The sequence below is a fragment of the Pituophis catenifer genome, unplaced genomic scaffold (assembly GCF_029215685.1).
Source record: "Pituophis catenifer annectens isolate HBS135680 unplaced genomic scaffold, rPitCat1.0.hap2 SCAF_7, whole genome shotgun sequence".
NCBI lineage: Eukaryota > Metazoa > Chordata > Lepidosauria > Squamata > Colubridae > Pituophis > Pituophis catenifer.
Window position 1 is genome coordinate 56977865 of NW_027256887.1, and position 218209 is coordinate 57196073.

General features: G+C 36.6%; 5 protein-coding genes and 1 long non-coding RNA gene across 6 annotated transcripts; 2 read left to right on the top strand and 4 right to left on the bottom strand.

Moving 5' to 3' along the window:
• Positions 1–11534: 11534 nt before the first annotated feature.
• On the bottom strand, positions 11535–40739 carry LOC139319232 (sodium-coupled monocarboxylate transporter 1-like). The gene is made up of 15 exons (XM_070946995.1): positions 40365–40739; positions 38617–38682; positions 37924–37975; positions 36302–36369; positions 35053–35207; positions 33472–33612; positions 31906–32035; positions 29741–29829; positions 24017–24126; positions 22219–22286; positions 21261–21347; positions 19584–19768; positions 16993–17096; positions 13219–13304; positions 11535–11567 (listed from the first exon to the last, which is right to left on the bottom strand). The coding sequence occupies exons 1-15, from the start codon at positions 40737–40739 to the stop codon at positions 11535–11537; spliced, it is 1749 nt and encodes a 582-aa protein (XP_070803096.1).
• Positions 40740–46852: 6113 nt separating this feature from the next.
• LOC139319082 (sodium-coupled monocarboxylate transporter 1-like) lies at positions 46853–66932 on the bottom strand. Its single transcript, XM_070946741.1, has 15 exons — positions 66582–66932; positions 65780–65845; positions 64726–64777; positions 63441–63508; positions 62852–63006; positions 60493–60633; positions 59342–59471; positions 58847–58935; positions 57893–58002; positions 57493–57560; positions 56137–56223; positions 55494–55693; positions 54501–54604; positions 50117–50202; positions 46853–46966 (listed from the first exon to the last, which is right to left on the bottom strand). Exons 1-15 carry the CDS (start codon positions 66930–66932, stop codon positions 46853–46855), a joined length of 1821 nt encoding a protein of 606 aa, XP_070802842.1.
• Positions 66933–79288: 12356 nt separating this feature from the next.
• UTP20 (UTP20 small subunit processome component) lies at positions 79289–163986 on the top strand. The gene is made up of 62 exons (XM_070947936.1): positions 79289–79333; positions 79979–80059; positions 81209–81275; positions 82514–82646; positions 83519–83707; positions 85268–85349; positions 89520–89657; positions 91658–91813; positions 95587–95733; positions 97315–97449; positions 98552–98629; positions 102950–103128; positions 104498–104644; positions 105259–105347; positions 106565–106670; positions 108636–108786; positions 109626–109688; positions 112287–112427; positions 113343–113419; positions 115040–115119; positions 115581–115824; positions 118164–118379; positions 122617–122707; positions 124427–124512; positions 125005–125130; positions 126362–126528; positions 128482–128690; positions 129983–130126; positions 131311–131390; positions 133274–133500; positions 135192–135336; positions 135716–135803; positions 137377–137520; positions 138477–138527; positions 138613–138765; positions 140669–140824; positions 141541–141681; positions 141889–142026; positions 142400–142539; positions 143269–143348; positions 143584–143855; positions 144208–144347; positions 144572–144728; positions 145164–145265; positions 145851–146018; positions 148235–148401; positions 148984–149125; positions 150236–150352; positions 151592–151762; positions 152610–152738; positions 153330–153440; positions 153968–154047; positions 154966–155035; positions 155988–156170; positions 157214–157345; positions 158384–158516; positions 158885–159078; positions 159527–159598; positions 160321–160575; positions 161413–161539; positions 163063–163208; positions 163357–163986. Exons 1-62 carry the CDS (start codon positions 79289–79291, stop codon positions 163510–163512), a joined length of 8334 nt encoding a protein of 2777 aa, XP_070804037.1. The 3' UTR covers positions 163513–163986.
• A 1425-nt stretch (positions 163987–165411) lies between these two features.
• ARL1 (ARF like GTPase 1) lies at positions 165412–173916 on the bottom strand. Its single transcript, XM_070947937.1, has 6 exons — positions 173733–173916; positions 171854–171991; positions 169660–169741; positions 169095–169206; positions 166113–166291; positions 165412–165703 (listed from the first exon to the last, which is right to left on the bottom strand). The coding sequence occupies exons 1-6, from the start codon at positions 173734–173736 to the stop codon at positions 165673–165675; spliced, it is 546 nt and encodes a 181-aa protein (XP_070804038.1). The 5' UTR covers positions 173737–173916; the 3' UTR covers positions 165412–165672.
• A 280-nt stretch (positions 173917–174196) lies between these two features.
• LOC139319358 (uncharacterized) lies at positions 174197–187881 on the top strand. The gene is made up of 3 exons (XR_011600619.1): positions 174197–174283; positions 174810–174900; positions 187729–187881. It is a non-coding gene; the product is annotated as an uncharacterized lncRNA (long non-coding RNA).
• Positions 175722–211812, bottom strand: NUP205 (nucleoporin 205). The gene is made up of 37 exons (XM_070947179.1): positions 211727–211812; positions 211366–211541; positions 210052–210168; positions 208330–208467; positions 206495–206645; positions 204272–204477; positions 203817–203999; positions 203306–203356; positions 201698–201907; positions 199934–200033; positions 199151–199288; positions 198721–198910; positions 195594–195714; positions 194799–194880; positions 194159–194323; positions 193615–193739; positions 193073–193187; positions 192518–192667; positions 191923–191997; positions 190629–190786; positions 189808–189888; positions 188691–188882; positions 188184–188454; positions 187719–187817; positions 187003–187151; positions 186491–186682; positions 184677–184798; positions 183629–183767; positions 183300–183426; positions 182338–182414; positions 181623–181751; positions 180881–181007; positions 180208–180374; positions 179585–179708; positions 178738–178866; positions 177162–177220; positions 175722–176035 (listed from the first exon to the last, which is right to left on the bottom strand). Exons 2-37 carry the CDS (start codon positions 211507–211509, stop codon positions 175883–175885), a joined length of 4956 nt encoding a protein of 1651 aa, XP_070803280.1. The 5' UTR covers positions 211510–211541; positions 211727–211812; the 3' UTR covers positions 175722–175882.
• Positions 211813–218209: the final 6397 nt, after the last annotated feature.

Sequence of the window (218209 nt, forward strand, 5' to 3'; positions counted from 1 at the left end):
AATCACATGTGCATGCCCAGGCCACACTTCTGCTGGAAATGCAGGCACACAGGTAGCCGTTTAAAATCTTTTAAAGAGTAGTTGTGCTTTTTCCAGAGGAAGTGGATTCTTTAATATTTCAAGGATGGATTTTCATTAACATTACTTCATGTGGCTCCAGGATACTGTATAGATATTAGCATCTCTCTTCTCTTTCTTTGACATATATGTCATCTTTCTGCCAATATGTTTTGGGTCTGGAAATATGACCAACTCTCCCTGTTTGCTGTGTATGCGTGGACCTCCTCTTCCAAAGATAGAGAGGAAGAAGGGAATGGCATGCATACTCAGTAGTATCTGATACCTACCTCCTTGATACTTATTTGCAATCTGATTATGTCTCCTAGGCTGCCAAAAAAAAAAAAAAAAACCTAGAAGAAAAAAATTAGAGAAATATATATTTCATTAACCATCTAGTTTTAAATTAAATTGAAACTTATTTTTTAGCATTCTAGTAATCATTACAATCATAGTACAAGTTTAAGGATTCAGGATTAGTTACATTTAACTAATACATTTAATATAGAAAAGGCATATGCACCCTAATCATTTAACTGGAAGATGGAAAGAAAAACTATTAACACATAAAAGTTTTAATGAGAGCTCAGCTGATTTTTGTTTATGCTGTGTAGGGCTGGGGAGGATTTTTTTTTTTAATTGTTTAACAAACAAAGAGATTCTGTGAATGGAAGCTCCCGGAAAAAGAAAGAGCAACTGTTTTTTTTCCATATAGATGTTGCTCAAGCCTGAGGACAAGTTTTATTCAAGATTCACTTCATTTAAATTAGGGATACCATGCAGTATTCTGGCAATCTAAAATAATGTTTGGATATTGTGTTGTTCATATCTGCAAGTAGCAGACCTATATTCTTTTCCTTTTTGTATTTCCTTAAGAACCCTGTCTTCAGGACACTTCAGGAAAGTGGAAATGATGCAATGTCAATTCATGGGCAATTTTAAAACAGCAAATGGGGCAAAACATTTCAAGTAGTTTATTATTTGGAATAATGAGGCAGCCTGCATATGATTGCTTTTGAATCTAGAAAAAAAAGTCTAACATACAAACAAACCTAATGTATACACCCTGGATCATTTTTCAGCCTGATTGCTCTTTTCTGTGTTGTTTCATCTGACATTTTTGAGTTTGTAAATAGAAATATATATAACATTATCACTGATTAAAAGCATACCGTGTTTCCCAGTAAATAAGACCCTGTCTTATATTTTTTTGAACCCTGAAATAAGCACTTGGCTTTATTGCCATGCACTCAAAAACCGGATTGGATTTATTATCAGGGGATGTCTTATTTTGGGGGAAACGGTATCATAGTAGTATTTTTTACTGTTATGTACATTAGACATACTGTTTGCATTGCGATTTTTAAAGAAAATGCTATATATCATTGATGAATATGTACTGTATATATTGTTTATTTGTAAATACCAAAAAATAACATAAAAATCAATTTTGCACACTTATAGAATACCATTAATCATAAAGCTATATTTAGCATTCCTACAGTTATATAATAAATTTTAAAACATGTTATGAATTAAATTTTTGCTTTTGTGTTTATTTTTCAAAGAATAAAAAGCATATTTTATGAAAGTCTGTTACGATTTTGTCTTTTAAAACATATTACTCATTTAAATCCACATTATATTAAGAAATCAGTTGCTCCCAAAATTAGAATAATTATCAGGTACCCATTCTCTGACACCTTAAAAAAATTCCCTAAGTGAGCACAAAATTGCAGTGTTTTCCTGTAATCTGGTGGTCATTCCAGCATGTCTTTCCACTGTGAATCTTCCAGGCTTCTAGTGTAGTTTCTCTTTTGGTGATTTTTTAAAAAACTTAATTGCAATAGTTATTGACAGATTTATGGTACTTTATTTTTCTCCTATTAATTTCCTTGTTTATGTACTATTTATAAGAATGGTATATGTTGTTTACTATTCCTTTTCTAAATTGTATTTTATTAATTATATGATCCTACGATTTTGCTATGCAGGATGACTGAAAAGATATCCAGTCTTCAGTCTTTTAGTCTTTATCTAGCTGAAAATGTTTCTAGTGGGATTCATCCCTTTCTCCCAATGGACTGCGGAATGGTCAGGAAGTAGGTTGATACAGTGCAATCTGCCCAGAGACCTGAGTCATAATTTTGCTGGCCACGCCCTCACTCATGTCCGTTGGGCCCAGTTTTTGATTCATCTGACAGAGACATGTTTGCATCGTTGCTCCTGCTTCAATCCACTTCTGGACATTCTGGACAGTCTTACGTATCAGGTTTTTCCCCGTTTCATTGCCCCTGATTGGAGTCTTGTGCTGGCAGGTTCAGCTTTGCTGACAGTGCCACCGAACATTTAGAGCAGCCCGGACCGCCGCCACGGCCAACTGGCTGCTTCGCCGCCAGTCATCCTCTTATGCAGGGAGGCTTTGATGGTTCTCCTGCAGATTGCGGCCATGGCAGTTCCTAGATGCCGACTGAACTGACTTCGGCCTCAGCGTTCATTCCATCAGCAGGCACAGCCATTGGAAACGAGACGTCTTCGCACCGCCCGATTTCCTCTTGGCAGCTTTCACACCTTTTTTCCGCCATTGTGGATCAGTCGTTTGACTCCGGGCTCGCTGCACCACTCATTTAGGCAGCGGCCATTGCAAAGTGTTCTTATCTGCCCGATCTCCTTGTGGCTGTCAGCTGCGGAGTGGATTCTGGCTTATTGGAGCAAAGCGCTTTTGCTCCCCCCCCATTCCCTCTGTTTGGATCATGCGTACCACAGCAGCACTCAAAAGTGGGCAGTCAAAAATGGGCAAGTGGGCAGAAACCAATGTATGTTCCCTCAAGACAGAACACATCGTCGGCACGACAAACACTCAGGCAGACTTCCTGAACAGTACTACGGTGGACAACGCCGAGTGGCGTCTCCACCCTGACATCTTTCGGGACATCTGAATCCAATTTGGTCGACCGCTAGTGGACCTCTTTGCCTCACGTCTGAATACATATCTCCCTCGCTACATCATGAGGTTTCCAACTGAGGGGGCGGAAGTGACCAATGCCCTCTGCTGCACTTGGCCTCCCAGCCTCCTTTACGCCTTCCTGCCCCTCCCCCGGTACCGGGAGTGATTTGCAAGATCATCGCGGAAGGCGCAGAAGTCATTCTGGTGGCCCCTTACTGGCCCTGGAGGCCGTGGTTCGCAGACTTAGTCCGTCTGTGTTGAGGCCTTGGAGGATTCCTCCAGAGAGGATCTCTCTCAGCTAGGGGGTCCTGCTCCATCCGGAGCCTCAGTGGCTCCAGGTGACTGCCTGGCACTTGAAGGGATCTTCTTGACTTAGGAAAACCTTTCGGACAAGGTCATTAGGACCATTCAGGTGGACAGGAAGCAGTCCACTATCCGGATTTACAATTCAACATGAAAGGTGTTAGGGTGTGTGTAAAAAGTATTTGTTGCTTGTGCAACGAGCAGAGCAGAAACACACAGGGAAGGAGATAAACGTCCAGCTCGTGTGAGAAAAATACTTTATAGATAACAAGCAGTCTCGATGTAAGTAAAACAGTCCAAGGTCATAAACAGTAATATCAGTCCAGTAAGTATCTTCCCTTACCAAAGCAAACAGACTTTAGTAACTCTTGGTATACAGTACCATATAACAGACACAATAAGCAACAGGATACAATCCAGAAGAAGCAGGAAGAACCAGGAAGAAGGAACGCTTCTCTGTGCTGCTTATTTATGCACTGTAGCCTAATTACAGGGTTCAGCAAACCCTGATTACGTGGCTCAGTTGTTTCTTAAAGAAACAGATATATTGCCTGACCAACAAGTTAGGAGTAAGCTGCAAGCTGAACCTAACATTCTCCCCATTGGGCAGGACAATATACACAATAGATACAGAAACAAAAATACACATCCAAATCATACATTGTACAGTGGTATCAGTTACATTTCAGATTCTTAATCCAAATCTTTCACAACAATTGGTGTGTTTAATGGCACCTTGCGCTTTAGTAAAGTTATCGGCAATATTATCCTCTGATGCGCAATATTCCAATGTAATCATGTTATCCTTAACACATTGCCGAACATTCAGATAGCGTATATCAGTGTATTTAGTCCTTGTCTTTACAGCAAGATTTGTTGCCATTTTAATGGCTGCCTGGTTATCCTCATAAACCGTAATAGGATACTCCATTTTGAATCCAATATCTTCCATCAACTGTTTATAATAAATCAGTTCAGTATATGTAAGTGATAGACAAGAAAACTCCGCTTCCATGGTAGACAAACTGATGTGTTTCTGGCGAATTGATTTCCATCCAATCAGGCAGTTATCCAACATGATTGCTATTCCAGACGTAGATTTTCTGGCAAAACTGGCATCAGCATATGCCTTTAACATCATATTGGCATTTGGTTCTAAATACATAGCAAAATGCAATGTTCTTTTAAGATACCTAAGAACACGTTTAGCAGCCTGACAATGCCTATCAGTAGGCTCTGAACTATATTGTGCTAGTTGATTAACACTAAAAGCTATATCAGGCCGTGTCCAGTTGCTCAAATACGACAAACTGCCTATTAATGATTGATACAGTTCTTTACTGAACTGTGGACTCTGCAAACTATCCTGTTGGAATTCCTGTGCCATAGGAGTCTTGGCAGATTTACATAATTCCATCCCATATTTTTTCAACAATTTGCAGATCTTATTAGACTGTGAAATTTTAAATCCTCTAGATGTTTTCAGGATATCCAGCCCTAGATAATGCCGTATATGTCCTAGATTTCTAAGTTTAAATTTTGTTTGCAACTGACCGATAATCTCTCTGGCCTCAGCGTCAGTTCTGGTAATTATGGCAATGTCGTCTGTAAAGAGTAACAAGAATGAAACACATCCATCCTGTTCTTTTTTAAACAGACATTTATCTGCTACGCCCTCATAGAACCCAATGTTATGTAATTCCTGCACTATACATTGGTTCCACTCGTAACCTGATTGCCTTAAACCATATAGGCTTTTTTGTAGCCTCCAACACTCAGTTCTATCCTGTGTATCATAACCAGGAGGTTTCTTCATATATATTGTATGCCTTAACGGAGCGTTCAAGTAAGCTGTCTCGACATCTATATGAGTAATAGAGCATTTATTTCTAGCTGCCCAAACAAGCATCGTCCTCAAAGTGCTCGCTCGTAAACTTGGAGCAAAAACCTCATCATAGTCTCTGTCTGTCTGTGAGAACCCTTGTGCAACAAGCCGAGCTTTATGGGTTACTACCCCATCTACACTTTTCTTTACCTTATAGACCCACCTACAGCCTATAAGTTTCTCATTTGGTGGTATTCTTACAACTTCATAGACACCAAGCCTCTTCAATGAATCAATTTCTCTATCCATTGCCTCTTGCCAGGCTTTTTGCTCCTTTTCTGGATATAATTTTATATCATGATAACTGGATGGTTCGATATCTACTTGGCAAACCACTGTGGCTTTATAGCGATCTGGTGGATGCCGGTCCCTGGAAGATCGTCTAGGCATAACAGGACTAACATCAGGTATATTGGGTTCATCCTCCCCTAACCCTGATTCCTGTTCCTGTTCTTCCACCTTAATAGATGGTTTATCATCCATCTCAGATGAACTATCATCAGGAATATGGTCCATCTTAACATCCCCATCTGTAAAACCATAGTCTGCTTTTTCTAACCTGTCCCAGCCTTCATGTTCTAGGAATTTAGCACTTGTGCTACACAAAACTTTCGTTGTTCCTTTTTCCCAGAACCTATAGGACCTATGGTTAGCCTCATAGCCAACAAAAATCATTTTCTTTGCTCTCTGTTGGTCCTTCCTTCTCTGACTAACCGGTATATGCACCCAGGCTGGTGCACCAAAAGTATGAATATAACTTAAATCCGGCTTCCTCCCGTGCCATAAAGTAAAAGGAATTTTTCCTGTAGAGGAGTGCACCACATTATTTAAAATATGATTGGCACATAGTATTGCTTCTCCCCACAATTTATCAGGTAAACAAGCATCAGCCAGCATAGTCCTAGTCATAGCTTGTAGGGTCTGGCCTCTTCGTTCAATAAATGCATTATGTTCCGGCCGAAAAGGAGCAGAACGTTTATGCTGTATCCCAGCATCCTTCAAAAACTTAGCCAACTGATGGTTAGTAAACTCAGTTCCATTGTCAGTAACAATGCATTTCACCTTAAACCTCTGCTTCCTTTCAACAAAACGAAGCCAATTTGTGATACATTGGAACGTATCACTTTTGGACTTCATAAGGTAGCAAAAACCATATCTGGTAAAGTGATCAACTATACTCAAAATATAGCATGCTCCCCCTAAACTGGGTTTCTTTGGCCCTATTAAGTCTAAAAAGACTACCTCCAAAGGTTTAGTTGTTTTAAACCCATTGCAGCGGTTTGCAGGTGTAACTTTACTTTTATGCTGGTTACAAGTATTACAGTTCAGGTATTTGCTGCAAGCCCTTAACTTAATGCCTTTAGACTGCTTAACAGTCAAATTCAACAACCTGAAATTCAGATGACCAAGCCTTCTATGTAGTAAATGTACGCATTCATCATGAGGCTTTACATTTCCAAATTTAGCTTTTGACTGAACTAACAGTAATGACTTATCCCTAATGACAAATAAGTCGTTTTCTAATTCTGCAGTAACTACAGTGCCTTCACATTCCAGCAAACATTTGTTGTTTTTAAAAGTTACTGTAAACCCAGAATGTAGTAATGACTTTACAGATAAAAGGTTATATTTCAAACTAGGGATATAAAGCATGGGTAAAGGGTGCTTACTGATAGAACATTGAACAAGTCCCTCCCCAGCTACAGTCACATTCCAGCCATTAGCTAATTTGACCTTTTTAGTACTTTTCTTCATATTTAGAAACAGTTTTCTGTTTTTTGTTATTGATTGAGAGGCACCGCTATCAATCACCCACCAATCATCTTTTATATTATTAGATGAACTGGTTGCTAAATTACACCCTTTCCTGGGTTTAGCAGAGTTTCTAGCAGACACTTTCTTATTACAATATTTTGCAATGTGCCCCTTAGCCCCACAAGCATAACAGCGTTTAACAATATTGACATTCTCATATACAGCTTCCACTTTTGGTTGCTGTTGCATCCTTAACTGGTCTCGTTCTTGCCTACGTTTGGCCTCATCCAGTAACCTACCAGTTATACTGGCCAATGTTAGTTCATCTCTAGACAATACTTCTAATGATGAAACAAAAGAGTCATAACTGTCATCCAATGATGAAAGAATAATATAAACTTGCTGCAGTTCAGTAAACACAAGGTCTTTCTCATGTAGCTCCTGGAAAAGCCCTGTCATGGAGTCCAGGTGAGCCATCATGTCTCCTCCTTTCTGAAGATGTAAGCGAAATAATTTCCGTGTCAAGTAGATATGGACACCCACAGAGTCACGAACGTAGAACTTCTTTAGCTTTGACCAACACCTCGCAGCAGACTCTTCGCCCCGGAAATGGACAAGTTGCTGGTCTCCCAGTGTCAGGCCAATGATGCATAAAGCACGCTCGTTGTCCCTGTGAAACTTTGCTATCTTTTTGGCATCTTCTTCGTCATCAGCATTCAGTGCAGTTATGTCCGGTGGATTATTAACCATGTCCCACAGTCCTTCTTTTCGCAAAAGTAGACAGCATTTTGTGGACCAGGTAACATAGTTTGTACCATCCAACCGGGTTATGGTAGAATAACTTGTACCTTGCTCAAAAACCATCATCTTGACTACTACACCCACTGCCTGCACTTCTCACTTCCACAAAAACAAATTAAAGAGCCCTGGAACGTTCTGGGCCCATAACCAATGTTAGGGTGTGTGTAAAAAGTATTTGTTGCTTGTGCAACGAGCAGAGCAGAAACACACAGGGAAGGAGATAAACGTCCAGCTCGTGTGAGAAAAATACTTTATAGATAACAAGCAGTCTCGATGTAAGTAAAACAGTCCAAGGTCATAAACAGTAATATCAGTCCAGTAAGTATCTTCCCTTACCAAAGCAAACAGACTTTAGTAACTCTTGGTATACAGTACCATATAACAGACACAATAAGCAACAGGATACAATCAGGTATCAATCCGGAAGAAGCAGGAAGAACCAGGAAGAAGGAACGCTTCTCTGTGCTGCTTATTTATGCACTGTAGCCTAATTACAGGGTTCAGCAAACCCTGATTACGTGGCTCAGTTGTTTCTTAAAGAAACAGATATATTGCCTGACCAACAAGTTAGGAGTAAGCTGCAAGCTGAACCTAACAAAAGGTATTTACTACGTGGTGCACACAGCACCAATTTAACCCTGTCTCAGCTTCCGTTTCACAGGTGCTTGATTTCCTGCAGGAGGGCCTCAACAAAGGGCTAGCACACAACACCATCAGAAGGCAAGTAGCGGGCCCCTTTCACCGTCTTGTCAACTGCAGACAGGGAGCCGCTGGTACACCATCCAATCATCCTCAGATTCCTGCGGGGTGCAAGTAACATCCGTCCTCTGGTTGTTCACCGTTATCCTACCTGGGACTTCCCCAGAGTTCTGAAGGCACTCACTGGACCACCTTTTGAGCCCCTAAGACGGCGAGCCTCTGATTCCTCACCCTTAAGGTGGCATTCCTGGTGGCCATCACATTGGCATAGCATATTTCCGAACTGGTAGCCCTTTCTGTGAGGGCCGACCTTTGTATATTCCATTCGAACAAATCATCTTGCAACTTGACCCCTCGTTCATTCCCAAGGTGAATTCCTGGTTCCATAGAGCACAGGAGGTCATATTGCCTAACTTCTGTCCTCGGCCTTCCCATGCCTTGGAAAAAGCTTGGCATACCTTGGATGTTCGACGGGCCCTCAAGACCTATATCAAATGAACTGCGCCCACCAGGAAGTCTGAGGCTCTCTTTGTCTCCTTCCAGCCGACATCACTGGGCATCAAGGTGTCCTCTCCCGCTATTGGTCGCTGGATCAGGGCGTGTATCGCCCGGGCATACGAAATTCAGTTATTGCCAGTTCCCAAGTGCATTACTGTGCATTCGACACAAGAGGCAGTACCACCGCTGCTTGGGCCACACAAGCATCCCTAGAGATTTGCAGGGCGGCCACCTGGATTCCTTCGCCTTTTATAAGGCATTATAAATTGGATGTACATGCTTCAGCGGAAGCGTCCTTTGGAAGGAGAGTCCTTCAGCAGGTTCATTTGGCCCCAGGGTCTCCAGTCCCCATGGCATCCCGCCCTTAGGACAGCCAGACTTTGGTATGTCCCACTTCTGGACCATTCCGCAGTCCATTGGGAGAAAGGGCGTTGGTCCTACTGTGAACGCCTCTTCTCCAATGCTGCGGAATGGTCCAGCCCTACCCAGCTCCGTGGGCCTGGAGCTGGTCATTACTAACTTTTGGCTGAGTTTTTCTTCTAGGCTTGTCTTTGCCGAAAACTGGGCCCAATGGACACGAGTGGTGGTGTGGCCAGCAAAATTATGATTCAGTCTCAGGGCAGATTGCACTGTATCAACCCACTTCTGGACCATTCCGCAGCATTGGAGAAGGGGCGTTCATGGTAGGACCAACGCCTTTTCTATTCTCAAGCAGTAAAAAGAGCTTGAAGAAGCTTTCTCCCAGGTGATTAGTTCATCTCAAAGTAAAATGGTTAATGTGAGTTACTACTTTGAAGTGCTCCGGTCCAGTGACATTTCCCTGCCCTTTGGACTGCTCACCCCAGCGCTGATGTGATTAACAGGAAGGAAATTGTGTTTACATTCATTGGAAAAGAAGAAATAACAAGTGAGTAAGGTGCGTAATATGGAATTCACATGAAAAGAAAATGATAAGGCTGGTTATTTGCCTAGTATACACTTGCAAGGCAAAACCCATCAGCTATTAGCTTATGAAGGTCAAGGCAGGGATCTTATTAATTTCAGGCAGCAATGGCAGCTTGTAGGAAACAACTAATTAAGGTCACAGAGTACAGCTCGTTAACTAGCCATTAGCACTTATTAGGGAAGTGTTGCCCTGCAAAGAAAAGTTCCTCGGGAAGTGGGGTGGAGGTGGGGAGGAAATGGCTCAGGCACAAGGATACAAGTTCTCTGAAACAAACTCCACAAACCTAGTAGAGAAGAATGAATGGGATCTCTGATGCTTACCCACTGAAGACACTAATCCAAAGTAACCAGTCCTCCAAAAGGGCCATTTGCCCTCTAACTGCATCTTCATTACTTTTGTTTTACACTGGTCTAGTTGTTTGTAATACAATAGTGGAATGTTACAAAGTTCCTCTTATTTGTTATTATTAATACTCCAAAATATTGAGGGCTTTCTCAAAAAGTGGAAAGGGTTCCTAAGTATTAATTTGTTAGAAATGAAAAACAAATGAAAATGTTACTCGGTTTTCATTATTTTTGATATTTCAAGAAAATGTGCATTGGAAATTGCAGATATTGCAAAATCTGAATTAAATGGACCAGGGAGAGGATATTTTCAAACTTTTTTCCAGGTTGAGGAACCTGTTAGTAAAATATATGAACAAATCCCAAAACCTTTAATCAAGAGGAAGAACTTCAGTTGATGTCCCATCTTTTCTGCTGTATCTTGGGAAAATTGTTATGGACACTCCTGATGAATTTTGTTCTTAATTTCTCACAAAATAGGCGCAAGTTCTTGTGGAATTCAGTGTTCCATGGAAAACAGTTTAAAAACCATAATCTAGACATAAACCAAGTATATTTACACTGGCTTTTTGCTTATTCTTAATAAGGACAGTTGAAAGACATGCATCAATTTTCATCTGAGAAGGCACTAATCTAAAAAAATATTTTGTGCATATGGGCAGAATGGTAAAGATTTTAATTTCAACCTACTAGTCTTCCAAACCCATTTGCAACTTCCTTTAATAGCTTTTCATTAAAAATAAAACCTCCATCATATAGTTCTGCTACATAATAGTCAGTGGGATGTGTTTTATGCATTGTAAATTACAACGCTTATTTGGAAAAGAGATGAAAAACAGAAAAACCACACAAAATACCCACATACACTAGGACAAATTCTTTTTGTGAGTTATACTGTGAATATTTTGTTACTTAACAATATTTACTGTAAAAATTATGTTCAAAATTTAGAATTCATCAAAGCATTAACTATTTTACATAAAAGCATAAATAAAACAAATTTAATGTTCTTCAAAAAATAATGGAATGTTATATATTAAACTTTTAACTTTTATAATAAATGTTTTTGCATTTCTATAGAATTTAGTTTATCAAAACATGCTTATGCTTTGATATTCGGGTAATAACATAACCAAAATAATTTCAATAATTATTGAAAAATAAAAAAGTTTTTCCACTTCAAATATCACTGAATAAAAACCAGAGATTGCTATATGCTCTACATTACTGTATTCCATGGGTTTCGTTTACAGAAGTTTTTTTATAGAAATGCTCTTCTTTTCTGTTTTGTCCTCTGAATCAGCCTTGTTCAGGAGCAACCTGTTTTGCTGACTGCAAATGTAATACAAATTAAAAACAACATAATCTTTAAAAAGAGACTAAAATTAAAAACAACATAATCTTTATAAAGAGCTGCTGATTCAGGTCTACAGAGGAATTATTGAGTCTGTCATCTGCACCTCTATAACTGTCTGGTTTGGCACTGCAACCAAACAAGACAGACACAGACTTTAACGGGTAGTTAGAACTGCAGAAAAAACAATTGCCACCAATCTGCCTTCCATTGAGGACCTGTACACTGCATGAGTCAAAAAGAGGGCTGTGAAAATATCTACAGACCTCTCACATCCTGGATATAAATTGTTTCAACTTCTACCCTCAAAACGATGCTATAGGGCACTGCACACCAGAACAACTAGACCCAAGGACAGTTTTTCCCCAAATGCCATTACTCTGCTAAACAACTAATTCCCACAACACTGTCAAATTATTTACTAAGACTGTATTACTATTCTTCTTCTCATCCTTCCTATTACCTATCTCTCCCTACTTATGGCTATATCCATGTTGCTTGTATCTTTACAACTGATATTGTTTTTATTGTTTCCTAGTATGATTTGATTGCTTATTAGTATCCTATGACTATCACTAAGTGTTGTATCTTATGATTCTTGACAAATGTATTTTATTTTTTCTTTATGTACACTGAGAGCATATACACCAAAGACAAATTCCTTGTGTGTCCAATCACACTTGGCCAATAAAGAATTCTATTCTATTCTATTCAAAGGAACCTTTGTTCCTTTACCAAGGCACCTTTGTTCCTTTACCAAGGCCACATTCTTTATCAATTTGATTTATGTGGCCGCCCATTTTACAAACTGAGGTTCTGATCAATACTAATACAATACTAAAACCGCAAAATTGACAAGGAAAAAAATAGCAGGAAACAGATGTAAAGTAACTGAGACCAACTTCATTGTACAACTTCCATCATTACAATGAAGCCCAATGCTCAAATGAAAAGCCAATTCTTCAAGGACTTATAGAACTCCAATAAGGTTCTAGCCTTTAAAATATCAAAGGATGGAATATGTAGCATTTCAGATTTGATTCCAAATGTATCAAGGTATATAAACTCAGAAATGTAGTACTTTTCTGGAACTTTTTAAAGCAGGTACTATGCTTTTCTTGAGCAGAGGCTGAACTCTGTAAGCACCCTGTGATACAAGGGGGAAAAAATGTGACATCTACTGCTGTCTGTTGCTGTTAATTGCTATGTTTTCATTCCTTTGTTCTTCAAATCATCTTACTGAAATCAAATCTGCACAGCTCTATTAATATATACTCTTAAATTCCACTGAAACAAGTAAGGTTGAAGAATACCTAAACTCCACTTGCTCTAATTCATTGTGATCTAATTGTAAAAAGATTATTTAAATTGCCTTGTGATCTGATCATGAAGTTCAGTAGAGTGGTATAGTTTAGATAAACATCTTGAATCTGACACCTATATATTTAGTAAATGTTACCCAGTCACTGATAATTAATACTTGGAAAAAAGTTACTGAACTGCCCTATAAATTCAAATTTCTCCTAGACATCTAATATGAATCTTTGAAATTTAAAGCTACAAATATTCTATTAGCATATTATCTAACTGGAAATGAGTAAGTCAATAGCACTCTTAAACTATACTTACAAATTTGTCTTTCCAGTATTGAATATTCACCATAAAATCCTTTTTTGTAAACAGAAGTCTGTGGTCTACTTCTTTATTTAAACCTCCTAAAAGAAAGTTTAATAATATAAACCAAAATTCTGCACTTTAAGCACTGATACGATGAGCTTTGTATCATTTAAACTTTCCAAACATAAGATGCTGAAACAAAAATGAAAGTTGGAAATGTTTTTGGAAGTAATGCCATACAAAATAAAGAGACACTTTACCCCTGGGATCTGTTTCCAGTTGCCAAACATACTATCTTGGCATTAGCAGATAATAGTCTATCACACATCTGCTAATGCCAAAAGTGGACTTTTGAAGAAATGAATGTGGAAAAAAGGAAAGAAGTTTCATTGGGCTTTTAATTGTTTAAATTTTTTAAAAAATTAGTTTAAACTTTTTATTTTAACATTGTTAGCCATCTTAAGTACATGTTTCTACTTAAAGTTGATTTATAAATCAAGTAAGTCAGCAATTACTAATTTGCATCTTAGCCAAGAAAATTGATAAATAGCCTTTTATACTACATAAGAATTGTAACACACGACTTCCGGTTGGCGCCGTCGTCGTTGCTAGACGGTTTCCTCAAGACCGCCAGCCCCGTCGTCCGTAAAGAGCCGCCTCTACAGCTGAGAGGCGGCTCGAAAAACTCCAAGTTCCACAGGAACCATGATGAGAGCCGGCGAGATCAGGTAGAGCCCCCTGCGAAGTCCCCAGATTGCCTTTTTTGCTTCTGGGGAGGAAGCAGGATGAGGCTCCCTATTCAGCTCGCCGAGGCTCCGGACCCCAGGGACAACTCTGCATTTTGCAGAGCTAGACGACGCAACCAACTTTATCAGCGAAAGTAAAGAGAACTATCAAAATAAACAGGGTGGACTCTGGACCTGAAACTTAAAACTGCAAGTATTTGTACTAGCCCTGTGATTGAATCTAAAGAATGGAGAAAGAGTGAAAGTTTGTTAAAATGGCGTCCGGCTTCAGCGCTAGGAAAAGCTGAAAGCGAAAGTGGATTTGCATGATTGTTTCAATACACTACAAAGTATTTAAAGTAACAGCGCTGGCTAGAAGAAAACGGAAAAGTCCTTTTTAAAGAGATTTTGATCTATTCTTTTTCCCTTAATTGATTAAAATTGGGGAAATCTTTGAGAGGATTTTGTGGTGGTGAAAAGGGAGGGAAGACTTCCTTTTTTAGAAAAAGCTAGACTACGTGGCAGAATGGCTTCAAAGCAAATAACAACAGACACTAAAGCTGTAGGGGGGGGCTCCCCCACTCATAAGTTACAAGTCCAGCCTTCCAGCTTGCAGACACAGAGCCAGATAAAGGAGACTGGTTCTGAAGATTTGAAGGAATTTATTGTTGTGGCTCTGATGAAACAAGATGAAATTATGGATCAGAAGTTTAAAAAATCTCAACAGGAAATTAAGGAGGTGGTTCAAGAAAAGTATGATAAGGTGAAGCAAGATATACTGATAGTTTTGACTGATTTCTCAGAAGTAGTTGTCCAGATTGACAAAAAAGTGGAAGAACTTAGTTCAGAAGTAGAATCCAAAATGAAGGAAGTTGATTATAAAATTTATAATAATGTGGACAATAAAACGCAAAGGATCGAAAATGAAGTGACAATGATGCAATTTAGATTTATGGAGCTTGCTGTAAGATTGAGAGGCATAAAGGAAAATAACAGAGAGGATTTGAGAAGGGTTTGTGCTGATGCCTTGGCTGTGATGCTAAAGGTTAGCCCTGAAGAGATTTTGTATAAAATTGACAAGGTTTACAGAGTGAATTCGTGGGTGGCAAGGGAAAGGCAATTACCTAGAGATGTGGTGATCTACTTTATAGATAGAAGAATAAGAAATGACATCTTGCAAAAGTCTTTTGTTTCTACCTTACAAGTGGATGGAAGGCAGATTGGGATTTATAAAGAGCTTCCGCCTAAGATGTTAAGAGACAGAAAGGATTTTGGATTTTTGGTGACTGAATTAAAGAAGCAACAAATTTCATTTAGATGGGATGCTCCAGTTGTCATAATATTGAGGTATCAAGGAGAGAGATATCGACTAAATACTTTTGAAAAAGCGGAAGAATTTTACCTCAATGTTTTTAAAAATTGGTCCAACATCCCCACGTATATCTTCAGTGTTAGGAATACAGAAGGGTGATACAGAAAAGCAATTTGAACAAGAGATTGAACTGCAGCGAAAGCAGATGGAGATGGAGGCAATGGAAACACAAGGAGCCACAGGGGGCTATAAAGCTAAAGATCAGCGTATAACTCTTTCAGCCTACAAACAAATTCTAGAAAAACAACAACAGCAGAGGTAAGCCATCATACAAGGAGTCAAGGGAAAAACACATAAACTCGAAACCATGGGAGGAGCCAAGCTGAATATATCAAGGGGGTAAAATACTCCCTTAAGAGGAAGCAGGTTCTACAAAATCAGAAAATTTTAGACTAATATCTTTCTTGAATATGGATTATAAAATTTTTGCAAAAGTATTAGCAAACAGATTAATGCCAGTTATCTAAGAGGTGACTCATTATGATTAAGCAGGACTTATAGAAGGCAGATATATGAAAGATAATGTGAGGCAAATTACAGATTTATTGGACTATTTTGAGAGGAATAAACAGATCCCTGCAGTGCTGGTGTTTTTGGATGTGGAGAAGGCCTGTGATCGAGTGAATTGAAACTTTCTATTATAAACTTTGAGAAAGATGGATTATGAGTGCGTTGAAGGGAATAGCTATAAGGCAAGAAGAATACAGAACAAGGGCATTTGCAGACGATCTGGTTGTTACCCTAACACGATTCATGGAATTAACAATTCAGATGAAAGATATTATAGAAGAAAACACAAAGACGACCATTGTGGTTGGTTTTTGGTTATATCATACGGAATATAAATATAAAGTCACTTGGGGGGGGTTTATATATAGAAGTGTTCTTCAATGATGGGGGCAGATGGTAATTAAAGACATTAAATATACTGTTGGAAGAAGGGATTAATCTGAGGTGATTGTTTGGATGTTACATATTATCATATAAAGCGAAGACTTTTTGGATAAAAATTTGGTGGGTTATGTATAATGTTTTGAGGAAAAAAATCCAATTTTTTTCCTCAATTGTTTTTATTGGGTATAGTTAAGGATTTTTTACTGGGTGAAATAAAATTGATATTGTATATGGTGATAGCAGCTAGGTTATTGATTGGTTAATATTGGGAAAGGGATGTTATGTTCACTATCGAAGAATGGGCTCTGAAGGTGGCCAGTTCTTTGGTGAAGATTTCAGCATATTTAAAAGACCGGACCCAAGAGATCTATGTATGGGAGTGGAGAAATGGATGGATCATGCAGAATAAATATTAAACCAGGATGTACCAGATAACTTTTAGCTGAACATTGTGTAGAAATGTATAGTATATATGGGGTAGAATAGTTGTATGTTAGGAAGAAATGTATAGTACACAGGGGGTAGAGTAGATGGGCGGTAAAGTATTATATAATGTGATTTGGATTTGGATTTCACCCTGGGGAAGTCATGGGGGTAGGGGAGGGTAAGGGAGGGAAAGGGAGGGAAAGGGGGGGAAAATCAGTATTTGTAAAACTTTTTCAATAAAAAAAAAAGAATTGTAACACACAAGTAATGTATAAAATAATTGATATAATACAAATATCACTAAAGATTGCAAGATAATTTTTAATAAACTGGATGTGAATTTCCATAAATATAAATTAGATAGAATACCTGTTAATAAACTTATAATTGTTCCCACAATAAATGTAATCAAAGCACCTAATGTGCTGAAATATAGATATGACACTGAATACCAGTTCTCTTGAAAATACGATCTGAAAGAAAAAAAAGTTTAGTATTTCCTGTTCTGTTGATTAGAGATCACTTAAAACAGACTACAAATTTAAACTGCTTTAGGTTTAATAAATATATTAATGTGGCTTCCCTACTCAGAACTGAACATTTTCGATAGAACTCATTTTAACGAAGAAAAATCACTCCTATTCTGTTTACATTGTGCTATATGACCAATGCAGCAGGTCATACCTGAAGGCAAAAGATATCCTACAGAACCCAGAGAGTTGGATGAATTCCCAATGAAGACTTGAAGAATCATTGGTTTAAAAAGAACCAACCCTCACCTGGTTGAGAGATAAGCTAATTATCTTCTTGATGGTGAGTTGCCCATAAGGTGGGCACCTATATAAAAGTTATAAATAAATAAAAGCATTAGGACATATTAATAAGAGAGCTCTTTGCCAAAAAAAAAATCATCTCTGTTTGATCCAAAGATTCAGATTGCAATCTTGGGTGAATATTAACAGTTGCAATCATGTAACAAGCTGGTATAATTCTAGATTTGCTAGCAGGCTGATATGAACATACTGTTTATGAATCCATATACCTACATAGGGAGATATACGTTTAATAAATTCTCTGCAGAGTGGCAGGCTCATGAAATATTGGTTTATCAAATAACTCTAGGTAATAAAGTCATTTCCCATTTTGTCCAGCCCAAAGATTATCGACAAGAAGATTCTGGTCCTCTCCGGAAATCTCGCAAATGCAGGAAGCTGCATGTTGGAAAGACACATAGTGGCCTCCACATTCAATATTATGAAATATAAGTGAATTTCTGAGAAACACTAATCTGAAATCATCAGAAATGGAGAAGTGCTGAAAAATCCAACTATAAATTATTTAGGTCAATATGCAGTCAATGCTGAAAATGTCATAAACCTGACTCCTCTCGTGATATTTTGATATTCTGTTTTTAAATTTTTGGATTGCTCTTTCAGCTGTGCTCTTTACCTTGGTGTTTGGACTCCAATAAATTTATCTTCAGTTTGTTTCTTTAAGTTTCCAATTTCTGATTTCACCTTCTCCTTTTGATAGAATTTCTGGTGTTGAGTCTAGACTGGCTATATTATATTATATTGTTATATATTATATTGTTAATCCTAATCCCTGATACATAACTTTCAATCTCAAGCACGATATGAGAAGACTCACTGCTAATTTATAGCAGAGCAAATGGTGGCAAATATTTAGATCAAGAGCCTTTCTGTATTCTTCCATATTAAGGAGATAGGTAAGCAAAAGTTTTCCAAGGGCCAAAGAAAGTAGTAACAGGGCTCAAGTAGATACAAAGAGATATTTGGTGACGATATTGTTCCTATGGCAGATTAGGCATAGAAATCAAAATTTCCAGAATGGGAACATTTCAAAAGAGATTAACAGGATAAACACTATTATATGTTATGTATATCCTCCCAGTTCAGCAATTAAGTACATGACTGGTATAAATGAAAATGACCTCTGATACAGAAATTACACTGCCATGTATTAAGAGGTTTCCTCTGCTTACCCTTACTGAGAGTCAGTCAGGATAGCAACTAATATAAATACACAGCCAGTACTTACACAAATGAGGAATTTTATTCCGGACATTAAGAAGCAAAGAAATCAACTCTTAGCCTGTTTAATTTTCCTCCCTCTCAAGTCTCCTATTGTGCTTTATTTTGGCTTATTCTTCCCCTCATCTCAATTACGGATACTGGAACATCTGGGAGTTTTCCTCTGGATGTCTTGCTGTCTAAGAAAACTTTTAACTCACAATGTACAATTTTCCAGCATCTGACTCTCCATAGTCAGAATAAAATCAGTCCTCTATGTCTTCCCACATTTTCACAAACAATGCCAGGATTTTCCTCCTGGTTTCCTCCCCACCTGAGGGGCAGAATCTCTATGTTTGGCAGGCTCCACTCCACTCCACATTAACTAGATAACATCCTTTTCAGTAGCCTGAGCTGCAATATCTGAAATACCACCCCTCATTTCTCTGCTCTTCCTGGCTCTTTTGATATCTACACTCAGACATATACATATGGCACTATAGATGTCTTCTAGCATTTTCCCCTTTTCTGCCTACATACTGTACTCTTGGTCATGTGCTAAATCACCTGCTTTTCTTTAAAAAAGAAAACATGATCTTGGCACACATCCAATGACTTTCTTCCAGGGAGGCACTTCAACCTCTCACCACTGGCTCAAGCATGCTGTAACACTCAGAACTCCAATCACAGAAACTCACTTGGGACTTGGGACCAGTGTTTAGGTCATTTTGGGAAAAATAAAGAGGAGAGAGTGATATGTATGCTGTTTCGTACTCCAGAATAAAAGCCAGAATATAAATCCAAGAAATGAACACATGTTCTTAAAAAATACACATATGTATGCAGTATATACAGTACCAAACAATTATTATGTATATGTGTGAAACATCCAAAGATACTTCATCTCGATTTATTTCTTGGGCCTACCTTGAAGGAGCTAGTGAAGGACTAGTAACAATCATTGATACAAATGCACTGTCATTGGATCTTTGACAGCCTGCAATTGAAAGAGGTAATGGTACTGTCCTGTGAGGTCCAGGTGGGTATTTCTGAGCACCAATTCCAATCCACATTATTACACAAAATCCACAAATAAAACCTGAGAATGCACCCTGAGAAACAGAAAATTATATACAACTCAAGTGTATGTAACATTAAGAGAAGTGATACCTCTAATTTTATAACTGGAAGCTAATATTACCTACATCTATTGATATACAAGAAAGAAACCTGTAAAGGCACAAGATCTATGCATATGCCTAGGAATACATGGTCCTTTGTACTAGAAACCTGCTTTTAACTGCAGCGTAAATAGGCTTGATCTAATAAATAAATGTGTTTATTTAACCAGTATTGCTATTATATTGGTTTTTATCCAATCTATTTATTCCTGGAGAATTCTTCGCCAGCATGTGGGACTTCATTTTGCTATAGTCAAGTATCCTTATGGCAATGGTAATGTGATATTAATATTGAATAAAAACATTGATAGTTAAAAAATAGCATGTTTAAATTTGTCACTCTACAGGCAAAATTGATTTTTTTCCAGGAAGCTTCATTACAAGATCTTCTAAGCCATGGAAATATGAAAGAAGTAATACATGTTGTTTGAAATGTTATATATACATATCCCATATTTGGGTTGGTCTACTACTTCAAAGAAATTGTGCCAGCAGGCTTCTAATTATTCACTCTTGACAATCTAGACTCTGGTCCTGAAAAAAGGGAAAAAAACTTCAACCTGATTTTCACCAACTATGCCTTGCTTCTAGAAATGTTTACATCTAGCAAAAAAAAAAAGTATTTTAAATTAAACAGAATATTATTACAGTCTTTGAGTTTCTTGGGTTGTTTGGGGCATAGAGTAATGTTCTGTAATCTGTACATTTAAGTATATGATCCCATACTTTATTTTTTTGCCTCCCTTGTATACACTGGGCTTCTACTGTATGATGTTTTAAGGTAAAAATATTTTGCTGGTTCTGATCTGCTTCAAAAAAGAAACAAAAAAAAAGTTGCATGCAGGAAGAAGATGGTAGTGGGAGTAGATTATCCTGACTTTTTCAGTCCTGGTTTCAATTTTTTTTGGAAAATGTAGATATACAGATACTTCTTGATTTATACCAGTTGCTTAAGTTTGGAGGTATGCTGTGATCATAAAAAGTTACTTACAACCTGTTCTCAAAGTTACAACTGTTGCACCATCCCCATGGTCATGTATTGCATTTTGGAGACTTGGTAATTGGTTCACAGTTATGACCAGCTGCACCATCCCACAATCATGTTTGAAACTTTTTTTGCTGTTTTCCAGCAAAAACGCCAATTCAGTAAGTTGAATTCAGGCTTTTGACTATGTAATTCACTTAATATCCACATGATTCAATTAACCACTGCAATGACTCACTTAATGACCATTGTCCAGGCCCATTGTAACTTATGACTGCAATGACTTATAACCAAAATTCCAGACTCAATTGTAGTCATAAGTTGAGGACTATCTGTCCCCCATAAAGCTATTAGAAGTAAAGACATAAGTAATAATTTTTAGAGAATTATTTGACATACTATTATTTAATGACAATAGGATATGTTATTAACACTTACTTTAGAATTTGCAAAAGGAAATAGGATGCCCAAAGAATATATTCCTAACAAAGGTCCTCCAATTAATTCAAAAACACTGAATGCAGCCTGAAAGAAACAAAAGAAAATTATAAACTTTTTGTAAACACAGAAAATAAGCATTGATTTCTTCTACATATAATGGGAATCCTGAAGGAAGCTATACCCAATAAAGTGAAGCCATTGGGATGGTTCCAGACTAAAATGGCTAAGAAAGGTCTACTGAAATCAGGAGAACAAATCATGGGGGAACTTTTCAAAATTGTACAGGAATATCAAAAAGCATGTTGATAAGAAACATAGACTTTTAATTTTTTTTTATGAGTTTTCTTCATCAAAGGCTCTCTATTAATATAGGTAGTCTTCGACTTACAGTACAACAGTTCATTTAGTAACCATTCAAAGTTACAACGGCCCTGAAAAAAAGTGACTTATGACCGTTTTTCACACTTACAACCATTGCAGTATTCCCATTGGATGCTTGGAAACTGACTCACATTTATGACAGTTGCAATATCCTGGAGTCACGTGATTACCTTTTGTGATCTTCTCACAAGCAAAGTCAACGGGGAAACCAGATGCACTTAACAACTGTGTTACTAATTTCACCACTGCAGTGATTCACTTAACAAATGTGGCAAGAAAAGTCGTAAAATGAGGCAAAAACTCACTCAACAAATTTTTCACTTAGTAGCATAAATTTTGGGTGTGGTTGCAAGTTGAGGACAACATGTATATCATTCATTGGTAGAAATTATGAAACATAAATTACTAATTCATGGAAGAACCTAAGAAATAAAATCATACAAAAATCTGCACTGGGAAAATGGAACCCCTGGCTAACGCCTGCACTACAAACTATTACTAACATTATTTTTTTGAAAATACATATTAAATATAAACTTATTTTAGATTAATGTAAGAAGCCATTGAGTCTTACCTGTAATAAAGCACCCATAACAGATATTAATGCAGCCATGGATAGACATGCTATACCAAATAATAGACCTATATGGATAAAGTTATATGAAGTTTATATGATTTATAAAAACTATTTTACACTATTAAGCAGAGAATTTACTATTAAGAGTTGCTTCCAGAATAATTAATAAAAATGTTCTCTTGGCAAAGGGGAAAAAAATCAAACTATCAGTTGTTAGACATTGATTTAGTCCTATAAAGATCTATCCAGTAGTCCATCTGAAACATGTTGATTTTTTAAAAGCTCTTACAGTTAAGAGGTTACAAGATAGATATTATTTGGAGATGCAGGTGCAGAAATGGCCCAAGATTTAAAATCTGTCTCCGATAGTTTCTACGTTTAACTAACTTCTTTAAAAATTAACCATGAAGGGATGGCCATAGCTGGTCCCTGGCATTACATTAAACAAGTCTTTGCTCATCATTGTCCCCATACTTATTCGTGTCTACCATTTTAAAAATAAAGCCTTAATAATCAACCTCATGCCAATGATTGCTGGAATCAGAAAGACTGCCTATCATAATATAATGAGGGGGGGGGGAAATCCCCTGGTCTCAATTCTGTAAGGAATCCACAAACTTTAATTCCAAAAGACAATCTGCTAATTCAAACCTCTTTTAGTCCATGCATTGTCATAAACAAGTCACCAAAGATACCATTATTAGTATATATTGTTTTGTGTTATTATCTACAATGTTATATTGCATTGCATTGCATTGCATTGCATTGCATTGCATTGCATTGCATTGCATTGCATTGCATTGCATTACATTACATTACATTACAATAATATTATATAAAAGGAACCAATATTAACAGACACACAATATTATGCCTCTAAAATTTTGCAATAATTACCGCCACATAATAAAAAAACAAAAACAAATAAAAGAGTAGCCTGGCAGGAGACACCCGTTTCCATTCCCTGAAATTGTCATTTGGAGGCAAATATATGACTGCTTGAGTATATTTAGGATTTCTAGGCCTGAGGGGGGAACAATATGACTCGCAGAGGGTTTACACTTACACAGGTAGTCCTCAACGTACAGCCACAATTCAGCCTAAACTCTTGGTCTTTAAGCAAAGTGATGGTTGAGTGAAATGACATGTGACTGCTTTGCTCAACAATTGCAATCCCAGCTCTCTCAGTTGTGGTAGTAAGTAATCATGCAGGGTGCCTCCCCGACCCTGGAAGCCCTGGCACCTACTGGAATGTGAAAACCTGCCACAGGCCAGGAGGCTTCAGCCAGATACTGAGCCCACCAGCAAGTGGAAACCTGCCATAGACCAGGAGGCCCAGGCGATGGCCCTTCATGCTTGGGAGCCGTTTCCCTGCCCCACACTACAATTGGGTCTACTTACTTTTGCCTTTTTCTGCAGCTGCTGACAGGCACACCGAGGGATGCAAAACACAGTTAGAAAGCCAGCAAAGGCTATCTTTGCAAGCCAGAAAGAGCTTATTTAGCAGTAATTGTGTCTTGCCTTGACTGAGCAATGTAGACTGTGTTTTGTTATGGTAATTTAGCATACTAACATACTTAAAAATAAATAAATCAGTGGTGCACAATTTGGAAATTCAGGGTCATCTGTAGCCTTCAAATGCTTTGCATAGAGTCTTCAGAGCTACCTATACTTTTTTAATGACAAATCATCAACATATTAAAAAGGGAAGAAATCATCATAGAAACTATTCTTAGTAAGATTCTACAGCATTTACATATAAATTTTCAAAGCAGAAAACCAAAGGTAAACTTACTTATTCCCATGGCAATATATGATAACTTTTCTTCAGACAGTGTAAAATAAGGCTTAATAAAATCTTCTAAAGTTACAGTTGCTAATGCATTGATGCTGGTAGACACTGAACTAAAAAATATAGAATTAAGCATTGTTAATGTTTAACCTGCAATGATTATTATTTCACAAATATTAAAAAATGCAATAATGAGAAGAAAAATAAAGTTAATCTGAGAAGCAGCAAAATACAGACCTATTATTTATTTCATTTATATCCTACTACAATCCAAACCAACTCTCAGCTTTTGTTATCTGCACTGGATTGTTGATAATCAAGTGATCAACAATCCAGTGCAGATAACATAATCATGTTAGCAAATAAGTGTAGTAAGTGACACTACCCTGGAAAGTATATGACTGAATTAAAGTCTCAAGATTAGAACTGCTTTTTAAGGAATGCCTTTCTATTATTTCACCATGACTTTCAACTCTTTAAAATAAATTGTTTAAATATGGAAAAATAATATTTGTGATTTTATAATGATTTTGCTTTTTGGTTAGCAAAACCAAACACAACCTGCAAAATTATATTCCTGTGTCTATGTTGTGGTGACAGAGCTGATGGGTTGATGGTAATTTTATTGTTGTTATGTTTTCTTGATCTGATTACGTATACATACAAAGAAATATTTTATTGCTATTTCTATGGCTTTTCCTTTATTATATTCCTTTTGGAGGGCTAATTAATTTCTTCTGAGTGGAGAAAGAGGCTTCCATTTCAATGTATGTCTCACTTATTTAGAATATATGTTTTATTTAAAAGTTCTGACTAGTTTAAAATCAGACAATTTGATAGAACATATAGTAAGAAAACCTATAGACAGCTTACTTACCAAGTTGGCATTCCATTCAGAACTAATTCAATATATATATGGAATGATTAACATAGAACAGTAGCTTATCTTGCCTTTCAGTCTGAGCAAAATTTAAGAAATCCTTTCCCAAGATTGTATTCCTAATACAATTCAGTTGGGTTTATCCATGAAAATGGATAAACCCAATGGATGGACCTGGCAATGTTGGTAAATTATCGTCCGGTCTCCAACCTTCATTTTGTGGCGAAGGTTGTTGAGAGTGTGGTTGCGCAACAGTTCCCCCAGCACCTGGATGAAACGACGTATCTGGATCCGTTCCAGTCGGGCTTCAGGCCCGGGTACAGCACGGAAACGGCATTGGTCGCGTTGGTTGATGATCTCTGGAGGGCTCGGGACAGGGGGTGCTCCTCTGTCCTGGTCCTGTTAAATCTCTCAGCGGCTTTTGATACCATTGACCATGGTATCATGCTGCACCGGTTGGAAGAGTTGGGGTGGGAGGCACTGTGTTGCGGTGATTCTCCTCCTTTCTCTCTGACCGGTCGCAGTCTGTGTTGACAGGGGGACAGAGGTCGACCCCGAGGCCCCTCATATGTGGGGTGCCGCAAGGGTCGGTCCTGTCCCCTCTCCTGTTCAACATTTATGTGAAGCCGCTGGGCGAGATCATCCGTGGTTTCGGGGTGGAGTACCATCAGTATGCTGACGACACCCAGCTGTACATCTCCACCCCGGATCACCCCAACGATGCCCTTGAAGTGATGTCCCGGTACCTGGAGGCCGTACGGATCTGGATGGGGAGGAACAGGCTCAGGCTCAGGCTCAACCCATCCAAGACCGAGTGGCTGTGGTTTCCGACGTCCCAATATAGTCAGTTGACGCCATCACTGACTATTGGGGGCGAATCATTGGCCCCCACGGAGAGGGCTTGCAACTTGGGCGTCCTCCTGGATTCACGGCTGTCTTTAGAAGAGCACTTGACGGCCGTGACCGGGAGGATTTTTCATCAGGTTCGCCTGATTCGCCAGTTGCGTCCCTTTCTGGATCGGGACTCGTTACGCACGGTCACTCATGCCCTCGTCACCTCCCGCCTGGACTATTGCAATGCTCTCTACATGGGGCTCCCCTTGAGGAGCACCCGGAGACTCCAACTGGCCCAGAGTGTGGCCGTGCGGGTGGTAATGGGAGCGACATGGTGCTCCCATGTAACACCTCTCCTGCGCGAGCTGCACTGGCTCCCGGTGGTCTTCCGGGTGCGCTTCAAGGTTTTGGTTACCACCTTTAAAGCGCTCCATGGCTTAGGACCTGGTTATCTACGGGACCGCCTACTACCACCAATAGCCTCCCACCGGCCAGTACGCTCTCATAGAGAGGGACTCCTCCGGGTGCCGTCAGCCAAACAGTGTCGACTGGCGGCTCCTAGGGGGAGAGCCTTCTCTGTGGGGGCACCTACCATCTGGAATGAGCTCCCCCCGGAGATATGGAGGATCCTGGATCTGCGCACCTTCCGCCGCGCTGTGAAGACCTTTTTATTCCATCAGGCGGGCCTGGCCTAATCTCTTCCCTTTTTTAAATATGTAAATTTTAATCTGTTTTTAAATTATCGGGGTGTTTTAATCTGTCTGGGCCAAAATGATTTAATTTGATTTTATCTGGTTTTTTAAATTTTTTGTATCTATGTATTTTATTGTTTGGCTGTTCACCGCCCTGAGTCCTTCGGGAGTAGGGCGGTATACAAATCAAATAAACTAAACTAAACTAAAAAATGCGTAAAGAACTTGAACATTATTAAAAGTCAACCAAATATGAATATCTCTTCTAGGATGTCAGTAAGTGTTTCAGCAGTTAATGATTGCACGCAATGATGTGCATCTAGCAATGAAACAACTTTCATAATGAAAACAGTATTTTTTCCACATTATTGCACCCCACAAAAGGCACTGCTCAATGGAAAACTACTCATGTAATATTACATGTACCCCAATATTTATTTAAACATTTACATAACAGTTGCACATTATAATATTTGGCCTTTGAATGACAGAAGTGGCCTCCAACTTAGAGGACTTAAAACAAAAATAAAATCTGATACAACTTTATTTATAGTTCCAATATATCATTATTTTCTACTGTTTAAATTGATCACTCCTGAATTTCATTTTTATTAAATATGTTAGCAAGTAAATGTTTCAGTAATAATATCATTGAATATTAAATTTCTTTACATTTTTAGAACATAAGACAACCCTGTGACACAAATGAAGGAAAACAAAACTAAAAAAGTCAAGATGGCTTAATGCTACTTTAAAATATATACTGCTCAAAAAAATAAAGGGAACACAAGCAGAAGACATCCGAGATCTGAATGAATGAAATAGCCTTATTAAATACTTCGTTCTTTACATACAGTAGTTTATACACTGCTCAAACAACTAAAGGAAACACAAAACTACTGTATGTAACGAACAAAGTATTTAATAAGGCTATTTCATTCATTCAGATCTCGGATGTCTTCTGCTTGTGTTCCCTTTATTTTTTTGAGCAGTGTATATTAAAATGCTTTGTCTATGCATAGAAAGATCAGATTTGTGCAAGGAACAGTATTCCTTGTGACACAGTCACAAATTTTGGACTTTGAAGAAGCAGGATAGGAAGAGTATTAATGTTTTTGAACTTTGATGTTGGAAAAGACTTCTGAGAATACTGTGGATAGTCTGGCCAGCACAAAGCCCTGTCACCAAAGCTGCTTCATTACAAACTAAAATTAATTTACTGGTACCTGTTAAGACTTTATACACAGTTAAACTAAATTGGTTTAAAATCTTTGCATACTTCTAAATAGAGGACAAGCACCCAGGAGATTAATATAAGAGTCTCATTCAAACCTTTATCAAATACTCAGTCCAAATAGTCTAGAAAGTAGTAGCACATGGTTTCAGCAAATACTTTGTGTATGGATTTTTGCCACAAGTAAGAATCAGAAACTATAAAGGTCTGGCAATAGAAAAAAAAATGAATGAGTTGTTAGCTGAAACAGTTTTATGCAATTGTATCAAACTGAACATACATACAAAGGAGGGAAAGAAGGATCCCAGAATGTTAGCAGCCAGGATAGATTAAAATAAGCAATGCTCAAAGTAGTGCAATAGGAATCAAGGCAGGAGATGTTAGCCCTAGAAATCTGGAGCTTATTTTGCTGAGGGTGAAATTAGAAGTTGAAATTGAAATTGGAAGTGGGTGAAACTGGAAGTCCCCATGCCAGATTGGCCTCTATCTTTCTCTGCTTCAGCAGATTGTTATTCCTGTCTCTTATCTCCTTTCTACACTGGCATGATTGCAAGCATAGGGCTATCCCCGAATTGTAATACAGAAAAAGGTCCTAATGGAATGGTTTATCTAATCACATTGCTTTAGCAATAAATTAAAATGCTTTTTAGTTGATATTGTAGCTGAAGGGTCCCCAACCCACGGTCTATGGACCAGTACTGGTCCATAGCAAGCCAGTAACTGGGCCGCACAAACAAGCAAAGCCCCATCCACAGGATGCATGCAGCACGTGAAATCATGCTCCCTTGGGTCTACGGAAAAATCTCTCTCCACAGAACTAGTCTCTGGTGTCCAAAAGGTTGAGGACCTCTGCTATAGCTGATTCGTCATGTTCCACTTACCTTTGCAACCAGTTCGCAACAGGAGCATGCATGTGCACAGAAGCTTCTGTGCATGCGCAGAGCGTCCGTGATGACATCCAGGTGGGTGGGCGGAGCTTCCCACCGCTGTTACTACCAGTTCGCAAGATCCAGACCGAACCAGTAGCAACCCACCACTGATGCCCAGTGGTAAAGGAATTTCCAAGCAATCCTCTCACTACTGCTATTCATTTTGCTTCTGGAATTTCTGACACTCCAATTTCCCACAGAGAAATTGAACATGTGCCAGTAACTTGGGGCCTTTACCTAATATCCATTATTTCTTGCTAGGAACTGATTTAGTTGTTAGTTTTTTGGATGGAGACCTCATATATAAATTATACAATGGCATTTTATAAATACTGGTTAATACTTAAAACTATTACCATTATTACTGAAACATTAAAACCATAGAAAGACTGTCGAAAAATCCAGCAGTAACAAAAAAAAGGTATGAATTTTAATAATAACCAAGCTATCTCACTTATACATTACACTGCACTTTTGAAAGTGCCTTCATGGACATTCCATATATTGAGGATCATAATTGGGTGACAGCAATGCTGGAAGTAGAAGCTGATAAAATGAACTCTATTAAAGTTTACTATTCTAAAGACAATGTTTTGCCAGACCTGCTTTTACATTGTACTCCTAAAGAATTATAGATCATATAAAGTCAGATTTTGGTTGATTAAATAAGCTGATACAATCTAGATTCATTTAAAGACTCATATTTCATTACTGTCTCAGTATGCCCTGAACAGAGCAGCAGTAAAAGGCATTCATCCTGTTACTCAATCATTATTGGAAAAAGAGATATGAATTTAAATTTCTAATCCCTGGTGAGGAAACCTGATTCTAATCCCCCTTCCTAGAGATTAATTCAAGACTTTAGAGCTGTAAATAAAGTTGGTCATCCCTGATTTCTTAATAAATAGAATGTACAGTACCTTCTTTTTTATAACATTTTCAGCATTTAATGCTGATGTCTGTGATGATACTGTTAATGGTGAGATTGCGGGATTTATTCTTACTTTTAAAAGATACTACATTTTTAATAAATTTTGTCTTATAATAGAGATTGTCTTTGATTTAAAACCATTCATTTAACAACTAAAGTTACACTAATTTATCACAGTAAAAACTAATTTAGCAGTAAGGATTTATAAGGTGATACTTAAAGCTTACCTTAATGAAGCACTGTAAATTCCAGCCACAAAAAGTCCTGGTACACCTGGATAATCTTCCAGAATATCCAGGACAAAATATGGCATGAGCTAAAAAAATTACAATTAATAAATATTAAACATGTATTTTTATTTTGCTCTTTACACTCTATAGTTGAAAATCAAAATTGAAATATATTTAATTTCAGTCATGTAATCTGAGAACTCAACAATTATGATTTACACAAACTTGTATTATTCTCTAGTTGTTAATCTACATATATTATGCTCCTTTTTAGATAGGTTGACCTCGACAAAAATTGGGAAAGCAGTATTTAATATCAGCAGTATTCTGATATTAAAAAATGGAGTGTAATTTATATTTTAAAGGAAAATTTATCCACTAATCAAAAAAGGAAAATTTATCCACTAATCAAAAAAGGAAAATTTATCCACTAATCAAAAAAGGAAAATTTATCCACAAATCCTTTTTTATAGATTTTATGACATGTTTATACTTTGTTGCATTAGATAATTATCATTTATAGTCATTGATTTAAATCTAGAACTAGATAAGATGGAAATAGATTTGAACATAGATTTAAAAATGACTGACTACAAGAATGATCAGGAAAAAACATGAAATACTAGATATACAAATGATCCAAATGCTCTCTTAATAATTAAAAGGGACATGCAAATAACAAACTTGGAGAATGATTGGGATAATTTTCTTATATTAGACTTATAAAGGAGACCTGTTAAAAATTTTGAAAAACTTGATAAAAAGGAACAAGAAAAAAAGAAAAGAAATAAAGGTGTACTGTAGGACAATATTTGAAGGGATTAAAAACTAAAATTGTTAAAAAATAAAGGGAAGAAATATAAAGTTGGTTTATTTGATAAAGATTAAAATAGATGTTATTATTTCTGTTAATCCTTAATAAACTGTGCTTATCGTGACTGAATGTCATTTAAAGATTTGTCTATAAATAAGAGATGTGATATGGGATGAAGATATTGTTTTTTAAGATAAAGTGATAAGTTTTTAAAATTGTTTATATTTGTTGTGACAAAGGGGAAAATTACATCTATATATTTTATTCTCTTTGTTTTTTTAAAACAATGGGTCTGTTCCTACCAGCATAAGATCAGGAAAATTTGTCTAAAACCAAAAATTGGACCCATAAACATTTTAAATTGTTTGCCTTAAAAAATAATAGTTAGTCAATGAACTAACTAGGATAGATAGTACATATTCCCTTGCACAGCTGCTGAAAGAAAATACATCAAGGTATTTTGTGCAAGCGAAATTCTGAATAATCTTCCAAAGTAGCTGAGAAAAAAAATCTATAAATTCATTAAGGTACAAATGATAGTGAGAAGATCCTTGATATCCAGTATATATATTTATATTAGGTACATATCAGATATAACTAATCTGAAACATCCTAGTCACCATTATTCCCTGCTATTCAAAAAGCAAAATGCATGTATAAAAGAATAGTTTCAAATTTCAGACCAAAGGTAAGTCAATGTTAATTTGAAACCTAGTTCCAAGAAGTAAGATATATAGGTATTCATATAATATAACTTTAATTTATTTTAGCTACCAAACAGAGAGAAGCCATCATTCATGTTAACAGTAGTTGTTATATTGCATCAGATACATTTGAAAACACTTCACAAATGAAGCAAATATACATGTCCCAGGATAATGTTATAAAATCCAATCTGGGTCAGTCACCAGGACCAGAGGTATTTCTCAGAGGAAGAGTAAACCTCTGGTCCCAATGACTGACCTAGATTGGATCTATCTATCTATCTATCTATCTATCTATCTATCTATCTATCTATCTATCTATCTTTCTTTCTTTCTTTCTTTCTTTCTTTCTTTCTTTCTTTCTTTCTTCTTTCTTTCTTTCTTTCTTTTTCCTTCCTTCCTTCCTTCCCCTTTCCCTTTCCCTTTTCACAAAATACATATATTTTAAGTTTCTCCCCACTCCAGAATACATCATTCTCTTCCTTCATGGATTTACATCTATTTCTAATAAAATAGTACATTTTTGGTATAAACATTTTAATTTTTCCAAAATAATATGACCATAAATTATTTACATGGGAGATGCAAAGAAAAGATACAACAAATCCAAATGACAATTATTTCACTTGTACCAAATACTAAACCTGATCTGGGGCTGATACAATTCCGGATGTCAATGGATCACAATCTTTATATATTGAATACATTGATAATCCATCCAGTGATGCAAAAATCAGAGCTATCCAGAGGCCCACAAGATTCAGATATAGAGCACTATAATAAAATTGAATAAATGTTTGGAAGATTAGAAAATTTTCTTTCTAAAATTACACTATCATAGAAGTATGCCACATTTATATGCTATAATACTTTTACATTGAGCAAAATATGAAGTATTAATGCTTTCCTTTTATAGTTTTAAATTATTATGTACTTCTTTGGCCAGCTTACTATACCAGCAGGGTATCTGATGATTGGCAGGATGTACATGTTGACAGTTGTTCTTCCCATAGAACTGGCTCTTCAAAACCTGTCTGATCCTTTGGTGATACTTGGATGTTACTGTTTTCTTTGCTTCATCCTCATGGTTCTCATGTGACTGTGGGTTTTTGTAACTGAGCTATATGTCTGTTAGGTTAGCAGCCCTCAAACTTTTGGGCTCCAGGGATCAGTTCCATGGACGGCGATTTTTCTGCGGACAATGGGGACGGGTGGTTTTGTGTGCTGCCTGGATCCTATGCATGCGCAGATGGAGTTTTACTCATCCATGTACAGACAGTAATTGATGGTAGTTGCACTCTTGAATATATATCCATATCCAGCCCTTGTGGTTATCTAGCTGTGCGGTTCAAGCCTATGCAGAACAGCCTCTTTTAGAATACTATCCGATACTACTTTTCAGTGAGCCTTGGCAATCAGTCTTGAAGATTGATTGCAGCTAGTTTATCCATGATCTTATGTTTCCTATCAGCTGTTGTGCTCTGTAATGGAGAGGGTGGTAGTGACATCCCAGCTTCAGGGATTGGCTGCACATCCAGTTGTTTTTCCAGGTCTTCTTGAGTATGGGATGTAATGTGTAATGGATCTATCTCAAGTGTGAGAACAGCTTCCTCTTCACTATATTAAAGCATTAGGTAACTAGCTGTTTCTCAGATGGTATGTGGATACAGGTCTTCTGTCCATCCATAGTTCCCACATATGTTTCATACAGCCATGGTGGCACAGTGGTTAAAGTGCAGCACTTCAGGCTACTTCTGCTGACTGTCGGCTGCCTGAAATTTGGCAGTTCAAATCTTACCAGACTCAAAGTTGACTCAGCCTTCCATCCTTCTAAGGTGGATAAAATGAGGACCCAAAATTGTTGAGAGCAATATGCTCTGTAAACCGCTTAGAGAGGGCTGTAAAACACTGTAAAGTAGTATATAAGTCTAAGTGCTATTGCTATATATCCTCTCTCATTAAATCTACTATTGTAGCAGCAGTCCATCAATTCTAGGTTCTAGGTAGGAAGATGAAGCGTTTGGGGTTTTTTGTCCAAGGACACCTAGTGGTAAGGGATTTGAACCCTGGTATCCCACATCAAAGGCAGTGTTCTAACCACTAAGCTATCCAAACACCACACACACACACACACACACACACACACACACACACCTATTACTACAAGGATGTTTGGATTGGAACAATGCATTTACAATATGTAGACTTACCATTTGGCATCCCATTGTGATCTGCAAGCAAAGTATCGTTGAACTTGACTTTGATTTGTTACATATATGCCAGCCCAAGTAAAAGTGCCACCAATCACAACAGTCCACACAGTGTGCCTTTTCAAAGGATTCGGGTTAAAGCTTCATAGAAAATTTAAGAAAATAATTTAAATATTGTCACTGAAAGAACTTGAGAATTTAGTCAAAAAAAAAGGACTATTGAACAATAAAAATTCATTTTTTTCCCAGTATAAATATAGAAACTATAAATAATTTAAAAAGTCAGTCTTACAAGTGACACTTCTCATGCTATCAAACCAATACAATCATCTATCACAAGCTCCTATTTTGCCTATAACGTATTACAATAGTACAAAATTCTCTGTTCCCCAAAGATAGGTGTGGAACTCCAAATAGTTGCCATTTTTTCTCTCTCGCAGTTGCAAGTTGGAGAAAATATTACTTGGCTCAAACGGGAAAGGTGAAGGACTATGCATTGGCAAAAATATATCTTATGGCTTTCTGGAAAAGGCTGTAGAGAAGACTAATTTCTGAACTTAGCACGCAAGACACAGTACAGATCTGAAAACTATTCGGGGAGAAAGTTTTCTCTGAGGGACTACCTATAAATCCTTGAAATAGTGACTGTGGCATTTCACAGGATATACTTGTTATGTCAACATACTGTGAGAATCACCTGAGTCAGTCACATCTCATCATTAAAGGGCAGTGGCAAGGATTTAGAATTTTTGTACAATTAATTACAGCTTTGGCATTACTGCTAACATTTTCTAGACATTTTACTTTCTAAATTTCAAAACAAAAGAATCCTGTTGCTATGGTTCATACAGTCCAACAAAAATTCCTACCTCCTGGTCAATCTTTATAAACTTACTAGGATAATAAAAATACTTAACCTTGATAACTAAGCCTCCTTTTCAAAACACTCGATGTATTTTTTATTGCTCATATACAGATAGTCTAAATAAGATAGAAACTCTTCTTCCTGAGTTGTTATTCAAGAATATCTTCTATTTCTTTTAATACAAACAGTTATCACTAAGAAAGACCACTCTCTAATTTAATCTGGCATTCATATATAGAAGATTTAGGTGAAGAGACAAGCCCTTACCACAGGGCAACTCTGGATGGCTTACAGTATAATCATAAAAAACATATACAGTATAGATATCCTAAAAACATAAATAAATTAATACGAGCAAATGCTATGATCCAATTACAGATGGAAAGGGCAGGGTGGGGGTAAAGTAGAATCTGTTGTTAATCTATCAATCATACTATTATTATTATTATTATTATTATTATTATTATTATTATTATTATTATTATTATTTCATTAAACATGAAACTCAGCCAACTGAACATTTAAAAATGTATCACAAATATCATTATTATTATTATATTATTATTATTTAGTTTGTTAATTTGCTATTTTAAAATGAGTAAGATTCATATCATTTGTCCACTAGTTCAAATACAAATTCATAAACTTTAAAAAACTTTTAATATTTTTAATAAAAAGTTGCATTTTTATTAGTTTCCATGCAAAAGAATACTTACTCCCAAATGTTTAATCTTCCTCCCTGGTAAGCATCATGTAGAATAGGGCCAAATCCTCCTTTAATGATCACAGCCCTTGCAAATACTACTCCCAGACCAATTATCATCAGTATATATTGGAAAACATCTGCCCAGACTACTGCCTTTAGGCCACCCTAGTTGGAAACAAGAGATATAACCTATAGTAAAATATATGTTCTACTTATATAAACATGCATATGAAATCTGATCTTTGCACAAGCTACCCACTAAATATAAAAGTATTGGCATACTGTAGATCATGTATACATCAATTTGCCTTTAGAAAAGAAAATTTTAAAAAGTTGAACTTTCATTTACCCTGTTTCCCCCAAAATAAGACTTTTGCTTATTTTATGGGCTTTTGAGCGCATGGCAATAAGGCCAAGCGCTTATTTCAGGGTTCAAAAAAATATAAGACAGGGTCTTATTTTGGGGGAAACACGGAACATGCTAGTATTCAGATTTGTTTCAACTGAATAAATTAATATTCATATTCTAAATAATACCAGCTTCTTTTTCTGAAAACAATTACAAGCTCCTGTATTCATGATATTCTTTTGGAGGCCTTTTTTCTCTAATTATGTTATATTACAATATTAATACAGAAAAATATTTGTATATAGATTGATTTTTATATAATACAGAAATGTTTACATGATGAAAAGTTCAGGCCCTTAAAAGCAGTGTTTGTTCTCCTATGTTGTGCCATGCATTTATGAAGTGGTTTATAAACGCATGGCACAACATAGGAGAACAAACATATCAGCACTAGATTCAGCAGTCCATCTGCATTTAAAAGACACAGGCCACTCTTTTGAAGACAACAAATTCCATATTTTGGACAGAGAGGATCGCTGGTTTGAAAGAGGGGCTAAAGAGGCCATCTATGTCAAAATTGAACAGCCCTGTCTCAACAGAGGAGGAGGGATACGACATCATATACAGTACCTTATTAAAAATAGGTCTATTAACGATCTGCTAAAAGAATACAAATGACCAGCTGTCTGCAAGGAGTATAAATGCTTCCATTTCCCACCATCCAATCAGAGCTGAAGAAGCTTCTTGGATGAGAAGTGAAATGTCTTCAAAAAAAAACCAGAAAGTCCAGTTGCCTCTTGAAAAAAGCACCTTTGGGACAATCATGACCTGGATGACTGAGAATCTCCATAGACTTGGATTGCTTTACTAATAATTTAGAAAATGTGAATTAGAGAGATTTTTAACATACTACTGAGCAGCAGAAGGTGCAGATTAATCCTGTTGCTATTACTGATCCCCACAACCGAAATCCTGCAACTGAAAACAAAAGACAGTTTTGAAATATTTCTAGGATAGTATAGAAGAAATATATTTAAATTAATTAAAGGAAAGATAAACCAGACACACATAAGAAAAACCATAAATTATAGTGTATGTAGTGCATACATAGATTGAAAACCTCTTAGTTAATAGAAGACCATAGGTAGGCAGTTAGTGTCTCAGCTGAGTACACATCTCTCTCTCAAGCATAGACTTTGCTGTATGAATGAAAGGCAAATTTATCTTCGGTCCACCTTCCCATAAGACTTTTATTCGTTATTTTGAGAGACTGTCACTAAGCAATGCGTTTGTAAAGTGTGATGGCACACGACCGTATTTGCTTAACAAAAGCAATCCCTGCAGTGCTTATTGTCATCATTAAACAAGGATCCCAAGTTATTAAGTGAGGACCTCACATGAATGTGACTTCCAACTTCCTGCAAACTTCCCATAAACAAAGACAATGGGGAAACCAGTAGAAAGTTGCAAGTTCTGAGTGACTCACAAGCAGGGAACTTATTAGAGTGAGAAGAGACAAAGGGATGCTGAAGAGACAGTGCTGTGGCGAGGAGCAAGTGCTTGCAGAGTGGGAGAGGGTGCCGCTGTAAGGTGTGAGTGTGTGCAGGCTGGGGAGAAGATGATGCTTCCCCAATGCAACTGTGAACAGGTAATGGAGGGGATGCTGCTGAGAGGCACAAATACATGTGGACTGGGGAAAAGCTGTTGCAGAACCATACAAGTGCATGCATGCTATGAACAGGTGCTACTATAAGACATGAGTGTAGCTGGGAGGGGGAAGAGGATGTTTCTGCCTGAGTGCATACTACAAAATATGAGATTCCTGGGATCTCATACTCCTTTGTAGAAATCTTCAAGAGAAAAAGTGTGGGAGTGTCTTGCTATCAGCTTCTCCATTGGATTTGCTTGTGGGAAGCCAACAAATGGTGATTACTTGATGGCCAGAGTTTTGAGATCTGGTTGAAATTACTACTCATTCAGCACTTTTGTATCTTCAAATGGTCACTGAATATTGTGGACTACATGTAATGTAAAACTTGAAATGCAGAAATCCATAAATAGATTTTAATATAAAATTATGTAATATAACAGTATTACAGGACGGGGGAAATTGATCACAAAACACAATTTTTTTCACATAACTGATGGACATTTCACATAAAGTTAATTTTATGAATTTATGGATTGCTGTGAAGTTTTATTGTTTTATTAAATGAAGTAGGCAGCCATAAAAGTTCTCTAAGTAATAAAGAAAATCTGAATAATTAATTTACATAAAATTCAATAAAACAATGAACTAATTGGAAACTTTTCTCTCAACAAGTTTTTTTATAATAAATCAAAAGTAGGTCTGTGGATGTGAATTAGACACATTCTGACTTTTCCTGCAGTAATTATTTTTTGCTACTATGTTTTGTTTACATAGTCATCTTTTTTTTTGTTCCAAGCTCAATAAAGTTGTATCTCTAGGTTATGCAGCTTTTTTTGTGTTAGAACATTATATCCTAGTGTGGATATAAATGTTCACAGTACCTTTATTCAAAGCCAGTGATGGAGAATATATAACAATGCTGGTGTATAATATCTGGAGAAATAACAGAAAGAAAGAAGCATGAGCATATAAGTATCCTCATAAATATTTTTTATCTTAGTTTATACTGAATATAATATGAACCAATAATTATTATGTAAATTTACTGTAATAAAAATTAGTTTTGACCAGTACAATATTAATTCAAGATGAGAAGAAAAACCAGACTGTAAGACCCCATTACAGCTTTGTATTTTTCATTAAACAACTGTTATTTTTACACCTGATTTTTATAGTAAATTCTCTGTACCCAAAGAGTTACAATAGGGTGATCTTTACTTCAGATCAAGTAAAAGAAGAAACCAGCTTATATGATGACTTAAGAACAAGTTCTTATTATTAAGAACCAATAGTAATAGAATAATTATTACCATAGTTTCAATATACCTTTAGTGCCCCATTTCCATACTTTTTATATATGAGAGATTATATATGGAACCTGCCTTTTCTTATAAATGTGACCCTTTATAAATTCTCATTAAAAGCCAATTTAGTTTTAAACTAGGAGCATACCATTTATAATACCAAATCTATATATTATCTGTAAATAAATAACACTGCATTTAAAAACTACTGTTTATAATATTTTAAATAAGATTTAAAGATAATCAATAACATTTTGTGCTTCTACTTGCCGTTAGTATTATAAACATCATTGTTCCAAGAATACGCATATACTTGTTATACCGAAGCTCCAAGTACTGCAAGAGAGGTAAGTTATTAAAACAAAATAAATGTGTACAGAAAAATGCAGTGTACAAAAGGAAAAGAGCAAAGAAGTTCTAATGCCCAAATTTTAACACGAAAGCCAACATAAGAAATACCACAAATTTATCAGTGAATAATCAGAGGAAAAAATGGAATTTGCTTGTGAAGTATCAAACATTTTCTGAATAGTTGCAGATTACAATGGAGGTATCTTGAGGAAGGGTGATATTTACCTTGGTTTTGGTACTTATAAAAAATATATTGGAATAATGATTATAAGCAGAAAATGACTACAGTGTACCATGAATCCAGAAAAACGACAAAAACAATTTTAAGATCACCAACAAAAAATATACTTTCCAAATTGTGGCACATAATTATCATCCCATTTTATTCTGCTATGATCAGATCCCACTTTGAGTAGCATGTCCTTCTGGACATCATACTTGATAAAAGTGGAGAATATGCTAAGATCTGTTCTCTTTAATTTCAGAATGCAAGACATAAAAACAAATTTAAATTACAGGAAGATTCCAATTGAAAGAGTGAAAAAGTTTATGCAGTGCTCCTTTCACTGGATATGGTTCAAGTGGAGGCCAGCTAGCCCTCTTCCTGAAATACTTTATTTGGGATTATTGTCCTTAGTAGGATATTTATTTAGGGGTCTAAATAGATTCTTCCACTCCTATATTCCAAAGGCTGGTATGGGTTAGAATCAAGTATTAGTTTCTTTAGAATGGGGAGCTATGTGAAAAGATTGCATTTTATTCCCATAAACCGAGATGACTAAAAAACTAAACAAGGACACAATTGGGAGAAGGAAATCAATAATATATCCATACTGTTCCCATTTTAGAAGACATCTTTTTTTTAGGGAATCTTGATAAATTATGCTTTTGGAACAAAAATTAAAGCACTTATTTTAAGAGAAGCCAGAAAATTAAATTATTCTAAGGTATTATTTTTGCAATATAATAAATTCCACTGAGTTCCAAGAAACCTGGTTTCATTTTAAATTAATTTCAGCTTTAGATAACTGGAAACAAGTTTTTTTTTTTAGCATTGTTGTTAATTTATTAGATTAACTAGTGAATTAACTAATTAGTTAATTTAGTTAACCATATATTGTGCCAATGGTTGGTTAATGGATTTTTAATAGAATTGAAAAAAGCACGGAGAGGTTTAAATTATCAATGAAAAGTATATATTGTATGTATATACTTTACAAATGGCAATTGCTAATAGCAATTGACATAGGACTTGCTCCAACGATCAACAGGTGGACCTCTCAAAGAAATAGGAATTTAGATAGAGGAGTTCCGAAACATTTTGCATTTCACTATTTGTAAATTTAAAATAAACCACTGGTTGAAATCCAAGAAAGATTAAAACCTTTCCGGTTGGGTCTCCGTGCAATTTCAATATGAAAATTAGATAGATAAACCCATTTATCTTGCAAACTCAGCTTGAGAAAAAACAGAAATCTGTATTTATTAAGTTTATATGCCGCCCATCCCATCTCATTATCCAAGCGAAATCTTAATCTGCAAGTCCAGCTCCAGCAAAACACTGGAAAGGTTTTAATATTAAACTAGAAAGTATATAGTTATGACGTAATAACGTGCGCGGTAAATTTTAGCTTGCCACGGCGTAGGAGTAGGGCTACTATGCCGACCTCGTAAACGCTTGTGAGTCTCAGGCGATAAAAGACCGGTAGGAACACCTCTGCGCTGATCACCACCACGATGGCGTACGAGAAAGCAAAGAGGAGAAAAACACTTCCGAAGCGGTAGACTTCGGCCGGAGTTCCCAGCACTGTCGAGGCCGACATGAAGCTGGTCGCGAGGGAAAATGCCACAGGCAAAAAACTTAGGTTGTGACCCGCCATCAGAAAGTCCTTGTGATTTTTTAGGACTCCCTCGAAGGCGTAGAATACGCCGACTATAGCCGACAAAAGCAACATTGTTGAAAAGATGACATAGTCCAGGGTGGTGAAACGTTGATTGACTACGTCAGGGCCAAGATCGGGCTGAGAGCGGATCGCCGGCATGATAATCCGGCCCACTCGAGGGCTAGCAATATCCTGGGCTAAATAGAAGGAAGAGGTGGCACAGAATCTTCCCTTGAGAAGCAGCGGCCACAAGTAAAGCACCTCCCGGGTGGCCTAAGGTCGGTGGCTCGCCAACCTGAAGGGCTGCTTTCCTTCCTCAGCCTAACGCAACGCAAGCCCTCCTAGCCGCGCGCCGGGGAAGACACGTGCTGCCAACCGTCCAGGCTAGGCCTCCGCGCCCCGTTGCTTAGAAGCGCTCGCAGAGCTTGGAGAACGGCGCGCGGGGCTGTTTTTCCACTTCGGTGGGTGCGCTTTTCCTCCCGTTGGTTGTAAGCATGCCCTCCTAGATCGGGTTTTTCTGGTGCCCAGCTGTTCTCTTTTTCAGATTTGCTCTTTATTCCCAACTGAGCTGAACAGATTTTTCTACCTAATACTTTCCCATGGTGTGTTTGAGATTTGTGTTATTTTTTTTCTTTATACCTTTTTTCCTTTGCCCAAACTTTGCAAAATAGCCAATTTTTGGAGGGAGTTGTGAACCAGGCAAATTTTCTGATACTTAAAGTGTGATCTGGAAATACCTTTCAGCTGCAAAGAATATCTGTCTCTCAAATGCTTCTTCCACTGCCAAAAAAGGGGGATGCTAAAGATTGTTCCAATTATCACACAATTGCTTTCATCCCTCACTTCAGCAAGATTCTGCTTAAAATGATTCAACAATGTCTAGCACCAATCATCAAAAGAATTACCAGATGTCCAAGCCAGCTTCCAAAGGGGGGGTTGTCGTGGCACCTGTGACCATATTGCGAATCTGTGCTGGATAATGGAAAAAACTTGTGAATAACAAAGATCATTTACATGTGCTTCATCAACTATAAGAAACTTCATTTGTGTTGATCATGTGAAGCTATGGAGAGTTCTCTAAGTCCTGAAGGTACCAATGCATCTTGTCAAGTTGGTGCAATCACTGTACACAAATAAGGAGGTCACTGTGCAAACACTATATTGAGACACCGGTTTGGTTTAAGATAAAGGTGTGCAGCAAGGTTACATTCTCTCCCCTTTCTTATTCAACTTGTATCCCAAAATGATAATGAGTTAAGTTAGATCTTGAGAATCAAAAAACAGAGTAAAGATTGGTGGAAGAAACATTAACAGTGTTGGATATGCTGATGATACAACTCTCAGAAACAGAAAGACATGGAACATCTGATCAAGAAAGAAAGTGAGAATTTTGATCTGTTTCTGAACTTCAAAAAGACCAAGCTCATGATCACTGCAAGGAATGGAAACAAAATAGAAATTGACGGTGAACAGATAGAATGCATAGAAAAATTCACTTTCCTAGTATTGCAGATAGCTCAAAGTGGTGAATCCAGCCCAGAAATAAAATATCTGATTGCACTGGATCGCATAGCAGAAATGAACATGAATCAAATATGAAAAAGCAAGGATATCAACCTGGCAACTAAATGTAGGTTAATCAATACTTTGTGTTCCCCATAGCTACCCTATGGTTGTAAAAGCTGGACTAAGCAGGATAGGAAAAAAAAATGACTCATTTGAGCTTTGGTGCTAGAGAAGGCTCCTGCATATTCCTTGGGCAGCACAGGGACTATCGTGAAAGTACTGAAACATATAACTCCAGACATGTCATTAGAAGATAAAAATCATGAAACTGCATTTTGCTTATTTTGGCCATGTCCTATGGGGGAATTCACTGGGGAAAGCAATTAGGCTTGGAAAAACTATTGGCAAAAGAAAACCAGGCGTTCAAAGAACATGGTGGCTAGACATCATTAAAGCCCACGCCAGCCAAAGCATAGAAAAACTCAATTAATGCCAGATCAGAAGATGTGGAAGAAGCTAGCCTATAGAATTGCCACGAATCAGACAAGACTGAATGGATAACATCATCAACAACAACATTTAAGATAGAAGTACCATGACATCTGCATACAACAAAGTTGCAATATGTGTTTTTGTTTGTTAGTTTTGGAGGTTGATAGTCTAATTGATTTTTTTTTTGCCATACGTGGACTTACGTACAGATTAAACAGTAAGGAGGCTAAAATACATCCCTGCCTCATTCCTCTGTCGTTGGAATCTCATTAGTATGCTGCCTGTGCATACTACATCAAACTTAGATTCTAGAATTCTTATAAGCAATAATAACCGTCTGTCAATGGCAGTATTCATATCAGGCCCAAGTCCAGAGATGACACTGTGAAGTCCAGTTGAGCCCAATCCTTTACACCTGCTTACGCATAATGGACAAAATCTATTTGCTTACACCTAATGGACAAAATCTTGCCAAACTAAAGCTATAACTTTCTAACCTACTAGGCATATCCTGAGAGATTCTAGGCTATATTGAATCCTTTCCTCCCTCCAACATCCAATCTAGGACTGCATAGTCTCTTAATTTGGGTCTCTTTTTGGGAGACTTCTGTGCTGCCAAAACTCTCCCCTACTACTCCTGCAGATGCACTTTCTATTACAATTCATAAACTTAATCCATAGCCGTGCTCTGGAAACTAGATCAAATATGGACCTAAAATCAATACATGCAGCATATAATATTGAACCTGCTTTATATGTGCATTGTTTCAGTCAGGTGTTGAAGTATAAGGACATGTCCATAGATAGAATGCCTGCTCCTAAAGCCTGTTTGCTCATCTGACAATATGTGCTATAGGTTGATTTAGTCAACTAATTTATTGTCTTAAGTGTCTGCTATAGAGCCTGCTTATTATAGTTGAAAGGCCAATAAGGCTAATTAGACAGATCTTGGGTGCCCTTTATAGAAATGTGCACTACATTAAGGCTAACCTTTAGTCTTTTGGGATTTACACAGTGCAATCAATATAGATAAATAGGGAAACAAAAACTGGGGCCCATTATTCCAAATTATTGTGTAATGTTTCAGGAATAATAAAGTCATTGCCTGGAGATTTACCAGACTTTAGCTGATTTATAAGTATTTTTATTTCAGCACTTAAAACTGGAGCCTAATAAGGGAGCAGGTTAGCATTTACATTTGACTCAAATTTAGGAGATTCTTATTGTGAAGACGATGCTATAAAGTTGTCCTCCCATGCAGATTCAGGTAAGAACAGGTGGGAAAATGAAAGTGACGTATCAATTGGATAAAAAGCTATTAGGCACAAGAATATAATGGGATTTCTGGCTTGAAATGCTGTTATCAATTGCTGAGTGTTCAGCTGGGTTCTCTATATAATTTGATTTTCTACTCAGTTTATTTTTGGTCTGAAACCATTCCATGTTAAACCAGGGCTCAGAAAGATAAACCTTGCTCTCATTTTTTTTTTTCTTTTCCTTGCTGTCTAGATGGAGAACATTGGCTGGCTAAAATAACTAATTCAGTTGGGTGAGTGCAGAAGAGAATTCCCAGACTTCTTTTTAACTATAAAATTACAGTGCTGTTCCAGACAGAAGCAGCTGAAAAGTTTGTTCATTGAATTGCTGAGTCCATTTGACAGTCCATTTCCAAAACTGGAGTAGATTGTGTATCTAGAAAACAGTTGTTGAAAAGTTTTATAATAGTGATACCAGAAGATGATCTCTGTCAGGCCAATTAAGTAGAAAATGGTTTTATACAAGTTATTGAATTTGATAAGATTAAAGTCTAATCAATTAAGGAAAGTCTTGAAACACAGTGGGACAATTTGTCTGAGAAATCATTGCTGATAGATCCATTCAAAAGATATAAATGTAGTTGGCTAACTATAATAAACACAATCTTGCAATCCACTTTTGAATATTTAGATTACTGGGTTGATACATAGGAAATTATAATTAGTTTGTAGGTATTGATGGAACTGAATAAAAAGTGTCTCATCGCTAACCCAAACCAATGTTTTTAGGTTATCCGAAACTATTACATAAACAGAGGGATTATTAAGCATAAAGGTACTTTTGTATGTTTCAAGTTTGGCCCATAAGCTGTTTAATTGGAACCTGTTTTGAGCCAGGTAGAAGGTAGAATTTGACCATTAGTAATACATTATGAAGTTTTAACTGCACAGATGTTGTATAGCAAGCACCCCACTGGGTCTAACTATAATGCTTGAACATAGGTCAGTTGAAATCTGTATGCTTAGGTGTGGTGGAATCCCTAGGTAGAATGGAGGAGGAGTAAAAAGGCTGGTTAATTTACAGTCGCTTCATGGGAGGAAGAGGCCAGACTCCTGAAACCTTTATCTCCTGTTCTCAAGAAAATGCAGTTAGTCTAGCGAGATTCTTGTAATTAGGAGAACAACATTAAATTACTTTGACCAGAGTTATTCTGATTGCTTTTGCCTGACATTAAGCTACCACATAATCTGTCTCATCCTGCTCCGGGAACTGCTGCAAACATCTATACCTACTTATTAAAAAAGATGTTATTTAGCCAGGTTTCTTGAAGCTGAAGTATTCAAATTCAGCAACATATTTCATGAAAGTCTAAAAGGGAAATATGTGATTTTTAAACTTTATATTCTAAAATTCAGGATAGTAGATTATAAATCCCTTTAATAGATTAAATTGGGCTCTTCAATATATATATTTATATTAAGACACTTGGCTATATCTGGATATTTTTTAAGATGTTTTGGAGAAACCATCACAAATTGCTTGCTCAAAAATAAAAAGCCATACTGTTGAGATTAATAGTCAAGAACAGGTTTTTTTCCCAATTTAGTTTTATTTTCTAAGAAAAGACTTATTTCATAGAAAGGATATCCTGCTCCCAAAATAACTTTAAATACATTATTCTGAAATTAATTAATTGATTTTCCATAGACAGGTCATATCCAAGTAATTTTTCTTCCAAATATATGCATATAGTGTTACGAGATAAACCCCCACCCCCACCCATCATTCCTTAAAAAATATTCTTATTCTTCTGGTTAGCTCACAAACCTTTAGTCTTTATTACATACACAGATAATCAGTCTTCCAGAGATTCACAGCCATGTACCTCATTATTCCATCATACAAATACTATGAATTCCCAAACTGGCATTGGCATTTTAAAGTCCCTTTCCCAATTTTAGCCCAAAAGCTCCAATCTTTGACTTGTACCACATTTTTTTTTCTTCAGTGTTCTGAGTCCATGGAGTTGTAAGATCTTTTCTTTGGCAAAGAAAAGGAGGATGGTAGCTTTGCTGCTTTCCAGTTTTTTTAAAAAAAAAAGTTTTAAAAGTTTTTAAGATTTTAAATAAAAAGGCACAGCTAACTTGAGAAGCATCAAGAAGTTTGGGATTGCAATAAAAACATTTCTCTTTTAATATAAAAGGACTTATTTCTGAGTAAACTTGTAGGATTACATTCTGATCTCTATTGAATAATTCACACTGGACCATCTCTCACAAATTTGCATTAGGATGCAAAATCAATTGAAAGAATTGCAGGGCTATGTTTTTAGTTTTAATCTGATAACATAAACGCTCTTACTGCACTGTGATAGATGCTGTAAGAAAAACATTTGAAATAGGGAAATTTATATGTAACCATCACTATACCTGCCTTTCTGCGATTTTAGTACACTGACCATAAAGGATCCAGGAGAATAAAGTTCCACATGAGATCTACACATGGGCAATTATCCATGTTAACATGCAAAAATCAGAGCATGAAGAAATGTGTAACCACCTGGGTGATGCTAAAGACAAATAAATGAAGCTTTTGGAAAATAAGCATGGCAATGCAATTGTCATGTCAGAAGTAAAGTCTCATTGAGTTATTTGATCTTAATCCCAAATACACAGATTATAGCCAACAGCCAATGAAATAATAAAAAAATATTCATAACATAGTTTTCATTTTGCACACAATTGTGTGACAGGTATTAATTTCCAAAATGAGCTTCACATATCTTCTGAAATCAGAATGTTAGATATATTATTGTTTCCATATTTTTGCAGTTACCTTTTGCATAATGTATTCTTTAACATTGTCCCAGCCAATATGGGATGAAGTTAAAATATAGATGGGCAAAAATTCGGGTTAGGATGAAATTTCTAATGTATTCTCATGACCAAAACTTTTAGTTGTATTCCATGTTAATACATTTGAAATAGCTGCCAACTTTAGCAAAGTATCCAACATTTTCACAAATAACTATCATTTCCGCTTTTACTGTCTGTCGTCATTTCAATATGATTGAAGGCTGGATTGTCAGTTCCTTCATTGCATGGTGTGCAATTCAAAACTTTTTTATCTTCCTGGAAAACAAAATATATGTTTAGAATAAATGTAATAAAGAACAATAAATGTAATAATAAATGTAACAGCTCAGTAAATAGATGTGATTTTGCTTAGTGACAAAATAATAGTAATATTATACCAGGCAAATTATCCTGGGGAAGAGGTTCCTGGTGGAGAAGAAAAACTCCTATAGCTATCTGGGTATCAAACCATGCAGGGATTTAAGGATTAATAGCATGATACTGAATTGTACTCAAGAAGGGACCAATTATTTATTTATTAGATTTTTACCCTACCTTTATTTTTTTTATATAAATAATTCAAAGCAATGAACATACCTAATCCTCCTGCCTTCTTCTATTTTCTCCACAACAACAACCTTATGAGGTGGGTTGGATAGTCCAGTTAGCTTTCATGCCTAAAATAGGACTAGAAATCACCATCTCATGAATTCTAGGCCAGCACCTTAACCACTAGACCAAACTGGCGCTCCTTATATTACAAAATTACTTAGTTCCTCAATGATACTTAAAAATGACCAGTGTGCCACACCTTATGAATAAACAGTTTGGTTAAGGTACCAGGCTAGAAAGTGGAAGACCATGAGCTCTCATCCTGCCTTCGCCATGAAAGACAGTTGGGTGACCTTGAGCTAATCAGTCTCTCTCAGCCCAACTTACATCACAGGGTTGTTGCTGTGGGGATAAGAGCAGGAGAAAGATATGTTGGATATGTTCACTTCCCTTGAATTACTTGTAAAAAAAAGTAATAAAAGCAGGATACAAGTAAATAAAAAATAAAATGAGGTGCTCATGAGAGTTTATATTTAATCATAAACAAAACAGAATTTAAAAATAATTTAGAGATTTGGGGAATTGTGCTTTTTATTTCTTAATAATCCCCTGAGTGATCAGATAGTTTTGAGAAGGTTCCAGCATTCTTCTTAAATGCCCAAGTCACAGTGGTGGTCCAGGAATATTTACCTGCTTGGGTCAATACATTAGCTGCATTGGCTAGTGAAAAACAACATTTGATCATGTCATTCAGTGACAATTGCAGCATTAGATTATTGCAATGTGTATTTATTCTATCAGGTGGTCAGTGAAAACAGTCTGTTCTTTCTATTTAACATATCTGTTTATCTGCTGCCAAGTGTAAATAAGACAAATGGAGCATCCTCATAGGCTTTCAATTTCTGTACTGAAACCAAAAACCTAGATACAGATACCAACAAAAAGTCTAAATCCTAAATATCTCAAAGATAGGCCCTACTTCTTGGTTATTACCAAGTTGGTGGGGAGGTGGAGGTAGGGTGGTGTGGGTTTCTGTGCTATGGATTTTTAATTTTTTAAGCAGCCCAGAATTACTCTATGTGAGTTGGGGCAGCCATATAAATTTGTTCAATAAATAAATAAATTTCAAATAAATTTTGAAACAGGGTCCTAATTGAGATATGATAAACTGAAAGCTAGTATCTTACCAAGAAAAATACAAAATTCCAATGCCCACCCCCACCCCTTTCTTTGGAACACCATCCTTTTGGAAGTTTAGAAGGGACAAGATTTCCAAAAGTCTTTCCTTGAATAAAGTTATGTATAAACAATTCCCTCACTAATGTTAGCTTTCAGATAGGAATGCTAAATTTTTCACATACTTAATAAAAGATAACCAATAAAGAAATGGTAATTAATAATATAATTGCAAATTATTTCAGCTTTTCAGAATCAATTTTATTGTAAATAAATTTTTATAAGTTATAAGTTAATCAAGAGTTTCATTTTTAAGATATAGTGCCTAAAAAGAGTTGTTTCTGACTTTGGGTTGGTTTAGACAATGTTATAAAAAAGATTTCTGTTTGTAAAAGAAAGCACTGTGCAAAAATGTCTATAGCCTAACTCATGGAGCCAGGCTTTGATCATCTAACATTTTGACAAACTGTGGATCTCTTGAGTGGAATAATTTCTGGGACGGCTTTTTAGTGCTCATATATAGCAGAGAATGTAATAAAAATTTCCACTTGCCAGATTTGTCCATCCAGGTAAGAGTATTAATATCTGGAAAATGGTGGGTATGATGTGAAAAATCAAAGCCCTACCATTTTTGTACTTGCATGCAATGTCAGTACATGTACAAAAGAGGTAGAGTTTAGATCATTATATTATACCTTCCATTTTGCAGATTTTGACCTTCCTCCTTGGAAATCATTATAGTAGCAGAATCTGATAAAGGACTCTTCTGTTATATCCTTAGTGCCTTCAGCACTATAACAAAAGCTAGTTAAGAATTAGGTACTTTTAAGATTGAGAACTTCTTCAATACTGATTTTCTTTTTCTATGTAATAATATTTCATAGCCGGAAAAGTATAATAATGATCAAATTTACTTTCCCACAGGTTATCAACATATAAAATTTACTATTTATATGCTAGATTCGGTACAAATTTAAACAAATTTATTAATCTACTGCTTCTTGGAACTATAAAGTTATATAGAAAGGCAAAAGTGGGGTGACTATTTAAAGCTGCAGAATTTATCTAATATTTAAAATACTGTTTCATAATATCTGAATTATATGTAGCATATGAAATGTCTTCATAAAGACATTAAATCTTTTCTGTGGTGAGATTAAAGTACATAGTTGGCTGTTCAAAGAAAATTGTGACCAATATCATTTATAATATGTATATCCCTATTAAACATATTTCATGACTCAATGTCATTCTGACAGTAGCCAATTATTTATTCAGATAACAATCAAGAGTAATATTGATGGAGTAAATATTGAGGGCAAAAAGAACTGATAACAGCAAAACCATATCATAGAAATAAATCATAATAATGTAGACCTCTGCAATGGATTGTACTTGGACCTATCTTTGAAGATAATATGAAAACTTAATTTAATCAAATATAATGATTATCTGACTAATTAGGGGACAAATCTATCCAATTATGTGACGAGTGTGTCAATAGGTGTACTGTTTCTGTGCTCAATTCAAAACACTGGTTTGTTCAAAGCACTTCAAGCACTAAATGGATTGAAGTTGGAGTATCTAATAGATCCCTCTTCTTATATACTGTAGTGTGGACCCCTCTGTCATTTTTGGACTTTTTGTTTCTTTGCAATCCTTATCTGTCTGGAGTCAAATAAAATAATGTATACATACTTGTTTCAATTTACCACGTGAGAAATTACAAAAAAGATCCTCTTTTTTGAGTAAGAATATTTTGTCCACATTCTGCTTAAGTCCTCCTGAAAAACATTTATGTGGTTAGTTAAAATATATTCACACACAGTTTAGAATTTGTATAATTAAATCATTATTTATGTAAAACAGTAACACTAGTATTAACATGAGGTGGCATGAGATGGTGTGTAATCACTTTCTAATTTTTCTAACTTGTTTTTACTTCTGTTTTTAACTTGGTTTTTGCGTATGTCTTTTTTATATGGTTGTATGGCTTTATTTGTAAACTGCCCAGAATCACTTCAGAGAGATGATCAGTATGTAAATTTGATAAATTTATTTTTTTATTTATTTTATTTTATTTTTGAATTTGTATACCGCCCTTCTCCCTGAGGACTCAGGGCGGTGAACAGCCAGATAAAAACATCAAATACAAATATTAAAACACATTTAAAAATATATATAGATTTGGCCCCATTAATTAAAACGATAAGCAAAACAGAACAATTAAAAAAACCCTTAAAAAGAAATTAAGCCAGCCCGGCTTGTTGAAAAAAGAAAGTTTTAAGGGCACGGCGGAAGGCACTGAGGTCATGGATTCTCCTTATCTCAGGGGGCAACTGATTCCAGAGGGTAGGTGCCCCCACAGAGAAGGCCCTCCCCCTGGGGGTCACCAGCCTGCATTGTTTGGCTGATGGCACCCCGAGGAGGCCCTCTCTGTGGGAGCGCACGGGTCGGTGGGAGGTCGTCGGTGGCAGTAGGCGGTCTCGAAGATAGCTAGGCCCTATGCCATGGAGCGCTTTAAAGGTGATAACCAACACCTTGAAGCGCACCCGGAAGACCACCGGGAGCCAGTGCAGTTCACGCAGGAGCGGTGTTACATGGGAGCGCCACGCTGCTCCCGTCACTACCCGCGCTGCTGCGTTCTGGACCAGTTGGAGCCTCCAGGTGCTCTTCAAGGGGAGCCCCATGTAGAGAGCATTGCAGTAATCAAGGCGAGAGGTTACGAGGGCATGAGTGACTGTGCACAAGGAATCCCGATCAAGAAAGGGCCGCAACTGGCGGATCAGGCGAACCTGATAAAAGGTCCCCCTGGTTACAGCCGTCAGATGTTCCTCCAAGGACAGCTGCGTATCCAGGAGGACTCCCAGATTGCGAGCCCTCTCTGTGGGGGCCAAAGACTCACCCCCAATAGTCAGTGATGGAGTCAACTGACCATATCGGGATGCCGGGAACCACAGCCACTCAGTCTTGGAAGGGTTGAGCTTGAGCCTGTTCCTCCCCATCCAGGTCCGTACAGCCTCCAGGCACTGGGACATCACTTCAAGGGCATCGTTGGGGTGGCCTGGGGTGGAGATGTACAGCTGAGTATCATCAGCGTACTGATGGTATCTCACCCCAAAGCCACAGATGATCTCGCCCAGCGGCTTCACATAAATGTTGAACAGGAGGGGCGAGAGGACCGACCCCTGAGGCACTCCACATATAAGAGGCCTCGAGGTCGACCTCTGCCCCCCTGCCAACACAAACTGCGACCGGTGAAAGGAGGAGAACCACCGTAACACGGTGCCCCCCATCCCCAACTCTTCCAACCGGTGCAGCATGATACCATGGTCGATGGTATCAAAAGCCGCTGAGAGGTCTAACAGGACCAGAACAGAGGAGCAACCCCTGTCCCGAGCCCTCCAGAGATCATCAACCAACGCGACCAATGCCGTTTCCGTGCTGTGCCTAGGCCTGAAACCAGACTGGAACGGATCCAGATAGGATATTTCCTCCAGGAATTGCGGGAACTGTCGCGCGACCACACTCTCAACAACCTTCGCCAGAAAGCGAAGGTTGGAGACAGGACGGTAGTTGGCCAATATTGCCGGATCCAGGGACGGCTTCTTGAGGAGAGGCCTCACCACCGCCTCTTTCAAGGCCGTGGGGAAGTAACCCTCACTCAACGAAGCGTTGATAACACCCTGGAGCCAGCCTCGTGTAACCTCCCGGGAGGCCAGTACCAACCAGGAGGGACACGGGTCCAGTAAACATGTGGCCGCACTAAGTCTCCCCAAAATCCTGTCCACATCATCGGGAGTCACAGCATCAAACTCCTCCCAGATAACATTCTCAAGACTATTCCTCGTCACCCTGCACTGATCTACCCAGTCAGAGTCCAAGTCCCCCCGGATCTGAGCGATTTTGTCATGCAGGTATTGTCCGAAATCCTCCGCCCTGCCTTCCAAATGAATAAATAAACAATGTTTCTTGAATTGTACAGTTTATTTATTCATTATTACAAATCTATATCCTACCTATTTACTTCAGTTAAACATATCCAAGTTGAGTTAAATCATTGAATCTATAAAGACATCAAGGTAATAATAAGAAACTTCATATAAAATAGTGCAAGCGTAAGATAAAAGGTCATGCTTTTTGACATAGAAGAACCATGTGAACTGGGATGTTTAGAGGTTTATTTATTTATTTAGATGTTTTTAAAATCCTACCTTTATTATTTTTATAAATAATTTAAAGTGATGAACATACCTAATACTTCTTCCTCCTCCTATTTTCCCCACAACAATAACCCTGTGAGGTACGATGAGCAGAGGAAGAAAAATAGAAAGAGACAGACAGAGAGAGATTGACCAAAGTCTATCAAACACTTCCTAAATCAGTCTTCTCCAACCTATGTTACACCACAGCCAGACTGGAAATTCTGGGAATAGTCTATAACACACGGAAGGTGACAGGTTGGAAAAGACTCCTCCACATAATCTAAAAAAGAAGGAATTTACAGGACAGCAATCATTCTTTAGATGTTCTAGCTCTAAATTGTTTAAAGATGTACAAATAACAAATTCAAATTGTGTAGGAAATGAGCACAATTTACATCACAGTACATTTGTATGCAGTCATCAATCATCTGAATCAGATGTTATTCAAGCAACCTCCATGTTGGAGAGAGACTGACTGAGCCAGAAAGAAGAGTCAAGCAGGGAATCCCTAGTGCAGTCCTCCCCCCCACCCTGGGGCATGTCCCACTACTGGGCCTTAAGCCGTTTGTAACAATGGTGGGTTGCTACTGGTTCGCCCCGGATCGGGTGAACCGGTAGTGGCGGTGGGAGGCTCTGCCTACCTGCCTGGACGCTTCTGCGCATGCACACCCACATGTGAATCCACAAGTGAATCGGTAGCGACTGGTTTTGAACCCCGCCCCTGGTTTGGAACTGGGTCATGGAGGTGTTGAGCGACTGCGGGCATGCATCCCGACTTGCACAGGCAGCAGGCGAGCACATGCGCTCACACAGAACTATCCCCCCTCCCCCCCGCTGGTGAGCAAAACTGGAAAAGTGGGGAAGTCTGCCCTAGTAGACACATGAGGACACAACTTCCCTTGAATCAGGGGTGAAATCTAAAATTTGTTACTACTGGTTCTGTGGGCATGGCTTGGTGGTGGGGTATGTGACTGGGTGGGCGTTGCCAACTTTTTTTTTTTTTTACTTTTAAAAGCATTTTTTTCTACAACCTTAAGAGGTTGCAGAAAAAAATGCTTTTAGAAGCCTCTGACGATCAGGCAAGTCAGCTGGGATCGCCAGAGGCTTTTCAAGGCATTTTTTTTCCTACAACCTCTTTGGCTGAGGAGGTTGCAGAAAAAATGCTTTGAAAAGCCTCTGACGATCCCAGCTGAGCCGCGCGATCATCAGAGGCTTTTTTTTTTACTTTTAAAAGCATTTTTTTTCAGCCGAAGAGGTTGTAGAAAAAATGCTTTTAAAAATAAAAAAAACAGCATCTGATGATCGCACGGTTCAGCTGGGCATGGGGGGGGGCGCAGGGATTTTTGCTACCGGTTTTCTGAACCACCCACCGCCATCGCTACCGGATCAGGTGATCCGGTCCGAACCGGGAGCATTTCACCCCTGCCTTGAATGCTACTGAACTTTATCTACTCTCACCCAGGTACAAACCATCAGTCAGAAGATTCCTGTGTATAGGCTTTAGTAATAAAAGAAATTGTTGTGCAATAAGAAATCCAATTGTTCTAAATCAATGTATATTATTTTAATGAATAAGATACTTTATTTGCCTAGGCTCTGAAATATGGACAGACTTTTATTATAGAAGAAGGAAAAAATGTAAATTAAAAGATTAATATTATAAATAAACCAAAAATTAAAACTCAATTCCCAATAGATATTTAATTTTAGATTCTAAAAATCCAGGTATTGATGCAATTTCAAAGCAGAAACCTAATCCTTACATCTTGATATTATAAAGTTAGATATGATTTTATGTAGAGCAGGGTTTGCATTATGGTCTTCTAGAAATAAATCTATACTGGAATAAAAGCAAAAATAGAGGAATCATTAATTACCTGTCAAAAGGCTAATGACTATTCCCACACCAACTGTAACCAGAGTTCCAAGTGGGCTTAAATACAGATAGGATAAGGAATACAAAGAATCTGCCAGGACGGGTCTAGAGGGGCAAAAATAGAATTTTTTGATGTACTTCCACAATTCATATGAAATCTCACAATGACAATGTTATATTAAATGTAAATATTTAAAACAGTTTAGCAAAGCAGTAATGCAGTCATAATGAGAAGCTCTTGCTGTCTTCATTCATACAAAGAAAACAGTCTTGTGCCCGCAACAGTATTGTGTATGCACAAAGCAGGCAGAGGTTTCATTGCAACAGCATAAAGTTCTTTTTGTCATTCTGCTTGACTTTGGCCACTCTTGTGCACACTCTTGATTACAGTCACAGATTACTCAAAAGTGAGTCTAGACTTTCAAGCTAAGGGAAAACCAAAGCAAAGTAGGTGCTTTTCTTCTCTGTATCTGAATATGATACATAGATTAAAAGCAGTCACAATAAAAACATAATCCCAGATTTGTTCTAATTATATCTACCGTAACTAAAGATTTGACTTCAGGTCTTTAGAACATGATGTTTCTCTGCAAGAGACACACTATGGTGGCCAGGTTTACCTAACATATTAAACATGTTAGTTTATTTGATTTTGACTGTGTGTAATATATTCAGTCATGGAAATGTGGCAATCATAGTTAATGGCAAATATATAACATAACATAAGCAATTGTGGCTTAGTGAATCATGGTTAAACAAATAATGGCTTCACACAATCAATAGGAATGGAAATGAACAATTATCACATTCTCTGCATGTGATGTGCAAAGTGTTACGGTATCCTGTAAACATGAACAGAGAAATGAATATTTGAGTGGGTCTCAAATCCTACTATGCAAAAAATAACAACATTAGTTAGAAATAAAAGACTTACTGTGCCTGGCATAATTAAATGTTACATATTAAGTGGATGGTTAATAAATTTGGCATATACCTCTCACTATTTTCAGTGGTGAAAGCTGGCAGCTCTGTGGAAGCCATTGCATAAACATCTGTGCTTAGGCTGCTGATGTTACAGCCTGTAACTGAAAGATTTAATGGCAGGGTCCTTAATGATGGCGGTTTATAAATCTGAGATCCAATTCCAACCCAAAGAGTAAGAAAAAATCCACAGATGAGACCTATAAATGCACCCTATAAAACAAGAAATAGAATCTGATCACATTTAAAAGAAAAGTACAGGTGAAAGGAAGAAATCCCACTGTAATTTCTGAACATTGTACTTTTAGTAATGTAACAGATGTTACATTAGTTATTTAGGATTGTGTATACTACTTTCCTAACTTAAAGCAGCCACAGAACTTTTTAATATAATTTAGAACTCCAGAAAGAGAAGTATCTCCAAGTCATCCTGTTGATATTATTTCTGAGATAAACATTATGCCTCTACAGTACACCAAAACTAAAAGAAAGCTAAAGTTTACCGAAATCCTTGCAATTCACCATGGTTTGAATCAATACATTTAATAGCTTCAAATACATTTGACTAATTTGTTTTTTGCAAGGAGACTGAGGAACGTCTTGAATAAGAAGATGGGGCAATAATTAAATAAATAGTAAACAGAAGATTGTCTTACCATAGCGTTGACAAATGGAAAAAGGATTCCCAAGGAAAAGAGTCCTAGGAGAGGCCCACCAATCATGCCAAAAATGGTCAACGCTGCCTAAGGAAAACATTAAATTATACATTTGAAAGATTAAAATCTACAAACAGTGCTAAATAGCTTCATTTTCATTTCATGTTAAAATGAAAAGACAATATTTATTTACAATACACTTATCCATTTCTGCTGGGAAAAAAATCAGAACCACAATAGTGGTTATTTGTTAGAATATTTCCTAATCGATGTCTTGCAGATATGTTGGGACTCAAGAATGTTCAGCCAGCATAGCTATTAACAAATACGCTGTAGGTAGGCATTTAGGAAACTGTGATCCTCTCCAGCACATGTGTAGGACACCAGATAGGCAATAGTATATTAACTTACAAATAGGAAACACTATATATTAAGATACTGCACAATTAGTAATAGGAAAGGGTGATGAGAAGGTATAGTTAATCCTTTCTCTCAGTGGTGGGTTTCAAAAATGTTTACTACTGGTTCTGTGGGTGTGGCTTGGTGGGCATGGCATGGCTTGGTGGGCGTGGCTTGGTGGGGAAGGATACTGCAAAATCTCCATTCCCTCCCCAATCCAGGGGAAGGTTACTGCAAAATTCCCATTTCCTCCCGATCAGCTGGGACTTAGGAGGCAGAGAATAGATGGGGACGGAGCCAGCCAGAATGTTCACTACCGGTTCTCCGAACTACTCAAAATTTCCACTACTGGTTCTCCAGAACTGGTCAGAACCTGCTGAAACCCACCTCTGCTTTCCTTGCAAATCATTTCCCCACTTCAAATTGCCCATGATGAATTGGTTGGGTTCTGATTTTTCAAACTAGAGGTAAATATAATTGAAAGGAACATGCCTTGGAAAGCAGAAATGACCTATGAGGAAACTATTCCCTTCCTTTATATTTTCTCTGCATCATTTGCTTCACCTTAAAACAGCTTTTAAAACAATAATGCATATAAACACAGACAGACACAAATAGAGGAAAAGGAAAGAAGAAAGAAAAACAAATAATTTTATGCTGACTTTTAGTTGATTTTTACTGACTTTTATTTGTAAATGTCTTATTGACACATCACATGTTTGTGCTGCACTCTTACACGGCACTTATCCTGTGCTCATGCTGAATCAATTCACTACAGGATGAAGGCCTCTTCAATTAAGATTATTGACTGCATTGACTTACACTATTGAGGTTCATTCAATGCTAATACTACAATTAAAGTAAGTCCAAAGTATAAAAAAGAAGAATCCATTGAAAGGAATAAGGGTTGCTTTGTTTTCCAGAGAGATTTCTTGACAAAGAAATTATTAAAGATACCTGTAATAATCCTCCTAGAACTGATGCCAAAGCAGCCATAGCAATGCACACAGCACCATAAAATAAACCTATGTGGATAATGCACACAAAGAGGTCAAATAACAGTTTGTCAACAACAACAACAACAACAGCAATAACAACAGCAATAACAACAATAATAACAATGTCAAATTTGGCTGACTGTGCAACCAATCATAATAATATGCTTTTTTCACCGTACAGACTTGTTCTTTAAGCATATAGCCATTTAGCTTATATAAATCACTACAAAATAATAGCTAATATATATTAAAAATAGTAATTGTAAGTTTTAATATTTAATAAACCACTTTAAAAACCAATTAAACACTATCCTCCTTAAGATAACTTAAATTTAAAATAAATATTAATATATACTTACTCATTCCCATAGAAATCCAAGACAATTTAATTTCAGTTAACGTGAAATAAGGTTTAATGAGGTCCTCTACAGTCACAGCAGCTAAAGCATTGATGCTAGAGGAGACTGTACTAAGGTGGGTAAAATAGAAATCATGTAATTTCATATCAATTTAAAGGTGTATTTCATTTGCAATCAAATAGTTACTATAGTGCTTATTATTTATGCTGTTAAAGTTAAGCAGCTCCTACAATAATTGAAGGACATTAGTTTTTCAAATAGTTTTATCTATTATTTAGAAAAAAAGCCCGTAATTTAAACACTCTCCATTCTGTTCAAAGACATTCCTAATGAAACCTTAAAGAAACCAGTCTCTATAATAAAAAAATTATTGACCTATTATAACATACTGTATGTTATAATAAACCATGATTAGAATATACCACAATGGATTATGCTAAAAAAAAAGCACATTTTGGTTTAGCATAATGTACCAATCCAGTGACTTTCATTTCTCTGCAAAATTTTCCTAAGTTTGCTTTTCTTTTTATTTACTAATATTATTGTTACTAAAAGTTGTTAGTTAAAACATTTTAAGACAAAGAGCAATAGTATTCCCATAAAATACAGTTACACGTTCAATCTAACATACTAATAAAGTATGTGCTCTCAGCTCACATTTAGATGAATTAATATCTGAATCACTTAAAATAATTGTATAAACAGTGAAGCTGTGCTACATAATCCTATATGCAGAACTGGGATGAGTGGCTGTATAGATGGTTTTAAGGGGGAAATATATACATCTGTTTACTTGGAAATCCCATTCAAATACAACCATACATCTTTGTTAAGAAATAAGACTCCTTGAGTTCAATGGGTATGCCACTGCATTTGTTATAATGTTGCTATTGTCATTTGATTCCATTGAAACCTCCCCAACTTCTCTGTCTACTGAATTTTGAATCGACTTACCTTAAAGTTCCACTATAAGCACAAGCAACAAAAAGGCCTGTCATTCCTGGAAACTCTTGTAGAATTTCCAATACCAGATAAGGCATGAGCTGAAAAATGCAAATATCACGTATATTTTATACTTTTATTTTTATGTGTGGTTTTTCTCTTACATTCTTCTGCCTCACTTACAATAAAAAATAAATACTTTTACGTGCTAAAAGTATGTGTAAAATAATCTTTCAAACTGCTTTTTTTTAAATGTAAGGTAAATTTGTGGTTCAAAATTGGCATAAAAATACAACATTAATTTAATTCTTCAATTATGCATGGCATCCTTTGGGAGACATTATCCAAAAATGTAATGTTATTAATTCTTTAACTGTTTCCTTCAAAAAGGGTTTCTTATAATTGTTCCTAGTAACTGCCTGTAATTAAATCATATCCCAAAAGCAAACTGAAAATGATAGCCCTGATGTTTATTTAGCATTAATTAAGAATGTTTTAATACTAAACCTGGTCTGGTGCTTCCACACATTTTGCTGTCCATGGGTCACAGTCCTTAAAAATAGAGTACATTACTAATCCACATAACACTGCACATGAAAGAATTATCCAGAGTCCCACAAGGTTTAAATAAAGAGATCTATGAGGAAACAAACAAGAGGTTTTTTTTTTTACTTTGTATAGAAATATCATATTTTTTTTAGTATTATATAAGTACGCATTGCATTGTATTGTACCTGCATTCATTTCTTCTTTCGCAGGAAAAGAAAAAGTCTCTGTTAGATAGGAACGTACTGGTTTATTTGGCTTAAAAAGTTGTGCAAATATTCCAGCAAATGTAAACAGTTACATACATGTAAAAATCACTATCTGACTTGCCAGGATTTCAGGAGGTTTTCCCCACATGAATTAAAACAACTCTTCCTGGTGTTTAATTATTTTTATAAGGATTTAAAACATTGTAATATTCTTATTATTGTAAACGTACCCCAAGTGTAAGATGTTAGAAAAATATGGAGACAAATAAATGAATAATCGAATAGAATTGAATTTTTTATTGGCCAAGTGTGATTGGACACACAAGAATGTGCATCATATTGGACAGTATGACATATTATTTTGGACTGCCTTCAGGTCATTTTGAAAATTTAAAATACAGTTGCCAAGAAGTAAGGAATATAATCTGTTAGAACTAATTTCCAAACACCATGCAAATGCTGCTCTTTTTTAATTGTTATCACACTGTCAGCAGATCCCTTGAACAGCAAAATTAGTTCTTTGCTTAAAACACAGATTGGATATTTAATCTCCAATGTCTATGTCAACAGTTAATTATGCCCTTCATAAGGACATTCTTTACACATACATAAATGGATAATAAATCAGACAGAGTTTACAAAATCAAAGTTCCATACCTGTTTGAGATTTTAATAATATTGGTAATAAATAATTTGATAATTGATCATTATAGTTATGGTTTATGCCCTTCAAGGGAATGTCATAGGTAATGCTAAATTCATTGTTACTAAAGTTTTGCATTTAAAAAAGGCTATAATGCATACTACATTATAAGTATTCAAGTTGTATCATTATTGGACACTGATGTTGAGAATGCAATTTAAATTAAAATCCTTAAGCAAACAAACAGAACGTTAACTTACAATTTTGCTTGAAATTTGCTTTTGCAGGAAAGATATCGCTGAACTTGAGACTGATTTACTGCATATATACCAAGCCAGGTAAAAGTTCCACCTATAACAATTGTCCAGAATGTATGCCTTTGCAAAGGATTAGGATTGAAGCTATATTGAATAAAAATGCATTTTATAGTATTAGCTAACTGATCATATGTCTATTAAACACTGCTTTATGTTTTCTTTCAATGAATATTTCTCAAGCTTAATTTGAAAACATATTAAGAAATGTTAAATATTAAGTAGAGGTATTGAGAGCATGGAACAATTTTAAAAACTTATCATATAGAGGTAGTTCTCCCGATACAAAAGGTCAATTAACGAATGTTCAAAATTATTACACATACTTCAAACCACTCTGTTTTAAAGTTATGATGGCTCCAGTGCCCCCGTGGTCATTCACCCTTATGACCGACCCTGGGAACGCTGCAGCACCTCACCACCTGTCTCCCTTCCCTCCCTCCTGCCATGATATGACTCTGCAGCTCTTGAGCCTGCTCCCAATGCCTCCTGGAAGCAGCTGTCATTTTCAGAGCTCTGACAATTCCTTGCAGAAAATGACACTGCCTTTGGAGCTTTCTGCCCTGGTCAGCTGGCCATTGTGAGACTGCAAACTTCTCCTGGCACTTGCTAGTCTTTGGGTAACCAGACCCTGCATGCTAAGGTAGCAGCTTCAGGCCAAGCTTCCCAAAACCTTTCCCTTACTTTAACCCCCTCTTTCCTCCAGAAAGGGGGTTCCTCTCCTCTTCTTTATTTTTTCAATAAATAAAGTACACACACAAAAAAAAAAGCTAGGAGGGACAGAATTGTTAATCTTTCTCCACTCCTCCCAGTGATAAAACTAAACTTGTCTGCCTTCCAATTTCTATCCCTTTTTGAAAAGCTTACCTTGATTCCAGGCTGAAGAGTAGAGGAAAGGAAGCAAGCAAGCAAGCAAAGAAACTCTTTCTGCAGCTTTTTGCCTTGAGCAAAAATAGTCAGCTCAGAAAGTATAGCCATCTATGAGACAGAAGCGAGATCCTTACAAAGCTTTTAGCTGTTTGTCTGATTGCTTGTAGGACCCAGCTAGACTCTAAGAGTTTCTTTGCTTGCTTGCTTCCTTTCCTCTGTTCCTCTAGTCTGATTTCCTAAGGCTAGAAAAAGCCAGGTGAAATTTGCAGTCTCCTAATGGCCAGCTGATAGGGCAGAAAGCTCTAAAAGGTTAGGGAACTGGTCCTTTTTTGCTCCAGAAAGGCAGGGGCATTTTGTCAAGAGAAGGGACAGTGGCAGAACCAGGAAAGGCAGGCATGTCCAGCGTTTTTCTTCTCCATTGTTTGTCGCTAGCAGGACAGTCAATTGTGCAGTGAGGCAAGGGTGGGAGCCTCCCAAGGGGCTGAGATATCTCAGGGGGTAAGAGAGGCCTTGGGAGTCCCAAGGCAGATGGCTTGTGCCTGCACTAGGCCTCCCAGGATCTGCCCCACCCCTGAGGCACCCCTTGCTCCACTTAATGACCCATACATTTGATTAATGAATACCTTGGGTAGAGCAGGGATGGTTGGTCGTTGCTTGAGGCAGATCATTTAATATTTATTCCAACCTCCGACCCTAATGGACAAGCTTCATTACGAGTAATAACTTGAGCCTCCATGTACATCATTATTAATTTTGTCACTGAAGATGCAAAGATTTCTTATGAATAAATTCTAACATTGTATTAAAAATGTTTAAGCTCACACAAAATTGGACATCCAATCTGTTTTTTTCCATCTTTTGTGACCTACAGTATTGTAGTCTTCTTTATTATCTGTACTATTTTGGATTCTTCCAACAAACAAAAGCATGTGTGAGATACATCCTACAATAGGTAGGTAAGCTTTTTACTTTATGAAAGTCTTTTTAAATCTGTACTTGTTCCCTCTCTCTCTCTCTCTCTCTCTCTCTCTCTCTCTCTCTCTCTCTCTCTCTCTCTCTCTCTCTCTCTCTCTCTCTCTCTCTCTCTTCTCTCTCTCTCCCTCTCATTTATTTGACTTATATCCTGCCTTCCCATCAAAGCAATTTACTTGGAGATCTCTTTTTATTTCATCTCCCCCATTATAACTTTATGAAAAAGTTTGAGCAGAGAAAAAGTGAGTAATTCAATGTTACACAGTGATTTTTCATTAATGAGATCTTCCTGATCCTAATCCAATAATTTAAGCATTCTGATCAGTAGATATAGAATCAGCCTTATTCTATATCTATTACTGGAAAATATCATTTGTTTGATATAAATGGTTCAAATTAACTACATAACAAATAATATATATTTGAAAGTTTCTTCTCCAGCTCAAATAAATTAAATACTTACTCCCAGAATGTTAATCTTCTTCCATCATACGCATCATTTATTATATTTCCAAACCCCTCTTGTACTATCATACCACGTATAATCACAGATAAAAATCCAGCAATCATGATTGAAGCTTGAAAAACATCTGTCCAAATCACTGCTTTTAGTCCACCCTGGATGGATAAGAAAAGACATAGATTAAAATACAAGGCAACTAACTAATATTAAAAGAAATATAATAGTCATTGGAGTCTAAGACATTCAGTGTATGTCATACAAATATCTTCACTTAATGCAGGTAAAAAGTAGTCCTTGACTTACAACTGTTCATTTAGTGACTGTTCAAAGTTACAAAGGCACCAACAATCATCTTATTAACTTAACAACTGCAGTGATTCACTTAACAATTGTGGCAAAAAAGATAATAAAATGGAGCAAAATTCACTTAACAAATGTCTCACTTAGCAACAGAAATGTTGGGCTCAATTGTGATTGTAAGTTGAGGACTATCTGTACTTAAAATAATAGAATATACAGTAATGAATTTGTTCAATTAAGTGTTTAAGCTTTGCAGTTTTAGCAATTTTCAAAATAATTGCAGACTTACCAATGTGCAGTAGAAAGTACAGACTATTCCTGTTCCAACAACTGCACCCCATAAATCAATTCCTGTAACTAGAGAAGAAAAAGTACAAAATATTTTTTAAAAATAAAAATAGCAGAAAATGATTAATTCAAAAATGATTAATTCAAAGCATATTCAACATAATTTTAAAAATTAACTGATTTGGGATTCCAATATGTTCTTGAATAGAAAACTCTCCTGGAATAATGCAGATAATCTAAATCTGCAAACAAAAGTAAAACTCAACTAAAGAGTGAGTCTAATCATTTTCTTGTTGCAAGATTGATATGTATATACCAGGGGTGGGTTTCACGTACCTTTACTACCGGTTCGCAACGGGATCGCGTGCGCGCACTCGCTTCTGCACATACGTAGATCGCTTGTGATGATGTCAGGGTCAGTGGGCGGAGCCTCCCGCCAGTTTTACTACCGGTTCTATAGAACCGGTCCGAACCGGGGGCAACCCACCACTGGTATAATATACATGTTTATTATATATGTATTATTGAAGGCTATTATAAAAGTAATGTAGAATATAAATATTTAGTTTTTTGTGAAAAAAATAAGAATGAAAATCATAACAGAAATATGCATTGTATTGCAAATATAACACACAAGATTAATTGTGAATTGATCACATTTTTTAAAGAATTAATTGTACAGGTAGTTCTCAACTTACAACCATTCATTTAGTGGACTGTTCGAAGTTACAATGGCATTGAAAAAAATGATTTATGACCATTTTTTATATGACTGTTGTAGCATTCCCATAATCATGTCATCAAAATTCAGATGCTTGGAAACTTGTTCATATTTATGATGTTACAGTGTCCCAGGGTCATGTGATCATCTTTAGCAACCTTCTGACAAGCAAAGTCAATGGGGAAGCCAGATTCATTTTATAACTGTGTTACTAATTTAACTACTGCAGCAACTCACTTAACAACTGTGGCAAGAAAAGTTGTAAAACTCACTTGACAGCTGTCTTGCTGAACAACAGAAATGTTGGGATCAATTGTGGTCATAAGTCGAGGATTACCTCTAATACTTTTATAATGCATGTGAATCTTTGTTTAATATTTAGAATTGATTAACCCTAAGCTATTTACAGCTGAGTAGCATAATTTAGTTATATCACTTTTCAACATTATTATACCTACTGTTCTGATATTGCAACTTGAGTTATATAAACGTGTTCAGAATTAACAGATAGTCAAAAAAATCTCAAAATTGTTCTGCATTAATTTTATTTTATTTTTTTAGTTACCTTGATATAAAGCTAAGGCTGGAGCATAAATGACAATTCCAGTGTAAAGTACCTGAAAAATAAACAAACAATGCAGATTGCTCATCTTGGCCTTCCAAGAACTCTTTGGAAACAGTACAGTACTGAATTGCATGGTGAATTAAATCCAAACAATATAAGACAGACAGACATGTTGATAAAAGTGACAGGTTTCAATAATATTTATACAAAATACCAATAAAATAAGAATAGTTTTCATTTTTAGAATCAATAAATAAGAAGCTATCATAATCATGATAAAATGCAGAACATTATTGTCTGGAACAGGCAAAGTAACAGTAACAGTAATTACTTGTAAGCAATTCAGAGTCACTTGTAAAGTGAGATGGGTGACCTATAAATTTGATCAATTAAATAAAGAAACAAGTTAATTCTCCGGTGTGCCAGAGAATTTTTAGGATAATGAAAAATTTAATGGAGTAGAAGATGACTGAAGACACCCTTAAATTATTTTAGATTTGAATCCAAGGTATATTCCAATGAAAGGACTAAATGGCAAATATACCACTTTATAGGAAATAAAGAAGTTTGTAAATATCAGTAAAACATTTTCCTGTTCAAAATGTTTAGTTCAAAACTGTTTAGTATATTTATTTAAACATCTATTACAACTTAAATAAGCAATCAAACACTCTTTGTCATTGGGGAATGGAGGTTTTCCTTACTTCGTACTTCAGTTTAGTCCATATAAAACAATATAGTTCATAACTACATATCTGTTTTTAAAAACCAACTTTATTTTACACTATTATTTACACTACATTAAACTTCTTAGTTATGTAATCTACTGCAGAGCTATTAAATATTAAAATTTAGCTATAGCAATAACAATAGCACTTAGACTTATATATGGCCCCATAGTGCTTTACTAATGCTCTCTGGGCAGTTTATAATATGAGCATATTGCCCCCAACAATCTGGGTCCTCATTTTGCCAACCTTGGAAAGATGGCAGGCTGAGTCAATTCACTTTAGAAATCTCATAATTAAGAAAAGTATAAAATTAATTTTCCTACCGTTAGTATAATGAAGAGTCCTGTTCCACACAGACGCAGCTGTTTATTAAACCGCATTTCTAGGTACTGTAACAAACAAATATTTTGTAACATTTGTGTAACTTTGAAGAAAGAATTAACATTTTCCTGAAGAATTATTATTTTAGAGTTGTCTAACTCTTTAATCTTGTTTTGTTCTGCCCACCTTTATCATTCTATACTGTTTATATAAATCTACATTCCTCATCAAGCTTTATTCTATACATAATTGTTTTGTTGCATCTACTACAAGGTTTCACAATTATTATTATCCAGTAAGACTTGTGTGTTGAGTCACAGATAATTCCATTTCATAAAATGAAACAATCACTTCAGTCTAGGGGGCTATATGACAAGGAAGCAGACTCATTTGCCAGAAGCTGTTCTGTGCTCTCTAAACCAATGCTAGCAATGTTTAAAGTGTGCAACTTTTAAGATGTGTGGATGCATGCTGGTTGAGGAATTCTAGGAGTTGACATCCACCTATCAAGTTGTTGAAACTACTTTTCATGCCTGCTGGGATCACATGGTAATGGGAGATTCATCAGCAGAGTCCAAGTCTATAGGACAAGCTGCAGAGCGTTTTCAACTCTTTCCAACTGACACCTCCTAGTTGAAAATGAGTGATGGAATGGGGAAAACAATACGACAGTAATTGTTTATGTACAATTACTAGGATGTGGATAAAACAATAGTCCGCAGCCAAGGAGAAACGAGCGAGTGCCTCTCCAGAAAGCAAGTATGAGCGGAGGTAAGGCTAGCCGATCGCTCCTTCCCTCCCTACCTCGTAGGTGCTGGTGATTTTCAGGCGGTAGAAGACGGGCAAGAAGATCTCCGCGCTTATAACCGCCATCAACGCGTAGGCGATGGCGAAGAGGCTAAACATGCTCCCGAAGCGGTAGATTTCGGCGGGGGTGCCTAGTACCGTCACGGCCGACATGAAGCTGGCCGTTAAGGAGAGCGCCACGGGAAGAGCTGACATGCTGCGGCCCCCCATCAAAAAGGCTTCGCGGCTCCTCTGGCCACCGCCCGCGAAGGCGTAATATACACCGATGGCCGCGGAGATAAACAGCATGATCCCGAAGACCACATAGTCCCAAACGGAGAACCCTCCGATTTTTCTGCAGGTGACCATGGCTGAGCTCCGTGCGCCTCAGTGGCGCTCTGGACCGCCGGCTTCGCTTCCTCGCTCAGAGCGCGCTTTGACTTGTCACAAAGCCCGGCAAAACTCGGCGCGCTCTGCGGAGGAGACGGCCGCTTCACCGGCAACCTTCGCTTCGCACAACTTCAGAAACTGCTGCTGTTCTCCTTCGGGACGAAGCTGCTCCTTTCTGGACGGGTTCCACTGGCTGGCGCTCGTCCCTCGTCCCTTGCTCGGCGGGCGCCCAACAATAAGTAATGCCGATGTTGATGCCTGACGCCTTTCCCGCCTGCTGTCTTTGACGCGATTGGAAACCAAACCTACTGAGCGAGCTCCTCTCTCTAGTGCTTTGAGGAGGAGGCACTTAATGGATAGGCTCCTTTTTATCCCTGGGTTCAGTACCGGAGTAGTGTCATCGTTCCGAGCATCGAAAGGGGAGGGAAAGAGAGAACAGCCCTAACCGGTCCAGACCAGGAAGACTTTCTCAACTGTGGAATACAAGTGGTGACCTGAGGGCGTGGAGTGCCATAGTCATCCCTGCTCCCGCCCAGCTACTATCTCTTATTATTCAAGTGTTGGATTCTTTCATCCGGACAACACGTTGTAATGTAATATCCTGAGAACCAGGACCCAGTCTTGCCGGTGGATTAAGCATAGTGCCAAGAATCCATAGCTTCCATTAATTTATTCATTTAAACTGTCTGACCGATACCATCTTTGGTCTCAAAAGGTGTTCGTTTGTGTGTTTGCTATTTAATCTCTGCTGATAAATTGATTCCACCATTTCCTCCTCTTATACCAATGCAGGAATGAATCACCTTTCCCCGGTTTCTCTAGAACCAGGTAGAATATTTGTGAATTATTCTTTATATTACACTCACCCAAGCTAATATTTGCAAGGCAAGGTTGATACATTTTCAATATGATTTGGTTGGCAATATAGGAGCCTGGTGGCGCAGCAGACTAAAGCACTGTTATTAACATCAAGCTGTCTGCAATTACTGTAAGTTCAAATCTCACCAGGCTCAAGGTTGACTCAGCCTTCCAACCTTTCTAAGGTAGGTAAAATGAGGACCCAGATTGTGGGGACAATAAGCTGACTTTGTATAAATATACAAAAAGTATGAAGGCTATTGCTTAACACATTGTAAGCTGCCCTGAGTCTCCGGAGAAGGGTGGCATATAAATCAAATTTTATATATATATATATATGTGAATGAACTGATGAGGCTATAAATTATGTTAAACAGCCCCATACATTATATAAATTCAGCCATTATGGTTTAGTTAATAAACAATTCTGAACAATGTTTAGAATGACGTATGAACTTAAGATTGATATAGAGTTGCCGGCAATTGCATGTAGGAGTTGTTTGGTAAGCATAGGCTGCAGACCTTCAACGCACACACCTCCCAAATTCCAACTGTGTGGAAGAGCATGTCCTATGTGCTGATTGGTTGAGCCAACTTCCTGTTTTGTGCTTTGCTATTTGAGTGCCCCCTAGCCAGAGCATTACATTTGCAGAAATATAAATGGAACATCTATGCAACCATCCCAGAATGACAAATACATACATTCCCTGATGTGCAGTGCTGGAGGATTCTGCTCGATCCTTCACTAAAATGAATTACCTCCAACTTTATGATGTCTGATAGATGTAAACATGGTCTACTAATAAGTAAAATTAATCTGTATTAAAGCCTACACTGTTTTGCTTAGATCTATGGGGCTGAGTATTTATAAACCTTTAGACAACGATCTCTTGTGAAAGTTAGTTCTCACATGAGTGAAAGAAAACCATATTAGAACAGGCCGTTACTAGAACAAGAACAAATAAAAACTGTATCTCCTGAACACAAAATAATTACTTCTGGCTCTTTACATATTGTGGTCAGAAAAAAGGAGGCATAGAAATTTGAACGCTGATTGTATAAGTAAATCTTCTGTACAAAGCTGTGTTAGTCATCGAGAGTTTGTTGTTGTAGCTTCTTAGCTTTACTGCCATAAAAATTGAATTATCACAAGTTTCTGGATTCTTGATTGCCCACTTAATTGCTTCCCGAGAATCCTTTTAGGAAAAACCTGATGTCACACTGTTTTTGTTGTCATACACTATGTATATTATTCTTATAAATACCCAGTAAAAATTACAGTCTTTTGTGTTATATATTCCTTTGTTTTTAATGAATTGGTTTTTAAAATGTATTCAGTAATACTGGTATATGTAGAAAATTAGAAAGTCCTTATGAATATCACCAAAATTATAATTAGTGTTCAGTTCAGCAAAGAGCTGAAATGTCACATCCAGTTCTGTTCAAAAGCTGCTTAAACCTTAATGGCAAGAGATCAGTTACACATATTTGTACTTTATCCTTTTGGCTTTCAAACTGTTCCCTTGTTTGCTTAAGGTTTCTAATTTTACAAAAACAGATTTATGATTTAACCAGATTGCTAACTATAGGTTAATTTAAGTGAAAGAACTGAGAAAGGTGACTGAGAGAGGTGACAAAGAAGGTAATTATAGAGATCAGTTCTCTTAATTCCTTTTGTTGTTAATCTGAGGTTGATGATTGTCCTCATTTGCCAACTCTTGATGTCAAATTAGTTCTTCTTTCTCCTTAAATTATTGCTTTTCTGTGATTACATTAAGACAGTTATAGTCGCTCCCAGTATTGTCTCTATTTAACTTTTCCCCATAACTAAGTTACTTTATAAAAGCAGAAATTAGAATCAAAGGTGTTTAAAATAAAAGAAAATCAATTGTTTTTTGAACTGTCTGATTCCTTATGATTTCTGATTTCCTTGAATTGTTGTTTTACAAAGTTTTTTTTTAAATATAAGAAGTCTGTTTACACAAATTACATTTGAAGAGTTAGCCTTAACTAAGATCTGATTTAGTAGTATTATACTTGCAAAATTTGTTGATGCTCTTTTTTCCGTTGGTCTTCTCCCTGCATGTAATTTGACACTATAAAATGGTGAAGTTTGTACATTGGAATGCAATAAAACATAAGGGTGATAGAAGCTGAAATAAGTTTATTGAACAAAGCAAATGAATAATTTTAATGGCAAAATATAATATTCATGGACAAGGCAACTAATATGAAATGTTAACGTTTAATAGAAAATAGAACAGAACACAACAGAATAGAATATTGGCCAAATGTAATTGGTCATACAAGGAATTTGTCTCTAGTGCATAAGCTCAATATAGGAAATGACCAGACTGAGCCTGAGGGAGAGGTCAAATGTGTCCTCAGTCATGAGTCCCTGCACACCATAGGATATCTAAGTCCAACCCACTTTTAATTCCTTTGACCCTTATGTAGCGCCATTTTGTTTTGACTTTTAGTAGCTGAGAATCTTGTAGAAAGCTTAAACTTGCAATAAATCTTTATACTCATTAAAACTGCCTGAATCTACCAATTTCCACAGTGCTTGACCCTCTTAGTGTACAGGTAATCCCCGGGTTATGAGCATTCCCTTAGCGATCTGTCCCCCTGGAAGCTCCATTTTGGCCTGCAATGGGCCAGGTGAGGCCTGCGGAGGCCCGAATAGAACTGCAGAGGGCACACGTCCAAAGTCAAATTCACCCATGTAAAGAAAAAACTTTGAACTTTTGGAAACAACTGTGGGAAAACCCAGTGGAACATGATAAAACTGCTTCCTGGATCAAAGATATTCAAAAACAAGCAACACGAAACAAAATAGAGAATATTGTAATAACAACTGATATGGTTGCAAAACAAGTAAAGAAGGTCAAGAACTGGAGTGCACCTGGCCTGGACGAACTGCATGGATACTGGCTAAAACACCTGACCAGCCTCCATCACCGCATGGCCACTCAGTTTGATGAAATGCTTCAAAATGCAACAAGCAAAGAATGGTTAACAGATGGTTGAACATACTTGATAATGAAAGATCCAGAAAAGAGTAGAGAACCAAGTAACTACCACCCAATCACTTGTCTGCCAACAACGTTCAAACATTTTACAAGAACACTGGGAAATTCAGTATTCAATCATTTGATGGAAAACAGTTTGTATCTGGTAGAACAAAAAGGAAACAATAAAAAATCAAGAGGAACAAAATATCAGCTGCTTATTGACAAAATGGAACTAAAAAATGCAAAACGAAGAATAACCAATTTAAATATGGCATGGATAGATTACAAGAAGCATTTGACTCATCACCCCACAGCTGGATTAACGCCTGTCTGGAAAACTTTGGAATCAGCAAAAATATTTGTACATATTTTAAAGCAAATATGCAAAAATGGAAAACAGCTCTAACAGCAAATTGGTGAACATTGGTGAAGTCAACATCAGACGAGGAATCTTCCAAGGGGATTCACTTTCGCCACTATTGTTCAACATTGCATTAATTCCACCAACAATAATCCTACAAACACAAAACTGGGATACCAAATCTCAAGGCAACATGGCAAGATAAACCCTCTACTATACACGGATGACTTAAAACTATATGCGAAAAGCCCCACTGAACTTAAATCAATACTTAACACAATCTGTTCAGTAGCAACATCAGAATGAACTTTGGACTTGAAAAATGTGCTATGCTATACATGCAATGAGGAAAAATGGAAAAAAATAGAAGGAATAGAACTGGGAAATGGAAGCATTGTGAAAGCATTAGCAAAGGATGTTTACAAATACCTAGGCATATTGGAAGCAGATAACATCTTGAATGGAAAAGTCAAATGCAAAAGGAATACAACAGGAGGGTCTGCAAAAATATTAAAATCAAAACTGAATGCTGGAAACATAATTAAAGCCATTAATACATGGGCAGTTACAGTGATACGCTACCCAGCTGGAATCATCAACTGGACTGTGGCTGAACTGGAAAACCTGGACTGGAAAATGTGTAAACTTTTGAATATGTATCATGCTTTACAGCCACGAAGTGACATCGACAGGTTGTACTTGCCAAGAAGAATAGGAGGCAAAGGGCTACTGCAAATCCATCAAACTGTAGAAGAAGAAAAATGAAGTTTGAATGAACCAAAGTACAGAAAAATTGCTGCAGCCTGTGAAAACAGAAAACATTATATAAACAACAGAAACAAAGACAGAATATAAGGAAAAACAGCTGGATGACAGATTAAATGGATGGAAAACCAAAGCTTTGCATGGACAGCACCTGAAAAACATTAAAGGAAAATGCAATAACAACTTGACATAAGCATGGCTTAAGATGGGAACCATCAAGAAAGAAACAGAAGGTTTAATTAATACTGGCTGCTCAAGATAAGCACTACAAACTAATGCCATGAAAGCAAAGATACAAAAATCCACTGACAATCCAAACTGCCGACATTGCCAGGACAAAGTTGAAACTGTTTTACATTTAATATGTGAGTATAGCAAAATCGTACAAACTGATTACAAAGCTAGACATAACCAAGTTGCTAAATTAATTCACTAGTCATTATGTAAAAAATACGACTTACCTGTATCCGAAAAGTCATGGAAACATAAAGTGGAAAAAGTTGTTGAAAATGAGAAGGTGAAGATCTTGTGGGACTTTCGAATACAGACGGATCGTCATTTGGAACACAACATGCCAGATATCACAGTTGTCGAAAACCAAGGCATACAATTTATTGATATTGCTGTACCAGGAGATGCCAGAGTCTAAGAAAAAAAACTGGAAAAAAATCACAAAATATCGTGACCTGGCCATCGACTATGCAATTATGTATGAAACATGTAACTGTGATATCCATTGTCATCAGGGCACTTGGTACCATGTCCAAGAATTTTGCAAAATACATCAAGAAATTGCAGCTTCCTGCAATAACACCAGTGGAACTGTAAAAAAATGTGCTACTCGGAACATTGTACATTTTAAGAGTTTCATCTTTAATGAATAAAAGAATAATAATATAGCCACACCATATGGGTAAATATCATTAGCCATAAGGCAGTTCTGTGGTAATTAGGTGTTCAGCAGAGTGCTGGCACAAGGGGAAAAACTGTCTTTGTGTCAAGTTGTTTTGACATGCTCTGTAGAGGTGTTCTAAGGGGCAAAAGTTGAAACAGTTTGTGTCCAGGATGTGAGGGGTCTGTAGATATTTTCTCAGCCCTCTTTCTGACCCATGCAGTATACAAGTCCTCAATGGAAGGCAGGCTAATTACAATTATTTTTCCTGCAGTCCTAACTATCTGTTGAAGTCTGTACCTGTCCTGTTTGGTTGCTGTACCAAACCAGACAGTCATAGAAGTACAAATGACAGACTCAATAATTCCTTTGTAAAATTGTATCAACAGCTACTGGGACAGTCTGAACTTTCTGAGTTGATGCAGGAAGAACATTCTTTGTTGTGCCTTTTTAACGATGGTTCTAATATTACTGTAAGTGTCCATTTCAAATCCTGGGAGATTATAGGACCCAGAAACCTGAAGCTTTCTACTGTTGATACTGTATTGTCTAATATTGTAAGAGGTGGTAGAATAGGAAGGCTCCTCCTAAAATCCATTTTCATCTCTACAGTTTAAGTGTGTTCAGCTCCAGATTGTTCCAACTGTACTACAGGGCCAGTTGTTCAACCTCCCATCTATATGCAGACTCATAACCATCTTGAATGAGACCGATGATATCTACAAACTTCAATATTTTAACTGAGGGATCCTTTGAGATGTAGTCATTGATATATAGAGAAAAGAGTAATGGAGAGAGAGAGAGCACACAACCCGGGGGGGGGGGGGGTAGGGGCTGTTGAACAAGTATTCAATATGATTTTATCTAACTTTGTTGATCAGGATTTTGATAATTCTGGTAATGGGTCAAAAAGTTCTTATGTTGAAATGGCAGAATTAAAGGTGAGGTCTTACTGGTTTTTAGAGATATGGAAAGTTCCATAACAAACCATAAGCCTGTGGCAGCGGTGGGTTTCTACCAGTTTGCCCCGGTTCAAGTGAACCGGTAGTGGTGGCGGTGGGAGGCTCCGCCCACCTGCCCAGATGTCATTATGGACGCTCTGCACATGTGCAGAAGTGCTGCACGTGAGCGAAGCGAGCGTGCACACACACATGCTCACAATTCCGAACCAGTAGCAAAGGTAAGTGGAACCCACTACTGGCCTGTGGGTTAAATATGTGATTCAAACAGCAGAAGGTATACATGAGCATTTTTTATAACGTCTCTACCTTATTCACTGTGTGCTTATTTCCTTATGTAACCAAGTAAAAATAAGAAATCTATATATACTTGCTTCAAACTGCATTCAGGGTTCTTCCAATTTACGGGAGGACCCACCTTTGTTCAGCTGAATAAATGTGCTTTTGTTTTAAGAGATATAACCTGGACTCCACCTCTTTGTTCGTACCAAGCCACACCTGATTCCTGCCTAATATTTTAACTTGCTGCTTTCTATCTGTTAGAAAGTTTATAATCCACCTACAAGCGTGGACAGGCACAGCTAGCTGAGTTAGTTTAGAATGGAGAATTTCTAGGATGATGGTATTGAATGCCAAGATGAAGTCTACAAAAAGGACCTTGCATAGGACATTGAGGATTCAAAATGGTGCAAGATGTAGCGTAGCATCATATTAATAACATAATCTGATGATCTATTTGCACAGGCAAACTGCAAGGGGTCCAGCAGTGGATCCATGATGATTTTCAGGTGGGCCAACACTAACCTTTCAAAGGTTTTCATGACTAAGTGTCAGCCCACATCGTCGGGGCTGTCATTCCGGTGGGAACCGAGGTAGACAGAGTATGTAGCCCCATGTTCCTGCCCGGATATCTTGCCTTCCCATCACTTGCCTCCTCCTGCATACAGACAGTTGAATCTTTTTCTTTCAGCTGTTCACAGGGCGTCCAGCTGAGGGCAGATAGGACTGCACTTGCATGGATGAGGTGCTGGCTGCGTTAGCCAGCATTAATGGAGGCTTACCAGACCTATCCCGATCAGAACGGCCCCAACGAACCAGGACTAATTGCACTGAATTACTGGCCAGAGGAAGGCAGCTGGAGCCCTCCAATCAGCACAGGGATTTGGGGTGGAATCTGGGGGAGGAGTAAAGGGGTGGGCCGTGCTAGGTTTAAAATGGGAAGGAAAAGCACAATAAGGTTAGAGCTGACAATATTTCACTGTAATTGCACTGGGTGATTGTCGGAGCATGCCAAATTTAGGAAGATAAAACTTTAGAACAATATCCACCCTATTGTCTGCGATTTATTTTCTCATCCTGATTCGGAACCTGACATACAGATGCCAGAGCAACTGGTCTGTAGTCATTCAGCTCGATTAAGGGTTTCTTGGGAACCAGGATGATAGTACAGATATTCCTTGAGCTACGACATTTTGCTTAGCGACCATTCAAAATTGCAACCCCAAAAGTACTTACTACATGATCCCGAAGTTATGTATGTTGGAACACCACAGCGGTTGTTCACCCTTATGACTGATCATAGAGACTCTGCAACATGCCCCATGCCTTTTCCTCCCCCACTCTGCCCCATCAAGGCACCGGGCCTGTTTTGCTAGCCTCACAGATTCCATTTGCTCCTCCCCACCCCATTTCCGATCACTCACTTACCTTTTGAAGATTTCCAGAGTTCCAGAGCAGGCTGACCCACGTGGCAGAAAAGCAGCAGTCTTTCACTCAGATGCTGGTGAACCTGTAAGAATGTGAGATCTAAGCAGGGGTAAAATGCTACCAGTTCGGACTGGTTTGCCTGAACCAGTAATAATAAAAGCTACCGGTTCAGGCGAACCAGTAGTAAAAAAATGCTACTGGTTCGGATGAACCGGTATTTCCGACGATCAGCTGTGCCGCGTGATTTATATTCGCTAGAAAGCAGGAAATCCTCCTTTCTAGCAAATCTAAATCGCGCAACACAGCTGTTTCCCCCCCTCGCTGTTGTACTTACCTTAGAAAAGGCTTCTTAAGCCTCCTTTTTCAGCGTTTAGTGCGCACGAAGCATGCGTTTGGCGCATTTGGTGCGCATGCATGCACGCAGCGAACCAGTAGCAGACTTCAGAGCATCTCACCCCTGGATCTAAGGATAACAGCTTTGCCAGCATCTGAATAAAAGACTGCTGCTTTTCTGCTACAAAGCCAGCATCCCTGCAGGACTCATTTGGTCCCGACCTGGGCGGTGTTGCAGCAGCCTCCTGCTTGCTACTGGTTTGAATAAGCAGCTTTAGGGATTGGGGCATGAAGGCAGTAGCAGCAATCAACATGGAGCTTGCAGTTCAGCCCGATGAGATAAAGGAAACAAGCGTCTCAATGACTCTCAGAGTGCTAATAACCAGATGACTGCAAAGAATATAAATCCTTCCATTCTCCACCATTCATTCAGAACTGAAGAAGCTTCTTGGATGAGAAGTGAAATGTCTTCAAGCAAAAACAAAGAAAGACCAGTTGCCTTTTATAAAAGCAACTTTGGGACCACCATGACCTGAATGATTGAGAATCTCCATAGATATCAGTGAGTTCAGCCAAGTACGTTGAGGAATTGAATACAGAACATAATATTTTATATCTTCAGCTAGTGGAGCTCCATTTCATCAAAAGCAACAACAAACAACAGCAAAGTTTTCCTGGGTAGTGATAGCCAATATTCTTTCTTCAGGAATCAGATCCAAACTGAAAAGGCCTTAGGAAGGACTTGAAAGTTATATAGTATACTACTGAAAGTTCTACTTAAGAACATATATAGTTTATATGTCTTGCCTATTAGCTATCAAAAGCTTTATAAGACAGTACCAGCTCTTACACCAGACTTTCCATACCACAGAAGGATGACTCAGTTAAAAAAAAAGATAATACTCTTGAACTAGGCTGCCTCAGAAGACGAGAAAAAAGCTCTGAAAAATAGCCAGAGGGAACTGGGGAAGGAAATGAAAAGCTTAGAGACTTTCTTTAAAACCTGATACCTTACTACGTCATGTTATGTGTAAGAACAGGAGAACATAGAGGAAAATCTGGCACATCATCCTTAATAGACCCACTTCAGTGTGTTAATTATGGCGGCACAGTGGTTAGAATGGTGGACTTGTGGTGGTGCAGTAGTTAGAATGCAAACTAACTCTGCCCAGGAATTCAATCCTGACTGGCTTAAGGTTGACTCAGCCTTCCATTTTTCCAAGGTTGGTAAAATGAGGACCCAGATTGTTGGAGGCAATATGCTGACGTTGTAAACCACTCAGAGAGTACTGCAAAGCACTGTGGAGCAGCATCTAAGTCTGTGCTATTGCTATTGCTAATTATACAATTATCTAATTACTCCTATGGCTTTATTAGTTCCACTTTTAACCAAGTACTCCCTTTTTTCTCTCTTTGTGCACAGACTCAAGTTCCTCCCACTTAATTTGATGAAGTATTCACAGATGACAGTGACTGGGCATCTTACACAAGCTAATTTTGAATAGCTAAGGGGAAAACAAGTACACACCATTCAATAGGACTCCTTTCCCTATTTTCCCTAAGGCCCTAAAGCAGAGCTGCCAAACTTACGGCCCATGGGCCGTATGCGTCATACCGTTTAGCGAAGGGGGGAAAAAGTCCTGATATGTCATGTGAGGCTGCCATGATGACACAAGTTTGACACCCCTATCCTAAGGTAATAAAGCAGCTAGACTCTTTCAGTGACTTATGAACACAGTGTTCTGCTAATTGCAAAGCTATATTGAAAAATAAAATATTTTGCCCTCATTATCGCATTTGTGATCATGGTTCCTTTTGGTCTTCTAAGATTTGTTTTCTACAGTTTTTTTTTCTGGTTCTCAAAGTTTGATATGCCAACTATCTGATAAGATGTTGATATGCTTCTCTCACTTTCTGATAATGGCTTGAGCTCTATTTCACTGATACTATTTCACAAGTAAGATAGAGCGTGGCCTTTTTTAAAAAAATTGTCCCATTGTGTGGCATTATATTGGCTTCTAAACATTTTGTTGTTATACTGAATTTATGTAAAGAAGTACAAAAAAAATCACACAAGAATTTAATTATACTTCCTACTTTTACAGAATTGATAATTTTCTTTTAGTAGTACGGTATATAGTAGTTACAGAAAAGCATACTAATGGTTAATGCCTCTGCTTATCTTGGTGTCACAAAAATGGCAGATTTAGTTTGACAAACTGCATTGTTTTTCTTCTCCTCCTACACCAACATTCCATGCTTTACTATTACTTCTATTTAAAACTTTTATTAATATATCTGCAGTTTAAACTAATTGAAATCATGATGTTGTCAGGTATCCAGGTTTCAAATACATTAACTTTTTTATTTTGAGAAAGTCTAATACATTGTAATGTAAAAAATATGTTAACAGCAGTTAAAAAGTCCTAGACTAAAAACAGAGAGACTGTGAGTTATGGTCCTCCCTCAGGCACAGAAGCTGAGTAGATGACTTTGAGTCAGTAGCTCTCCCTCAGCCCAACCCAACCCCACAAAGTTTTTGTAAGAGGAGGAAAGGAGCATTATATCCACTTCCTTGAGTTGTACAAAAGAAAGGTGAATAGAGGTGGGATATAAACTAATAAATAAATAAAATATGCAAATATGCACCCACATAATCTTGATCTAAATACTTCCTTGCCAGCCTACAACTTTATTTTCAGAACAGGAGTTAACCTGCCTTTGTCCTCAAGGTCGAGGCTTAATTATAGCTTTAATTACTGTAAATCTATTGGACTGTAGATTTTTCAGTATTATCTTAGAAACGTACTTGCAAAAACCACAGCAACTCCTAGCCCCAAACTCATCACTGACATCAATCAGACTATCAATAGTACAAGATTCCCATTATAGTGTTGATCTTGTCCAATTATTTATTTATATTAGACTGTTTGGACTTCCAGGGACGCCCTATCTATGGATCTATCTCAGAATCCACCCACCAGTTACTTGGTTTTATTTTATTGCATTAGGTTCAGCCTTCTGCTTTATTTCCCAAGCACGCTCTCTCGCAGCCGAGCAATGCACACGGAGACCAGTTTCTACAGAAGAAGAGCCGTATTTAAGTTATAGCGACAAAAATTAGGAGTCTAGTAATGCTTTTTTCAACTGACAAAAATTATTAAAAGGCACAAACTCCTTCGGATTATCTGTCCCAGAGACCCAGAAAGATTTGTAAAATGACATCACCGCGCTGAGTTTTCCTTCCACTTTTCTGTTTTCCGGTTTACGTGTCACATGATGGCCGTATCCCAGAATCCCTCAATCAAGATGGTAGCCTCCTGGAGCTGAAGAGGCACATGTTTGTACGGGTGTCCGATACATCGTTTTTTGCAAGATCTCTTGCTTAGTTTACCGTCATCGTCTCCCAAAATAGCTTCTTTGTTGTTGTTTAAATTGTCGAACACATGAAGACCAAATCGTCAGCTCATAAGACTGAGAACACGCATCGGGTGAGACACGAGTGCCAGATCAATTTAATATTTGATTTACCTCAAAGAAGAATTAATAGATGCGTTGCTGTTAATTTAATCCTGGATACGTTATTGAGTTAGACCTGAAATTCTGACATCTATTTTCATTTTAGAATTATGAAATTAATAGGTGTCTTTAGTGATACTATCTAAATCGTTAGTTTGCGAATGAAAATAATGTCCACTCTGGTTGCCCATCCAATAGCATATACATTATAATAATGTTTAGTTTAACAGAGGAATCATCTACAATTAGGTGAAATGAGCAAATTCGTCCAGACAGAACAATTTACAGTACTAGATTGGGAAGGCTCCTATTTGGGGACTGGAGCAAGTTTTTCAGCCAACTGTCACTATTTTAGGCTTAAAGCATACTTTACTATTAATTATTATCCAGAATGTGGAACATGTGGTTAAGTGCAAAAAAGGACTAATTCATATTGACATGTGTCAGTATCAGAAAGTTATAGTGTATGTATAGGCCATGTGTTTTCAAGCATGCCATTATAAGAAAAATATTTTAAAGATGCAGTGGCATCAGATTTGACAAAGTATTTTTTTTTACAATGTGATTTCATGAATTACTGATATTCAGCCAGAGTATCTTCTGTGTTTTTCTTGTAGTTCCTCACTTTTTCAGAACGTTTAAGCAATGTAAACATTGACATTATACATCGCATTGATAGAACAGGAAGCTATGCTGAGGTAAGACCAATAGTCTTAAAATCATATTGTCTTTGTGAGAATATTGCCATATATCATATTCCTTAGTGATAGGCACAGTTCTCTGTCTTATTTTGTTTACTTGCTGAAATAGCTGCCCTTTAGGATTCTTTCATCTCAGCTGATATCATTGTCCTCCCTCTCTCCAAGTCTGGTAACAAGATTACTATCCCTTTTTGGTACATTCTTATATTATTCCCATGATGCAATTAGCTGCCTTGAGTGCCACTGTTTAGAAAGTTTGACGTATACATTAAAGAAGTTCTGTAGCTCCCCTGTACAGAAGAGGAACTATGGCAGAAACACATATGGGCCTCATTGTACCACATCTCAAATTACAAGTGTGCGTGCGCATGTGCATAAAATATATATATATAAATTATGGCATCATGGAAGAATTGTTGTCATGGCTATGTACCTTGAATTGAGAAAATTTATTGAATGGATTCTCATTATTTACTCTTAAATGCTATGATAAACACTATTGTTTTCAATTCAGCAGTAATATAGATGCAGACCCTATTTTAGGCAGATCTGCATCATGTCAAAATCAGCTTCTGAATACAATTGTTTAATTTTAAAAAGAAGAAACAATTTTTTTAAAAATGAAGGAAAATTTACATACATATCCCATTATCTTATATAATGCTGACATGTTTACGATTTCATGTAGTGTAATGAAAGATCTGGCTGTAAAATACTGTTATTAATTTTAGTGACAATTTACATTAACTGTAGAAAGTCTCTTCCTAATGTTCCTATTTTTCTTTACTCTTTTCTTCTCACTCTTTCTTTCTTGGTAGTAAAACAGTGAAAACAAGCAATAGAAGGAAATTAATATCTTACTGTAACAAAAATTGGCACTTGGCTTCCTACTGTCAAATCATTACTATTGGATTATAAAATATTGCCATCGTCATTGATTTATTAGGATTTTCAGTTCTTTTTGTAATTCATTGGCAAATCATTTCAAGTTATATATGCAAGATAATAACCACTGGAATATTTTAGGGTTTTTTTGTTATATACCATAAAATATCGATCTACCATAGAAAATATTGTTTGTATGCCTTATTCTTTGAAAAATAATACATATGTCTGCTGATTAATGTATATGCTTGATTTTGGTAGGAGGTTGATACCTATTTTCATGAAGGACTTGAGAAATGGAGAGAGCTGAATCTGACATGGCATTTTGGTATACTCTTTTTTCCCCCAAAAATTTTTTTATATTGCATTTCACTCAGAAATCCAAGTATTTACAATAACAAATTCAATACTACATGGTTACTTTATCCCATTGTTTCTGCTACTTTCAGTTTCTAAACTAAGTCTTCAGTTTTTGGTTAGCATCAAGTCAAAAATAGTTTTTCTGTGCTTTCCTCCTCCCTCTATAAAAACAGAGTTGTCTTGTAAAACAGCCAGGAATTTTCTGGAAGGATTATGTTTGGCTACATAACAAATGTTAAGTAATTTCCACATTATCCACATCTCCTCTTAGATTGGATGGACAGTAATATACCAAAAACACTATTACTTTGTTGGTTCCTTCACTTAATTTAACCCTAGAACTTGCTACAACATTCCTTAATTCATCCATTTAGATTTTTGCACAAGAGTGGATATTTTAAAAATGCAATGCAACTTCTCTCTTTCTACTACTTTTTTTTTCTTATTTAAATAATTGCATTCAACTCTTGTGTCAGGTTGTTGTATCAAATAAACCATATTTTCCTATATGTGTAAATATATATATATATTGAACACCAAGCAGGTTTTGCACAGTTTTAACATTAGATTAAATAGATATATTGTGTAGAAGTAGCCGGCCAAAACAATGTATTTCTCTGTCTGTAAATTGATAAATATCTAAATAACTGAAATGTTGCTTGTTAGTGACACATAATGCAAATATAAACCATAGAGGATTATTACAGTCTAAATAACTTTGCTAACAACATTTATTAGCAAGCATTTTAGACAGGAATATAATATCTATTGCATTTGTGCAGGATCATTATCTCCTGGTACCAATATAGTAGTACATGTAGTGCTCAACTTACAACCACAATTGAGGCCAAAATTTTTGTTGCTACGTGAAACATTTGTTAAATGAGTTTTGCTCCATTTTACGACCTTTCTTGCCACAATTATTAAGAGAGAGCGAGAGAGAGAGAATGAATTACTTATTTTTAATTTTTAAAATTTCTGATGTGTTCTGTATAAGAAGTAGGAAGAATGAAGAAGTTACCCTTGTTAATTCTTCTTGACTCATCCTCTTGAGTGTATATAACAAGAGCTTTAGCCCTTAGTCCCTTAGCCCTGACAAAAAAGTATCATCCTTTGAATTATTTATAACTGTTACTAATTACTTTGCTTTCTCAGTTTTTCCCCTAATTTTTTCCCTAATTTTTATTTTTTATTTCTTTTACATAGTGACATTCTACAGACAGGTAGTCAACAAATGCCAGTCTTTCAATCAAATAGTATATTATCAGAATAATATTGTAAAAAGCTTGAAAACCCACCTGCAAGTGAAAAACAGTCTTGCATTTCAACCCCTTTTGGAGTAAGTATATGTTGTCATCAGATATACATTTTCTTCAGACACAAGACAAGAATGCGAGTATTTTTATCTGTAAATAAAAAGAGTATGATTCTGTGGTACTGAGTGCCTTTAATTTTTTTTAATCCTAATGATTGTTTCTGTTTTATTTACAACACTTTGATTGGTTTCACACAATGCATTAACCTATAATGTGACCTCTTTACTTTTGGTTTAGAGTATGAGGTAAAATCAATTACAGTACAATGTGTAACCAGTCAGTATGAATCACATAATTCACATAGGCCCTACATCACATTTTAATGTAGAATAGTCCTCTCCAGTCTGATGTTTTCCAGCTGTATTGGATATCAGCAGATATATTCTCTATAGATTTTTATGACCAAATGATGATAGAAATTGGTCCAATGGATCAAAAGGGTAACAGATTGGAAAAAGGACTATACTGCAGATTAAATACTTCATACATATGCATAATATAATCAACTGACTATTTAATAGTGGAGCAATAATACAAATTATATCTGCTTCTCAAAACTGTAGCTGAGGAATGTTTTCAGCTATAAGAATACATTATATAAATACATTGCACTCTAAGCACACGATAGGCCAGCAAAAATTTTCAGGGCTATTTATAATTATTGTTGAATGTATATGTTTGTTACAGGCTGTGTTCACACATTGAACTATGTCATAATGTTATTTGTTTCATTCTGATTTCGTACCCCATGCAACTTACTATAATTGAAAACCATAGAATTAAGCTGAACATATTGTGTGAGCCTATCCAATTAAGGGGTACTCAGTTAAACAAACTATAGCTTAATACAGCATGCAAATCAATTCATAATTCTGCTATGTGTTTTTTAATCTAGTTTGGTGGTTCAGCTGGCCCGTGATCTTCAGACAGATTTTTATCCACATTTTCAAGATTTTTTTCTCTGCATTACAAGTCTGTTAGAAACTCAGGACACAGAGTTGTTAGAATGGGCCTTTACATCACTTTCCTACCTATACAAATACTTATGGAGGCTTATGGTAAAGGACATGACCAACATTTACAGGTAAGCATTTTGATCAAAAATACTATAGAGGATTTTTGTATACAAGTTTTATTAACTCCCATCATCTGAGTGCTAATCTTTAATTCATTTTACTGACCATGCAAAATATATGCTATACACCTAGCCCTGGAAATACTAATAGTAATATATATGTATGTTAGTCTACCCTAAGCTTAAGATGCACCCTAATAATTATTGTAACGTTAATTTTAGCCAAAGTCCTTAATGAACTAGAACCCTAACTCCATAACTCAATGTGAATCTAGTTCTAGAAGAAAATCTCAACTGTAACGTATATCAGGGTCTGTCAGTAATCTTAAACACGTCTCCTAATTCTTATGACATTAATTTTAACCAAAGTCCTTAGTGTACTAGAACCTTTCACCATATGCAAAAGCAAATACATATCTTAAAAAATAACTTTGGAAGAATATCTATGCAATAACATTGATTAAACATACATATCTCCTTCATTTTATAGAACTCAAGATGGTGTACTAATGCTTGCTCCTTCTATTTTTTCCATAACAACAACCCTGGGAGATGCATTGTGTTGAGAAAATGTCTGACCCAAAGACATTCAGCCAGTTCTTCTGCCTAAGAGAGAACTAGAATACATAGACTCTGTTTTCCAGTCCAGCCCCTAACTGCTATATAAACTACCTTTCCATAAAACTAAATAAACTTAAATCAATGATTGGTACAAGCCATAAAAATTCTTCTAACACTTATTAATTTTAAACAGAATGCACAATGGACCAGAACCCTATCCCAAGAGGAAAATTTTGTCACATTAATCATATAAATATCATATTGTAAACTACTTGGGAAACTGTTTTGAATGAAAACCTTTAATATCTAATATAGAAATATTCACATGTTCAGAATTATGATTTCAGGCAGGCACAGAATGTGGTTTTGGTAAGGAATTGGGTGTACATCGAAGGTAAAGGAAATATACCTGCAACCTGGTACAATTATGTGCTGAGAGCAAAATCTAACTATTCCTGACAGAAAACTCAATACTTTGGTGCGGATATTTAAACCATTTTAGGTTTAATAGATTACTATTTATTTAGTCATCAATTGTTCCATTTGCCTTTCATATCTGTATTTGTTTAATATCTTATGTGTGTATGATATAAGGTTGTAAAAATGTCCAGTATAATGAATGAATAACTAATTACTGTTCTGTTACATTCTTGTGTATGTGTGTGTGTGTGTATGTGTGTGTGTGTGTGTTGATAGGAATATAGTAACAGGAATGTATTTTTCTTTAATTTTCTGATCACCCCACTCCTGTGCTTCCATGGAACTACTTAGGAACAAACATTGCAATTTGTGTCACCAGTTTCTTCCCTGCCTAAGTGAACTTTGTCAATTTTTCCCCATTCTTATGAGCTACCCTACTTTAGTGTATGTGTTCTGTTTGTACATATAACAAAATATGACCTATCCTGAATTAGATTGGTGAGTCTGCAAAATGTTGCTGGAAGAATCAGTTGACCTGGCTACTTTTCATTCTTTTTTTTTTTGTACATGAAAATATTGTGTTTACAGATTGTACAGTACCCTTCTGGCTCATCGCAAACAGCACATCAGAAACTTTGCAGCAGAAAGCTTCACCTTCCTGATGAGGAAGGTAGGTGTTGTATTGGACAGGGGGAGCAATACTGGGAAGAATGAATGGGAAAGGGATAGTTTTCCTTGAGACCAGTTGGCCATGGTATTTAAGTCAATGGAAACAGTTGCCAGGGATCCCTTTGGCACTGACATCTATTTTTGTTTCATGAAGAGCATATACTCTATCATGAATGATAATCTCTTCTTAATAATACATGTTAGAAGCTATAATCCTGTTTTAGTCAAGGGTTCATTAGATAACTATGCAGTAATATCAATTCTCAAAGTATAATATGGAAGTCACAGTATTAAGAGTAGTTCTTCTCTCCCAATATGCATGTATATTATTGTTCTGCCCCAGCTCCGGATTCCCGAGGATATTGACACACATCAATGGTCCTTATCAAATTTATTAAGTAGCAAGAATAAACCAAAGTCCGACAAAGGTTGGCAACCAGCCCAGAACAGATACGATAAGACTTTTCCAAAAATGCTCTGATGATAATTACAAGTTGTTTCCAGCAAGAAATTACTGACTGCGTGCGACTTAAATAGGCTAAGGGAGTGGCCAATTATCCTTAATCCTTACTCTCGAGGAGACCTCCTCCTCCTGAGTAGCCACTCCTGCCTTTTGGCAGCCCTGCGTGCTCGAGCATTGAGGAGAGGCTCCTCCACTTCGCTCTCTCCACTTGAAGGAGCCTCTGGAGGTTCTGAAGGCCCAGGCTGAGGTCTTTGCCTCTGGCACCACATCCTCTTCAGCCTCCTCACTGTCTGACATAAGCGCTGGCTACGCCGGCTGCTGGCGCAACCCCACACCAGCCTCCTCATTGTTGGGATCAGCCACGATCTGCGCAGGCTGCTGGCGGGCCACAACAATTATATAATACTTGCAACTTCCCAAGATATGTCCAGTTTATATACTGTGTTTCCCTGAAAATATGACTGGGTCTTATTTTCTTTTCACCTCTCCCCCCAAAAATGGCTAGTGCTTCTTTTTGGGGGTGTCTTAATTTTTTTGAGGTTCAGGAGGCCGCGAGCGTGGTCACCTCATGGCTGCTGGGCCCCTTAATTGCGGCCCGCAGATCAGGTGATCCAGCGACGGCTGGGAGTTCTGTCTCTTTGGGCGCCTGGATATGTTTCCGGCACACTCTTGCTAGCCTCAGCCCTCCCCACGGCATCAGGCAACCTCACAGCCGAGGGCCCCTCTCTTCCGCAGCTCACTTTGTGGCCTTGGAGAAGGTGGCGAGCATGGTTCAAAGGGGAGCCTTGCAGACGCACATCCAAACTGCTCCCTTCGCGGCTTCAAAGCTTCTAGCCTTGCAATCCTGCAAGGGGGACATTTGCTCCAAAGCTACGGCAGAGCATTGCACTGGGAGGCCTCCACAGGTAAAACTGAGTAGCATGTCTTGTTCCAGCAAGAGTGGCCAGGGAAGGTGGGGTTTTGGAATGCATAGGAAGAAGGGGCAATCTCCCCCTCCCTCCTCCGTCCTGCTGCAGAGCTGCCATGGAGCTCACTCAGGGCAGCATGACTGCTGGTGGGGATCCTGCCAGGCCAGTGATGGGGGAGGTGCTCCGGAGGTTGTAGATCTGGGCTGAATTGCCTCGGCTTCAAAGCCTCTAGCCTTGCAATCCTGCAAGGGGGACATTTGCTCCAAAGCTACGTCAGAGCATTGCACTGGGAGGCCTCCAGAGGTAAAACTGAGTTCCATGTCTTGCTCCAGCGAGAGTGGCCAGGGAAGGTGGGGTTTTGGGATGCATAGGAAGAAGGGGCAATCTCTCCCTCCCTCCTCCATCCTGCTGCAGAGCTGCCATGGAGCTCACTCAGGGCAGCACGACTGCTAGTGGGGATCCTGCCAGGCCAGTGATGGGGGAGGTGCTCCGGAGGTTGTAGATCTGGGCTGAATTGCCTCATGCAAGGCAGGAGCAGCCCAGGAGGGCTGCTGAGAGCAAGACAGCCAGGAGGGCAAAGAGCCCCTTGCAGGGGCAGCAGCAGCAGGTGCAGCAGGCCCAACAGCTGGGTAGAGGTGAGGGGCAGGAGTCGATTCTGACGGGCCACATGACTTTCTGCTTCATCGTAGCAGCAGCCTGAACAACACCCGAGATCCAGGCCTGGCGGAGCGCAAACTGTGCTCGCCACTTGCTCCATAGCCACAAGGTGAGCTGTGAAAGAGAAGGGCCCTTGGCTGCACCAGAAACATCTCCACGTGCCCGGAGAGACAGAACTTCCAGCCCTTGCTGGATCAGCTGATCCACGGGCTGTGATTAAGGGGCCCAGCAGCCATGAGGTGACTGGGGAAGGGAAAGGCTACCTCCTGTGCTGGCCATGCCCACCCCCTTCACTAGGGCTTATTTTCAGGGTGGGTCGTATTTTTTCGGGGAAACTATTAGAGAACTGGGAGAGGAAGAACTATATCTGAGCCAGTTGTCTTCATGCCTGCAGTTCGATTTGAACCAAGGATTTCTAACTCTTGAATTAAACTACTGCATGAGCTCAGAATTTTTCAATTTTCTACTATGAACTATTAAATGGGAAGTGTGGTAAATTATGGGCATTGCTCTGTATTAATTCGAGATTCTTGTCTCAGTTTAATCATCTAGCATAAGAAATTTTGTTTCAGTTTTTGATGTGCAAGTTTGGCTTGTGCTTATACATCTGACCTTGATAGCAAGAATCAATAGGTATGATTGTTATTATTATAGTGATTGCAACTATAGTGATCTTAAGGCAATGAATGACTGTAATAAACAACAACAGAAATGGATGGGGAACAGGGCAAGAAGGAAAACATAACATTTTATGATAGTGTTGAATGTTTTTTCCTGAAGAACATAGATGGACATTTTGAAAACCATATAATTGTGTGAGTTTTTCAAGGTTTTTCTTTTCTTATCAATAATATAATTAGCACACTAACTTAGTTCTTGCCAAGATACTCTTAAGCCTAAGAATATTTTTAGCTGGTGACATTCATAAGGACCTTCCAGTTTTCTACATATATTACTGAATAAACCAACTCACTAAAAACAAAGAAATATAACACAGAAGGCTGTAACTTTTACTGGGTAATCACGCAACAACAACAACAACAATGTTAATAATTTACACATAGTATGACCAAAAAAAGACAGCAGGTTTGTCATGGCAAGATTCTCACAATTAAATAGGCAATCAAGATTCCAGAAACGTGATATGTTTTTATGGCTGTAAAGCTAAGAAGCTATAACAATAGAATTTCAGTGATGTATACAGCTTTTATCAGATACAAGATTTATTTATGCAATCAGCGTTCAAATTTCTATGCCTCCTTTTTTTCTGACCACAATATTTAAAGAGCCAGAAGTAATTATTTTGTGTGTAGGAGATAAGTTTTATTTGTCCTTGGTGTAGTAACAGCCTGTTACAGGAACTGTTCATATTTTGTTCCTGTAAGCGGTTGTGGATTCTTTATCTACTTTTTCTACCAAATAATTAAATGTTATTTGGTAAAGTGCTGCTAATATGATTTGAGTTGACACGCCAGGTCAACTAACTTTCCCACATGCACATTTCTGCAGCATGATTATCATGAGTGCTTAGAACAAGGGTAGCTTTATTTAAAATCTTGCTGAACAGCTGGCCACTTACCTTTTTTTCTCTTCCCATCAGGGACTACATTGCAAGGAAAACATGAATTAGTTGCTCTGTTTGATCTACTTGATAGGCTGTTGAAACCCAAATTGGTCTGAATTCCTGAGAAAAAGAATGAGATATCTAATAAAACAACTAATGAAATATTTTTCATTATGAAATGAAAGAATTTTATTGAAAATAAAATATTTATCATATTAATATGTTGATGACATAAACCAACTCAGTAGTTTAAAGTGTAAATAAAACCAAATAACAGTAACATTCAATTAAAATATAAAATCAATAAAATAGCAAGCAATAATATTAATAGGACAGTAAAATGTTAGTAATAATAAACATACTGTCAGGCAGCCAATTATAATTTGAAGTCTTTCTATAATAGTAATACTAATAGGCTATGGTGTTCGTCCACGTACTTATTCCAATTAAGTTTAAGTAAAATGGCACTACAGTGTTGAGAATTTCAGGTGGAGAAGTCAAGAGTATCACTGGGAATTAACTAAATTTTGAGTGTGATAGTGGAACACTACATTTTCATTCTTCAATTTTGTCTCACAGGTTTCTGACAAAAATGCCCTTTTAAACCTTATGTTCCTTGACTTGGGAGAGCATCCAGAGAAAGTGGAAGGTGTGGGACAATTAATTTTTGAGATGTGCAAAGGGGTTAGAAACATGTTCCATTCCTGTGCAGAAAAGGTAAATAATTATTGGTGCATGGAACAAATATAACCTAATTTATAGAAGATCTATAATTATGATCACACTGTGTCTGTCCGTAAACAGAGGCATATACCTGTCCAGAATCTGATTTTTAAAATATAGATGGTGCTGCGCTTCATGGCCTAGACTAGTGATGGCTAAACTTTTCCGGATTGAGTGCCCAAAGCAAGCGGGCCGGAACCCCCAAAAGGCAATGTGTGTGCAGCCCCACGCATGCGCATGTGCCCGAAGACCACCTGGCCAGTGGGAGGTGCGCATGCATGTGCGGTGGAGCTGAACTGGGACGATGGCTTGTGTGCCCACAGAGAAAGCGCTGCGTGCCACCTGTGGCACGCTTGCCATAGGTTCGCCATCACGGGCCTAGACATTGTATTTGAACATAGATCTTTTTAACATTTATATTTTATTGTGTTTTACTAATCTAGGTGAAATGTTAATAGATAATGCTACTCCATGTATGATATACCATACATTAAATAATAGAGTATCTGATCTGCTATATTTAGGTTATCTTAGATTTGGATTGTTTACCTTTTAAACACCATTAACTACTATTTAAGAATGTTTTGCTTATTACTTGGTCAATGTGTAGGCTGAAAGTAAATGCCAATGGTGGAATTCAATTTTGAAAGTTCTTAAAATATATATATTTTAGTAAAATATGTATCCATCAGAAGTTAACATATCTGTTTTATATTTTGTAAAGGACAAAAATCACATTACCATAAGGCAGGGTTGTCAAACTCGATTTCATTGAGGGCTGCATCTGGGTTGTGTTTGACCTCGGGGCGGGATGTGTATGGCCAGGGTGGGCGTAGGCAGCTTGACGTCACTCATGTCGGGGGGTGGCTGTGGCGGCCCAAGCACTCTGCCAGTGAAAACAGGCTGCCGAGCTCCGTTTCTGACTGCGATTGCCTCCTGAAACCCTCTGCCAGCGAAAATGGAGCGGCCCTCTCGAGCTCCATTTCCACTGGCAGAGGCATTGCAGTCCGGTCCCTCATTGTTTCCAGGGTGGCCCCGTGGGCCAGATCTAAGCACCTCGTGGACTGAATCTGGCCTGCGGGCCTTGAGTTTGACACCCCTGCCATAAGGGGTTCTTGATGCTCTCTGAACTTAATTACAGGTAATCCTTGACTTATGATCACAATTGAGCCCAACATTTCTGAAATTAAGTGAGACATTTATTAAGTGGGTTGTGCCCCATTTTATAACTTCTTGCCATAGTTTTTAAGTGAATCTCTCTAGTTGATAAATTAGTAATCTGGTTAAGTGAATCTGGCTTCTTCATTGACTTTGCTTGTCAGAAAGTCTCAAAAGGTGATCACATGACCTTGGGACACTGCAACCCTCATAAATATGAACCAGTTGCCAAGCATCTGAATTTTAGTCACATGATCATGGGGATGCTGCTAAGGTTGTAAATACGAAAAACGGTCATAAATCCCATTTTTCAATGCCATTGTAACATTGAATGGTCACTAAATGAACTGTTGTAAGTCAAGGACTACCTGTATTAGTACACTAATGATGTTACCAAGTTTGAGTAATGACACGTCTGCAAGGAAACAACTAAGCTCAGAGAGCACCAAGTATCCCTCATTTCAACTCTGAGCTACAAATATTCTCTTAGATTGGCACCACATTACCATAATCTGGTCATATGAGAAAATTTTTCAGCAGTGCTATTGAGTGAGTGTGGTAGATTGCTCGTTTCTCCCATAGACTGAAAGGAAACTTTTTAGACATTTGATCCAATATTGAATTATTATCCTTTGATTAGTTGAAATACTGAATTGGACAGAAATCATGGCTATGGAAGGAAGAATTATATCTCTTAACTTTTTGATTTCTGATTTCTGTATTCCATAATGATCATTTCACATAGAATAACCAATTACTGTAGAGGTTATTGACAATAACTGTTTAAAATTTTTATTTAGAAAATAGCCCTCATATATCTGAGATTCTTTTTGCAGGCCATACTGTTAATTTTGAAGAAGATGGGACCAGTTACAGAAACAGAGGTTATACTCCCTTGGGTTTCCATTGGAGAAGTTTGCAAACATATGGCACAATCAGCTGCTAGATTCATCTATAGGGAACATTTTGATATCTTTTTCAAATGTTTGCAGGTGAGTTGAAGACGATTGAAATACAAAGAGAAGTCCCAACTCTCAGCCTAATATTAGTGATAAGATTACATAATGAAAAACTTCGGAAAAGTGTTTTATGTTGAACTAGCAAGGATCTAGTATTATTTTATATTCCAGCAAACAGTGGAGTACTCTATATAAGCCAGTGGTTCTCAACCTTCCTAATGCCGCAATCCTTTAATACAGTTCCTCATGTTGTGGTGACCCCCAACCAGGGGTGGGTTCTAAATTTTTTTACTACCGGTTCTGTGGGCATGGCTTATTTTGTGGGCGTGGCTTGGAGGTCGTGTGACTGGGTGGGCATGGCTAGCTGGTCATGTGACCAGGTGGCCATGGCTATGTGTATAGGGACTACTCAGAGGGCTGAAAAAAGTCATTTCTGACAGGTCCTCGCACTTATGACCATCCTCACATTTATGTCCGTGCAGCATTCTTAACAACCATGTCACTCATTTCACAACTGCTTCTTTTCACCATGGTGATAAGATAGGGCAAAATACGTAAAATGTGAGGACAGTCGTAAATTCGAGATCTGGTCAAAAGTGCGAGGACCAGTCAAAAATAACTTTTTCAGCCCTCTGAGTAGTCCATGTGCACAAAAGGACTACCCAGAGGGCTGAAAAAAGTGATTTCTGACAGGTCCTCGCACTTTTGATCGGTCTTCGCACTTATGACTGGTCATCATTTATGCCCATTGTAGCATTCTTAACAACCGTGTCACTCATTTCACAACTGCTTCTCTTCCCCATGGTGAGAAGATAGGGCAAAAACGTAAAATGTGAGGACAGTCGTAAGTTCGAGGACTGGTCAAAAGTGCGAGGACCAGTAAGAAATAACTTTTTCAGCCCATATGCATAAAAGGTTACAGCAATAGAGAGGGATGAAGGAAGGGAAGGGAAATTAGAGTAGGAGTGAGGGTAAGAGAGGGAGGAAGAGAGGAGGAGAAAGGAAGAGGAAGTAGGGAGGAGAAGAAGAGGGGGGAGGAAGAGAAAGTAAGAAGGAAAGAAAAGAGAGAGGTGGTAGGTTTGAGGAGAAAGATTGCTGTACAATAAAAAAGATGAAAGAGAAGAAAGCCAACCCCAAACAAATATAAAGATATTAAGATAAAGAATGAATTGTTAAACTTTAAAGAATAAAAGAGAACAAATATGAATAAATAACAATAATTAGAAACACACATACAAACATACAGTGTATTTTCTTTGAACAGAGTATTTGGCCGGTTCACAAATTTAAACAGTGTTTAGTCATTTCAATTAAATTTACAATTTCTATATTTCCTTTTTGCCATATTTATTCCTCATCTATTTTTGTAAAAAACCAATATTACCCTTCATCCTCATCTCTAATCTTAATCAAATTCAATTTTTCCCTTCTATTCTATATTATACATCTTCCAATTGTCATCTATTTATATATCCATCCTCACATTGGTTAATTATGTAATATTACAGTTGTTTAATATAAATTCAACATTTTAATATAAATCAATTAGTTATATAACTACCTTTTTTGTATATTAATCAATATGAACATGAATATTCCAATTATTTCCATGCAATCCAATTTCTTACAAATCAATTAATTATATTTACCAATAATAATAAACCAAATAATTTCCCCCATATATTCCTCCAAACCACAACTTAACCATTTCTGCTTTCAACACAATATACAATTAATAGTATCTCAATTATTACAATTCCCTAGTTAAATAGAGCTTTTTTTTCTTTTGTGTTTTAAAATCTTGAACTCTCCTCTTTTTCCCTAAATTTCCCATTGTTTGCACCTACCTTTTTTGGTGAGGAAAAAGAAAAGAAATCTGCCTGCCTAATTTTCCAACGTTGCAGCAACAGCAAAGCCAACAGCCTGCTTTACTTTCAGTTTCGTTTTTCAGCATAGCTAGGGGAAAAAAAATCTGCTCCAGCAAGCAGCAGAGCCCTGAGCAAAACAGCTGAGAGCAAATCAGCTGAGAGTCGGGAGCCGATCTAATCAAGGGCTAATTAGCCTATGCTGAAGCTCCGCGGGCCAATAAAATTACAAAAAAACACCGAACCATTTGTTAAATTGCTGGCTCGCCCGCCCCTCGCCCACCACTATTTATTGGCAAGAAATAGTGGGGCGGGGCAAGGGGCGGGGCGAGCCAGCAATTTAACAAACGGTTCAGCCGAACTCCCTAGAACCGGCAGAATCCCACCATTGGCTATAGAGTGGCCCTTTGAAGCCCCGCGGCAAGAATTTAAACAGTCTTTTTCCTCTAGCCATCAGCTGGGACTCAGGAGGCAGCAATAGATTGGGAGTGGGCGGGGTAAGCGAACGGCCGGCGATCCAACAGAGCAGAGAGTGAGGATGAGTGAAGGCGTGCGGGGGGGGGCGAGAGAGGGCTTTGGCGACCCCTGTGAAATGGCTGTTCGACCCCCAAAGGGGTCACGACCCCCAGGTTGAGAACCACTGATATAAGCCATCCCAAAATGGTTGTCCTCCCTGTGATATATAAGAGTAGTTGTTCCAATTACTATAGACTTATGCTTGGGGAAAACTGTTCTGAAAGCTGAACTGATGAAAAAATACAGCAGATGTACAGGTAGTCCTTGATTTTCAACCGTTCATTTAGCGACAGTTCAAAGTTATAACAGCACAGAAAAAAGTAACATGACCATTTTTTACACTTAAGACCATCGCAGCTTCCCCATGATCAAAATTTGGATGCTTGGTACATGGTTCGTATTTATGACCCGGGGTCATGTGATAAACTTTTGCAATTTTCTGACAAAGTGGGAAAACCAGATTCACTTAACAACCGTGTTGTTAATCTAACAACTGCAGTGATTCATTTAACAATGGTAGCAAGAAAGGTTGTAAGATGGGGCAAAACTCACTTAACAAATGTTTCACTTAGCAACATAAATTTTGGGCTATTTGTGATCATAAGTTGAGGACTACCTGTAGTCACAAACAACTATGTCGATATATACTGTTTACAGATTCATCCAAAAGTTGTGTGAAAATAATATTTTGTCCAATATTTCTTTCACATCAGCCTCATTTAAGTGTTATAAAGCAGTGCGGTGCGAATAGCAGGGCAGAATCCATCCCATCTATAATGCTGCTTTGATGATACCAGTGATGAGCCAGACTCCATAAGTATATTGTTATTAATCTTTTTGAGTGGCACATATTGGAGCTACTGTATGAGTTGAAATCTTTATAGTCCAGCTTTGGAGTCATGTGGAAGAGCCCCAGAGATAAACAAAGAGATAAACAAAATTATTGTACTTACCGAGACTGGTTCTTTTTTTTTTTTTTTTTTTAATTTGATTTATATGCCGCCCTTCTCCGGAGACTCAGGGCGGCTTACAGTGCGTTAAGCAATAGCCTTCATACTTTTGTATATTTATACAAAGTCAGCTTATTGCCCCCACAAACTGGGTCCTCATTTAACCTACCTTAGAAAGGATGGAAGGCTGAGTCAACCTTGAGCCTTGGAGAGATTCGAACCAGCAGTAAATTGCAGGCAGCTGTGTTAATAACAGGGTGCTTTAAACCACTGTAGTACCAAGGCTCTTTATTGGTATCATATGCCCGTGTGGAAATGAATGGCTGTCCACTGCTATAGTTATCTCTGAAATAAGGAAGAAGACAAAAACACAAAAGTTATAAACACTGAATCTCATTAATCTTAATGAATCTTCTGTCTTATTTTTATTAATCCAAACTTTGAATTAAACTATTTTTGTCAAAAAAAAAATCAGGAATCAGTTTTTACGTTGCAAGAAAAGGTAACCAAGGACAACTGTTGTGAAGCTTCTGAACAAATGGAAAGATTATTGCAGGTCTACTTAATCATAGTAGAGTATGCATATGGCTCAAAAATTTCACAACCTGAAGAAGTTTGTACGGTAAGGTTAACCTTTTTTTTTTTTTTAAATTGGGGCAGGTCATGTGGGTTTGTTATGAGGAAAACCTCTTTAATCTGATGCTCTTGGGGGCATTTCTAAACTGAAATGACAATTCTGGGAATATTAATGATTGTAGTCTGAATATATTTAACCAGCACCAGGTTGGGAAAGGCAGGCAAGCAGTATGACTTAACTGCTGTATAGGTTGTGTCAAAAGATTATATCTAATGATATATGACATTAACCTGAAGAATATTCTGAAGAATAAATCTTACTAATCATTTTATACAATCTGAAAAAGATTCCTAGATAGATTCTCTTTTATGAATGAAAGCAAATATACGTGTCCCATGTTAATGTTGCAGGATCCAATCTGGTTCAGTTACCAGGACTAGAGGTTTAGTCATCTGAGCTTTCAGACTGGTGCTGGAGCTCATCCTCAGGGAACTTCTCTCTGCCGGAATGTGTAATTCTTTTTTCTAATACCTCACTGACTCTCTTACTATACTGTTGTGCAATATTGGCAATATTGCTTCAGAAGGAAGAAGCAGCTGAGAGGAACATGACAATAGAGAGATTGAGAGATAGGCACAGCTCACAGTGTGATAGAATAAAACACTGAATAAGGTGTCAGATAAGACAACATTTTTAGATGAACAAATAACAAAAATGTTTTAGACTTCATGGCTTCAGAAAGAAATGTTAAAAGACCCACATTTTGGAAAGAAAGCAAAGAAACATTTTAATTCTCACTAAAATTAGTCACCATATATATTTATTTTATTTATTTGTTTCCATTTCTATACCGCCCTTCTCCAAATAGGACTCAGGGCGGTGAACAACCAAAGTAAAAAACAGAGCATACAAAATTTAAAAACAGTATTAAAATAATTAAATATTTTGGCCGTAAATTAAAACAACCCAATTTAAAATCAATTTAAAATTTAACTCAAGCCAGCCCAGCTAGTTGAAATAAATAGGTTTTCAGGGCCCGACGAAAAATCCGGAGGTCTGTTATTGTACGTAACTCTGGGGGGAGGTTGTTCCAGAGGGTGGGCGCCGTCACAGAGAAGGCTCTCCCCCTGGGGTCGCCAGCCAACATTGTCTGGCGGACGGCACCCTGAGGAGGCCCACTCTGTGCGAGCGTACTGGCTGGTGGGAGGCTATTGGTGGCAGAAGGCGGTCTCGTAAGTACCCCGGCCCTAAGCCATATACTAGAATGAATTGCCATTAGAACAAAATATTTCATTGAAAGAAATGTAGGCAATGTGCCAAACTCGCATAATGTGTTTCTAAATGTTAAATACAATTAGATTATCTTTTTAAATATGTCATTCTTTTTTAGTCTCCATATTCAGCCCACCTGCTGAAAACTTTCTGAGAAAAAGTGTTTTATAGACACCTTTTGGTATAAAGGAATATTAACAGTATTTTGTTTACATTTTCACATTGTGAGGATTCTTTCTGTGTACTGCTGTATATGTGAAATAATGAGAGAAACAATAATATTAATTGAAGCATATTATTATTTTGCCTGAATGTCTTAGAATTTTGAAAATCATTATTTGTTTTCTATTCCAGACTTTAACAAAAATAATAGATACATCTGATCTCACAGTGCCTTGTTGTAATTCCCTGCTTAAAGTTATTTCTGTTTTGCTTCTTCATGAGAATGTCTTATTGTCCGATTCTTTGGTGAAAGAAATTGTTGAAAAGGTAATAAGGTACTAAGTTAAATTAATATGTAAATTTCGGTAAAAGATCTAATGAACATATGCCCATTCTACTGTAATGTTTGCTTTGCATTTTTCTGGAATAGATCTAAATATTTCTGATAATAAATGACAAGTTTAATTTATCCTCAGCAATGGAAATGACCTATATGTGTATTGACTGGAGGGAAATGCATGATATGTGTTATTTAAGGAATTTGAGTTTTATGGTACCTTAAGGATTAAGAAATTTATTATAATTGTTCATGGATCATAATCTACTTCATCAAATGTAAAGTGTATCACCCACAAAAGGAAAGTTACTATATATATCAACCATTTGTTAAGCATAACTAACTTTCACTGAAAAAACTGCCCAAATATATATGGAAAAAAATAAATGGGTACAAAACTGAAATGTCAATGATAAAAAACTCATTGGAAAATGGAACAAGAGGACAGTAACAATTCTACTTTTTGGTCTATGAATTTTTCCTGCAAAACATTTTTTTGCATATTTATGGGAGGTTACATTTTAAATAAAAGACCACAGTCAATATAGTAGAAATAAAATGCATAAAAGCATTTCAACAACAGCAAAATATTGTGCCATTTCAAGGTGCAGTGGAGGAAATATCAGGTTAAATAAAATACTAGATTTTATAGCAATAGGAAGATTTTTGCCAAGGGGCTGGCCAAATATTAAATCTGCAGTTCATGGCTTAAGAGAATTATTCCTCTAAATGTTTTTATTTTTTAATTTAAATTTTAAATTTGTAAACGTTTTACATTTACTTAGCTAAATGTTTTAGTTTTCTTTTAGTTGGGCTTCTCGAAACAGTGCCTGAATATGTAAGGGAGGGCAAGAGCTGAAGACAGAGCACAGTTTTTGGATATTGACATGTCAGATTCGTTTCAGCCATCACATGATCTGTGATGATTCTTGTATATATGAATACAGTTAATTCTGAAAAGATGCCCCTCGTGAATCAGTGTTAACTTTTGTGACATAATTATCTTTGGGCAAACTTTGCAGAATCAGTTTGAGAGTCCTTTGGAAAAGTCATATTGAATCTGGACCAGTCCTTTGTTTTTCTTTTTAATAGGTTTTCAGAGGCGGATTTGAATGGTATTCTGTTTTGAATTTTTCTAAAGCGATGTTTCTGATGAAACAATTTGAAAAGGTAGGTAACCGTTTCAGCACCTTTTCACCTGTGGGGAAACAATACAAGCATCTCTGTATATTGTTGAGTTTCAGTCCAAGCAGTCATCTCCAACAATGTCAAATGCAGAGAGTTCTAATTCAGCCACAGGTTGCCCACCCATGTTTTAATTAATGTGGGGATTATGTGGAAAGAAGCTCAAGAAATGCCTATAGTGTTTATAGTCTGCAACATCTAACTGCCATTGGCTAAGAGGATCCAGTGCCTAGGGCTGTATTTATTTGTTCTGAGATAGCTTTATATTTATTCTATTCTTGTGTTCCAGTTAATAATAAAAATAAAATAATTGATTTATGCCAGATCCAAAATCTCAAAAGAATATCCTGGATACGAAACTTGCACAGCTCACAACTATCAAATTAATAGCTGCTAGATTCTTGAAAATCTGGTTTAAATATAATGCATGAACTTAATTAACATTAGCATGTTTTGTTTTATGCAGCGTATGTAAACATTCATAGAAGTGAGTAATAAGAGCACTTCAGGTTTATGCACTTCATTATTCCAGTAAGCCCTGGACTGCTGAATAAGTAATACCACTGTTATCTCACATTGCAGATAGGATGAGGCTGGGGGATGCAAGTAGTCCTTGTCTTACGACTACAATAGAGCCCAAAATTTCTGTTGCTAAGTAAGACAGTTAAAGGAATGGTGCGCCATTTTACAATCTCTTTTTTATAGTTGTTAAGCGAATCCTTGCAGTTGTTAAGTGAATCATGAGGTTATTAAGTGAAACTGGCTTCCCCCATTGCCTTTGCTTATTGGAAGCCAGCTGGGAAGGTTACAAATGGTGATTACATGAGGCCGGGACAGTGCAACTGTCATAAATATATGACAGTTGGCAAGTGCCCAAATTTTAATCATGTGGCCCTTGGGATGCTGCAACAGTCGTAAGTGTGAAAACTGGTTATAAGTTGTTTTTTTCAATGCCGTCGTAACTTTGAACCATCACTGAGCGAATGGTTGTAAGTCAAGGACTACCTGTAGTGCTTACCAGGACACCTTGTGGAGCATGTAGCTCAGTGGGAGATGAATTGCAGAATTCCCATGCTCAGTTTATATATTTAGCTGCTCTTAGAATGAACCCAATTTTTTAAATATTCAATAGCCTGAATAATAACTGCCAACCTAGCAGTTTGAAAGCACGTAAAAAATGCAAACAGAAAAATAGGGACCACCTTTGGTGGGAAGGTAACAGTGTTCCGTGCGCCTTTGGCGTTTAGTCATGCCGGCCACATGACTTCGGACACGTCTTTGGACACCGCTGGTTCTTTGGCTTTGAAACGGAGATGAGCACCGCCCCCTAGAGTCGAGAACGACTAACACATATGTGCAAGGGGAACCTTTACTTTTACCTTTACATCTTAGGAAGTTTAGTAAATTTTCTCAGATCTACAATTTTAGCCGTGCGTCTGTCTCTTTAGAGGAGAGAACATAATTTCATAGGGTACAAAAGTTTAGATGGACATTTATCGTGAAACAGTACATCACGGAAACAGCAGAATAAAGTGTTATGAAGGGGGAGAGTGGGAGGAGGAGTATGAAATATGCAACCCATGCAGATTTGCAATTAGGTTAAGAATGCTAGAGACGGATATAGAAGTTATAAATGTATCCCTAAGAGACAAACTAATTTAATTTTGTTTTTACATTGAAATGTAGAGGTTGCTTTTAATAGCTAAGGTAGTTCATTTAACTATTTTTAATCAAAATAGTTTCCTCTGAGTCACGTTTGATTCCTGGAAACTTTGCTGATATGTTTCTTGACAACAGAATAATTTACCATCAGAGCTTTCCTGGTTTTTTGTTTAAATTGTTCAGTCTGTTCTGTAGCCTTTGAATTTCTTATTAGCTTCTCCCTACATTTGCATTTAGAAACCGGTAGGGTATGGCTAAGTAATGCCACTTCCCTGAATTCGCTTTTAAGACCCTGAAAGATTTGATTGAAGAAGATGAGAAATGGAGCTGCCTGATTAGGTTGCTAGGAAACAGCCGGTGTAAACTTTTAATGTAAATAAATAAATGATAGAAAATAGGGAAGAAAGCACATGTTAGATGCCCACATATTGCATCCTTCACATAAGGCATGATGGGCAACCTGTAGCCTTCCAGGTATGTTTTTGCCACTCCCAGATTCCCTCTAAAATGCATTAGTAATATAGCCGCACAACAGCCATTTATGACTGTGATTTTTTCCCCCTTCACTCTCTGACAGCTAAAATGGTGGGGGGGGGGGAATTGTTTTGAAGCCATTGGAAGAGCATATCTGTTTTCTATACATCTCCCCAAATCCACCCCTAAGGGTTCTTGAAGATTTAATAATAATAATAATAATAATTTTATTTCTATACCGCCCTTCTCCCGAAGGACTCAGGGCGGTGTACAGCCTATTTAAAAACACAAAAACACAACAACAATTTAAAATTTAAAATCATTAAATAATTAGGCTCCAATTAAAATCCCAAAAATTTAAAATACCCCAATTTAAAACGTTATGTTAATAGCCCTGCCTGGCGGAACAACAGGGTCTTCAGAGCGCAGCGAAACACCCGGAGGTCGGAAATCTTTCGTATTTCGGGGGGCAGTTCATTCCACAGGGCTGGGGCTCCCACAGAGAAGGCCCTCCCCCTGGGTGTCGCCAGCCGACATAACTTGGCTGATGGCACCCGGAGGAGACCCTCTCTGTGGGAGCGGACTGGTCGGTGGGAGGCTATTGGTGGCAGAAGTCGGTCTCGAAGGTACCCGGGTCCTATGCCATGGAGCGCTTTAAAGGTGGTAACCAACACCTTGAATCGCACCCGGAAGACCACTGGGAGCCAGTGCAGCTCGCGCAGGAGGGGTGTCACGTGGGCGCAACGAGTTGCACCCATAACCACCCGCGCGGCCGCATTCTGGACCAGTTGGAGCCTCCGAGTGCTCTTCAAGGGGAGCCCCATGTAGAGAGCATTACAATAGTCCAACCGGGAGGTGACAAGGGCGTGAGTGACCGTGCGCAAGGCGTCCCGATCCAGAAAGGGCTGCAACTGGCGAATCAGGCGAACCTGATAAAAGGCCCCCCTGGCCACGGCCGTCATGTGCTCTTCTAAAGACAGCCGTGCGTCCAGGAGGACACCCAGATTGCGAGCCCTCTCTGTGGGGGGCAAAGATTCACCCCCAATAGTCAGCGATGGCACCTGCTGACTATATCGGGGCGCCGGAAGCCACAGCCACTCGGTCTTGGAGGGGTTGAGTCTGAGCCTGTTCCTCCCCATCCAGGCCCGCACGGCCTCCAGGCAGCGGGACATCACATCAAGGGCATCGTTGGGGTGGTCTGGGGTGGAGATGTACAGCTGAGTATCGTCAGCGTACAGATGACACTTCACCCCGAAACCACGGATGATCTCACCCAGCGGCTTCACATAAATGTTGAACAGGAGAGGCGAGAGGACCGACCCTTGCGGCACTCCCCATGCGAGATGCCTCGAGGTCGACCTCTGTCCCCCTGCCAACACAAACTGCGAGCGGTCGGAGAGGAAGGAGGAGAACCACCGCAAAACGGTGCCCCCTATTCCTAACCCCCTCAACCGCTGCAGCATGATACCATGATCGATGGTATCAAAAGCCGCCGAGAGGTCTAATAGGACTAGGACAGAGGAGCAGCCCCTGTCCCGAGCCCTCCAGAGATCATCCACCAACGCGACCAATGGCACACACACGGGCATTTCCATAGACAGTGTAAGCCCCAGATTAAAAAAAAAAAATGCTGCCCCTGGTTTAGAGGATTATAGCATACCCTTTGTAAGCCGCTAGAATTAAATAAGACTAAGTTTTATGTTTATGTGGAAAATTGGCTTCCTGATTCTGATGTATCTATGTCCTAGCTTGAAAAATCTTGTACAGGTAGTCCTTGACTTGACTTTGGACTACAGTTGAGGCCAAACTTTATGTTGTTAAGTGAGATATTGGTTAAGTGACTTTTGCCCCATTGTACGCCATTTCTTGTCACGCTTGTTAAGCGAATCACTGCAATTGTTAACTTAGTAACAGTTGTTAAAAGAATCTGGCTTCCCCATTGACTTTGCTTGTCAGAAGGTCACAAAAGGTGATCATGTGACCCCAGGACATTGCAACTATCATAAATATAAGTCAGTTGCCAAGTATCTACATTTTTATCATATGACAATGGGGGTGCTGCAATGGTCATAAGTCACTTTTTTCAGTACTGTTGTAACTTTGAACGGTCACTAAATGAACTGTTGTAAGTCGAGGACTACCTGTACTGTCTTGTCCTTTTCTTTTCAGCAATTTCTTCCCAGCCTCCTTGAATACATTGAGCACTGCATCTACAGCGATGATGCTGTGATCCAGCAAGTAGCATTAGCAGTTCTCTCTAGACTTATCCTAAAGAAAGCAGAACCTCCCTCTGTTGGATCAATGGCGTATGAGAAGTATCCTCTTGTTTTTGCAGAATCAGCTAAAGGGTATGTATGTCTTAACCTTATCTGGAATTATACAAATGATGTTCCTCAGAACTTGTTAAGTAAACTTAGATAATCAAGCAAATGATCTGTTTTAACACCCAGATAAAGATTCTTTAACTCCCATTTTGGTTTAGTTGTTTTGCAATTACTACATTTAAAACAGGAGGGACTTTAATTGAATCATCATCTTGCTGCAGTTCTATCAGTACTAAAATTCATTGATTTCTATTAACCCAATTTGAAGTGGAAGACCTCTGTTGCCAGGGCTGTTCTAAGCCAGTGATAAAGAGTTAATCTGGCCCTTTAAGTATTTAAACACTATTGATTGTGTCAATGCATTCATCTTTAGTGTTGGGTCAATGTCATAATTTCATATTTTAAAATGCCTTATTTAGCAACCACATTTGCGACAGGCACCAGTTGGGATCAATCGAGGTGATTGCAAGTGAAACCACAACTGGACTTACTGTCTTACTTCAGCTTTCCTTTGCTTTACAGATTTCCAAAGGTTGTAAATGCAAGGAGTGGTCATAAAGTTGCCTTTTTTTGTTTATCATAACTGTGAATGGTTGTTAAACAAGGCACTTGCTAACTAGGACCACCTTTTAGAATATTTCTCAGGTTGTGTTGCTGCTTTCTAGTTCAGATATCACCCTTTAAGAATCAAGAGTGCAAGTTCATGTCTGATTCAACTCCATAATGAAAGGAGAACTATGCAAATTAACTTTCTGTTGAAACCCAAAGCAGTTGTTGGTTTTTAGATTTCCTTAAATCCTGCCTTTATTATTTTGTACAAATAACTCAAGGCAGCAAACGTACCTAACACTCCTTCCTCCTTCCATTTTTCCCACAACAAAAACTCTTGAGGTAAATTGAGTTGAGAAGAGTGATTGACCCAAAGTCACCTAGCCAGCTTTCATCCCAGTGGCGAAATTAAAACAATTTCCTGGTTTCTAGCCTGGTGCTTTAACCACTAGACTAAACTGGTCTGGTCATACCCAATAAGCATATTGGCTTGGCTTATTTTTAACTATTACTTAGTATGAGTTTGTATATCACACTAAATAAAAAAAACAAACGGTGATCTATGAACCAGATCAAAATTTTTATAATAAAGAAAAATAACAAAAATTAAAAGTTCCAAAAGTGTAGGAACCTAATCTGTTCTTTTGTGTTAATGTATGTATGTATGTATGTATGTATGTATGTATGTATGTATGTATGTATGTGAGAGATCTTTGTTGGGCAAGTGGCTAGTGCATAGGTGGAAAGCATAATCTCTAAAATCTGATAATTTTGAAATAACATAGTGCAAACAATTTCATGTAACTGCTATAGTATCCATTCAATTTTATTTTAGGCTGAGTAGAAGATATTTGAGAAGTAAGAAGATGGGAGAAAAAGAAGAGAAGACTGTGCTTGATCATATTCTGTCTTGCATCAGATCCCCCACAAGCAGAAACACAGCTGATATTTCACAATCTTGGGCAGCCCTTGTAGTTCTTCCACATATAAGGCAACTATAAATCACCTTGGCTTATTTTTTACTTCTTTCCACATACTGGAGTACATGTATTATAATTGACGTGTAGATCTCGGGACATATTCTTCTGCTTTCTAGAACAACATCAACCAGAACAAGGAAGTTAGAAATAGTAAAATTACCCCAAATACTTTGCTGGTTAAATGACTATTTAGAAATCCAACAGTTGCAGTATTGTCAATGATACCTGAGCACATTTCCTGGATTTATTATTGATCCCTTGTTTCCTCTATTATTACTCAGAAGCTGTTTGCAGTCATGCTAACAATCATGTTAACAAATTAGCAACTTTAATAGAAAATAGAGACTTGGATTTCTTTCTTTTTTTTCAAATATGTTATTTCCAAAGACCCATTGATTTTGCAAGATAGACATCTTAATTTGGAGTTGCATGTAAAGAGAACCAGATACATCTGACATTACAAATTCTCCCTCTTCTAATTTTCTCTAATTTTCTCTCCTTAATTAGAATTCACTACTTCTATTTCTTTTTTCATGATTTGGGGTACATTGGAGAATAAAATAAAACCACAGTTCTTAGCCTTCAGTAAAATTGTAACTTATGATTGCATTTACATGTTTGACAGGCCACTTGTGAAAGAAAAAATTACACCAGTGTTTACAAGGTTCTCTGAGAGTCTCTTTGCTGGCCTTGACAAAGGAGAGTTCTGCAAAGGTTAGCTCTTTAGATTTACCTGTTCTTTCTTTGTAAATGTCAAGTAAAAATAAATATGATCTATACTCTTCCCGGACTCTTCCCGCTCCCTCCCCCTCCTTTGTAGAAATGTGGTTAATTTTGACTGCTGCTGGATTGACACTCCCTTATTTGTCCAGATTTTTAAAAGACTTCGCCTTTCCAGCATGATCCCTGGAGGTAACTGCGGTTGCCAACATGTTTCTTGGCACCATCCCGTTCCCTCCCATACTGTATTTAATTTTTCTATTTTTTAATTTTTTTAAAAAAATGGGTAGCCAGCTTGCTCAAGGGTAATCATTAACTTCAAGTACAGCCTGCATTTACAACTGTGCATTTTGGTCCTGCATGAATCCCAGAATCGTTCTTAGAAAAACATTTGGGGGCTGCAGCCCAATGCTTTAATTTGCCTTCTAATAGATGGATAATTTGTGATCAGCCTCACCATGATGACAGTCATTTTTGAAGTACTGATAAAAATGCTCTCAAAATTCCAAATGTGCCTCTTGGCTATAAAAAGTTTGGCAATTCTATTTTAAAACATTTTTATTTGCTTGATTGGCCTAATCTGCTGTTTTAATGCTTTAGTTTGCTTTTAATACAGCATTAATCAATTGAGATAAATAAATAACAACACAGGGACAAGATTAAATGAGAAAAAGCTTTGTTCTTATAGCGACTTATTTCTGTTGTGCGGTACTCTGATACTTCTGATGATGATGATGGGAACTTCTGATACAGATTGCATTATTACACTAAGGTTGTTTAAGTGCATTATTGTGTTGTGGAAGATACATACTAGAAAGATACATCTACATTACTGATGTGCAGATGTTTGCATGAAATATATTGAAAGAGAAAGAAATCTTTCCTAATCTGGTACTTATTCTCTGTATATGATAGGCTTCAGCTTTTTTTATTCAAACCATTGTCCAGATCTTTGATAATCATACTTACTTGGTTCATATCTAAGCAATATGTTAGACTTTTGCTGTGCATTTAATTTACCTTATGAAATTTAGTTAATATTTTTTCATATTTATCCATCTTTTCTGTAAGTTTATATAAACATATACATGTTTTACAGGTGGTGTGCATGTTTTGTAAGAAGTTGAAATAATATTTTATTTTTATAACTTTTAAAGTATTTCTGAAATGGGCATATGGACTAAAACACAATTTGTTTTTCATTTTCTCAGGAAACTTGTTTGTGGCTTGTCAAGCTGTGAGCACGCTTCTTAGTTTAGTGGAATCCTTGGAAATTTTAGATATGTTGCCAGTGGAACGCGTAAAGACTTTATTGATGTATGTATAATAGGAAAACATTTCCCTATGAAATAGCAACTCTAGCTGAAGTTAGCCTATTTTATTCTATATTGTTACCCAAAACTAGGTTGAAGTTTCTGAGACAAGGAAATATATATATTGATTAGAAATGAAAGGTAATCCTTGGGATATGACAACAGTTGGGCGGGGATTGTTGCTGCTACATGATGAAGTCATAAAGCACTATGTCATGTGGCTGCATTGCTTAATGATTGCAATCCCGGACAGTCCCAGTTGCTGGGATAACCCCAAGATGTGTGAGTGATTAAGTGGGAAGAGGTGGAAGTCCAAGGTAATGGGCACCGGGATGCCACATGGGGTTGAAGAGGCCAGGGAAGAGCATAGGAGGACCGGCGCAGGGTGTATGTGAGTCATAGGAAGCTGGGGGAGAGCCTGTGAAGTTTTGCATGAGTCGGGATGGTGCAACCAAGAAAAAAAGTGGGAGGGAATTAGCAGAGTGACTTGTGGCCTTTCTTGCTGGTTTTCCTATTCAGTTTTCTTGTGGGAAATTGGGAAGGTCGCAAATAGCAATCATGTGACCATGGCTTCCTGCAGCTGCCATTGCAATCATAATTGCAGCGATGCTTATGGAGATGCTGCATTGGCTGGATTTTTTTCAGAAGTCCTCTGACTTTGAATGGTCGCTGAAAAAATGGGTATAAGCCAAGGACTACTTGTACTGTGTTTAATATTTACATGTTTATTGCTGGACCTAGAGTTTAACATCTGTTGAAACTTCTTTTTTACATGGAATGTGTAAAAGACACAATCGGTGTTTATTCCATATTATACAGCAGAAATGGGACTTTTTCTTTCCCTGTAGAAATTTCCCAAGATTAATAATCACAGACAGTTTTTCAGACTATTGGAAAAAAATACTTCATGGTAGAAATTCCAATTATTGTAAAGGGTCGTTGGAAATATAGCTGTGCTGGGAAAAATTGCATCTGTGTATTTAAGGGGTTCAGTTCCCATAAGCTTAAAGTTTTAGGTAAAAATGATATGGAGCAAAATTCAGGAGGCTTATATCAAATCCCGTAATGGGATTCATACAGCTTGCTGCTGCATGAGCTTTATTTTAATTTTGTAATCAATTGTGCTTAGGTTTGATTGTCATTGCCATCATATCTGTCACTGATGTGCATGTTAGTGAGGGAGTAATCAACATCATTAGCAACAGATAAAACAATTGTTCTATAAGACATGGGTTCTTTATAGGTTATTGATAACCTGAGAACCAGTGTGATAAAATGATATAAGACTAAGATGCAAATAATAAAGTGCAGTTTTACCCTGGCATAAATTTAATAGATGGCATTAAAGCAACCATGTTGTGCTGTCATTTAAATTTGCAATATGAGAGATAAAACATACCATAACTGTGTAAAGGTATTGTAAGGATTAAGATGAAGTAATGCAGGAGAAGAACTTAAATATTTGAAAGCAGACAGCAGAACTGCTGTATTTGCTTATTGCTAACAATTGGATTGAATTTATCCTCCATCTTCTTGGAGACTATCATACTCAACTGCTCTTTGAAGAACAAGATTCTGTGCTTAGAGGGTGCTACAGCCAGCTTGACATCTCGTTTGGCCCCTTCCATTAAAACTGACCAGTTAATGTCCATGTACCTTTACTTGTTTTCCTTTTTCCTCCCTATCCCCAGCTCTGTTGTTTTTAGTCACTAAGTCATGACCAACTCTTCACAATATCATGGATCATAACATGCCAGGCCACCCTGTCTTCCATTTTCTCCCAGAGTTTGCCCAAATTCATGTTCACTGCACAAATGGCACTGTCTAGCCATCCTTTTTTCCATACCACTAAGAATGTAAGATGATTTTTATAGAAAGCCTGGGGTTGAGTTAAGACAATAACAAAGTACAATAAAGTAAAACTCATGTTTTTAAAATGTATCTTGATTTCTGTTTTCTTTTTCCTTAGGACATTTCCCTCAGAACCATCTGCCTTACTGTTGGCTGATCTCTATTTTACAAGATTAGCATTGTGTGGTTATCACGAACACTTGTCTAAAGAGACTCTGATGGAATTATTTTCTAAATTGCAATTCAATATTTCTTCCAGTGTACCTAAAGTAAGCTGATCCCCAACTGATATATATAGCTTTTCCACTCTTTCCTGCTTCACAAAGAGTCACTGCTGCAGAAGGTGCAGTAAAACTGCAGGAATGCGATCAGCAGTCTGATGGCATCTAATGTGTTCTCACCCTCATGTCAATGAGTGTTACATACATAATACTTTGTGTTGAATCCCTTCTGTCACTACCCAGATGAACAAGAATGGTCTTTAGCAATGACTCAAAAGAAATAAATCAGGACACAGAACATTGGAGGATATTTAAATCTCTATAATCACATTCACGGATCTTAAGGATAGCTATTTGCAAGAAAATCAGTTTGAGGGGTGAATAGAAGATGGGATTGTAGAACATGAATTCCTATTAAAATATGATTTCATCCATTTTATCTTAAACATAAATTATCAGCTTGATATTTTCTCCAAGAAGTCAGAATTTGTAATTGTACTACTTTTTTCCATGATAGTAATATATTGCAATTTTTTAAAAATACAGAAATGGATATTCATTTTTTTACTTCCTTATATTGTCTACATCTGATGTAACACATTTTGATATAAATTAAATTATTAGTCTGAAAGATGTGACCATAGATCACCAGTCGGCAAAAAAAAAACCTATTTAAGTATGATAGGAAACAGGAAAGAAATATATGTATTGTATTCGGAATACACTATTCCTATCCAAGTAATTTGAAGTTTAAAAAATTACTAAGTTTAGTGATATTGGCAAAAGCTCATGGAAGACGAAGTGAAAAATATTTGGAGACATAGGTTATCTATTGCTGGCTTATATATTATTAAATGAATTAATGAAGCATGATATCTTTGGAACAGGTGCGACTGCTAACCATACGGATTTTAAGTCGTTTTGATGACTTGCTTTCAACAGGAACTCAGGTAATGGTTCAAATAGTAATTTAGTGCAACAAATGGTACAGCATTCATGCGGAAAGAGGCTTCTCCAGTGTTCCTAAAACTGCTAAAATTGCAGTGATAGATAAACCATAGTATAGGTCTAGTAGTGTTCTCTAACTTATATTTCTGAATGTTGGTATGCCATTATTTTTGGTGCATTTAGAACTTGCACTTGGTGAAGGTTTGATTCCTGCAAAATATTTTATAGATTAGTAGAATTTCTTTTTTTTTTTCCATTTAAACCAGTAGTGAAATTCAGCTGGCTCTATCTGGATAGTGCAATCCGGTAGCGCCGGCGGCGGGAGACTCCGCCCACCCGTCCGGACGTCATCATGTTCTGTTTATGACCCTCTGCACATGCGCAGAAGACTTTGCGCATGTGTGGAGGAGGCACGTGCGTGAGCGTAGTGCGCTTGTGTGCACTCACATTTGCGAACTGGTAGAAAAGGCAAGTGAATACCACCCTTGATTTAAACTAATAATGAATTGCTAGGAAGAGTTCTGGTTTAAGTTTAGGGTGATGCCGAGATGGGCTGCTACGCACTGGTTTGGGAGAAGTTAATTTCCTGAGCAGTTTGGAGAACTGGTTGTTGGAATAAATCTTTTCCCACTTTACAGGGCTAATCCTGCAAGGGAGGCAGGAAGGAAACATTCTGGTATGCCTGTATTTCTAGCCTAATCCTTATCTTAATTGCCCTGCTGCTTTAAGTGTTTTCAGAAACTGCCTCTGGGTTAAGCTTGTTACATTGTAAACCTTATGCCCAGACTTTCTGTCTGTAGACTGAGCTTGTCCGGAGTGCCGCCCCCTCCCCCCGAGTTTTTTGTGGTACTTTTATTCCTGGGGCTTGACTTTCTTAAAGATTGTTAAAGAGTTGTTTAAGCTTTTTGGAGTATACTTCCAACACGGCTGGAACAGCTATTTACAGAAGGATTGGCATAGCCATAGAAGAAATGGCTGACAGGAAGGATGCAAGCTTGGCATTCTGTCCGATTTTTTTACTGCCTTTCTGGGGGCATGTGATCTTTCCTTAAATCTGGATGATTACCTAAGGATATCTTGTGGGGTGAGTGAGACTAGCTGGTATCTTTAAGTGGTGCAAATGGATCTAATGATTGCTTCTCCTGGGTGGGAAACTACGCTTTGTCAGTTCTCTGAGCACAGGAGTCTCTTGTCTGTGGGGATTCTTCTGTCATCCATGTCATGGTTGTCCCAAAGGTGCTTTTTTCAAGAGGCAACTGGACTTTCTTAGTTTCCAGAAAGTCCAGTTGCCTCTTGAAAAAGCACCTTTGGGACAGGAGTCTCTTGCATTGCTTCGGAGTGGGCAAGGTACATGATTGCTCACTGATAATAAGTGGATTGTTTTAGTTTTCTCTCATGATAATATAGCATAGTAACATGGCACCAATTGTAGAAAGTTAGCACCCGCCCCTCTCCTAGAAGAATGAAATATTTTGAGAAATACCCTGTTTCCCCCAAAATAAGATATTCCCTGATAATAAGCCCATGGCAATAAGGCCAAGCACTTATTTCAGGGTTCAAAAAAATATAACACAGGGTCTTATTTTCGGGGAAACACGGTATTAAAAAGGAAGAATATATTTCCCTGAATGAGAAATGGAGAAACATGTTTTCTTAGAGAGAGAAAGCAGCCCCCACCTTCCTTAATAGCCCAAAGAAGATGTCAGCACTTAAGAGATAGATAGCTATATTCATAGGCAAAAATTCCCTGCAGCAAGGTCTGAACAAAGGCAGAATGGGAGTAGCCTTCACTCAAGATGTTAATTTGTTAATTTGTCTCTAGCTCAGCATTTTGTAGCCGAAATATGCCCACCCACTTTCTGGAGGGCTTAAATGACCTCTCTGCTAAAGGGTTTCACTTTATGAGCAACAGTAACTTGGCTGCTGATCGTTATCCTTGTACTTTAACTATTTTAATTTCTCAATGTGCTCTGGCAACCTGCCTGATTTGTAACTCCAGGTTGCAGGTATTGCTGAGGAAAAGGAAGGTATTCAGACAGAATGGTTTAGGTTTCTATGACGGCTGTGACTCATTGATCTTCAGTGTGTGTTCCCCCATTTCTAATCTAATGACTAGTATTTAGGGCACCTTTCTTGAAGCAAAGAAGCTTTTTGTATTTTTGTACAGGTAATCCTTGATTTACAACAGTTCATTTAGTGACCATTCAAAATTTCAATGGCACTGAAAAAAGTGACTTATGACCATTTTTCACACTTACGACCGTTGCAGAATCCCTAAAGTCATGACAGGGCGGGCGAAGTGAAATGCCCCTCAACATAAGTGACATTGAGTTGGCCACGCCCACTCAGCCAGTCATTAGGGCAGAGAACTGGTTGTTAAAAAATTTGCAGCCCACCAGTGAGGTGATGGGGTTTTTTTGATGTTATATTTGATGTTATTCATATTCATGCACTAAATTTCTTTTCACCGAATGTTTTTTGACATAGTGGATTATCAGTTGATTTCTAGCAACGATTAGGAAACTTTCTGCTAAATAAGCTATGAATTCATTTGGCTTTGAAGAAACTTTCTCATGCATTTTTTTTTCTTTTTTGCTAAGGATGTGGGGTTATTTGGTATGTTGCTTCAAGCTGAACTTGTGCCAGCAAATATCAATGATTATCGTGAGAAGCTGCTTTACCTGAGTAAGCTGAGACATGATTTGGTGTGCTCCATGATCCCCGAGGGAGCTTTGCAGGAGGTAAAAAAGTGTCCTTTGTGAAAAGTCTTAGCATAATTGCATTTTCCTACCAGCAGATCATGCAGTTTTTGTATATTATCATAATAGCTTTAATAACGTGATGAGAAACAAAATCAATTCACACCAGTGGTGAAGATCCAGGATTTCCATGGTATATAGAAATCATAGCCATCTTTATTTTTATTTTCTGATCAAATAAATTTGTGCTTATGTGGAGGTATCAGCTAATGATTAATTTATGTTAGCAATTAGGTTTCAAATCAAGGGCAATTATTCTGTTGTTTTTAAAGCAAAAACATTTATCTTTATTTAATTATAGTAGCTTATCTTTCTGGTAAGTCTGAAGTACTATTTTTATTTTCTTAACCAAATGATTGTCAAATTGTCACCTGTTTGCAGGTGGGCACTCAGTATTGTATAGGCTACTAGGCTGAAGTGAGATTCAGTGCATTTTCCCTTTTTAACACAGACCACATTTACATGGAGCACTTAGTGGTATTGTGGCTTCAGTTACTGTACTAGCTGGAAAGAAACATCCTTTGTGATGAGAGAAAGAGCCATTAATCACAGTCCATAACCACAGTATGTTACTGGTCAAGCGGTTTAGTATGAGTTGGCATGTCATCCAAAATTTGATTAAGAATTAACTTCTAAGAAAACAGCTGTTGATACAAGAATGGCTACATGTGTACCTAATAAAAGAGGATATAATATATGTAGTCCAAGATTTCAGGAAAAGTCCACTATTATGCTAATTCTTATTAGAATTTAAGGAAATTCACAAAATTAACGCATTGGATACTAATATACTGACGGTATTTAAGAAGAATATCTTTGTAGGCCAATGATCTTGTTAAATATGTAATAGTGGTGATTTTGAAAGAGGTCATCAAACATTTTAGCGTGTTATTCTAGGTGCCGCTTCGATATTTACTGGGAATGCTTTATATCAACTTTAGTCCACTGTGGGAACCTGTGATTGAGCTTATAAGGTAAGTCTTTGTTTTTTCAAGGAAAAGAGCAAATTGGGTATCGTGGTTAAGGATTCAGATTCAGCTCAGGCCTAAGCCATGGGAGCTCACTGGGTGATATGGGATCAGTCCCTCTAAGCCCAACTTTTGTTGTGGGAATTGTTGTAGGAAAGACTGTAGTGCATGTCACTTTGAATTGCTGAAAGAAAAGCAAATATAGTTCTAAAGTTACGTAGTTATAAATAAGGACAAAAATCAATTGTATCATAAACCTGTGAATTATGGAGAGTTAGTTTAATGTGCTAAAGAAGTAAATGTCTTATTTCTGGTGAGACTGTTGAATGTGCCGTTCTTTTGAAGGAGGGGATAATTAACATTGTTCAGCCTATGAGAAATATGACTTCTTAATTTTCGGCTTACTATTTTCTGGCATCTGGTAGAGTTTTTTTTAAATGTAATAGATGATTTATATACTATGAATCATATGATTCATATGATATGAATAGATAGTATATAATGCCTGAGTTAACTTAAAATCGTAGCTTTCACATTCATCATGAAGATACTATTGCAGAATTGCATTCCTCGTTACTTTGGTTTTTTTGCCGCATCTACACACTGCAGTTCTACCTGTTTTAAACAGTTCTAACAAAACAAAACAGTTCTAAACTGTTTTGTTTCATAAATGAATTTAGTCCTATAGAATTATGTTGGTTCCACCCATAGACATTAATTAGAATGTGACCTCAAAGTCTTTTGTTCATCTTGAGTCCGGGAGAAAATGAATGATGCCAAACATTTGTGGGAAGGAAATTTTCTTAATGAGCAGATGTTTGAGAAGTGAAGGAGTGCAGTTTCATGTTTGCAGCAGTGCAGTTTAAGGACTTCTTGCACAATCAAAGAGTAGAGAACCAAGTTCCTCATCCCTTTCTGTAATTGAGTTTCTGGGTGGAATGGCTGTCCTTTCTCGCTCACATATGACAAACATCGCGCAGGCTGAATCCAGAGAGCTTTTCCATGAGTGGAGATGAGGAAAGAGCTGAAATCCCAGTTGCACAAGATGTTATATAAGCCTTAAAATGAGTTCTTGATCTGTGTTTGTGCTGTGAGCAATAAGTACCATATCTCTCAGAAGTAGCTGGCCGAACTAAAACATTTGGCACTGAAATTTAAGCACATGCTGAAGAATGACCACAAATAAAAAGAAAAAAATCAGTTCACTGTGCAAAAGAAAACTGAACAAGCAGAAACTTTTCAAAGAGAAAAGAATTAAGAAATAATCCCAACATGGTGGCTTTTTTCCCTTCTCTTTGTGACTTAATGAAGCACCATTTCCTGAATATTTCAGTACCATCTTTCTCGTGTTCAACTACTTTGCAGTTTTGGAACAAATCAGATTATGGAATGATATGAGCAAGTTAGATATATTTATCAGATTTCTTATGCTTCTGTTTTTCAAAAATAGAGCAAAATGATTTTGGACTGTGATACAATAGGAATAAAGCCCCATAAATTAAGGAAAGAACATTGCAAAATAGTTTATTTTCTGTGAAGAAAATAAGACATGCCTATGGTAGTTAATAGTTGATTTGTTCAGTTACCTTTTTTTTTTTTCAAAAATAAAATCCCTTTTTAAATTAGGTCCCATGCAGATGAAATGGAAAACAAACTATTCTGGAAAGTTTATTATGAACATTTGGAAAAAGCTGTATCCTATGCTGGTAAGACATTGTCATATAAAAGACTTAATAATGATGGAGACAAGGCTAAAGCTGCTTGTTAATTAATCGAATAGTGCCTGACTTTGTATTCTTCAGGAATTTTCTCCCCTACACCCCCCCCCCTCAGGTTCCAGTGGCAAAACAGGCATGCTTGCAGTGATCTGGAATTGTTACTTGCAATTTTATTTTTTATTTTTTCTCTCAAAGAACACAAAACAATTATTTTTTATTGATAGGAGGCCTCAATTTCTGGAAGTACCCAATTTTCTGGGCCTGCTGCAGAACCCCAGTGATTGAACAGTATTCACTAAAGTGGAACTCTTAAATGTTAAGTTTTTTAAAATTCTTTATTAACCTGGACTATAAATAGATTTTCTGTAAATTGCAATAATAGGTTAGCTGGCATGACTAAAAAGATGTTTATTTTGGATTTAATGCTCATTTTGGTGATTTTTCCATAGAAAAAGAGCTACGTAATGAGCTAGAAGAAGAACCAAAAACTGTTACGGATGTTGGAAGTGAGGAAATCTATCAGCATCATGTCAGAGCTGTGTATGATGAGCAATTGAAATGTCAGACATGCTGTTACGAGAGAATGGATCATACAAACTTTAGGTTTCTCCTTTGGAAAGCAATGTCAAGATTTGCATACAGGGTGGAATCCAGGTCAAGAGAACTTTCTCCACTTCTACTAAGATTTATTAAGTAAGTGAGGATTTTTATGGAAGAAATGCTTTATATTTGCCCAGGATTCTGGGCAAGCTTAACGCTGCCACATGTTTATTGGATCCGTGTCCCTCCTAGTTGGTACTGGCCTCCCGGGAGGTTACACGAGGCTGGCTCCAGTGGATTATAAATGCTTCTCTGAGTGAGGGTGTCTTTCCCACCGCCTTGAAAGAGGTGGTTGTGAAGCCCCTCCTCAAGAAGCCTTCCCTGGACCCGGCTATATTATCAAATTATCGTCTAGTCTCCAATCTTCGCGGAAGCACGGAAACTGCATTGGTCACATTGGTGGATGATCTCTGATCTCTGGAGGGTTCGGGACAGAGGTTGCTCCTCTATCCTGGTCCTATTAGATCTCTCAGCGGCTTTTGATACCATCGACCATGGTATCTTACTGCACCGGCTGGAGGGGTTAGGAATAGGGGGCACCGTGCTTTGGTGGTTCTCCTCCTTCCTCTCTGACCGTTCGCAGTTTGTGTTGGCAGGGGGGCAGAGGTCGACCTCGAGGCACCTTATTTGTGGGGTGCCGCAAGGGTCAGTCCTCTCACCCCTTCTGTTCAACATTTATGTAAAACCGCTAGGCGAGATCATCTGTGGTTTTGGGGTGAGTGTTCATCAGTATGCTGATGACACACAGCTATACATCTCCACCCCAGACCACCCCAATGATGCCCTTGCTGTGATGTCCCGTTGCCTGGAGGCCGTGCGGATCTGGATGGGGAGAAACAAGCTCAGATTCAACCCCTCCAAGACCGAGTGGCTGTGGCTTCCGGCGTCCTGGTATAGTCAGCTGGTACCATCATTGACAATAGGGGATGAGATCTTGCTCCCCACAGAGAGGGCCCGCAACTTGGGTGTTCTCCTGGATTCACGGCTATCTTTAGAAGATCATTTGACGGCCGTAGCAGGGGTGCCTTTTATCAGGTTCGCCTGATCCGCCAGTTGCGTCCCTTTCTGGATCGGGACGTCTTGCGCACGGTCACTCATGCCCTAGTTATTTCCCGTATGGACTACTGTAACACTCTCTACATGGGGCTCCCCTTGAAAAGCACCCGGAGGCTCCAACTGGTCCAGAACGTAGCCGCGCGGGTGATTATGGGTGCAGCTCGTTACACCCATGTAACACCTCTCCTACGCGAGCTGCACTGGCTCCCGGTGGTCTTCCGGGTGCGATTCAAGGTGTTATTTATCACCTTTAAAGCGCTCCATGGCTTAGGACCTGGGTACCTACGAGACCGTCTTTTGCCACCAATAGCCTCCCACCGACCAGTTCGTTCTCACAGGGAGGGACTACTCAGGGTACCGTCAGTCAAATTATGTCGACTGGCGACTCCCAGGGGGAGGGCCTTCTCTGTGAGGGCTCCAACCCTTTGGAATGAACTGCCCCCGGAGATACGGAATATCCCTGATCTCCGTACTTTCCGCCGTGCCCTCAAGACCCTGATGTTCCAACAGACGGGGCTAAACATATGAACATGTGAATGATTTTTTAAATGTGATCTAATTCTGGGTTTTATTTAATTGACCAAACTAAGTAATAATTTTAATTAGCAATTTTATGATGTTTGTGTGTCTATATTTTTCTTGACTGTACACCGCCTTGAGTCCTACGGGAGAAAGGCGGTATAGAAATATAATAAATAAATAAATAAATAAATAAATAAATAAATAAATAAATAAATAAATAAATAAATAAATAAATAATAAATATACATGTTTCATAGACACTGTTGGAAGTACTTGGTTACTCTTAAAAAAATATAAGCATATGATGGAATAATTCATATTATGACTTATCAACAAGGACGTCTGACTGTACTTGCTGCTTCCCCTGTTCCAGGCACTCATGACAAACAGACCATGGTGTGTAGTGACCTGTGAGAATAACTTTTAGGAGCAGTAGCAAAAGCTGCAACCAAGACATTGATTAGACAAATAAAATCTAAGTCCAAAGCAGAAGTGCAGTTTTGAGAAAATGCCTCAGACCTGATCCTCCTCAGTTTTCATGTAGATAAAGGTGGGGGGCTGGCGGAGGTGCATTCAATTGTGTAAGACTCTGTTACTAACACTATAATAAAAGTAGTTTATTATAGCTTTGTTTCCTAGTTGGTCTTCCTTGAAGTACAATATCAATAGGAAAAGTAAAGAGTGCCTGACGCTTGTGTGCATAACACAGCCATTAAAACAGAGGGAGAGGTAGGGCCACAGAGAGTAACAGTGACACAACAGGGCTATTATTTACTGAGGCACAAATAAGTTACTAGAATAAATTGAAAAAAGATAGACAGGAAGACCAACTCCTCTATTTTGTTTTATTACAGCAATGAGTATTATCCTGCTGATTCACAAATAGCCCCAGTGCAAGACCTTAGAAAGAAAAGCAGTTGTAGTGAGGATGTAAAAGATCTTCCAGAGAAAATGGATCTTCAAGACACAACTGAGGATGAGTCACATGACTTTGAAGAAGAGAAGCAAACTTCTGAAGGCCAAATGACTGAAGAGATGCCAAAAAAGAAAACAAGAAGGGCGGCAACAAAGTATGTTTGTCTTAACTGCAATGAAAATGATAAGGGTTTTCTTCAAAACTTGTAAGAAAATCTGCATTTAAATATAATTTAGCCTGTGGTTCTTGTTATTCAATTGTAACATGCCTTGCAGAGTTTCTTAATTCTTTCTTTCTCTTTCTCCAGTCATTAGAATATGTAATAGGAGAACATTTTAGTCATATGTTGATTAGGCTCACAATTCAGGTTCAGTAATATTGATTTGTTAATCAAGACCATAATTTAATGTAACATGGGATTCCAGTGATGGATCAGAGACAAAGTGAAAGGAGTTCACTTACTGACTATGTAAATTGCTTATGTTTGTGGATAACTCTTTAAAAACCTGGGTGTTCCTCATGTGTATGATAAATAGGAAGCAGCAGAATGGAATATGTTGCAATTAAATAATTCAAAATTTGGAAAGATGTATGCAAACATTGTATACTGTCCTCTTATTTATTTAGCTTAAATGCAGAATATATCAAAAGAAATTTGGACTAGAAGAAATATAGTTTGGATTGAAAAAGTGAGAACATTTAAGGAACAGTTTTGAAGGTGAAAAAGGCAACAAAAACAAGTTATTGTTCAATATTTAAAAAATTAAGATTATTTCAGTAGGCAAGACCAACCCCATGAAATTTCAGCAGAATTGAAATAGTGGTCAGTTTTATCATTTTAAGCTTAAAAATTTACTGTAGTCAAGAAATCGTGAAACAGTCATGAAAAGTGCATGCACTTGCCCACTGCTCGTGCAAGTGGGGATTCGTAGTCACGTCCGTTAATCACTTCCTTTTTTTTTGTAAAGTTTTTTTTTATTTTTTACACAAACACACACACAAACATACAATGTATTTTTGCTGAACAAAGTATTCGGCCGGTTAACAAATTTAAACAATTTTTAGTCCTTTCAACTAAAATTACAATTTCTATACCTCCTTTTTTGCCATAACATTTATTTTCATCTATTTTGTACCAATATTACCCTTCATTTTCATCTCTAATTTTGACCAAATTCCATTTTCCCTTCTATTCTATATTAAACCCCTTCCTATTATCATCTAATTTTTATAGCCATCATCAAATTAATTAATTATGTGGTGTTACAGTTATTTAATTCTTATATTAATAATAAACTCACTTATTTTATAACATACGTTTTCTTAACTAATACAATCCAACATTTTAATATAAATCAATTGATTATATAGATAACTTTTTCATTTATATATGAACCAGAAGAAAAAAAACCTTTGTTGAATTTAAAAATATTCTAACTATTATCCTCTAATCATATAGCTTTTCCCCTGTATTATTCCAAATCATCACTTGATCATTTGTACACACCCCACCGTAAACCATTAAAAACATTTCAATTATTATTCCAATTATTTTTCAATTCATTTTCACCATCATACGATTTAACATTATTTCTTACTACAATTCATATTTCAATTCTAGTCATATACATCATATTCCTCTTTCATTTCTTTCCTTTTTCCCCTTTTCCTTTTTATTTTTCCCCTTTTCTTTCCCTTTTTCTTTTGTGCCTTAAAATCCTGATCTCTCCTGTTTTGCCCTATATTTCACGTTGTTCCCCCTCTCTTTTCTCTTTTTTTGTTTCACCACTGTTTATCCCACTATTAATCCCAGTATTATCATTTTGTATTTCAAAGTCCTGAACTCTTCTATTTTGCCCTATATTTCCTGTTATTTTCCACCCTTTTTCTCTCTTTTTTATCTTTTCACTGTAAATCCCAGTGTAATCATTTAAGTTCTTTATATTCTTTCTGTTCCATCCTCCCTTCCTTGTTTGTCTCTTTCCATTCTCTTTATTTTTTTCATTGTTAATCCCAATGTAATCTCTAAAAACTTCCTTATTATTATTATATCTACATGTTCAGTTACTTCTTCATATTTAATCACATTGTCTTTATCTTCTTTATTTTCAGCCTCTATGTCTTGCTTCTCCATCTTCATTTCCTTGCCCACTTGCGTATGCTCCATCTCAGCTTCTGTATTCTCAGATTTTAATCCTCCGTGTAACATTGTAGTTATTTCTCTTATTTCCATTTTCCATGACAAGTACATCGATTTAATCATTTCTCTAATTTCCTGCGCCATTTTATTCTTTTTGAATTAATATTATTCCGATTTTAAAAGTTCCGTTGTATTCCTTTCCCCCCTCCCCACCCCCAAGTCAAGCTGCTTGCAGACAAAGAAATCCTCCCCCAAAGTTCTCACGGCTGTTATCTGTAAAGTTCATAATTTTCCAAAACAAGTGGACAATGGAGAGTGGATGGTTCTGTGCAAGTACATGCACTTGCCCGCTGCTCGTGGAAGTGGGGATTTGTACTCACGTCCGCTAATCACTTCCGTGATCTAGTTCTGAATGGCTAAAGGCCCCGGGGGTTTGGGACCCCTGTTGTAGATGACCCCCGTTTTTTCTTTGGGGGCTGCTAGGTTTTTTTGTTTATTTGGGACTTTAAGTTGACTTGTGTAGTACGTGAATTCCATGTGATTGTGATAATCTGTTGGTGGTTTCTGAGATGTTCTTGACGTATGGCAGCGTTACTCTTTTAAGGGCTTGATTTGGTTGTGCTGTATTGGGTTGAGTGTAGGCGCTTTTTGATAAAGTTGTGTGGATATCCATTTTGTTGGAATATGTTGCATAGATGCTCTGCTTCCTTTTTCTGCTGTTCAAGGTTGCTACAGTGAGTCTGTGCTTGTCTAAACAAAGTTCCAAAACACAGTTTCTCTTGTGGGAGATTAGTTTGTTGCTTTGGTAGTGAAGCACTTGTTGTGGGTAGTTGTTCTATACACTTGTGTTTCCAGTTTGCCATTATAATCTCTGCTGATCAGAATGTCCAGGAAGGGGAGTGACTTGTTTTCTTCTTCTCTGGTAAACTAGATTCCTTTATAGATGTTGTTGAGGTTCTATGGGTATTCTTTAATTGGCCCCTTTTTATTATGGTGAAGGTGTCTACATATCTGAAGCATATTTGGGTTGTATTTGTGGAAGTGCTGTAGCTTCTAGACACTGCATAACAACCTCCGCTAAAAGGCCTGAAAGCGGTGATCACATAGGTGTACTTTAATTTGTTGGTAAGTTTGTCCATCAAATTGGAAGTATGTGGTTAGGCAGAGAAAGAATGTATGACCACATTGCTCCATAACACATCTGATCTAACCAAATACATGAAGATTAAAACACCCAATATTATGAGATCCTTTGTGTATTTGGTTAAGTCAGGTGTGCTTTGGAACAATGTGGTCATAGATTCTTTGGCTAAGTCTGAATCTGTAGGCGTGAAAAGGGCTGTGATATCAAATGGGACTATGATTTTGTCCTCATCTATAGTATCGACTGATGGTTTGAAGGCGCTGTTTTGGGAAGTTGAGAGTCAAGCCACTAGAATATAAACTTGAGAGCAAACCACATTGCTTACTATCACTGATGATTTTACCTAGTTTGTGTAATGAAATGTCTACAAGAAAGCAACCAAGTTCAGAGAGCAAAGACCCTCAGTTCAGTACTGATGTGAGAATTGGTTTTCTAATTCTAATAACTTTTTCCAAAAGTCTGCTTCAAAAACTCAAAGAAGTAAATAGCAATAAATAACAATGGCATAATGATATTATTTGGGTCATGAGGGGCTAGAAGTGTCTAACCAACAAATTGATCCTCTGGATTTTTCCAAATTAAATGCATTAGTGTTACCTTCTCTGGAAGAAATATCAGACTGGAATTTTCTGTTTTTAGTTGATAAAAAGGTGTTTAGTTTTCTACAATTTAGCATAACATCCAAACCCAGATAAACTAGTCTGTCTCATTCTTAATATGATTAATGGAAGTAGATTTCAAGCTGTATGGAATTGGCTTTTTTGTTATTGTTAATCACTAGCTAAGGATAGCGTTAATGGGGTTTGGGTGACATAAATGTAGCTAACACAGAATGGAAGCAAAGGCATCTGAAATCACATGTGCAGTCCTGGCTTGTTCCTTTTCATAATGTCTGAACCAAGACAGGCTATCAGTCAATACTAGATTCAATAAAATAACCCAGTGATCTTTGCAAAGAGCTATGTAAACTTAAGTACATAAGAACATTTAAAAGAAAGCATTTGATAAATTGGTTTGTAGTTTTAAAATGTTTCCATCTCAAAAGTCAAATGTTGTTTTTTGGTGGTTTTTTTACTGACAGCTGGTCTGTTCTGTTTTGTTTTTCAGGCAGCTTATCAGTCACTTACAAGTTTTCACTCAGTTTTCAAATCCCCGTGCTTTGTATTTAGAACCCAAATTGAATGAAATATATGTTCAGGTAAAGAATTTTTAAAAATGATTAATTTTAAAAAAATGATTAAAATGATTAATACACATGCATATTTATTATCTTACAGCTTGGAAATAATTTGGGAAAGTTTTTTGTTTCAGAATTTGTTCCCAACCTGATGTCTCCAGAGAAACTTGAGAATGCCACTTCCAGAATTACTAGCCAGCATGAAAATGACTAAATTATTCTCAAGCAATTAGTTGCTTAACAAATAAATAAAAGTAAAGCAAACATAAGATAGGGAAAAATAAAAAGGGAAAAAAGAAAAACAAAATGTATTCACATGATAAACTGAATTGTGATGTTCACATTAGAAAGTAATAATTTCTGAGCTCTGTTATGATCTTTCTTGGCTGGTGGTAGAATTATTATGATAGTAGTGAGGAATAGCTTAAATCAGCCTTCAATTTATTAAGAAAAATCAGCTGTAAGATCTAGGCTTGCTGTCTCCTATCCCAGCAAGTCAAATAGTCGAAGAGGAATTGAGTTTTGTTAAGTATATCAGGGGTCCCCAAGCTGCGGGCTGTGACCCAGTACCGGGCTGTGGTCTGTTTGGAACTGGAAGGGATGATTATGTGCACATGCACAGCTCCATTTGTGTGAATGGTGAGCACACGCAGGCACAAATGGAACATTCACCCGCCACTTGCGCGGAACCATCCCCTCACCTCCTGCCAGTCATCAAAGCCAGAAAGATTGGGGAATGCTGAAGTATATGATGAATTTTTGGGGGAAAGGAAAAGCCTTATAGAAGTAAGAATTTAAGCGAGATAGTATGGGGATTGCATAAATGTTTTTAGATTATAATAGCTGATTATGCTTTTTGACAAGGAGCTGATTCTTGGAGATTCCTGTTTTGAGGATCATTCTTTTTAATGTGCAATTTTTACAGTAGAGTTCAATAATAGAATGTAAAACATTTTATAGTAATTAGAACTACCTTTCTCAAATTCCTTGTTGGAAATATGAAGCATTACCACAATTTAGAGATAGATATTAAGAGTCTAGATGATATGATATTTATTTATTTATTTATTTATTTATTTATTTGTCGCATTTCTATGCTGCCCAACTCCCTGGGGATTCTGGGTGGCTTACAACAAAAAATAATGCGAACAATATACCATAAAAGTTGTTTTTTTAAAAAAAATTAAAAACCCATGCACTCCATTCACGGCCGGGTCTCGCAAGATTGCAGCAGCGAGATCAACGGCCCCAGGCCTGCCAAAAAAGCCAGGTCTTCACCACTTTCCAGAAGGCCAATAGGGTGGGGGCGGTCTGGACCTCAGGAGGTAATTGGTTCCAGAGAGCCGGGGCAGCCACAGAGAAGGCCCTCCCAGAGTGGGCCCGCCAGCCGACATTGTTTAGCTGATGGGACCCGGAGGAGACCAACTCTCTGGGATCTTACCGGTCGTTGGGAGCTGTATTATTATTAGAAGATCAATGGTCTTATAAGAGAGCACATATGTGTTTCAGATTTTTACAGTGGTGCACATTTTTGAAGTTCATGGACTCTAGGTATAAGAACAATTGTTAAAATGGCAAAAGCATTCCTGCTTGTGGATTTTGCTGTTTGCATAATTACTATGCTCTATGGATTCTCTTCAGTAAAAGGACAGTGTAAATTGTGAAAGAGAATTGATTGTAATACGCTACTATAACACAGCTCTGTTTTAACCCTGGTTTGTTTTAAAACATTATTTTCAGCTGCTGACCCACCAAGACCAAAATGTACAAAAAGTAGCTCTTGATTGTATCATGACTTACAAGCATCCACATCTTCTGCCCTATAAGTAAGAGATAATGTCTGCTTGTCTGCATTGAATTATATATGATCATACACTCACAAATATAGCTTCAGACTTAATATATACTGTAGATTCTGTAATTGTGTTACTTTCTATTGCTTTAGATGATGTGCATTTTTATTTCTTGGACTGTAATATTTTAGACGAATACTTGCCTGGTTTAATGACATACACTGTATCATTACACTAGTTTATGTTACAGGTTTATTATAGAGTGTGAGGGAGATGAGCGATTTAAAAATGAGACAGAAAGATAGATAGAACATACTAAAAATGAATAGAGGCTCCTTGTTGTGTTGGTATTTTATCCAGTGCATTTGATTTTACTTTCATGTTATATATTTTGTGAATTTTGCTGGTCATTGATTGAATAAGCATCTCTCACGTGTATCTTCTCAAGTACTAAAAAGTTTGTGATCTTGTATTTTAATAAATTATGTAAAGAATCTTTGTTTAAGTTGTGTTATGTACCTACAGAGAGAATTTATATCGGCTATTGGAAGACAAGAGTTTTAAAGAAGAAATAGTTCATTTTAGTATTTCTGAAGAAAACAGTATAGTAAAACCAGAGCACCGACCAGAACTTATTCCTGTTTTGATGAGGTAAGGGACTTTTATATGTTAATATAAATACTGTTTTACTTTTTATTGCTTTAGGCAATGTGTATTTTTACTTCTTAAGAGTGTAATATTTTAAATTTCTACCTGCACAGTTTACCAGACGATACATGCTGTGATGTATGTTTAAAAATGAAATATTACCTCCTACCTCCCAGAGAAGATGGAAATTCTGATCCATTGTCCAGATTTTACTGTAAACATACCATCTTTGTAATAAACTTGTTAACTTAACTCATGTTCTTGTATAAAACTACTACCACAACTTATTTTTTAAAAAGTGGCTTTTCTCTTAAATTATAAAACCTAGCTTTATTTCTAATCAAACAAAGGACAGATTTCCCAACTGTGGGCTTGATGGTAGATACCGGTGAAGACCAAATGTGGTAAAAGAGTTATATTGCTGATTTGGGATTGGAAAAAAAGGCTATCTGTGAATACCATTAAGTCATGAAGTTTACTTTGAACTATTTACTACTTTCTACTCTTAACATATTTCAGAGATATTGTAAAAATAAAATGGAGGCAAAACTGTTTACCATATACATGTAAAAAGGGGTTTAATTAAATCTAGGGTTATTTGAATCAAACTTGGCCACATAATTTTATGGCAACAATATAGAAAGGGTTATTTTCAACATTCCAGTAGTCTGTAGTCCTGAGGTTTCCTGGTGATGTCCTGTCAAAGTTTCATGCCTGATCCTGCTTAGCTTTCCAATATCAGTCAAGCTTGGAGAGATGCAGCCCAGACTGTAGAATATAAAATTATCAATAAATAAAATAAATGTGGACAAAGAATGAAATAAGTTCTAGTAAGTATGGATGGAAGAATGAACTTTCAGTTGTGAATTATTTTGTAATAACATTCATTATAATCGTTGATCAGACGAATATCCCATCTTTATCTTTTATATCTCAAGATATTTATTACTACGGTTTTCCCCACAACAAAAACCCTGTGAGGTGGATTGGGCTGAGAAGAGTGACTATCCAGTGATCCCAGCTTCCATGCCTAAAAGAGGACTAAAACTCATTGTGTCCCAGTTTCTAAACCAGCACTTCATATCACTGCACCAAACTGCCTCTTTGATTTGTGATGATTATTGCGGTTTGTGGCATGCTGGGAATTTCTGCTAGGACTAGCACATAAAGAGCCTTTTGCCTATGGACCTATTGCTTCTGAAAAGCTAACATGATTTCTTTTTACCCCTTGAAGGATTCTGTATGGACGGATGAAAAACAAAACTGGAAGCAAAACACAAGGGAAATCATCGGCAGGGACCCGTATGGCTATTGTTTTGAGATTCCTGGCAGGCTCTTTGTCTGAAGAGATAAGGGTGTTTTTGGATCTGCTCTTTGAGCCTGTGAGACGTTTCAATAATGGTATGTTTTGCATAGGAAAAAAAAAAGTGTTGGCAAATATAATGGAGCTGTCAACATGTTAAAGGGGACTGAAGCTTGTAGAAATAAACATAACACAAAACCATATGGGAAGTGTCTCTACTGTCACATTGCCCATTGAAGATTGAGGATGGCTGGTAGCTTCAGAATGTTGAATATATATGGCAAAATAATATTATTTTATTTCAATGCATGCATTATTGCATTGGCTCATTGCTATTGTTCTCTTGTACCGCCTGGAATATTTCAAGATTGAGATGGTTTAAAAAATGTATAAAGAAATTAATTAGATGAATGAGTGGGAAGTGGAGCATTGGATGACATGCATGATTCCTTAACATTTAAAGCAGAACATGGCATTTTCCATGTGACTGGTGACCTGGTAGCTGCAGTTAATACCACATTCTTATGACTGCAATCACTTTCACTCCGGTTAATAGCGATGGAGAAAAAACAGCTTCCCTTCCATTTCCTTTTCCTTCCCCACCCCTAAGTCTCTTACCCATTTTCCTTCATTTTTCTTTAGATATTTTATCCCACTTTTATTATTTTTATAAATAACTCAAACATACTCTTTCCTCCTCCTATTTTCCACACCACAACCCTGTGAGGTGAGTTGGGCTGAGAGAGAGTGGCTGGCCCAAAGTTACCCAGCCAACTTTCATGCCTAAGACGGAAGTAATGCTCATAGTCTCTTGGATTTTAGCCTGCTGGTTTTATTTGTTAGGGTGGTCAAGACTTCAGAATATGATGACTTTGATGGGCTCTGTCATGAACCATCAAACCTCTCAGAGCTAATGCTAATTCTTGTGGTGCAAGAATGAAAGCTTTTAGTCAAGTGGGCAATTGCTCTGAGAGTGCTCTAAAGTTGATTTTCAGTCTTCTTACCGGAATGCTAATACTCTTAAGAGTTAAGCGGCCTTTCAGCAGCCGTGTCATAAGTACAGTAGTGATGACAGATAAAGTCAGTGGTAACAGTGGTTGAGAATTATGTTGAATTGTCGTGAACTGCAACCGGTGATTTCAAGGATTACATGGCTTTGGTGTTGCCTACATGAGGCCTCTAATATTCTAAAGGAGGTTGTGGCTGACTGATCAGAATCTTGAAACATGAACCTGCCTGTTTAGGACAATTATGTCCTACGACATTTTGTGTTGAGCCCAACTTTCTTCAATGTAAATTGATGAGCATGAGCACACTGTGCAGCAATGATAATGAAGCAGATGAGAAAGTTGACTTAATAATATTATATTAAGGAAATTGATTGAGCAGTTGATTATGGGAAAGGAAACCTTTCTAATTCTGGAGATTAATGCTGGATCAGCATTATCTAATGGAGAGGTGTCAAGCTCGCGGCCCACGGGCTGGATGCATCACATGCTGGCCATGTCCATTCCTGTTTTAGTGAAGGGGAAAAAGTCGCGATATGACACATGACAGCAAACGTGAGTTTGACACCCCTGATCTAGTGGAACCGGAGATTTTGCGTATACCTAATATTAAGCCTTTATTTACTGAACTCAGTCATCACATCTCATAGGTCTTGATTAATGTGAAATAACAGTTGCACTTTGAAAATATGAACATTCATCCTGTGTTAGAATTCTAAACATACTGTTTTTGAAATTAAAAATTGATTTAACTGAGACTAACATGTACTGTATGTACATACAGCCTTCTCCTTCTGTATTAGTTAGAGTTGTTTTCCGTCATTTTTAAATATCACCTTAAAATTTGATTCCCCAAATTGAGCATTGTTTTGTAGCTAAAGCACAACCATTCTTAATTTGCCAATTTCTACTATTGTGACCAAATCTTGAATCTAGATTTACACATACAAAATATTGAACAGTATCCCCATTCTGTAGAATGTTTATCTATATACATTCATTATTCTCTTCTTTCCTCTTTTATGTTTTCTCTCTGTTTTAAAGGACAGTGCCACTCTGCAGTGCTTCAAGCTGTGCGAGATTTGGATTTATCTCAAGTCCTCCCGTTAGGCCGTCAGCATAGCCTTTTCAACAGCTTGGAAGTAGTACTAAAAAACCTGGGACATCTAATCAGCCAGAACCTGCCTGAGATTTTACAGATTTTACTTTGCATGACAGCAACAGTATCACACATTCTTCAGCAAAGAGAAAAGGTGAGAGCTGCTGCATACTTAAGCTGACATGTGAGAGTTAAAAAAAAATCTTGGTGTAATTAATTAAGAAAGGAATGCTAGTAAGCTAATTTGGTGTTTAGGCTACTACATTTAGGCTACTTGAATTAAAGTAATAAAGATAAATGCTTACTGAATATTAGCATGACTTGCAAGGATGCATTTCAGGTTTTTTTTAGAAAATTAAACATTTGGTTTAGGTTTCTAAATTTAAAACAAAATGTGCAGGGTGTATATTTTACATATATAGTATCAACAAAAGATTATTGATAGTATTAATAACCTGTTACAGTCTTGTGTATTTTTGGCAGAGAGAGTCATGCTAGGCTAAATGAAGTATACTACTTCAGTGCTACATAATAGTACGCTAAATTTGCTTGTCAAATTTAATTCAGTTGTCTTGATAGCTCTCCTCTGTTTTACCAAAATCAAACCAAATCTTTATTATGGTCTAACATAGAGTTTCCATACGCTAACCAGCATAGAGCAATAATCCTAATCCTTAGATATGGGGAAAATAGTTACATTGTTAGATTCTCAAACGTCTTTTCAGGCTCTGACCTTTATGAGGCAACTGATTAAACTGGGAAAAGGCTGATCTTTTTAGCAAGATAATTACTGGTGAACTTTTGCATAAAGTTACTCAGTAACACTGAAATTGAAATCTGTAATTCAGTAACCCCAAAAATACTTTCACCATTGTCATTTGTTAAACTGAATTTAACATTTCATTATCTATTGAAGAGCTAAAAGATACTTAAAGTCTGTGAGAGCCCTAATTGTATTTCACTTGGTAGTTTTCTGAATGTGTTAATCATACATTGCAGACAAACGTTCCCATTTGTGTTAAATCTTTAACTTTGTATGGTTATAAATAAACTTAGCTTTACAATTTCCTAAAGTTTGCAATTCTGAATGTTTTTGTGGCTATGGTGCTTACATTTTCTTTTTCTGCTATTCAAGTTCTTAACTTGTGTTACAGAATTTTGTGTTGACTTTATCTCTCACACATTATAGAAGTTACAATTTTCATAGTAAGAAGGTTATAGAGAAAAAATAATATGCAGTTACCCAAGGTGTAACTAGTAAAATATCTAAAAAGCTATTTCCCAAAGTATCATCATATTTAAGTAGGTATAATATGTGGATAATGCATGCTAATAATGTCTAATAATGAATTTTAAATATTTTGACCCAATACATGAATAAAAAATGCAATTTTCTGAAAACGTTTTGCTTAAGAAAAGAAAAAACCATCACAGTTTCTTTTACAGATTCAACTCAGATTTATCAACCAGCTGAAAAACTTAAGACGCCTTGGACTTAAGCTTATAGCAGACTTTTTCTCTGACTTTGAAATGTACAGCTTTAGTGGAGAAGAGATTGATGCTGTGTTCTGTGCAGTGGTGTGGCCCCAGGTAAGGCTGCTCCTTTCAGTAAGTGATTCCAAGGTTGGCATATATCTTCTGGGAGAAGAGTAAAATTTGGGGCAAAAGGAAAATAATATATTAAAATAAAGCATCTCACTTCGTTATATCCCCCTTAGATGGTCCACATTTTCATGGCTTATATTTTACTTAAAATGTTATCGATCTGTTAGGTGTCTGAGGGTCAAGAGGTAGGGTTGAACCCGTGCTTTGGCTGTATTAATTGTTATTGATGGAGCTGTTTTACCCTGGCTGCTGTTGTAGATATGTTGTTTTGCTTTTCTCCTTTTATATTTTTAATGTTGTTAGCTGCTCAGGGTCAGTAACTTGAGATTGGTGTCCACATCAATTGAACATATGGTTCAATAAATATTGGCTGAATTTTCATCACTGTGACATAGACCAGCAAATACGACGCTACATTTAAAACTGAGAAATGTAAAAATTGCAGAAATTAGCCAGAGTTACTGTACAAAGGTTATTGTTTTCAGAGTTCCATCCTCCCTTGTTTTCATTTGTACCATTGGCCTCCATAATAGATGAAGCTACTGGCTAAATCCCGGTGGAGTAGGAATGGAATCTGAAGTTCATAAATTCACCTTCTTCCTCTTAAATCAGGCCAACTTCTACCAACAAAGATGACATAAACCATATTTATAATAGTTATGTGATATTGTATAATATTTAAATATAAATAATATGAAATTTCTTCTTGTTAGCTCAGGCTGGAAGGAAAATTTCTGTAATTTAGCCAGAAATGGTATGTGATATCCACCTTTCTCTGGAGCTAGGATCCTGGGACTTAGAGACTATTCTTTAAAATTACCAGCAGGCCCCTCTCACTTGGTGAACTGAAGACAATGCCTGACGGTAACAGGCATTGGGTTGGACTCTTCAAAGTATTTTTGTGCTTGAGGTCAATGGAAGCAGCTTTTGCTATTCTGGTGCAAAAGGCATTGCAGCAAATATTGGTTGCATTCATACTAGATTCATATGTTGTGCTACGTCAAGATGAAAGGAACCACTGGCATAGTACAGCATGTGAGCCCAGATAGTTCATTGTTCTTTCAGATGCAAATAATCTTGCTTCTTCTATTCTGAATAGCTGTCCTATGATATACTTGTTAAGGGTTCCTGATTTTATCTTCCTGCATTGTTTTTTTTTTTTTCCCCAGATCACTAGGCTGGCTTCTGAGAGCCAGTATTCTCCTACTCCTTTACTCAAAATTATTCATATCTGGAGCAAAAACCCCAGGTAAGCTATTTGTTTTTAGCAAAACAAAAAACAAAACCGTCCAATAATTATCATAGACTGTACTATCTATATTATTTAAAAGCTTTAAATCCAGAAGGTTTATTGCCCTGCAGGTTAACATGCAATTGTGGTTTTAGAACTCTTTGCCATCTGCATTAGTCACAGACTACAACCCCCCATTAGCACTTATTATTCACATGGCTCATTGGGCTGACAGAAATATTATATGTCAGTCACAGATGGGGAGCTTTAGTTGTCTGCGTGTGCTCTTTATGTAGAAACAAAATAGTTAGGATAACTGTAATACTGGGATCAGACAAAACAGGGTTAGAACCATGTATTGCAAATATGTGTCCTGCCAAAATATAGCGTCCTTTTTGTCCTCTTCTTTTCCCTGTCTGCTTTTCTTTTCCTGGAGCTGTGAACAAGAGTAAATTGCAAGCTTGTGATTCAGAGAGGCTTATAGGAGACGTCACTGCAGCTTCCGACGTTTCTCAGTCCCAATCTTTTTAAATCAAGTGATTTCTTGCATTGCACCCAAACGATGATTTACACTGTACTACCAAGGCCAAGAGCCTTGGTAGTACAGTGGTCTAAGGCACCCTATTATTAAGATGGTTATTAAGACCAGCTGCCTGCAATTACTGGAGGTTCGAATCTCGCCAAGGCTCAAGGTTGACTTAGCCTTCCATCCTTTCTAAGGTAGGTAAATTGAGGACCCAGTTGTGGCAATAAGCTGACTTTGTATAAATATACAAAAGGATGAAGGCTATTGCTGAGCACATTGTAAGCCTCCCTGAGTCTCCGGAGAAGGGTGGCATATAAATCAAAAAAAAAAAAAAAAGTGTCAGTGGCTGGTTTTGTACAACCAAAAAGGCAAATGTGATTATTTAATTACCGTATTTTCTGGAGTACAAGACACACTTTCCCTCTCCCCCCAAATGTGGAAAAGTCTCCCCTCAAATGTGGAAAGTCTGTGTGTTTTATACAGTGAATATTGCGGCGGGGGGGAGGGGAGTTGGTGCGGCGCCGATCAGCTGTTTTAGAATGGGCTGTGGCAGTGGTGGTGAACTGGCTGTGGCGGCGGCGAATGAGCCGTAGCAAATGGCAATGACGGCAAATGGGCCGTGGTGAATGGGTAGCAGCGGTGAATGGGCCGCGGCGGTGATGAACTGCCGGCGATGGCGAATAGGTTGTGGAGGCAAATGGGCCAGATGAATACCGGATGGATGCTGGGAGGCAGAGGCAGATTTTTTTTTCTTGTTTTCCTCCCCAAATGCTAGGTGTGTTTTATAGTCCAGAGTGTCCTATAGTCTGAAAAATACAGTATCTCTTAATCAAGGGTGGGTTGCTACTGGTTCGCACTGGATCGGGCAAACCGGTAGTGGAGGCGGTGGGAGGCTCTGCCCATCTGCCTGGACGCTTCTGCGCATGTGCAGAAGTGTCACACGCATGCGCAAGTGCGCGCGCACCCACAAGCGAACTGGTAGTGACAGATTTTGAAACCCGCCCCTGGTCTTAATACAATGTATGAACCATGTCTTATTATAGCAGGAGTTCTATCTATTGAACTTCTCAAGTGTTTTTAATCCTGCAGATAGAATCGTACTCAACAGTTATATTTTCATCTCCAAAGCTAGTGTGTACGTTCGTAGAATAGTCTGTTCCTGAACTCCAGTCATAGTTTGGAATATGGTAGCAAGTATTCAGGGGATTTCATGCTTTTTGTTCATTGTTAATATCTGGAAATGGTAATAAATGTTTTTATAGTAAAAGAAATTGAAGCACCAGAAATATGAAAAACTTGTCTTTTTTTCTCAGTTTTGAATCCCATATAATTTATTTCTTAAAATTCCCTTTCCCCCTTCTCACTTCGCTTTTAGGTATTTCATTTTGCTAGCTAAGCAGAAGCCAGGGCATCCAGAATATGACATATTATCAAATGTATCTGCCGTGCTCTCAGCCAAGGCTCTGGGAGAGGGAACAGCTAGTACTGTGATGGATGTGATTGACAATCTTCTCAATATTCCTGACTTTGAACCTAATGACCTGTTTAGCAGCTTGACAGTGACCGACTGCATCTTTATTGAAGTTGAAGAAATAGCGGGAGGTAGGAATGGATAGGTCTCAATTGGATGGCACTTTTTGTTTATCACATTACTGTCCATTTCCATAGGGCAGAAGGAGTTCAGAAAAACAAGGAAAATCTATAAAAAAAGTCAAAGGCACATAATATTAAAACTATATAATTGGCAGTCCAGCTACCATTGGGACCCAAATTCTCAGTGAAAGTGCTAAGTTCTAAGCAACTTTTAAAAAGACAAGAAGATTCAGATGATTATAGGACAGAGTGTTAATTTGTAAATGAAAGTGATTTCAGTATATTATACTGTATATTGTACAGCTTTTTAGAAGTACGTACAAAGTACAGGTAGTCTTCAATTTATGACCACAATTGAGCCCAAAATTTATGTTGCTAAGTGAGAAATATGTTAAGTGAATTTTTTTGGTCCCATTTTATGACCTTTCTTGCCACAGAAGGTAAGTGAATCACTTCAATTGTTAAGTTAGTAACATTACTTACTAATAGTAACTTAGAATATGGCTTCTCCATTGACTTTGCTTGTTAGAAGGCTGCAAAAGGTGATCACGTGACCCTGGGACACTGTCATAAATATGAACCAGTTGTCCAAACATTCGAATGTAAATCACATCACGGGGATGCTGCAATGGTCATAAGTGTGTCTATGGAGATTCTCAGCCATCCAGGTCATGGTTGTCCCAAAGATGCTTTTTCAAGAGATGAAGAAGCTTCTTGGATGAGAAGCGAAACATCTTCAAAGAAAAACAAAGTCCAGTTGCCTCTTGAAAAAGCACCTTTGGGACGGTCATAAATGTGAAAAATGGTCATAAAGTCACTTTTTTCACTGCCGTTGTAACTTTAAACGGTCACTAAATGAACTGTTGTAAGTTGAGGACTACCTGTATATACTTTTATTCAAAGCTGTTTTACACAGAATATGTAAACAACCTGAAGGACATTTCCTGATCTTATCTTAGGATGCTTAAAGAGTTGTCCAGACCCACAATATTCAGCCTTTGCATTGAAGTATCCTTCACTTGCCTTCCTGCAATTCGAAATCAGAAGTGTGGTGATTACAGGAAATACCTTTTCAGCTTGGAATGAACTCTTTCAGAAGAGTTGCCTAATATGGGCCTCTCTTCAAAATGAGGCACAGATTGAAAAAGTAGTCAGAGTTGCCAGCTTTTAAGACTTACACCTGAAATCAGCCACCTTTTCAATGTTTGGTACAATTACATGATCTTTTTGATAGCCAAAAATGACCAAAAAAAAATTAAATGACTCAAAAATGGGAGTATATGCAAGATTTTGTTGCCTTGCAAAGTTTCTGAATTTAAATATTTTTAAAAAATGTATTGTTCATCATCACCATAATGTATATAAATAAAAATAATAACAAAGTTTATTTATTATTTAGTTTATTATTAAAATTTATATGCTGCCCTGCTCCCGAAGGACTCGGGGTGGCTTACATAAATAAAAAAAACAATAACAATAAAATCTAAAACCAATCTAAAATTAAAATCCCCAAATTTAAAACCTCGTAGAATGATCAGGGAGTCTGCTGGAACAGCCATGTCTTCAGGCCAGCGCCTGAAGTTCAAAAAGTTGAAACAACACTCTTACTAGGCTGTTTTGTAAGGATTTGTGTTTTCTGTGTGGGGAAAAAAGGCTTGGTTTTTCACTTTAAATGGCCATATTCTTCATCTTCATTTTAGATGTTCCTAGTATGGGGACAAGGCTAGTTCTCCCCCACGTCCCTTCAATTCTTCAGTATCTCAACAAAACTATGATCAGCGTAGATAGGATAAAGAAAAAAAAGTATAATGCACAACTCAGCAAAGAACTCAACATTCTTTCAAAGTAAGTAGATTCTTATCTTTTCTAATAGTACATATTTACAGAGATTTTAATGCTGTAGAAGTGGTGGTGAAGAAATAGCTCTTTTTCTTTGGTGGGAAAAGCATTAATAGAAAATCGTAGAAGCAATCTCATCCTAATCTCTCAAAAGGCAAGAAATTAGATGACTTTGATAATTGTTCCATTTTCACTCAGAAGAGATGCAAAAAAATTTCTTTCTTCCTCTACATCTCTCAGATTTCTGTGAATGCAATGACATGTTCTTTCTATGCCGAAGTTCAAAACTTTTCAAGGCTGCATATTAAAAAAGCTTGGCTTTTAATTTAGACATCTGAAACATTACATTGTGATATAACGTAAGTGTATTTTCTGTTGTCTTTAGGATTAGCAAGTTTATAAAGGATAAGAACCAGAGTTCTATTCTGATTGGCCTCCTGCTCCCTTTCGTTCAACAGACCAACATTACGCAGGTATGTTTACAACAAAGTGTATGGAAAATAATATTTTCTTTCAGATTAGATTATTTTTGTGATGACATTTTAAATGTTTTTGCACTTACGGACTTTACATGCATTCAGGCTGACACTGAAAGGTAACTGGGCTATGTAACAGCTACAACAAAGAATGAAGCTCAGTAGGATATGAAAAATAGTGGAAGTCATTTCTTAGCCCCCCCATCTACTTCTGAAGTCATCATCTTTAAATCTTTGAAAATGTAAATACAATTTTCCAAATCAGCACCAAGGCTTTATAAAAGACCTATTTTGGTGTTATTTGCTAAACCAGCCCTGCCTGGGTTATGCAAAAAATGGGAACAAAAGAAAATCTGATCTTGGCATAAGAAAAAAGAAATCTTCATTTGCCTTCATGGGTGACCAGCTTACATTAAGTTTGTCATAAATGTTTGCAGGGATCCACATAATAGCACTTGTATAAGCATACAGGGAAAATGTGAAGCCTCCCAAATTGATCCTTCCTTCCATTCTTTTTACTCCTTGTTTAAAGGACTTCCCCAAAAGTTGCAAGATAAATTACAATTGTTTTCCTCAAAATCAATAATTTTACTCTTATTGAGCAAAATTATTGAGAAGTGAAGAAGTCCAGAAATGACTTTTGTTCTTTAACTTAATCTTTTAAATTGTGCTTTTGATTTAAAATTCAGAATGTCGGCACCTGACAAAAACCTAATCAAGAATTTTAGTTTACTTTTTTTTATCTTGAAATATCACGACCCTTAATTGGGAAGTTCTTACTCCAATTTTATTGTGAATATGCATAAAAGAAAATAATATACTCAGGAATGTCATATGGTTAACATGATAATAAAAAGAAATAGAAGGAATTTTCTATTGGAGACTGGATGACTTTTTCCCCTTCTGCCAATAAAATCCACTATTAGGATCGTCGTGTTTGACTAGCTACAAAAAACAATACTAAGTTTATTTACAAGATAAAGTTGAAAATATTTACTGATTTGTGATAGTTTGATGGAGCTTCAATATTTAGACTTCTTGATAGGTACTTCATTTTGTGATGGCACCTTGATTGCTGTAGTTTATTCAACCAAAATTTACTTGGTATCTCTAAAATTCGCAGAAGAGCACATAAAGGTACTTTAGTAATCTAGTCAATTGTAGTCCTTTGCAGTGTATTTATGTAGAGCATGGGTGTCAAACTCGTGGTGTCACATTGCCATCATGCGAGGTTTTGTGACATTTTCCCCATTTGCAGAGCTGGGGTGGGCGTGGCCTGCGCATGATGCATCCAGCATGCGGGCCGCCAGTTTGACATCCTTGACGTAGAGGAATGCATGGATAATCTTCAGGAAGAAGTTATACAAGAATCAATAAGGCAAATAAGAGATAACTTAGTCCTGCAAAGAGAGAAGACATGAGAAAGAAACTCAAGATTATGCTACCTTGAGTCTTTTCAGTATAAGCAGTGGCACTAGGATATTCTGACAGGCTTTTAAGATTCTGTTATTACACCTTAAGCAATAAACTAGCATTCCTGTAATCCTTTTCCTGTACCTGTTTCTTTTAGGATACAGAGATTGACATTCTGGAGACAGTACAAAATCTACTGAAACATTGCTTAACTCCAGCAAGCTTCCTTAAACCTTTGGCAAAGCTGTTTTCTGTTATTCAGAACAAGTTGTCTCGTCAAGCACTTTGTGGGGTTTTTGAGGTATTACTGTATATAAATGCTTATTTTTTTAAAAAAACATTCTTATTACATTATGATCCAGAGTGTTGAGTTGCTTTGTTCCACAGTAGAGGCTAATCTTGACTCCTTTATAAGTCCTTTTTTAAGTATTATCCTTTTCTATCTATTTGCCATAAGAAACAGTACAAGTAGTCCTTGATTTATGACCCATCATTGTTTGAAGTTATAACAGACCTCCCAGGGCTACTTACAACCTGGATTCAAAGTTCTGAGGGCTGGTGCCTCTCCACGCAGTCAGTACTGTGTCATTTTGTAACTGGCACACATTTATGGCTGTTGCAGCGGCCTGCAGTTATGCAGTTTAGGACTTTTTTTTGCTGGAAACTGACATTTATGAGGACCCAGATTATTGGGAGCAATATGCTGACTCTTTAAATCACTTAGAGAGGGCTATAAAGCACTATGAAGTGGTATATAAGCCTAAGTGCTATTGCTATTTATTTCCAGTTGCAGACAACGGATTTGCTTAAGACTGCCTCATTTGCTTAAGAACCACTGGCAAAAGTTGTAAAATTGACCATGATCACACGATGACCCACTTAACAACTGACATGACTTATAACTCTAATTCCAGGCTCAATTACGGATGTAAGTTGAGTATTACCTGTAGTTGGAGGAAGAGGCTTTTCTGATAGCTTCTATTAAAAATCTCTGGTCATAGATAGGTAATTTGATATATTTAAGGTGTTTTGGACTATATTTCTCCAAATATTGATCAAACAAATGCAATCTTAATCAAATTGCAACAAAGGTGTAGTGTATTTACATACTGATGGTCTATATACATTTAGTTTTAGCTGCTCTATTTTTATCTTCTATGAAGTTAAAAACAGCCTAAAAATTAATGTATGAAATAAATGTAAGTTATGTTATTCATTAATTTTTGTCTTTTAATGACTTTCAATCTTTTTTAACAGACATTATCTCATTTGGAAAGTAATATAAAATATATCACAGAAACTGTCAAGGTATGTAGCAGTATTCCTCATTTGCTTAATTTTTAAAAAAATTCAATTTGATTTTTATCTTGATTAGACATTTTGTTTGTCTTAGCTGAATGCTTTCAGTCCACACCATCTTGATGAGATCAACTTTGATGTCCGTTTGTCAGCATTCCAGGACATCATTTCTCATATCAAAGGGATGAACAAAATAGATGTCAACTACCTTATCCCGGTAATGCATAACTGTTTCTACACTATACAGGTGAGTCCCATTAATATGGAAAATATCTGAGCTTGCTTTATGATTGGGCTCTTAGAAATATATTCATTTTATATTGTTGTTTATCTTATTTACAATTGAATGAAGTTTTAAAAAATCAATATTTGCATACTTTCTCTTGCTTGTCATGTGTCACCCTAGTTGTGAGAGTAAAGTCTCATATGTCCTGTTAACAACAAATTAATCTGTTAAAACAACAGCAACAGCAACAAAAGAAATGAGTGGAAATTGTTGGTGTTACCCAAAACTTTTAATCTTGTTTCCACAATAAATTATTCAGGTTTCATTTGATATGTAAGGTCCAATAATAATATGTTTAAGCTCATAAATGCCAAACAAGAAACTTAAACAGAGGCTTGAATAACAGCATTTAATCTTGATCAAGCTCAAATGGTTAGCTGTTCCAAACATATACAAGATACATGCAGGTAAGAGCTACAAACAAGAGAGGGAATGTGAGTCCCTTTTATATTGTTTAGGAACATCATAAACCTCAAATTCTAGCATCTTTGATTTGTGTATCCCCTGGAAGTTGATTTGTGTATCCCCTGGAACAGGATAGAGCCTCTTAATGAGCATCATTACCTCTTTCCTTTGTTCTTACAATTGACCACTTGATCCCTTGGCGTGAAGAGAACGGAACTGAACACAGATTGAGTGTTAGCATCTCCAGTCTGATACATTCCGGGCAGGGGGGAGGGAAGAGATAAGGCTCTGATCAAAAGGTGGAACATATAGTTTGAGAAATGCCAGATACTTCACAACAGACCCCAATAACAGTCCAGGAAGTTAGTCAATATGGTATGTTTGTGTTATAACTACAAAGGGCATAATATATATGTCTGTGTCACAGGAAACAAATATTTACAGCATGCAGGTATACAAAGACATCATATACAGTATCATACATATATGTTGCAGGAAACAAATAACAAGTTTCTACTAATTCTAGTATTTCAGTATATCTATTTCCTTACAGATACATAGCAGTTGCTGTATTTTTTTTTGTTATGGCTTTGTTAACTCTTCTACAATACATCTACTTACCAGCCATGGTATCCTTGAAAGTCTTTCTTTCAGTTTCTTGCAAAGCCAACTGAATGAAATTGATGCCAACTGTACTTTAACTTTGATTTAAAAATTTCTCTAATTTAATTAAAGCAAATGCTCTTTTATTCAGGATACAGCAACTGTTTTAAGGTATGCCATGCACACTCCAAATCACATTCCATTTTCTAATCTGGTTTTCTTTCTAAAAAGCTGTGCCAGTATCATTTCTATAAAGTTGTGCTTACAGTTATGTGGATGCCATCTGCATTCTTGCAAAAGCATTTTTAAGTACCAGGGGCCTTTAAATGATCTCTTGTAGAGAAATATAGTAGGAGGTGGAAATAGTCAAAATAGTTAGAAATGAAGGCAAGCTAAAGGAGCCTGGTCCTGCAAAACATTTCCTTTGGATTCTTGCTAATTTCTTCCTCTCTTCTGCCTTTTATCTGTGCAACATCTTGACTTTCCTGTGACACAAGGGGAAATAATGAACTGCAATAGGAGATGGTTGGGTGATAGGGAAAGCATGCATTCCCTCAGCATGAATTTCTGAATGAGAAGTTTATGGGCTGTGATTGCCAGCCATATAGTAACAAAACTCTATTTTCTTTCTGGGGAAAAAAGAAGCCTATAAAAGGTTTGCAGTGAATTTATACAGTTTTGGTCATATCTTGCTGCTAATGAAGATTACTTGGAATTTTAATCACTTTATAGCTGGTTTGAACTATCATTAGGGATCTGGTTTATGTTTATTTTAGTGCATAGTTTTAACTGTTTCTCCAATTTATAGGATTAATATGATTATAATTGCATGTGTCCTGATCCTTTTCTTTTGCAGTTAGAGGAAATGGCTTTAAGTGACAATGCTGTTCTCTGCTTGACTGCCATTATTCAAAGATTTTCTGAACTTGAGCATACAGAGGATGAATTCAAGGAAATTATTCAGCATACACTTCTGGATTCTTTGAGAAAAGGGCTAAAGAGCAAGATTGAGGTGAAGAGCCTAGCACTCCTGGGCTTTGTGTTATAAAAATCTGGATGAATTGAAAATCTGTGTCTGCAGATCTCACTTTTATTAAAATAAAAGTAATTTGGAGGACTTTTTTTCCATCCCAGCTCTATTTTTAACATGACTTTTATTTAGTTATTTATGCTTGAATTAATATGAGTTATCCTCAAATTACTAAAGGCTTGCAATAGATATATATAAATATCCCATTATCTGTTTCCATCACGACTCCTATTTTTCTTGGCCATTCCTTATAGCCCATGGTGAGCTGAATATGGGAAATATCAAATATGTTAAATGAGTTAAATTGGGTACACTTTGGGACACTTGCATATATTATCCTGGATGCAAAAACCTGTTTTGCTGGAAACAGATAGACTTTGTCAATCATAATGTGTTTAAGGTACTACTATTAGCCTACTATTATTACTATTAGTTTAAGGTTCTACTATGGCCATCCAGAGTAGCCCATCAGCAAGATGGATGGCAAATAAATTTAACAAACTAATATTTATATAGATTATCTACTTCTGTTATTGCTTCAAAGTCTAGTTTTAGTATAATAAATGTCTGGTATTTAGAAATGGTCACAATTGCCTAGGATAGCAGTTAAAAGGGAAAATTCAAACAGATTGCTATAGACTATAGTTTAGAATGTCAGATGTAAAAGTAAAATACTTATATTTTCTTTGCGGTTTCAGTGCATTCAACAGGATTACACATCATTGCTATCAAACTTGATTCGAGCATTTTCAGAACATCCAGAGTTTCATGACTTGGTCCAGCTGACTGATTATCATGATCCAGAGATGGACTTCTTTGAAAATATGAAGCATATTCAGGTAAAAGGAAATGCTTTAACTGATTCTTTTAAAGCACCATATGAGTTATCTGATAGTGATAGCCTCAACAACTGATAGCGCTTATTTCCTTTTTTCTATTGATATAAAATATCTGCAATTGATATAAAACATCTGGTTTATTATTCAAATGCTTGGTGGGCTAAGATCTCTCAACCAAGTTCTAATATAATTTTTATATTCTTTCAGATTCACAGAAGGGCACGAGCTCTGATGAAACTAGCTAAGCAGTTAGTGGAAGGCAAAACCATACTGAGTTCTAAAACTCTTCAAAATTATATTATGCCTTATGCAACCACTACCATTTTCAATGAGAAAATGCTTAAGGTAAGCTTTTGAACATAAAATGGGTGAAACTACTTCTGCTTCATTGCCATGAGAATGATTTGCTCTATCAACACATCTGATCTTTATGTAACTTTTCATAAAGCAAAAGAATTGAGTTGACTCTACTATCTTTAGTAGAATCCACAGCTCTTATGGAGAATTTGTTGTGTTGAAGCTTCACACATATAATGGGGGATGGAGATAAGGGGCATGTTCAGAAAGATTGCTTCCTACTGCCTACCTTCTGAAGTGATCTTGATCCAGGTAAGGGGACTATAGACTTGTTTTTATATTAAAAAAGAAAAGCTAGAGAAATGACTTGATGTTGAACATGTTCTATCGTTTAATCTTCCTGATAATACTCTTTCCTTAGTATGAAAACATGGTAACTGCATCAGTTGAGATGGTGGGAGCTGTATGCAGACATCTTTCTTGGTCAGCTTATCTCTACCATTTGAAACATTTCATCCACGTATTGCAGACTGGACAGATCAATCAAAAACTTGGTGTCAGGTACATTAAATGCCAGTTGTAAGATTAAAATTATAACCATTTGCATCAGTGGTGGGTTTCAAATATTTTTACTACCGGTTCTGTGGCTTGGTGGGCGTGGCATGGCTTGGAGGCCATGGCCGGGGAAGGATACTGTAAAATCTCCATTCTGTCCCCAATCCAGGGGAAGTTTACTGCAAAATCCCCATTTCCTCCCGATCAGCTGGAACTTGGGAGGCAGAGAATAGATAGGGGTGGGGCCAGTCAGAATTTATATTACCGGTTCTCCAAACTACTCAAAATTTCCGCTACCGGTTCTCCAGAACTGGTCAGAACCTGCTGAAACCCACCTCTGATTTGCCTTAAATAAAAATAAATGCCATTGGATGCTATGGGCCTCTAAACAAATATGAATGATTTTGAAGTTTGGAAACTATTCTGCTCTTATACTGATATTTTTTTAAAAGTGTCTATGTAGATTCTCAGTCATCCAAGTCATAGTTATTCCAAAGGATTTTTAAAAGTGTTATTACATTATAGTTAACTCTCAATTTCTTTAAGATTATAAAGCTGTTATTTATACTATATTGCTGTACATATATTTATTCCATAGATTCATCTATTAATTCAGACATATTTTCACCATGACAATAGTGGCTCAATTTTTGTAAACAGTTTTGTAAACTGTTTGATAAAGTTGGAAACTTGGAACTCAAATGTATTTCTTTCTTTCTTTTTTTAACTTGAAAGCGTGCTAGTAATGGTGCTGGAGGCTTTTCATTTTGACCATGAAACTCTTGAAAAGCAGCTTTCAATTATTGAAAAGGAAGGTAAGTTTTTTAATTCCTTAATCTGATTGAGGGTACCTTGGCCCATGGGAATCTGTTCTGCTTGAAATAAATTATGGTGCCTTTTATATTTTTTTATTAATATCCTAAAGTATTTTGTTACGGTTTTTATATCTTTGTCTTATTCCAAAAGGGTATCTTGATTAATTAATGCCATAGTGATTTCATTCATTTTATGTAACTTATGTAGACTCTGTGGATATCAATCCTGAAGTAGAGAATGAAACCATGGAGGTAGAACTTAGTGATGGAGAAGAAGAAGGCCAAAAGACCAGCGAAGAACAGTCCTGTGTCAATGAACAGAAAGAATATGCCGAATCTAGGTCTGATCAGCCTGCTAATGAAGAAGTCGAGAATTTCCAGAAAGTTACAAAACCACCTTCATTCCTGCCCAGGAATAAGGAAGAGTTGGAGTGTCTGATTAAACATATTCAGGAAACAGTGACTCGCAATATATTGCCCAAATTGCACAGGTGTCTTATTGCAAAGGTATATTTTAACGTTTCCTTCTTTTCTCTCTCTGAGGCACTTAAGTTGGCCTTATGGAGATTTCTCCTACCTTTATTTCAGAATAATAGTGCAAGAAAGGCCAGAGTGCAAAAGATATAGAGATTTATATGATTGAAAGAAGGTTTAGATTTAAAATGCCCTTAGTTAATACTTAATACTTCTCCTAGCTAGGGCATGATTGGAATTGCGGTCAAGCCCATCCAGGGGAGGCAGATTTAGCTTATACACTAAGGTAGATTGAATATAAATTTCTTTCCCAGTGTGAAGAAAGATATAAAATGCATCTTATAATAAAATGGTTCCTGAGGAATATCTGTTTTGATACCTACAGGTGAAAAGAGATGAACAGCACAAGATGGTGAAATCCAAGATTGTCAATGATGAAGAGGTAGTACAAGTGCCAATAGCTTTTGCAATGGTCAAGCTAATGCAATCCCTTCCTCAGGATGCTATGGAGGAGAATTTGCCAGGGTAAATATTATATTTATAATCTACATCTATAATCCATAAATCATCCACATATAAAAATCTTTTCAATCTCCATTAATATCACCATATAAATCTTTGGAGACAAAGCATGGCAACATAGTATTAAAATTTTGTTTACAGTACGTTGAAATGAAGCTTCTCCCAGTGGTGTTTTGTATTTTTCTATTTGGCATCTTTAGGTAACTGTAGTCTCTCTTTGTTTCCAGAATTCTTCTGAAAGTCTGCTCTCTTCTGAGGAATAGAGCACAGGAAATCCGGGATGTTGCACGTAACACCTTGATGAAAATAATAGAGGCTTTGGGGCCACAATACTTGCAATATGTCTTAAAAGAGATGGTGTCAATCCTTGTCACTGGTTACCAGGTAAGGAGGAAGTATAATAGATTTGAGGAGGATGCTGGAATTCCTTTTTCATTCTGCTTTTTATTACCAATCCATAATTATTGTAGAGAGTAACAGACTGTATTTACAAAACTATATGCAAGAATGTTTGCATTTTCTCCTAATTAAGCGTATCACTTGATTTTGGGTTAGTTGCAGAGACTGCTCAAGGTTAAAAAAAGAACTCTTAGAAATATTAGAAATAACATTAGAAAGTTATTTCGAAAGTTTGAGGACTACAAGATATTACCTTGAAGACTGATCTACTAGATAACCGTAGAAAAATTGTGGAAAGATACAGTACATTGTAGCATTTTGTCTTATATTTTTATAATATTTTTATAATATAATATAATTATAATATTTAGTGGTTCTCTTTTCATTTATCCAATATAATGATCTCTCCTAAATATATAGGTCCATGTGTTAACTTTCACTGTCCACCTCTTGCTGAAGAGTCTTGCCAACGAGCGACTTAAAGTTGGTGATTTGGATCCATGCATAGAACTGTTGATGGAAGTACGTGTTTACAGCATATGAAAAAAATTAAATGCAAGATGAGTTTATTTCACCAGGTCTTTAACTTAACTCTTGCACAGGGAAAATGTTATGTTGGGTAACGCCAAGGTTAAAATTCTAGCTCTCTGAAGAAACCCAGTTCATGAGCTGTTTTCTTAAAGGAAGAGAAAGCTGTTTGATCTTTAGCTGGGCTTTCATAATGTTCAGATACATGATCCATGTTGATATGTGATGCATAAAAAGACATTAGGTTGACATTCACTCTGAGAGGACATTGCATTGCTTTGTTTATGAATTGGACAAAGCATTATGGTTTGCTTTTATTATTTTTTTTAAGTGGAAGAAGCATTTGTTTATGGTATTGTATTTCTGATGTATTTCTTAGGGTTTCTTCCTCTCCCTAAGACTTCTTCCCCTCCATAAGACTTTTGTGATTAATCTTTATGGTGCCACAAAATTTGTGCATCAATGAAGTAAAGAGACTGCTGTCTGGAAAGTTATACTAAAAACTATAGAAACAGCTATAACTATTTCATTATTATCTGTTGCTAAAGTATTCTTGTTCGTCTTGTATCTCTTGTAAAGATTTTCCACCGTGAATTGTTTGGGGAAATTGCTGAAGAAAAAGAAGTAAAAGGCATCGTTTCCAAAGTTATGGAAGCTCGTAGAAGCAAAAGTTACGATTCTTATGAAATCCTTGCCAAATATGTAGGAAAAAACCAAGTGATTAAGCTTATTCTTCCATTAAAAGAGGTATGAAGATAAAATTGGCGTAGTGTATTGGGACTTCATACTGGAATGTGTCTGAATACAGTAACTCTATTTTTCTAGTGAGCGACATACCTAGAGTGAGTAGAGTGAGTAAATTGTAGTCCCAGAGCTGCATGTAACATCTTTTCCTTGGCCCTCGATTCCAGGATCCTCTTTGACCACTCTTTCAAAAACTTTTCACCATTTTGATACAAGAAGCTATAACATAATGGCTAAAGCAAGTTTAACAATGGCTTAAGAGAAGAAAATACCGTAAAACCTGACGCACCTCTATCACGTTGTATTATTGCTCTGGTCCCAAATATAATCCCTGGTCATAAAAATGGTTTTTTGTTTTTGTTTTTTATTAAATTTATATACCGCCCTACTCCCGAAGGACTCAGGGTGGTGAACAGGCACAAAATAAAATACATAGATACAAAAGTTAGAAACATAATTAAAACCAGATTAAATAATTTAGCCCGAGACAATTAAAAATCCCAATAATTTAAAACAGATTAAAATTTCGATTTAAAAGAATTTTAAAACGGGAGAAAATTAGACCAGGCCAGCTTGCTGGAATAGGAGGGTCTTAAGAGCACGGTGGAAAGTGCGCAGATCCGGGATCCTCGTATCTCTGGGGGGAGCTCGTTCCAGATAGTTCCAGATAGTGGGTGCCCCCACAGAGAAGGCCCTCACAGTGGGTGCCCCCACAGAGAATAGTGGGTGGCCCCACAGAGAAGGCCCTCCCCCTGGGGGCCGCCAGTCGACATTGTTTGGCTGACGGCACCCAGAGGAGCCCCTCTCTATGAGAGCGTACCGGCCGGTGGGAGGCTGTTTGTGGTAGTAGGCGGTCCCGTAAATAACCAGGTCCTAAACCCTGGAGTGCTCTAAAGGTGGTGACCAAAACCTTGAAGTGCACCTGGAAGACTACCAGAAACCAGTGCAGCTCGCGCAGGAAAGGTGTCACACGGGAGCACCATGTTGCTCCCATAACCACCCGCGCGGCCGCACTCTGCGCCAGTTGGAGCCTCCGGGTGCTCAAGGGGAGCCCCATGTAGAGAGCATTACAGTAGTCCAGGCGGGAAGTGACAAGGGCATGAGTGACTGTGTGTAGGGAGTCCCGATCCAGAAAGGGACACAACTGGCGAATCAGGCGAACCTGATGAAAAATCCTCCCGGTCACGGCCGTCAAGTGCTCTTCTAAAGACAGCTGTGAATCCAGGAGGACACCCAAGTTGTGAGCCCTCTCCGTGGGGGCCAGCAATTCGCCCCCAATAGTCAGCGATGGCGTCAACTGACTATATCGGGACATCGGAAACCACAGCTACTCGGTCTTGGATGGGTTGAGCCTGAGCCTGTTCCTCCCCATCCAGATCCGCACGGCCCCCAGACATCGGGACATCACTTCAAGGGCATCGTTGGGGTGGTCATTTTTTTTTTGCTAATTAGTCCTGCTAGGGACATTGTGGGGCATATGTGTATGCGTGTTGTAATGAAAAATGTTGTATTCATTTTATGTATAAACAAATAAATATAACTCTACAGGAATTTTTCAGATATATTAGTCCTTCCTGTGCCAGTTTTGGCTGAGAAGAATGTGGCTTACCAGTTAATCTCATTTATATGTTTAAGGCAAAAATGAATAAACTTCTGGGACTAGTGGTGTTTAATATTTTAGGAAGAGTCAAAGAACAAGGCAAGGGACATGTCATGGACATGGCCAGACAGTAATTTCTTCCTTTTGGGGGGTGGGGGGGGGAGAAGAGAATTTGGTTGTGGTTTTTGTTGTTTTCTCTATAAAGCCTCGCTCTGACTTAATTTACAATTTTCCTTTATCTGGGACAATACTGGGAAACAAGCAGTGGACTTTCAGTAACATTGATCAGAGGCTCTGAGAAGCATAAAAGAAGTTAATGTTCTGACGCTTCAGATTGCGCACCTTACTGTAAGATGACTTCGCAGTCTGATAGAGTATTCAGAGGATCCAAATCCAAAACAGAGGATCTGTTAGGGGATTCAGAGCTTTGCTGGCTGGGGAATTTTGGGAGTTGAAGTCCGCCAGGCTTAAAGTTGCCAAGATTGGAGACCCCTGTTTCAGAACATGCTTTGGCTGCAGAAAGGGGGAGTTGTGAGTGTTGAAAGTGTCATTCTAAAAAGATTTCTGTTCCAGGATTTGCTTTGTAAGGTGATTGCTGTACTGTAATGTTGTCCTGCAGGTTTTGGAGAATACAACCAGCCTAAAACTGTCTCGAAAGGTGCATGAAACGTTACGACGAATTGTGTCTGGACTGATAGTGAACAAGGCCATGACTGCAGAGACTGTTCTTCTCCTCAGCCATGGTTTGATTAGTGAAAATCTACCATTGCTAACAGAAAAAGCAAAGTAAGTTTAGGAGGAATACAATTATAGAAAGCTAAATTTAGTTTGATTCCCCCTTTTATTTGCTTGCCAATAAATGTTATTACTGCATACAAAATTCTAATAGAAAATCTATACCTGAATGTCTAAATCTTATAAACGCACAGAAGCACAAATATTTATAAGCAGCCCATATGATTACCATAAATGCAAAGAAGTCAGTAACCTCTGGTTCTGTGTTTCTGCAATGCCTACCATTTTGGATTTTCCCATTTGTTTACTTGCCGTTCTTTTGTTTCTAGTGAAGCCATAATTTATTTTAACCAGCATTTGATTCCTTCTTTGAGGTTTTTTTTCCTCTTCCTCTAATGAGGCCGTTCAACACACACAGCAATCTTTTGAGATTGGTATTATATGACTGATCTTTTCCAAACTCTGAAGAAGGAATGGCTTCATTAAATAACTGGGCGTACCTTTGAAGTATATCAGTTCATTCTAAATGTCTGGTTTTGGTTTCCTCTCCTTTTTTGCCTTTATTTTGATTAGAAGAACTGTCTGTTGAGACCAAAATTCTCGTTTTTGTTTTCTTCTTCAACAACTTTTTAGAATGAAAGCTGCAGTTCCTCCAGATCCTCGTTTGCAACCAGAGAGCTGCCTCCTTCTGCCACCGACTCCCATTCGAGGAAGTCAAAAAGCGCCTGTGAGCAGCAAGACTAACATGCATGTCTTGGTTGAGTCAGGGCTCCGGGTAAGAAGTGCCAGGCATCTCCCCTCGTTCTCCCTTTTTTATTGGGTTTTTTTTTCCTGTTTTAAAATGTGTAGTCTCTCTAATGAAGTGAATCCAATCCTTTATGTTTCAGGTGCAGGAACACTATGAACAAACCAGATCAAACCTCATAATCCACTTTTAAAATTGTTGAAATAACTTCATAGCTCTAGTTTCTTCCTGTATGTTAGAGATGGGTCACTTGACCAGAATAAAGAGTTGAAGGGACAGAATGCCCTCAGTTTTGAGAAAACTGCCAGTGTGTGTAACACTGTATTCTCTTTCCATCCTTCACATCATGGAAGGATCATCCTGAGATTTTCTTTTTAGGATAATTGTAAATCATGACTTGTCGTTCTATTTGAATGTATATATTATGAGCATAGGAGACCCTGCAGATTTTACTGTGCTACTCATTGCCTTTGGGCAGCGTTTGTGTCTGCTCATCTCCATTTCAAGGCCAATGAGCCAGTGCTGTCTGAAGATATTTCTGCAGTCATGTGGCCAGCATGATGTCAAGGAATGTTGTTACCTTCCCACCAAAGTGATACCAATTTATCTATGTGCATTTGTATGCTTTCAAATTGCTAGTTTGGCAGGAGCTGGGGTGAGGACAGGAGCTTACCCCATCACATGGAGCTTGGGTCTTGAACCTGGGCTCCTGGCTTTCCAGCCAATAAGCATCTTAACTGCTGAGCTCTATATTATTAGCAGAACGAAATTGAAATGAAAGCTTTGGAAGTCACTAAGAGATTGGGATCTGTAACTTTCATCATTCTGCTTTAACTGAGCCAAACTATAAAGATTTGTTATTTGTAGTAAATACACAATACATAGCTGTTTTTGAGGAAACTCCTGAGCAGCATTACAGTAAAACAGACTTGAAAGAAGGAATATATCTCTCTCCATCCATTTCTTTTCTGCCTTCAGTCTTTTTCATGTTTGCAGTCTCCCCTGTTAATGTGCTGCTTCTCTAAAGTATCACTGTAATATCCTACTATGTTAAATAACATCTGAGATTACCATTGTGTCTGAATAAGTCACTTGATATTTTAGATTAAAGGCCTCCTAATACTTCTTTATTATGAACAGCTGCTGCACATGAGTTTGAAGAGATCTAAAATAAATTCTTCAGATGAGCGTGTTTTAGAAATGATGGATCCATTTGTACAACTGCTTATCAGCTGCCTTCAGTCCACAGATATTAAGGTATGATGTTTAGCAACATGTTACAACTTTATAGCACTGCAGACAAGATTATGGAGATCAACCCTAGAACAAAGCTCTCTTTGATAAGTAATAGAATTGGGAAAATGCATATTCGCTGCTTAGATGACAGTACAGAAAATCAAGAGTTTTGCATTTCTCCCTTTAGAGATTAGAATGATCCTGTTGGCCTTTCATAAGCCTGAGAAGACTTAGTTGTATTAGTGGACCTGGGATCCTGATTGGGTTAAGATCCTGTTTCTTGACTGTGTCCATGGCAATAGTACCACTCAGTGTTCATATATATATTTATTTCCCATTGTTTTGATTGTTTTGAATTCGTTTCTACATTTTATGATGTATGCTACCTATAGTCAGTTGTTGAGATGGGTGGCTACAGAAATCAAACAAATGAAGAAAAATAAATTTACTTCAAGTTTTTCTATTTAAACGAAAATTTCTGGATTTTACAGTTGCAGAGAGGACTTCAAAATAGAGATACATAACTGAAGACCCTAGGGCTACAAACAGTCCCCAAAGCCTCCAACGATTTCTAAAAGTTGTTATCTGACTGTAGTTTCAATGGATTAGAAGTTTATCAAGAGTTGGACTCTACTACAGCGGTTCCTAACCTTTGCAGCTTGGTGGCCGGACGGGGGGTGCCCAAGCGGTTGACTGGCATGTGCACAAGTGCATGCATGTGCAGCTTGACCTGTGTAAGATGAGCTACGCACACATGTGCAGATGCACAGGCCTGCCACACACAAGTTGAGTTGCGTGTGTGTGCACCGGCCCACTGCCCACGGGCCCAGTTCCGAATAGGCCATAACCCAGTAGTGGGCCATGGCCTGCAGGTTGGAGACCCCTGCTCTAGTACATAGTATATTCCATGTTAGCCAGAAGGTTAGCAAAATTAAAGGTGCTTTGCTTTGGTAGAAGTTTGCTTCCCCTTTTAGTTTCTAGATTATATACCAATTGATTATTGTCTGTTTTTTTATAATCTGTATAGTAGCCTTTTGATTGTAATAGTAAGCTAAACTATTGATTCAGCAGTAGTGGCCCATGTGGTGTTAGCTTAGGTGATACATAGGTGGCCCATATGATACTAATGTTTGGTACAAGAGATCATTTGTGGAAAACATGTAATTCTAGATTTTTAAAACTCAATAACCTTAGTAGATTTCTGATTCCTACCAAGATTTCAGGGAGCCATATAAATCATTCTTGTTATTTTCTTTCCAGGTGATCACTGGTGCTCTCCAATCATTTCTCTGGGTTTTAAAGTTTCCTCTACCTGCAATAGATAATAATGTGGAACAGTTAACGACACAGCTGTTCCTCCTATTGAAGGATTTTGCTAAACAAGGCACAGTTAAAGGGCAGAATTTTCATTTGGTTGTCAATTGTTTCAAAGTAAGTCTTAACCAAAGGAACAGTTCCGTGTTGATCTTGGATGGGTTTTATGCCAGTCTTATGATATTACCTGTGTGGTAAAGAAGGTATCGCTGCCTCCTTGGAATTTGTAAATTGTTATGTTAGTAAATTGTACTGAAGTGTACTTATATTGGTGATTTGGGGGAGGAGACTCTTGTGCATGCAGAAATCTCAGTAGCTGTTTTCTAGCATTTTGTCCAAAGAGATAATTCATTGTAAAACCTACTGTACACAGCAATGTCTGCAGAAAAAAAGAACTATACAGGTGCCTCATTTGGAGATAAATGAAACTGGGCGGGACGGAAGTGTTTTGTAATAATCTGACCCAGTTTCAAGGTCGTGGGAATTGTTTCCATTTCCATTTGCATCTGTCCTTAAAAAGCAAAACAAGGAAATCATTCAAAAACTTGCCTATCACTAATACTTATCATTTTTATTATATGTACCCTCATATCTGCGGATTTGCCTGTTGTATGTTTTTGAACATTCAAAGAATTGAATTTAAATCACAGCGTACCATTTTAATATTAAATTAAAAACATGCCTAATTAAAAAAGAGTGTTGAGCTGCAGAAAACAAAAAGTTCAAAAGGTATAGCTTCATCTCTTCTCAGAAAAGGATTACGTGGGTCTAATTCATCAGAGAGAAAAGACCCTGCTAATTTTAAAAACAAAAATGGAGGCTTAGTCCCTATTTAATTCTGTTTAAGACTGTAATCTTCATGGAAAAAATGATGTTTTTGCACATCTATAGAGTAAGATAAGAAATTTTTTATTTGGTAGATTAGCATATAATTAAGTTTTTAACACAAAATTTTAATTTGCAGTGTGTAAGTCTGCTGGTGAGGAATACAAAGAGTCAGATTACAGATAAACAACTGCAAATTTTGCTCGGATATGCTGAAGAAGATATTTATGACTCATTACGACAAACCACTGCTTTTGGCCTCTTAAAGGTAGTAACGTAACACAGTGTCATTTAAGAATTATTGCTTGAAAATCGAATGACTTATTTTGTTTGTTTGTTTTTTGGTGAGCATTGAAAATCCCCTCTTGAAATCAGCCAGCCTGGAATTGGAAGCCAGGTGTAAGTGTCTCCTCTTGATACTGACCTAAAGTTTTTGGACTATGAGTCATCAGCCTATCATATCTTCAGCTTAGCTATTTCTCCTGTGGCATATTATTCGGCATCATCTTGTTGTATTGCATCTTAGCAAACAGGATAGTTCTAAGCCACTAGCACTTTGAAAATAAGCTGCTGTTCATCAGGCGAGCAGAATTCCAGTCTTGCCCATCTGACTGAAGATCAGAAGAGATGACAACTTCCGAAGTGGCTGGTTGGACGTAAAATAATTTTGATTCTGCCGATTGGATATCTCAAGGGTTGCCTTGTGCTCAGATTGGTTAAATCGTTGGGTTTCTGGCGTGTGATGTTTTTGTATCCTCAGGGCAAAGAAAGGAAAATTCTATTGTAAGTTGCTTTTGATAGATTAGAACAACTTCACCCTGACTCATATTTATACATTATTGTCTTTGTTTTTTAAAAGGCTATTTTATCTAGAAAATTGATAGTTCCAGAAATCGAAGGTGTCATGCAGAAGGTTGCAGATTTTGCCGTTACAGGCCAAAGCGAACAAGTTCGAATTCAATGTAGACAGGTTTGTAGACATGTTAAAAACGTCCTTTTCATTATCATAATTATTTTCTTAGGAGCACTAAGATATTTTAAATAATTTTATTAAATCAGAGATAATGGTCATCTGAGGTGAGAGAGCTAAACTAACCCTTAACAGGCTTATTGATTGGTATTTGCTAGCAGTAGAAAGGACCACACTTAAGATGGAAAGTTTACCCACTGTGGGATGTAGACTCTTAATGTGCTTTGACTAGAATCATATAAACATTCTTTTTTTGCTTCCATATTTGTACACCAACTGTTTTATAAATTCCCTTGCCACTGTCCCCAATTTTTAAAAATGTGTATGTGTGGGGTGTGTGTGTGTTTACATTACATTTTTCAATATTGGCTAGTGATTATTTTGGCTGCTAAATTTAAATTAATGAAATTAACTCATGAAGATTTTCCGCTTGCTAACACTTGGATAGTTGTCCTCTCTGTAAATTGGAGAATATACTTAAATCATTTATATTAGTATTATTTTCCCTTGTTCGTTTCCTCCCCCAGATTTACCTGAAATACATAATTGATTATCCCCTTGGGAAAAAGTTAAAACCCAACCTGGAGTGTATCCTTGCCCAGCTTAAGTAAGTAATGTGGATATAATTCTCAAATGAAACCATGAGAGCATAAATATATATTTGCTCTGTTGTTTTGTTTAAATGATTATTTTGTAATTGTTCTCTGGTTTTCCCAGAGAAAAAGCATGTGTTCTAAACAAAATCCTGCAGTAGGTCTTATTTATTTCCCAGCCAAGTTTGTTCTGTCTATTACTGCGTCTCTCATCAACTTTTCTCTCATTTCTTTATCTCAGGGGTGGGGAACGATGGTCCCATTATGACTTGTGGAATTTAGCTCCCAGAATTCCTGAGCCAACATGGCTGGCTCAGGAATTCTGGGAGCTAAAGTCCACAAGTCATAAAAGGGCATTGTTCTCCAGCCCCGCTTTATCAGAAGATGCCAAGGACTGAATATGGAGCCTCCTGAAAGCTGTGAAATTGGCCTATGGCCTTTAGATTGCCAAATTTCTATTAATGCTTGAATTTTCTAAGCCATGGATGCGTCTATTAAATAAAACTTTATGTAGTATGTAGACATTTGCATAGCTCTGTTTTTAGCTTAGATATCCTGTCCATTTAAAAAAATATATACCAGGTAATTTGGTTCTGGCAAAAAGCTTGTTATGCTGAACAGCTGAAAAGAGATGATGGAAGAGCTGCTAGCAGTCTGTCTCCCATTTTATTATGAATGAAAGATTGTCATATATATGTGTATTTATTTCCTCTCTTCGCTATTAAAGGAGCAAAAGCACCCTGCACATCTAATAGTGTCATAGGCAGATTGTATGATCAGAATATATTGCTTAATGTTTTATATATCTGGGGCTTCTAAACACGAATGTAAGAATAAATCTAATTGAATGTCACAGGCATTATGCTGTTTGGGCAAAAATCTTGGCAATTTTGGAAGTATTAACTATATCCTGTTAATTGTTTTCACTCTAGTTATGAATATGAGACGGGAAGAGAGTCTGCTTTGGAAATGATTGCTTATCTCTTTGAAACGTTCCCTCAGGTATTGTGCAGTTATCTCACAGATACAATACCCTCTAATTCAGGGGTCCCCAAGCTGTGGGTCACAGCCCATTACCAGGCTGTGGCCTCTTGGCCACCGGGCTGCATGAGTGGCTGGCCTGTGTGGGTGGGTGTGCTAGCGAGTGTTGCATGGGTGCTAGTGGTGGCCCCGTTTGCACGTACGCATTCGTGCGTAAAGGCACCTGCTCCTCCTCCCTCCAGGCCGCCAACCCAGAAAGGGTGAGGAACTCTGCTCTAATGTTTTTTTTAAACATTGGGCACTATCTAACAAAACAAAATTCAATGATGAAAAAAGTAAGGTTCTATATTTAGGCAAGAAAAACAAAATGCACAGGTACAGTATATGTGGTACCTTGCTCAATAGTAGTAACTGTGAGAGGAATCTTGGAGTCCTAGTGGACAACCATTTAAATATGAGCCAGCAGTGTGCAGCAGCTGCCAAAAAAGCCAACACAGTTCTAGGCTGAATAAACAGGGATAGAATCAAGATCACATGAAGTGTAAGTACCACTTTATAATGCCTTGGTAAGGCCACACTTGGAATACTGCATCCAATTTTGGTCACCATGATGTAAAAAAGATGTGGAGACTCTAGAAAGAGTGCAGAGAAGAGCAACAAAGATGATTAGGGGACTGGAAGCAAAATGGTCACAGAGAGAGACAGATGCTGCAAAGATCACTGGGGGTTGTTGTCTCATTTAAAGACAACTTGTATAGCTTACTCTCACACTGGCATACATTGTTGTTGTGTGCAGAAATTTAAATGCGTGCATTGGTGAGAAAATGATGATGATCATTTTTTGTATTTGTGAACAGTTGCTAAGTGAGGTATCCGCTAAACAAGGAGTAGCTGTATTTTGATTGTGGTTTACAGGGGAAAACTGTCATTTTAGAGATTTGCAACCTATATGATTCCTACTTTATTTCTGCAGGGCTTATTGCATGAGTTTTGTGGCCTATTCTTTGTCCCATTATGTATGATGATAGTAAATGATGATTCAGCAAAGTGCAAGAGGATGGCGGCACTGGCGATCAAAAATCTTCTCAGCAAAATTAGTTCTGCAAACCGAGACCTGATGTTTTCCCTGGTTGCTTCGTGGTTTACAAGTAAAAAGGTAGTATATGGGGCAGAAGTGTAGGTTGTCATTGGCAATTAATCTGTTAATTGGCATGAATAAAATTAAGGGAATGTGAAGTGTCTTAACTTTTATTCAAAGAAAAATTATAACCAACTGAATTTTCTTTGTAGAACTTTCTTGTAGAACACTTATTTTATTACATGGCATTTAGCATTCATTTTCTTGTGGGATTAAAATCTCCACTCAGAATTATGGTTGAGCATGTTGTTGGTAAGGGAAACACACTTAACAGTTTGGGCCTCCTTGCATGTAAAGGATTCATTTATCTGCAGGTAGACTAGGTGGTTATACCGTTTGCACCATGTGACACATTGATTTCAAGAAGTGACAATATTTTTAAATTAAATTTAAATCATATTTTTAAACAGGCTGAGTTCTGACTGTTATTTCTTATCATGGCTGTACAGGTCAGCAGCAGTTCTCACAGTAGGAACTGTTAAATTTGTTATTTGTAACGAGGAAATACATTGGAATTCAGTTGTGTTTACATGCTGTTTCAATCAAAACTCATTCTAAGTGGCTTACCTACCACTTTGGATATTACAATGAAAATAAAACACAGCAAACCATAATACAATAAACAGTAATAACAATAAGTAATAAGGACCTTAGCTCAAGGATGACACTAACCATACAAACCTTGCCCGACAGGGAGGGATCAATTCTTAGACTTCAAAATCTTGTTGGTCAGGTTTTAATTAAAAACCCCAAAACACTAGGGATCATTTGATCTTGGGAGTTAGGCAGGGTTAGGATGCCATTCCAGAGAAGGGGTTGGCAATAACAGAGAAATCCTACCATCTTCTATATACCTAGTTGGTATTCTTTAGGGATAGGGACTCAGAAAACCCTTCTTTTGTTGGTGAACAAAATTGATGCTCTTCCTTCCTTCACACAAATTGATTTATTTACTTTCCTCGCCACAAAGATGTGACAAATAGTACTAGTTTGTCTAGGGTTGGTTTTTTTTTTTTTTTTTGCAAAATGTCTTATTTATGAGAGTTTGTCTTTATTGATAGAGTGTACAGAAGAGATTAGCTGCTCAAGCCTGTGGAGCATTTGTTGAAGCTGAAAAAATTGAATTTGAGAAAAGACTTGGAACTATTCTCCCTGTTATCGAGAGAGAAATTCATCCCTCAAATTTTGAAGAAGTAAGAATTTTAATCAGCAATAATATTTCTGGGAAATTGAAAAGCTGAGAATATTGACCCAACACCTAAATGAGACAAAATGCTTCATTATTTTATAAGAAGGCAGTTCATGAAAGAAATCTATCAAATTATTTGTGGCAGAAACATGTCATTTTTCCAAGAAGTGTAAAAGTATTTTTTGAAACAGTTTTAAGAGATAATATATTGTAGCTGTTAATAAGGAGGATAGGGGAAAGTAAAATAGGAGAAAAGAGCTTCTATAAGTTGTTTAGGCTACAGGTGAATAGTCTTCCTCAGTGGGTATGAAGGAAATGAATGGTTGAGTTTCTGTATTATTTTTGATTGTTGTGGCAAACTATTAAGAAATGTTGAATATAAGCCTTGATTTGTAAGAGCTATAAGAACTCCATTTTCAGTGCTGTAAAATCTGGCATGTGATAGCTTTGCCAGCAATCATGGCGTATCCATTTGTGATGCAGATGAAAGATGCCAGGGTAATACATGACATATTAGTACATAGATATTTTCAGAATGGACCATGGATTTCATAATTAAGGTGATTATCTATAAAGATTCAGTTTAGAGATAGCATGATCTTAATAGGGAAAAGTTTCCTACTCTTTCCTTATATCCATAACAACAGAGGGAAGGAGACTGTTGTGGAATTTTCTGGATAAAAGAAGGAAAAATTATTAGGAAGCCAAAGTATGCAGTTTATGGTGACTTCTATGTAAACAGATGAGATGATCATCTATTCTTAGTGTTCCTTTGGCTAGGAAATCCTTTGCAAATTTCAATTTCAAATTGAAATTGGAACCTTATCAGAAAAGTGTTCGTGTTGTTTCTGCTCAGTTGTGTTTCAGATTATAGACTCATTGTTCCCATTTGCAATTGAATTTGCAATATGATATTAGTATTATCAGCAGGCAGCAACCTAAATCAGGCTATGAAGACTAGTAAGGGATGTATTAATTACCTGAACACTATTGTTTCTGCAGAATATCATTTGTTATCTTCCACGTTCACTTTTTCTTTAAGGTTAAAGAAGAGACTGACGAAAAGCTGGCAGACAGATTGCTCTTCAGCTTCCTAACTTTGCTTGTTAAACTAATCAATGAGTGCAACATTATTCAATTAAACAAACACCATGAGATTCTGATCAACATTTGGGGTTAGTAGTAACATTTTTTTCTTCCATTCAGTTGTGTCCAGTTCTCAGAGACAGCCTGGACAAGTGTCTGAAGGTTTTCCAGAAGTGGCTTGCAATGCCTTCTCTGTAGGGCTGAGAGAAAGTGTTTGGCCCAAGTCAGCCAGTTGGCTTTGTGCCTAAAATGGGACTAGAATTCATGGTTTCTAGCCTGAGATCTTAACCAGTACACCAAACTGGCTCTCAACATTACATTCCTGCAAAAAGAAACTTTGGTGCCTGGCATGTTTATTATGAAGATTGTGCATTTTAAAAGTGTGTAATGCATAACCGTGTTTTATGTTCCTGCATATAAATAATTCAAGTGATGTCTTTTTCCACCCTTTTTTAAGGTCATGTCCAGTCCCATTTATGGTACCCACACAGCTGGGTGTGGCTGACTTCTGCTCAGATTTTTGGCCTGCTGTTTGCTTCTCACAAGCCAGAAGAACTTGTTAATAAATGGAGCAAAAGAAAAACAGAAAAGAAACAAGTGACACATGAGCCATCAGCAACAATTTTCTTAATAGAGGAACTTAGTGAAAAGGTTACCTTACTATCTTACTTACATTGCTGCATATTCTAAGCCATGGTAGCGCAGTGGTTAGAATCCAGTACTGCAGCTAATTCTACCGACTGCCAGCAGTTCAATTCTCACCTGCTCAAGATTCAGCCTTCCACCCTTCCGAGTTTGGTACAATGAGGACCCAGATTATTGGGGAAAATATGCTGACCCTGTAAACCGCTTAGATAGGGCTATAAAGTACTATGAAGTGGTGTATAATTTTAAGTGCTATTCCTATTCCAGTTGGTGGATGGAGCAGAAATTAATATTAATTTCAATATAATTTATTGGTTTCATTAGTTATAGATCATCAGTGCTAGAGCTTATTCTTTTTGTTGTATTTGTTGCTTCTTTGGGGAGAGTGATTTACTTATGTCCAAATTTAGCACCAGGTACATCATATTATCTTGCCTTGCATGTTCCTTTACAGATGAAAACACTTGCTTTAGCTTTCTGCCATCAGCTGAAATCCAAATTTCTCAGTGACAGCCTTGGAGAACAGGTAAATTATTAAGTAGAACTTTTTTGTATTTATAATGCATTTGCTGAAAGAACACATAGTTGAAACAGGTGTAAGAGTTCAAGATCAGAAAGATTAATAAATGATAGCCAGATTTTATGCCATTCAAAAGGCAGTCACAAGTTCCTGGGCCTGACTGCACCACCAGATATGTTTAGTCTCAAGCAGAAAGAAATAACCTTTTTAATGGGATGTTTGTAATCTGAATTATTTTCTCAGTTTTGGCTTTTTTTCTCCTACAGCCATTTTTATTAATCAATTATTCTGTTATCTGAGGCATTCAGTACATAAGGAATTTAGACTGTTCTACATGTCAGGAATTATTGTTCCAACCCCTTCTGTAGAAATGCTAGTTCCTTAGGCAAGAGTGATACTTTGGTTTCTGCAAGATAGAAATAGAGATTACTACCCATCGGTAATAGTTTGTGTGTGTAGCTTCAAATGGCATGATAACCATGCTAAATCTTCCGCTTTTGCAGTAGGCTTAAAGGAGTGTTTCTCAGCCTCAGCAACTCTAAGATATGTGGATTCAACTCCCAGAATACCCCAGACAATATGTTGAAAAACACTAGCTTAGAAGTCATAAAACAAGAAGTTTAATCAAGTAGCTGAAAAACAGTTCATTGAGAAACTGCCCTAAAACTTTTGCAAACATTTTATAAGTCATTTGGATATCTTTCTTTTGTTTTCTCTTTGTCTTGAAGGTTATAAAGAATTTACTGTTTGTATCCAAAGTACTGTATCTTCTGGCTCCTACTCCAGAAGATGGCAAAGAGATTGGTGAGGATGTGGTCTGGGAAACTGAAGATCAGGGTGACTTAGGAAGTGAAGATGAGAAAGAGGTTTCGGGTATGGAGGCAAAAGAAAAGAGCAGTCCAGCCAGTTTGTTGTGGGTAATGAAGAAAGTCCTAGTCATGGCAACGAGAGAAGCTGCTCATTCACCCAAAGATTCTTTAAAGGTTAGTTTGTCTTCTGCAAATAACACCTTCAGCTCAGAAAATACTGTATCAGTGACTTTTACAGTTCACAAGCGCAAATGATTAAAAAAAAACAGGGCAGCTGGAGACTTTCATAAATGGACATGCAAGTGGGAGCAGCATTTTTCCAGTTCAGGGCAAGAAGGCATCCAGCATCAGTTGTTGTCCTTAGCTTCATAGGAAGAGCAGAATTTAAATGAGCAAAAGATCCTCGCTTCAATTCTCTTTGCTGCTTTTGCTCAAGTTATACTGTTATTTTGTTTTGGTTTTTGAAACCTGTTCCAATCCAAGAAGTCTTGCTTTTTTCATTACCTACTTAATAAAACCTGGGGCACAGAGACTCTATTAGTAATTGTACTAAAATATGAACAAGGTTGCCCATGTAATGCTCATCTCAAAGTTAAACTGAAAGAAACCATTTGGGTTTTCACCCTGCAAATGTAATGTGGGAAAGGGAAAAGGGCCTCTTTTCCCCCCTTTTTCTTCAGATGACTGCTGGGTTCTGCAGTTGCATTCGAGGGGTATGGTCTATGGAGTGCTGAGAAATGCTACCTAGAGTGCATTTGGCCTTGCCAGGCATTGTAAGAAGGGATACAAAAATGAAAGGTTTGGAGAATAGGGCTGTAGAGGCACAGAAGAGGAAGCAGGATCAAATTAGGCTTAACATTAGATATTGAGCAAATCAAACTGTTGTCAGAACTGCTGGAAGATGTTTAGTTTCACTGAGAAAGTACTACTTTGCCACTAATAGTTAACATCTTTGGGTGGTTCTATTGCTTTGTGGGCTAATCTGTTGACCAAATGTGCTTCCCTCTTCAGAGAACCTGCATCTTTAAGTTTCTTGGTGCTATTGCAGTTGACCTTGGGAAAGAGAAGGTAAAACCGTATCTTCCAACAATCATAGCCCCTCTATATAGAGAACTGAGTAGCACGTATGCAGAACAAGGTAAGGGAATTTGCACTCAGGTAGTTGGCATAAAAACATTTATTTTATACTTTCCATATTTTAAAACACCTAGGAAGCTTTCAGTTTTTTTTCAGTAGAATGGATCTATTATTAATGCTTAAAATGGAGCAAGCAGGAGGTTTGGCAACACCTGCAACAGTTTTATATGGTGCTTATTAACATAATTTTCTTAAAATTTAATAAATTACTAAATTTTAAAACTTGTAGGATTGCTAAATCTAATTTTTTTTAAAATAAGATCATATGAAACTTTTCTACTTGTAATTTTGATTTTTTTAAAAGGTAATCATGCTTTTTGGAGTCAACAACTTTACATATATTGCTTTTGGTCTAAAAGATTGATTTCTTATTGAGGTTCTCTTTCTTTGCAGCTACTGCTCTTTTAAATGTCAATATTCCATTCTGGGTCTTATATAGTGAAGTGATTGTGTGTGTCTCATCTCTACAATGCATATAAAGTAACTCGATGAAGAGGTTTTTAAACATGGCAATTGGTGTGAGACACAGTATTTTCTGTGTATTTTTAAACTGTCTTATGGAGATACGGCAAATGGTTCATCTAGGTATCAGGATGCAAAACTAATCTGCTATGCTCCGAAAGCCTGACTCAACCTCTTCTTGTATCCCCTTCATGTATTGGATATTGAAACCCAAAATTCCTTGGCATCTTAGCAGTCAGATTGCATAAGAATTATGAAACTTGAGATCCAACGTATCTGGAAAACAGTGTGTCAGTAAAGACTGCTTTATATATTCACTTGCCCCTTGTAACAGCCTAATAGTTGACTACAATGCAAGCTCTTGGATTCAGATAGTTTGGCTGCATTCTGCAGTAAGGGATTAAGCAAGTATCTGGCAAAAACTTGGTATATATAAATAGCTTGGTGGGTCAAAACCTAAAACAATCAGTGCTGTTTCCCGTGCATCTATTTCTGTACTAAATATTTGGCTTTAATCAAGCATTACTGGCTTAATGTTATGTGAGGAGCCTCAGGTTAGCCACCTTGCTTGAGTTAATTATTTTCTGCTCTCACTGTAAAGTCACCTCTTTCCTTTTTACTCTTCTTGCACAGCTGTCAGGCAGAGATAAGAAAGGCCTCTTTCGCCCAAGTTAATTGCAGTTTAGTGTATCCAGATTCTAAGATTTACTTAAGCTGAACTTTTATCGAAAATTGATGATTTGGTAATCAGTCTCTTGGTGTTCAGATGGTTTGGCAAGCTGCACTTAATCTATACCAAAAGAGGTGGCTGAGGATGAAAAGAGCCTGTTTTCTCCTATAAAAAGTGATGGCTCTTTAAAAAAGTGTATTTCAAATAATATTTTTGGCGTGAAAATTAAATACTAATGCTGATTTCTGAATAGCCTTCATTTGAATATTATATTTTATGGAAGTTTGTAGAGTATACTACACCTGGACAATTATGCAGAAGATTGAACAATATATAGCATACTTCAGTTTCTGTCCTCAGATTTTAAGTAATGAAAATCATATCCTTGCCAGATCCAACTCTAAAGAATCTTTCCCAAGAAATCATAGAACTACTGAAGAAATTAGTTGGATTGGAGGACTTTTCAATTTCATTTGCTTTTGTGCAAAAACAAGCCAGTCAGAGGAGAGCTAAACGAAAGAAGCAGAGAGCCCTACAGGTTAGTATCTACTTCATTTTTCACCTGCATTTGCTTGAAAAAATGACCATCTCATTTATCACGAGAGGTTTTATTAAAACCAGGCAATTTCAGAAGGTGTGGAGGAAATGGGACTGTCAAAATATTATGATTCTTTGTTTTCCAATAGGCTGTTGCTAATCCTGAGATTGCTGCCAAGAGGAAGTTAAAGAGGCATAAGAATAAAATTGAAGCAAAGAAGAGAAAAATAGAATTTCTACGGCCTGGTTACAAAGCTAAAAAACAAAGAAGCCATGCATTAAAAGATTTGGCAATGGTTGAGTAAAACTCTTATCACATACCTTTTTATACAAAACATTTAATCTTTTCATGTTTGCTTAAAAGAGAAGGCAGAAAACATTTTATGTGATTTTAACAAAATAAGAACAACAGATTCAACAGTTTTTATCAACTAAGAATTTGTATTTCTATGGTTTAAAAGGCAGTATATAGCAGAGGCTATCACATCATCGCCTTTTAAGGTTTGAGATTTGTTTCAGGAAACCATACTTTTGTTTTCAGAAAGAAACACCTACAGGGCTTACTAAATATTTATTTATAATTTTTATTCTTTGTAAATCCTGTTCAGCTGGTGGTAATATTGAGAAATCTGTAAAATCTTCAATCATTTCAGTGAGAAAACTTGTGATTAAGGATGGTGAGTTCTCAGCCATTTCAGTTGTCCAGAGATTATTGTACATTAATGTACAGCTTGTGGTAAATGTGTTTTTTTTTAATTAAACTTGATTAAAACACTCTATTCCTAACTGTGCTAAAGTTATTTTGGTAGATTTACTTGTAGCATTAAGAGTTTATTTCGTACCAGCAAGCATGACATTAGTTTTTTCATAATCAAAATCTCTCATTGTGAAACTGGCTTAATCTCTTTCCATCAAATTTATTTTGATGAGAAGGCTACCTCTTTCAAACAGCATATTAGTGAAATATTATATTTTTCCACTTTAATATCAGCTACATTTCTTTAATTTGTGTACTGTACCAGTTCTTTCAACATTATAGAAAACATTTGCATATGCTGGATTCTCTGATTTTAAGCTTAGAGTTACTAGGTCAGATTCAGTCCATAGTTTTTGCTAAGTCATGCTTTGTTGAACAAGCCACCAATGGTGAAATTCAAACATTGCACTGAGTAGCAGAATTTACTGTGCATGCCAAAACAGGTAAGATAGGAGTGGCAGTGTTGGGAGGCAAGCTATCTCATTTGTACATGGGTCATGCACCCTGCAGGTGCCACTGGTATTAAGTTGAAAACAAGTTCCTTTTTGCTTTATGAACTTGGCTTTTTATTTTAAACTGAACTATTGACACACTTTATAAAAAAACTATAATATTTTAGGACATTTTACTTTTCTTCTAATAACACTTGTAACACCATGAAAGGGGTTTCTATTCCTGTGTTATTCAGTATAATGAAGGGGGATACTTGATAGAATCATCTAATTTCTATCTGAAAATGCTAGGAAGACATTCCCATATCTCTGCAACATACTATTTAACAAAAGGAAATATAAGTAGTCCCTTGGGAGTTGGGCGGCATAGAAATTCGATAAATTAAATTAAATTAAATTAAATTAGTCCTTGAGTCCAGTTCATTTAGTGACCATTCAAAGTTACGACATTGAAAAATGTGACTTATGACCATTTTTCAGTTATGACCTTTGTAGCATCCCCATGATGAAGTGATCAAAATTCAGATGCTTGGCAACTGACTCATATTTATGACCGTTTCTTTCTCCCAAGGTCTTGGGATCCCCTTTTGTGACCTTCTGACAAGGAAAATCAATGGGGAAGCCAGATTCACTTAACAACCAGGTTACTAACTTAAATGAATTGCAGTGATTCACTTAACTGAGGCAAGGAAAATCGTAAAATGGGACAAAACTCACTTAACAAATGTCTCACTTAACAACATAAATTTTGGGCTTAATTGTGGCCGTAAATCGAGGACTACCTGAATAAGGTTCAAGGTGATTTTTTTACTTACAAGATTCCCTGAAGGAACAGGGCAAGTATAATATGATGGTTTAACAATTTTAAAAAGCCCACATAAATTTTCACAGCTTCACCCAATATTCCTGACTTTTAGAAACAGGTTATACAAAAAATGTGCCCTGATTCACCTTCAAATGGGGATTCCTTATATATAACTAGCATGAGACAAAAATGTAGACAGTTAAATATTTATTAGTGTTAAATAGTTTCAGACACTTAAAATAAAGATTTATTCCAATTTTTCTAGCCAATATTCAATAGAGTATCATAAAAATTGATGTTATGTAACTTACACAAGATATGAAGTATATATAGTATGCAAACTTTCAGAATGATTGCACAGGAACACCATTTTTTTTCAAAAGATAATCTGTCAATCCTATTTACAGCATTGCATTTATTCACATAACCAATGAAGAAAACTTCGTCTGTTTCACTGTCTGCTCTTCAAGGTCTCAACCAGCCTGAAAAAAAATGAATTGTTTTGAAATTTAAAGATCAAACGTTTTAAAAATAAAGTAATAAATTCATCTTTATGTACTCTGGGTTTCTATAATATGCACTAGGACTGTTCAGAGATCCAAATTCAAAGAGGGAAAAGTGGTTTGGAATGTGCTTCAGCAGGTACTGTTGGCATCTCCTTAAATGAAATGTGGCTTCTTTTGTAAGTTTCTTTATAAACTCAATATGCTACTTCAAAGTTAGTCAGTCTCTCCTACTGTGATCATGAATTCAGATTACACTACTTCAAGGAACTGCTGATAGGTACTACATGAGCACTGCCAACCCCCATGTGCTCTTAATTAGCTTTTCCTTTTCCCTTTTCAGTCCTAATAAGTAATCTTCTAAGGGAGCCAGAACAACAGTACTTACCACTCCATAGCCTCATCAAGTCCAGTGCCTTTTGTTGCAGATGTTTTGAATATCTGCCATTTTCTGTCTTTTAGAGCTGGGAGTCCAAGTGCATTTGCCATTTCCGTAGGAGTCATGGCTTGTTCCATATCTTGTTTATTTGCAAATACCACTAAAATGGCTTTCTTTAATTCTTCTTCCTAAAAAAGCAGTCAAAAGATTATATTAGATTTTCAATACAAAATTATGCTTCCACCATGGAGCACTTAATCACAGGGCGACAAGAGACAGTTAAATAACGAGTGGGGCTGTCTAAATCCACAGGTTAGTCAATCTGGGTTAGATTTAGTAAAAGAATTAACATTTTCTTTTGATAGATAGCAACACTGGACTGTCTCTCCTTCGCTGTGTAATGCAGACTTCTACTGAAAGTTATCTGGGATTTGCAATTTGCCCAACATCTAAAAGACAAATTTCTTGCATTTTCACATTGAACAAAAAAAATTCTGGATCAATTTCATTTATTTTTTGGCCCCCAAAGAATTAAGGTAGCACCCAACTGAATCTCAAGTGACTTAACAAGCATCTAGACATTTATTTCAACACTGAATGACTTCCACAGAACTTCCTGAAGCCCATCATCTTATTTCTGCATGGAGAAAGTACTGTGTATGTAATCAGAAAAGAAATTTGTGAATACTAGCCTCTGTCAGGCAATGAAATCTTACCACCTGCTATTTAACAGAATGCTAGTACAGGTAGTCCTTGACTTATGACTACAATTAAGCCCAAAATTTTTGTTGCTAAATGAGACAGTTCTTGAGTTTTGCCCCATTTTATGTCTTTTCTTGCTACAGTTGTTAAGTGAATCACCGCAGTTGTTAAGTTAATAACCCAGTTGTTAAGTGAATCTGGCTTCTGCATTGACTGTACTTATCAGAAGGCCGCAAAAGCTGATCACATGACTCCAGTATACTGCAACCATCATAAATACGAATTGGTTGCCAAATATCTGAATTTTGATCACATGACATTGGGGATTGTACAACAGTAAAGTGTGAAAAACATTCATAAGTCACTTTTTGCAGTGCCATTGTAACTTCAATTGGTCACTAAGCGAATGGTTATAAGTCGAAGACTACCTGTACAGTAGTCCTGAAAGCCTATATAGAGCTTATTTGGTTGAAATAATCCAAGGTGTTTGAAGAGGAACTCATTGGAGTTCCTAGCTTCAAGTGTGATCAAGTCCACTAGCTTCAAGTGTGATTGGACAAAGACTTAGTTCCACCAAAATAAACTGGCATGCAACAGCATTTTCAGCAACAAAGGAAAGGGTATCTTATCAGCCCTGCTATGTCCATGATATGCAGTAATTTGCAGATTATAAAGCTTAAATTGACCTCTTATTCATCTCCCCTCCCACTCCCCTTAGAATCTATAGCTGTTGATGGGAGGAAATGATCCCTGCTAGCCTCAGAGAACAGAAAATCACATTACCAATATTTCTATTTTTTTCCTCTTATATGATTCATCAAGTGAATAATTTTATTACATTTATCTGCCCAAACTCCCAGTGACTCTGAGCAGTTTACAAAATGTTTAAAAACAAGAAACACAAAAACATAAAAATAGTACAAAATGAAAGAACAGATATGACAGGAAAAATAAACCCTGATGGGAACAAGGAAGAGGAAGTCAACTGTCCTCATCAAAGGTCTGGATTTAGGGCCATGCCTTCTGGGGCAGGTGGGGATTATTCAAGTCTTGGTGGAAATTGCATTCCCTCTTGACATGTACTTCCGGGGTTCCAAAAGAAGGCATTGTTTAATAGATGGAACTAGATCGCACCAACTCTGCCAAATTGAACTGGCTGGGAAAATACTACAGAAGAAGTTCCTCAAGTAAAAAGACCACTGTTATGCACAAACTAAAAGAACAGATGACAGGAAAAACAAACCCTGATGGGAACAAGGAAGAGGAAGTCAATTGTCCTCATCAAAGGTTTGGATTTAAGACCTTCTGGGCCCTTCAAAATACCAACAAGGTTGGGATTATTCAAGTCTCAGTAGAAACTGCATTCCCTCTTGACATACACTTCTGGGATTCCAAAAGAAGGCATTGTTTAATCGATGGAACTAGATCGCGCCAACTCTGCCAAATTGAACTGGTTCGGAAAATACTACAAAAGACAAGAAGTTCCTCAAGTAAACACACCTCTGTTATGTAGGTTGTTATAGGTAGCAACCAACACTTTAAATCACATCCAGAAGCAAACTGGCAACCAGTGCTACATGGGCATACTGAGGCATGTCCATCACTGCCTGCGCCACTGCATTCTGGACCAGCTGAAGCTTCTGTGTTGCCTTCAAGGGCACCTCCATATAGAGCACATTGCAGTAGTTAAGGCATGATGTGACCACGGCATGTAACTGAAGAACAACCAAATCTATGTGCAACTGGTGCACCAAATGAAGCAGAGCAAAGGTCTTCGCACAGCTACCACCTGTTCATTAAGCAGGAGCTGTGAGGACAGGAAGACTCCTAAACTCTGTACTACCATTGAATGGAGAAGTACCACACTATCAAAAGTCAAAGTTGGAATATTCCCAGATCTGGGTGGTCAAAACACTAACCGTCACTATATCTTGATGGGACTGAATGAGAGATGGTACCTCCCAATCCTAACTCAGACTGCAGGCCTTAGGACAGAATCTCAATAGCCTCAATTGGCTGGCCCAGAGTTGAAAGATATAATTGGGCATCATACTGTTGATAACGAATCACAGATTAGCAGATATTAATATATATAAATCCAAAGCCTTCAAAAGAATAAACCAATTAAGCTCATCTAAAGGGTGAACTAAAATGATGCCTGCATTAGTAACAAAAAAGCATTTTTACTTGAAAATGAAGAAACAGGAATAGCATCAGGGTAAGACACCTTTTCATAATTATGAGCCTAATTTTAAAAGCAGTATCCAGAGCCATTTTATTACTTCATACCTCCAACATGGCAACAAGCTCAGATTTTGAAATTCCAATTCTGTCTCTATCACAGCTGTCTACTACATAGATAACTGCATCAGTATTGGAATAGTAACATCGCCAATATGGTCTAGAAAACAAAACAAAAATGTAAATTGTATCAGAGAATTCATAGCTTTCAAGAGTGTTTCTTAGTAGTTGTAAAATCAAAGCTTTGTAAGTTTTGAGTTTTAAAACAAAGCTTATCTATTGATATCAAAGTCACAGATAGCCAAAAGCTTATAAAACGTTTCTCCCCAGTGTCCTTCATCTACAACTGAACAACTAGCACCTTCAGTTTCTTCAAAAGGTACTTGAAATTTCAGAATGTTCTTTAAATGTATTTTACAGCCTAAAAATATTTTTCTTAACTGTAATGGCAAACTGTAGAAACTGATACAACTATTCACTGCTTAATCTCTGTGTGAAAGCATAACCCAAAGAATTGTTTTCTGATATATAAAGACATTTTCTTGTAAACTGTGAAAATATCATAACACTCAGTGAAATATTTAGATTTGTTGTGGTTTCAGAACCGTTTTACCTGATGCTAGTCTGTCCTCCTAAGTCCCAGACTTGAAACTTTAGATTCTTGTAGGTGACTGTTTCAACATTAAAACCAATTGCTAAAAGAGAAAACAAAATTTAACTAGCACATTAAAAACAACTGATATCCAAATGTATTTGCAGTTTGAATATGGTAAATATTGCATGATTTTCTAATTTCCAAATAAATTCATTATTATTGAATAATATTCAGTACAGGTAATCCTTGATTTACAACCATTTGTTTACTGACCATTTGAAATTACCATGCATGGTCACATGGTGAAAATGTGGATGCTTGACAACTGGCATGTATTTATGATGGTTGCAGTGTCATGTTATCACCTTTTGTGAGCGTCTAACAAGCAGTCAATTGGGAAGCTAGATTCACTTAACATGTTGCTAACTTCACTTAACTGTGGCAAGAAAAGTCATAAACTGGGGCAAAACTCACAACTGTCTTGCTTAGCAACAGAAATGTTGCGCTCAGTTGTGGTTATAAGTCAAGGAATACCCATATTATTAAAAATATAGCCATAACACAATATGTCGTTGTTCACTGTATCTATATAACTCTTTCTAAAAGTGCCTTGGACTTTATTAGGAAAGGATGGACTGTGTGAAGAATTTTTAAGACATCTGCAGGATAAAATCACTTGTATCTGGGCAGGGCCTAACCAGGTGAGCAAACCACAACCACAACTATTAATTATCTTGAATGAAGTTGAACTTGTAAATCCTGAGGAAATAGATATGATTTGGGGGTTTCAACTCTGTAGTCTGTAGTCATGATTCACTGCCATTACTGGTTGATGAAAGCTTTTGAGGTGACAAGAAGCTGAACTAGGTAATTGTATCCTTATAGAGACTGCTGTCTCTCTGAAAGAGGCACTCTATACTCTGTCCTTAAGTAGTGAGGGTTATTGGTGGATAGGATTACCTCAGGTATGAATTTTATAAATTTTATTGATTTCAATATGATTTTTATATTGTTTCTAAACTTTTCTATTCTGTTGTTTTATATTGTTTTAATTTTTTGTAAGTCAAGATGCATATAAATGAGACCGGAGACTATAAATGAAAATAATAAATATTAAATAACCTACACCCTTCCCTATTTGGGCAGGATAGCTGAGAAGAGCTGTAGTTGCAGAACAGCCATCCAATTCTAGGCAGATTCCTTTTTTAGGTTATGTTGTCCCATACAGAATTTAGGGGTCCTTCTTGACTTATGATTCCTGCTCAATGAGCAGACAGCAACTGTGTCTAAGTGCTTTCATACATACAACTATTGTTTTCATACAATTGCTTGCTTATTCCCAACTATATCTTCTCATCTCATGATATTATAATGTAGGTTCTCTCCATATCCCTTCAGACGGGTAATGTCATCAGCAGATCTCATGAAAGAAACTCAATTCAAATATTGCTTTCTTTTTCTAAAATGGCATCCACTGAAAATTCAATGGTTCCTATCCTAGCGGTTTTTAGAAAGCCTTTCAAACTTGGCTGGAGGTTTTATGTTGTTGCCTGGTTTTGAAATATTTCATTAATGTAAATGTTTTGCAAAAACTGTATAAAATACTAGTACGTAACTATTGTTCCCAGAATTTACATATGAATGTACTATGATTTTTGTATTGTAATTTTATTATTGTTTAACCTGATCTATAGATATCTGAAATGTACATTATTCAGTCTTCATTGATTCCAATGGCATATAAATCCGACAAGGAAATAAATTCATTCTACAGCTGAAAAGCCAGTATTGGAAAATCCTGATTTCCTTATAGGAGGAAAAAATTACCCTATACATAGAGTATTTGTTCTGTTCAGATGTTAGTTAGTTAGTTAGTTAGTTATATTTCTATACCGCCTTTCTCCCATAGGACTCAAGGCGGTGTAAAGTCAAGAAAAATATAGATACACAAACATCATAAAATTGCTAATTAAAATTATTATTATAACATAGTTTGGCCCAATTAAATAGAACCTAAAATTAGATAACATAAAATTTCCTTTAGTAATATTTAGTAAATTAAATATTTACATTTTTGTGCAACCTATATGATAAAATGAAAGTGAAGTAGCCTTAAGATTTTAAGACACTTCAATTAATAGATGTATCAGAGATAAGAATATTGCATTAAATGCTATGAATCATATTTCATTTAAGGGAAAAAAACACTCACTAGGAATGGTAGTTACAACTTCACCAACTTGTAACCTGTATAGAATTGTGGTCTTTCCTGCTCCATCTAACCCCAAAATTAAAATTCTCATCTCCCGTGTACCAAACAAACTGGAAAAGATTGTTGAAAAAAAGCCACCTACAAAAAAGAAAGAAAGAAAAAGAAACAAGCATTATTAGAAATGTATTACAATATCAGACTGTTCCAAATTAATAATTTTTAAAGCTTTCCTGAGAAATACATTTTACTTCTAAGACATCTGCTTATGTTAACAATTTTTCTTTTTCCTGTCCTTTCTAATGTGTTTTTTTAAATAAATACACATATGCAATACAAAAGCAAGTCTTAGTAATCTTAAAAGTTGGAATTTCTGCATTATTACACATCGTTTTGTATTTTCGTGAATGCTATTTCCTAATTTCCAAACATCTTTCAATGAAAAATTTCACTTTTCAAATTAGTTTCATGATTTCACAGCTGCATGTTTTTTTTTTAAATTTTTCCAACCTAGTTAGGATTTCCTAATGTTGTCAGATCCAAGTACTAACCAGGTCTGATCCTGCTTGCTTCCAAGCTCAGAAAAGATCAAATAAGTACTGCTAAACTTTCTGAAACCCTGCTGAGGGAGATAACAGAAAAAACTGAAGTTTACATCATTTATTAAGACCAATTCTACACTCCCTAAACCAAGAGAAACAGGAAGAACTAATCTTGCAATTTTAAATTCCAAAGTTGTGGCAGGCACCCACTTACTAGTCTCTTCTTTGAAATGTCTTAGCATAGCACAAGGAAGAATTGGCTGAATTTCTCCAATTGCAAATCCAAGGATCCCCCAGGGTCCCGGAAGACCATCTTATAGGTCCACAACATCAAAATTATTTGCCAGATATTGAAAGTTTTATTAAAACCTTCAATATCTGACATTAAACATTAATGTCAGATGACATTAAAACAATGTCATTTTTCTCATTTTAAAATACAAGGCTTTTTTTATGAAAAATATTTGTTAACATCCAACAGGATTGATACTATTATTTTTACATGATTCAATAAATGTTTCACGAATGCATGTTTTTAACTTTGAATATGATAAATAACAACAAACATAGGCCATACAAACTAAACCTATTTTGGAGTCCTCCATAATTTTAAAAATTGGGAGGGGGGGTGTTCCTGAGGATAAAAAGTTGAAGAAACACTGTTCTAGAGGCAAGGAGTGGGGAATGGCTGTGGTGCCCCCTAATTTTCGTCCAAAAGTTTGTTTGCCATCCTCATCAGACAGCTGAAATTTATAGCTCAGTCGCATATGGATGTCCCCGCGGGTGGCCTATCCTTATGTCTTCAGGTAAAGCTTGTGAATGGGAAATTGGACATCACGAGCTTGGGCACGTTACCGTCTCCGAGCAGAGGAAATTTTATCTGCTACCCTCCGACGGTTCTGAGAGTAACGGGGTGATGAGGGGGAAGAGCGCGTGAGAACGAGGGAAGAGAAAAAGGGGGAGGGGAGCCGGTTCGAAGGCGTCAAAAGTTGGAATCTCCTCAGTGTTGTTGCGGTCTTAACTTTTCACGCTCCCTCGGAGGATCTGCGCAGTTTTCTCTCGCCTTTGACTCCGTGAAGGAAATTCTACCACACCGACCGAGACGCCGAGTTTTCCCTCCAGGAAACTCCCAGGCGAGCGAATTCAACCGCTCGATAGCCCCCCAAAAGAGCCCAGAACCACAAGGGCGCCTCGGAGGCCCGGAGTCTCACGCCATGAGGGAAAAACTCTTCACGGAACCTTCTCCGCCCGCCCCTCCCCCGCCCGCCAAAGCGCTCCATTTTCGGGCCGCCACCTCAGCCCTCGCTCAAGCCAAGCCCTGCTTTTCTCCCTTCCCTCACCCATGGCGGTAAAGGTTTCCCGGGCTGTTTGCCGCTCAGCTTCCCGGCAGTCCTCCTCCTCCTCCTCCTCCTCCTCTGCTGCTGCCGGCGGCGGCGTTCACCCGGAAGTCGGCGAGGAGCAGGTTCCACGTCGCCTCCTGCTTGCTTGAGTCGCTCCCGCGATGCGCACCAGCTGCTTAACATGATGACCAAACCAAGAACAGAATTTTCGACACGAACCGGCGTCGCCGCGACTGAGGACGAAGCGACGAATCTGCTCGGTCAAAAGCGGAGCGACAGAACCTCTCTCGGCTTCCCCATTGGAGGAATTTGGCTGGTGGGCGGCGATAGAGGCGGAGCTATTCGAGTTCCGGGACCACGTGGTGCTGAGCGAAAGCGGTGATAGGAAGGAAGCGGCGGGAGGGAGTTGCGGGAAGCGTTCTCACTTTTTATTTATTTATATATTAGAATTTGTCAAACAAAAACGAGAACAAGAATAAAAGAAAAAAATACAACGACAGGGACGACAGGCACCTTAGTTAACTCCCTCTGCTGACCATTTAAGTTATGAGGTAAGGTCCACGAAGTCAATTTGTGACTGAAACTGTGAAAATTTGTAGCTGAGACAACTGAATCAGGTAGTGTTTCTCAACCTTGGTAGCTTGAAGATGGGTGGACTTCAACTCCCAGAATCCCCCAGCCAGCAACGCTGCTGGCTGGGGATTCTGGGAGTTGAAGTCCACCCATCTTCAAGCTACCAAGATTGAGAAACACTGAGGTAGAGCATTCCAGATTTTGACAACTCTGACAATTACAGAAATCATATTTTTTACAGTCAAATTTAAAACGATTTACATTGAGTGTAAAGCGGTTGTTCGCGCACGTATTATTGCAATTAAAACAAAAAGTCATTTACAGGTAAAGCATTACTATGTATAATTTTGTATGCAATACCTAGGTCTTGCAAGCGACGCAGTTCTAAGTTATCCAAACAGCGTTGATGGTATTTCTATTTTTTTAGTTAGAAAGAGTGCTACAGTTGAGGGTCTGCAGTGTCCTAGCTATTTATTGCTAAACTCGATGTTTCATCCCGCATAGTTTAAGAATGAAGCGCGATGGCGCAGCAGCATATCAAAGTGGAAAATCTCCAGGTACATCTATGAAGGAAATTGCAACAAGACTGCAAAATGTAATTATTCTGGGATTTTCCAGCGTAGTTTAATATTCATACAATGACATGTTGGTTACATTTCACTTTTTCTAAAGGTGGTACTTAATGTTTTTAAGAAATAGCATTGTTGAAACAAATGCATTATAAAAGGAAGCACTCTCCTTAGAAAATCTATATTTTATTCAGGATACTTTTTATAGCCTCATAATTTCAATTTGCTTTTTGCAGCAAGTAAAAGGGGGGGGGGGGACTATTGCTATAAGAGGAAACTATTTTTCCAACAATTCTTTAGATAGTCCTCGACTTACGATCACAATTGAGACCAACATTTCTGTTGTTAAATGAGACATTTGTTAAATGAATTTTGCCCCATTTTATGACCTTTCTTGCCACAGTTGTTCAGTGAATCAATGCAGCTGTTAAGTTAGTAACAAGGTTAAGTGAATCTGGCTTCCCCATTGACTTTGCTTGAAAAGTCGCAAAAGTGATGACATAACTCCAAGATATTGCAACAGTCATAAATATCAGCCACTTGCCAAGCATCTGAAATTTGATCACACAACTATGGAGATGCTGCAACAGTCAGTGTAAAAAACAGTCATAAGTCACTTTTTTCAGTGCTGTTGTAACTTCAGTCACTAAATGAACTGTTGTAGGTTGAGGACTACGGTACCTGCAGACAAATTATTTTACACACACATAATTTCACATGGGTTGCCATAGTTAAAAAAAATAAATAATATGGCCAGTGTTTACACTGATATACTGATACCAGAATTTTTATTCTTGTGAATTATACCCTATTTCCTTTTCTAAGTAATTAACCTTGTACACAAATGTGGCTGTTTAAAAAAGTTTATTTTTTGACTTAGGTAATAATGAATGGCAGGAACACACAAAAATTATTCATTCTTGTAATGAAACATATTAAAATAATTTTACCATAATTTATAAAATGTTACTTGTACAAAAAACATCAATAATGAACAAACATTATTCTTCATCCTCTTGATATTCTTAGCAGGCCACGGATACGTCTAACAAGTGCTTGAATGAAAGTATAGCGTGACCGCACCTTAGAATACAGTCCTTCTATATCTAGAAGTTTCTTCTGAAGGGATTCTCCAAAATTATTGATTGCCTCTAGCTGAAGCTAAAAAGAAACAACAACAACAAAACCAAGATAATCTTTATTTATTAAATCCTCCTTTAATGCATTATTAATTTAGATTCAGTGGTCTATATAAATGGGTCCTATTTGAAACATACCCAACCTTGCTTTTTAAAATCTAAAAAGTAAACATACAGATTTATGAGTCATGCCATGCCTAGATTTAACATGTCCTTGTTAAAAAAGTAAAAGGGACTGAAAATCCAATTGTGATATTATAACATTGTAACAATTGGACGCCTATATCAATATTATTATTTTGAAGTTTTAAAATTTTGATTGGAAAGAGAAAGATGATAAAGGGATGCCCCCAAGAAACTTAAATATCCCTAAATTTCTGTTCTTGTATATGAAAAATGATAAATACAAATAATATTAATACAAATTACTCAAGTTTATGAAAAAAAACCAACTCTTCAGCACTAATTACAAGCATATTATTTTATTTTAAAGCTAATATGCTTTTTCTTTAATAATGTAAAATTTGCAAAGAAAAAAGGCAAGGCATGCTTTCTTTTTGTTGGTTTACATTTTGTTAATTGATTGAAAACAAATGAAAAGAAGAATTCCGATATTTGCTTCTGCTTTTCTTTAAAGTTAATATTATAATAGAAAAATGTAAAGGAGAAGAGGGAAAAAAAGCAAATACTGTTGGATAATTTCTTTTATTACAGAGCCAATTTGGAGTAGTGGTTAAACTGGGAGATTAAGTTCTAGAGTTTAGGTTAGTTGGGTAACCGTGGTCCTCCTCTCTCTCTCAGTTCTAAGAAGGTGGCAGTGGCAAACCATTTCCAAAAAAACTTGTCAAGAAAACTGCCCAGACTAGTCCAAGCAGTCACTATGTGTCAAAAACTGACTCAGAGACCAGCCCTCCCACAATCCTTTATTACTAGTATCATTCATAATCCACAAGAAGTATGGTTCTAGAAGCAATATTTAGCATGCTGGATTGTTGTGTATTTTTTGACCATTCAGAATGAATAATTTCAAAGTTAAGTAGCAGTGAACTAATCAAAACTTTTATTTTTAAGGACCAATAATCACTTAATAAAAGTTACAAGAGCGTCAAGCCCACTATTTATAAAGAAGAACCTTTGAAAGATCCTACCTGATCTATATCAAGTTGGCTTACTCTGCTCAATCCACTTGTTACATCGAAGTTAGTTTCTGAATTAAAGGAATGTAGGAATTAAAAACTACGAGTTATATCCAAAGCAAGCTTTAAAAATATACAATGTAAAGTTATTTAAGAGTTGCACAATATCTATACACGGAAACAAAAATTAAATATTTTATCAATTGATACATTTGTTCTAGTACATATAATAGAGAGGCTGAGAAAATCTGAGATCCTTATACCAACTGCATCTCCTAAAGGAGCCAACTCCATTCAGATGTTTTGGAGGACTTTTAACCTTAGGGAAGTGGTAGGGCAGCAATTACAGAACACTGTAGTTGAAAAGGATTGTCTGAATCCCTTTCAGAGAAGAGAAGAGAAGATTCTTTATTGGCCAAGTATGATTGGACACTCAAGAAATTTGTCTCCACTGCGTAAGCTCTGTGTACATACAAACAACAATGTGATAAATCGTAAGATAATAATAGAAGGTAATAGGAAAGATGAGAAGGATAATAGCAATACAGCCCAACTACATGGGTTATCCTTAGGCATAAGACAGTGCTGTGGGAATTAGGTGTTTAGCAGAGTGATGGCAGGGGGAAAAACTCTTTGTGTCAAGGTGTTTTCACATGCAGTGCCCTGTAGTGGCATCCTGAGGGTGGGAATTGAAATACTTTATGTCCAGAATGTAAGGGGTCTGTAGATATTTTCTCAGCCCTCTTTCCGGCTCGTAATAATTACAATAATTACAATTATAATACTAATTACAATTATAAAAATATTAATTATAATTATAAAAGTAATTATAATAATTACAATAATCAGGTAAGACTACAACTTACATGTAGATGATTGTAAGATGATTTGGATAGAGATGTTGAGTATGATTTTCTCAACATCTTGAGGGCCTTTTATACCATTGGTCATGGTATTCTACTGAACAGTGTAGGAAGTGAGTTGTGGGTTCCACAGGGCTCAGCCATCTCCTTTACTTTTCGATCTCTACATGCATCTAATAATCTATTAGCACAGTATGAGGTACCATGTTGATGGTACCGAACTATACATCTCCACCTTAAGCTAATAAGGAATTGTAAATGAAAGTTATATCCCAATGCCTGGAGGCTGTTAGGAACTGACTGGATGGAAGAAACAAACTTTAGGCTTATTTTCAGCAAAATCAAGAGGTGGGATTTAGAAATTGAACTCCAGAGTAAATTCATATTTTATTCTAGAAGGGTTATGCTTCCTCATGACAACAGGATTGCATTCTGGGGGTTCTGGATTCATGCTTCCTGCTGGAGGAAGAAATGGAAACCCTTACCGAGGGGCAAGTTACAACTTCTGTTTCAATTGCAACCTTCCCTGGAATGGGAGCCTTTATAAGCATGATTCATTCATCTAATTAATCACAAACTGTTTAAACCAATGTTTTAGTTTTGTTGCAATAGAATCCATTAAAACGTCTCCAACCCTAATTGATTATAAACAGTTGCACAATCTGATGATTAAACTTCAAGGGATAACATAATGTAGGAATTTAAATAAATTTAAGGAAAATTACCTTGTAATCTTCTGCTCCTTGACTGAGTCCTGGGAGCCAAAAGAGAAGCTTGGGAATCTGCAGGTGTACAGTGTAGTAGATAGTGTTCAAGATGCCGCCAAAGAATAAAAAGACAGGTTTCTATAATATCTGCAAACATATCTAGTAAAGGAGTTTACATTTACATATTCTTGGGCATGTATATAAGAAAATAAAGCAACAGCTAATCATAACTTTTGCTAGTTAGTGACAAATAAGCACCTGTTTCATCCCCACATTTTAATCATTTCTTCCAGAATAAATATAGATGATACTATCATTTTTAAGCAAAACCAGATTCTCTGGTTGCAGTTTAAATTATTTTTATTGATTTCTCAAACATTATTAAGCAAGTTAATTACATTTAGACAGTTCAATTAATATTCCTAACAATAATCATAATCCCAAAATGCATGTAATGCCTCTTAAAGAAAATATCTTCCCAGAGGTTCCGCTGCATTTAAAATTTCATCATCTAATAGAATTAAACAGTCTCTCACAAAAGAGACTGTCTCATTTTCTTAATTAATTTTAAAGGTTATAAATTGTAATGTTAGATCAATGGTTATGCAGATTTTTGATATTTAAAAAATGATTACATCTGATTACAGTCTCTGGAACAAAGACTAACTTATTTAAAATCATAAAATGTTCAGATTTGCAAGGTTGTTTTAAAAAATTAAACATTTAAGTTGGATAGCAGTGGAGGAAGTCACTTTTCACCATGTATGATTGTTAAATTCTTAATTTTGTTCCTAAGTTTTAAAAGATGATCTCTGAAGTTTGCTCTAAAAAATAAATGAGTTTCCACACAATGATAAAAGGATACAGCAACACAGAGAAAGCAGTTTGGCTCGATTGTTGATCAGCTTCACTAAACGTCGCTTTGCTAAAATATACTTTTGGGTAGTAGAAATTTTGTCTACTCCAGCTAGAATAACAGACTGGCACAACTATGGAAAAAAACAAAGACATATCAACATGTAATATCGTGTAGGTAAGCACTATACAAGCTTCAAGCTCTACAAAACCAACTTTTCATATAAACACACATATTATTCCAAATAAAAAATAAGCTTCAAGAGAAATTTTACAATTGGAAACTCTGGAATATTACTTGTATAGCAACTTTAATACATTTGGCATGTCTAGGACATCAGTTACTGAATAACTTGATAATCTCTAAAGATTTATTAAGAACAGAAAAACTTAAAAGTATGTTTATTCTACTAAGAAAAGCAAAAATATTTAGCTTTCTTATTCAGAACTTATACTATTACAATACAGATCTAAAGAGGTAGTAAATACCATCCCTCTCCATTGTACTGATACACCTTGTTAATATCCCCTTCACTGATTGTTGTAATTAGTTATATAAAACGTTACATGCAACAATCAAAGGATAAACTTAGCGGAAATAGCGAAAGCAAGAGAAGGATACAGGAAGGTTACCTCTTTTATCTCTTCTGGTGGTAGCTGTTCCACATTTTGCAACTTGCTAACGTTCTGACGATGACTATCATAGTAACTGAAGAAGTCATTAGCGCTTTGTTTTAAAAGATAGACAATAATACCCAGGCCAGGCAATCGCCAATATGGAATCACTGGTGCTTGTGTATCTAAAAGAGGTAATAATCCAAGTTAAAGCAAAGAACATTTGCCATAAAGTTGGATTCCATTAAATGAAAAACAAACTTAATCTAAAATAAGGACTAAAGAGTAAATTTATTACAAAAGTGTGGCTTCCAATGTCATGTATTTGATATTGCCCAACCACATGTAGAATACAAGCATATAGACAATAAGTAATAAAGTATGCTACATATGGAAACATAGAGAGCAAAGTCACACAGATGTATATGGTATGACATATTATATGGAAGATAATCTTACTATCAAACTTAATAACCATGACAATTCAGTATATTGCTGAACTAGTGCTTTTACAAACTAAAACAGCCTCTGTGGCACAGAATGTCTAGGTTCTGCATTAATCTTGACCTCCCAAATGTAAAAGCAGGCTTATAAACATGACATAAAGAACATTCTTAGTACATGAGAATATGGGAAGAATTGTTAACTATAATATCTAGAATGCATTTTTAAGTTACCCAAGTAAACCTACCCTGCCGAGATCCATCTCGATTGGTGGACTCAGAAAGGCTGGGAGTGAACAGGCAAACTGTGTGTTCAAAAGTAGGGGCACACTGTACCATAAGCAGCTGGCAATATTCCATCACATTGGCACAGATCTACAGATATAGATGTAAAGGGTTTTTTTTAAAATACAATGACTGCTATGAATAAGGCACAGAAAATAAAAAAAAACTGAAAATGTTGCAATAACAGCCTTTGTTTCTTCATTTTATTTATAGCCAGCCTTTTGTACAGGAGGCCAAAGTGGTGGGCATAGTACTCCTTCACAATCCCCGCAACAATAACCTTGTGAAGTAAATTGGGTTGATTGACCCAAGAGAGAGGAATTGACTAAGTCCCTTTGGGAGCTTTGCAGCAGAAAATGAACTAGAACCGTGATGGTGAACCTATGGCACACGTGCCAGAAGGAGATTAGAGCCATCTCTCTGGGCGTGCCAGCCATTGCCTGTTGCTCTTCTGGCCAGCTGGTCTTTGCATGTGCAGTAGTGCTGGAAACCAAAGAGCAGCTCCCCAGAGTGAGCATGCACACTGGGGAGCTGCTCTTCCGTTTTCTGGTGCTCCCCCGCGCGCACTCATTTCGGCACTCCATGCTGAAAAGATTCTCCAATACTGAACTAGAACCTGGGTCTTCTTAATCCTAGTACATCACCTCAACCACTATATCACCTAGTTTCTCAATTTTATACACCAAATTCCACTGAATGGCTCACCTGTTGCATGGCTAGTTCAATATCATCTCTCTTGTTCACTCTATCCGCATCTGTGTGATCATCTTGCAACTTGAATTGGCGCAGTCTCTCTGAACTACCAAACCGTGTGAGTAGGCCTAAGCACTGGCGCTAAAAACAAATGAAAATAAACCAATGATTAATTCTGTTCTCCAGATGTTTACCATTAATTGTACAAAAATTCAATGTGTTGTGTTTAAGATATAAAATCATATTCTGCATAACTGACAATATTAAATTAAAATTCTTGCCTTTTCCATTTTTCTCAATGATTTATCTGTTCTGAAAATTTGCAATTAAACATTTTGTTCCTGAAAGTATCAGACTTTATTTAGCTCCCTAACCCTAACAAAATTCTACTCCCTAATGGAGTAGGTAATTGGACCTTTTATGTTCCTTGTTTCTGCACACCTTTTATGCCCTAAAGTTCATTCTGCAAAACTATTTGTTGTATATAAATATTATGCCACAACTAATTTTGTTTTTGGAACAGCATAGGAAATATGTTTACTTTTATGGTAAATCTCAGCTAAATTATAACATTTATTCTTTTGTCAAAAAACAAGATGGATAGACAAGAAATATATACATAGCCTATAAAAATGGGTATAACACTTCATAAGCTTCTTAGAATTGATGATTCAAGTGGTTGCAAGTACTAAAAAAAAAAGCAATTGCTATAATTACAGAAATTTACCTGAAATCGCCCTATATGTCCTTGTAATTCAATCTGCATTCCTTCATTGAAATCAAGATCAAAGTCACCCAGCACACCTAATGAAACAACACTACATAATAGATTCAAATTGTTTTTTAAAAGGGCATCCTCTGTTAGGCTGTAGTAATCACTCATAAATCACTTTATTTAGTAGGATCATATTAATTTTTAGTTGTTAATTGTTTCAGGATTGTCTTGCAATTTTAAAAAATTCTTTTATTATATTTTTTGTATTGTTGGTCTTTTTTTTTTGTCTTTTGTCTTTGATCCTTAATAACGTTTGGTTGGATCTCTGAATATAACATCCTTGGAATATATGAAATTACCCTTAGCCAAGTTTCATTCAATAAATACAATACACTTAAACTTCTTTTGCACAATGTCCGTCTATCAAGAAATAAAGCTACCAGCATCCATTTTAGGAGCTTTTCTAATAAGCAGATTCTGCTGAACTGCATAAATAAAATAGTTTAGCATTCTAACTTCTCAAAATACACATAGTGATTTTGATGGATTGATTCACTCTCTGAAAGAATATAATAAACATGTGAGTCTAAAAGTCATATTAGAATGCAAGACTGTAACGTCTATTACAGTGATGGTTAACCTTTTTGGCACCAAGTGCCAAAAATGGAGCACACTGGAACCCGGAAGACAGCAGCTGGCCAGTGCACATGCATGTGGTGGCCAGCTGCCCTTCCGGGTTTTGGCGCGCTGGTGATGGTGCATGTGCCCATAGAGGACTCTGTGTGCCACCTCTGGCACGCGTGGCATAGGTTTGCCATCACGGGTCTATTACATGAACTATGAAAAGCTTCCATGAACTTTCTCTTCCTGCTCTATACAAATGAAACATTTTTATAATATATTTTATACACATTTACTGTTATTCCAGTAAAAGACAGTGTGTTGTATTGTATCAAAAACTAAAAATATCTTGCCTGGTAAAGCAGCTTTGCTGATTATTCCAGTAAGTAATGCCAATTCTTGCAAGGCTCCCACACTAACTTCTTGACACCGCAAGATTGCTTGGACAGCATCTGAATGGGATATTAGGAACTGCAAAACCTATGAGAGAAAGAGGGAGGGAGAGAGGGGAGAGAGAGAGTGGGGGAGGGAGCAAAGGAGGGAGAGGGGGGAAAGTAAAGTTAAAGTGTAATTAATTCAGGGAGCTGGAAATAAGAGAATGATATCCAGTATCCAATAGTATCTAACTTCAAGAATAATTGAAATGAACAGCCATTGCTACCAGAAGTTTCTATCATCTTACCTGTCTGGCAGCCTGAGCATGTTGTGCCATGCTAGAAGTAAGGATGATTTGGCAAAGCTGGAGAGCAGGCAAAAGAATCTGGTGATAACGCTCTACAGGAGCAGGAATGAAGACTGGAGGATCTCGCATACCAAATATTCTTAAAAGAAGAAGCAAAAAGGAAACCAATAATCTGGTTATCTTAAAAAAAACCTTGAAAATTCACTACAATACACATTTTACAATTATAAAATACAAAAGGTATCTCTGTATACTCACAGAACACTTATCTAGCTTAGTACTAGCTTGATTTATACATGATATAAATCCAGATAATCCTTCAGTAACAACCTTAATTGTAGTGGAATCTGCAGCTAGATTGGAGAGAGGTCTTAAAAAGGGTGGGGGGGAGGATTTAGAGTCCTTGCACTGCAGAAAGTGTAGTGGCCTATCAGAATCCCTGAAGCCTCATCAGACTGATTCCAAGGGAATGTATTCAGTCTGGCAAGATTTTTGTAAGACAGGTGACCAACAATAAAACGTCTGCTGGAGACTATTCATTAGTAGTTCTGGTATGAGCCATCTAGCACAGATGGTTGGGAAAGGATCATTTGGCATTACTATTTGTTCTGAGATTTAAGTGGAGGTAATGATTTAGATAGATGGATACATTTATTTAATAACTGGCCGGAAAACAAACAAAAAACCCCCAACAAAATTCAGCTTTGATTTAACATTAAAGTGAATGAAATCTTAGATTTATTTATTTGATTTACATAGATGATTTCTCAGCCCACAACCCAGGCGGCTGCAATATACACAAATCTTTGTAAAATAATAAACAATTAAAACAAAAAATTAAAAAAAATTAACGAAACATAGATTAATGTAACCAGTTACTGTTTATAAAACTATCAAACCCTATATTTTTAAAACAAATGTACAAGTTTACCAGTAAGTGAAATAATTTCAATTCTAGTCAAAACATGCACTATAAACATATAACACAAAAAAACATTGCTTTATCCTAACCAGGAGGTTATTTTGGAAATTTGGTGTATAAACTTACCCTTGTTGATCTATTTCTGGCCGCATATCATATACCTGAAACTGTGCAAGTTTCACTATTACTCCAGATCTCAATAACTCTAGTGCTCCTTGTTGTATTTTTGCTACTTTGGTCAGGAAGGCCTTGAGAAAAAAAAAGTAAATATTTTATTTGTTAGCAACTGGAACAAGGATCTAATAATCAGAATATATAGCAAGTAGTTGAAGGCTCATCTCCTAAATCTCACTCCTTAGGTCATCCCTCCTTCTTCCCTGCAGAAAGAGACTGCATTGAGTGATGTTGTGTCGGCAAAACGGTAATTCAAATATTGATTTTAGCAAGTCACAAACAGACTTGCTAAACAGACACAAACAGGTCAAGATAAATTTGACATAAGATTTTGGAATTAATTATAAAGAAACCTTCCTGTGGGAAAATGCTTTTGTTTTGAATTACTTTGAATTACTTAAAATCATAAGAATATAGAATTTTAATAATTGGACACTAAAGGGAACTAAAAATTACAATTAAAGGAGAAAAAGACTCAAACTAAAATTACAAATATGAATGAACCAAAATATTTTATATTGAACATACTGAAGGATAGTTTTGAACAATCAACTCGGAAGTTAATTTTAAGACTTATCTGCCTCTGTAGACAGTCTGTATTTAAAAGATGTTATGTAAAAGGAACTGTTTTGAAAGTGAATTTAAAAATGACATGCTATGAAAAATGGAAAAACATGTCACATTGGGCATGCAAAATAAACTGTCTGATATCCTAGTAACTGAAAGAGATATACAAATAACAAACCAAGAGTGATCTAGATAATTCTCCTATACTGGATTTGCAAAAGAGGTTGCAAAATTGAAGAATTTTGTCAGAAAGGACAAAGAAGGATATTATTTGAATGGATTAGAATAAAAGGGAGGAATATAAAGTTGGTTTATTTGATGAAGGTTCAAATAGATATGTTATCTCTAATTAACATTGCTGAATTAGGACTGATGAGGTTTTAAGGATTTGTTTATAGATAAGAGATGAGATATGGGAAGAAGAGATCATTTGCTGTATTTAAAAGAAGGTGCTAAATTATTAAAATTGTTTATACTTGCTGACAGGAAGGAGGGTTGTGTGTATGTATGTGTGTATTTCTTTCTATACTCTTATTTTTCTTTTCTACTTTTTTTTTCTTGCACCTTATATTTTTTCCCTTTTAATTCTTTTTTTATTTATAGTTTCTATTAGCTTTTATTGTTGTAATTTAAGAGAATTAATTGGGAAGGCTGTGGGAATGCTAGATAGTAAGTATCAATGGTGGGTTGCCCCCAGTTCGCACCGGTTCTATAGAACCGGTAATAAAACCAGTGGGAGGCTCTGCCCACCGACCCCGATGTCACCAAAATGCTTCTGTGCATGCGCAGAAGAGCACTTGAGCGAGCGAAGCGAGCGTGTGCGCAGCCCCACTGCAAACCCATAGTAAAGGTAAGTAGAACCCACCCTGGTCAGTATGCTATGATTTGCTTCTTTTAAATAAATAAGCTTGTATTGCAAAGCAGAAAGAGAAACCTCACGTGAAGTGGTAGAACAGATTAGACTTCAGGGCTTTAACTGTTTTCAACAATGATTTTATAAAAATATGCTTTAGAGATGAAATAGAAAGTTCTTCTAGTCTAGCTAACAGATAGAGAGCATTCAGATATGGACACTGTGTATACAGAGATTTAAAAAGTGAAATTTTTGTGACATAGCAAGAGTTACATGTTAGTGCTAAATGCTGACTGGTTGCTTTAGGCTGGAGTACAACAGAAGCAGAATTTGCACAGAATCTCACCATTTTTGACTCATAGGTATACAGCGCTTTAAGCAAAGGAGGCTGTGGTATGAGTAAACTTTGCAACTTGAGATCATCATCTGCCAGGCTGTCAACCAGCACTTTTAAGTAGCCACTGTTGGAGAGATATAATAACCACTGGTGCTGTTTATCTATAGAGACGATACGGTCCAGTAATGCTAGTGCTAGCATCTAAAAAAACAAAGAGAGATTAAATTACTTTACAAGAATGCAGTGTCTCTGCTTAGAAAGATTTGATTTGTATCTTTAAACTTGAATTGCTCTCATCAATTTTAAATTATAATAAATGCAGTTTGTAGGTTATATATTACTGCATTTTATACCTTTATAACACAACTGTATAAAAACCAACCTACCTAAATACTATGTATTGATAGTTCAACATAATCATTTGTTATTATAATATACATAGCCTTTTGACTATTGCAACGTAATTGCCCATCCCCAAAGATTTAAGTCTGTTCAAAATTAATAGGTCTAATTTTATTTACCCGTCCTATCTCATGTCCATCACAGGCATCTCTGCAGACTACTTCCATTAGGGCAGAACCATAGCTTTCAATAATAGCCATGTTTTCTCTCTGCAGTTTACTGAAACCATCTTCAGGAGCTGTTAAACACTCCCACATGGACTTTTTGGCTGTAAAATAGATCAAAGAGTGTTAAAAATAACCTTTTTTCTCTTTAAACTGTATCATAAATTGTATTTTGCAAAAATATATACTGTAGAAGGATAATACCTTAGCGGTGAGAAAACATACAAGAGTAAAGTTGCTTTGAGCCAGATTTGATTCCTGGTGATTTCATATTTTACCAAGTTTTTCTGGGAACGTTTAAAATTTGGTAACTTTTCCTATATAGTCCTATTATCTTCTAGAAGTTTCCTAAAGAAGTAGTAACCAAGCCCAAGTCTGCTTAGCTTTTCAAATGAGATCTCTTTGTGCAAAAGGCATTGAGAACTTAGGCCCAAGAACAGATAATTGAAAACTTCACAGTATTAATGCTGGTGGAAAACAGATACTCACTGGAATGTCGAACTTTAGACCTGAAAGTCGTTTTAAGAAATTTAAGAACTTCCTATCACCACTACTAATGTTTATAGTAGAATAATAATTCTACAGAATACAATAATGCTTATTCTGTAGAGACAGACTGTATATGCAACTGTGTAGAATGTCATATTTTCTATAATTAGATTGTATTTTACCTGCTTCTAGGATATCTGGTTCATCTGGTCGTTGAGCAATCTGCAGATAATAGAGCAATGATCCATACAAGTGTGTCCTCACTCGCTGGAACCCACCACCTATTCAGAGAGAAAGAGAGAAGCCAACGCATGTAGCATTATACAAATGCATGTCTTCAGTTATATGTACAATGCTAACTTTGCAATGAAAACAACTATTTTTCCATAAAAGCTGAAGCAAGAATAATCAAATTGTTCCATTCTTAGCAAAAAATTAAAATAGAAAACATTATAAAAATACAACCACTCTATTTTTGTCAGTACAACCCACGTGTATCTTCTACTGCTTATGGCTCTAACTGTTAAATAAGATGTGCAAACCCAGTTTAAGTATCATTTTTAATTTAATGAAACAAAATGAAAATACGTTCAATTCCATATTGGCATTTATGGAATTCCTTTCTAATAAGTGATTTATGTATTCACCGGTCTTCAGAATAAAATCCAGAATTTTTTTCAATATGATATGTAAAGAAGAGTCTCCAATGGAGGCAAATCCCACTGCCAAGTCTTCAGAAGCAGGTGATGTAGCAAAAGAACCATCCAACATTAGGACAAATTGGGAACGTCCAGGCATAGGGATAGCAAATGGCTCCTTTTGTTCTGTTCGCACAGACTGGCTTAGGTGAGCAGTCAAAGTGAACACGGCTCCTGCCACAACAGGCATTAACTCTTGAGCTGCATCATCATTCAAAATCTTATGGAAAGAAAAAAAAATAATGGTCTTAAGTCATATAAGTGACATGGTTTCTATCATCTTTCCAGATGTGATTGACAGTAACTAGAATATGACACCTAAAACAAATGAGTCTCAAGCTGCTATTAAATTGTCTCTGATATATTCCTCCTTTCCTTACTCCGTATTTTATAATTTAATTTTAGAAGAATCTCCTTTTAAATAACATAATGTAGCAATATATCTTTATAGTTTACCTTATCATGTAAATCTTGCAATAGATCGCGGATAATAAGCTGTCTATCTTCAGATTGTATGAGATCCTGTGGGCAGGCAGTTAATATGATTTCAACCAGCTGCCTCCAGGACTCCAGAGCATGTTTCTTTGCATACAGACACTGAAGAAGCTTGTTCCTTTCCACAACATACTGAAGAATTGTATTGATTTCCTGGAAGTCAATAGAAAAAAATATTCACTAATAATAACAAATAACAATTAATCAAGTTATACTATTATGATATCAGTTTACAACCAAGCAGGGAATATTCATGTCAGAAATATTTTGGGGATTTTGAAAACAAGTTGCATAAAAGGAATTGATATTATTTTCATGGAATTTCCTTTTAAACACCATCAAAATGTTTGATGGTGAGAATTCATAGAAAAAACTGGAAGGGGCTTTCAGGTGAGGAATGGTGAACTAAGGCATCTCCAAATTAGACAACCACAACTAAGACCTAAGCACCGTTGAGCAGACTGGTCTAACAGAACCTCACTGATAAGGAGATGATAGGAGATGATTCACTTGTACTCCAGACACTTGTTCCTCATGAAGAGACTACAGGACAGACCTTTCTTGTGGATTTGAGTTCTGGGAGATAAAGAGAACCATCATGCTCTCAACTGCAGCAAAGTGTTTTAAAGGACACTGACTCATTCACTCACTTTCTAACCACTTTTAGAAATTATCTGAAATCATCCTTTCTTTTTTCTCTGTATATCATTTATTCTTCTTTTACTTTCCCTTCTTTTTGAGTTTAATTTGATTTTTTTTCAGTATTGTTATTAAAGCTTAATACGGGTAGTCCTTTACTTACAACCACCTCCATGATGGTCATATGTGAAGGACTACCTGCAAAAATTTTTTAAAAAAGAAGACAACACTGGATACATCCCTGTCAATTACAATCTTAGATATATTTAAATTCCCATTTTTTAAAAGTAATAATAAAACTGGGATTCTAGCAATACCACATGCTTATAATCACTTCCAATTTGGTAAGCATTATATAAAATATTTACTAAAGCAAATAATAATATATCCTGATAATCTTTTTCAAAATGAAGACATTCTAGTTATTTCATTTCTTTACCTCCATAAGTAAAGGCCTCTGTCCCAGGGCTGCCATTCCTTGCAAGGCATTAACTTCAGCAATCAGAACTTTGTGAAGATGCTAGGATTGAGGAAAGACAAGGCTCATGTCTAATGCACAGTAACAATACTAAATACCGTGAGGAGCATTTTCACCCTTTCATTGATTTTTTACTTCTGTCCATTTTTACTTTCATCCTAGATAAAATGATACACTTTAATGAAGCTACCCATGAAAAATACAATACCCATCATGAAATGTCAGTTTATAACACTCAGTTCAATGGGATGTGATGCTAGTTCTCCTTGTGGTGCACTCTGGATAGCACGGTAGTGTGAACCAAACGACTAGCAGTAACTGGCAGCCAGACTACATTGAAGAATTGGTAGTTAATGACAGCTGGCAGCCAGACATCTTTGTAGAACTCCTGGCTCTCTAAATACATGGCAACGGATAAACAAAACGGGTGTGGAAGAAGTGGGATATTGTCTCTACCCCTCAGTGTGACTGTGGTGCTCCTCGACAAAATATCCACCACATTGTGTCCGAATGTCCATCCAGAGTTTATACCAGCTCAATGTCTGATTTTTTTCATCATAGCATCCTGTCCTTGAATGGCTGGGTGGACATTAACATTTGAACTACTGTAAGTCCATGTATCTGCCATACGCTAAATAAAAAAATAAATACTCAGTTCAATATATGAAGAAGCTGACTATAACTTTAAAAGAGCGTCTCTGTCTCTTTCTCTCGTGGATAAAGCTCTTAAAGTGTGTTTCCATATTTTTGTACAACCCCAACATTTCTCAAAACTTACTGACCTTCACATTGCAGATAATTGGTCCATGTGCAGTCCTATTCTCACAGTTAGCAATGACCTCTTCTATTTGAGCACGGTCAAAAAAATCTAGTTGCAAGGGCTCTGGGATCTCTTGACTGAAGTCAATTGAATCAAGGATGCTCAAAATTTTCCTATGCACTGAAGATATTAGAAATCAATTTAGAAATTTCTGGAAATCAGACAAAAAAGAATTCAGCTGAATTCAAAAAATATAAATGACAAACTTTATGATTTAATTTTTTCTATTTATTATAATTCTACATTTTATTTCTATTTATATCTATATCCCAAAAGAACAATAAAGCTCCATCATCAGACAGAGACACCACTGTATACTTACATTCAAATTCTGAAACAGTTTAGCTCCAATCCAGCAGGTAATTACAATGCACAAAATTGAACTGTAAGTGTGTTAGCATTTGTTAAAAGTTTTATGCTCTTGGAGCTAGTCATACTGAACATTACTGTCAGGCACAAAGAATCAGGACAAAAGTTTAAGTGGCAGTCAAGAAGATTTATTGCTAAGCCTTTACACAAGATTCTAGTCAACTAACGTTCATTGCTAAATTGGCAGAAGATAAAATTCAATGGAATTCAAGAGGGGTTGGACTTAGACGTTTGTGGGAATGTAACAACTCTAGGCTGATGACTTGCTTAATTCCTCCTCCCTTCCCACTCTGCCTCTTCTCCTCCTACAACATAATATTTTAGGAAAATAACAAAAGGGAAAAATCCCAAAACTTCAAATGATTTATTAATTTCTGGATTATGCCCACTCATTTCTTTGTAATGTATTAAGTTGCTTCCTATTATACAGTGCATAAACATCACAACATATGTATGCCAGAAGCCAAAAAATGATGTATTCTATAACTATACAGAAATATATTTATCATTTATAAATTGAAGTATATTATGGTTTTTCTAACAATTTCTGAATGTTCTGATTATAATAATCAGGCAGGCAAAAAAGAGAGAACCAGTTCTCAACCAGGGGGTGTGAGATGGCAGGGTGTGACAAAGAGTGGATTGTATCCCTTGGCGATGGGTCATGAGTCACAATTACTTTTGTAGTGGGTGAAAACATTAATCAATCATTTTGTAAGAGTGTGGGGCATAGAAAAGGTTGGGAAGGCACTAGGATAGAAACCAGGAGACTGAATTCTAGTCTGTCTTAGGCATGAAAGCTGCAAAAGGTTTATTACAGCAGTCAACATAATAATCACTATATTTTTAATTACAATCTGTAAAGTAGGTCTTCACAAATAACTTACCCTTGGAAGCAGTGTCAAAGTGAAGGAATCCAGTGACAGAGCGACTATCATCTTCTATCCCTCCTTCACCATCAGCTAAGAAAATTAAATTTTAAAAATTAAAATTAATTCATAAGCCACCCAATTTTATCGCAGAATAAATTTAAAGCAATAAAATACAAAATGTCTGCGCACTTTGAAGCAGCTGCACAAACTGAAAGATACAAACTGTAATACTTTGAAGAGAGGTACTTCGCTTACACTAACATAAATTTGTTACATATTGATAGCAATACACTCCACCCAATCCTAATTTTACACTGAGAGAAATGAACAATAAAAGCTATGTATTCTGTTAATAGGCAAGAACAATGTATTTTACGGAATAAACTTTGATTGTTAATAATATGTCAACTTTGGCTAAACCAATGTCTCCATTATTTAAGTAATACTTGCTTCCCTCACTCCTAAAATCATAACATTAAGCTCTCTATGAGAAGAACAAGAAACTGTTATGGTAAAAGTTATTAACAACTGGATATGAAAGTGACAACGAATTCCAAAAAGAAAAAAATGGCCTTTAGATATAATAGTCTTAGGGCCAAATTCCATTTACCTAAATAAGATCTAACTGGGACATCATCGAGAAGGAGCTGCAACAGTCTCTGTGTGTGAGAACGCTGGCGGTTCAGTGAAGTAACTCGCAATTCTATAGATGCAGTTTTCATTAACCATGACATCTGATTCAAGGCAGGAATCTCATGTTCTGAGTAGAAGTGACAGACAGAAACAGCACACACAGTAAAATACACACACTGGGAAAACTCTGACATGCTTTGAAACTTTAGCTTAGAATGTTTGAGAACAGTCATATTGCAATACGGTCCAGTTAACTGTAAACGCTCCCAAAATGAGATGACTCAATGGTCATGCTTCCTGACACATTCTTTCCCAATGCTGAGATGGAAAAGAAGCAAAAAAGAAAGGATAGGATGAATGAAGTGCCACAAAAGAAGGGGAAAGTATTTCCCTTCCTTCCAAGACAAGATTTCTAATATTCTGAAATAAAAACAGTTTTTATTGTAAGTATTTCAATTTAGAATTAAACAATAAATGTTTCAAAGCAATTAGAATAAAGTACATCCAATTACGAGTGCATTTCAAGTGTTACCTTTGACACAAAAAGGCAAGTGTTGCAGTTGAGAGAATAAGAAATCCTGGCTAGTTCTCAAATATCTCATTGTTGGTCCTGATGTGTCTGAGCACGCACATAACTGATAGATCACCTGTTAATAATAATAATAAAAAAAAAATACCACATCATGTGCGTTTGGGTATAAACACAAAAAACATGCACTCTTTTTAAAATTTTACAAAGAATATTAGGTTAAAAAAACATAGCTGAATTATTAATAATGCAGTATTACAACTGCCTTCAGTGATTTAAATGATTTATATGTAACAGCTCTTATTTGTAAAAATCAGCTTAGGCAGCAATACTATAAAGTGAAGGATTCAGATATATAATTATTTAAAAGAAAATATCCCTGAATTCAAAGAGGCATCTTTCTCTGTAATCATACGTAGGCCTGTGGTATAAATTATTTTAAGAATCAAAATAGCACAATAAAACTACAAAAAAGCTACAAAAAACACTGAAAACTGATTGGTTGTATATATTAATTTGAAATTTATTCAAAATTTCTTTCATACCTGATAACATAACTCTGCTAGATGTGGAGATTCCCGAACTGCTGTGGGATCAGACCTTGTTCCAGTACCATTCTCTAATATGTTCAAAATAGCATGAAGGCAAGTGCGAGGGCAACCCAACACACCTTAAAGATTTAAGACACTTGTTTAGATAAACAGAGTATAAAGCATAATAAGGCAATTCACATGGAAAATAAAAAACAAATTTCATTCTGTTTGAAATTTTAGTGTACTTTTTACTATACTATCTAAAGTTGCAAAGTTTGCTTTTATAAAAGTACTTTAATGTATTTTATTACAAATGGGATATGATGGGACCCCAATAGTACCCAGATTTGCAGAGTTTTTATGTAGATGCATTTTCCACAATGCACTGATTTTAACATGTAAAACATTTAACATTTATTCTGTGTACCATATTAATATTATGCTATATTGGAAATTAAAATAAAATATCACCATCCAAGTGTGGTTTTTTTTCCAGATGGTAGCTAGCCACTTCCCCCTCTTTCTCTATATCATCAGAGCACTTTCAGTTGGGTACCTGGATCTTGCAGATTTGTAGTGCTGACAGGCTTCCTGAATTCATAACCAAGAAGATACAGAGCAAGATTGGGTGGCTTGCACTCCAGAGAGGCAATGAGAAGGTTCAGAATATTAATCCTCGTTTCATGGAATATCGGTGCTTGCTTCCTTTCAACTTCAAATTCTTAGAATCAAGCACAAACATTTATATTAAAAAGGGATTATCCAGAAAGCATGCAGTCAATTCACATGTATTTTTTATTAATCTAATTTACGACCACCTGCAAATTTCTCAACTGGACAAAAAGAAACACAAGCTATTGAAAGCTATTGTTAAAAGTATTTCAGAAGGTATCAATTTGTTTATGAAATAACTGTATAATCATCACTTCATCTATAAATATAAGTTATGGGAAGCAGAACACAAATATATATTGTGAAATTACTTTTTAAATGTAATTTTTTGGCAGCCTTTTGGCAGGCTAGCTATAATTTTGTTGAAAATTATAAGAACTAAAATTTTAAATGGTACAGACTTCAAAATGCAATCTTTCATCATTATTCTATCTTCTGAAATTAAAAGAATAACATTGCAAATAAACTCAAACATTTTCATTTTTGAAAATAAAAAATTAAAATAAAATGAACAACTTTCATACCTTCATCAGGATTAATGATTTCTTCTGCAGTTTCATTGTCCAAACACTCCACAAATCCAGCCATTAGTTTCTGACTGATACTCTAGATTTGTAATTAAAAGTTTAAAAAAGCAAGATAATAAGATTAATAGATGTTTTACTGATATATAAACAAAAATATATACAAACCTAGAATGTAAATAGCGGTACACAAAAAATGAGAAATATGCTTAAATTCAAAGCCAACCCTACATTACAAAAGTTCTGCTACATCATTTCAGATCCGCCATGTTTCAGCAGAAACAAAACCTAGAATATTTTAGTTGCTCCAGGCTTCAGTTGAAATAAACATGTGAGGAATTCTCCAAATAATTTTATCGGGTGACTAGAGCAAGGCTGGGGTGCATCATAACCTCCCTTCCCTCCTCATGCCTTATGTGCCACACTACAAATCCCCCATCTGTCCATCATTGTCTCTTGCCCTCACTCTCTGCTACTCACTTATGTCCTTACATGGCATCACAAAGGAAAGATCCAGTCCTAGGTTTTTCCTGCTTCCTCCCAGCCACCAAAAAAACGTTTGCTTGGAATAATCATGGTTCAGTCTGTATCCAAGCAAAATAGATCCACCATTCCACATATAGATCAAAAGTTGCAAAACATGGGATTTGGTCTGAGAACAGGCTAGCTCAAACCAGCTGTTCCACTCATCGAATGTTTCAAGCCCTGAACATTTGCACATCACTATTAAATCATTTTCTGATAATTGGGTAACCATTCCCTTTTTTCTTGCTTAAAAAAATTAATTGCAATTACCTGGTCTTGCGTGAAGTCTCCAATCAGTTTGACCTGAATGTTAGAATTGCAAGAAATGCAACAAAGGATCTTGGAACTTTCAAAAGCCAGTTCAGGATTGGTATTACCATGATAAAGGTACCTTTAAAATACAACATTATAGAGAAGTAGTGGTGGCAACTCATGTTTTATTTATTTATAGAAAGAGCGAAAAGTTCAATGTCTATATAAACAGTGTGTTGTCTAGGTATAGTTATTTTGAGTAATAATCATCATCATAATAACAATAACATTCATAACATTAGTAGTCATCATATAATGTCTCATCATTACATTGATAATAAACATATAGTGACAATATGCTTACTTATCCATTTAGTAAACAATTTTTACAAAATTAGACATTCTCTTGTGTTTTTTTTAATCTAACTTCTGTTTCTGCTCGATAACCATTGATAGAACCAATTCCATATTAAGAAATATTCAGTGTCTTCCCTGTCTTTAATGTGTTAATCTGTCCATTTCTGCACATTCTAGAATTTTTTTATTACATTTTCTTCTGTAGGGATCTCTATGTTCTTCCAGTGTTGTGCAAATACAATTCTAGCTGCTGTTAAGACATGTATTATTAAGTACATATTCCCTTTATTATATTTTTCTGGTTATGATATCCAACAGAAATATTTCTGGTTTTAAGTCTATGTGTTCCTTTATCATTTTTTTTATTCAAGAGTGTATTTTTGTCCAATATTTTTTTGTCTTTGGGCACGTCCACATGTGGTAATACGAGCCCAGTGTCTGGTTACATTTCCAACACTTTGAAGACATATTCTTGAACATCTTAGCTAGTCTTGCTGGTGGAAAGTGCCATCTATAAAACATTTTATATAAGTTTTCTTTATATGCAGTTGACATTGTTAATTTGTAATTCCTCTCCCATACCTTTTGCCATTTATCTAATTCTATTGAGTAGCCAAAGTTATTAGCCCACACTATCATTGTTTCCTTTACTTGTTGTTCTTCTGTTCTAATGCTCAGTAGATAGTTGTAATTTTTTAAATTAGCTTTTCATCTGTTCCTGTTAGGATCTGATCTAATTCTGTAGGTTCTTTATAAAAAACACATGTTTTAACATCTTTCTCGTAACTCGATTCTATTTGTACATGGGGCCACCATGCTAAATCAATTCCTTGACTATTCAATTCCTGTTTACTTTGGTTCCCCTTTCTCATTCAGAATATCTTTACATCTTATGATTTTTTCCATGTTAACCACATTCAGATGTATCAGTGCCTCCATCGTGGATAGCCAGACTAGTATTTTCCAATAGTGTTTTTCTCTAATTTTTGGCCATACTAACCATAATGCATTTCAAATATAGTGTCCTTGGAAGTATCTATTTATTTTATTTTTCCCATACCACAGGAAAGCATGCCACCCCAGTTGCAAGTCATGTCCCTCCAAAATAAATAATCGTCTATATCTCAGATTTATATATTCTTTCAGCCATATAAGTGCAGATGCCTGGTAATCTAACTCCCAATCTGGCAACCCAAAACCTGTTTTTAGAATCTTGTAGCAATTTCAAACTTATTCTTGCTTTTTTCCCTTGCCAAATGAATTTTGACATTAATCTCAATTCAAATCTTTATTGTCAGTGCACAACATATGTACAATGAGATTGGTTGAACATATGTACAATGAGATTGGTTGAGCAGTGCACCCCTCCCTCCAACACAACTCACAGTGAAGATAGAAAATCCCTAACCCAATAAATCATATTAACAAAATATCCAGTCCTATTGCACCAGTGTGAACATGTTACACATTGCGCTGGCTCTGCAGTCCATCATACTACATAGTTATGATGTTATTTGTCATTCTATAATCTATTTAGTTCCTCAAATTATTTTTTTCCAACTTTATTGGAATTGTTTGGAACAAGTATAGTAATCTCGGCAAAATGTTCATTTTAATGGTAGCTATTCTTCCTACCAGTGATAGTTGCAGGTTTTTCACTTCTCCAGGTCTAGTTTAATTTGTATTAATTTAGAGTAATTATCTTCTTTTATAGTTGCACTTCTCACTGATAGTTGAATTCCCAAAAATTTAATTTTCTTCACTATCTGGATATCTATCTTCTTCATTAGATCTTTTTTCTGTTTATCTGTAAGGTTTTAATACTAGGTTTTAAACTAGTATTTTAATTTTCTCTTTCTCTTAGTAACCTTTTATTTTCCTTATTGGTTTGGGTCCAGTTTCTTGTGGTTCTTCTATGATAAATACTAGGTCATCTGCAAATGCCTGTAATTTATATTTTTCTTTTTCTATTTCCATCCCTTTTATTTCTATATCATGTCTAATATTTCTATTTAGCACTTCCAATCTCAAAATAAATAGTAATGGCGACAATGGACATCTTGTGTCTTTTTTAATATTGAAATTCTCTGCCATATCTCCATTTACAATCACTTTTACAGTCTGTTTGGAATATATCTCCTTGATCATATTAGTAAATCTTTCTCCAAATTCCATATACTTTAATTGTAGTAACATAAATTGCCAGTTTACATTGTCAAATGCTTTCTGTGCATCTAATAAGATCAGCGCCTTTGGTTTTCAGGATGTGCTTTATAGTATTCCAATGTATTCCAAATAATCCTCATCTTATTTTTAATTTAATTTAATTTGTCTCTTAGGTAGAAATCCATTCTGGTCTGGGTGTATAAACTCATTCAGAAATGTTGAATAGATTGTCAGAGAAATCCTATACCTGTATTTTTTGCAATGTACCTGGCATACATAAGTATATCTTTATTCAAATCTTTATCTCCTAATTCAATTGTTTCTTAAATCCCAATTTCTTCAGGCCACATGCCCAGATTATAACATCAAATTAATTAAATTAAAATATAATATTATTCACCATATAAATAGAAATTGTTCAGAAATGTTCTTGACAGATATACAGCTCAATCCTATAAATTACTGTAGATGAATAGAGGGACAGTATTCTATTTTTAAGAAGTCAGCTGTTAATGGAATTTTTGTAAACACTCATGCTATGAGTGGAAAAAGATATCATGCTCTGAGTAAAAACACAGTATTTCTAAAGGCACAGCAGCCTTTCTAAATTTTTGGGACTTACCTGGCAATATTTACTACATGATCAGCTTTTTTAGTCCGAGGGTTGATTCCTTGCAGAAGCTGTTCTAGTGAGGTAACAATGAGAGAGAGATGGCTTTCTCTTAAGAAGTCCATGAAAAGGTTCTCTTTCTGTAAAGTTAGATTGAGCAGCCCAAGACAATACTGTACAGCCTTCTCCAAATGCTTTTTTCCTAAAGAAGAGAAAAAAAATCAAACAAATCACACATTCATGATTCCCCCACAGTGGGGAAATGGGAATAATTCACAGTGAATTTACACAAGTACATTGATGGAGGCAACAGAAACAAAAAATCCTTCAAGAACTGCCAGTTTTAAGTCATCAGTTTTCCCCCCCAACCCTAACCCAACAGCCTTTATTAGAGTCAAGTAGATATTTCAATAACTTAATTAAAGAGAAACTTGCAACTTACCAGGGAAAGGTGCATAGGTATCCAGTTGTTTAACTCCTTCTTCCAACAAGCTAAGACACAATTCCAACATTGGTGATTCATTCAACAGATGATACATCAGGTTAAATCCAGGTGGTTTATAAGCTATTACTTCCTCTCCTAGAAAATGAAATGTACATTTATGTGTTATTTCTGAGATTGCAATTTACCAGAATAAATGTAAATCTAATCACTGTCATTTTTATTTTCTCCTTCCCTTTTTTCCATGTAAACTATTCCCACTAAATTCTTTCATCTATTCTTGAAACCTTGCCTTTTCTCTAAATTGCCCCCTTTTCTCTTCTTAAATCAAGTGAGCTAAAGCAAAAAACTGAATTCCCATCTTTATATGAACCATATAATCTTTCTTGGGATCACTTATTACATCTCCAGATATTTAGCCTTATTTTAAAAGGCTTTCCTTTTTCACTGCATCCCTCCTCTTCCCATTCTACTTCTAAGTCTCTCTTAAAATTTTCATTGCAGAAAATGATTTTTTAACACTCTTACAGTATTAAAAATGCCACTGCAGCTCAATTCTTCTTCACATTTCTACATGTAAGCATCTGCACCATTCCCTACTGTAACATTGTGCATGGAAATCTCATTGAACTATAAATATTCCTGCTTCTATTTTGAGAAGCATTTAGAATATAATTAGCAGTCGTCAACAGATCAGAAAAAAAAAACTCTGTGAGATTTTGTTGGCTTTCTTTCCCAGCAAAAGACCAACACTAGGTAAACAGAGATCAGCAAACAGCATACCTTGCAAGTCCACATATTGGTCCACAAAATCTTCAAGCTGGGGTTCATAGTCACTCAGCAATTTATAAAAGACCTCCAGAACTACTTCAGCTACTTCCCACTGTCAAAAAGCCATGTACAAAATATCATTAATTTGATTTTTTAAAGTTATAGTTATAAAGTTATATTTTTATCCCGACAGAAGGAGCTTAATGAGACATTTCCTGATATAAGACTTGTTACACTGAAAGAAATATTGAAAAAAATCTTCAATTCAACCAACTGCCAATAAGAAACAAGAAATGAAACAAGCCCCACTACATACATTGGCCAATACTCACATTCTATAAAAATGAAATCCAGTAACATTGTACATATTAATTTCTTCAGTTTATTATTGTGCAAATAAATCCCAATAGCACATTTTTTTCAGATTAGCTGGTATAGGATTGCATTTAGAGAAAAAAGTCTTGAACTTCCATATATGATGTGAATTTTAGGTCACAAAGATATAACAAAAATTACAATGTTTAAATAATATAGATTTCAATGTATACACATGGGAAAGGAGCAATTAGTTTGTTGTACAAGCTAAAAACAAATGGAAGTCTCAAACTTTAGTTTCCAGTTTAAAAGTTGAAACAGTGTGTTGAATCAGATCAGTAAAATATCTAGAAAGTTTAGCAGTAATTTCCCAGCATTTGCAATAACAACCTTTCAGTCCTACTGCAGAACATATTCTGAGTTTTGACTTTCAATACAAGGTCTGAGAAACCACAGATTTTATAACTCTATAATGGCTTTTTAAAAAATGATTCCATTATTGTTTAAATTTGCTGTTCACCATCCACAGCTACATGTTGAGTGGGAGGTCACACAGAGCAAATCAAATCAATACATGAATGTCCCTTATAATACCATGGTAGTTTAGTTTAGAATAGAATAGAATAACAGAGTTGGAAGGAACTTTGGAGGTATTCTAGTCCAATCCCCTGCTTAGGCAGGAAATCCTACACCACTTCAGACAAATGGTTATCCAACATCTTCTTTAAAACTTCCAGTTTTGGAGCATTCACAACTTCTGAAGGCAAGTTGTTCCACTGATTAATTGTTCTAATTGTCAGGAAATTTCTCCTTAGTTTTAAGTTGCTTCTCTCCTTGATTAATTTCCACCCTTGCTTCTTGTCCTACTCTCAGGTGCTTTGGAGAATAGCTTGATTCCCTCTTCTTTGTGGCAGCCCCTGAGCTATTCAAACACTGCTATCATGTCTCCCCTAGTCCTTCTTTTCATTAAACCAGACATACCCAATTCCAGCAACCGTTCTTTATATGTTTTAGTCTCCAGTCCCCTAATCATCTTTGTGTCTTCTGTACTCCTTCTAGAGTCTCAACATTTTTACATCATGGCGACCAAAATTGGATGCAGTATTCCAAGTGTGGCCTTACCAAGGCATTATAAAGTGTATCAACACTTCACGTGTTCTTGATTCTAACCCTCTGTTTATGCAGCCTAGAACTGTGTTGGCTTTTTTGGCAGCTGCTGCACACTGCTGGCTCATATTTAGATGGTTGTCCAGTAGGACTCCAATATCCCTCTCATAGTTACTACTATTGAGCAAGGTACCACATATACTTTACCTGTGCATTGTTTATTGTTATTACTATTGCCATAGGATTTTTCAAAAGAATAAGATTACAGAACTATTACATAATTAAAATAAAGATGTTACAAAGACAAATTTGCATAGATTTGTAGCAATATACCTTACAAAAAGCAATGTTTACCTTTTCAGCAGCTCTCCGGTAGGCCCTGGTCCGAAATCGAAGAAATATAGATTCTCTCAGAAAATGAAGGTACGGCTCAAATCCTGGTGGGCGCAGCCCAGCACCCAGATTAGAAGGAAATGAACTCTCTACCAGGGTACTGATGAGCTGGCAGAAAGCACGAGTTAAAGGATATTCCTCACACCGGGATTCTACTTCATTCAATTCAACCTTCCAAAAACATAAGTCAAATTCCAAACATGTTATTTTTTAAACACAATGGCAACACACCATCTCATTTACCTCTCTTAAATAAGTTCATGCAAATGCTTCTTCCAGTTTTCTCAAGGGCCCTTCATCAAAAAACCCAAACCAATTTACAATTTCAGTCTATAATGTTTAATCTAATAGACAGATAATTTATTGTCATTCACAGAATCTACAAATGCTGTTCCACTGTGAACAAGGGACTGTTGAACCTACAGGTAGTTCTCAATTTACAACCACTCATTTAGTGACTGTTTGAAGATGAAACAGCTGGTGTGCTAGAAATAGAAGATTTGGAATTAAGAGCACATGACCTGAGATTTGGGTGGCATGGTTCCCTGGGATACAGCAAAGTCAAAATTAATGTGAATTATATTATATTTATATGTGAATTATATTTTTAATTAATTAAAATCAGATTATTGTAGGCACAAAGATAAAAAGAGTCAGCAAACCCTATAATGAAGGAATAGTTGGTGAAGATGATGGAAGTCACTGAAGATGGCTAAGTTGGCTTCTTTGATTAGAGAAAAAGCAACATTTCTGTTTATTTCTGACTAAAAACCTCTATGGACTTTTTGAGGAAAACAGACAAAATAAACTTGATTTAGGGTTTTGGTGATTAAGTAGGATAGATTATATATTATAGAAATAAGAGAAACATGTTGTAACTTTAAAGAGGTAATTTATAATTGTATTTATAACTGCTGTAAAGAACATCAGAAGCTACTCCTCTGTATCTATGTATTTAACTCCTCTGTATCTTTTTTTCAATTTGGCGGCAATACAAAATTTCCAAATAAATAAATAAAATAATTACAAAAGGACGTAGCTGCAATTTGAGTATCACTATTTTCATACTTGCAAGTTCATCCCATTGTATCCAGAAAATAAGGAATATTTAAATCTGCGCAGATCAGATTATTGATCCTAGATTTTAAACTAAATTGAGGCTCTAGTTAATGATATAATGGATTTTTGATAGATTTATGTTCTTTTTGTGATTTTGTTTAAAAAAGCAGTTTATTTTCAAGTGTCAGGCACAAGCAACCAGATCCTCACGTGAAAGGTTCAAATTACTACTTTATTCCTATTACACAGGAATTGCCACATATTGCCAGCCTAAGCCTGTGAACAGGTAAGGTTCTATACAGCTCTAACAACCAATGTGTATGTATATGTGTGTCTCAGTGTCAGTCCTGGCCCTCTTGCAACTGTGCTAGAATTCAAGGCTAAATCTATGATTGATACCCCCTGCCTGTGGGTATTTCCCAACATCAAGATACTGAAAGATAACAACTGTCTCATGTTATATAATCAAATATTCATCAAAAATAGAATGACTAAGTGCAGACAATTTACCTCGATACCAATGACTTGCCTTTGGCCTGGAGTTCTTACAGTCTGCAATATCTTCCAAAATAAATGGGAGAGAAATGAAATGTTTGTCACTATTAGCAAAATAATACAATATTAAAAGAATGAACTACTGTTGATTGTACAAACCATTAGTGACAGGTCCTGCACCAAAATTAAAATACCTGCACTCTTCTTTTTATACTTTTTTTGTATTTACTAAGTATATATTTTGTTAACAGAATTTTGAGTTTAAAAGGTTTCCCACTAAATACGTAAAAATCCTTTTTATTTCTTCTATACAGTCAGATATTTTGTCTTTCTATCATTTACTTCCCATATACTAGCAGGAATTTATAATATAAAGGAAAACAACATACTAAAGTTGGAAGGGCATTCAGGAACTCAAGTTTTGCTCAATACATTTTCTTATTCTGCAGGCCAATTTTCCAAATTAGAAAACATAAATTAAGTTGGACAAGTACTGAGCAGAGATAAACTTCCCCTTACAAGATACCTGTGTGTATTCCAATGACTGCCATAGTGAAGCAGCAATTTCTGGAGATTTCCCAAAGGCTGAGAGAGTTTCTAATAATTCTGCTTTCAAAATTGGATGTATACTGCATTGCAGAAGTCCCAGAATAATAACTACTGGTGTCCACTGAGGATGTTCACAGAGAGCCAATCGGGCATTTTCACTCTGAAAAATTAAGAAAAACTATCACTGATGTTTAATGATATACATAAGATTAAGCTTTGTCAGCTACAATGTCCATTGTAACATTGTGAATTGTAACATTGTCTTACACATTATTTTTCTCGCACATTATTCTTCACAAAATTTACCTTTAGTTAAACTAAATCTATGGCCACCTCTTAGCTCCTTTTGCATTTACTTCTGGGGCCAAATATGTCAGTGACTATTGAATAAAGTACCAACTGAATTTCTTCATATGTCAAGTAACTACCTACCCATTTCACAATTGTCTTAGTAAGCTGCAGAAAGGCAATTAATCCATCCTGTTCTTTCTGTGTGATGCCTCTGAGAGGAAGATGACGATACTGAATGCTCTCTGCACTTGGCAAATCTTTACGTAAATGTTCATGGTACAGCATCAAGGAGTGGAAGAAGTGCTCCCAAGAGACAGGACTTCCACCTGCTCCTTGGATGTTTTCAGCTGAATGAAAAAAAATCCATAATGTAGATTATATTAAATAAATTACAGGTGGAAAAAACATTTCCTTAAACTCAATTTCATTGAGTGACTAAAATAATTTAGACCCAAGCTAAGCAACCCATTCTAAGGGAGGACTGCATATTAAAGCTCCCCAAATAACTAGGAGATTGCTTCCTTGTTTGATTCTTTTCCTTAAAAAGACTTCCTTTATCATCTCCTGCTTTAGGGCCTTTACTGTTCAGTTTATTTTTATTTTTTTACTTCTATTGTTAGTTACCACTCATTGCTACAATGCTGCAAATATATGTCAGCTTATTTTCAAAGAGGAACACGAATGCAAATCAGAATGGCAGATTTATTCATACTCACTTCTATTTTTTAAGGTACTACAAATGGAAAGAGATTTATTCCTCCTTGTTCCCATCTCAGACTCCCAGATTAGCTGAGTAATTGTTCTCTTATATTTATTATTAGTTATTACTGATTCTCCCTGTCCAAAGTCTGTTAGTTCTCCTTGTCCACTCTAGACTAGCTCCCTGGAAAACTGATTTGTCCTCAGCGGTACTTAATAAACAGCAACCAATCACCTACAATTGAAAATCAGCAGGTTTTCAAAAATTATCTTTTTGCTCAATGGAGTTGAGTCCATAGTATCTCAAAGCAAACAGCTGTCATCATTCTTCTCTACTCCACTACAAGCTGCTCCTCGTTCACTGACATTATATATGAACAAAATTAGCAAATGTATAATTAAAAGTGAGCTAATTATCCCGTTTTGGATCTTATGTGCAAAAAGCCAGAAATCATATAAAACAGAGAGAGAAAAAATGTTTGGTTTACCAATTATTTAAAAAATCAAGCTTTTTATGAAGTATCAATCTTTCAGGAATTATACTACAAACAAGGATTTTAATGATGATCTCCCCATAAAAATGTGAGTTAATGAAAGAAAATAAAGACTGTAAAGATCAAGGATAGCATATGTACCTTTAAACTTTTATCTATTTGGTTCTTTCATTTAAGCAACATGTTCTATAAAATACTAATTAAAAATGCATAGAATTTTCACCTAATTAACACTTTATTAGATACACTAAACATTAACTTGAAATGTCAAGGGTGATAACATAATACAGATAGCCCCCGACTTACATCCACAATTGGGCCCAAAATTTCTGTTGCTAAGCAAAGTTAAGTGAGCTTTGCCTCATTTTACAACCTTTCTTGCCACACTTGTTAAATGAACCACTGCAGTTGTTAAATTAGTAACCTGGTTGTTAAGTGAATCTGGTTTCGCCATTGATTTTGTGTAGGAGTCTGCATACGTGCAGGAATTTTCCTATCTTGGACGGCAAACCTCAGATAAGGAAAGTTACGTGCACAGCAGCAGACTAGGAAATGACAGTAGGAAAACATTTACTATAAATCTATAGATAAGAGGAGCAAGAGAAGAGGAAGTGGGATATATGTTAGACTTTAACTATAGATAAACATTATAAGTGCTCAAGCAAGCAGTAAAGGTTAACCAAGGATCTTATGATTTTAGTTGCTTGGAAGACTTTTGTGAGCCAATAGCATGCTGACAAGTACTCTGTGGCTGAAAGTAACTACATAATGTCACTCTGTAAAAGCAATAAACACCACATATATCCTCAACCTTTCTGTGTGTGGTCATTCAACAATTTTGCTTGTCAGAAAAGTCATAAAAAGTGATCACATGGGACACAGCAACCGTCATAAATATGAACCAGTTACCAGCATCTGAATTTTGATCACATGATCATGGGGATGCTGCAAAGGTTGTAACTGTGAAAAATGGTCAGGTCAGGTTTTTTCAGTGCCAAATGAACTTCTGTTAGGTCGAGGATTACCTGTAAATATGAAAAGCTTCAATCTAAGCGTTTACAACAATTATTTCCCTGAAGACACTTGTTTTTAGGATTATGCTTATGTGTGTTTACAGTGAATGGAAATAAGACATCAAAACATTCAGCCTATGTGGTACTATATTTCTTACCATGAGTACTACCATTACCCTTTAGCAAAGTAAAGCAATAATGAGAACAGCGGGGTCCATTGGCCAATCCCTGGAGCATTTTCAGATAAGGAATATAAATTGTGGAAGGAAGCAGGTCTCCCATTTGTCTAACGAATTTTGATAAAACAACCTGCAATATAAACAAAGATTCATCTAAGTAGGAATACCTACCCAAACAAAATCTTGACATTTGTTTTGAAATATCTCTGGTTACCACATACAGGTAGTCCTTAACTAATGACCACAATTGGGACCAACTTTTTCATTGTTAAGTGATGTAGTTGGTAAGTGAATCACCCATAATTTTATGACTTTTTGCAACGGCTGTTAAGCAAGTTACTGTGGTCATTAAGTAAATCAAATCAGTAAGCAAATCCACTCCCGCCCCCCCATTGACTCTCTTTGTTGGAAGCCTCCTGTGAAAGTTGCAATAACCCAGATGCGGCCCTCAATGAAATAAAGTTTAACACCCCTGCTATAGAATGCAACAGAAACTTCCTCTGTCAGTGCCTCAAAAATGCAGCAGGAATGGGAATATAAATAATATGTCAATAAATGAATGGTGTACCAGAAGTAGATCTACAGCATCAAAAACTTTCATGTTTCCCTCAAAAACTCTTGAAAAGTGATAGATGGGAGTGTACTAAATAATAATAAATATACAGTTCTAGTATTTTTGTCTCCACTCACCCACATATACTCTACACCAGGTCAAGTGCCTACTCAGCAGGGGTTTAAAAGATGGCTCTTCCACTGAATATTTCTGATTACTATACAGATGATTATACTAAGTATGCATTTATCTCTCTCAAACTCAAAAAAGGTCTGAACTTATATTGGAGATTGGGTTGTATTTTATTTTTAAAACAGTAAGCAAAACTAAATCTACAAGCATTTATGTAATATTTTAGGTAATCTTTATAACTACTGTACTTTTTGGAATATAAGACACACTTCTCCCCTAAAAGTGAGTGAAAATTGTGGTGCATCTTATATACTGAACTGAGCCTAAGACCCACCCACCCACAGGCCCCCATCCTTTGGCCATTTTTCGCCTTCGCGTGTTGCGTTTTCGGCCTCTGCATGCCCTGCTGCCTGGAACAGGCCAGAAATGTGACATGCGGAGGCCAAAAATGGGGTGCACGGAGGCCGAAAATATAATGCGTGGAGACCAAAAACACAACGTGCAAAGATGGCAATTGGCAGCGATGTGCTGTGGCGATCCCTGCAGCCTGGAACGGGTCTAAAACAGGGCATGCGGAGGCCGAAAAAGTGATGAGCAGAGGCCAAAAACGTGACGCATAGAGGCGGCGATGGGCTTTGGCAATTCCCATAGCCTGGAAAGCTGATTGGCAGTATTTCAGGAGGCCAATCCAACCACCAATCAGCTATTCATGCTAAATCAGGCTGCAATAACACGTTGAAGCTAACCAGGCTGTTTGCTGCAAGGACGCTAGCCAGATGAATACTGATGGATGCTGGTAGCCAGAGGCAGAATTTTTTTTTTCTTGTTTTCCTCCCTAAAAACTAATGTGCATCTTATACGCCAAAGCATCTTATACTCTGAAAAATACAGTACACTTTAAGAAAATCCTGAAACTTAGACACTGGTATTTACAGAGGGGGTGGGAAAAGGGGGTTAGCAATCCACTCTAATTTCAATAAAAGGAGGTGGAGTGCAATAACTTCTTCTCAACAGGACTCTTCCTTTAATACTGGACACAGTCAACAAAGATGTTTCAAGAAAACTATCTAAATTAAATGAAGGCACTTCAAATCACAGGCATTCCAAATGAAAAAGTCATTTTTCTAACCTGACGCTGAGGTGGTCTTTGATGGGCTATCCCAAGATATGATCCTATGATAGTGGAGCTCTGCAGAGAGTCTGAAGGACACCAATATTCAAGAGCAAATTCCAAATTAAAGGGATCTTTCTTGTATAACTCAGCAATCTGTAAAGGAAGAAAAATTTAAAAAAAAGTATTTCAGCAAATGTACAGATAGTCCTTAGTTAACAGCAATTAGGATTGGAATTTCTGTTGCTAAACAATGCAATTATAAAGCATAATGTCATGTGACCACACCGAGGAATTTAACGTAATTCGTATGCATGATCATTTAAGCTTAAGTTATATGCTCTTTTAAAATCTGTGAATCTTTTCAGATGTTAATGAGCAATTATGATAAAGGTATATTATTAAAAATCTGTGGAATCTTTTCAGATTTTATTGAGCAATTATGATAAAGGTAAATTATTATTTGCTTAACACAACTTATAAAATAGACTATATTTTATTTATTTTATTTATTTTATTTTATTTTGAATTTGTATACCGCCCTTCTCCCTGAGGACTCAGGGCGGTGAACAGCCAAGTAAAAACATCAAGTACAAATATTAAAATACAGTTAAAATATACATATATAAATTTGGCCCCATTAATTAAAAACAATAAACAAAACACTTAAAAACACTTAAAAAATTAGGTTTAAGGGATAAACTTACATTCAGTTATTCTACAGGCCAATACCGAGAAAGGCAGGAAAGAGAAGGATAATGAGAGAAACTAGGAAAACTAAAGAAAAGCATACAACAGAAAGCGAGAAAGATATCTCCCTCCATTGCCATTCTTTTGGCTATGTATAACACATTCGTTTTATGCCAAGAAAATCCTCAAGAAACAGGCGCCAATCGAAAACTGTGTTGGCTTAATGAGAAGTAATTGCATATCATTTCTCCGTAAACCAATATAGAAAACTCATTTTAAGAAATAAAGGGGAGATTAAGCCCTCTTATGTTACTTTGCTTCCAAAGAAAGTAGTCTATATATATAGCAAGAAAAACAAGCCCTTTGCTGTTCATAAAACAATTTCTTCTTCCCTAAAGTAATCATAGGAATGGAAAGCATAGTTAGACTTCACACCAAGCACAGCAATAGTAGTGCTTGGTGTGAAGTAGTGTTTCCCAAACTTTTTTACAATAAATTTATTAAAGGTTATAGTAAAAATAAAAGCCACAAAAACTACGAACTACTATTGGCTGGCGATTTTTGGGAGCTGAAATTTACACATCTTGAAATTGAGAAACGCTGCTGTAGACACTCAAGCCCACATTCATAAACTTGTTTAAAGCAGAACTTCATAGACACAGCTACATAAACTATTTTATGGCAAAAAATGCAAGGCAATATTTGTACAGATTTGCTTACTGAAGAACAAAGAAATCAGGTATTTTGTCTGCTCTGAGGTTTAAATTCTAGGTGAGAGGGCAGACCAATTTTTCCAGAAACAAATTAAAAAAACATGGTTTAGTTACAAGACCTACTTCTGTTGCTTTCTTTATTCTTAAAATGTTGTGCCCTGAGGAAATTAGGTTAATAAAAAAGTGATTTATATAAACATACATATTTATATATACATAATATATACATAAATATATGTAGTTAAAAATAAATTTTTAAATAAATTTTAACATAAACATTTGCTGTGTTTTTTTTTTAAAAGAACAAGTACTATTAAAAACAAGAACATTAACTTACTAAAAGCATCAGATGTTCTAAATCCCTTCTAACAGATATAGGTGGTTCATTACCCATCTGTATACTCATATGAATCATACGAGCATCTTCATCAGCACGGTTTCTCAGTTGTTTCACCTATACAATTGGTCAAGCAAATAAAGAAAGAAAAAAAATCTGAATGGTTTACCACCATTAACATTTTAAACTTGGACAGAATAAATGAACAAAAGGAAAGAGTATTTTTTTAACTAAATATGAGAACTATCCTGCTTGATTAGCTTAAGGCCTGGCTGAGTCCAGCATTTTGATCCAATCACTGGGTCCCTACAATTAGTATCCCAACCCAGAAATAATATTGAGCCTTAAGAACAATAACCTTTAACACTTATCCAGAGCCCTTTAAAGAGATTCGTATTTGTCAGTATGTAAAAATCACATTAATATATGAACATTTAACATACCCTATATATAAATAAGGCAAGACAAAACTTCTGACACTATTCTACATGTGGAAAATGTAGAAAGTTAATAATACAATTATAACTCCCATTGAAATCAATATTCTATCTCTGAAATATTTTATATATAATCCAAAAGATTGTCCCAAAGGAGCTTTTTAAAAAGGCAAGTGGACTTCCTTGTTTTTTCCTTGAAGACGTTTTGATTCTCATCCAAGAAGCTTCTTCAGTTCTGACTGAATGGAATGGGGAATGGAAGGATTTATATTCCTTGCAGTCATCTGGTTATTAGCACTCTCTTTGAGTGTCATTAAGGCCACTTGGGAGTTTATCTGTGCCCTCAGGGTCACCTAAATCCGTGTGAAAATGGGTGTTCCAAGGAGGTTCCATTGAAGACACTCCAGTGATTATAAGAGGAATGTTGTAGAGTCAATGAACCGATAATCATTAAATGAGGACCATTTATAACTATAGATTAATAAAATATAACAATTTGAGTTATTCCAAAGAACTTAAATTCTGACTAGTTATATAAGAAATAAAGATGAAGAAAAATGTTTAAAGTACTTTAATATATTTGGAAAAGACACCTTCAATATAAGTTATAGATTTTTTCTTTTTAATTAAGCCTATATTAAGATGAATAGTCAAATAACAGATAAATTGTTATGCCTGAATATTGTTTGAAGGACATGTCTCATTCTCATTCTATTTTTAAATCATCATTTTTTTCTGTTTCGAATCTTTTCTAAAACGTTTAGATGTTTAGACCATGAAAACGTTTTTCAAGTCTGTGTAAAGAAATTACACTGAAATATTTGATCTATTTATATTCAAGATAAGTCTAACTTAGCTTTCTCCCCATGAAACTTACTTTCATTGGCATGAGGGTAAGGAAATCTGTGATAAGGTTGTGGATTCTACGGATGTAAAATTCTTCCTGATAAAAGTTTTCTGCTCTCACTACAGATTCAGTGAGGAATAGAAAAACATTGTCTGCAATTGCTAACTCTGCCATTGCTTCATCAGCTTCAGTGAATTCCGCAAATGCTGCAAAGAAGAAAGAAGAAGCATGTCATATAACACATCATAACACATCATAATTCATAGGAAATATCAGTTAGCGGTGCCATTTTAATCAGTGGAATGTGTGCAGATCTGCTTCCTTCATTGAAATGAAGGTAGGGGAGTGGAATTGAGTTCCTTGATTAAATACCACTTTTAATCAAATTTACCTGTCACATCAGAGAAGTGTGAAATTCCACGCAAAGTTAGCGCCCAAGCTAACCTAACAGTAGCTTGAAGTCCTGGTAGTTTCCAAGGCCGAGATTCCTGAAGGCGTGTATGGATTGCTGCTATATACTGTCTCTCTGTTAGTAGCGGCAACTGGCGCATCAGTTCTAGAGCAACAATAAAAAGTATCTACCAATGAAATGGTCCAATTCCATTGAAAATTTAAAAAAAATACTGAATTTGTCTAATTTTATACCATATTAGATCATGGATAAACAATGTTCAATGTGTATCATGACTGCGTTCAAGCATGCAAATCACATTATGGCTTAGTGTGGTACCGAAGCAAAACCAATAAAAAATTAAATTCAGAGATAAAATAAAATGTACACTGGATTTCCGTTTTAACACAAATGGGAGTTTTATGAATAAATGCATAGCTCTTATTTAAACTTCTTTGAAATTTAGAGTGCAGTTCTCTGCCAAAGAAAAGTTCGCTGTAAAGTTAATTGACTAATGAAACATTCGATCATAAATTATTCCAGTTTAGATTATGTTTATTTTTCAGAAGACTTTAGGCAGTTTTATATGTATGTAATAAAAATCAAAAGCATCCCCCATCTTCCCTATTGTTTTTGTGTTAATTTATTCAAGCTAATATTCTTCTGGTAGAAGTAATGACATTCTTTACCCCAAATTATGGAATTTAGAGTACAAGTAGTTTTTTTACTTACGACCACAATTGAGTCCAAAGATTCTGTTGCTAAATGAGACATTTGTTAAGTGAGTTACATCTCATTAAATCTTGCTATAGTCTGCTCTAGTCTTGTTAGGAAGTAATCATTTCAGTATGCAAAAGTTGCTGAAGATTCTTCTCATATCTGAGAAACTATCCTTTTTTAAAAAAACCTACCAGAGACTCGTAGGAATATAGCAACTAAGATAAATATGTGAGCAATTAATATTTTATTTATTAAGACATTTAATTATAAATTAATGATGTATGAATGGCACATCTTTCAGGACCAATTAAAATGGAAAATATTACCGTCTCGATCTTCAGTGATCTGTTCCAGAAAGCTGACATCAAAACTATACAGAACAGCCAAAAGTAGTGCCAAGTTTACTCTGTCCAATGACCCATCAGCTTCTACAGTTACTTTCTCCAAATAACTAATAAGGATTAAAATATCATCACGACTTAGTGATGACTGGCAAGTCCAAACAAACAAGCTTTCAGCCAATGCCTGCCGACACTCCTTGATAAGATCAGCAACCTAGTTCAAAATAAAATATTATTACAATTGCATAGATATACAATTATTACATTTGAAAACATGCAATTTTATAATGTGCCATTCTATAACTGAACTAACAAAGATGCATTTAACACATAATAGCAGAGAAAGGAGCAACAGGATCAGCAAGAGACCAGTGCACTGTTAAGCCAGTGTGACTTAGGCTGATCTCTTAGGCTGATCTCTGAGGCTAAGCAAGAAAGGCTCTGACTAAAATTAAGGGAACTGCCGGGGTATTACAAGCCTACTGGTGGGAATTGGAAGAAAGCAATGCTAAACCATTTCTGTGACACTTTCAATAAAATTGCATGGTAAAAATCATCAGGAATTGAAAGCAGTATCACATTTTGTCTTAATAGAATAACAATGGCACTGAAGTATGAGAATTCAAGTTCAAACGTATAACACTAATTTGCAATTTAGTATACCATATATGGGTTGCATCTACAGTACAATATATATTTAAAACATTATATCTGTATGTTATATATATATACACATACATTCGTATTATAAGAGCAAGAGACAACTGGCAAGAATCTTCCATGCAGTCATGTCACTCGATAACAATTTACAACAATATAAATTACCACAGATTTTAGTATTCAATTTATAACCATTGAATTAATTTCAAATTGATGTTGGTTTGTGTCACACACACAGTATATAAATTATTCTTCCAAATACTGGAGAAGTTGTCAAAAAAAAAAAAAAAAAAAAAAGAACCATGATAAAATTACACCCTTTTGGCTAATTTTTTTGGGAGAGATAAATATCACTAAACAAAGAATTGAATGCTCTCCAGAGTTAGGCTTCTTGCATTTATTTACAGGCCAAACCTGTAAAGAACCTTTAAGTTCTTTAAAAATGAAGAACTGTTACCTATTTAATTTTAGCAAAGCAATCATTGTGTGATATTGGAAAATTCTAGATAACATAACAATTGTGAATTAGAAAGACCTTTTCAATTGCCACATTAGGGGGGAAAAACCACATTTGTTTATTAAATTTATATGCCACCCATCTCACTATCAAGCAGCTTGTAAGCATCATAAAAACAGAGATACAAACATTAAATATTAATATTAAATTAATGAGACTTCAGAAGCAGGAACCACAATTTTATCAAATTTGGTTGCATTATTCGGTTTACCTTAATAGGAATAGGTTATACTTTAGTAAACTCTTTATTATAATAAATTTTCACATGTATAGTAGCCATCTCTTGGTGCATATAGATCTTTTTTTAATTTGTATCTTTTTTTCTATTTACATGTATCTTGGATTTATGTTAATGTGGTTACCTGATACTGCTTGAAATTAAAAAAAATGATTTTGAAACTAATGCTGCTTTTCTAATTGTATTCTGATATTAAAAGTATTATAAGTATTTTAAAATTAATTACCTCTTTGCGATGTTTCTCACTACCCAGGCCTCGCTCTTTCTGTAATTTTTCAAATTCAGCATTCACATCAATTTGAGATACCAAAGTCAGAATTTTATGAGTTAAACCCTGCTCCATCAATTCATCTGTAAACTGTGTTGTTATGGACACCAACTCAGGACTGCAATTGAAAGAGACAGTTGTGTCATAACTAACTTTATTTTGGCATGATGAATGTTCCTCAGTACTGTAGAACATTAGAAATTAAGTTATACCAACAATATTAGGCTTTCAAGAGAACACATATATCTTTTTAAGTGATAAAAGTTGGAAAATTCACATGGGAAAATATTCAAACTGAGTATCCTTCACATAGTTTAAAAATGATATAAACTGCTGTACTACCTCAGCCTTTTTTAACTCATTAGCCTCCTGCATGTATACACTAGACACAATAGAGCCAAAATGGAGATGTCAAAATAAAGACTATTATGAGGAAGACAAAAAGATCAAAACAATACATAATATACTATATAACTCCGTAATACCATATGCATACTATATAAAATAGATGCAATTTTCCCTTCGATTGCAAAAATCAGGTTTTGAAAATCCAAGTTCAAAATAAATACGCTGCTAACATCTAAGATTTTTCCAATCTCTTTGCTGAAGACAGACCTGAGCTCCAGTGTCCATGTCTTGCCTCGTCGAGACTGGATAAGTGTTCTCAATGAATTTGCAATGCATCGCTTTCCATCCCAGTATAAGAGAACAGCTACTAAACCCCTAGTGAGACCTGGAAAACGAGGCTGCTGATGTTCTCCTAAAAAGGAAAATAAAGTTGCAGTCACATATGAGGTCACAGTTCTGATGCTTTTCATTTTCTTATTTCTCCTGTACCCAGTTTCAAATAATAGGGATGGGGAGCAGAATATATGGAATATTCCTTAATAAAATGCTCATGTTCACCTCTGACTCAGTCCTCTCCAATTTTGTTCCCATTATTAATATTCTAAAAACAGTAACTAAGGGGCAGACCTCTTCTCTGCCATGTATAAACTGATTCTGCATCATGGTATTTTTTTCCAATTCCTACAGAAAAAAATTAGAAAGAACAACCAATTTCTCCATCAAAACTGGAAGTGTGACAACTAAGCACTTCACAATACCATTATAGGTCAGTAATAGAGCATGTAGCTTACACAGTAAAACATTCCTGTATCCTAGCTCTATTTCACTATAGTTAGTAGCCTTTCTCTAGTATTTCACTAGTCACTATACATGTACTTTCAAGTTGCTCTTAGTAAGCTAAAATTAAATGCTTTTAAGGCTTAAAGACACACAAAAAAATAAGTCACTACTTTTCAAAGCAACATATTATTTAAAATTGTTATTAAAACACATGATTTTAATATTATATTGTGTTTTTACATCCTGTAAGCCACCTTCAGTTGCCATGAGCAAGTAATTGTATAAATATATAAAATAAATAGTAACTGGCTTTTGGTAAGAAAGTTATATGGGAATATTTTTCAATCTAAAAGTTTTTATGCATATTCTAGGATCTTCTCAGCCTTCCTAGCTTATTTTACTAGTACAATGAGTCAAATACAACCAACAATTCCTTCTGGATACCTAGTTAATATTTAACTATACTTAAAGCTGGACATATAATATAACATAACCCATATGTATTTATTTTCATTAGAAAAAATTAAATGCTGCCCTTCAAAACAACATTTTCTCAGGGCAAGTTTGCAATATTTGAAAATCATATATGAAAATGCATAATGTACATACAATAAAAGCATGGGCAGACACAATTTTAAACACTCTACTGAAACAAGTGTAAGCATTAAATATTAAATATTTTATATGTTTAGATGTTAGTAAAGTTTTAAAACATCTCTCGCTCTAGTTATTAAAAAAAAGAGATACTAGCTGTGTTTTGCTCAGGAATTTTCTAATCCATGGTTGCTGGATTAGGTTACTACTTTTGCAGAAAAAAACCATTATTCCTAGCAAGCACTGCATCTCAGCATAGGAAAGTACCTGGAACAAGATGCTTGATATGCTTGAGCATTTGGCATTTATAGGAATTCTGAACAGAATCAGAAAATAAAAGAAGTGACAGTTGGGTCTCATCACATTACCAGCCAGGAGAAGTTCAACAGCTGCCAATTCTCCAATATCAAAAAGATCACTCAGAATAAAGGCCTCTTTGATGAGCTGTTCTGGTAACAATCGGGTTCCCTGTTGGCCTTGGATAGCAACTCCCTCTGTATTTGCTTTCTGAACTTTTTCATGCTGTTGGGCATTCTTTGGCTGCAAAGTAATTTTTAAAAAATGCTTAATTATTCTCAAAGATACATTGAAAATTTTTTTAGTAAAATATAGCTGCAAAGTATTGTACTAGGAAATGCAAAACGCACTATTTTATGGATAGAATGTTCTAGGGAATGCTGAATTAGTCTACTTTTCTTCTGGAATGCATCAGAATGTGGTTGGGTAATTTGAAAATTTGGTAGAAACGTAGACCATTTCAGTATCTTTGTCATTAACAGGGAATGCTGAATGTGGCATAACTAAGATTAACTTTGCTAACCTAACCCATCATCATGATGGGTGATGGATATCCATATCTACAGGCCCCATCTTCTCAATTATAGGACAGCATTTTGCTTTTCAACAGGTCATTCAGCTATTTTCTTAGCACAGAAATCATTATTTTAGTTATTGGGCTAATCTATTTTTCTCAAGTGATCTGTCATTTCCCGTTTAACTTGACTGCACTGGGCAATTACATTCTTCTTTAAATATACTACCAAAATTCTCTTCTCCTTATCTAATATCAGTTTGTGATGTAAATGTCTATGAAGAAATATTACCTTCACTGCAATATTATTAAAATACTTCATTCTGACATCATTATATAAAATTTTAATTCAAGTAAAATACAAAGAATACTTTAAGGAACAAGAATAATGCCTACATAACTCTTTTTTACACACCTGCTAATAAAATAAAAGTTTGTTTACCGGATTTCTGAAGAGTGATATAAAATCAGCTTTGTGTTTCTTTAAAATCTGGTCAAGAAGATGTATTGCTTCAGATTGCCTTTTCCATATAGCATTAACCACTGCCTGCCAAATGTCTTTGTATGGCCCCCACAAACTGGCAGCTGAAAATAATACGTGTTGCAATTAAATAAAATTACGATAAAACATTGCTACATTATACAACACTTACAAAAAACATTTAAATTACATTAATTATAAGTGATGGCAGTAGCAAGAGTTCAGCTGCCCCATAGATACCGGTAGCAACAACAGTAACGATAAGTGATAATAATTGCTTTTGTCATAAATAGCCACATCTTAAATGAGATTACAGATAGTTCTTGCTTAACAACTGCCCTGTTTAATGACCATTTAAAGTTACAAAGATGCTGAAAAAGGAACTTTACTACCAGTTCTCACACTTATGAACATTGCAATGCCCCCATGGACATGTAATTAATTTTGGATGATTTGCAACTTGTAAACGCCCATCACAGCATCCCACAGTCACCACTAACATTTGTGCATTCATAGCCAGCTGCCAAAAAGCAGAGTCGATGAGAAAGCCACCAGTAAAATTATAATTTGTGGTCAGATGATGTCTTGCTTAATGATTGTATCACTGAGCAACGGAGTTGCCAGTCCCAATTGTGATTTTTAAGTGAGGATTGCCTATATATTATTGTCTTGGCTTTTCTTACCATTGATAAACAGGATAGTTGATGCTTCACAAACCAGTAACT

Excerpts from the sequence above, each read along its gene's own strand:
- ARL1 (XM_070947937.1), bottom strand. Across the intron at positions 169,742-171,853 it reads AGTTGTAACTACCATTCCTA|CAATTGGTTTTAATGTTGAA; the intron begins GTGAGTGTTTTT and ends TTTCTCTTTTAG. Across the intron at positions 166,292-169,094 it reads AGCTTGTTGCCATGTTGGAG|GAAGAAGAATTAAAGAAAGC; the intron begins GTATGAAGTAAT and ends CTGCTTTTTTAG.
- UTP20 (XM_070947936.1), top strand. The coding sequence starts at position 79,289 with ATGAAGACCAAATCGTCAGCTCATAAGACTGAGAACACGCATCGG. Across the intron at positions 148,402-148,983 it reads TTGCTAACAGAAAAAGCAAA|AATGAAAGCTGCAGTTCCTC; the intron begins GTAAGTTTAGGA and ends ACAACTTTTTAG. Across the intron at positions 159,079-159,526 it reads TAGAGGAACTTAGTGAAAAG|ATGAAAACACTTGCTTTAGC; the intron begins GTTACCTTACTA and ends GTTCCTTTACAG.
- LOC139319232 (XM_070946995.1), bottom strand. The coding sequence starts at position 40,739 with ATGCCGGCGATCCGCTCTCAGCCCGATCTTGGCCCTGACGTAGTCAAT. Across the intron at positions 38,683-40,364 it reads GACTCACAAGCGTTTACGAG|TACTTGGAGCTTCGGTATAA; the intron begins GTCGGCATAGTA and ends CCTCTCTTGCAG. Across the intron at positions 33,613-35,052 it reads GGAAGATTAAACATTTGGGA|CTTTAACCCGAATCCTTTGA; the intron begins GTAAGTATTCTT and ends TTTTCTATGAAG.
- NUP205 (XM_070947179.1), bottom strand. The coding sequence starts at position 211,509 with ATGGCAGAGTTAGCAATTGCAGACAATGTTTTTCTATTCCTCACTGAA. Across the intron at positions 204,478-206,494 it reads GGGTAATGGTAGTACTCATG|CTGAAAACATCCAAGGAGCA; the intron begins GTAAGAAATATA and ends TTTTTCATTCAG. Across the intron at positions 199,289-199,933 it reads CCAATATGTGGACTTGCAAG|GAGAGGAAGTAATAGCTTAT; the intron begins GTATGCTGTTTG and ends TTCATTTTCTAG.
- LOC139319082 (XM_070946741.1), bottom strand. The coding sequence starts at position 66,932 with ATGGTCACCTGCAGAAAAATCGGAGGGTTCTCCGTTTGGGACTATGTG. Across the intron at positions 60,634-62,851 it reads AGAAGATTAACATTCTGGGA|CTTCAATCCTAATCCTTTGC; the intron begins GTAAGTATTTAA and ends TATTCAATATAG. Across the intron at positions 56,224-57,492 it reads TTCTAGGAGGATTATTACAG|GCAGCGTTGACCATTTTTGG; the intron begins GTATCTTTAATA and ends TGTTTTCCTTAG.